This window comes from Ovis canadensis, chromosome 4 (genome assembly GCF_042477335.2).
Source record: "Ovis canadensis isolate MfBH-ARS-UI-01 breed Bighorn chromosome 4, ARS-UI_OviCan_v2, whole genome shotgun sequence".
Lineage (NCBI taxonomy): Eukaryota > Metazoa > Chordata > Mammalia > Artiodactyla > Bovidae > Ovis > Ovis canadensis.
Genome location: NC_091248.1, coordinates 113,964,221 through 114,232,500, shown reverse-complemented (window position 1 = coordinate 114,232,500; position 268,280 = coordinate 113,964,221). Strand labels below are relative to the sequence as shown.

Here is a 268,280-nt window from a genome sequence, read left to right as displayed (position 1 = left end):
AGGGGCTGAGTAGCAGGGTAGATGGTCTCCAGTCTGCTGGATTCTCCTCTCCCCCAGATCCTCTCCCCACCTATTTGTCTTAAATCTGGCTTTATTCACTTCTTACACCTGCCTAACTCCTTTAACCCAGATGATTAACCTTATCAATTTCTTCTACCTAAGTACATCAAAATCAATAACACTATGCTAAAATATACATCAAGTTTGTTCCCTCATTAAGGGAGTCACAGGAAGACCGAGCTGTAGTACTGAGAAGTGAAGTCTGGAGAGACAAAGGATAGAAGAAGACAGTAAAGAATAACAAAAAGAAAAATAGAAGAATAACTAAAAGCTCCAGGTTACTAGAAGTTAATGATACATTTCTTACCATGAAAATGAGAATCAGGGTGTCACTTAAATTGAGAAATTAGTTGTATCTTATAAAGTCTAGTTCCTAAAATACTTATGATATAAAGAAAACAAGAAATAAAAGAATAAAACACAAGTGAAACAACAGTTCTCACTAAAGTTAAACTTACATTAATCTGACTATTTACCACCTTACATATAGCTGTATGTATAATGCTCATGGTTCTTAAAAAGTACTTTCACTTACATTCTTGCATTCTCATTAAAGTCTCACAATAGCCCATTTTACAAATTTAAAAACTGAGAGAAGTTTCCTGGCAGACCCAAGGTGACTTAGCTAGTTAAGGGGCAGAGATAGGAACCAGAGGTCTTCTGACCCTAATCCACTACTCTCTCCACCAAACAGAAACAATTTGAAACACAGCATCCTTGGAAAATTTCTGTATCAGTGCGTCTAAATCCATCCCTTATTTTTCAAGAGATCAATGTACAGGATCTTGTAGATCTATAAGATCTTGAGTTTGTGCTTTTTGGATTTTACCCATAAATGAAAGACTGGTCAAACCGCTAGATGAACTCATTTCAACTTAGTCCTACTGTGGTACTTGCATATCTGCGAAGGATTCGCGCATAAGCTTCTGCTCACAGGTGCTACAAAGTCCAGCCCTCTGCATACCTGGTAACACAGCTCAGCGAGTTGAGGGGATTCCTTCACTGCCAGTGGGCCGGTTCTCCCTTCAGTTCCCTTCTCCAAGATGTTCAAGATGGCGTGAAGGCAAGTCCGAGGACAACCTAACACTCCTGCATGAAACCAAAAGAAAATTTAGCTTCTCTTTTCAAATTTTGGCATTAAAAACCTTAGAATACATTTTATAAAACTTAAAGTTTTGTACACATACACTCTACTGTAAATATCATTTCAAACACTGATACAGAAAATTTGTTACATACTAATTTTCCAAGGCTTAATTTGTCCAGACTTCATCTAAACCCCCCCAAAATCAACCTGTCACATAATTTTTCATACATTATTTCTTTCAGTGAATTATCCCATGAGCTTAGAATTCAATACATAACCATTTAGCAACAAATATGAAAAAAAAAATGGCTGTGTGTCTTGTGGCGATACCTGGGTCTTGCAGGTTTGTGGTACTGACAGGTTTCTTTAATTCAAAGCCCAGCAGGTAGAGAGCGAGATTGGGTGGATTGCGTTCCAGAGAGGTAATGAGAAGATTCAAGATGTGGATTCTTGTTTCATGACGGATTCCAGCTAATTTCTTTTCAAGTTCTGAGCCTAAATGCGGAAATAACAAAGCAATAAAAAGTTACCATGGGTCAAACTGAAAAATATAAAACTTGTATCTCAAACCTCAGATGTTTTCTTTAGCTTTAGTTTACTTGATTAGCTATTACATTAAGTTCAGATTTAAGAGGTTCCCCAAAAATCTTATTTACTGTTACGCTAGCAAATTCTCAAAATTCCCTTGTCACCACTAGACATTCAACAGTGTTTTTATTTACATAAAATTAAAAATACACGTTAATCTAAGACATACCCTCTTCTAGACGTACAAATTCTTCTGTATCTTCACTATCCAAACACTCTACAAAACCAGCCATCAGCTTCTGACTTACACTCTGAAATCATATAAAGATTTTAAAATGACAATTTATTAAAAGGTCCTCAGTATTAGAGAAACTATGATAAATATGATATATAATTATAAATGCTTGGCTATAAAGACAAAAGGCAAATCTGTTCCAAGGAAAGTATGAGGTTTTAGCCACATTTTTAATTAATATAAAACTCAGTTCCTTAACTGAGTGCCATTTAGCTTGCTATAGAAGTAACTAAAGAGGAGTTCACTGGTAGAACAGTGGGTAAGAATCTGTCTGCCAATGCCGGGCACACAGGTTCGATTCCTGGCCCAGGAAGATCCCACAGGCCATGGAGCAACTGAGCCTGTGTGCCACAGCTACTGAACCCGCTCTAAGGCCCATGAGTGGCAACTACTGGAGCCTGCACACCACAACTCCTGAGCCCACATGCTGCGACTACTGAAGTCTGTGCACCCACAGCCAGTGCTCCACACCAAGAGAAGCCACCGCAATGAGAAGCCTGTGCATCACAATGAAGAGTAGCCCCTACTCTCCACAACCAGAGAAAGCCCACACAAAGCAGAGAAAACCCAGCAAAGCCAAAAATAAGTATAGACAAATGATTTAAGAAACAAAAACTTAAAGTTTACTGCCTTTAAAACTTGCTTCATTAATTTTCTTTCCCAAAGAATGAAACTAGTTTTTAAAAACAATAACATTAAATTGCTATTTCATAACCTCTTCATTATATACTCTATGCTATTGATCTTAACTAAAATATAAAATAAATTCTCATTTTTTCTCTTTAGAAATGTATTACTTACACCAGTTTTATATTTCTGGGCTGAGAGATTAGATACTACTCTATCTCCTTTAAGAACTCTATGTATGTGTGTGTGTGTGTACGCTAAGTCATGTCCAACTCTTTGCAGTCTCATAGACTATAGCCCTCCAGGCTTCTCTGTCCAAGGGATTCTCCCCAGGGATTGAACCCATGTCTCCTGCTTGGCAGGCATATTCCTTACCACTGAGCCACCTGGGAAGCCCTTAAGAACTCTAGCAGGATACTAAAACTGGTAATAATTCAAACTCGAACACCAATGAACTGAAAATCTGCATCCAAAATCTTCTAATTAATTATGTGGCTTCATGAACTTCCTCCAAAAACCAGACTAGACATCTAAAATTTACTATAAATAGTGGTTCTCAACCTGGATGGTACTGCCACTCTAAAAGGCCCTTAGAATTATATGAGAGCATTTGAGTCTTCAGGCCAGGGACTGCTACTCAAAGACAGTGGCAGGGGACCAGGGATGCTAAAAGTCCTGCAATTTGAGAGACAGTTACACTAAAATGAAGATATGTCCACCCAAAATGCCAGAAGAATCCCTGTTTCCAAATACCAAAACCCAGTAATATTCTTCAACTAGCTAGTGCAGTGATTTCAGCATGAAATATATAAGGGGAGGAATGTCTATAATGAGAAAGAAAAATAACAGCTTCTCCAATTATAGCTATTCAGTGGACAGAAAGAGAACTAGACTGAAAGAAGAAAACATCTACAACACTCTGCTGCTGCTGCTGCTATGGGGTCGCACAGAGTCGGTGAAGCAGTTTAGCAGCAGCAGCAAAACACTCTGCAGTGTATCACATGAAGTGACACAATTGTGGGTCACCAAAAAGCCACAGAGGCTTCCCTGGTAGCTCAGTGGTGATGAATCTGACTGCCAATGCAGGAGACACAGGTTCCACCCCTGTGTAGTGGGAGATCCCCTGGAGAAAGAAATGGCAACTCACTCCAATATTCTTGCCTGGGAAATCCTATGTACACAGGAGTCAGGCATGCTACAGTCCACAGGGTCACAAAGACTTGGACATGAGTTAGCAACTAAACAACAACAGCAAAGAACAACAACAAAACCACAGAAGCAGACAACTCACAGCAGTGAAATCAAAATCGCAGAGGCTCACTCAGCACAGAGGCCACTGAGGAGGAGTGAAACAAAGGATGCAAAAAACAAACAGAAGGTGCACTTACAAACCCATCAGCCCTTTAACGTGCTTCTGGAAGCTCATTAAACGGTCTCATTAGGCCATACAGTTACACACTATAATAAAGAGTATAACTGCACACTACAGTATACATATTAAGAGTATCCCTGGGAATGGTATCATCGCCAAACACAAATCACAGCCCAGTACATGGGTAGGCTTTCATCCATCATATACAAATATACTTACTCTCAGAATCTTCCCACATACAAGAATAAGATGTATTCTGGATGTACCAAAAAAATAATAAGAAAAGCAATAACAAAATCAGTTACCTGGTCATGTGTGAAATCTCCAACCAATTTTATCTGAATATTGGAATTGCAAGAGATACAGCAGAGGATCTTGGCACTTTCAAAAGCCAATTCTGGATTAGTATTGCCATGATACAGGTATCTTTAAAACAAGAAAACATTTGAGGAACAATGTGATGAAATTTTTGCTTCTTACTATATACATACTCAATACAGAACATTCACAACCAGGGCTCTCCTACCCATACTGCACTTTTGGTAAGTTAGACAAAGGTTTCCCCTTCTATCAATAACTAGATGTAACCTGTTATGGGGGCTTCACCGGTGGCTCAGTGGTAAAGAATCTGCCTGCAATGCAGGAGACACAGGAGACCTGGATTCAATCCCTGGGTTGGGAAGAACCCCTGGAGGAGGGCATGGCAGCCCACTCCAATATTCTTGCCTGGAGAATCCCATGGACAGAGGAGCCTCGCAGGCTACAGTTCAGAGTCACAAAGGGTCAGACACGACTGAAGTGACTGAGCAACCTTGTTATGGATTGAATCGTGCTTCCCCAAAATTCACATGTTGATAGCCAAACCCAAAATGATCTTATTTGGAAACAGAGTCTTTGAAGATATAATTAACCAAGTAAAGATGAGACCATTGAGGAGAGCCCTAATTCATGACTGATAGCCTTATAAAAAAGGGAAAAGTAGACACAGCCACACACACAGGGAGAATGCCATGATGTAAAGCTGAAGGCAGAGACTGGGATGATGTGCCCACCATTTACAGAACACTGCCTTGCCAGCAAACGACTAGAGGCTCAAACACAAACAAGGAAAAGTTTGCTCCCCAGCCCTATATTCCCCAAACATCCAACTTCCCTACAGGAGACAATATTAAGATGTCATTTTATACTTGGAAATATTTAGGGCACAAAATATATTAGAAGAAAAAAGAAATTACAAGGTTCAGAGTCATTAAAATCAGAGACACAAAAGAAGACAATAATAAAATGAGACCAAAAAAATGCTTACGTGATGCCTTACGGATCTGATCAGATTTGGACATCAAAGTTAGAATGCCATCTGATTCACATCACCATTTCTCTACCTACACACGGAACTCACCTGGCGATGTTCACCACGTTATCCGCCTTCTTGGTTCTGGGATTGATTCCTTGCAATAGTTGTTCTAAAGGAGAGACGATCAGAGCCAGCTGACTCTCTCTTAGCAGATCCATGAAGAGGTTTTCCTTCTGCAGAGTAAGATTGAGAAGTGCAAGGCAATGCTGCACTGCTTTCTCGAGGTGCTTCTTCCCTACAGAGCAAAATCAAAGTTAGGGAGTTCTACATGAATCTTAGAAACTCAGAATCAGTTCTCAGGAAAACAAGAAAAAGGGTAAGTTCCAGATTCGAAAAGTCCTCAAGTTTTCAAACCTTTAGCAGTTAACGTCATAGAACTGCTCACTCAGACAAGTTACTGTTAACTTTTGTGACTCAGATTAGTTTAATGCAATGGTTTCTCAGTAATTTTTCCTGCATTCTTTCCTTAATTATTTAGAGCAGAGTTCTCAGATGGGAGTGAGTCTGGCCCCAGAGGACATCTGGCAATATCTGGAGACTTTTGATTGTCACAGCAAGGGATGTAGTACAGGCATCTAGTGGGTAGAGGTCTACAACACACAGGACAGCCTCCACATCAAAGAATTATTCTGCCAAAAATGCCGGTGGTGCTAAGGCTGAGAAGCTGATTTAGAATAATACATAACCACCGTGGAAAATTTGGACAATAAAGAGGCAAAAAATATAAACAAGGGCTACATATAGTGCCACCTCTCAACTTACAACTCATGGGCTCTGGAGTCAAATCACCTAAGCTCAAATCATAGCCTTGACCCTGGAGAAAGATGCGAAGCCCCTTCATGCATCAATTTCCTTATTCATTAAATGGAAATAATATAATCTACCACACAGGCCTTTCATACAGGTTAAATATATTAACACATGTAATGAGCTTTTAAAATTGCCAAGTGCATAGTAAGCACTTAATAAATAAATAAATAATAATAAGTTATAGTAATAGTAAATGAAATTTATTGATCATATACCACGCCTATAGTAAGTGCTTTTACAAACACAATGGAGAAAACAAAACAAAAAGTACTGTAAATTTAGAGATGTTACAGTTGTAGGAGAGAACTATGATTACCTGCTCTCACTTTTAATTTACTTTCATGGTATGACTCACTAAAACAACACTGTGGATACAGAGAAAATCTTATGGTGAAAAGAAGTTCAGAGGTCATCTACTTCAAAGCTTCAATTTACACACGACAAAAACAGCAGAACTGTTTTCAAGCTATAAAGACATTCAGGCACATACCAGGGAAAGGAGCATAGGTATCAAGCTGTTTAACACCTTCCTCCAGTAAACTAAGGGCAAGCTCCAACATCGGTGACTCATTCAGAAGGTGATACATCAGACTAAATCCTGGCGGCTTATAGGCTATTATTTCTTCTCCTAAATAGAACATAACATAGTCCAAGAGATGGTGAATTAGTGTTTTTGTCACACCCTTTTTTATGATACATGAGATTTGTAAATTAAACAGTATCTAAACAAGCGGAGCAAGCTTCAATTTAGAGACAGTAACACAAACTATATACAATGATTATTTCCAAAAGGGCTGATCTGCACATAGTAGTTGGTTCACATAGTACACTGATATGTAACTCATTAATCTGTAGGCAATGTCCTTACTCTTACATTCAGTGAAATTTTACTTTATTTTCTCTTGCTTAGAACAATCAAAATGACTAAAACAATGTAATAAAACATATAAAATTATAATTTAGTTTATAACCAGAAGTAATTTACATCTTATGTATAGTAATTTATAAATTATAAACAGGTGTATAAACAGCTGACACCTTGTTTGAAAGTGACAGAATTAAATTACCTTGTAGTTCCACAAACTGATCCACAAAATCTTCAAGTTGAGGTTCATAATCTCTGAGCAATTTATAAAACACCTCCAAAACAACCTCAGCAACTTCCCACTACAGAAAGACACAAATATTTCAGTAACAATAACAGCTCAAGGTGACAGACTGGGCAAGTTTCTCATCTCTCTCACTTTCTTCCAGAAAATGTGTGAAGCCCCTTTTCTACTTTGTTTATTCGAAGCAATATAGAAAGCCCAATTCATTCTGCTTTGTTTTGCTAAAGGACAGTGGACTGGCTAGTTTTTCAAGGTAAAACAGGTATAAAAGAATTAGTAAAAGAACCATTTCTAAAAAAGAAACATTTCTACAGCAGATATTTGAGCTTTGTCAACAAATCTAAAGCACCCAATATCTATCCATACAGGATTCCATTTATAAGTTAAAATTTATAAATAAATTTAGTTCATAAATCTAGTTCAACTTATAATGAAAACCATCACATTTGAATACTTCTCCAAAAGCATCAAACATTCAGTTTCTCTAAGGATCTCAGCTGGGCAAGATCTGAGAAAACATCTCATCAACTCTTATTTTGCAGGTGAAGCAAGTGAAGCTCAGAGCACTGACTGATTTCCCGAGACCCAGCCCCATACTTCTAACTCCCAGAGCAGTGTTCACAGCTCTAGCCAAAGTTAAGAATCACTGGTAGGCTTCCTCCAAATGACCTCATCTTCACCTCTTTGTTTAAAATGCTTTTAAAAGCTATGTAACACCAAGGAAAAATATTTATGCCAAAGAGAAAATACACTGTACAGACATAACTGTACAGATAGTAAAATTAAACTGTTCAAAAATATCTACTGCATAAAATTTTAATAAGGCTGAGTCTAGTGACTGTAGATGGTGGTTTTTAAAATTACTACTTTAGTCATTATTTCCACTGAATATAATTTTATCAAAGCTGACCTTTAAAACTAGGACTATGACAATCTTAATTTTAAATTATTTTGTTTAATTACTCATTTTTCTCTATTTTCTAAATTTTTCAAAATCATTTATTTAAATAAAAAAATGTTTATCACCACATGATAATGGACTTTAGGATTACTAAATATATATGCTGCCTCAAACACTGCTTATATTTATTTATCTTAAACCAAAGCACTGTTTTTGTGACAAGCTAGTGTTCTAAAATATAACAATATAAATTAAACCTAAAAAAGACTTTCTAGTGAAATAAATTCACAAAATTGAGGGAAATTTTCTTAGGGTAATATGCTAGGAAATCATTGGTAGCTGGAAGAGCAGCAGTGCTAGAAATATAAAAATGCATGGGGGAAAAATAATAAGCACAGAAAAAGAGTAGCTGACTAAAGCTCTAAACCCTTAGGTCATACTGACCTTTTTAAGAAAAAGCAAGTAAGATATTTAAAAGAAATGCCAAAAAGTATCAGAACATTTTGTTGAAGAGACTGCAACTGTTAGCATCCATTATCCATCTGAAATGACTTTTATTAATAAGGCATGACTGCTATTAATGCTTTCATCTAAAAAGGTAATACTAGGCCTTTAGTAAAACATATACCTCTGTTGGTATTGATTTTTAACCACATGAGAAGCAAAACTTATAGACCAACTGACAAAAAATAAACTTCAGCTATCTGGGACTAAATATTAGAAACAAACTATGTCCAATAATATGGCAATGAAAAATAAGCTGTGTGAGTGAGACACAAGTAATGATTATACAGTTATTAAAAAAACTCTTCTCAAAGAATCTTTAATAGCATGAAAAAAATCCTCATAATACTATGTTTAGTGGCCAAAAAGGGATATAAGCTAATGTCACTAATTATCTCAATTTAAGTAGATATGCAAAGGAAAAAGAAAAGCAGTTACCCCTTCCTTCGGTAACAAGATTATGGGTGATGTAATTTCTTCACGTATTTTTCTGTATTTTCCTAATTTCCCAAAGTAGCATGAACTAAATTATTTTATAATCATTAATACAACAAATAAACCCAACAGGTTAAGAAACGGCAAACTATAAAAATAAACTAGAAATGTCCCTCTAAGGTATTCTGTCTGCGAGGGTATTCTGTGAACCAATAAACAGTATTATAGACTAAAGTGAATTACGTCAGAACCTGAAAGGGTCTCTTACATAGCTTAGTGGTTATGAGCTTGGATCTGGAATCAGAGTCCTAGGTTCAAATCCTGGTCCTGGACCTTAGGCAAGTTCCTGAACTTTGCTAAGCCTCCATCTGTAAAATGGGAATATTAATAGTACCTGCCTCGCAGTAATATTATAATTACATAAGATGACATATACAAAAGCCCAGTTGTGACGGTACTACAACCAGAGCAAATATGAGCGTGAACGTCAGTGTTCCCTCGGCCTCTCTCCAAGGCTTGTATATCTCATGAACCACAAAATGCCTTCCCACTAAGCCAAGACTCCACAACCCAGAAGTGCTACTTACTAACCAATACTAATTGGTGTGTAAGTTAAAACTTATTTCAATCTCTAACCTAAACATCCCAATAAAGAATAGTGTGTTTCCAACTGCCAAAGGTATATCATTTTTGGTTCAATTTTGGTCAAAATTTGTTCAATTAAGGATTTAATGACTATGACTTCATATCAGTTAAATTGGTGGTGACAGTTGGTGGTTCAGTAAAGTCATGTCCTACTCTTGCGACCCCATGGACTGTAGCCCACCAGGCTCCTCTGTCCATGGGATTCTCCAGGCAAGAATACTGGACTGGGTTGCCATTTCCTTCTCCAGGAGATCTTCCCAACCCAAGAACCAAGCTTGGGTCTCCTGCACTGCAGGCAGATTCTTTACTGGCTGAGCTATGAGGGATGCACACATTTTTTTTTGGTATAACCAGACTCAAATCTGAAAATTAAATGAGGAAACTGGGGAAAAGTTGACAGAAAAACTAAGAACAGAAATTTAGAAAACAAGGACTTCTGAGGATAAACAGAAGAAATCAAACTTACATGGCAAAGGTACACATCCTGCTTTGAGCACCAGATGTGTTCTTGAAAATGCATATTAACCCCCATTTCTTAAACTGTACTGTATTTTATAAAGCAAACACTCTCCCCTCTTTGAGACCATGATCAAAGCATCATTGTACATAAAGCCAGCAGTGTGCTTCTCTGTTATAAATCAATTAAATTACTGATCACTACTTTGGTTTGTTGTTTTTTTTTTAAGTTTTTTTATTTTTTTAATTTAAAAATCTTTAATTCTTACATGTGTTCCCAAACATGAACCCCCCTCCCACCTCCCTCCCCATAACATCTCTGTGGGTCATCCCCACGCACCAGCCCCAAGCATATGGTATCCTGCGTCAGACATAGACTGGCGATTCAATTCTTACACGATAGTATACATGTTAGAATGCCATTCGGTTTTAATGCTTGATGTATTTTTTAATACATTTAAACCAAGCAGACCATGGATATGTCAGTTTAAGACTATAAATTTTACTTTCAAAAGCTAAAATGAATTTATAGCATCTCATACCTCTAATAAAAGAAAAAGAAGCAATAAAATAAATAAAGAAACAAAAGTTTTTCTCTGAACATAACCTTTTCAGCTGCTCTCCTGTAAGCCCTTGTGCGGAATCGGAGAAACACGGAATCTCGCAGGAACTGCAAATAAGGGTCAAAACCGGGGGGCCGCAGCCCAGCACCCAAATTAGAAGGAAAGGAGCTCTCCACCAGGATACTAATTAACTGGCAAAAGGCACGAGTCAAAGGGTATTCTTCACACCGGGATTCTATTTCATTTAGTTCCACCTTCCAAAGAAAAACAAAGGAAATTCAGTAACATAAAACCACGAGCTTTAAAGTGCAAACCACTTTTCAGACTTTAACTCATTATTACTGGTATAATATCACACTCAAAGACCCACAAAGACATGACAATTTTTTTATTTAGAGGTAAAGATACAAAAGTTAAAAACAGATATCTTAAATGTTTCTTTTAAAAAAAGAGGAAGGGGGCTTAGAGAGAAAAAAGGAAACTTAAACAAGTAAATTTGTACTTCACAGCTGACCCAAGTAGCCGAATTAAATTCAGTTCAAACCAAACTTTCAGTCTTGATGGCTGCCACTAACATACTTTTCCAGCTCTGAAACCAAAAGTGTTTTGATCTCTTTCATAAAGTTTCATCTGCATTTCAACACAGAAAACCCTCAAATGAAAACACATCAAATTTGAAAACTACAGAAACATAATATGGTAAGAATATATTTTTCTTAGTCTTTTAATCATGTGAATGCATGACTACAGAATTTAAACTAAAAGGAAACTTTTACCTCAATACCAATAGCTTGCCTCTGGCTTGGAACCCGAACGGTCTGCAGTATCTTCAAAGAAGAAGAAGAATGCGATGTTAGGAGCATTCCTCATTGACATGAGTTTGAGTAAACTCTGGGAGTTGGTGATGGACAGGGAGGCCTGGCATGCTATATAGTCCATGAGGTCACAAAGAGTCAGACACAACTGAATGACTGAACTGAACTGAAGCACTTAGGACAATAATAAGTACTCACATGCTTCTGAATGAAAAAAATGAAGTATCAATACTAAAAGAAAAGTGGCCCAGCTTCCCAGCACATATCAACTTTCTTCATTTTCATTTTTATAAAGCATCATTAACATCTTCAAGACACATATGTTAGAAATCAACTAGAATACTGCTCCAAAACAGTAGCTTCTACCAATGTGTCAGAATCAGTCTCCCTTATCTCATATTATTTTGAAGACAAATGCATGTCCCACCTAACCATTTTCCTAGAAATATCTCTATAGAACACATTCTTATTTTCCTTTGTTACTCCATCATTTATAGAATAAGTCCATCTTGACATAAAAATTCCAATAGGGCTTATATCTAAAGAAATAAGAATTGATAGGACATTTTACTCAACTGTTATAAGACAGGAAGGGTCACAGAAGGAAGCAGTTAAAAAGAAAACTAGGCATCCTCCACATTTAATGAGTACAGGTGACTTCTGAAGGCTTATCACAGGCTAGTACCCAAAGACAGACTTGAGGAATTCTGTCCATTTATTAATCTTACACATACTGAATAACAAAGTCTTAAAAAAAATGCAGTCTCTAGTAACCTGGTGAAGTTGTCAACTGATCCAAGAGAAAAATCCAAGTCTGTTAGTTTCTGAAGTTACGCTTGGTAACAAAATCATAACTTTCTATTCAGGAAGTTCACGGTATACTTTAAGTTTCAAATAGATGCACTTGCTTGTTCAATAGTATCAACACTCACTTCCAAACTGTAGTAATGTAAATAAGAGAGCACACAGTACTACCTGAGTGTATTCTAACGACTGCCAGAGAGAAGCAGCAATTTCAGGAGATTTTCCGAACGCTGCAAGTGTCTTCAGTAGTTCGGCCTTTAGTACAGGAGGGATGCTGCACTGCAGGAGTCCCAGAATCACCACCACGGGCGTCCACTGAGGATGCTCACAGAGTGCCAAACGAGCATTTTCACTCTGTGAATTGAATACAAAACGAACAAACAGGCTTCGCATGTTTAAAAGCTAAGAAAAACGACCAGTAAAATCATCTAAATTGCTAACACTTACACTGAGTATTCACAGGCTCAATTAACACATACTAAAACAGAGCGAATGCCTGAACTCTACCAGTAGATCAAATCAGATCACAAGTTCAGTTAGTATAAAGAATGGAGGAAATAGCCTTTACTGAATTACAGCTCTAAGACTAGAAAACAATATATACAAACAGAGATAAACAGTCTTCCAGGGCATAAATCTTACCTAGGCATTTTAAATCCTTTCTGGAACAATGTCATATATAAATGAGAAAAATAGCTTGTCCTTTTCTGAGAAGAAAAATAGAAATACACACACACACACACACACACACACACACACACACACACACACAGTACCAAGTATCACTCCAATTTAATTCAACAGTAAATAATTACAAACTTTATGTTTTGACTTTGAATAATGTTTAGCATTACTGGAAAAACCAATAAAGTTAGAAGACACTATTCCTGTTCTTCTGAGAGAATGTCAGACAAAGGAACTTAGCTTTGCACTAGCGAATAACAGAAATAACCAGAAGAACAAATGGGACCTAATTAAACTTAAAAGCTTTAGCACAGCAAAGTAAACCACTAACAAAATGAAGACAACCTATATACAGAATGGGAGAAAATATTTGTAAATGAAATGACCAGTAAGGGATTAATACCCAAAATATATAAATAGTTCGTACAATTCAACATCAAAAAATACAAACAACACAATTTGGCTATTATTTTCATACACGCTTCTGGCAGTAAGCAGGGAATACCACAGCCTTTAAAGATGAAGAAACAAAGGACTTAGAAGAACAGAATGCCAAATATAAATGCTAAATTTATCGCTTATAAGCTTTAAGCATTATTAAGAAAACTTGGGGGCTCCTTAAAACGCCACTGTGTTAGAATACAAATAAAATTACCCTGTACTCACATGCTGCGGGTGGGTTACCTACCCAAGTAATGATGGTAGATGTCAGCTGCAGAAAAGCAATCAACCCATCTTGCTCCTTCTGGGTGATACCACGCGAAGGGAGGTGACGGTACTGGACACTATCTGCACTCGGAAGATCTTTCCGGAGGTGCTCGTGGTAAAGCATCAGGGAGTGAAAGAAATGTTCCCAGGAAACAGGACTGCCACCTGCTCCCTGAATATTTTCCACTGTAAAGAAACAGCACAGAATTTCCTTTCAAAACTGTCTAAGTACTTGCTTGGAAATGGAGGGAGAAAATAAACATAAAACAACACATTTTGTTTGCCTTTATCCTAGATATGTTGTGTGTTGAAAATCGGTTAGAAACCCTCTGTAAACTAGAACTCTGGATTAATTTTTCCCTGGGACTAAGACATGGGTGGTGCCCATGCAAGTACAAAGGTAAATTACTCTGGACGTCAGGTGCCCTGCCCTGCGTGTGCTCAGCCATGGCCAACGCTCAGCAACCGCATGGACTGCAGCCCACCAGGCTCCTCTGTCCATGGGATGTCCCAGGCAAGAATACTACAGTGGATTCCATTTCCTCCTCTAGGGGATCTTCCTGATCCAGGGATCGAACCCACATTTTCTGCACCTCTTGCACTGGTAGGCAGATTCTTTACTGCTGAGTCACCTAGGAAGCCCTGGATGTCAGTTACCTACTTCTAACCCAGGACGTTTCTCCATGTTGTCATCTAACTATTCAGGGCTGCTTTTCCCATGAGCAGTTCCCAAATGTTGAGCTTAAATTAAATTCCCAAAGAGAGAGATAACTGCAATCTTGATTTGCAGATTATAGTACTCTATTACATACTAAGCACTGAGAGTAAAGGCCTAGCAGACAAGACAAAGAAGCCTTAACAAAATGGTCAAAACCCCAGTCTTGGAGTCAGGCAGCTCTCAATTATGGCTTGCCTATGGCTTGTGACCTTAAATTCCCTCACTTTGCTAAACCTGTTTCCTCAAATGTAAAAATGAAAGTGATCTACCTGACAGATGTCTAATAAATATTTTTCTCTTCCCTTTTGCACTATCTTTGGTGTGGTCGGTGGTTTAGTCACTAAGTCGTGTCCTACTCTTGCAACCCCATGGGCTAGAGACCACCAGGCTCCTCGGTCCCTGAGATTCTCCAGGCAAGAATACTGGACTGGGTTGCCATTTCCTTCTCCAGGAGATCTCCCCAACCCAAGAAGCGAACCCAGGTCTCCTGCACTGCAAGCAGATTCTTTACCGACTGAGCTATGAGGGACGCACACGTTTTTGGTATAAGCAGACTCAGACCTTAAAATTAAATGAGGAAACTGGGGAAAAACTGAGAGAAAAACTAAGAACAGAAATTTAGAAAACAAGGACTTCTGAAGATAAACTAAAGAAATCAAAGTTACGTGGGAAGGGTACATACCTTGCTTTGAGCACCAGATGTGTTCTTGAAAATGCGTATTAACCCTCATTTCTTAAACTGTACTGTATTTTATAAAGGAAATGGTAATACTCTCCCCTCTTTGAGACCATGATCAAAGCATCATCATACATAAAGCCAGCAGTGTGCTTCTCTGTTATAAATATAATGTATACGCCCAGTAGAACCCAGCACAAATAACCAATATGCTTTAATAGATAGAAGGATGCTGAATGTCATGACAAACTTAGAAAACATCTAGATTTTTCTTACCATGACTGCTCCCATTGACTTTGAGCAGGCTGAAACAGTAGTGGGCACACTGGGGCCCATTGGCCAATCCCTGCAGCATCTTCAAGTAAGGAATATAAATAGTTGGAGGCAACAGGTCGCCCATTTGCCTAACAAACTTTGACAAGACAACCTGAAATACGAAAAAGCCAACAGTTTACATAAAGCATAGCTTAACTTTAAGCCAACATGGACTAGCCAATAAAGACTACATATGAACCAAAACTAAGTACTCTCATTTAACTTCCCCCAAGACAAAATAATCTGGAATTCTATTTATGAAAAACTGCATTTCCAAGTTTATCATTAGTAACTTAACGCAACTACAGAATATCTTTGTGAACCCAACGTACATCTAGGTGCCATAAACACGAGCAACTACTCATATTCTAAATATGTAAAACAATTGAAGAATTTACTCATCTAAAATTAACCAGCAAATTCAAAGATATACTTAGAACCCAGAGTTCCTAACCCCAGTAAAACTGAGTACAAAGATCTAGGAACCTGGAAGAATTTTTGATAGTAACCTAAACATACCGTTTTATCTTGCCGATATATGTTTCTATACTCCTGTTCTCTAAGTCCACTTCTTAGGTTTCTCTTTTCTCCTGCTTAAGCCTTAAATCTATTATCAACAAGTAAATATATTACTTAGACTAATTAGTTGGAACCCGAACCAAAAATGTTATAGATCTCTGGAAATTTTTGTTAAATATGTTGCGTTTAACAATGATCTTATGATCATATAGAAAAATATCCTTATTTTCAAGAGATATTAACTTAGCCAGTGAGAAGTGAAAAAGTCATGCTGCCTATAATTTACTTTAAAATAACCCAGCAAAAAAAAAAAAGCAGCAGAAATAACAAGAGCAGAAGTAAGCACAGCAAGATGTTAACAGCCATTAAATTAAGATACTGGGTGTTCACTGTAATTATTCTCCCATATGTCTGAAAATCTTCATAATGGAAATTACTTTAATCTCTAAAAAATTTTAATAAATCCTTCCCTGAAATACATTTTTTAAGTGAGGAAAAAAGTGAAACAATAAATATAAGAAATACAGTTTAAAAAGGGGCATCCTGACCTTTGACTCTGAGCAAAAATGAAAATATAGCTCATGGCATGAAACCATTTAAAATAAGAAAACTGCAAAAACATGAAGACAGATATAGTGATCCCTCCTATTTGCTAATGCATAACATATTTTAAAAGTTAATATAGGATAGAAAATGAACTTTTTCCTACATTATCTACTGACTCATAGGCATTTTGGCATTAATTATAACTCCTAAGCCTTTTTCCTTTAGTGTCTGTACCTCTCCTATCTTACCCAACTTGCTAAGAAAGATGGATATTCATTGTTATGTCTATAGAGAATAGAATAAGCTAATAAATATTAATTTTAATTAGTCACTTATTTAGTGACTACAATGAAACTGGACAGTTTTCTACATCTAATGATTCAATACATAGCTAGTATCTAATAAAAGGCTGACTGTAGAAACTTTGAAATGATCAGATCAATTTAAGAGTTTCCATTTCCTTAAATAAGTATAAACGCCTAAAGGTTACAAGTGTTCATTTTGCATGAACAGCAATAACATGAGGAAAATACCATTCTTCATGTATTTCTGATTTCCAAGGTAAAAAGCAGGAAAACCAAGAGCTCACCTGGCGTTGAGGGGGTCGCTGATGAGCCACCCCAAGATAAGAACCCAGGATAGTAGAAGTCTGAAGAGGCTCGGACGGACACCAGTATTCTAGCGCAAGTTCCAAATTGAAAGGATTCTTTTTATATAGCTCACCGATCTGCAAAGTGTAAACAAAAACTGTGTGAAAATGTCTGTAACTCAAAAACTACTTTTAAATAAAAAGTTGCATTTTATTGAATTCACCTGCATGTTTAAGATATTAGGCCTGAAACTTTCCAAAGGTAGGGAAAAAACTGAAATTTTCCAAAGTTAGGGGAAAAGTAATGGAGAAAGGGAGATGATGATCCAAAATAAAACTTACCAAGAGCATTAAGTGTTCCAGATCCCTTCTAAGTGAAATGGGGGGATCGTTCCCCATCTGCATACTCATGTGAATCATTCGAGCATCTTCATCGGCCCGATTCCTCAACTGCTTCACCTATGAAATTTATTACGGGCAGTTCATAGTAAATGTATTATATGGGTTAACAATAATGAAACAGAAAATCAGGCAACTAAGTTATTACATAAAAGAAAAATATTGTTTAAATATCAACTCCATTTTAGTTGTGGAAATGAATATACCAGGAATTTTATTACAATATTACTATCTATGATTTCTAAGATCTTAAAACTCAATGCAATTTCCACTATAGATAATTTAACTACAGTGTTTCTCAATTACTGACATTTTGGGCAGGACACTTCTTCACTAGGTTGAATGATTCTGAACATTACAGGATATTTAGCATTCCTAGTACTACTTAGTAACTACCAATACCAATACTACAGTCAATATTAGTCTAGACTAATAATTAGGAAAAAGTTAAAGCCTTAACCTTTTCTAAAGCTTCATTTCCACAAATATAAAATGAAAAAATTTCTTTCTACTCCAAATTTCTAGCATGTTAGTCTATCATGTCCTTCAAGGCTGATGAGGTCTGAAGTTATCTGTTAAATTCTCTTGGACTATTCTAGTCTAAGTGAGCTATCCTTAGCCTAAAAAAGGCACAGCAATTTACTGTCTTCACCTTCGTTTACTTCCTATTACTATATATATTTTTCTGTGTGTATCTTATTTCTCCAACTAGACAATATATACATTCTTTGCTGGCAGGGAATGAGTCTCCTACTTATTTGTCTTCTTCACAATTCCTAGCATAGTTACGTGGAACACAGGAGAAACTCAATGAACACTTGATTCATTATAGCATGAGTAAGCACTGAACTAGAGAAGGCACTGACACCCCACTCCAGTACTCTTTCCTGGAAAATCCCATGGATGGAGGAGCCTGGTAGGCTGCAGTCCAACGACTGAGCGACTTCACTTTCACTTTTCACTTTCATGCACTGGAGAAGGAAATGGCAACCCACTCCAGTGTTCTTGCCTGGAGAATCCCAGGGACGGGGGAGCCTGGTGGGCTGCCGTCTATGGGGTCGCACAGAGTTGGACACGACTGAAGCGACTTAGCAGCAGCAGCAAGCACTTAACTCTTTGTTTGCTACCATTCCAGGTATTTTTTCCACTTGTGTTTTTTAAGATGTATCGCACCAGAACTCCACATCAGCATTACAAGTGTAGACACTTCAGGTGTTTTCTCATGCATGCATGCACACACACATACAGAGCAGTTTTATAGGACTTTACTAACCTCAGATATGCAGATGACACCACCCTTACGGCAGAAAGTAAAGAGGAACTATAGAGCCTCTTGATGGAAGTGAAAGAGGAGAGTGAAAAAGTTGGCTTAAAGCTCAACATTCAGAAAACTAAGATCATGGCATCTGGTCCCATCACTTCATGGCAAATAGATGGGGAAACAGTGGAAACAGTGAGATTTTATTTTTTTAGGCTCCAAAATCACTGCAGATGGTGATTGCAGCCATGAAATTAAAAGACGCTTACTCCTTGGAAGGAAAGTTATGACCAACCTAGATAGCATATTCAAAAGCAGAGACAGTACTTTGCCAACAAAGGTCCGTCTAGTCAAGGCTATGGTTTTTCCAGTGATCATGTATGGATGTGAGAGTTGGACTGTGAAGAAAGCTGAGCGCCGAAGAAGTGATGCTTTTGAACTGTGGTGTTGGAGAAGACTCTTGAGAGTCCCTTGGACTGCAAGGAGATCCAACCAGTCCATTCTAAAGATCAGTCCTGGGTATTCATTGGAAGGACTGATGATAAAGCTGAAACTCCAATACTTTGGCCACCTCATGCAAAGAGTTGACTCACTGGAAAAGACCCTGATGATGGGGAGGGATTGGGGGCAGGAGGAGAAGGGGACTACAGAGGAGATGGCTGGATGGCATCACCGACTCTATGGACATGAGTTTGAGTAAACTCCGGGGGTTGGTGATGGACAGGGAGGCCTGGCGTGCTGCGATTCATGGGGTCGCAAAGAGTCGGACACAACCTAGAGACTGACCTGGAACTGGACTCTCTCTTTTACTTACTGCCACAACTTCCTTGGCACAAAATGGCACAAAGAAATATACTATGAAGGAACTGTCTGAAATGGCTCTAAGAATCCCTTTCTGGAACAAAGCTATAGCTCCAGCACTTTATTTAAATGTAACCTCACACTAGAGGTGGGCAGGGCCCCTGGGCCCTATTATTTAAAAAAAAAAAATTAAAGAAAAAGAAAAACTAACCTTTGCATTAGTTTCTTAAACCCATTATCTCTATCTATGTGGAGGTCCAGTTACACACTATAATTGTTTAAACAATTATCTATAAAACTGGAGATTCTCCACTATGCATGTTTCAAATCATGTATAAAAAGCATTAAATAAGGCAACCTTAACACTGATTCCTCAGGATAGCATGGAGTTGATAATTTTCTCCCCATAGAAGCATTTTCACTTGCTTACTACTTTCTCATTATAAACCACTCTCAATGTCAAATATTACTTTCTTTTAGTTTGTTCTCAGTTAATGAGTCTTATATTATCTTCTACCACTCTTACTCACCCTACATTATTACACTTACCTTCATTGGCATAAGTGCCAAGAAATCTGTAATGAGATTGTGGATTCTACGAATGTAAAATTCTTCCTGATAAAAGTTTTCTGACACCACTACAGATTCAGTGAGGAACAGGAAAACGTTGTCAGCAATTGCGAGCTCTGCCATTGCTTCATCTGCTTCTGTGAATTCAGCCAGAGCTAGAAATGTATTTAGAAAAATAGCACATGGAGAAAAAGTTACTAGATTATAATACCTCATAATACTCTATTGATAATTCAAAATTCAGATCTCTTCTCAACCTTTCGTTTGTGTATATTTTGAGTTACACACGAAACAAGACAGTGTGTAACTGTAATTGATTAATAAACCCCAAAAAACTACCAAAAATGTGCATTAGAAAAACCATCTGCTCTTCACAGTAACATTAAGAGTGATTAAAAAAAAAAATAAACATTTAACAGATGTATGATGTAACACAAATGTAGTCAGAAAGCTATTATCAAAATGTTAACAAGTTTAAATGATGCCAAGGCTTTAATCTCAATGAAATGAACTGGATCATTCAGCAAAAGCCTTCAGTCGACAAGTGAAAATCAAAAACATGGCCACTTAAGCAACTCTATTAATCTGGTAAACAAGTAGCAAACTCTGAAAACCTAAATAAATCTTAACCTAAAGACAAAGTGGTCTATTTGTAATATTTTTAAGCTTTGTACTTGGAAAACTTTACACAGATAAGTGAAAAAAGAGAAAACAAGTATAACGAACCTCCACATCCCCAACACCTAGCTACAATATTACCCCTTTACAATTAACTTTACTCATTTAGATCTCCATGCATTCTTCCTCTGCACTTAATTAAGACTGAAGCAAATACCAGACAATTTAACACTACACTTCTAAGTATACAACTCAAAATGGCACTTAAAAAAAAAAGGAAAAAAAATTAACCAGATATGTAATGCCATTAGTATTTTGCCACATAATTCAATACCAAAACTCCAGTCAGTGGTCAAATTCACAACTGTCCCATAAATGTTATAAAAGATTTTAGTTTTGTCTTTCTGCTTCTTCTCTTTAGGGCAATTTGTTTGTTAGAATCTGTATCCAAATAAGGTCTACACACTGCAATTAACAGATATATCTGTAGGCTCCTCTTACATCTTTTTCATTTTTCTCTTGCCCTTTATTCTGATGAAAAAAACTAAGTCTTATACTGTAGCATTTTCCACCATGTGGTTTTTAGCATTGCATCCCAGTGGTATAGTTACTATATTCCTTTTCCTCTGGTTACAAACTGATAAGTTTGATCTTAAGCAGCTTAATTAATTACATTCCATTTTTTCAGTAAAAGTATATCAAGGGTGATGCTGCACCTTTCATCAGAAACTACATTGCTGTTCACTTCTTTCAAACTTTAAAACTGCTGGTAATTTTGTGATAATCTGGCTTTGGAAAATAACTGTTAAATAGCTTATTCTGTTTCACTGTCATAGAGACCACATATAATCTGTTACTTAAGGTACATTTTCAATGCCTTGGAATAGATACAAACCAGGATATTCTCAACCACAGGAAATGATATTGGTTGTTTTTTTCTTTTTTTGTTTATGGACTGTTTGGCATTTTGAAATAAAGCCTGTATATCTACCCATATTATACAAATTCCTTGAGAACAAAACAGTTTCCTAATTATTTATTACTACTAATAATAATTACTGAAATGGTTAATTAAATATATAATAACAATAATAATTAGTTCCAAGTCTTCACTTGAATTCAGAAATACTAGAATTAAGAACTACTTTTTAAAGACTACTTAGGTAATAAAGTACACTAATATCATAATGTAAAATGAGTTTTAATGTTTCAAAACAGTATACAAAAATTTTATAGTTTAATAAAACTCAAAATATACTTATAAAATAATGTAATAAACACATTTGATAAAATTTACAGATGTCTATAATAAAAAGTAGAAACCAATTCTTCAAAATTCAGATCTTGGTAAAACTTGTCTGGATTATTTCAAGAAATCACCATTTCTGCAATATAAGATAAGTTATTCATTTTTTCTAGTAATTTTTAAAATATAAATTAACAGAAAAAAATTTGTATTTAAAATGTTCATTCAAAAAAAAAAATGTTCATTCAGTCAGTTCAGTTGCTCAGTCGTGTCTAACTCTTTGCGACCCCATGAATCGCAGCATGCCAGGCCTCCCTGTCCATCACCAACTCCTGGAGTTCACTCAGACTCACGTCCATCGAGTTGGTGATGCCATCCAGCCATCTCATCCTCTGTCGTCCCCTTCTTCTCCTGCCCCCAATCCCTCCCAGCATCAGAGTCTTTTCCAATGAGTCAACTCTTCGCATGAGGTGGCCACATTAGAATGTCCCTAATTTCAAAGATTATGAAAGGATATGAGCATGCAAAACCAAAGAGATTAAGTAGCCAAAGGTCTAGGGCTTGAAACCAGGTCCACATTCCTAGACTATTCTTATCTACTATTCAGTAATGAAGTACAGCATATTCTATGTGCCTCTCAAGATTAGGGCAATGGTACAGTAATTTACAGTATATGAATTTAATTAACTATCACAAAGCTATTTAAAGGTACATAGGGTCATTTTATGCCCCAAAAGTACTGAAATAAGACTCATAAATGAAGAGGCAAAGTTAAAAAACAGAATTTGTACATGAATGTAAACATCTAATTAGCCTTTTATCAGCTTTAATATAAAAAACACTCAGCCAAAGAAAAATCTGTAACACAGAAAAAGCTTTCCACAGCCCACCTGGGAACAGCATGAAACTAGTGAGCAAAATGTTCTGCAGTCACACAATTGATAAGATACCGGAATCTGCTGACACTCTACAACTAGAAAACTGACATGCATGCTCAGTCACTCACTCGTTTCCCACTTTTGCGACTCCAGGGACTATAGCCCTCCCACCAGCCTCCTCTGTCCCTGGGATTCTCCAGGCAAGAGTACAGGAGTGGGTTGCCATTGCCTCCTCCAGAGGATCTTCCCAACCCATGGATCGAACCCATGTCTCCTGTGTCTCCTGCACTGACAAGCAGATTCTTTACCACTGTGCCACCTGGGAAGCCCATGGACTGTAAATTTTAATAAAACCTTTCCAAATTTACCATAAAAACCTACAGAAGGGACAATTTCAGGGGCTTCAAATGACAACAAAAGCTTATTTGTCATCCTGTTACAGTAAACCACTAGTGTGATGATAAACCACGTGTATGATGAACATACACAGCAGAAGAGGATATGCTACAGTAGAAAATTGTTAGAAGTCAGAATTCCACATCCATCACTGACTGAACCAAATACCTCCTAATACATTGCATTTTAAAATCATGTTAGTTTTTAATCTGACACAATGTGAGAAAAATGTTTGTGAACAAACCCAAGAAGAAAAAGTTAAAATACATATATGTATGTTACACTGTCATTTTCAAATTTCAAACTTTTAAGGAAAAAATAAGCTAAAAGAGAATTATCACTAGCTACAAGAAAGGGGAAAAAAATTTTGAATAGTTTCTTTTGAGAGACAAGAAAAAAAGGAAAAGATTCATTCACCACAACTCTAAGTATCTCCCTAGGCTCATGTTTAGACATGTCAAATGTCACACCTTTTCTGAAATAGTAAATGCAGATACGTCGTTTCTCATAAGAAAATGACCTACAAGTGGTTTACCTGTCACATCAGGCAGCTGGGATATCCCCCTCAAGGCCAGGGCCCAGGCAAGTCTCACTGTGGCTTGCAGCCCTGGCAGCTTCCAAGGCTGTGAGTCTTGAAGGCGAGAGTGAATCGTTGCAATGTATTGTCTCTCTGTCAACAGTGGAAGTTGATGAATCATATCTGAAAACAAAAATAGACACTATACCAAAAAATAGAGAAAATTTCCACTTTTGATGTATAGGAATGATATCTAAGAATAAGAAAGTCAGAGAATCCCTATAAAAAAAGACTAATTAAACATTAATCTTTGAAATAAGTACACTATTGCAAAAACTGTACACAAACTAAAAATGAAAGAAATGACAATAATCCTAAATTTTAGTTTCATTACTTTCAGTGGTTTTTTTTGTTTGTTTAAGTGTTCTACTAACAAATTTGAAAAAAGTTAAACAGCCACTCATTTTTTTCTGTGCACAAATTCCAAAATATAAACCAAGGTTAAAGATTAAAGAACAATACTTTTATGAGATATATAATAGCCTGAATTTAAAATATTAAAAAGAAAACCCTAATCAAAACAAAGCATGCCAATTGCAAACATGCATCTAGTCTGATTATAACATAAATGAAACAACCAAATAATTAAGGTATTTTCAATTGTACTAAGGGACTTCAAAAAAGCACAAGGTCCCAAATCTAAAATAGGGGGAAACATCACCGATCACCTACGAATTTTATTTTACTTCATTGTTTTCTTATATTTTGTTTTGATGTCATTCTGTGAATAACTAGTTCAGTGGTTCCAACCTTAAACCAGGAAGAACACTTCCTTTAATTTTCTGTATTTTTAAAGTTTATGTCTACTATTATACATGAATTAGTAATTCTCTACTCCCATTAACAAAAGATTTCAACAAGTAATTAAGATGAGATAATCAAAATAAGTACCCTAAATGAATATCAAGCCTATGAAACTTCCCAGGCATTCATTCTATTTAGCATTTCAAAGTTCCAGCTTACAAACTTCCATTAACACAGCCAACATCTAGACTTAATTCTGTGCTTCATTGCATTCAATACAGGAAATCTGACCAACGCTGCATTAACTGGCAGCGTTCCTATGAGTAGCACGGGTCAATGGACATGAGTCTGAGCAAGCTCCAGGAGATGGTGAAGGACAGGGAAGCCTGGTGTGCTGCAGTCCGTGGGGTCGCAAGAGTCGGGCGCGACTGAGCGACTTAATGAAGCACAGGTGCTGCTTGTGATGTGACATGATGTATCAGCCGACAATTGACTGGAGGTACGGGATAGCTGTGTTACATAAGCCTTTCCTAATGGCTAGGGATGACCTCCAAAGACGAATGGGAACTGTCTGTGCTCTTCACATATCTAACGAAAGCAGACTGGGATGATACAATAAAGAGCGGACAGGGGATAACTGTTGGAATAATTACAAATATTTGTGACATTAAATGGGCTTCCCAGGTGGCGCTAGTGGTAAAGAATCTGCCTGCCAAGGCAGAAGACATAAGAGAAGCAGGTTCAATCCCTGGGTTGGGAAGATCCCCTGGAGGGCGTGGCAACCCACTCCAGTATTCTTGCCTAGAGAGTCCCATGGATGGAGGAGCCTGGCAGTCAAAAGGGTCACAAAGAGACGTGACTGAAGCGACTTACCATGCATGCATGACATTAAATAGCAATAATCTTCCTTTGTCAGAATCATTCTTAAGATCCTCAGCTCTGAGCAATAACTGTTTATAAGGTTGTTTAAGTTGTTTAGTCGCTAAGTCATATCTGACTCTTGTGACCCCATGGACTGCAGCCTGCCAAGCTCCTCTCTCCATGGGATTTCCCAGGCAAGAATACTAGAGTGGGTTGCCATTTCCTTCTCCAGGGGATCTTCTCAACCCAGGGATCAAACGTGTATATCCTGCATTGCCAAATGGATTCTTCACTGCTGAGCCACCAGAGAAGCCTGTTTACAAGGTTAACAAGAGAAATTCTACCTACTTCACAGAAAACAACATCAAAGATGATATGTTACTAAAAATTATAGTCATCCTCCCGTAGAATGAAAGGTTTAAAACGTGAATAAATAACAAGCACGTTATGCATGCATAATTCACAAACACACACTGCAAATCCTTTAGCCACTCTTCTATTTCAAAATCCCAAACGATGAAAGAAACATCAAACGGGGTTGAAATTACTTTCACAATGTGATCTTATATCTAAATATTCAAATATGGATGAATTACACACAAAGGAATAAACTATACAATATATATTTTAGACTGTCACCTTTCTTAAATGTCATCTCCACAATTAAATCTGATTTTTTAAAATAAATGTATTAATGGATAAAAAGTTCACTACCATCACGTTCCTCTGTGCTTTCTTCTATAAAGCTGCTATCAAAGCAGTACAAAAGCGCCATAAGAAGACCCAGGTTCACTGCATCCAACGAGCCATTGGCCTCAACCGTCACTCTTTCCAAATGTCCAATAAGGAGGAGAGTGTCATCTTTGCCTAAAGGTGACTGGCAAGCCCAGGCGAAAAGGCTTTCTGCCAGAGACTGCCTGCACTCCTTGATAAGATCAGAAACCTAGAAATCAAGGTGAAGGTGAATGATTATCATTATAAATGAATTACTATGAAGCCTAATCTTATTCCAAAGTGTCAACCATCTATTATAAAGGTGAACTAAATAAATGTATCTGAGTCCATAAGTGACCCTAAAATCTCAACTCTGCAAGTCTGAACAAATCCTAACTCCAGTTTCCTCTACAGGATAACCAATTTCTTAAAGGCCTCACTCTAGAAACAGTGCTAGCATGGCACATAGTGACTAGAAAGAGGTTGAAACAAGTGCAAGTCAATTTCATGAACTGACCACACTTCAATATGTTATTAATTTTCCTACGCATGTATTAGAAGAATGTTCTGGTTGACACGACTTTTCTGCCTTCAAGATTTGACACAGACAACTATGAACTGACGCATCGAACACTTACCTCTTTCCGATGTTTTTCACTACCCAAACCTCTCTCACGCTGCAGTTTCTCAAACTCATTGTTAACATCAATCTGTGACACCAAAGTAAGAACTTTGTAAGTCAATCCTTGCTCCATCAGCTCATCAGTAAACCGTGTGGTCATAGAAACCAGCTCCGGACTGTGATAAAAAATCAAGTTACAATGAATGATAGCATTTAAACTTCCTCATCACATGGATATAGCAAATACTCTTTTGACAATAATGTTGGATAACTGGAAACAACCAGGATTAGTTATAACCTAGCTCTTTTCATTCTTTTCAGATCACTGTATTTCAGTAAATGTTTAACCATAAATAACTGAGTAATATTTCATTTGTAAATGAAATAAAGCAGGTTTAAACTGTTGCATTATTCCTGGCACAACAAGGAAGGGTTTATTACTCAACTTATGTTATACACTTTACTTCAATTATACATACCAAAGAGAAAGTTTTGTTTCTAAAATTATAATTCTTCAAGCAATTTCTAATTAAGCCCTGAAATCCTAGAATGCAAACAGACCTGAGTTCAAGGGTCCATGTCTTTCCTCGTCGGGACTGTACCAAGGCTTTCAGGGAATTTGCAATGCACCGCTTTCCATCCCAGTATAAAAGAACAGCTACTAATCCTCTGGTGAGGCCAGGAAAATGTGGCTGTTGGTGCTCTCCTGGAAAAGGAAGTTGAGAAATAATTTAGGAAGCAAACATGTATGTGTTTAGGCTGTGACAAAAATCATGATATCAATGCTCAGTTCAAAGAAATTATGAAATCTCAGGGTCATGTATGGATGTGAGAGTTGGACTGTGAAGAAGGCTGAGCGCCGAAGAATTGATGCTTTTGAACTGCGGTGTTGGAGAAGACTCTTGAGAGTCCCTTGGACTGTAAGGAGATCCAACCAGTCCATTCTGAAGGAGATTAGCCCTGGGATTTCTTTGGAGGGAATGATGCTGAAGCTGAAACTCCAATACTCTGGCCAGCTCATGCGAAGAGTTGACTCACTGGAAAAGACTCTGATGCTGGGAGGGATTGGGGGCAGGAGGAGAAGGGGACGACAGAGGATGAGATGGCTGGATGGCAGCACCGACTCGATGGACGTGAGTCTGAGTGAACTCCGGGAGTTGGTGATGGACAGGGAGGCCTGGCATGCTACGATTCATGGGGTCGTAAAGAGTCGGACACGACTGAGCTGAACTGAACTGGAGGGGCCCTACCTCAGGGTTTAAGGGCCTCTACTTCAAACACCTATCCATTGTTTTATTCTCTTTCAGATAAAATCTTTCAAATATTAAGATTCTTCCCCTAGTAAATTAAGTAACCTTTTCTTATGTTTCAACTTTTACTCACTCTTTTGCACTACTCCCCTCTGCATAAATTCTGCTTTGTCTTTTCTGAACAACCTTGCCCACAGCTTCATTTCCTATGGTTTTCTTCTGCCCTTGGCCCAGTCACTCCTACACTCTCCTCCCTTCTCTTCCCCAAATTCATCTCACTGCCTCACAGTTCTTACAGGCGACTTCTTCTGTCTGGATGTCCTTTGTCTTCCGAGTGAGCACCTACTCCACCTGACAGATGCCTAATTACTTTCAACGACCACTGCAAGCCTCGTGATTTCTGTGGACTTCTCTACAACAACCTGAGGTCAATTTAAACATCTCCCTGCTGGGCCATCCCCAAACTTTGCATTAATGCACTTAATGGGTCACAATTACTGGTTTCTATGTCTTTCTCAGTTATTAGACTATCAGAGACTGAACTGAACTGAATAACTTCACTTATAATAACTTATAAGCTAGTTGAGGTTTTATTCATCTTTATATCTCTGGAATCTTAACACAGTGCCTGACCCATAATATGCACAGGAAAAATATTTGGTAAATGAAGTTTTGAATTAAACTCACAACTGGAGCATGCCCAGTTAACATCTCCATCACAGAATGGGAAAATGACCTTAGTCATTCTCAATATCTTACTTCTTTTAATGCAACCTTAGGTCAAAAGCCAGATATTATTCTGGCAGCTGCATGGTTATCTTCAGACATATTAGACTGTCTTTCAATTAAAATGTCCACCTGGCTTCTTCACATGGCTCCCCAGCTATGATTGAAATGAACTACTTATTTTACAGAAATTTCAATCTTTTCTCTATATAGCAGCAGGACAAATAATTTCAGTTTTTCCAGATTCTATAACTCTTATGCTTAAAGCCCCTGCCAACAACTTCCCACTGCAATTGGAATAAAATCCAAACAATTTTCACGGCCTGCAAGACTATGATCTGACTCCTTTGATGTCCTTGCCCTCTTTCACTCTCGCCCCAATTCATGATGTTCTGGCCACTGGTCTTTTCGTCCTTTGGCAGGCCTCTGCTCTCACCTCATGCTCTGCAATCCCTGGAACACCCTTCCTCAACAACTCTGGTATCTCGTCATCATATCGGTTCCGGATCGAATGCTCCAGTCTCAGAGAGGCCTTCCCTTAGTATACTCCTTACAGTTCCCTCTACCAGCCCCCATCTCTATCCCGCTGCCTTGTTTTACTTCCTTCCTAGAACTCAGTATTATTGAAATTATCTTATTCTTTACCTAGGAACTTCCCTTGTGGTTCAGATGGTATAGAGTCTGCCTTTAGTGAGGTAGACCTGGGTTCAATCCCTGGGTCGGGAAGATCCCCTGGGGAAGGAAATGACAACCCACTCCAGTATTATGCCTGAAGAATTCCATGGATGGAGGAGCCTGGCAAGCTACAGTCCACGGGGTCACAAAGAGTCAGACTCGACTGAGCAACTTCACTCAGTCATGAATATTCTTTACCTATTTATTGTCTGAATCACCCCCTCAAAGAGAAACGCCAAAAAAAGCAGTGACCTTACCTTCTTACTCGTTGTATGACAAGAAATGCTCTGTGCTATAAAAATGTCTGAGATGCAGTCAGCTATTCTTTGCAAGTCAATGACAGAGAAAAAGTCTATCTTAAAACAGTTAAATTTCCTTAAACAACTCTGACCACTAAACTAAAGCCTTCCCATTAGTCAAAGATAAACAAAAGGCAATACTGTGATATGAAATAAACTGCATCTTTAGAAACTATTGTGGAATCTAAATGGTGTAATATTTGAAATCACAAGTGAATAATTTTATACGTATGTACTGCCTTACCATAGGTTAAGTGTCAACTCACCAGCCAAAAGAAGTTCAACAGCTGCCAGTTCTCCAATATCAAAAAGGTCACTGAGGATAAACGCCTCTTTAATGAGCTGTTCGGGAAGAAGTCGGGTTCCCTGTTGACCCTGAATGGCAACTCCCTCTGTGCTGGCTTTCTGAACCTTCTCATGTTGTTGAACGTTTTTTGGCTACAAGAGTAAAAATAAATAAATAGGATCATTTCATGAAAATGGCACATGGAAACAAGGTGTAAAACTGTTACCTAGAGAAGTTCATTCACAAAGCAGTCTGGTAAGACAAACAGTATTTCTTATCATATGATCTACAGTCAGAACTTTATGAGGTAACATTTTACATCCCTTTCAACTTTTTACACTCTGACTACCTTCTCAATAACTATTTCTGCTCAACTCGGAAAGGTTGAGAAATCACACAAAACAGCATCCAACTTTTCAAGTGTCTAAGGAACTTTCCAATCATATCTTTAAGAAGTATAAAAGCAATGAATCTTCAAGTGGAAGACAGCAAATGGAAACGAATTGCTGAATTAAATAGGAGGATTAATGATAGTTTGTTAGTATGTTATTTTAAAATGTAGTCTTATTTGCAAAAACATTCACCTGCAAATATTTAACACATAACATAGTATAGAATTACTTGATGGGCCATAAAATCTTAGGTATTTCTACACTGAAAAAGGCCATATAGTCATTTAATCCACCTTCTCTATTTGCAGAAGGGAAAAACTCATGCCCAGAGAAGTCAGGTGGCTTGCCTATGGTCACACAACTCTTCAGTGGGAGAGCCAAGACTGGAACTCAGTTCAACTGGCTCCCAGGCCAGGGCTCTTTCTGGTAAGACAAACCCATAAATAGCTCTTAGATGGCCTTGCTAGTGTATAAAGAAAACTGTCAAACAGCAGGGAAAGGAGTTTCCAAATATGAACCCCCCACTGCTGAAGTAATCTACTCCTCATTGAAAAGTATGTCAAGATGCAGTGATTAACGATATGTAAGAATTAACTCATTCAGTTAACACAACTTACACAACGTTATAAAGAATTAAAATGTTGAAGTGTACCTGGAAATAAATAAAATAATCAACCTTACTAAGCTTAGATGGATTAACTGCAAGTTAGAAATTCCAAAAAGGCTTCTATTTCCGGAATATGTAGACCTTCCAAAATCGTATTCAAATACTATCAAGATACCTGCTAGCTAGAATTAAAAGCTATATTAACTTTCATGGAGAACAGAAAGAATAATTGCTCCTAGGAAATTTCCATCTTTAGAAAAAACTTGAATCAACAGACTAGAACAAGTAACATACTGCATTTAAATGCATTAAGAATTTACTTGCTCCTTCAATCTTGAAAGGAAAAAGCAAATTCAAGAAGCAAAAAAAGAAAATCTCCTACAGGGTTTTTGAACAATGAGATGAAGTCAGGTTTGTGCTTCTTCAAAATCATGTCAAGGAGATGGACCGCTTCAGGTTGTCTTCTCCAAAGAGCATTCCCCACAGTCTGCCAAATGTCTTTGTAAGGGCCCCACAGACTAGCGGCTTAAAGGAAAAATAAATAAAATCAGCATCAAGTAGAACATACATTTGGAAAAGAAGGCAAAGTTATTGTCTACACATTTTAGTCACACTCACAGAAACTTAAATATAAGGAATTATATATACAACCCAAACATTAATATAAAAGAGTATTAGAATTCACAAGCAATAACACAAACATCATTTTACCCACCTTAATATAAAGTAAATCCTGATTTTAAACTGAAACATTAGTGGAACCTGGTTTTGTCACTTCATTAGTTATGTGACATGCAGTGAGAAACTAACCTCTCTGAATTTCAGTTTCCTTATATACAAAATAGGGACATCACCTGCTTCTTACGGTTGAATCGACTAAGAATAAACTAAGTAAAACACACAACACAGTGTCTGGCATATCACAATCACTCAATAAACGTAACTGCCTTTCCTTCCCTCTCTATCATCCAGAGGAAAAGCAGGAATGGGAGGAGGAGGAAGCAGAGTCTGTAAAACTTAGAAGCTGAAAAAAAGTATTTTACTTTGGCTGGGACACTAGCTGTTAAAAAACAGCACAGAAATACAGAATTCTTCTGTAAACTCATTTAATACAGGATCACATTTTTCTTTGTAAAGATACTAAGAATAAGAAGTAATACTTACAGAGCTCTTGCTATGTGCTACTAAGTATGGTTTGAAAAAAATGACACAGAAGCCCAAAGTTTCTGTTTGCAAACAATCAGACATAGTACCCCTATATGTTAATAAAGACTCTGAAAGGGAAACTAACCAAAACCAATCACTCACTCAACTGATGCACTAACTAGCTCAAATCGTGAAGAGTGGGCTGCAAACATGTTTAACTGATATCTAAGAAAACACAAATCCCACTAAAGTCACCAGTCAGAAAGACATGCAAGATAACTGTAACCTAACTAAGTGCATTACAATCTTATGAACAGTGTTGTCAGAAGGCAGCAAAGTACTGTGCAAATTTTTTTAAAGGGATGTGCAAGAAAGTAAAAGTCACAAAGTCATGTCCAACTCTGTGACCCTATGGACTATACAGTCCATGGAATTCTCCAGGCCAGAATACTGGAGTGAGTAGCATTCCCTTCTCTAGGGGATCTTCCCAACCCAGGGATTGAACCCAGGTCTTCTGCATTGCAGGTGGATTCTTTACCAGCTAAGCCACAAGGGAAGCCCGATGTGCAAGACAAGGACAGACTAAACCAGTGAAGCTAGAGCATTCATTCATTGTACTGAGGACCTTCCATGTGCCAGGGACTATACAGCAAGCAGAACAGACAGGATCCCTGGGCTTATGGAACTTATACATTGATGAGAAAGACAGGCATTAAATGAGAATTCAAAACACAACTAACAGTCTAATGAAAGGTATGATGAAGAAGCAAAGTCCTATGAGAAGATACAAAAGGAAGCATCTAACTTGATGCGATGGGCAGGGAGGAAGTTGTGTGTCAGGTCTTTGCTATGGGGATGTGAGCGAATGGGGATCACTTGTCTCAACCTTACACAGAGAACAATCACCCAACTCCCAGCTTCGCTTTTCCCATCTTGACTCTAAACTTGCCAATCTTCAGATGGAAAACACAGCATGTCATATAAACTTTCCAGAATAAAATGAGGACCCATGCAGATGTACTTCCCACTAAAGATCAATTAATTGACATACTGGTTTACATATCTGTCTGAGGGTGAGTAGAGAAAATAAATTACTGGCATCTACTCGACTCTGGATACTACTAACAAATATCACAGCTCCAGGCCTGCTAAGATGAGGACCCGACCCTGGATCCTGGTGACTGCCTATGAGGGGCCAGCTGGATGGTGGCTACCTGACTTCCCTAGAGATCATTTCCTTGGCTCTTTCCAGCTGCTGAGGACAGAGCAGGTTTGAGCCTTGTCTTCCTGGCCAAGATGGAACTTTTCCCGTCAGTAAATGGGCAAGTTTCAAGTAGTAGATGACAAAATGCATGTATCCTCAGTCAGACTCTCACTCGTGTCTGATTCTTCGAGACCTGGTGGACTATATCCCTCTATCCATGGGATTCTCCAGGCAAGAATACTGGAGTGGTTGCCATTTCCTTCTCCAAGGGATCCTGCCAACTCAGGGATTGAACCTGCATCTCCTGCACTGGCAGGCAGATTCTTTACCACTGAGCCACATGGGAAGCCCCAGAAGACAAAATAAACCTGGACAATGGTGTGATGGACAGACTAACTAGAATATGAAGCGTCAGGACCCAAGGATGATCGGTAGGTAAGTTACTCATGAGGTAATGGAACCTTAAGCAGGACGAGGGCAGGAAAACAGAAAGGTGAGAGCTGTTGGTAGAGTCAGAACTGGCTCCTGACTGGCACAGGGTATGAAGGAAAGTTATCGAAACTGACTTGTAGGAACTTCCTAGTGGTTCAGTGGGTACGGCTCAGTGCTCCCAACGCAGGGGGCCCAGGTTCATTCCTTGGCCAGGGAACTGAGTCTCACATTTGGCAACTAAGACCCAAAGCAGCCAAATTAAAAGAAATAAATAATTTTAAAAAAAGAAAACTGACTTGTTGGCAAATGTGAAAGTTACCTTACCACAAGTATTTTTAAAATCTGACAAAAAGCTAACAAAAATAGACTGTCTGTAAAAATAATACTTAATAGAACCTCTGATGAACGAGTCTTCGCAGTATATACAGCTTAAATAAGTTCAGTGAATTCTAGAGAAAATTCTACTTCCCTCCTTTTATGGGAAGGCATCCAATAACAGATCAAAAATCCCACCTATTCACTCATTCATCATGGACTAGGTATGCATTAGCTCGCAGTGTAGTGGGAAAGCACATTTCCCACACAGTCACACTTCAGGGCAATCTCCAATATGGAGTAAGGGCTATGACAGTGAAGCACCCAGGGCAAAGACCCCACAACAGAGGAATGTGACCTTGCTGGGGAGATCAGGGAAGGCAAGGATGCACTGAGCAAGAGATGGTTATTAGGCTGAAATGCGAAGGATAAAACGGGGAGTGGAAGGTGGTAGACATAACACTCCAGGAAATAAGGACAACACATGGGTTCCCAAGGCAAGAGGAAATGCTGCATTCTCAAACTGCTGAAAATGCCAAGAGAGCCAGAGTACCAAGAGGGTTCGCAAGGGGGGCAACTGGCACACCATGCAGGGCTGACTAGCTCCTGCTAAGGATTTTGGTCTTACCCTTGAAGATCAGTGAGAAAAAGATCTCACATGTCTGCTGGACTTACTGAAACTGAAAAGCATGTAAAAGTTGACAGCCGTTCAGGAAGATGGGAACAGACTAGAGAGGCTTCCCTGGTGGCTCAGCAGGAAAGAATCTGCCTGCCAAGGCACAAGATGCAGGTTCAATCCCTGCATTGGGACGATCCCCTGGAGAAGGAAATGGCAACCCACTGCAGTATTCTTGCCTGGGAAACCCTGTGGACAGAGGAGCCTGGCGGGCTTCAGTCCATGGGGTCACAAAGAGTCTCATGCAACTTAGTGACTAAACAGCAACAAGAGACTAGAGTGGGTGGAGGAGGAAAAGGTATGGAAACAGTCAGTGAACACTGCTGAATGTTTGAAAGATCTGACTGTGAAGAGGAGCAAGAGGACAGTAACTGGGGTGCGGCATGAAATCAAGAAAGAGGGCACTTAGTGGAAAGAAAAGGAACAAGACACAGAGGCAAATCGACAAGAGGAGGGAGTAACAGGGATAAGGCTGTAAAGGGTAGGCTCTACCTTAGACAGGAAAACAGGGAAACTGACTCAAGGGTGTATACCTTTGTAGGTTTAAGGGTGAAAAAGGAGTTCATGCCTTTTGGCTTCTTTCTGTGTGACTAGGAGACTAAGGGATCAGTCGGAGGTTAAAGATTTGATGAGCGTGGAAAAGGTTTGAAATAGACAATGCTATGAACAGGACAGGGGTGACCAGACAGCCCTCCAAGGATTGTCGGTGTTAATGGCTGCTTACTCACAAGCCTATAGGTCTGCTCAGCCAGGCTGACATGGGTCACAATACTAGTAAACCACGCAGCTGAAACTCAAGCATAGGTCTTTGAACTCTACAATCTACTTTTTTCCCTTTCTACAATTCTAAGATGTTTAAGTTTTTTCTTGAACCACGATTAAAAAGCACATAGCATAGAATTTTCCATCTTAAATGTTTTTAAGTATGCAGTTCAGTAGCATTAAGGGCAATCATACTGTTGTATAACAGATCTCCAGAACTATTTCATCTTGCAAAACTGAAATTTTGTACCTGTTAAACAAGCCCCCATTTCCCCCTCCCCTCAGCCTCTGGCAACCAACATTTTTTGCTTCTGTGAGTGTGACTACTTTCAATCCCTCACATAAGTAGAATTATACAGTATTTGTCTTTGTTACTGGCTTACTTCATTTAGCAGAAAGTCTTCAAGGTTTATTCATGTTGTAGCATAGGACAGGATTTCCTTTTCAAAGCTGAATAACATTCCATTATAGATGTACAGACCACAGTATTTACCCATTAACTTGTCAATGGGCATTTGGGTTACTTTCCTGGACATCTTTTTTTTCTTTTTAATATTCTCCTAGGACTTCCCTGGTGGTTCAGTGGCTAATACTCCACACTCCCAATGCAGGGGGCCGGGTCTGATGTCTGGTCAGGAACTAGATCACGCATGTCACAACTAAAGATCTCGCATGCCACAACTAAGACCCAGTGTAGCCATATAAATAAGTACATATATATATATATAAAATTTCTCCTGACTCAGCTCTTAAAAATGTTTCCTTTCTACGTGGTCAATTAAACACTTCTGCCACAAGACATTATTATACAATGTATACTCTTTGCAGCTGTTGGCAACAGCATTTTCCTTCAATGATTTATGTTTAAGAATAGTAACTTACAATGAGTATATACTAAAGAAAAGTATGCTGCTAAGTCACTTCAGTCAAGTCACCAGTCGTGTTCGACTCTGTGCGACCCCATAGAGAGCAGCCCACCAGGCTCCCCTGTCCCTGGGATTCTCCAGGCAAGAACACTGGAGTGGGTTGCCATTTCCTTCTCCAATGCATGAAAGTGAAAAGTGAAAGTGAAGTCGCTCAGTCGTGTCCGACTCTTAGCAACCCCATGGACTGCAGCCTACCAGGCTCCTCCATTCATGGGATTTTCCAGGCAAGAGTACTGGAGTGGGTTGCCATTGCCTTCTCCAAAGAAAAGTATATAACCACACGTATAACATGCAAGACTTGTTTTAAGTTTATATCTGGGTGGGAGGACAGGACAGCAATATTAGGAAAGTAACTTCACTGCTAACATTCAGATACATGAAAATACTATGTAATGAAATGAATTAGGTTTTGCTTAAGTAGGGCTACCCTGGTGGCTCAGACAGTGGAAAACTGCTGTAATGCAGGAGACCTAGATTCAATCCCTGGGTCAGAAAGATTCCTTGGAGAAGGGAATGGCAACCCACTCCAGTATTCTTGCCTGGAGAATTCCATGGACAGAGAAGCCTGGTGGGCTGCAGTCCACAGGGGTTGCAGAGTCAGACATGACTGAGTGACTAACATTTTCACAAGTAGGTTCACGTAGAAATTTAAGTATCAAAGACTGGCTTCCAGTTGGGGGCAGGGGGGGGGGGGAAGACTGGCTTTAAATCATTAGCTGTATAACCTTCAAGTAGTTAAGCACTCTAAGACTCTTATTTCCAAATCTGTAAAATGATGTATTTAATACCAACCCCGGAGCTGTATAAAAGGGACTAAATGAAAGCACAACTCTAGGTCTAGTGCCTGGGAAAAGGAGGTGCTCAATAAACAGAATTCATTATTACAAAATAATTTATCATAGTGGTTCTGGAAGGGTTTGATTTACGAAAGTCAGATTTAGACAAGTTTTCAAAAATATCAGTCATGTGAAAAGAATAAGTGAAAAGTGAAAGTGGCTCAGCAGTGTCCGACTCTTTGCAACCCCACGGACTATATACAGTCCATGGAATTTTCCAGGCCAGAATACTGGAGTGGGTAGCTGTTCCCTTCTCCAGAGGATCTTCCCAACCCAGGGATCGAACCCACACCGCTTGCAGGCGGATTCTTTACCAGCGGAGCCACCAGGGAAGCCCATGAAAAGAATGTATAAGCAACAAGAAAAGACGGTACAGAGACGGAAAGAAAAGGCGCCCAGAAAAAGAGTCCTCTAGAGTGAAATGCCCTACAAGCATTTACCACACAGATGAGCTCTTAACTACCCATGAAGCTCAGCACGGCTTAATCAAGGTATTCTAAGCAGGAAATTCTTCATTTACCAGGCACGTTCCGGGCGCCACAGCACTTCTGGCATCCCTGGCCCGCCCGCTAGGCACCAGCAGTGCATCCCAGGAATTGTGACAAGCAGAATGCACCCACTCTTTCAAACGCCCAGGTGGAGACACGGGGGGTGGGGTGGCGGGAGGTACGCGCCCGACTGAGAATTGACAAGAGAACCCAAACCGAGTCCTTCAAACTTTCTTCTCTCTCTTCTAGATTCTGCCCGTCCCCGACGGTCTACTGCTCCAAGGGTTCAGGAACATCCAGGCACGGGCCACAAAAGCCAAGCCGGGAGTCACGGCCCTCTGGACCACCTTCCGGATTGCAGGCTTCATAACCAAGGGACCTCGCTTTCTGTAGAACTACCCATCCACCCACCCAACCTAGAGGGGCCCCAGAGACTATTCTGAGGTGGGAGTTTTCATTTTAAGCCTGCGCTCGTGGCTGAAAAATATCTCTGGTCTCCTGACCCCACTGAAAGAGACTTGCAAGTCCTGCAGGAATTCGGACCGCAGACACATACTGGGATAGGGAGTGGAAGGCACTAGACTAGGCCCTGGTTATGAGAACTGCCCGTCCTGTTCCAGTGGACCAAGCCTCCCTGTCTCGAGCCTTAAGACCCAATTCTAGGGCTAGAGCCGCAGTGCCGACACGCGCCATTCAAACTGGGGAGGGGCGGGACTCCAGCCCCGGAGCGAAGGACAAGCGGGCACTTATGCACAAGTGGGGTCCTGGACTCCGACAAAACTCACTACCTGGGTCTCTCCCTAAAGGACGGGTCAGCACCCTGCCCACAGCTTGCATTCTGCCCCGGCCGCACCTACCCGAATTTACCGCCAACAGCGTCGCCATCTTGGAGGCGCAATAACGGAGCCCTCCTGCCGCACGAAAGCCCCAGAAGAGAGCGAGGCTGCCCGGAGCGACGCCTGATCGGGAAGGTACCACGCTGTCCCTCTCGAACTGCACTCTCGACCGACCCAGGCGTACGGATACTCGAAAATCTGCTCTGAGTCACAGACGTCAATTTTCGCTGGGATTATTCCCATTCAAGTAAAGGCGAGGGCAACTGGTTCGGAGACGCAGGGTCCTCGAGTTGACGTCCATAGTGCAGTGCATTTTGGGACTTGTAGTTCAGTTTCTAATGAGTCCAGTAGGTTAGCTAGGGACTTCCCTGAGTCCCACGATTAAGACTCCGTGCTTCCACCGTAGGGAGCTCAGTTCGATCCCTAGTCGGGGAAAGAAGATCCTGCGTGCCACGAAACTCATCCAAAAGGAAAAATAAATAAAAGGAGAATGTTTCCAAAAAAAAGTTAACTGAACAGAAAAAGATTAGTTATTGAAATGACACCCACTTATGATATTATGAAAGCTGTAAATTCAAAAATTCTACTTTAAATCTTCCTTGCATCACTCCCTTACTTTGGGGAGTTGAGTGGGGTGTACGGTGACAAACCTCAAAAAGCAACTTGACCGGTTACAAACTAAATTTTCATTACATTTCATCTATATACCAAGCATATTGTGTGAATACAGTTGCATGCAATTAATCATAATTTTTTCTTATGAAAATTTCAGATGTGTACAAAATTAGAATAATGAATGCTCAGCTTCAATAACTGGTCAATTCCTGTACCTCACCCCCAACATGGGAGATTATATTGAAGCAATTTCCAAACATACTTCATAAACACCAAATATCTTCCTGCCTGCTGCTGCTGCTAAGTCGCTTCAGTCTTGTCCGACTCTGTGCGACCCCATAGATGGCAGCCCACCAGGCTCCCCCGTCCCTGGGATGTTCCAGGCAAGGACACTGGAGTGGGTTGCCATTTCCTTCTCCAATGCATGAAAGTGAAAAGTGAAAGTGAAGTCGCTCAGTCGTGACCGACGCACCTCCAAATAGCCGGACCTTCTTTTTCACTTGCTGAATTTTAGTTTGCTAATTTTCAAACTAAAATACAGTCTTTACCATTTGCTATCACATGCGGAGAAGGCAATGGCACCTACTCTAGTACTCTTGCCTGGAAAAACCCCACGGGCGGAGGAGTCTGGAAGGCTGCAGTCCATGGGGTCGCAAAGAGTCGGACACGACTGAGCGACTTCACTTTCACTTTTCACTTTCATGCATTGAAGAAGGAAATAGCAACTCACTCCAGTGTCCTTGCCTGGAGAATCCCAGGGATGGGGGAGCCTGGTGGGCTGCCGTCTATGGGGTTGCGCAGAGTCGAACACGACTGAAGCGACTTAGCAGTAGCAGCATCCAGATATTTATTAAGAATTTATCAAACAACAAGGCACTACTGTATAGCACAGGGAAATATATTCAATATCCTGTGATAAAACATACTAAAAAAGAATATGAAAAAGAAGGTAAGTATATATGTGGATAACTGAGTCACTTTGCATCTGCTTGCAATGCAGGAGACCTGGGTTCAATCCCTGGGTCGGGAAGATCCCCTGAAGAAGAAAATGGCACCCCACTCCAGTACTCTTGCCTGGAAAATCCCATGGACGGAGGAGCCTGGTAGGCTACACGGGGTCACATGAGTCCGACACGACTGAGTGATGACACCTTACTAGTAATTAATACAACATTGTAACTCAACTGCATTTCAATAAAAAATAAATTTAAAAAAGAATTTGCTTAAAATATGCCAGATATTTATTAGAAATATTTATTAAGAATGTTGTTGTTGTTACATTATCTCACTTAATCCCTGAAATAATCCTACTAGGGAAACATAATTATAGCTACTTATCTCAGAGATGTTTTATGTACCTTACAACCTCACTTTCTCGACTCCTCCAACATTTCACTGAGTTTGGGAGAAATTAGAATTTATATTCCCATTTCACTGTTGGAAAAAAAAAAACAAATAATTTAGACAAAATCAGAGAGTATGTTGTTGAGAATAGCAAACATTCATTCTTTAGAATGAATAATATGGAATGACACAGTGTACATTAGGTGGAACACAAAATTCAGTGGTAAATTTTTTGAAAGTCATTGTCAAATAGAGACAAATGCCAGATTGCAATAAAAGTGATTTTAAGGCGAGAAGGGGAAGAGCAAATGAAAAGGTGAAGGGATTTTTCCTGAAGTTTATCACGAAAGTGAGAAGAATTTTGAGCAGAAACTTGGCAGGAAGTAGCATTCAAAGATTTTCTTTCTCAGCACAACTATTATGAGCCTTCCCCTCGCACTCTTTAAGCCCACACATTTCCCTCTCGGTAGATCACTCACTTTCGATGAAGGAACTCTAACTCTTTAACTTCCTGCAACTCCCCCTCGCCCATCATCTCATGTACAAGCAGGCTCTCATAGGTTTCCTCAATCCATAGCAATTGGGGTATTGGCATTATAACTCTCCTAAAACTGTTCTCAGTATGGTCACCAGTGCTTAATTGTCAAATCTCACAAGCACTTTTCCAAATACCATAGAAATTTTTTTCTCCCTTGACTCGTGGGGTACCACTCCTCCTGGTTTTCCTCCTGTCTTTATAGTTCTGTTTTTAATAGTTCTTTTAAAATCTCCTTTATGGCCTTCTCTTTCTCTTCTCATTATTAAATGTAGTTCTTCTCTTTTGGTCATTCCCAGCCTGGATTCTTTTTTTTTTTAATGTTTATTTACTTACTTATTTGGCTGTGCCAGATCTTAGTTGCAGAATGCAGGGTTTTTTTTTTTTTAGTTAAAGCATGCCAACTGTTAGTTGCAGCATGTGGGAATCTAATTCCCTGACCAGGGATCAAACTTCGGCCTGTTGCACTGGGTGCACAGAGTCTTAGACTCTGGACCATCAGGGAAGTACCCCACCCCCCACCAGCCTCTATTCTACCATTCTGCATACTTCTGGGAAATCTATGGCTTCTTACAGCCACCTGCTTGCTGATGAATTTTAAATCTTTAACCCAGCCCTCTTTCCTAGACTTCAAATTTGTATATCCAACTAGTCTACCCCACACTTTTATTGATTGCCATACAGGCATCTCAAAATTAATTGATCCAAAGCTTAAATGAGCACTTTCTTTCATAAAACTCAATCACTTGTATCTACTCAGTTGCCAAAGTCACAAACTTGAGAATCATTCCATATTCTTCCTTCAAATGCCATATCCTATTCATCTTGCCTTGTAAATGTTTCTGAAGCCCTTTCCCTCTTCTCTGCTCCCTGTGCTGTTGTTGCATGAGACCTCATCATCTTATATTTGCTGTTTCACAATAGCCTTCTCACTGGTCTTCCTGATTTCCATCTCACCCATTCCCATGGTCTCACAAAGTTATATTCAAATACTCACATCAGGTGCTTGAAGTGAAAGTCACTCAGTCGTGTTCGACTCTTTGTGATTCAATGGACTATACAGTCCATGGAATTCTCCAGAATACTGGAGTGGGTAGCCCTTCCCTTTTCCAGGGGATCTTCCCAACCCAGGGATCACACCCAGGTCTCCCACATTGCGGGCAGATTCTTTACCAGCTGAGCCACAAGGGAAGCCCTAATCATGTGCTTGCCCTAAACAAAATTTCTCAGAAACAAACAAAACTTCTTAATGCCCTAGTCCCTAAGGGTAACATTGGGAGCTTCTTAACAAGGCACTCATGCCATGTCCTGATCTGGTTCCATCCTCTCCTTCAACCTCCCTAGCCTTTTTCTTCCTCAAGTGCCCTTTTTACTCTAATCACTCTCAAGTATTTGTTATCCCCCAGGTACAACATGCTTTCTTGTACCATGTACTTGTGCAACTAGTATATTATCTGCCTAGAATGTCTATCTTTCCTTCTCCGTCCCTCTGTGGACCACCCACCAAGTTATCACCACCCACAACCCTGAATTCAAGGCATTATGTGATCATCTGCCACATTGATGACTCGCTTGGACCAAAAAAGTACAGTGTAAGTAACATTGAGTGAGTTCCAAGTTTAGCATCTGAGAGGCCTTGCTGCTTCCACTCTTGCTTTCTTTTTTTTTTTTTTTTGCTGCTCTGAGACATCATGAAAGGAAATCCCTCCTTGAGAATGAAAGACCAGGAGGAGAGAAGTCTAACTAGCCTCCAGCTATTCCAGCTAAACCAGCCAAGAGTCTAGACTTGAGTAAGGTCATCTCGTATCCTCTACTCCTAGTTGAACCATCACTTGACTGCAAATGGGTAAGTGAGTCCAGCCCACATTTTGGAATCATGAGCAAGTAAAAGGCTGCTGTTTTAAGCCACAGTTTTGTGGTTTGTTATGTTCAATAAACAACTGATTTCCTCCCAGAGAGCACAACTATGTCTTTTTATATTTGCATTCCCTTCTGCTGCCACATCCCTAGCTTACAGTCACAACTCAGGAAAAAACAATCTGCAGAACCTGGTGCTTCCAAGATCTACTGGCAGGGAGAGAGGACACATACACGCAATTGTGGCTGAGAGTATAAAACCTACAGCTAGGCTTCCTGGGTTCAAATTCTTACATATTAGCTGTGAAACCCTCCTTAGTGGCTTAGTTTTCTCATCTCTAGATGGGGGTGATAAGATGAGCTTCTACATTGCAGAGTCCTTAAGAGGCTTATTTGTGGGAATTCCCTGGTGGTCCAGTAGTTAAAACTCTGTGCTCAAGATACAGGGGGGCTGGGTTTGATCCCTGGTCAGGGAACTAGTTCCCATGTGCCACAACTAAGACTCTATGCAGCCAAATAAATAAAAATAAATATTTAAAAAAAAGAGGCTTATTTGTAAAGTGCTTAGATTGTGCCTGACCTTAAGTGCTATGTGAGTGTTTTTTAAATAAACTTTTGCTAAGGCAAAATAAGTGTAAGTGGAGGTATAGTCAACTACTTCAGTTCAGTTCAGTCACTCAGTCGTGTCTGACTCTTTTGTGACCTCATGGACTGCAGCACGCCAGGCCTCCCTGTCCATCACCAACTTCCCAGAGTTTACTCAAACTCATGTCCATTGAGTCAGTGAAGCCATCCAGCCATCTCATCTACTTAGGAGGAACTTAACCAAGTTGTTGGAATACACCACAAACATGAAAGCACCCAGCCATTGAACAATTTGTGATTTATCTAGGGTGAGGGGTAGGACTGTGTCCTAGTCTAACTGATCTGTTATTTGTAATTTCCTTCCTTGTTCCAATTTATTGAGTTTTAACTGTACACACAAAATTCTTTGAAATCTTAAAATAAGAAAGGTTAATTCTTTTTTATACATACACCATATTAGTTTCAGGTGTACACCATAATGCTACAACACGTGTATGTACTGCAAAATGATCGTTCATAATAAATCTTGTTAATATGGTCACCATGTTACAGATTTTTTTCCCTGCGATGAGAGCTTTTATGATTCATTCTCTTTAACAACTTTCAAATATGAAATACAGTATTATTAACTATGGTTAAGAAAGTGAAAGTGAAAGTAAAGTCACTCACCCCGTGGACTGTTGCCCACCAGGCTCCTCTGTCCATGGGATTCTCCAGGCAAGAATACTGGAGTGGGTTGCCATTTCCTTCTCCAGGGGATCTTCCCAACCCAGGAATCAAACCCAGGTCTCCTGCATTGTAGGCAGATGCTTTAACCTCTGAGCCACCAGGGAAGCCTGGCTATAATTCAATCCCCATGGCTTATTTATTTTATGACTGGGAAATGTGTACCTTTTGATTGTCTTCACTTCCACTCATCCTCCAACTTCTGCCTCTGGCAACCACCAATCTTTTCTTTGTTATGTATGAACTTGGTTCCATATGGTTTGGGGTTTTTTGTGTTGTTTCAGGGGAGGGTTATTTTTGACCATGCCACACAGTTTGTAGGATCTTAGTTCCCCCACCAGGGACTGAATCTGGGCTTTCAAGGCAGTGAAAGCACTAAGTCCTAACTACTGGATCACTAGGGAAGTCCCAAGATTTCCTTCTTTTTAACAGCTAAATTATATCCCATTATATATATATAATATAAAGCATTTTCTTTTTCCATTTATCCATCAATGGACATTTCAGTTGCTTCTATATCTTTATAAAGTGAAGTCGCTCAGTCGTGTCTGACTCTTTGAGACCCCATGGACTATAGCCTACCAGGCTTCTCCCTCCATGGGATTCTCCAGGCAAGAGTACTGGAGTGGGTTGCCATTTCCTTCTCCAGGGGATCTTCCCAACCCAGGGATCGAACCCAGGTCTCCCTCATTCCAGGCAGACACTTTTTAACCTCTGAGCCACCAGGGAAGCCTATATCTTTATAAAAGGAACCCAAATTGGAAAAGAAGAAGTAAAACTCTCACTGTTTGCAGATGACATGATCTTCTACATAGAAAACCCTAAAGACTCCACCAGAAAATTACTAGAGCTAATCAATGAATATAGTAAAGTTGCAGGATATAAAAGCAACACACAGAAATCCCTTGCATTCCTATACACTAATAATGAGAAAGTAGAAAAAGAAACTAAGGGAAGAATTCCATTCACCATTGCAACAAAAAGAATAAAATACTTAGGAATATATCTACTTAAAGAAACTAAAGACCTATGTATAGAAAATTATAAAACACTGATGAAAGAAATCAAAGAGGACACTAATATGATGGAGAAATATACCATGTTCATGATCAGAAGAATCAATATAATGAAAATGAGTATACTACCCAAAGCAATCTACAGATTCAATGCAATCCCTATCAAGCTACCAGTGGTATTTTTCACAGAACTAGAACAAATAATTTCCCAATTTGTATGGAAATACAAAAAACCTCAAATAGCCAAAGCAATCTTGAGAAAGAAGAATGGAACTGGAGGAATCAACGTGCCTGACTTCAGGCTCTACTACAAAGCCACAGTCATCAAGACAGTATGGTACTGGCACAAAGACAGAAATATAAATCAATGGAACAAAATAGAAAGCCCGGAGATAAATCCACACACCTATGGACACCTTATCTTCGACAAAGGAGGCAAGAATATACAATGGATTAAAGACAATCTCTTTAACAAGTGGTGCTGGGAAAACTGGTCAAACACTTGTAAAACAATGAAACTAGATCACTTTCTAACACCATACAAAAAAATAAACTCAAAATGGATTAAAGATCTAAATGTAAGACCAGAAACTATAAAACTCCTAGAGGAGAACATAGGCAAAACACTCTCCAACATAATTCACATCAGGATCCTCTATGATCCACCTCCCAGAATACTGGAAATAAAAGCAAAAATAAACAAATGGGACCTAATTAAAATTAAAAGCTTCTGCACAACAAAGGAAACTATAAGCAAGGTGAAAAGACAGCCTTCTGAATGGGAGAAAATCATAGCAAATGAAGCAACTGACAAACAACTAATCTCAAAAATATACAAGCAACTTATGCAGCTCAATTCCAGAAAAATAAATGACCCAATCAAAAAATGAGCCAAAGAGCTAAATAGACATTTCTCCAAAGAAGACATACGGATGGCTAACAAACACATGAAAAGATGCTCAACATCACTCATTATTAGAGAAATGCAAATCAAAACCACAATGAGGTACCATTTCACACCAGTCAGAATGGCAGCAATCCAAAAGTCTACAAGCAATAAATGCTGGAGAGGGTGTGGAGAAAAGGGAACCCTCTTACACTGTTGGTGGGAATGCAAACTAGTACAGCCACTATGGAGAACAGTGTGGAGATTCCTTAAAAAATTGCAAATAGAACTGCCCTATGACCCAGCAATCCCACTGCTGGGCATACACACCGAGGAAACCAGAACTGAAAGAGACACATGTACCCCAATGTTCATCACAGCACTGTTTATAATAGCCAGGACATGGAAACAACCTAGATGTCCATCAGCAGATGAATGGATAAGAAAGCTGTGGTACATATACACAATGGAGTATTACTCAGCCATTAAAAAGAATACATTTGAATCAGTTCTAATGAGGTGGATGAAACTGGAGCCTATTATACAGAGTGAAGTAAGCCAGAAAGAAAAACACCAATACAGTATACTAACACATATATATGGAATTTAGAAAGATGGTAATGATAACCCTGTATGCAAGACAGCAAAAGAGACACAGATGTATAGAACGGACTTTTGGACTCTGTGGGAGAAGGAGAGGGTGGGATGATTTGGGAGAATGGCATTGAAATATGTATACTATTATGTAAGAAACGAATCGCCTGTCTATGTTCGATACAGGATACAGGATGCTTTGGGCTGGTGCATGGGGATGATCCAGAGAGATGATATGAGGTGGGAGGTGGGAGGGGGGTTCAGGATTGGGAACTCATGTACACCCGCAGCTGATTCATGTCAATGTATGGCAGAACCAATACAGTATTGCAAAGCAAAATAAAGTAAAAATTAAAATTAAAATATAAATAAAAATTTTAAAAATAAAAATAAAAGGTTTTTATAAATAAGATCGCAGTGAACATGAGGATGTATAGAGCTTTTCTGGACAGTTAACTCTTATTTGGAGTCCAGGAAAAATTACATGAAGAAAATGGCACTTGAATGACAGATATTAGAATTTTACATGGTTGCAGGAGCATATGGAGCTGGGAGAGGGAACAGATCAGTGAAACAGTGACAAAGCCCAAGTTTTCATATTTACAGATCTGTAACAATTCCTCTGGACAGGCCTTAGACATTGAGGTGAGTTTCAAGTTCTGAGATTTTCCATATCCAGCCAGTGAGGATTCCAGATATGATAGATTCACCATCATGTTTGACCCCAGTCAGTAGCCAGCTGTGGAAAGTTTGCAATGGCAGAACTATTAGCCATGGAACACTGGCGGAGGAGGAAACAAATCTTCCCAAGATCTTCCCTGAGAGAGTCACAACCACCATGCAGCAAATGACTCTGTGTAAAAGCTTCCCTTCAAAGGCAGAATTATTCCCATCGCCTCCTAACTGGTCTTCCTGCTGTCAGTTCATGCCCACTTTATCTTCTGCACCATAACCAGAGGGACCACTTCATCCTCTCCCTAAAACCCTTCGAGTTCTTGTCAGTGCCCTGAGGGCAAGTTCACCCTTCTTACAGTAGTTCAGTTCAGTTCAGTCGCTCAGTCGTGTCCCACAATTTGCGACCCCATGGACTGCAGCATGCCAGGCCTCCCTGTCCATCACCAACGTCCAGAGTTTACTCAAACTTATATCCATCAAGTCAGTGCTGCCATCCAGCCATCTCATCCTTTATCGTCCCCTTCTCCTCCCACCTTCAATCTTTGCCAGCATCATGGTCTTTTCAAATGAGTCAGCTCTTCGCATCAGGTGGCCAAAGTATTGGAGTTTCAGCTTCAACATCAGTCCTTCCAATGAATATTCAGGACTGGTTTCCTTTAGGATGGACTTGTTGGACCTCCTTGCAGTCCAGGGGACTCTCAAGAGTCTTCTCCAACACCACAGTTCAAAAGCATCAATTCTTCGGTGCTCAGCTTTCTTTATAGTCCAATTCTCACATCCATGCATGACTATTGGAAAAACCATAGACTCGCCTAGATGGACCTTTGTTGACAAAGTAATGTCTCTGCTTTTTAATATGCTGTCTAGGTTGGTCATAACTTTTCTTCCAAGGAGTAAGTGTGTTTTAATTTCATGACTGCAGTCACCATCTGCAGTGATTTTGGAGCCCCCCATAAAAAGTCTGCCACTGTTTCCACTGTTACCCCATCTATTTCCCATGAAGTGATGGGACCAGATACCGTGATCTTAGTTTTCTGAATGTTGAGTTTTAAGCCAACTTTTTCACTCTCCTCTTTCACTCTCATCAAGAGGGTCTTTAGCTCTTCTTCACTTTCTGCCATAAGGGTGGTGTCATCTGCATATCTGAGGTTACTGATATTTCTCCCGGCAATCTTGATGGCAGATTTGCTTCTTCTTACAGTAGAACACAAGACAGTTGACGATCTGGCCCCTTCAGGCCTCTTTACTCTCACACCTCCTCCCCTAAGGCTCTTTAGTGATGACTGTGGTTACTTAGATACAGATTCTTAGCTCCTCCAGCATACACAGCAGTCCCTTCTTCATGGAGTATTCCCTCTGGCATTTTGATGCTTTCGAACTGTGGTACTGGAGAAGACTCTTGTGAGTCCCTTGGATAGCAAGAAGATCAAACCAGCCAATTCTAAAGGAAGTCAATCCCAAATACTCATTGGAAGGACTGATGCTGAAGCTGAAACTGCAACACTTTGACCACCTGATGCAAAGGGCCGACTTATTGGAAAGGACCCTGATGCTGGGGAAAGATTGAGGGCAGGAGGAGAAGGGAACGACAGAGGATGAGATGGTTGGATGGCATTACCAACTCAATGGACATGAACTTGGACAGACTCAGGGAGATAATGAGTGATAGGAAGGCCTGGTGGGCTGCAGTCCATGGGTTTGCAAAGAGTCAGACATGACTTAACGACTAAACAACAACAATTAGAGTCACAACTTTTTGCCTCTGAATCCTTGTTGGCATGATCTTCTTCTTCTAGAATATCTGTAGCCCCTTCACCTAGTTACTCTTCTCAGGTGTCACTTCCCCCCATGGAACTCCTACCTCAGCCTGGACGATATGCCCTCCTGTGCTCTCCAGTAATGTACTATAATGTCCCACAGGTTTGTCAGTCCTTCTGGACAGAAAGCTGCACACAGAAAAGGAGAGGCACCCAGGAGCCAACAGACATTTGTTGAATGAATAAAGGTGAGGAGAGGTCGGGCTGCTGTCTTCCACTCATTGCCTAACTATACCATGGGCTCCTTGAAAAATGGCTCCATATACCACCATCTCTCTTGTAAGTGCCTGAAAACTCCAGGAAAAGAAGGCTGGTCCCTCTTTTTCCTGATGCATGGATTACCAATACAGACCTGAAGGGGATAGCGTTCTCCATACTCCCCTACATGAAACACACCAGGGCACCAGCTAAGGAACTAGCTGGCGGAATCCCCTTGCGATGGACATGAATCTGAACAAACTCAGGGAGATAGTGAAGGACAGGGAAGCCTGGTGTGCTGCAGTTCACGGGGTCGCAAAGAGTCAGACATGACTGAGCGACTGGACAACAACAACCCTTTCAGTTTTCCTATCTAGATAAGGTGGGAACGTTGGTCCTGACAGGAGGCATACACCACAGCAGTGCATGGCATGGAAAATGAAAATGAGCAGGGGTAAAGGAGTGTAAATGTACTGATGGCAACGTCAATTTATCTGCTCAAAAAAAGAGTCTGGACTGTACTCTGGGAATTAGCGTGGATACTTGGCTGCAGTCTGGGACGCCAGTGTGTGATGGAGAATGGGGAGTCACTGAGGAAAGCAGAATTCTGTCTGAGTATGATGAAAGAGCAGGATATTCATCCTACGAGAATACTCAAAGTGAAATTATGTACCAGGAACAAGAAAGCATTAACTGAAGTAAACTACCGTAGTGTTTCAAACATGACGTAAATTCCAAAACAAAGGACAATAGGAAACATTGCCAAGTGCAAACAAGTGCAAAAATAAATAAATTAGAGAAAGATTTTTTAGATATCAGATTACCATGAAGCCATTATATATATCATTTCTGCGCTTCCATTTGGCTTAGGGTCCTTCTTCAGCCATGTGCATTTTCTATCTTGCTACTTCATGAAAGAGTTAGATTTCAGGAAGGAACCAATCAACAATGTAAGGTGTAGCATGCTGGTGGAGTTGAGAGCTTTTGAGACAGGTTGCCTGGAAGATCCCATAGACAGAGAAACCTGGTGGGCTGCAGTCCATGGGGTCGCTAAGAGTTGGACACGACTGAATGACTTCACTTTCACTTTTTACTTTCATGCATTGGAAAAGGAAATAGCAACCCACTCCAGTGTTCTTGCCTGGAGAATCCCAGGGGCAGGGGAGCCTGGTGGGCTGCCATCTATGGGGTTGCACAGAGGTGGACACGACTGAAGCGATTTAGCAGCAGCAGCAGCCCTGAATCTAAATTTCTACCTTGCCAGCAACTCACTGTGTGATTTTAAGCAAGTTTTTCAATCTCTCTGAGTTTCCTCATCCATTAAAATAGAAGTAATACTTTCCTTGAATTGCTGTGAAGAATCGTAAACTAACATATGAACTTGACATAAAATACTTAGAAGATATTCTGCTATGGTCATAGAATGATCAGAAGGAAAACAGTGAAGGTAAAATATGGGGAACACAAAGAAAAAAGGAGCCATTGAATAAGAGTGTCTGATGAAGCTATACTAATATAGTCAGCCCTCTGTATCTGTGGGTTCCACAACTGAGGATTTAACCAACCAGAGGTGGAAGAAATTTGAAGGAAAAATTACAGAAAGTTCCAAAACACAAAACTTTTGTTTGCCTTGTACTGGCAATTATATACATAGTATTTACAATATATTAGGTATTACAAGCAATTTAGAGATGATTTAAAGTATAGTAGGAGGGGAAGGACATGTAATATAGTTATATACAAATTCTATACCATTTTATATAAGGGACTTGAGCATCCTCAGAATTTGGTATTGGTGGGGAGTCCTGGATCTAATCCCCTGTGAATACCCAGGGATGACTGTGTTAATAATAGTATAGCATCAGTGAGCTCTTTTAATGAGGCTCCCATGGTAGTGTTAACTCAGACATGTTGCACAACCCTATACATTTTAAGCTGCCCATTTAATGAGCATAGAAGCAGTGAAAGTGAAAAGTGTTAGTCCCTCAGTCATGTCTGACTCTTTTCAATCCTATGGATAACCCCTTCAGGCTCCTCTGTCCATGGGATTCTCCAGGCAAGAATAATGGAGTGGGTTGCCATTCCCTACTCCAGAGAATCCTCCCAATGAAGGGATTGAACCTGGGTCTCCCGCGTTGCACACAAATTATTTACTGTCGGAGCTACCAGGGATATTTGAAATTAGACAGAAAATTAGTGTGGTCGCTAAAACTTAGTTGAGTATATTGTGATTTTAAGATTTTAATCTTCAGTCATAAGTGTGACAATGCCAAAGAAGGTAATCATTTTTGAAAAGTGGGTTTTCTTAAAAAGGTACTATCTAGCATTGAAATATTGTTGCTTCTTGGTTTCTAAAATTATATCTGCACAGTACCTAGACCAAGTCTGGGGACTCATTTTTTTAAATTGTGATAAGATAAACACGATACCACAGTGGTAAAGAATCCACCTACCAGTGGAGGAGATGGAAGAGACATGGGTTTGACCCCCCAGTCAGGAAAATCCCCTGCAGTAGGAAATGGCAACGCATTCTAGCATCCTTGCCTGGAAATTCCATGAGCAGAGGAGGCTGGTGGGCTACAGTCCATGAGGCCACAAAGAGTCAGACATGACTGACTGAGCAACTGAGCACACACACACACAAGATAAACATAACCTAAAATTATGACCATTTTTGGGTGTATGGATCTATGATGTTAAGAGCATTCATGCTGTTCTCAAAGCATCACCACCATCCATATCTCCAGAATTTCTTCATCTTTCCCCACTAAACTTTGTACGCGTTAAACAACTCCCTATTTTCCCCTCTTCCCAGCCCCTTGGAGACCACCATTCTGCTTTCTGGTTCTATGAATTGACTACTCAAGGTATCTCATGTAATAGGAATCATATAATACTTGTCCTTCTGTGACTGGTTTATTTTTACTTACCATAATGTCAAGGCTCATCTACATTGTAACAGGTATCAGAATTTCCTTCTTTTTAAAGGTTAAATAATAGCCCATTGTATTGTATATATAGACCACATTTTGTTTATTTATTCATCTGTTGAACAGGTTGCTTCCACCTTTCTGCTATTGTGAATAATGCTGCTATTAACATAGGTGTAGAAATATTTCCAGCCCCTACATTCAGTTATTCTGGAATGATACCCACAGTGGAACTGTTGGATCATATGGTAATTCTGTTTAATTTTTTAAATGTATTTGTTTATTATTATTATTTTTGGCTGTGCCACGTCTTCGTTACTGCGCATGGGTTTTCTCTGGCTGCAGTGAGCGGGGGCTTCTCGTTGTGTTGGCTTCTCTTGCTGCAGAGCATGGGCTCTAGGCACATGGGTTTCAGTAGGTGTGGCACGTGGGCTGTAGAGTGCAGGCTCAGTGGTTGTGGCACACGGGCTTAGTTGCTCTGCAGAATGTGGACTCTTCCTGGACCAGGGATTGAAACCCATGTCCCCTGCATTGGCAGGCAGATTCCTAATCACTGGAGCACCAGGGAAGTCCTGTGTTTAATTTGCAAGGAATCTCCATAACATTTCCATAGCAGCTTCACCATTTTACATTCCCACTAAACAGTGCACAAGCTTTCCAATTTCTCCACATTCTTGACAATATTTTTTATTTGTTTAATAATAGCCATTCTAATGGATATGAAGTGGTATCTCCTTTAGTTTTTATTCATTTCCATAGTGATGAATGATGTTGAACATCTTTTCACATGCTTATTGGCCATTTGTATATCTTCTTTGGAAAAATGTTTATTCTAGTCCTTTGTCCACTCTTTAATTGAATTTTTGTTGTTGGATTTGTAAAGTTCTTTATATATTGTGGACATGAATCCCTTATCAGCTATTCATTTTTTTTTTGTTTCATTTTATATGCATTTGGGAATTCCCTGTTGGGCCAGTGGTTAAGATTCTGTGCCTCCAATGTAGGGGGCATGAGTTTGATCACTGGTTGGGGAACTAAGATCCCACATGCCATGTGTAATGTATTAAAAAAAAAAACATTTTAGGGGCCTTCCCTGGTGGTCCAGTGCCTGGAAGCCTAGTGCAGGGAGCCCAGGTTTGATTCCTGGTCAGGGAACTAGATCCCACATGCTGCAACTAAGATCTGGGGCAGCCAAACAAATAAATAAATATTTTTAAAAACAACATTTTATATGCATTTTTTTTTACTGCATTATCTATGATCATCCCACAAATGCTCAGGAAAAGTTGTTAATTACATTCAAAGTCACTGGAAAGTTTCCATAATTTGTTGATTTTTCAAACAATGAAAGGATACAAGAAAACATTTATTTTACTTTTGGCTGCATAAGGTTTTCATTGCTGCTCAGGCTTTCTCCAGTTGCGGAGAGCCCCATGCCCTGTTGCAGAGCATAGGTTTCTCACTGCAGGGGCATCTCCTGTTGCTGAGCACAGGCTCTAGGCACACAGGCTTCGGTAGTTGTAGCACACGGGCTTAATAGTCGTGGCCTGTAGGCTCTGGGGTGCCTGGGCTTCAATAGTTGCAGCACACAGGCTCAGTACTTGTGGGTCACAGGCCCTAGAGCACGGGCTTGGTAGCTGTGGTGCATGGGCTTAGTTGCTCCACGGCACGTGGAATCTTCTTGGACCAGGGATTGAACCCATGTCCTCTGCATTGGCAGATGGATTCTTATCCACCACTCCATGAGAGAAGTCCAAAAGAGAAAATTTAAATCAGCATGATCTCAGAATTTTTTTTTTTTGGTTGACAATATTAGGAAACCTTGGTTATGATTCAACACTAAAGCTAGCTGATGCTTATGAAAATTCAGTCCATCTTCCTGAGTTCAGACAGAACAAGGCATAAATATGACAGAGACGAACACATCTCCCAATAAATACCATCTGTCTCAAAAACATGATTATAAATTTAGGAAATATATATAGACAGGAGGTTTGAATCTACTGTTTAAGTATAAATATGAGGCATTAAGGATTGATTTTTTAAAGTGAGGTTTATCTTAATTTATTATTTTTAATGTATTTAATTTATTTATGTTTGGCCATGCTGCACAGCATGTGGAATCTTAGTTCCCTGACCGTGGCTCGAACCTGTGCTCCTTGCACTCAAAGCACAGTATTAAACACTAGACTGCCAGGGAAGTCTCCCTAAGTACATACTTTTTAAGTGAAAAAGTCACCAGTATCATTTCATAGTTGCAAATGAGTTCTATAAAGTCATCATGGAGATATAGGAAGGAAATAGTATCTCAAGACTTCAAAAGGAAGGTGACCCTTGGATAGGAGTAAATACCGACCAAATCATAAAACAGTAACTCCTAATAAAATACATGTTCTGTGTAGGAGGCTTCCCTGGTGGCTCAGATGGTAAAGAATCTGCCTGCAAGGCAGGAGACCCAAGTTTAATCCCTAGGTTGGAAAGATCCCCTGGAGTAAGAAATGGCAACCCACTCTGGTATTCTTGCCTGGAGAATCCCATGGACAGAGGAGCCTGGCAGGGTATAATCCATGGGGTCACAAAGAGTGGGACATGACTGAGTGACTGACCCTACAATAAAAACATGTCTGTGTGGATAGGGATATTTATTTTATTCACTCTGCTTCTCAAGTACCTAGAACAGTACCTAGCACTTCATAGAAGATGATCAACAAATATTTGCTGGATGAATAAAAATACAGGAGAAAAAAGCTGCTGCACAAGGCAGTGTGAGATTGAGAGAGAAAAAACTACTGAGAAGGACCCAAAGGGGGAAAAATCACAAACAAAATTAGACAATATTTTTAACTGAATGAAAATTAAACATGGCTCACTTAATATTTTGTAATAGCTTACACTGTTGGTGGGAATGTAAATTGGTACAGCCACTATGGAAAACAGTATCGGGATCTCTCAAAAAAACAAAACAAAACGGAAAATAGAGTTACCATGTGATCAAGCAATCACACTCCTGGGCATATATCCCAACAAAACTATAATTAAAAAAGATACATGCACCCCTATGTTCATAGCAGCACTGTTCACAAAAGCCAAGCCATAGAAACAACATAAATGTCCATCAACAGACGATTGGTTAAAGAAGATGTAGTGCCTATGTATAAAATGAATGGCTGAAAAAAATAAAATAAAATAAAATGAATGGCTGGATGGCATCACTGACTCGATGGATGTGAGTCTGAGTGAACTCCGGGAGTTGGTGATGGACAGGGAGGCCTGGTGTGCTGCAATTCATGGGGTCGCAAAGAGTCAGACACGACTGAGCGACTGAACTGAACTGAACTCAGTCATAAAAAGAATAAATAATACCATTTGCAGCAACATGAACACAGCTAGAGATTATCATACTAAGTGAAGTAAGTCAGAAAGAAAGACAAATACTATATGATATCACTTATATGTGGAATTTCTAAAAAAGATACAAATGAGCTTATTTACAAAACAGAAATAGAGAACAAATACATACTCACCAAAGGGGATAGTGGGAGGGTTGAGAGATAAATTAGGAGCTTGGGATTGACATATACACACTTATTTTTTTTCCTTTTTATTCTTTTTAAAAATATTTATTTATTTTTAATTGATGATTACTTTAAAATATTGGCTTGACTTCTGTCATACATCAACATAAATTAACCATAGGTATACATATGTCCCCTCCCTCTTGAATCTCCTTCCCACTTCCTGCCACATACACACTATTATATATAAAATAGATAAACAACAAGGTCCTATGGTATAGCACAGGGAACTATTCTTAATATCTTAAATAACCTAAAGTGAAAAAGAATCTGAAAAATGAGTATATAGGTATGTATAACTGAATCACGTTGCTGTACACTTGAAAATAACAACATTGTAAATTAAATATACATCAATAAAAAATAAATAAAAAGAAAATAAGGGGAGAAAAAAAGGAAAAGTATAAAATTTTTTCAACAAATAGAACCAGTCCAGCTCTTGAATACAGATGTGAGTGGCAGTACTACTTACAGTTATCCAGGACACCATTTCTACTTAGGGCCAACTGAAAGAGGTTTAAATGACAATACCTGAATCCCAGCCTCCGCAGAGGGTCACTCCCCCAACAGGCCCTCTTGGCTTTCTTGACCTCTAACTCATCTCAGATGATCACCCCACTCCTAACCTGCTCACTCATGGGTGACCTGATGGAGCTCTGGGAAGTATTTCTCTGTTCGCTGCTCAGGTAGAAAACCTGTATCAGTAGCGTGCAGAAACTCTCTAGGGTGACACCTCACTTGCAGGGGCTGCTGCTGGCCTTCTGGCTCCTGGGTGTTTTGGATCATGACTCCAATTTTCAGAGTCCTCATTTCACCTGCCACCCAAGCGTCCAGTCAGTCCTGGACCTCTACTGGAGTGGAACTGTGTCCTTATAGCTAACCTTAATTTGCTGAATCTGAAATATGGAGCTACATAGTGCAATTAAGCTTCAGGGCACAGACCGTTAGCTATGTAGGTGGCTCATTCCCTCCTTCTGCCTCACCCAGAGGGAGAAAGGCTGATTGCTCAACAGGGTAAAGGCAAGGTGAGGCTGAGGACAGAGGGAGGTGAGCTAGGTGCTGCCCATCACCTAGGGCCTGAACTGAGATGGTAATAACTGTAGCAAGTCAAATCCCCCAGCAGGTTTGGGAGGATAATAGGAGACAGAACCTGGGGCCATTTCCAGGAAATGTGAAAGCCAGGAAGTGGTTGCAGAGGGCAGCCTGCAGCCTCAGCCTAAACCTAGAGGTGCTACTGATGTTTGGACATCATCCTGTATGGGACTATCATAGTGTGATGCCAACTAGCATTAAGATGATTTGACTCAGCGATTTTGAAATTGCAAGTTGTGACTCTAGTAGATCCTGAAATCAATTTAGTGGGCCTGTGCCTCAATATTTTTTTTACTGAAAAAAATATATATAACAAAATATCAGTGTCTCGTGTAAGAAGAGCATGTTCTGATTTGTAAAAATTTTGTTTCAGCTCTATTTTGTGTGGTGTAAATAGATCTCCATGGAATGGATACCTATGTAATGTATGGCTGAATCCTTTTGCTGTCTGCTTACAATTATTACAACATTGTTAATCAGCTATACTCCAATATAAAATTAAAAGTTAAAAAAATAATAAATAAACTAGGTGTCCATGTAAAATGTATTTCCAACAAGGGGTTATGCCAACTAAGTTTGCTGGCAATGACTCTCCCTAACTCCCCTTGCTCTGATTTTTTTGCAGTCCTATCCAGTAATCTATTGATTTGAATTTAGCTACCCATGTATGGCATTAGTCAATAAACACAGGAATTCAGTTGCTGACAGTGTTACCTCTCATTGTAAATTAATAAATTGGCATTCCAATTCTACTATTATCACTCTCTTGTGAATTTTTCTAGCATGAGTCAACTCCTTGCTGCACACATTCCACTGGGTAATTAATAAAACAGATTTCTAAGTCGACCAAAGTATTAGAAGTATTATAAGAGGGTTATTTCAAAGCAACCACAACCTTACTGATCTTTTCCCTGCCTTCTCATCTGTCTGCCATCTATCCTCCACCCAGCAGCCAGGGTGACCTTTTAAAAATATAAATCCAGTCGTTGCAGCCCCTGTTTTAATGGTGTTGAAGGGCATTAAGTTGAACCAAGTGAAATGAACTGAGCAGGACCCTGTGGAGCTCCTGGGCAGAGAAGACTTCCTGCATCCACTGTTTCTTATTTATACCCAAGGCCAGGACTAGACTCAGCCTCCGTGACTTTCCCTGAGCTCCCAAGGGCAGCTTGGAACAGCTGCTAATCAAAAAAGCGAGAGGATGCAGAGACAAGGGAGGAGCAGCCAAGACAATAGTGCAGCCTTAGGTCAGGGCAGCCTGGTTCTACCTCAAGGGATACATTTAACAGTATGGAGCTCTTTGGCAGCTCAGATGGTAAAGAATCTGCCTGCAATGCAGGAGACCTGGGTTCGATCCCTGGATCTGGAAGATTCCCTGGAGAAGAGAATGGCAACTCACTCCAGTATTCTTGCCTGGAAAATTCCATGGACAGAGAAGCCTGGCCGACTACAGTCCATGGGGTCACAAAGAGTCAGACACAACTGGCCAATACACAGACCCTGAGCTCTTTACATAACTAAATACTCCAATACTTTGGCCATCTGATGCAACGAGCCGACTCAATTGGAAAAGACCCTGATTGAGGGCAGGAGGAGAAGGGAGTGACAGAGAATGAAACAGTTGGATGGAAACACTGACTCAACGGACATGAATTTGGATAAACTCCAGGAGATAATGAAGGCTAGGGAAGCCTACTGTGTTGCAGTCCATGGGGTCCCAAAGAGTTGGAGGTGACTTAGTGACTTAGCAACTAAACAACAAAAACAGAATTAAAACCCCCAACAAATGGAAGATGTTAGCATTCTTCACTCCAGAGAAGACCACCTGAGGCCAGATTAAAGGAACCAGAGAAGCTCAACAAGACTTCCTGAGACCAGATTAAAGGAGTACAGGCCCTGCACACATCCTAATCCTTATCAGCAACCTCATTCTTGAACCTTGCTATAATACTCCTTATCAAACCTTTCTCCAGTTGAGACATACAATTTTGATACAGTTTGTATCATTTTTTTAGAATTCCACATACAAGTGATATCATATAGTGTTTGTCTTTCTGTTTCTGACTTACTTTACTTAGCACAATAATCTCTAGTTGCATCAAATGGTATTTCATTCTTTTTACAGCCAAGTAATTGTTCATTGTATACATATATACCACATCTTCTTTTTTACATAGCATCTTTTTACAAGCCTGCTATGACCCCCTTTAACTGGCAAAGCAATAAAGCTACTCTTTTCTACTTCACCCAAACTCTGAGGTTCAATCTGGCACTAGTGCACGAAGGCTGAGTTTTCGGCATCAAAATCACTGGTCAAAACTGAAAATCAACAATTTTATGTTGATCAATTTAATAAAAATAAAACAGAAATGCCTCGCCTATAAGGATTTATATGATCTGGATCCAATTTCCTTATTTTACTCATGTTCATATCTTCATCATGCAATGGTTTCCTCCCCCGTTTTTTTTCCTTTTGACAACCCACAATAAGAAGTATATGTACAGGCTTCCCTGGTGGCTCTGTGGTAAAGAATCTGCCTGCCAACGCAGGAGACACAGGTTCGATTCCTGATCTGGGAAGATTGTGCCTCAGAGCAAATAAGCCCAAGAGCCACAACAACTGAGCCTGTGCTCTAGAGCCTGGGAACCACAACTACTGAGCCCAACTGCCCTACAGTGTGTGCTCTGCAACAAGAGAAACTACTGCAATGAGAAGCTCTCATCATAACTAGAAAATAGCCCCCACTCACTGCAACTTGAAAAAAGCCTGAGCAGCAGTGAAGACCTAGCACAGTCATAAATGAGTAAACTTTGTTGTTTTAAAGAAACATGTTTACAGCATCATCCAGGATCCACATGTATGTAAGCAAGTGTAATGCATTTCTGGTCTTGAATGGAACATTACTTCCTAAGAGAAGCTTTCTTTAACCAACCTCTGCAAATGGATCCCACCCTAACCTTGATTCTCTACCATTCAGTTCAGTTCAGTTCAGTTCAGTCACTGAGTCATGTTCAACTCTTTGCGACCCCATGGACTGCAGCACACCAGGTTTCCCTGTCCATTACCAAGTCCCAGAGCTTGCTCAAATTCATGTCCATTAACTCGGTGATGCCTTCTAACCACCTCATCCTCTGTCATCCCCTTCTCCTCCTGCCTTCAATCTTTCCCAGCATCATGGTATGAGTCAGTTCTTTACATCAGGTGGCCACAGTATTGGAGTTCTGAAACTGAAACACTAGTCCTTCCAATGAATATTCAGGACTGATTTCCTTTAGGATTGACTGCTTTAATCTTGTAGTCCAAGGGACTCTCAAGAGTCTTCTCCAATACCACAGTTCAAAAGCATCACCTCTTTGGCGCTCAGTTTTCTTTATGGTCCAACTCTCAAATCCATACATGACTACTGGAAAAACCATAGCTTTGACTAGATGGACCTGTGTCAGCAAAGTAATGTCTCTGCTTTATAATATACTGTCTAGGTTGGTCATAACTTTTCTTCCAAGGAGTAAGTATCTTTTTATTTCATGGCTGCAGTCACCATCTGCAGTGATTTTGGAGCTCAAAAAAATAGAGTCTGTCACTGTTTCCATTGCTTCCCCATGGACCAGATGCCATGAGCTCAGTTTTCTGAACGTTGAGTTTTAAGCCAGCTTTTTCACTTGCCTCTTTAGTTCCTCTTCACTTTCTGCCATAAGGGTGGTGTCATCTGCATATCTGAGGTTATTGATATTTCTCTCAGAAATCTTGATGCCAGCTTATGCTTCATCCAGCCCAGCATTTCGCATGATGCACTCTGCATATAAGTTAAATAAGCAGGGTAACAATATACAGCCTTGACATACTCCTTTCCTGATTTGGAACCATTCTGTTGTTTCATGTCCAGTTCTAACTGTTGCTTCTTGACCTGCATACAGATTTCTCAGGAGGCAGGTCAGGTGGTCTGGTATTCCTATCTCTTGAAGAATTTTCCAGTTTGTTGTGATCCACATAGTCAAAGGCTTTGGTGTAGTTAATAAAGCAGAAGTAGATGTTTTTCTGGAACTTTCTTGCTTTTTTTGATGATCCAATGGATGTTGGCAATTTGGTCTTTGGTTCCTCTGCCTTTTATAAATCCAGCTTGAACATTTGGAAGTTCATGGTTCATGTACTGTTGAAGCCTAGCTTGGAGAATTTTGAGCATTACTTTGCTAACATGTGAGATGAGTGCAATGGTGCAGTAGTTTGAGCATTCTTTGGCATTGCCTTTCTTTGGGATTAGGATGAAAATTGATCTTTTTCCAGTCCTGTGACCACTGCTTAGTTTTTCAAATTTGCTGGCATACTGAGTGCAGCGTTTTCACAGCATCACCTTTTAAGATTTGAAATAGCTCAACTGAAATTCCATCACCTCCGCTACCTTTGTTTATAATGATGCTTCCTAAGGCCCATTTGACTTTGCATTCCAGGATGTCTGGCTCTAGTTGAGTGATCATACCATCATGGTTATCTGGGTCATAAAGATCTTTCTTGTATTGTTCTTCTGTGTATTCCTGTCACATCTTCTTAATATCTTCTGCTTCTGTTAGGTCCATACCATTTCTGTCCTTTATTGTGCCCATCTTTGCATGAAATATTCCCCTGGTATCTCTAATTTTGTTGAAGAGATCTCTAGTCTTTCCCATTCTATTGTTTCCCTCTATTTCTTTGCATTGATCACTGAGGAAGGCTTTCTTATCTCTCCTTGTTATAATATAATATAACAAGTGTAATCTGAAGTTCTGCATTTACTTACTTCCTTTTGATAAAGAGAGAAGCAGCCCCCTGATATCCCGAAGCTGGCTAAATATTATCAATCAGTTAGGCCTTGGTGCTGCTATGAGTTGGCCCAGCACTCATAACTAGATCTTGATGTGTTCCCACTGAACATAAACAATGTCACACAATATCAAGGACAGATAAAGGCACGCTGTGACCATGATGAATCAAGACCAAAACAAGACTACTCTGTAATCAATTTGAAAAAAGAAAAAAAGATAACATTGTCCAAGTTATAGAAAACCAAATATCCTCCCTTCAGCTAACATGAGGGACTGTCACTTCTTTCACAACTACAGTTTTAGCCTTACTCCAGTTGCCCTTTGCCCTCCCTAGAGATAAGACAGATTGATGTGATGAATCATAGAATTATTCCTTCTTCCTGAAAGCACTCAATCTTTAGACCAAGCTTCTGTTTCCTTGAATCCTCCCTCAAATTACCCAACTCAAACCCAAATCCTTTCTAATACACTTTTACTAATAGGTCCTTTCTAATACTCTTTTACGGACATGCCCCATGGATCCCTGAGGTGTGTATTCTTGCTTGCAGCAACAAGTTAATAAATTCAACTTGTTCAACTAGACTTGCATTCCTGGTATATTATTTACCAACATATTCCCTTGACTTTGCAGAGTGTCTGATACTTACAAGGTGCTTAACAAATATCTTAGATAAATAAATAAATAAATAAATAAATAAATAAAGAATAATTAGTGACTTACTTTCCACCTTCCTGGGAAGAAATGGGGGACCTGTCTGGGTGACTGGCCGACCTTCCCAGACACTGTTCTGCCTTGCTGTGTAACTTCATAGCTATTAGCTTTCCTTAAATTCTTTGTACTCTCTTCTCTGAAATTCTCTCCTGCTAGAGAGAGGGATTTTCAATTCTTCTAAGCATGTTCAAACCAAATTCTTCCATGATCTTGGCTTTCTGAGTCCTTAGCACATAAATATTCTCTGGATGGCAACAGGCAAAGCCCAACTCTCACCCCTGGGTCTGCAGAGTGGTCTCCTGTGATGCTCTTTCCAAGCAAGAATTTCTTTAACAAACCCCTTCTGACTCCTTCACTCACCCCACCTGGTTTCTAACATAACAGTTTATCTACTTGTTGAGGTTCACTGTTAAACCTTCATAATTTTAAATTATTTTTTTCTGATTATAACAATAGCACATGCTCATTACAGAGCATTTAGAAAACACAGAATAGTTCTAAGAATAAAAAACTGAAATTAGCTCTAATAACCATAGCTAGAGATCTTGCTTTAATTCCAGTTGGATACATTGATATTAATATGTTATTAACATTATATATTTACTTTGTTTCTTATATTCTCAATATGAACATCATGAGCCTTATCTTCATCATTAAATATTCTTCAGGATCACTGTTTTCCACTTTGTCATTCTGCTCAGAGAACATTTACGTGGTAAGAACTCAAAAGCCAAAATATTAATCCTGTGCGTGAGCATACAATCCTACATTTACATAGTTGAGCTCCTAATACTGAATATTGAGGTTTCTCCTAATTTTTCATTGTTTCAAATACTTTGATGAACATTCTTTATGTATGAATCTCTGTCCACATTCTTTTCAAATGTTTCCTAGAAGTAATATTATTAGTTTAACAAGCAAGCATTTTTAAATGCTCTGTGTCAATATTACAAAATTGTTTTAAAGACATTACATTCCTTCCATAGAATGGACCTGATTCTCCAACCTTCACCAATACTAAATACTATGACTTTTAAATTTTATTACTAGGAAGTTTTTTTTTTAAAAAGTGATATCTAATTTTTAAAAAATCACATTTTTTATTCCTTGTCAAGTTTGGGAATTTCTTCAAAGAAATTGCTTTAGGAATCCAAGAACTCTCCGTATGCTATGTGTAAAAACATAATTAAATGAAGCATAAGATCTTAAAAAGTGTCATTTTTCTCATATAACATATTTACCATAGACAGTATGTTATGCTCAGTTATGTCCGACTCTTTGTGGCCCCACGGACTGTAGCCCGCCAGGCTCCCGCGTGCACAGGATTTCCCAGGCAAGAAGACGGGAGTGGGTTGCCATTTCCTCCTCCAGGGGATCTTTCTAACCCAGGGATCGAACCCACATGTCTTGCATCTCCTGCATTGGCAGGCAGATTCTTTACCACTGTGCCTCCTGGGAAGTTACCCAATTTACTATAGGAGCCCCATAAATATGAACCAGAACAGAAACAAGTCTGATACTGAGATAATATTTCATATCAAAACCGTGATGGGAAAGCCAGGATATGCAGTTGCCATATTTATATTCCATGTTGAATTCAGAATTATTGGTGGGGGAAGAAATTGCAAGGTCATAATTTCAAGGGATGAGGATTTAGAAAAAGATTTCTATAAATTTTGCTTATTTATTATGTGCTACTGGGTTAAGCCATGACTGAGATTAGAGACTTGAGTGAAGAGAAGGAAGTATATTCCAGACAGAAATACATCTCTGCCAAAGGTTCAAAATACCCAGACATTTCCCTAGTGGTGTTTTGCAATTCTTCATATTTGCATTTTTCTCATTACAAAGACCCTAGCCTGCAGCCAGAGCTGTTTTACCCACTTGAAAGTCTCTGAACAAAACTGCCTGAATCCAGATTTCTATTTTTAACCCCTTTGAAACTCTTTTTGAATAAATCACTTGATCTGAGTGTGTGGAATACGCTCTGAATAGCTTCAATTATGTTACAGTCTATTCAGGTAAATTCAATCCAACAAACATTTATTGAGAACCCACCAGGAGAAACAAACAAACAAAGAAAAAAGAGGTGGCAGAGGAAGAACACACACATCAACACATAACCACAATACACCATGACTCTCTATGCGATACAGATGGAAATAAAGGACCACAGCAATACAGGTAAGGAACAGGAAGAAAAACTCCTCTTACCTCTTATTTTGTTGAATGGGTGGTTCAAAAGTTTTCCAGGAAGTAAAGGAGAGAGAAAAGAAAGAGGATGGGGTGAAAAAGAAAACAATGTTAGTTTCTTTCCCATACTCAAAAACCCAACCCTCTTGCAATTTAAGCCCTAGTTAGGCTTCCAAGATTGATCTAGAATTGACATAAGTAGCCAAAGCTTTGGGGCAAATGGCTGAGGATTTATTGGGCAACATGAATGGGCCACAGGAGTGACCAGCTATGTGGAAAACTAGATCAGATGTTATATGCATATGGCTATATTTCTATTTTTTTCCACTTTGTTGAGATATGATTGACATGTACACAGCCTGATATGTTTGGGTTAAGTATATACTTGTGAAACCATCACCATCAAAGCCATAAATGTATCCCAAAGTTTCCTCTCACCTCCTTCATTAGTGTTGTTATTTGTGTGTGTGTGTGGCAAGAACACTTGAGTTACTCAGCAAATTTTAAAAGTAAACAATAGTTACCTATAGGTACTATTCTGTATAGAAGATCTTCAGAACTTAATTATCTTGCATAACTGAAACTTCATACCCTTCAACCTCATTCCCCCTCCCCCAGCCCCTGGAAATCACTTCTACTCTCTGCTTCTATGAGTTTGACTATTTCCTTAAAATTTTTTATATATTTATTTTCAGCTGGACAGGGTCTTTGCTGCTGCATGAGCCTTTCTCTAGTTGAGGCAAGTGTGAGTATCTGTCCAGCTGCTGTACACGGGCTTCTCATTATGGTGGTTTCTCTTGCTGTGGCTGGAGAAGGCGATGCACCCCACTCCAGTACTCCTGCCTGGAAAATCCCATGGACGGAGGAGCCTGGTAGGCTGCAGTCCATAGGGTCGCTAAGAGTCGGACATGACAGAGCGACTTCACTTTCACTTTTCACTTTCATGCATTGGGGAAGGAAATGGCAACCCACTCCAGTGTTCTTGCCTGGAGAATCCCAGGGTCAGGGGAGCCTGGTGGGCTGCCATCTATGAGGTCGCACAGAGTCAGACACGACTGAAGAGACTTAGCAGCAGCAGCTTGTTGCAGAGCATGGGCTCTAGAGCAAGAGGGTTTCAATAGTTGTGACATGAGGGCTGGGTAGTTGTGGCTCCCAGGTTCTAGAGCACAAGCTCAATAGTTGTGGCCCACAGGTTTCATCGCTCTGCTGCATGTGAGACCTTCCTGGTTTAGGGATTGAACCTGTATCTCCTGTATTGGCAAGTAGAGTCTTTACCACTGAGCCACCAGGGAATCCCTGAATTTGACTATTTTAGATTCCACATATAAGTGAGATCAGCTGTATTTCTAATTGAATAGACCTTTACAGGTTACAAAGTCCTCCCTTCCTTCATATGTAATCTCAATTGTCCCCAAGTTGTTAACTTGGTAAATGAGGAATTATTCTCCAATTTTACAGATGAGAAAACTGAAGATCAGACAAGTTAGATGACTTGCCCAAGACCACCCAGAAAGTGGCAGAGCCAGGCATGAAACCTAAGTCTCCTGAGTGCAAGTTGAGTGCTCTTTCCAGTAGAGGAAAGCCAAAATACAATAGCAGGCATTTTAGTATTGCCCATGCGTGCAATGACTCCAGCTTCTATCATTTTAAAGTCCTCGGTAAAACCTGTTTAGAAGCTAGACTTCAGAGGGGAGGAAGTGAGGAGGAAGTTTTTAGTTATACCACTGATTTAGACAAAAGATGCAAGGAAAACATAATGCTCTAAAATTTTCACTTGTCTCATAAAAGGAGACGTAAAGCTAAAGAAGAGAGCTAGCCTACTAGCACCTCTGTCCGTGGAATTCTTCAGGCAAGGATATTGGAGTGGGTTGCCATGTCCTTCTCCAGGGGGTCTTCCCGACCCAGCGATTGAACCTGGGTCTCTGCAATGTAGATTCTTTACCATCTGAGCCACCAGGGAAGCCCCAAAGAAGAGAGCTAGACAAGATCAACTGCAAGAGTATTACCATATGTCATTCTATTTTCATGATGTAATAATACTTATTTTTAAGTAGTAATATTAATGCTCAAGTAATACTTATTATTAAGATACTTAAAAAGTGCTTACAATATTCCAGGTACCATTTAAGTATTTTAGATGTATAAATTCATTGATTCCTCACTATAACTCTAAGGGGCAGATATAATTATGATTTCCATTTTATAGATGAAGAACTTGAGGTACAGAGAGGTTAAGTAAGTTCCCCAAGTTCACACGAGCAGTAAGTGATGGAGCCATGATGTAAACCCAGAAAGCTGGGCTTCTCAGGGTCACTTAACCACTAGCCTCTACTGCCCCTTGTGGTGCCCAAAAAGTTCCTCCCAAGAACAGCCAGACTTCCCTTTGATATGGGTTAGGGATGTCCCTCCATACTGTGTTCCCGTAATGCCTTCTACATCCCCTATCAAAATACTCCTCAGATTTTCTGTTATCACAAGTTTGTGTCTTTCTCTATCATCTCAAAGTTAAGGAGGCAGATTCTGTGCCTCTTATTCACTGCTGTAGCCCAAGCATCAGGCTCAATGCCTGGACCACATAGTTGCTTGGTGCATATTTGTTAAACTAATGTTAAGTTAATCTAACTAGCACTTCTACATTTACTATGGGTCAGGCACTGTTCAAAGGACAAATATTAAACACCCTATAAAGCAATAGGTACTATTTTACAGATAAAGAAACTGAGGCACAGAGAAGATGAATGATTGGAACAAGGTCACATACTAGTAATGTTACCAAGTTACAAAGATTAAAACCCAGGCAGTTTGATTTCAGAGTCCACATTACTACTAAATTGAATAAATATATGAATGAATGAATGAAACCTCTGTCTGTATGCACTGTATAATCTAGGGCTGCTGCCCCTTAGGTTTTTGTGGCCAGTTAGTTTTCCAAATGGCTTCTTGATGGCTTCCTTTATGACTCCGGCTTAGTTTTCACTCATCTCTCCAGTAGAAAGATGATGAACATCACAATTGCAACTTGGCTGAGTGAAGTACCAGACATTTCTGTCTCAGTTACTCTGATTTTTATTTCGTCTCTACAAATGTCTCAAGGTGGAAATAGTTGTCTAAATCTTTGGAAAAGAACTATAGAACTGGATTTTCACAGCATTGCTAGACGTCAGTAGAGTGCCAAATGGGAAAAAAATGGCTAAAAGAATGATTTTATTTCCAAACATGCAGCATTATTTTGCTGCAATCTCTCCGGTCCCAAGTAAATTTTGTGAAAAAATATTGAAACAAAATTAAAAATGCATATTTAAAATATTCTAACAGAAACTTCTATGATATTTTCTGCAGTTTATAACTTACTTAATTGTTCTACAAAATCTTGTGCTGAAAATTGAAATGAAAATTGAATCCTGCTTTCTTAAAAACTATTTGATACCTACTGGACTACTGATAGGAAAAAAAGGCATAGTCTGGAAGTAAATGTGCCTGAACATAAAAAAATTTTTTTTTTAATTCTTGAGTCTTTTTACCGGTATTTCAAGGACTTGGAACGAGAAAGTCACACAGAACTATGCCCTCAGTGATGGAGCAAGAGTTATCATGGTCAAGTTTATCTTTTATCCCACTTCATTCTCATCAGAATATGAAATATGTTTGCAGCATATGGGCCACTTCCGTGTGTAGCATTGGGCCTGGTTCCAACAGGTGTTCAATAAATACTTGTTGAAGAGGGAGTAACATAGAAGATTAGACCGACTGATTTAGAATGACTCTTCCAAAATGCAGATCAGCCTCTCCAAAGAGATAATGTGAAACCTCAAATCCTGTTTCCCCCAACTTTTTGTTGCAATCAAACCCAGGCGAGAAATCAGAAAATATTTAAACCATGAACCCAAAGTCATTAAATGGAGTTGTTTCTCAAGGTCTTTCAGATGAATTATAAATTATTACAGTTTTAGTCTTTGTGTCTGGATTTTCTCCTCAGTAGAAATAATTTATTTTATTTTGGTACCATATTGAGCATGCAGTGAAGACAATCTCTCCCTCTCACCTCTTCCTCCAGCCCACAGATTCCATCTCTAGAGGGAATCACCATTAAAGTTTCTCATATATCCTTCTGAAGACATTCTTTCATACACACACATTTTTTTCACAAATAATAATATACCGTACACACACTTCTGGTCTCTCCTTTTTTTTACACACCAGGACATGATGGACATGACTCCACACCAGTATATATGCATGTGTATCATTACTTAATATGACTATACAGAATCCCACCATATGAATATACTATAATTTCTTTAGCCTGTCTACTATCATTGGACAATTAAAACTTTTATAAACAATTACAAGCTATTATAAACAATGCTGAGAAGAAAATATCTAACATACAGACAACTAGTATTTCAGAGGGAAGTAGTATTTGGTAAACACTGAGAAAGAAAGCACTTTGAAACCCTTTTGCTGTGCTGTTTGCTTAGTCGCTCAGTCATGTCCAACTCTTTACAACCCCATGGACTGTAGCCCACCAGGCATCTCTGTCCATGGGGATTCTCCAGGCAAGAATACTGGAGTGGGTTGCCATCCCTCCTCTAGGGGATCTTCCCAACCTAAGGATCAGGTCTCCCACATTGCAGGTGGATTCTTTACTGTCTGAGCCACTGGAGAAGCCCTTGAAACCCTTTTAGGGGTACTCATTTTGAAAATTTAAAAAAGGAAAATATTTTAAATCTTTAATAATGTAGGAGGACAGTGAGTATAATAGAATTAGAGGCTTGTAACACGACTGAGCGACTGAACTGAACTGAACTGAACTGAACTGAACACGCAAAGGAAAACTTGAGTTTTGGGAACGGACGTTCTCTTTATGAGTACATTGATTTAAGAGTTAAGTTGTTTGGATAGCAGCACAAGGTGGTTGAAGAAAAATAACTTTAGCTACATGTGCACAGATTTTTCCACTGTACAAAAGCCTTCTTTTACATAAATACAGAGCTTTCATTTATTATTATTATTATTGGCTGTGCTGGGTATGCGCTGTGGCACAGAGGCTTCTCTAGCTGCGGTTTACAAAAGCCTTAAAGCTGGAAAAGGTATAGAACATGGGAGTTACAAGCTTGAAATGATTAAAGCTGAGAGAAGAGTCCTAGTCACAAAAACAGAGTAGAATAGTATAGTTCAGTTGCTCAGTCATGTCCGACTCTTTACAACCCCATGAATCGCAGCACGCCAGGCCTCCCTGTCCATCACCAACTCCCAGAGTTCACTCAAACTCAAGTCCATCGAGTCGGTGATGCCATCCAGCCATCTCATCCTCTGCCGTCCCCCTTCTCCTCCTGCCCCCAACCCCTCCCAGCATCAGAGAATTTTCCAATGAGTCAACTCTTAGCATGAGGTGACCAAAGTACTGGAGTTTCAACTTGAACATCATTCCTTCCAAAGAAACCCAGGACTGATCTCCTTTAGAATGGACTGGTTGTATCTCTTTGCAGTCCAGAGGACTCTCAAGAGTCTTCTCCAACACCACAGTTCAAAAGCATCAATTCTTCGGTGCTCAGCTTTCTTCACAGTCCAACTCTCACAGCCATACATGGCCACTGGAAAAACCATAGCCTTGACCAGACGGACCTTAGTCGGCAAAGTAATCTCTCTGCTTTTAAATATGCTGCCTAGGTTGGTCATAACTTTCCCTCCAAGGAGTAAGCGTCTTTTAATTTCATGGCTGCAATCACCATCTGCAGTGATTTTGAAGCCCAAAAAATGAAGTCTGACACTGTTTCTACTGTTTTCCCATCTATTTCCCATGAAGTGATGGGACCAGATGCCATGATCTTCATTTTCTGAATGTTGAGCTTTCAGCCAACTTTTCCCCTCTCCTCTTTCACTTTCATCAAGAGGCTTTTTAGTTCCTCTTCACTTTCTGCCATAAGGGTGGTGTCATCTGCATATCTGAGGTTATTGATATTTCTCCCGGGAATCTTGATTCCAGCTTGTGCTTCTTCTAGCCCAGCATTTCTCATGATGTACTCTGCATATAAGTTAAATAAGCAGGGTGACAATATACAGCCTTGACGTACTCCTTTTCCTATTTGGAATAAACAGGTTCAAATAGTGTTGCAGATAAACATGGCAAAGAAAAAGAGAACAAGGGCAAGGGGGTTAAAATGGAACTACAGGCTAGCCTCAAGTTGAAAAGAAAGGATAATATCCAAAGGATGGCTCTGCAATGATCAGTCCAAGCAGGGTCAGCATGAAATGCATGGAAGCATCCTGGCTAACAGGATTTTACACCTCCACAACCAATCCTGATCCTTTCAACTTGGAAGAGTATCAGCCAGGGGGAACCAGGGAAACAAAGCAAAAATGCCAATTAATATGCCAGTGAGTTTTGCCTGAGTATCTGGACAGCTAGAGACCATGCATGTGAGAGGCTAGGTCTCTAGGCTCTGCAGGCTCTTTCTGGGACTCTGAGCAATGCAAGGAGGCAGACTGAGTTAGACTGACCTGTGGCAGCATGCAACAGAGGCAACAGGGCCATTTAAGCCGTGAGAACAGTGGTGATGGAAGTGGAGGCTGTGACATTTATGCTCTTAACCAGATTGCTACAGCTGCCAACCCCCAGGTTCCTGCCTGTTTTCCAAGCCTGGTTCTCCATTTCTCAGCCAACTGAGTGAGTCATCCAATGTCCTTCTAGTACATTTATTTCCCACTTTTGTTAGCCAGGCCCCATCACTGTTCTTTGTCTTCAAGAACCCCAACTGATACAGTGAACATACAGTGATTGGGGCCAGCGTCCAACAGAAAAAAGAGAAGAGCAGAGATCCCGAGAACTGGGTTCAAAATGGGAAAACCTCTAACACTGGCCTGTAGACTTGGTCTCATCATGTGAGGCCATAAAAGTAAAAGGCAGGGCAAGGTACATAAAGGCTGAACTGGTGTGTTGGGATTAGATAACCCTCCTTTCTTCCAGTGGTGCTTCCCTTGTGGCTCAGCTAGTAAAGAATATGCCTGCAATGTGGGAGACCAGGGTTCGATCCCTGGGTTGGGAAGATCCTCTGGAGAAGGGAAAGGCTACCAGTATTCTGGTCTGGAGAATCCATGTATAGTCCATGAGGTCGCAAAAAGTCAGACATGACTGAGCGATTTTCACTTCACCTCACTTCTCTTCCAATGAGATTATCAGGATTATTGGAGGAGAAATGTCTGAATGCTTTTCTCCCCAGCAAGTAGGAACTGGTTGCATGTAAGAAAGGGGAAGGACAGAGAATCAAGAGGAAACTGATTAAGATATCCAACGCAAAACTGCAGATTTCAAATCCAGTTGTTCAAAGGGAGCTTGGTGGAAAGAGGCAAAGGCTCTATAACTTGGGAACAGTAAGGCACCATGAGCAGGTTGCGTGGTTCTTTGTAATACTAGTACAGAGGGAGTTGAGGCCTTGAGCTCATTTGCTTTGCTCACTCAAAGGTGCCTGGTACACTGTAGGTCCTCAGTAAGCATGTGTTGAATGAATGAAAGAATCGTTTATATCAGACACCTGCCAGTGACAGATTAAATCTTCTTGGGCTCCAAAATCACTGTAGATGGTGACTTCACTCATGAAATTAAAAGACACTTGCTCATTGGAAGAAAAGCTATGACAAACCTAGACAGCATATTAAAAAGCAGAAACATCACTTTGCCCACAAAAATCTGTATAGTCAAAACTATGGTTTTTCCAGTAGTTATGTATGGATGTGAGTTGGATCATAAAGAAGGCTAAGTGCCAAAGAATTGATGGTTTTGAATTGTGATGCTGGAAAAGATTTTTGAGAGTCCCTTGGACTCCAAGGAGATAAAACCCATCAATCCTAAAGGAAATCAACCCTGAATATTCATTGGAGGGACAGATGCTGCACCTGAAGCTCCAATACTTTAGCCACCTGATGTGAAGAGCCGACTCATTGGGAAAGACCATAATGCTGGGAAAGATTGAGGGCAAGAAAAGAAGGGAGGTGACAGAGGATGAGATGGCTGGATGGCATTGTTGATTCAATGGATATGAGTTTGAGCAAATTCTGGGAGATAGTGAAGGACAGGGAAGCCTGGTGTGCTGCAGTTCATAGGGTTGCAAAGAGTCACATACAACTTAGTGACTGAACAGCAACAGTGCCACCATTAGTTGGTACTTCATCGGGCACCTCATGTAGGTAGGATGGGATCATATTTGGAGTTTTATTCTAGACCTGTCTGACTCCAAAGTTCAGATTCTTAGTCATTGGGATATTCTGTTTACTTCCTGGACTCCAGTAGCATAATTGCTCAGGGTTCTGCCTCCTGTCAAGTCATGTGAAGGCGCCCATCATGACTGCTGGTGCTCACTAAACTGTCACTTGTCCTAGTCACGATCGCCTCCCTCTCTGTGCATTGTCATGGAAGATATGCTGGATTTTTCAGGGTGCCAAAGCTCCTCTGAGTTCTGGGCAAATGTGCTTTGGATGTCATGCTTATGAATGAGTATCAGTGATGTGAAGCTCGTATATCAATGTCACACAGAGACTGTAGGGACATTGCTCTTTCAGAGTTGACTCATGGCTCATGTTTCCTTCTCTTCCTAGTACATACACCTGCATTACTCAGATACGAGTTTATGGAGGGGGCTGAATTGTGATGTAGATCTGAGTAACACACATGAGTCAGTATCATCCCCTGGCCCTCCAATGACTAAGGCTTTCTTACAGTCCTTTATGCCAGGCTCTTTCCTGGAGACTCATGTCTCTCAGGAGATTCTTTGGGATCTTTTACAGATAGAATTCTGGTGACCATCCCTCAGCCTCCCAAAGATATCAGACATATATAAATCCTATAATAACAGTAGATACAAATGAGATTCTCCCTGGGGTCCTTCCTGGACAAGGTTAGCAGTTTCAATCACACATAAAAAATTCACTTTAAACTGCCATTCAATAAAATCAACAAGGTGAAAGAAATTTTAAATCATTTCCATGTTATTTGAAAATATGTTAAAAGCAAAATGATAGTCATAGAAAGTAGGTCTGCAGCTGCTTGAGAATTGGGTAGGGGGAGAGGACTGACAGCAAAGGGGTACTGGGAAACTTACTAGGATGCAGGCACTGCCTCGTATCATTCATTTATTTAGTGGCATACTAGATCTTTGTTTCGGCCTGTGGGACCTTGAGTTGCAGTGCGTAGCATCGTTTTCTTTTTATAGTCCAGCGTGCGGAATCCCTTTTTATAGTCCAGGAAATGAACCCAGGCCCCCTGCACTGGGAGTGTGGAGTCTTAACCACTGGACCACCAGGGAAATCCTTGCCCTCTATCTTGATTGTGCTGGGGGTTCTGTGATTGTCCCACCTGTTGGGTGAGCTTAGAGCCCTTCAGAAGCAAATCCAGAGGTAAGAAGTTGGGTGAAAGAAGTTATGTGGGAGATGATTCCAAGAAATGCAAAAGTACAGAGGAAGCATGGAAAGTAAGACAGGGAAGAGAGAAAAAAGGACACATTAATAACCAGACCACTTGACCTGCCTCTTCAGAAACCTGTATGTAGGTCAGGGAGCAACAGTTAGAACTGGACATGGAACAACAGACTGGTTCCAAATAGGAGAAGGGGTGCATCAAGGCTGTATATTGTCACCCTGCTTATTTAACTTATATGCAGAGTACATCATGAGAAATGCTGGGCTGGAAGAAACACAAGCTGGAATCAAGACATGGGAGAAATATCAATAACCTCAGATATGCAGATGACACCACCCTTATGGCAGCAAGTGAAGAACTAAAGACCCTCTTGATGAAAGTGAAAGAGGAGAGTGAAAAAGTTGGCTTAAAGCTCGACATTCAGAAAATGAAGATCATGGCATCCGGTCCCATCACTTCATAGCAAATAGATGGGGAAACAGTGGAAACAGTTTCCCCATCTATATAACACAGCTGACTTTATTTTTTTGAGCTCCAAAATCACTGCAGATGGTGATTGCAGCTATGAAATTAAAAGATGCTTAATCCTTGGAACAAAGTTATGACCAACCTAGACAGCATATTAAAAAGCAGAGACATTACTTTGTCAACAAAGGTTCGTCTAGTCAAGACTATGGTTTTTCTAGTAGTTATGTATGGATGTGAGAGTTGGACTATAAAGAAAGCTGAGTGCCAACAAATTGATGCTTTTGAACTGTGGTGTTGGAGAAAACTCTTCAGAGTCCCTTGGACTGCAAGGAGATACAACCAGCCCATCCTAAAGGATCAGTCCTGGGTGTTCATTGGAAGGACTGATGTTGAAGCTGAAACTCCAATACTTTGGCCACCTGATGCAAAGAGCTGACTCATTGGCAAAGACCCTGATGCTGGGAAAGATTGAAGGCGAAAGGAGAAGGGGATGACAGAGGATTAGATGGTTGGATGGCATCACTGACTTCATGGACATGAGTTTGGGTAAACTCCGGGAGTTGGTGTTGGACAGGGAGGCCTGGTGTGTTGTGGTTCATGGGGTCACAAAGAGTCGGACACGACTGAGTGACAGAATTGAACTGAATGATGCATCTGCTGCAGTGGGCAACTGGTTTTCAATCCTGCCTTGTTGTGACTTGAGGTGTATTCCATAATCTTTCACTGTTTCTTAGACATTTTATTTTAAATATTATCTTTAGGATTAACTTAAAAGCTAAGATAATGTAAATTTCCTCCAGCAAATTTTTGTGTTCTTCAACCAAGTACCTGATGGTTCATGCAGTCAAAGGGAAGACTGGGTTACTGAGATGACCCACTGGAGGGTACCTACCCTTACTTTTTGAAATAGGGGTGTTCTGGGTCCCAGTCAAGGGTAGAAGATCTCCACATTCAGATGTGTTGAATCCCAACCCCTGTTTCTTAAACCTCAGGTGTCCATGAAGTTACTCCATTTTTAAGCTATTCCCCTCAGATTAACAAATGCCTCCAGAGTGAAAGCAGTAGCTCTTTAGCATATTTAACAGGAGGGGGATCTTTACCTTTGGCACCTTTGTCTCTCAGATGCCCCTCATCCCCTTTATTTGGTATAAGCAAATGCCCCTTGGACAGAAATGGCTTCAGTTAATCCCAAGTTCCAAATCTTTCCCAGGTTTAAGGCCTGCCACACTGATGCTTTTTAGTAAATGCTTTTTGGGATTTATCCAACTTCTTCTCAGTTGTCTTTAGTGAAGGGATAAAGCGACTCACTTAATGAGGCCCCAAAAGCCAGGAAGTGAAGAGAAAAATCTAGATGACCCTAGAGATTCACTCCTGTCCCTCTTGTAGTATTGTGGTAGATTAGATTATTGTCCAGCAAATTTTCATTCTACCTATCCCAACTGGCACAGCGGTAAAGAATCTACCTGCCAATGCAGGAGATACAAGAGATGTGGGTTTGATCCCTGGGTTGGGAAAATCTGGAGTAGGAAATGGCAACTCACTCCAGTATTCTTGCCTGGAGAGTCAGTCCCATGGACAGAGGAGCCTGGTGGACTACAGTCCATGGGGTCACAGAGCAGACATGACTGAGCACAGCACAGTAATCTTCCTAAGAAGAGTCTACTTTCCAGGTCTTTTGATGTTGAAGCTGGCTGGGTGACTTGCTTTGACTACTGAGCTGTTACCCAATGTGCTTGCATATTTGGACTTGCCCCCCTGCATCTATCTCCCTCATTGCCATGAGAACTTTCCTCAAGAAGCTGCTGCCCCTTCAGCCTGGGCCCAGAAGAAACACACATGAAAGCAGTCTTGAGCCCAACCTGCAGAACAGCCAACTCCAACTGGACTTGCAGATGGAAGCAGAGGCACCCAGGTGAGCCCAGTTTAGGTACATTGACATCCCCCCCCGCCAGCTAATCTATAGTTGTGTAAGAGACAGCAAATGATAATTCATTTTAAGTCATTGCTTTTAGGGGATAGTTAGATAGTACTTTTTCTGTAATAACTACTCATGCAGGTATGTGAGTTATCACAACAGAAAAAAAGGCTATTATAAGAATCAGAGCTCCAGAAGCTTCTGTCTTCTAACAGGTCATTCCTCAACCAGGAGATTCTCATTTTTACACAATTGCCTAGATGCTCCCCATTTTCCATTCTGTATAAGAGTCAATAGTATTTTGGGAGTTTGGTTTATCACTTGGAAAACTCCCTTACAGGGAGTATACCCCGTATATTTATGCCAGGCTTAAGCATGTGTCTCTGGGATAAATGAGGAACAATATCTGTGCTTCATCTCCAGAATGTTTTCCTCACTAAATCTTCTTTGTATTTATACTATGTAGTATGAGCAATGTGTGTGGGTCTCTGTTCCTTTTGCACAATAGTGGAAAGGTTGATCAAAATCATTTTTCATGCTATTACCAAAAAGAAATCCTAACCTCTCAGTTGAACACCCATCACCCAAACTTAACAAATCGATTTTGTCACGTGGATTTTTTGCAGTTTCATATCGATTGCTGACATATAGGAATGCTCTTGATTCCTGTCTATTGATGTGTTCAATGACCTTGCTGAATGCTCTTTAGTTTTCATTATTTGTTCATATATACTCTTTTGAATTTTCTATGCTGACAATCATATTTGTATATAATGAGTAGGTCATTTTTCTTCCTAGTTTTCTTATATCTTTTGTTTCCTTTTTATGTCTTTTTGCATTGTCTAGGCCCTCTGGTATGATACGGGATAGTAACAATGATAGCATGACATCCTTGCCATATTTTAAAGAAAATGCTTTTAAAATTCCACTATTATGTGTAATGTTTGTTATAGCTTTTTAGTGGATTAAGGAAGTTCCGTTTTATTTCTGTTTTGCTAAAATATATTTTAATAATTGACCATTGTCTTTTATTGAAAGCTTTTTCTGCATCGATTAGAATGATTACATGTAGTTTCTATTTTAATCTGCTGATGTGGTAAATCATGCTGCATTTATCTCCATAACTGAAGAAATTGAATAAGAGAGGCATTATCGATTTCTTTGAATGATTGGTAAAATGAGCCTGCAAAAATATTCAGATGTGGTGTCTTTCAGCTGGGGAAACCTGATTAGTAATTCAATTTTTTCATGAGTATGTCCCTGAATAATATAATTGTTTTCACCATAAGCAAATCACACAAAGGAGAGTACAAAATGCATTTGCATCTATTAAAAATAATAGTAACCTGAACACCTGTAGGTCTACAAGATAAAGAAATAGCATCAGTTCTTTAGAAGTTCCCTGTGTCACCCTCCAAGGTCATGTCTGTTTCTCCCCCATGTAAGGATAACCATGTCCTGAATTTTGTATAAAATATGTCCTAATTTTTCTTTGTAGTTTTAACTCTACCTATGTTACCCTGGGCAATATTATTTAATTCTGCCTATTTTTGAACTCCATATAAAATGTATCATACCGTTATATATTTATGTATGATTTTCTTCTTCTGCCCTATATTTTGTTTTCGGAATTCATCCTTTGAAATTGAAATGTGTAAACTCAGGGTCAGATTTTGTCTTTATTTTATATTTTAAAGTTTTTTCACCATGGACTTTTTGGATTAATGTTGATTTTAAATGTATAGTATCAAAATGTTATTTACCTTGCTGACTGCATCTTCGAGAGCTTGCTTAAATTCTGTGCCCAAGGCAAGATCCTCCCTCACTTTGTCCTAGTTGCAGCCCTGCCATAGTCTAAACTAATCATCTCCAGGTTGCACTTTTGCAATAGCTTCCTAATTGGTCTCTCCACTTCTATATACTCTTGCCAGCCATCTTTGATCCACTCTTCACATCACTGCCCCACTGATCTTTTGAAAAGACAAATTGATTATGTCACTTCTCTTTTTCAAACCATTCAACTGTCTCGATCTACTTGGAACAAAATCCAAATTCCATGTAAAACCCTTTATAGACTAGATTTTACCTTCTTCCCTAACTCCATCTTCTACCATTCTGCCTTTGAAGGCCCTGACTTCACTAGTAAACTTTCCATTCCTGGAATATGCTAAATTCATTCCCACATTGGGATCTTAACACAGGCCATTCTTTAAATGGGTAGCAGTGTTAATTGCTCAGTTGTGGACTTTTCAGACGTGGTGGACGATAGCCTGCCAGGTTTCTCGATCCAGGCAAGAATACTGGAATGGGTTGCCATTTCCTTCTTCTCTCTTCTTTAAATGGATGATTTCTTCCAATCCTTTAAATTTCAGATTAAGTCATCTCTTTAGAGAAGCTGTCCAATATAAAGTAAATCCTCTCCTGATGTATCTATTACTCTGTTCTTTTTCCTTCTTAATACTTTGACAACAAATAAGTAGGGTTTTACTTGCTTTTTAACTTATTTTCTGTCTTTCCTTTTAAACTCTAAGATCTTTGAGGGAGCTTAGTGCTCTGCTCACTTCCACATAACTCAATATTTAGCACTCAAATACCAAATAATTAAAACTAGAAAAGATAAATAAGAACAATAAAACTCCAAGCAAATGGATTTTTGGGAGGAAAAAGCCTCCATGTAAAATGGCATTAATATTCACTAATACTAAAGCAGTCTGGCCATAACAAGGGTCATAAAGCTGATCATTTCCTTTGACCCTGTAGATCTATATTTGAGACTATAAGAATATAACTTGAATTTTTAAATTTAAAATATCCATATATTAATTATTTATTAAGGTTAAAAAATATGGGAAATAACCCATAATGTCTCCTGTTTTCATTCTCCTTCTCCAGCCTAGATAAACGCAACTGTATGTTATTTCTTTGGCAGAATCCAAGCAGATAAGCGTTATTAGAGATAAACCACTAAGTTAGGCAAAATACAATCAGCAGGACTTTTAAGATCACCCAACTCAGATGGGCAATGATTTCCCTGAAATGCTGTTGTGTTCTGGATGAAGCTGTTCTTCTCCCTACAGATGTTATTTCAATATTCACCATTCTCCTGGGATCAAAGGAGCCACCGTCTACAAAGCCAAATAAATCAAAAACCTGAGAGTTACTCATTGGACTGCCTCCTGGTCCATTATATCACAGTCCTATTGTTTCCACCTCAGGAAATAGATCTTGAACTCATCACCTCTATGCTATCTTCACTGCCACCACTATCAGAACCACCATATGGATGACTGAAATATTCTCTTAATTAGTTGTTCCATTTCATTCTATAGCTTTTCTCCTATCCATTGTCCACACAGCAGATTGATCTGTTTTTTAAATGTATAAGACTAATTCATACACATAATAGATCCATAAAGACAAAGTTGTATACTCCCTCTACCCCTTTCCAACTGAAATCCCCCAAAGTAACCAGCTGCCCATTCTTTTCTCTGTGCTCTGCATAAATATAGATTGATCCTTTCTTATTTCTAAAATATGGGTAACATTATACACAATATATCATGTTATAATTTATTTATTTTTTACATAATAACATGTCATAGACATTCTTTCAGGTTGATATACAGTTCTTTCCCTTTCTTTTTTTTATATGGCTGTATATTATTCCAGAGAATGGAAGTATAGAAATTAAATTGGCAACTTCCTCAGTGACAAACATTCCATAGCATGGCCTTTTAAAAATAAAACTTTTCTTTTTCTGTGGAATAAGATCCTCATTACCTACCATGGCCTGCAAGGCTCTGGCATGATACGGCCCTTGCTTCTTTTTAATTCACCTTACACCCCCACCTCGCCTTGCTCACCATAATCCATACTGGCCTTCTAATAAGGTCCCCCCCCCCACTCATAATTCTTGTATATTTTTAATTCTTAACCTGTAAAGATTTCCCCTGACTATCGTCCTCTTGCTCAAGAATGGCAACCCACTCTAGTATTCTTGTCTGGAGAATCCCATGGACAGAGGAGCCTGGTGGACTACAGTCCATAGGGTCGCAAAGAGTCGGACACGACTGAAGTTACTGACCACACACACATGCACACATCCTCCTCTTGCTCACTCATTTAAATTAGGTTTACCTCAAAATAATTGCATTTGCAGCAACAGGGATGCAACTTAGAGATGATACCAAGTGAAATAAGCCAGCAAGAGCAGGACAAATACCATATGATATCATTTACGTATGGAATCTAGAATATGGCACGAATGAATCTATCTACAGAGCAGAGATAGACTCACAGACATAGAGACCTATGGTTGTGGGTGGCAGCGAGGAGGGAGAGGGATGGATCGGAAGTTTGTGGTTGGTAGATACAAACTATAAAAAACAGAAAAAAAAAGAGTTTCCCCTCTTAAACACTCTCATAGCATCTTGTAAACACCTTCACGGTACTCATCACCAGTTATAATAATCTATAAGAAATTATATTTATATATTGTATTTATTTAAATGTCTGATTATTTCATCTCTGTCTTCTCTACTAGGTACCATGTTCTATGAGGACAGAGACAATGTTTTGCTGTACTGTACCACCAACACCTCCTAGCACAATACTCAAAGGCGGAAAACATTTATTGAGTGAATAGATTGTATATGCTACACCAAGGAATCGATCATTGTGTGTGCTTAGTCATTCAGTTGTGTTTGGCTCTTTGTGACCCTACGGACTGTAGCCTGCCAGGCTCCTCTGTCCATGGAATTTTCCAGGCAAGAATACTAGAGTAGGTTGCCATTTCCTCCTCCAGGGGATCTTCCCAACCCAAGGAATGAACCCACATGTCTTGGGTCTCTCGCATTGGCAGGAGGATTCTTTACCACTGAGCTACCTAGGAAGTCCTAAGGAATCACTGGGCAGTGAGGTAATAGAATTTAATGTTAATTAATTTTTTAAATGATATGAAAAAAATGTTGGATGTCTATATGAAATTATGCATACAACACATACACATATACGAAAAACTGGTAAAATACTGTAAAAGGAGCATTGGCCTGGGAGGGTTGTGGCTCTGTCACTAATTAGTTGGTGACCTAGGAAATGTCACTTTACTCTTTATCTCCAGGAATAAATGACTGTCAGTAGGTATGGTATTGCCCCCTAGTGTTGAATACTTCTGGAGGTACTACTGACCTTTAGAGGATACGGGCCAGGTAAGCTACTGAATTGAAGAAGGAATTGGCAACCCACTCCAGTATTCTTGCCTGGAGAATCCCATGGACACAGGAGCCTGGTGGGCTACAGTCCACAGGGTCGCAAAGAGTCGGACACGAATGAGTGACTTCACTTCACTTCCCTTCAAGCTAGTGAATGAGTGAAAGTCTCTCAGTCGCATCTGACTCTTCAAGATCCCATAGACTATACAAGTCCATGGAATTCTCCAGGCCAGTATATTGGAGTTGGTAGCCATTCCCCTCTCCAAGGGATCTTCCCAATCCAGGGATCAAACCCAGGTCTCCCACATTGCAGGCGGATTCTTTACCAGCTGAGCCACCAGGGAAGCCCAAGACTTCCTGCAAAACATGGGAATCTTCCTTACATGAAAATTTTTTGTGTGTCCTTCATATCTTTTAAATGTCCTCAGTATAGGTGAAAAACCTGTGTGTGTGTGTATATATATATATATGAACCACTATTTTGCATATGAACACAAGGGTTTTTTTTTCTTTTTAAAAAATTTATCTTTTAAATGGAGGAAAATTACTTTACAATGTTGCATTGGTTCCTGCCATACAAAAATCAGCCATAATTATACATATATCACCTTCCTCTTGAGTCTCCCTCTTTTCCCCACATCCCACCCTTCTAGTTCCTCACAGAGCACCAGACTGGGCTACCTGTGTTATTGAGCAACTTCTCACAACACTGCTTCTAATAATTATACAATTCTAACAGTGAGTGCTTTGGGACTGCATCTACAGTGGACACTGAGGACAGATTAGCATTGTCACCAGATGTGGCCGAATCACCATACTTGTGTCAGTTGGAGCTTTCACATTCCTGGAGATTTACAACAAATGATGATTTGATTATATTTTCTAGACTAGTTATATCTGAGCATTTACATACTGAACTACAAATCACTGTATTATAAATTACTTTTTTGTACTTTTTATATCATATATAGGACATTATTTTGATTTAAAACAAAATCACATATGTAAATGAAATTCATAAATTATCCCTGAATTTCATTTTAGGCTAATACAAGAGACACTGTGAAGACACTGTTCTTAAAATAAGGTGTGTAGGATAAGATGATGGATTAAATGATTAAGATCTTTTCTAGAAGTCTTAATGTGGTGGTTCTAATCTTTAATAAGGTTAAGGATTTTTTAAATTTTGGTCTTTGCATTACTTGGCTTATAATTCACCATATAATTGGTAATTAAAAAACAAACACACATTAAAAAAAAAACACATCTCCTATACTGAATGTTTTGACAGTTACCTAAAGGTGGTGAAGCCAAATGATTTTCCCAATTTTGCTTGCTAGATAATAATCTCATGATTCTACAATTTCAAATTTTCGGGAAATTGTGAGTTTATAACATATTTTAGGTATTCACCATATAATTGCGTCTAGGCTTGACAGTGAAGAAACTGAAACACAAATAACTAATGTATTTTTTAAAAATGAAAAAGCTGCTCACTACGGGATTAGGTTCACAGATTTAAAACTGCAACTTCTCCCTATTCCCCTTCTGGTTTTTTTCATCAGTTACAATGCACTATGCATTTTAATCATATGTTGCTTCCTCTCCCTTTTCTCTCACCCTAACACACACACTGGAATAGATACAGGAATTCCTAGAATAGAAACGGAGAATGCTATCTATTTTGCTCACCGTCGCCTCCCCATGTATAGAACAGTGCGGGGCACACAGGAGGAGCTCCATGAGTATCCGTTGTATGAATGGGTGAGGAATACACGCAATAAGCAAAAACGACTGCGTGGAGCGCCACTTCCACCAGAATTCTAGGATGACTGTGGGCGGGACCAGTAAATTGACTGATTTTTGAGACTGAGGATTCCTCAGCGCTCGTAGAAATTGCGAGTGCATTTTTATATTCGTTGGCATGTATTGATGTGTGAAGGGTTTGTGAACTCCGCGCGCAGAGCTGTGCAGGCTGGAAACCGAACTAACACTAATATGCAAAGTCCGCATAATGTTCTCAAATTGACCTCATCAGAAACACATTTTTGTAAGTGCGTGGGTCTGCCGTTCTCTTGTACTTCTGTACAGGACAATTTAGGATTACATCTGCAGTGGCGATTAATGATGAGGATGGGAAGAAGGGTGGTGGCTCCAAAAAGCGCAAACAGGGGAAACGAGATAACAGTCACTTTTCGAAAAACAAACGCTAATTCAGTATCTAATTCCCACCCTAGATCAAATCCCGCGCTCCTCCTACCCCCGAATCTGCCTCTACCCCGCCCTCTCTGATACCTATGGTGGGCGGAGCAGAGAAAAGACTTTCTCGGCTCCCCCCAAATTGGTTACGCCCGCCCCGAGTTTTGGTTTCCCATATTTGAGCAAACACTGAGGAAACGGAACCGCTAACGTAGGCCGCCGACCAAATGACAGCGGAGCAGCACACACGAGGGCCGAGAAGGAAGCAAAACACGAAAACAGGCAATAGTATAGCAGCCACGTGAGGCAGGCGATGCCACCCGCCCTCCGAGTGAGAACTTCAACTCCCGGCTTGCAGCTGGGCGGTTACCCTCCCAGAACTACAACTCCCAGGGTGCTGCGGGAGCGGCCACCCGCCACTCCTCCCGCCCCTCCCCCGCCCCTCCCGGCCGGATCGGCGTGCGCCTGCGCACGGGAGGCCGGAGGAGTCTTACCCTAATGTAAGATGGTGGCCCGTCTGGCTGTGGAACCCACCGAAAGCTGAGAGTCTGTCTCTCAGCCGTAAAGGTCGGACTCGCTGAAGCAATCAGACTCGGTTCTGAAGAGTTTTTTCCCCCGACACTCGTTCAGTGGTCTCTCGTGAGGACGCGGCAGCGCGTGGAGTCGGCAAAGGGAAAAGCGAGGCAAGGCAGGCGGGTGAGTCTATGCGGGGCTGGGCTTTAGGGGAAACCCAGGGCTGACCGGCTACGAGAGAGCGGAGGCTTCGCTGGGACTGTGCAGGCCGCACCCCCCTTTCTCCCCACCCCCCCACCCCCGCCTCATCTTCACCCTCCTCCTTCTCGATCTTCCTCCTCCTCCTCCTCCTCTTCCTCCCTCTCCCCTCTACGCCACAGCAGTTACCACCAGGAAAAGGGAGCGGGGCAGAAGGCAGCGCGGCGGCGAGCGCCGGCTGCTTCGAAAATCTCTTCAATTGGGCAGCTGAGGCGGCTGCTCGTCTTCAGCGCTTTCCTCTACATTTTTGTAGGAGCAGCAATCTTAAGTCTCAGGACTCCTTGTTTTCCCAGCCCCCTTGCCCCTCTCTGACGTCCTTTCCCAGTGGACCCCGTCTCCCAGGACCAAAGCCATCACTCCCACTCTGACCCATGCCGCTGCTGCTGCTCATTAATCCTACTGCTCGTTGCCCACTGGTCCTGCTGCTTGTTTTTTTTTTTTTGCTACCACTCTGGAGTTAGCCTTTGCCCCCCTCTGTTGCTTGCAGTCAGCCCCTGAGCCTGTCTTGCTACCCTGGAGCTTCTTCCGATTTGCTGTCTTTCCTTTAACCACGTCTGTCATTTTTAAAGCTGCCCCTTAACTATCTCGATTGTGCCGCTGCTCGTTCTAACCCACCTGTTTCACAGCTTTCTTGGGTATTGTCCTTTCCTTCCCTCTTTCCTAACTGATTCTTTCAGCATACTCTTCCAGAAAAAAAAAAAAAAAAAGAAAGGGACGCCCTGTGTTGGCCCCTGAAAAGTCAAGGAAGTTGGGAAGTGAATGAAGTGAGGTAGGATACTATTAAACATTTTGAGTGAAGATCGTTTATTCAGGCTACTCCGGAGAGGAGCGTCTTCGTTTTGCTCCCAGTGATCAATTTGTGGATTATTTGCTCTGTTGGGACGTGGTTTTGTTTTGGTTTGTTTTTCTTTTTTCATTTTGGACCGGTTTCTCCATGCTACCAAACGTTCTTCTGAATTGCATCTCCCCAGGACACTTAGTATGGGCTCTGATTATACCAACAAATGTTAGCCTAGGCGTTTAAAAATAAGATAAATCTGGCACACAGTCAAATTCATCTGTGAGCTTCAAGAGCAAATAAAAGTGGTATTTTGATTATATGCAGGTTATATGTGGATTACGGATTCCTTCCAAATTGGGAATTGATTATTGACTCAGTTTTATTGATGTTCAGCTTAATTGATGACATTTTATTTATAGTTTGAGTGGAAATTTCCTCTCTGGCTAATACCAGCTTGACTTAATATTTTTGGATTTGGTAAGTTCTTTCTTTTAACATTTCTAGAATGGTAGGTATCAGAATACATTATCTTCTTTTGAAAACCATTAGGTATATAAGCAAAAGAAAAATCGATTTTTTTTCTAGAACGAAATCCCTCATTTTTTTCATAGGAATGAAGGGGGCTGGGAAAAGAAATGACAAAGCTGTGCACATAAATGCATTTGGTAACACTCACTGTCATTATTGTTTACATTAAGAAACAGAAAGCTAGAAGCCAAGGGTGGCTTATGATGTCTGTTTTGGTGATAGCGAAATTAAAATGTCCTGAGTAATGGCATAAAGTGAAGAAGGAGCTTTTGCTATAATCAGACTACTGTGAAGTAAAGAATTACCAGAAAAATAGACAGGATTACATAGATCAGATACATACATTTCAAATTTAAACATGAATAAGACATTGTATTCGTAAGATATATATAAAAATGTTAAAAGTCATAGTAGCAATCTCATGCAGCAATATACCTCTTACTTGCAAAAGTAATAATACCTCTTGTAAATATAAATACATACAGCTGCCCTCTAAATCACTTTTGAAGATTACTGCATTAATTGTGATTTTTACAGATTTTATTTGTAGTACTTGAGGAATCTTATTTTTGACATTACATTCACTTGATTGTGGTAAATGGTCTGTTTCATCAAATGTAAACCAAGGTTAGGAAAAGATGTTTATAATGCTTCATTTTTCCTTTCAGCCACTTAAGCCACAATTTGGGGAAACTGAATTAATCCCTACACTTCTGAGATTTAGAAGCACTTCATGTAGCAAACCTTGTGTTGAGTTATAACCTGAGCTTTTTTTTTTTAAGTATTACTTTTAGTTTATATTAGTGGGAAAATATTTAATACAATTGATCTTCAACTGTAAGCAAAAAATACATTTCATTTTTCTTTGTAATACACTGGTGGAGAAGCTTTCTACTATGAAAAATCTGAATGGGTTTAGAAACCTTTGGCAGTCATGCTTTGCTGAATTGTAAGCAATGTATTCTAGGAGAGGACTGTCTGGCAGAAGAAGGTAAATGATTTTAATGTATCTTTTTTTTGTAAAGCTATTTTGCTTCAATAAAAAATGTTCTCAAGTAGTTTTCTCCACTCTATACTTTCTTTACCTGCAGTCATCAAATTCTTATTTTCAGCACTGTGAAGTCAAAATGAATTCACTTTGGGATCTTTAACACATCTGAAGAAGATAATCTAAAGTGCTTTGATATTTTGATAGGAAATAGCTGAGATTTCAAAATATTTTTGTATGGTTTATTGCAGCTTCATAATTTTATGGGGTTTTTTGCGGGGGAGAGGGAGGATAGTTTGGAATACTTTCTGCTGGGTTCAGTAGTTGAATTCTTCAATTGAATAGATTATTTCTAAAGGAGGGTTTTTGAATGTGAATTGCTTAAGGTTAACTTATTATAAAATTTGTTTATATAAAGTTCTGTAGACAAACCTTTTATGAGGGATAAGACTATAACCACATGGCAAAGTGCAGAAAAATTGTTTTGTAATGCCCTTCAACTTCAGTCTGAATGGAGCACTAGCGATAACTTGCAGTTTATTACTTTGTAAAAGAAAGAGAGCATTGCTTAAGGATGAACATCTTGCATTAGGGGAGTTTTAAGATGATGTTTTATATATATATATTGTTAATGAAAAAATACCTTCTCAGTTTAAGCACTATGATTTTAGAAATCTTCCCTTTCTCTCCTTCACTACTCCTGTCTTAAGGTGAAGCCACACTATGGATTAAAACATTTTTTTTCTTTTTGGTGCCTGCAAATAGCACTTGACTGAATCCGTTTCAACTCAGTGTTGCTATTTTTATAGACCATTCAAGTGAAGTTAGAAAGTTTTAATTTGTGAAAACTTAAGCATTTGCTGAAAATTCAGTTAGTTTTTTGTCATTAGATATACTACTGTCTTGACTTTTTGTGAAGGAAGTTATATTCATCTCAGCTGGTTCTAAAGAAAAATAGTAGGGAAATAGGTTATAGAGATTTTTGGTGCTCTAGAAATAGTATAACTGGAATGTACTACATACTTTTCTCCACGGATTTCTTAATCTAAGTGGAACTTGTAAATGGTTTTCATCCCACTGGAGTAGCATGTATTGGATAAAATTTGTTAACACATTTTGAGATTAAAAAACATCTGTGTTTAACTCAGATATTAGGAAAAATTTGCAAATGGCCCATTCTTTGTGGTAATACCCATGATATTTTAAAAAGTAATGTTTTTTTCTCAAAAGTCGAGAGTATACAAATGATAAAGATGGGCATTATTTACTCACTTAGAGATGTGATGAAAGAATATAAGTGGGACCTTTAATCCTATATTTAGTGGTTTTCTGAAAATGTTTTTGATATTTATGTGGTCTTCTTTATTAGAAAAGATTATGTGGTAAATGTCAACTTTTTCATGTGTAATATTAATCCAATAGTTTTGTCTCATTTCTTTTTCACAGCATGATTCTTGTATTTTTTAATGAGAAAGTAGTTTATAGAAGAGAAAATTTCAACACTCTTTTGGCCCCTTAGATTAGCTTTCCTATCTAGCAGTTTTTCTTTTACTGGAAGAGGGAAATTACATGCTACTGAAAAGAAGATCATTACCTTTACTTGCTAGGAAAATGAAACTTTAAAGATAGGGCAAGTACAAGGCAATTTGAATATGTTTATTTTTCTTCTAAGAAGTTTATTTGTCATTGTGGTTTCATTCTTTCTAAACTCTTAATATAAGAAAGTTGTCTTGTTTTAAACTTTAACTGTATTGGGTGATGGACAGATGATGTATTCCTATTAGGATAAAGCTTGCTATTTATTTGTTGTTCAGTTGCTCAGTCATGTCCGACTCTGCGACCCCATGGACTGCAGCACACCAGGCTTCCCTGTCCTTCACCATCTCCTGAAGTTTGCTTAAATTCATGTTCATTGAGTCAGTGACGCCATCCAACCATCTCATCCCCTGTCCCGCCCCTCTCCTCCTGCCCTCAATCTTTCCCAGCATCAGGGTATATGAGATATCTGTTTGCTGTCACTGGGTTTTTAGTTATGGTATCTAAAACCTACCCTCTTGAATATTTAGAGAAATTGTGGAGAAGGGGAAATCAAAATAATCAGATTAGTGTGTATATATGCCTAAAACTAGTTTGGGAGAAAAAAATGTCAAGTCAAAGAAGCAGTGTAATTAGAATAAAATGTCAGCATTTAAAGATAGTAGGTGTTTGTATTACTGCTTTTAAAAAGAGTTAGTTAATGATGATGTAGAGAAATGGCGGTTGAATTTTGATAAGTAGCTGTAGACTGAACTACCAAAGGGGTGGAGCATTCCTTAGTAGCAGCAAACAGATGCATTGTCATTAAGGCAAATATCTGAAATTTCTTAAACATAATTTTCAGTTCTCAGAATAAAGAGGAAGTGCTTATTTTTCTGATTATTTAATACTCTATTAAGTCAGTCTCTTAAGAGCAATAGTGTCTTCAGATTGTGAATTTCTTGAAGTAGCGTTGACAGATTTGGCTTATTGAACGTTGATTGTAGCAGCCTTTTTTTTTTGCGTTTTGTATTTTGCTTTTTTTTAAAAAAAACAGCTGATTTTCAGCTGTTGTTTGGGTGGGTCCTTTTGTGAATGCTGTAATTGAATGAGAATTTGAAATATAAACAGTATTGCTTTTGGTAGTAGATTTAATTTTTCTTTTGATGGTCATCCCTTCCATTTAGATTTTTTTTTAATTTTTAAATTAATTCTTAGTTGAGAATTAGAATCATACAAGTTCCTTGCCAAGCTAGATCTTTCCATAATTTTTTTCTTACTTTAAATAGGGGCCTGAGTATTTGTTGGGTAAAGAAAAGTGGTATTCTATGCCTTGGTTTTGTCATTTAAAATAAACTAAGGCAATGGCACCTCACTCCAGTACTCTTGCCTGGAAAATCCCATGGACGGAGGAGCCTGGTGGGCTGCAGTCCATGGGGTCACTAAGTCGGACATGACTGAGCAACTTCACTTTCACGCATTGGAGAAGGAAATGGCAACCCACTCCAGTGTTCTTGCCTGGAGAATCCCAGGGACGGGGGAGCCTGGTGGGCTCCCCCTATGGGGTCGCACAGAGTCAGACACGACTGAAGCGACTTAGCAGCAGCAGCAGCAGCAGCAGCAGCATAGACTTATTAGTGTTAAAAATAAAAAAAACTTATTGTCGAAAATTTTAAACAGAAGTAGACAGAAATCTCTGACACAGAAATGTCTGTGTCACTTCAAAGATCAACTCGTAATCAATCTGGGTTCACCTGGTGCCGTCACTTAGTTTACTCCTTGTCCCCCTACTCTTTGACCTGCATTATTTTGAAGCAAACCCTCATCTTCACAATTATTTCATATGAGCTAGAAATATTTTGACATAAAAATCTTTTATTTTTTTTTTAAGCAAGATTATTCAGTTTTTCAAATAGTCTTTAAGTATTTATTACATATGTGCTTCTTGGGAAACGGTTCAGCCTCTCCTAAGAGTTTATTATCTTGTTGGGTGTATTTCCATAATTATTAACTAGCGCTATCCAAAACAATACATCTAATGCTTTGATTCATAGGTCTGAGTCCACTATGTTAGTGTAGGGATATTTAGAAGTAGGGCTTCTTGAGAAGGTAAGATTTGAATAAAGAATATGTACTGTCTGTATAGGCAGAGCGTCTTCAGAAGGAGAACATTCCATACATTCCATGTGGAGCATGGAAGCAGGAGCAGACACGTTGATGGGGACCAGCATGATGTGAGAGAGAGAGGACTCCGATCTCAGTGGGATAAGGTGCTAATTTCTGAGAATGGTGTCAGAGAAATTAGTATACCAGAGTCGGGTGTATTCAGTGTCAGATTATGAGGTGTATTCAGTGTCAGGTTGAATCTGATCTGCTAAATAGTAAGGAGGCAGTAGGTTGGTTGGGGCAGGAGATGACATAGTGAAAGTACTCTCTAGAAAGATCCCTCCTTCAGTAGTGTGCAGTGTATTTTGGGGTGGACAGTTGAGTTGAGTGAGAAAAATTAATGAACAGACTACGGAGGTGAGGCACCATCTGAGAGATGTTGGTGTGACGTCTCATAGATTCTATCTTCTCTTCAGTCCTTTACATCCAGAAATGACAACAAGGTTTTGGAGAGTAGAGAACTGAAGGAATGTAGTCTCTTTGTCTTTGATAGTAAACTGCAGTTTGTTATCCAGGCCCAGCTTTTGGAAAGGATGTGATGCATGATTTCTCAAAATAACAATCTCAAAAAATTTCAGCAGAAAATAACCACCAGTGTTTTCAAATAATTTTAGTTATGTGTTCGCTGAGAAATAAGAGTTTAGAAAATAAAATCTTTATTACATGATGATGAGATGGAACATATTTCATCTGTAAAATAGGAATTGATGCCTCATCTGGTTAAATGTGTATAAGTTCAGGATTATTAGGAAATGTATGTTTGAACAGCTTGTAACCAGTATATATTATTGGGTGTCTTTAAAGTTTAATAGTGACCTGATGAAAGCAGAAGGAATGGCATAAAATTCTGATGAATAGAACACTAATATTGTCAACCCCAAGCTCCCGTAAGGATGAATAAGGATAGGTCAGCAGGCCAAAGAAGAATGTAGGGCCATTATTAAGTGAAAGTTTGTTCTTTGATTTATTTTGATTATACTTTGTTTGGCAGAGGTATTCTAAACAGATCTCGTTAAACAACAGGCTTATTTGGATTTTTTTTTTTAAGTTCTGAGCCCCTTGAAGTTATTCTTTTCTTTGTTTTGGTTTCTTTACTCTTCATTAAACCAACTTTCTTCATCTATTGTGTATTTCTTGATAGCATGCTTGCTTTGTTTTGTGAAGGAAAATTTCATTTTGTATCTTAAAGCAATGGGGAAAAAGTAGGTTTCTTGTTTTGGCTTTGTAAATAGTAGATGAGTAATACTGTGTTTTCATTTCTTCTCTTTCGGATTCCCTCAATGTGTCACGTAGTCCCTTTTTACAACATTTAGCATGTAGACCTCAAGAATTATCACAATTGAGTCTGAAAATATGTCAAGCTTGGGGTGCTTACAGCTTCAAAATGACTTATCAATCATTTTCTTTCCTATTATTAATATAAAAGATTTACCACAATGCCATGAATATTTTGGGAAATTATAATAAGAATAAAGATAATAACGTAATATAGTATTTTGTTGGGAAATATGTGTTTTTCATTGACGTTCCTTCCATCCTGTACCTCCTTAATCCTGGTAATGTGACAGAGCTATTTCTGACATTTTTCCCCTTCTTTATTTAGCAGGTTATGTGTGCTGTCTAATATGGTCACTAGAATAGAAAGCTGTTGCTTTCTCCTTTGGTATATTTTAACAGAGCCTTTCATATTTTAATTTTGGATTTAAGATTGAATTGAGATCGCCTTTGCGCAGAAGAATCTTGAGGATTATGCTTCTTTCTCATTCCCAGTGTACGTGGAAAGGAAGTAAATTATCAAATATGCAGTATAGGAGAGCCTTAGTATTCGAGAATATTTTCAGTGGTAGCTGCCAATCTATTCTTTTCCTCCAGGAACTTTTAATTTAATGCCTTGAGTATGGAGCCACAATGAAGGGGTGGTAGTGAAATGAAAGTCACTCAGTTGTGTCCAACTCTTTGTGACCCATGGACTCTGCAGTCCATGGAATTCTCCAGGCCAGAGTGCTGGAGTGGGTCGTCGTTCCCTTCTTCTCCAGGGGATCTTTCGAACCCAGGTCTCCCGCACTGCAGGTAGATTCTTTACCAGTTGAGCCACCAGGGCAAGAAATACTCGAGTCGGTGGCCTGTCCCTTCTCCAGGTGATCTTCCCGACCCAGAAATCAAACTGGGGTCTCCTGCCTTGCAGGCGGATTCTTTCCCAGCTGAGTTACCAGGGAAGCCCCGAGGGCTTGATAGGGAGCGCAGCAAATGGTTCCATGCTCCTAAAGGCTCTCCCAGATTTTAACAACATGAATTAATGTCAAATTATTAGTATTTTGCATAGCTTTATTCGTATAAATCTTGGGAAAGGGCCCTTTTTGTGTGAGTGGCTTTGGGAGTGTCTTGAGTTGCTACGAGGGCAGGTGCATTGCAAACCTAGGAAAAGGGAAGATAGGCAGAAAATACAATGAAAGTCTTCAAATTCTAATAACGGCCACAGTGCATTTTTGCCTCAGGCATTGATGGTACTGGCTCCTTTGCTGCCTTTGGCTGCGTACTTTAGGTTTTTCTTTTCTAAGTTAGGCTACTAGTTGGGAAGGCTACAAACTTTAGCCTTTTCTAAGTCAGATTAGCTTCCTTCTCCAGGCTTCGGCATTTTAATCTCACCAGCTCAGAACCTGACAATTGTGTCTTTAATCTGCCAGGAAGAAGGGGGAAATGGGAAAGAGAAGAAAGTAATATGTATGATATTCCTCATCTGTTCATAAGTTGGCATAAGATTATTCTAAGATTATTTTATACAAAACCTCTTCCTTTCATTTTTAATTGTATGTAATCAGTTATAAAATAGCTTCATAAATTTCCTAAATGAATCCTTAGAAATCTTGTAAAATGTGCTTTAGCCACAGAGTTGGTGATAGGTTGTAGGGTATGGATATAAGTTAGGTGCTTAGTGTTACTTCTTTAGGAATGTCTTGTTTCTATTAAAATCTTTTCTGTTATACTAGACATAGTGTAGATGTGAGTTTTGCTTCTAGAAAATAAAGCTAGTAGTCTTTGTTTAAGGTAGTTACCTTCCCTGCACTGTATTCTAATCAGTTTGATCCTAATGAAAACAAGTATGACAATAAAATACTTTAATAGCCATGCTAATAAAGAACATTTGTTAGTCATATATCACCCTATCAGTTCAGTTCAGTCACTCAGTCATGTCCGACTCTTCACGACCCCATGAATTGCAGCACGCCAGGCCTCCCTGTCCATCACCAACTCCTGGAGTTCACTCAGACTCACATCCATCGAGTCCGTGATGCCATCCAGCCATCTCATCCTCTGTCGTCCCCCTTCTCCTCCTGCCCCCAATCCCTCCCAGCATCAGAGTCTTTTCCAGTGAGTCAACACTTCGCATGAGGTGGCCAAAGTACTGGAGTTTCAGCTTTAGCATCATTCCTTCCAAAGAAATCCCAGGGCTGATCTCCTTCAGAATGGACTGGTTGGATCTCCTTGTGGTCCAAGGGACTCTCAAGAGTCTTCTCCAACACCACAGTTCAAAAGCATCAATTCTTTGATGCTCAGCTTTCTTCACAGTCAACTCTTACATCCATACATGACCACAGGAAAAACCATAGCCTTGACTAGACGGACCTTTGTTGGCAAAGTAATGTCTCTGCTTTTCAATATGCTACCTAGGTTGGTCATAACTTTTCTTCCAGGAAGTAAGCGTCTTTTAATTTCATGGCTGCAATCACCATCTGCAGTGATTTTGGAGCCCCCCAAAATAAAATCTGACACCGTTTCCACTGTTTCCCCATCTGTTTGCCATCAAGTGATGTGACCAGATGCCATGATCTTAGTTTTCTGAATGTTGAGCTTTAAGCCACCTTTTTCACTCTCCTCTTTCACTTTCATCAAGAGGCTTTTTAGTTCCTCTTCACTTTCTGCCATCAGGGTGGTGTCATCTGCATATCTGAGGTTATTAATATTTCTCCCAGCAATCTTGATTCCAGCTTGTGCTTCTTCCAGCCCAGTGTTTCTCATGATGTACTCTGCATAGAAGTTAAATAAGCAGGGTGACAATATACAGCCTTGACATATTCCTTTTGTTATTTGGAACCAGTCTGTTGTTCCATGTCCAGTTCTAACTGTTGCTTCCTGCTTGCATATAGGTTTCTCAAGAGGCAGGTCAGGTGGTCACTGGTATGCCCATCTCTTTCAGAATTTTCCACAGTTTATTGTGATCCACACAGTCAAAGGCTTTGGCATAGTCAATAAAGCAGAAATAGATGTTTTTCTGGAACTCTCTTGCTTTTTCCATGATCCAGCAGATGTTGGCAATTTGATCTCTGGTTCCTCTGCCTTTTCTAAAACCGGCTTGAACATCTGGAAGTTTATGGTTCATGTATTGCTGAAGCCTGGCTTGGAGAATTTTGAGCATTACTTTACTAGCATGTGAGATGAGTGTAATTGTGCGGTAGTTTGAGCATTCTTTGGTATTGCCTTTCTTTGGAATTGGAATGAAAACTGACCTTTTCCAGTCCTGTGGCCACTGCTGAGTTCTTCAAATTTGCTGGCATATTGAGTGCAGCACTTTCGTAGCATCATCTTTCAGGATTTGAAATAGCTCCACTGGAATTGCATCACCTCCACTAGCTTTGTTCGTAGTGATGCTTTCTAAGTCCCACTTGATTTTACATTCCAGGATGTCTGGCTCTAGGTGAGCGATCACACCATCATGATTATCTGGGTCATGAAGATCTTTTTTGTATAGTTCTCCTGGGTATTCTTGTCACCTCTTAATATCTTCTGCTTCTGTTAGGTCCAGACCATTCCTGTCCTTTATCGAGCCCATCTTTGCATGAAATGTTCCCTTGTTATCTCTAATTTTCTTGAAGAGATCTCTAGTCTTTCCCATTCTGTTGTTTTCCTCTATTTCTTTGCATTGATCGCTGAGGAAGGCTTACTTATCTCTCCTTGCTATTCTTTGGAACTCTGCATTCAGTTGCTTACATCTTTCCTTTTCTCCTCTGCTTTTCAGTTCTCTTCTTTTCGCAGCTATTTGTAAGGCCTCCCCAGGCAGCCATTTTGCTTTTTTGCATTTCTTTTCCATGGGGATGGTCTTGATCCTTGTCTCCTGGGCAATGTCACGAACCTCCATCCATAGTTCATCAGACTGTGTCTATCAGATAGACTTTGTCTATCAGATCTAGTCCCTTAAATCTATTTCTCACTTCTAGTGTATAATCATAAGGGATTTGATTTAGGTCATACTTGAATAGTACCCTATATGTATATATAAATATATAAAAATATATTTTGTCATGCCTAGCAAATATTTTCAGCAGCTTTGGAGAACTTTGAATAACATAATGTGTTTGTGTTTACAGATTGTGCTGTTTATAATGTACTACTAAATTCTACAATCTTTAAAACTTGGCATTATATTAAAAGCAATATTGCTCTTAGAGTAAAGGAGTTAACTTAAATGATTTCTTTTTTTTAAATACAGATGAACATAGGTTTCATTGGCCTCTAGATTTCATTGCCAGCCCTTTGAATTCCTATTTTTATTTATTGCTTCTACTGCGAGTATTATGCAGTTTAGTATGGAACGAGGCTGCCTGAACGTGAATCTTGACTTTACCACATACTTCTTGTCAGACCTAGGGCAAGTTACTTTATCCTATCAGGGCCTTAGTTTCCTCATTTGTAGAATGCAGCCATTAAGACTGTTGTGTGGAATAAATGAGTTAATGTCTATAAAATGCATGGAATAGTGTTTGGCGTATAGTCTTGTCTTGTATGTGTGTTGAGTCGTGTCTGACTTTTTGTAGCCCCATTGGACTGTAGCCTGCTAGGCTCCTCTGTCCATGAGATTTCCCAGGCAAGAATACTGGAGTGGGTTGCTGTTTCCCAACCCAGGGATTAAACCTGTGTCTCTTGTGTCTCCTGCATTGGCAGCAGGATTCTTTACCACTAGCACCACCTGGGAAACCCTTGGCTTATAGTAAGCCCTGTAGAAGTGTTTGCTGTTTTTACACATTTGAAAGGATTTTTAAAAAAATCTGTTTCTGTAGACTTTTTATTCAGTATACTTTTTTGTGTCTAGGTAGTGGACGTACGTTTTCAATAATTTGACCAGCTAGAAATAAAAGTAAAGTGTTCTAGGGGGTAATCCAAGTACTGAACTACCTAGGATTCTTTTGAATCAAGGAATAATAGAAAATGAATCTGGATAGGTATAATAGAAAATAATTGTGAGTGTTTTAAATGAAGACAGAGAAATTTAGACGTGATTGGTAAGAGGCGTAATCATTGCAGTCACTTCAGATTCGTTTAAGTTGGGGAGAGATGTGTTTAAAATAGTGTTTCAGTTCAGTTCAGTCGCTCAGTCATGTCTGACTCTTTGTGACCCCATGGACTGCAGCATGCCAGGCCTCCTTGTCCATCACCAACTCCCGGAGCTTACTCAAACCCATGTCCATTGAGTCGGTGATGCCATCCAACCATCTCATCCTGTGTCGTCCCCTTCTCCTCCTGCCCTCAATCTTTCCCAGCGTCAGGGTCTTTTCCAATGAGTCGGCTCTTCACATCAGGTGCCCAGAGTATTGGAGCTTCTGCTTTAGTATCAGCCCTTCCAGTGAATATTCAGGATTGATTTCGTTTAGGATTGACTGGTTTGATCTCCTTGCTTTCCAAGGGACTCTCAAGAGTCTTCTCCAACACCACAGTTCAGAAGCATCAATTCTTTGGCATTTCTTTATGGTCCAACTCTCACATCCATACATGACTACTGGAAAAACCATAGTATTTAGGGGAAGATGGTTTTGAGTATATGTGGTAGCATAGATACTTGGTTTTATGTGAATAAGATATTATATGTCTATTCTGTTCATTGGTGTATCCAGAGTGACTCAAACAGTGCCTGGTAGATAATAAGATGCTTGACAAATATTTATTGGATGAATGAACCTTGAGGGGGACTGAGATAACAGACAAGTATAAAGGAAAGTAAGCTTTGGGGATCCCTACCTTTAAAGGGGTAGAAGTTAAAAAAAAAAAGGTATTATTAACGGAACAACTGGAAAAGTAAAAAGAAGGTGGAAAAGTATGTCTCAGAAAACAAAGGAAGAATTTCCTAGGGCGGAAGTCACAGGGATAGGAAGATCCAGGGTGATATCACTTTGACTTCAGGAGGAAAGAAGGAATTGACACAATTCAATGCAACATTGCAGGAGAATGAGGCTAGAGAAAGCTCCTTGGCTTGTGGTGCGATGGTCACTAATCACGTTAGAGCAATTTCATTAGACTGGGAATGTGAATCAGATTGGGGGGAGCTAAGGGAAATGGTAAATAGGGACTGTAGATAAAGACTGTTCAGTAGTAGGAAATGACTGTAAAAATGTCAGTAAAACATAATAGCAGCTTTCATAATTATTGAATATGTAATATGAGAGAATCTGTTTGTTAGAAATGAGAAAACTTGAGGCAGTCTTTGTGCTGAATGTTCTTAAATTTCACAGTATAGACTTATTACACATGCTGCTTCAGGGCTCTGCCTCTTGCTAAATAATTGTAATCTTGAGGAAAGTTGCTTAATCTTGTGTATCAGTTTTCTTCCTTGTAAATGATGGAGATCTAGTTCATAGATCTGTTATGTTCATAGATCTATGTTATTTCTTAGATCTGTTAATCTTTCCAAAATGCTTAGAAAATGCTTGGTATGTAGTAAATATTTGATAAATATTACCTGTTATTATCCACTGCTGAAGTGAGGGTAAAGAGTAGGATTGGACAATAGAAGAGAAGAAATAGGGAAAAAAAATGAATAAAATTGTTGCCAAGTAGTGGTAAGAACTGAACAGAAAAGCCTTAGTCAGAACCTTTGCTCTGACTGTCCCTCTGCCTGGAGAACAGTTTTCCAGTTACTGTATAGCTATCTCAACTCCCTCAGACCTTTGTTCACATAGTGTACTTTTCATTAGGCCTGCCCTATTTGTTTAGTTAGCATTCAAGCCTCTCTCCCCTAATATTTGCATTGTTTTACTTAAAAAAGGCGTGCTAAGTTACTACAGTTGTGTCCGACTCTGTGAACCTGTGAATTGTAGCCTGCCAGGCTCCTCTCTCCATGGGATTCTCTAAGCAAGGATACTGGAGCGGGCTGCCACGCCCTCCTCCAGGTGATGTCCCAACCCAGGATTGAACCCGTTTCTCTTGATATCTCTTGTACTGGTAGGCAGGTTCTTTACCACTAGCGCCACCTGGGAAGCCCTTAAAATACAGTACTTCAAACATACATAATCTACTTATTATATATACTGTTTGTTGTAGATCTCCATCTACTAGGATGCGGATGTTTGTTCCTTGATAGAGCCAGGTTTGGGAATAATATTTGGTACATAGTAGGTGCTCAGTATATGCTCGTTGAATAAGTAAAGTATTTCATCATTGAAGTGAGGTGGATGGGGAAAGCAGTTTAAGTGGTTCTGGAGATACAATTTTGGAGGAAAAGCCAATTTTCTGAGATTGATGAATACTATATGGAAGTTGATCTTCTCAGATAACTTCCTCTTCTCAAGTGGGTTTTCTGAGTCCATTTTGGTACTGGGTTTCCTGGAAATCACTTGGGAAACCCATTAAGCTGAGGAAGGAAAAATGTTAAGACACCTCTCTTTTCCTATAATAATTATATTTTACTTTTGATTAGCTGATAAAAGCTTAAATTTTTGTGTTTATTAGAATTTAGGAACTGTTCTAGACTCTTTATATTATTAATTTTAAAAAACTCTACAGCCTCACAGGTACATTGCAGTTTCCTTGTATGCCATCATTAGGGGAGAAGGAAAAGCCCTTTGCACTGAGACAAAGGGCAGTGCTTCCACAGACTGGTGTTCTGACAGCGAACTTCTGACACCTCATTTCCCCCTCTGGCAGTCACAGGCTTGACACCATTGCTCGCCTGAAGTCCAAATCTCATTATATCTTTTATCCCTTTTTATGTCAGTTACTACCATTCTCCCAAGTGACAGTTCATGTCTCACACTTGAATCCTGACAGAGTTCTGAATGTTTCTTAACCTTTTCAGTCCTTTCCATCATCAGCAAAATTTCTCGTTTTTTTTTTTTTTTTTCCCTAAACACTTCCTGCACTTCCTACTGTTCTGAAGACACTGGCATCCTTGTATGTATTGGCTATAATATTTTTCATTTCATTTTTATATGCTATCATCAAGGGTCAGTGGTGAGTTTCATGTACTGAGATTTAAGATTACATTTCCCATGATGACCTCTTCCACTGACTAGGAGTCAAAAAGGGAACCTGGTTTACATTGTCCAAAAACCCTTAGGCTTGCTGGCATTTCTTGCATTCTGAGCTAATCATCTTTTCTTGACTTTAGCTCATAGTATACTGTCATTCTTGCTAATAACAGTGTCCGTTTAAAAATTCTTGATAGTTGCAGTGTATATACCATTTGTGTTGTTTCTATTACTTTGACCTCTTGAGTTCTAAAATTCTTCTTTAATGATTTTGCTCTCCACCCTATCTCAGCCACTACTTCATGGTCGTGTCTTTTTTCTTTTTTTTTTTTTTCCGGCTGTGCTGCATGGCATGCGGGATCCCAGTTCCCTAGCTCAAGATTGAACCTCTGCCCCCTTTAATGGTAGTGAGGAATCCTAACCACTGGACCGTCAGGGAAGTCCCCATGGTCACATCTTACACCTTATTATTACCAATAAAGTGAGCCCTGCCTCCCATGATTTTCAAGTCATGCAACCCCTTTCTGACCACCATGTCTTTTCACTCCTTCCAGGCACTCCCCGACTCATCAGTCTTATTGTCATTAGGACCTCCAGTCCACAGATTTCTATTTTCTTTTGCATTGTTCCACCCCGCCCCCGACCTTGATTTTGTTTCTTCCCTTCTTACCTAGTGTACATTCACTACCTAGGTATCAATCATTATATTCATGAGTTGGTGAGAGATCATTCTAGTCTATCTTGCAGTTGGTCTATCTTATCTTAGCTAAACCTTGAAGGCATATTTAATGTAGACTTTGATTATAACGATGTTTATGGGTGGGGAAGTTGTCAGGGATGGCTCATGGCCTGCTTTTCACCTCACTCTCCCTCCTCTCCTCCGTCCTACACACAAAAGACCTGACAACCGATATGCCAGAGGAAATTGGGAAGAGAGGTTATGAGTTGGTCACTATTGCAGAAAGCTACTTTGAATGGAAGACTGGACCACTCTTTTAAATTAGAGATCCACTGGGACTTTGCTGGTGGCCCTGTGATTATAATTCCATGCTCCCAATGTGGAGGACACAGGTTTGATCCCTTGTCAGGGAACTAAATCCCACGTGCCACGCAGTGTGGCAAATAAAATAGCAATCTGTTGTTATTTCACTACTGCCTCTAACCTCCTTTAGCAAAACTTGCTTTCTCCCCAGCTCCTGCCAAACTCAGTGTCCTCCCTCTACCCCTGCCCTTTCTCTGTTTTTCCTTACTTCCACATGGGTGTATTGTATTTCTTAAGAAATTTGGCTCTATTTGAATTAGTATTTTATACTCTAAACTCTTCTTTCAGATATCTTGATAGTCCATTCTGCCATCTGTGATGTGAGTTGGTTTTACTTTTGTTAATAAAGTTTCCAACAGAATGATACTGAACATAACAGCAAAAGGGTAATTTACACAAATAGGGAAATCATGTGTAAAATTGTGGAGAAAATGAAAGATATGTTTTTTGGGTACGCTGAATGTACTTATCATAATGCTCATGATTTCTAGAAGAGTTACACTGCATTGCAACATGTAAAGACGCTTGGAGATTGGTTGAAAAAAGAACTTCATAGTTCATTCCTTCTATCTTTTCACTTCTGTTCTCTGAAGCCGATGTTCTTTAATCAGTTTTCTTTTGATTCCCTTTCAGAATGGTCTCTTATACTGGGATCAACAATCATATTACAAGTTGGGATATGTGTGTATGTTACTACTGATATCAGATCTTTTCATATTTTAGTACTTAGAACCATAGATTGGTACCAAGAGATTGGTCTGAAGAGATACATATATATCAGTTCAGTTCAGTCGCTCAGTCGTGTCTGACTCTTTGCGACCTCATGAATCGCAGCACGCCAGGCCTCCCTGTCCATCACCATCTCCCAGAGTTCACTCAAACTCACTTCCATCGAGTCCGTGAGGCCATCCAGCCATCTCATCCTCTGTCGTCCCCTTCTCCTCCTGCCCCCAATCCCTCCCAGCATCAGAGTCTTTTCCAGTGAGTCAACTCTTCGCATGAGGTGACCAAAGTACTGGAGCTTCAGATTTAGCATCATTCCTTCCAAAGAAATCCCAGGGTTGATCTCCTTCAGAATGGACTGGTTGGATCTCCTTACAGTCCAAGAGACTCTGAAGAGTCTTCTCCAACACCACAGTTCAAAAGCATCAATTCTTTGGCTCTCAGCCTTCTTCACAGTCCAACTCTAACATCCATACATGACCACTGGAAAAATCATAGCCTTGACTAGACGGACCTTAGTCGGCAAAGTAATGTCTCTGCTTTTGAATATACTATCTAGGTTGGTCATAACTTGTCTTCCAAGGAGTAAGCAAGCGCCTTTAATTTCATGGCTGCAGTCACCATCTGCAGTGATTTTGGAGCCCCCAAAATAAAATCTGACACTGTTTCTACTGTTTGCCCATCTATTTGCCATGAAGTGATGGGACCAGATGCCATGATCTTAGTTTTCTGAATGTTGAGCTTTAAGCCAACATTTTCACTCTCCTCTTTCACTTTCATCAAGAGGCTTTTTAGCTCCTCTTCACTTTCTGCCATAAAGGTGGTGTCATCTGCAGATCTGAGGTTATTGATATTTCTCCCAGCAATCTTGATTCCAGCTTGTGTTTTTTCCAGTTCAGCGTTTCTCATGATGTACTCTGCATATAAGTTAAATAAACAGGGTGACAATATACAGCCTTGACGTACTCCTTTTCCTATTTGGAACCAGTCTGTTGTTCCATGTCCAGTTCTAACTGTTGCTTCCTGACCTGCATACAGATTTCTCAAGAGGCAGGTCAGGTGGTCTGGTATTCCCATCTCTTTCAGAATTTTCCACAGTTTATTGTGATCCACACAGTCAAAGGCTTTGGCATAGTTAATAAAGCAGAAATAGATGTTTTTCTGGAACTCTCTTGCTTTTTCCATGATCCAGCAGATGTTGGCCATTTGATCTCTGGTTCCTCTGCCTTTTCTAAAACCAGTTTGAACATCAGGGAGTTCACGGTTCACGTATTGCTGAAGCCTGGCTTGGAGAATTTTGAGGATTATTTTACTAGCATGTGAGATGAGTGCAATTGTGCGGTAGTTTGAGCATTGTTTGGCATTGCCTTTCTTTGGGATTGGAATGAAAACTGACCTTTTCCAGTCTTGTGGCCACTGCTGAGTTTTCCAAATTGGCTGGCATATTGAGTGCAGCACTTTCACAGCATCATCTTTCAGGATTTGAAAGAGCTCAACTGGAATGCCATCACCTCCACTAGCTTTGTTCCTAGTGATGCTTTCTAAGGCCCACTTGACTTCACATTCCAAGATGTCTAGCTCTAGATTAGTGATCACATCATCATGATTATCTGGGTTGTGAAGATCTTTTTTGTACAGTTCTTCCGTGTATTCTGCCACCTCTTCTTAATATCTTCTGCTTTTGTTAGGTCCAGACCATTCCTGTCCTTTATTGAGCCGATCTTTGCATGAAATGTTCCCTTGGTATCCCTAATTTTCTTGAAGATATCTCTAGTCTTTCCCCTTCTGTTGCTTTCCTCTATTTCTTTGCATTGATCGCTGAAGAAGGCTTTCTTATCTCCTTGCTATTCTTTGGAACTCTGCATTCAGATGCTTATATCTTTCCTTTTCTCCTTTGCTTTTTGCCTCTCTTCTTTTCACAGCTATTTATAAGGCGTCCCCCAACAGCCATTTTGCTTTTTTGCATTTCTTTCCCATGGGGATGGTCTTGATCCCTGTCTCCTGTACAGTGTCATGAACCTCATTCCATAGTTCATCAGGCACTCTATCTATCAGATCTAGGCCCTTAAATCTACTTCTCACTTCCACTGTATAATCATAAGGGATTTGATTTAGGTCATACCTGAATGGTCTAGCGGTTTTCCCTACTTTCTTCAATTTGAGTCTGAATTTGGTAATAAGGAGTTCATGATCTGAGCCACAGTCAGCTCCTGGTCTTGTTTTTGTTGACTGTGTAGAGCTTCTCCATCTTTGGCTGCAAAGAATATAATCAGTCTGATTTTGGTGTTGACCATCTGGTGATGTCCATGTGTAGAGTCTCCTCTTGTGTTGTGGAAGAGGATGTTTGCTATGACCAGTGCATTTTCTTAGCAAAACTCTATTAGTCTTTGCCCTGCTTCATTCCGCATTCCAAGGCCAAATTTGCCTGTTACTCCAGGTGTTTCGTGACTTCCTACTTTTGCATTCCAGTCCCCTATAATGAAAAGGACATCTTTTTTGGGTGTTAGTTCTAAAAGGTCTTGTAGGTCTTCCTAAAACCGTTCAACTTCAGTTTCTTCAGCATTACTGGTTGGGTCATGGTGGAGAGGTCTGACAGAATGTGGTCCACTGGAGGAGGGAATGGCAAGCCACTTCAGTATTCTTGCCTTGAGAACCCCATGAACAGTATGAAAAGGCAAAATGATAGGATACCAAAAGAGGAACTCCCCAGGTCATTAGGTGCCAATATGCTACTGGAGATCAGTGGAGAAATAAACTCCAGAAAGAATGAAGGGATGGAGCCAAAGCAAAAACAATACCCAGTTCTGGATGTGACTGGTGATAGAAGCAAGATCCCATGCTGTAAAGAGCAATATTGCATAGGAACCTGGAATGTCAGGTCCGCGAATCAAGGCAAATTGGAAGTGGTCAAACAAGAGATGGCAAGGGTGAACGTCGACATTCTAGGAATCAGCGAACTAAAATGGACTGGAATGGATGAATTTAACTCAGATGACCATTATGTCTACTACTGTGGGCAGGAATCCCTCAGAAGAAATGGAGTAGCCATCATGGTCAACAAAAGAGTCCGAAATGCAGTACTTGGATGCAATCTCAAAAACAACAATGATCTCTGTTCGTCTCCAAGGCAAACCATTCAATATCACAGTTATCCAAGTCTATGCCCCAACCAGTAATGCTGAAGATATATATATATATATATATATATATATATGCCTGTTTTCTCAAGCTGTTTTAGAGTTGTGTTGTTTACTGTGTTACCCATGAGCTATGTGTTGGCTTTTGAGCATTTGAGATGTGGCTAGTCTGAATTAAGTTGTGCGCTAAGTGTAAACTAATGATTACATGTTGAGTTGATAATATTTTGGATATATTAGGTTAGATAAATTGCCTATTTTTTTTCTCAGTGTGCCCAGTAGAAAATTTACAATTACATATGTGGTTTGCATTTTATTTCTCTTTGACATTGCTGTCTTGTCTTACTTTTTCTTTTGTTCTAACAGTTTCAATTATTTTAATCCATTATATATTCTCTAAAAATAATTTTGGTATTATGTAGTATAAAAGGATTTTTTTTCCCAAAGTTTAATATTTGTATGTTGTTACGCTTATTTGTATTCACTTTCTGAAAGCCTGAGTTGTCTTTTTCTTTTCCTTTTTTTTTTAACCTTTGGACTTCATTTTTTCTTCTCATGGTACTATATAGGCATGTTATGCTTTCTGTATATTGCCTGGAAGAATTTTGGAGGAATTTAAAAAGTATAAGAGTTTATCTTTTATTACTATTTAATATTAAGTAGTAAATAAAAGATAAACTCTTATACTTTTTAAATATTTAGGACTACTAATAGTATATTTTATAAATCATTCTGTTACTAATGTAAAATTTTTAAATTTAAAGTAAAGGCAATTTGTATCTGGTAGAAAAGAAAAGGAATTGAAAATTTCACATGAGGAAAGTCTGCTTGAACATAAAATCCGGCAAACAAATAAATACATAAGCAAAAGTGCACTGACTTAGTTTGCTGTTACAGGTTTTACCAACTTTCATAAACTTGGACCTTAACACCATTGCTACTGTTTCTCCCTCCATGTTGTAGTCCTTTGAGGATTTAAGATTTTTATTTTATTTCTCTTACCTTTTTTGATCTTTGGAGAAAAGATTCATATTGGGTTCAGGGAATACCTTTATATGGTTAAGCCTTAAACTGTTTAAAACCAAGTGGTATAGCTCAGATCTGGGTAATTTTTAAGTGAATAAATGATTGGGGTAACTGGATTATATTTTAAAGTGAGATGTTGACTTCTGGGCTCCAAAATATATTTCAAATTAATGTATCATATGTTGTTACGATCAAGGTATTAACAAAAATGGCTTTGTTAGGCGTTTGAAAATTATTTACTGGAGAACTATTTTATTATCCTTACCTACTTAGAGACTAGTAGATACCTACATATTGAAAATTATGTAAAAGCATATTCACAAGAAAGTATATAAGAAAAAAATTTGGCCAACAAGTTTGAATTATTTTTTAATGATTGAAATTGATAAAATACAGGTTTAAAAATGAAAATCGGGAGAAAGGATATCTTGGGAGAAAAGAGTAGAGAAATAGAGATAATAGGAATTGTGGGAAGGAAGTAGAAAAGTGAGCTCATGAAAGTTCGCATTCTTAGATGCTCAATGGAAGGATAATTTTGATACTCTTCGATAGATTGAAACAAAGATTTTGCTACTTGTCAACTTTCTGGATCTTAGAATACCCTGTTTAACTTTTTGGTTCTTCCTAAGTTTTGAGGATAGGCCTGATTTCCATGGGCTGTGCAGACTTAGATTTGGGTTGATCTATAAGAATAATTTCTTGGGGTGGGAGGTGAGAGAGGGGTTCAGGATTGGGAACTCATGTACACCCGTGGCAGATTCATGTCAATGTATGGCAAAACCAATACAGTATTGTAAAGTAAAATAAAGTAAAAATAAAAATTAAAAAAAAGAATAATTTCTGAATCCATCTGTGTTGTGTATATCATATGTTCTTTTTAAAGTTGCTGAGTAATATTTTGTGGTGTGGATATATCACTGTTTATTTGGCTTGTTTGTAGTTTTTTTGCTATTCCTAGTTGTTTTGAGCATTTGTGTACACATTTTTGCATGATATAAGTTTTCATTTTGGGGGGATAAGTTCCCAAGAGCATGCTTACTTGATCATCAGATAAGTGCATATTTAGTTTTAGAAGAAGCTGTAAGACTATTTTCTAGAGTTGCTCTATGATGTTGCATTTCTGCAAGCATTGTATGAGTGATTCAGTTTCTCTGCATTTTAATCAGAGTGGGTGTGTATTATCCCTATTTTTTATTACAGTCATTCAAATAGATGTGTAATATTTCATTGTAGTTTTAATTAGCACTTCCTTATGGTTAAAGCTGTAGAACCCCTTTTCATGTCCTTATTGGTCATTTGTATATCCTCTTTGGTGAAATGTCTGATGTCTTTTGCCCATTTTCCAATTTGATATTTTTGCTCTTGAGTTGTGAGGATTCTTTATTATTCTAGATATGATACCTATATATTCTAGATTATATTCTTTATATATTTTTATATATTCTAGATATATTCTAGATATGTGGTTTGCAGATTTTTTCCCCCCAGTATGCAGCTTGTCTTGTCATCTTCATAGGGTCATTCATAGAAAAACTTTTAATTTGATGAGGGCCAATATGTTAATTCTGTTTTATGTATTGTGCTTTTTGTTACAAGTCTAAGAACTCTTTGCCTAGTCCTGAGTCTTGAAGATTTCTTTCTAAATTTTTTCCTAGAAATTTTATTGTCTTTCATTTTACATGTAGTGTATGATCTATTTTGATGTGCTTTTTGTATAAGATTGGAGGTTTCAGTTGATTTTTTTTTCTTTTTAGTCCATTTGTTCCAGCACCTTCTGTTGAAGTCTGTCTTTCCCCTGTTGAATCACTTTGCATATTGTTGTCAGCAATTACTTGGACATATTTGTGTGGACCTATTTCTGGGTTTTCTGTTCCATTCCATCCATCCATCTGTCTGTATCAGTACTACACTGTTTTGAGTAATGTAGCTATGTAGTAAGCCTCAATATCAGGCTTACTACATAATTTGATTCTTTAGGTCTTAAGGTTTTAGGTCTTGTACGAGTTTCTTTCCATACAGATTTTAGAATAAGCTTATTTATACCTGTAAAAAAAAATCTTTCTGTAACTTGCTAAGAATTACATCTATATCAATTATATGTATTATTTATGGAGTATTGTTCTTCACTGTGTTGTGTCTTCCAGTCATTGAACACACTGAGTCTCTAGTTCTTTAGGTCTTTTAAAAAAATTTTTTCATCAGCATTTTGTAATTTTCAATATATAGACCTTGCCCATTTTGTTAGATTTATACCTAAGTATTTCATTTTGTTTGGAGTGATTTTTAAATGAAATTGTTTGTAGCTTAGGCTTTCATATGTTTATTTTTAGTATATAGAACTATGGTTTTTTATGTGTTAATCTTTTATCATTTGACCTTGCAGAACTAATTTATTAGTTCTATTAGTTCTTTTTTTTGGTTTAAATAATTTCCTCGGTATTTTCAAAATGAAAAGTCATGTTATCTGCAAAGAGGGACAGATTTTTTTCTTCTGTTCCAATCCGTTTGCCATTATTTCCTTTTCTTAACCTTATTTGCTGAACTTCCAATCTTGAAAAAGATTGGTGAGATTGGCCATCTGTGCCTTGTACTTGAGATTATGTGGGAAACATAGTTTTTGCCATTAAGTTGTGATGTTATCCATGGGTTTTTTTTTTAATCGACTTTATTTTATTTTATTTTATTTACCAAACTGAGAAAGTTCTCCTCTATTCCTAGTTTACTGAGAATTTTTATTTTGAATTTTGATAAATGCTTTTCTGTCCATTGATATGATCATGTAATTTTACTTCTCTAGCCCTTTTATTTGGTGGATTACAGTGATTGATTTTCCAGTGTTGAACCAGCCTTGCTTTCCTAGAATAAGTCCAATAATCTTTTTATATGTTTCTGGATTGTATTTGCTTATATTTTGTTCAGGACTTTTGCATCTTAAGTTCATGAGAAATAGTGATCTGAAGTTTTTGTTTATATGTTTTGATTCTGTGTCTGTCTGGTTTTGATGCCGCAGTGATACTCACCTCATAAAATGAGTTAGGAAGAATTCCTCCTCTTTTCTGGAAAGTAGTATAAAAATAAAACTAATTCTTTAAATTTTTGGTAAAATCCTCCAGTGAAGCCATCTGGGCCTGGGAATTTCTTTTTCCTGAGTTCTGAACTATGGAGTCAACTTTTTTTTTTTTTAATGCTTATAGGACTATTCAAATGATCTCTTTTATCTTTTATTGAGTTTTGGTGATATGTAGTTTTTTTAAAAAATTGTTTTTTTTCTGTCATTTTTAAGGTTAAAATGTACAGGATAATAATTTCACTTACATGATTATCAGAATAAATTTGGTGAACATCCATCATCTCATGCAGATACAAAATTAAAGAAATAGAAAAAATTTTTTTCCTTGTGATGAGAACTCTTAGGATTTACTTTCTTAACAGCTTTCTTATGTAACATGCAGCAGTGTTGACTGTATTCATCATGTTGTATGTCACATCCCTAGTATTTATTTATCTTAAAACAGAAAATTTGTGCCTTTTGATCACGTTCATTCAGTTCACCCCGCCACATCCCCTGTTCCCTGACTCTGGTAACCATAGATCTCTTTTTTTAAATGAGTTTGTTTGTTTTTGAAGTATTACTGCCCTGAAACACTGTGTTAGTTCCTGTTATATACAACGTAGTGCTTTTGTATTCCTATACATTTCAGAATGATCTACCTGATGTCTAGTTGATATGTATTTATTATATTCCTCAACATGATATGTGGTTTTTAAATAATTTTTTTCTAAGTTGAATTTATGAATATGAAGTTGTTCTCAGTATTTCCTTATTATTTTAATGACTGAGAAATCTGTAGTGATAATCCGCTATTTCCTTCTGATAGTTATGATTCAAGTCTTTCTTCTTTTTGTTTTTGTTAGTCTTACTAGAGGTTTATAAGTTTATTTGAAACAAAGAACCAGCTCTTTGTTTCATTATTTTCTCTGTCTTATTTCTGTTTTCAATTTTATTGATCTCTGTCTTTATTATTTTCTCTTTATGCTTGCTTTAATTTTCCTCTTCTTTGTAGTTTCTTGCGATAGGAGCTAGGATGATCAGTTTAAGGCCTTTTTTTTCTCCTAAAGTAAACATTTAGGGCCATTCATTTTCCTCTGGGCACTGCTTTCACTGCATTTCGCATTTGATACTTTGTAAGTTGGATTCCATTATGGTCAGTGAACATGCTCTTTATGATATCAGTTCTTTGAAATTTGTTGAGGTTTTATGGCCCAGCATATTGTTTATCTGAAAGAATGTTCTATGGATGCTTGAAAAGAATATATGTTCTACTTACTTTTTGACTCTATTGGAATACCACCTAACTCTCCCGGTACAACTCTCTCCTTGCTGCCGGCCCCACCCGTTCTGGTTCATGTGCCTTATTATTTGTATGTAGAGCATCATTGACATTTATTCTTAATTCCTCTCCTTATAATTTTTATTTCCATAAACTCTTAATTTTTATGTCTCATGTCTTATTCGACATTTTCTGTAGTTTCAAACAATTTAATATTGTCACTAGTTTTTAATGTTGGTACTGTAATTTTGGCTTACACTAATGGCAGATTGACCTTGAAATATTACTACTCCAAGGTGAAATATGGTGGTGTGTTTTTATTATTCTTTAAAAAGTCACTCATCAAGTATAATTCTCAGGATAAATTTAGACTGAATAGGAATTGTATGCCAGGCATGTTGCTCTGCATTAAATAGGAAAATCTGTGTTTTCAAGGTACTTCATTAGACACAAGATGAACACTTCTGCAGTGTTTCTGATAGCATAAGACAGATGCTTAATGGAGAGGTACTATAGGAATTCAGAAAAGGAGTAATTAAAGAATGTAGGCAGGATTAATTTGTGTAGCCTTGTGAAAAAAGTAATACAGTTGAATCTTGAACAGTGTGGAGGTTAGGGACACTGACCATCCATGCAATCAAAAATCCGAGTATAAAGAAAACTTAAAAAGAGAAAATCTGTGTTTAAGCTATAGTTGCATGCTAAGTCGCTTCAGTCATATCTGACTCTTCCCAACCCTATGCACTGTGGATCACCAGACTCCTCTGTCTGTGGAATTCTCCAGGCAAGGATACTGGAGTGGGTTACCATTTCCTACTCCAGAGGATCTTCCCCACCCAGGGATGGAACCCACATCTCTTAAGTCTCCTGCATTGGCAGGTGGGTTCTTTACCACTAGTGCCACCTGGGAAGCCAAGTTACAGTTGACTCTCCATATATGTGTTTCTTTCTTCCATGTCCCAGATTTCTCTGTATCTGAGGTTTTACATTTGTGAATTCAACCAGCAGCAGATCATGTAGTACTGAAGCATTTACTGTTGAAAAAAATTCCTATGTAAGTGGACCTGTGCTTTTCAAACCCATGTTGTTCAGGGGTTGACTATTTCAATGCATGGTAGATGGAGTTGGAAAGGAAGTTAAAATAAAACTGGGGAACTTGGTATAAGGGGACTATTGAACAAAAACAAGCATAGCCTGTGGGAGAGAGGGGGACATTCTTTGAGGCAGTGGGGTTATTCAGTAGTTGAACAACTTAGGGGTTAGGAGTACCTAACTTTACAGTTGGCCCTTCGTATCCCTGCTTCCATACCTGCGGATTCAACCAGCGGCAGATTGTGTAGTACTGTCGTGTTTATTGGGGAAAAAAAAAATCTGTGTATAAGTGGATCCCCAGTTCAAACCCATGTTGATCAAGGGTCAACTAGAGGGAAGGTTCTGAATACCAACAAGGAGCTTCAGTTTGAACAGGAGGCAGTTGCAGATTTAAAGGTTCTCCTTCTGAAGAGTGACTTGAAGAATGGAGTATAAAGTATTGGCATAACCTGGGAGATTGTTAGAAATGCAAATTTTAATACCCTATCTTACCTACAGAATCAGAACCTACATTTTTTAATAAGATAGGTAATTTGTATGCATGCTTAAGTATAATAAGACTGCTAAATTGAAGATTATATTCAAGTTTTGGCACTGGGCAACTGAAAACTGGGTGGGCCATTCACAGGAAATAAAAAGCCTGGGTGGCAAAAAAACTGTGATTATTTTTTACTCCCAGGCTATTAGAGAACTTTTTGTTGATAGAAAATAAGCATAATGATAACATTGGAGAAAATCTTGAAAAATGAATCGAAAAAGCTTATAATTCCAAAATCCTAAAATAAATAGCATTTTCATTATTTTTGCATGTTGTCTTGAGTTCTTATTAATATGTAACTTGTTTTTATATTGTTTATATACTTTAAAATTCATTATATAAATGTTCTATATTTCTTTACAATTTAAAATACATACATACATTCTCATCCACATTTTTTAAAATGCAAATTAAAAATAACAGTGATTCCAGTATTTACATTTTTAGATTGGTAAGGATTAAAATGTTTGGTTCTAATAGATTTTAGTGAGAATATAGAGTGGTACAACTTTTTAAAGGGTGATTTGGCAGTGTTTGTTAAAACTAAAAATTGCACATACCATTCTTGATCCCGCAGTTTCACTTCTAGGAATATGTTCTGCACATATACTGGCTCTAGGTCAATTGATCTACAAGGCTGACTTGTCACATTTACCAATTTTTTTTGTATCAGTCTATTCAAGAAAACTTTCTTAATGATTATAGACAAAATAGCATTATTTCATAATAAAAGTGTTCAGTTTACTCTGATTTCTTTCCTGTTTTTGAAGAGTTATTTTATGTTTTTTCCCACCAGTACTTTCTGATTTCTTTATAATCTTTCAAAAAGTTATTTAAAGGTTATTTTGTGTTTCCTTCTAGCATTTTAATAGTTTTAGGGTTCGTCAGTTTCAAAGTACATCTACCAGCCTTTGTTTTTTATAAAAAAAAAATTTTTATAAGTTTTAAAAAATTTGCAGTTACGTATGTTGGATGAAATTATTTTAATAGCTTTTATTTGATGGGATTTGGTTTACAATTTCCCCCCCTTTATTTTAAGGAATATTGGAAACTAAGGGTCATAGGTTGGTTGACTTTTTTAATGAACATATTTAATACTCAGAAAAACATTTCACAATCACAGTTATTAATATTTCACTGTAAATATTACATGCATTTACCATAGCTATCTGCTGAAAAATATCTAGAGCAGCTATAGCTGAGACATGCTAATATTTTTTAATTGCTATAAAAATTAATAATATCTTGATTGAGGCCTTAGGGAATAATAATAAAATTACCTAAAGAGTGGAGTAATTCAAACAAGAATGTAAAAGAATTGGAAAGAGTGGCCTAAATCTTGCTACAAAAGACAAAACATTTAATGACTGGAAATATAAAACTAACAAATATATTTACTAGTAAATATAAAATGCTTATATAAATATTTATAAATAATAATTATTTATAAATGAGATTTCTATATTCATTACTATGTTAATAAATATAAGTATTTATACCTCTGTTTGTTAAGTCACTTCAGTTGTGTCCAACTCTTTGTGAGCCTATGGGCTGTAGCCCATCAGGGTCCTCTGTCCTTTGCGTTCTTCAGGCAGGAATACTGGAGTGGGTTGCCACGACCTCCTCCAGGGGATCATCCCAAGCCACGGATCAAACCCGCTTCTCTTGTCTCCTGCATTGGCAGGTGGGTTCTTTACCACTAGTGCCACCTGGGAAGCCCATTGATACATATAGGTAGCTATAAATACAGATATATTTTTAAATTAATAAATATATTTATACATGTAGACTACTCTAAATACATGTGTTATAGCAATGTTATAGTAAGCCAATATGATATATATTGATATAAATATAATCAGGGTCATATGTCTGATTTGTTGAGATCTTTGAGATGAATATGTAAATTTGGTAATTTCAGTGAATTTATTATTCAGCAGACTGAATTTTGGAGATTTGGTTTGTTTCTGATAATACTAACCTACCAGAACATATGTGGAAGAGTGTGCATTGCAGTATTGTAATACCAAAAGGCTGAAACTGCTGAATTCATGTCAGCAGAGTTTACTAAATTACGTGTGCATCTATATGATGAAATATGTTGTAGCCATGGAAAAGAAAGTAGAGGTAAATGTATTAAGATAGAAAAATTTGTAGTGTAAAGTAAAAAAGGTTCAGAACAGTACAGACAGTCCTTTTCATTTTCAGTTAAAGAAAAGATGCTTATGAACATATATTTATATACACATTGGATATATCTGCAAGAGTACTAAAAGTTATTTATAGTGGTTGCCACTAGGATCCTAACAGATCGAAGCAAAGTTAATAGGTACCCTTATTGTGTGTTAATCTTGATCAGTTTTACTAACTAGTAAAAATAAAATTAAATACTGGCAGCATATATTATTCCTTGTAGAAGATGTGAAAATGACATATAGAAGGCAAGTCTCCCAATGGTGACGTTTGTTAAACATTTTATTTTACTGTGTTTCCTTTCAGGTTTTTTATATTTTACTTTTTTGTATTAGTTTAATTACCACAACATTGGTGTTTTAGGAATTAGTTTTATTTACTTGACTATGCCAAAGCCTTTGACTGTGTGGATCACAATAAACTGTGGAAAATTCTGAAAGAGATGGGAATACCAGACCACCTGACCTGCCTCTTGAGAAATCTGTATGCAGGACAGGGAGCAACAGTTAGAACTGGACATGGAACAACAGAGTGGTTCCAAATAGGAAAAAGGAGTACGTCAAGGCTTATATTGTCACCCTGCTTATTTAACTTATATGCAGAGTACATCATGAGAAACGCTGGACTGGAAGAAACACAAGCTGGAATCAAGATTGCCGGGAGAAATATCAATAACCTCAGATCTGCAGATGACACCACCCTTATGGCAGAAAGTGAAGAGGAACTAAAAAGCCTCTTGATGAAAGTGAAAGAGGAGAGTGAAAAAGTTGGCTTAAAGCTCAACATTCAGAAAACGAAGATCATGGCATCTGGTCCCATCACTTCATGGGAAATAGATGGGGAAACGGTGGAAACAGTGTCAGACTTTATTTTTGGGGGCTCCAAAATCACTGCAGATGGTGTCTGCAGCCATGAATTTAAAAGACACTTACTCCTTGGAAGGAAAGTTATGACCAACCTAGATATTATATTCAAAAGCAGAGACATTACTTTGCTGACTAAGGTCCGTCTAGTCAAGGCTATGGTTTTTCCAGTGGCCATGTATGGATGTGAGAGTTGGACTGTGAAGAAGGCTCAGCGCCGAAGAATTGATGCTTTTGAACTGTGGTGTTGGAGAAGACTTTTGAGAGTTCCTTGGATTGCAAGGAGATCCAGCAGTCCATTCTGAAGGAAATCAGCCCTGGGATTTCTTTGGAAGGAATGATGCTAAAGCTGAAACTCCAGTATGAATCGCAGCCTGTCAGGCCTCCCTGTCCATCACCAGCTCCTGGAGTTCACTCAAACTCAAGTCCATCGAGTCGGTGATGCCATCCAGCCATCTAATCCTCTGTTGTCCCCTATTCCTCCTGCCCCCAATCTCTCCCAGCATCAGGGTCTTTTCCAATGAGTCAACTCTTCGCATGAGGTGGCCAAAGTACTGGAGTTTCAGCTTTAGGATCATTCCTTCCAAAGATGAACTGGGCAAAAAACTGACATCGTATTTCTTAGCTAATCCATGAGAAAATTGTAAACCTCTTTTATTTAATACTGTAGGACTGCTAACTCAGTCATGTTCATTGAGTCTCAGAATTCTTTCCATTCTTTTGTATTTTAGTCGTTCTTCTCCCTAAAAGTTACTGGTCATGATTTTGACCTTTTTGTTTTGGAGGCTTCCTGTTCCAGTGATGAGGGTTTAGAATGCAGAATTCTGTTTGTATATGACTTATTCATATCTTTGATAAAATTTTCTTATGTAGTTCTATTAGTTATTCTGCTACGTAGATGACACTTTGAGAGTAGTGGGAGACAATCTCATTCATGGAAATACCGCTCTTGACACTCACTGAAACCAGAGTTCAGCCTGTTTAAGTTGACCACAAATTTGGTATTAATTGGACTCTCAGGTGCTAGGCAAAGTTGAAATAGCTTACATTTCTTTTAGCTAAATTATTTGCCTTAGCTGTATTTCCAGACATAAAAACACTGGAGCAGAGGACTTCATTATATAATTTGCATGGTTACTGATTTTCTTTCTTTCTTTTTTTTTTTTTTGGTTACTGATTTTCAAAAGGATTGAATGAATTTATAATGCCATCAGCAGTGTATAAATACCTCGATTTCAACAGATTTTCTTTGGAATTAGTTATTATTATTAGAAAATATTACCTAGGAGTAAAATGATCTTGTAGAGTTACATTTTCATTTGCTTTGTGTAGAAATTCAGTAGGAACAACAAATTAGAAGTGGGTTTGGAAAATGTTAACTTCTAACTAGAGCATTTGGTTATGCAACCGTCACTGCATTATTGTTTTGAATCAAAAGTTAAGATTGGTTATTAGCATAATGAAATAGAGTGTCCCTGGAATGAAAGTCATGAAGAGTACTATTGTATTCTTGGAACAGAGGAGTTCTTTTGTCTTATGTCGCCTTAGGCTGAGAATAGAATAATATGCTACTTTTATCCTGCAGCTAGACAGTCACTGTGCTTAAGTCAATCTCTGTGTGTCTGCTTGGTTCAGTCAATTAAAAAACTTACTGTTTGTTTGTTTGCCAAGTTAGTAATGTCATAATATATTTTGCAAGGAATTGAATAAAAAACTATTTTTGTCATGTTTTAATAGTTTTTCGTGTTTATTTTTTATTTAACAAAAATTTTAGTGTAGCCCCATTTTTATTGTTTTTGAATCTAGTTTTTAAAACTGTAAGTAATTTAGGAGAAACTTAGAAATAATCTTTTAAATTAAGCAAATCACTAGTTCATTTGTCAGAAAATAAGGACTAGTAATTTAAGTGAATATTTTTTACTTTCTTATTGGTGACCTTTTAAGACTTTTTCAGCCTCCAGACCATCCAGCAATTTTGTTAAAAACTGATTTTATGGTAGGTTAATCTTTTCTTTTAATACCAGCAAGATAAGAAATTATCATTGCATCTTTTAAAAAATTTATTTTTTACTCACTTAGAATTTATTTGTGAGGCACATACTTAAGGTTCTTTTTTTTCTCCTCTGTTTAATTTCTTTTGGAGCCAACCATTATCTTTAGAGCCAGTTTGAAAGGGTTGTTTTGGTGCTTTCTGCCGTGACCGACTTGTAGTAAGGAACCTTTAATATATTGGTTTGGCCAAAAAGTTCATTCTAGTTTTTCCATAAGATGTTATGGAAAAACTTGAACAAACTTTTTGGCTGACCTAATACAGTATAACAAGATCTCATTTGGCTAGTAAGTGTGTCTACCAGCTCTCTGCTAGGTGTAGGACACTGCCTTCAAGGTGTTGGCATGTAGGCTAGCTGAATTACAAGGTTGGCTTATATAATGTAAGACATGAATAATACAAGTCATTGTGTATACAGGAGCTGAATAAAGAGAAGGAAAAGAACAATGAGTAGTTTAATTTCAAGGCTGTTTTCTACATTTAACTTTGTTTATCTCTTGATGATTTTACGTCCCTAAACCTAATTAAAAGACACTTACTCCTTGGAAGGAAAGTTATGACCAACCTAGACAGTATATTCTAAAGCAGAGACATTACTTTGCCAACAAAGGTCCGTCTAGTCAAGGCTATGGTTTTTCCAGTAGTCATGTATGGATGTGAGAGTTGGACTGTGAAGAAAGCTGAGTGCCAAAGAATTGATGCTTTTGAACTGTGGTGTTGGAGAAGACTCTTGAGAGTCTCTTGGACTGCAAGGAGATCCAACCAGTCCGTTCTAAAGGAGATCAACCCTGGGATTTCTTTGGAGGGAATGATGCTAAAGCTGAAACTCCAGTACTTTGGCCACCTCATGCAAAGAGTTGACTCATTGGAAAAGACCCTGATGCTGGGAAGGATTGGAGGCAGGAGGAGAAGGGCACGACAGAGGATGAGATGGCTGGATGGCATCACGGACTCGATGGACGTGAGTCTGGGTGAACTCCGGGAGTTGGTGATGGACAGGGAGGCCTGGCGTGCTGCGATTCATGGGGTCGCAAAGAGTCGGACACGACTGAGCAACTGAACTGAACTGAAAACCTAATTTTATCAGATCTCTTTAAAATTAGTCTTTAGCATGGTTTTTTCATAAGCAGTTATCTTACTTAGAATTTTAGTACCTTATGCTTCTAAGCTTGTATTACAGCTCCTAAGAATTTATAGTTGCAAGATATTCTATAGTTTAATAGTTTTTTGAGGAATCTCAAGTTTTATAAGATAGGTATCTCATAAAGTCATTTATAATACAGTAGTTTCTTTGAAGTGTCAAGTTTTTCCAGTAGTTTGAATGGTCTCTGAGTGGTTTTGTATGCATAGTGGCTTTTTATCAACTAGAATCCCTTGTCCTAATAAATTTACTTGTAGTTTAGGAAAATTGTCTTGAATATTTCAGGATTCATTCTTCTAGAGGAGAGTTAAAAGATTTCCCTCTCTTCCTCTCCTCAACTCCCCCTTCTCATCCCCAGTGCTTTGCTTTGCTAGGAGTCTTTACCACCAACTGAATAGTGAATATGTAAGTTTTGACAAATGCATGTACCTGTGTAGTTACACCTGTTTCAAGATCTGTAACATTCCAGTTGCCTCAGAAATCTCTTAGGCCTCTTACTACTCAGTACCTGTCTCCCAGAATGCATCTCTGTTCTGATTCTGTTAGCAGACCTTCGTTTTGGCTATTGATGGAATTTTACATAAGTGGAATAATTTTGTGACTGATTTCTTATACTTAGTGTAATGCTTCTGAGATTGTCCATGTCATATTTATTGGCAGTTTCTTTTTATTGCTGAATAGTTGTAGTATTCCAAAGAATAAATATACCACAGTTTGTTTATCCATTCATATGTTGGTGGACATTTGGGTTGTTTTCAGTTTGGCTAACTGTGGATAAGGCTGTTTATGAACGTTCATGGATAAGCTCTTTTGTGGACATGTGCTTCCCCTGTGAAGAGGACTCTTTCCTTGCAAATGACATAAAACTTGACCCAAACTGGCTTAAACTTGAGAATATTTTGGGTCACATAAACGAGGAAGCCCAGATAGTAACATCAAAACCATAAATATTAAATATGTGTCTGAGTTAAAAATTTATATTTCATCAGCTCTCATATCACTGACCTCTGTATGTTTATTCAAGTGACACCAACCCCCATGCTCAGGAAAGTAAGTGCATTGTGCATATTAGATGTTCAACCAATATTTTGGTGAATGAATGAATGTTCATGGGCATCTCTGAGAGTCATACTGAGAGTCATTCTTGAAACCTCTTTCTCTTCCTTTCTCTAATATCTAGTCTATTCTCCTGTCAAAATATTTCTTAAACTTGTTCACTCTTCTTGATCTCTGCTGTCACTATGCTCTTTTTTCCTCCTACCGGTCTGTCTCTGGAGTGCCTTTGTGGTCTTCATAAACATCCTTCGTCTCCACTGCAGTCTCTACAAGGTTGGAATCACTCTGGCCTTGGTCTTGTGTGCTCATTTCTTTCTTTGTGCTCTTTCCTGGGTATAAGGTAGATTTTTTTTTTTAAAGAAGATTAAAAGTGTGATATTAGGAGTAAGGCATGAGGTCTTAAGTGGTTGTGGCATACAGTGAACTACATACTGCTTTGCTTTGAGGAGAAAATAGAAAATATGCTAATGGTTATAATAAAACTATGTTCAGGGAAGGAGTAGATACAGAAAATTAGCAGGAAAATTTCTAGTACAGTCCTTTCTGGTTTGCTTGAGAATTGAGAAAATACTCAAGAAAATAGAAAACCAAAATTGTTCCTTTGGTTTTCAATCTACAGATTAAATATCCACCGTATAATCTTAATGTATGTTACAAGTAATCTGTAACAGTTTTGTTTTTCCAAGCTAATTAATGACTTTAAAATCTGTGATGGAAAAAAGTTTGCTACATAATTCAGTTAAAACACCAGCATTTATATTTTCTCTTTGCTCTTGACTATCCCCATCATTCTACCCTATATTTTCCTCAGACATTCAGGTTTTCTGTAAATTTTACCTCTCTATATCATCGACTGTTAATGAAAAAAGGTTGGCTCATAGTGATGATGGGGAAAGTTGCAACAGCATGGAGTAGACAGAATTGCACAGTAGTTTGCACAGCTATGTTTAGAACATAGCTGACTTATTTTTAAATCTGGAAGAACCTGAAATTTGCCTGTCTAAATAGAGTAAAGGTCACTGAGTGTATAATAAATTCATTAGTCCTTAATTTTTCTCCCCCTACCCCCAACAACAACAGCAGTAAGTTTGTTATGATCACCAACTCACCATCTTCAGTGCCTAACACTATATCTGACACATAGAGGAACATAAGATTTGCTACTTTAAAGTGATGCACTCCAGTTCCCTGGAAAATTCACAGATGGTGAAATATAAAGTGAACACTGCTAAAAATACTCAGTCCTAGAAATGGAAATGTATTTTATAGAGGAGTAAGAATTTGACCTAAATATCTAGTCTATATAAGTTTTTTTAAATGTGAATTTATTTCTTATCTTTTTTCTAGACATTTAAATATAACGTGTAACCCAGCTCCAACTAGTGATCATTGTGTTGTACTAGTATGACTTTCTTTGAGTATATTTTCTTAAAAGCATTGTTCTTAAAAAATTTAACTATAGTCACATAAGTGATGAAGTTTTAGAAAAATTCAAGCTGTACAAATAGAATGAAACTCCCTTTTAATTGAACCCCACTGCCCTTTGCCCATCCATATCACTTAGTTAACTCCTCTAGTCAATTTGGCATTTATACTTCAAAGATTTTATATATATGCACAAATACACACACTTAAAAAAAAAAGTTTAAAATTACAGTTGCCTGCTTTAAGTGAGTTTTAGGCGTCTTTCTGCACTTTAGAGTTTTAGGAAGATTTCTACACTTACAGCACTCCTGGCTTATGTAACCAAGTCATGTCCTTTTTAAAAAAATTAATTTACTAAAACTGGAGAACAGCAACCTAGAAAATAAGCCACACTTATTAAGAATCTGTTTTAGTAGCCAATCTGTCTTCTATATCATCTTCTATAATTTATAAGTTAGTACTATCAAAAGCAATCTGATGTATTTGATACAATGTGTATACAGACAAGTACTCTGCTAATTCGGACTGTCCTCCAATCTAGATTAGTAAAACTTTTGTGTTTGCATACGGAAAATTTAGGAAAAACTTTTTTTACACCATAGCTAGCTATTACTTTAACGCTAACATTAAGAGCCATTTAATTAACATCAAAATGAAGCAGGTCAAAGGATAACAGAGTTTTGCTGAGAGAGCACACTGGTCATAGCAAACACTCGTCTCTTCCAACAACGCAAGAGAAGACTCTACTCATGGACATCACCAGTTGGTCAACACCAAAATCAGATTGATTATATTCTTTGCAGCCAAAGATGGAGCTCTATAGAGTCGGCAAAAACAAGACTGGGAGTCGACTGTGGCTCAGATCATGAACTCCTTATTGCCAAATTTTAAATTGAAGAAAGTAGGAAAACCACTAGACCATTCAGATATGACCTAAATGAAATCCCTTGTGATTATACACAGGAAGTGACAAATAGATTCGAGGGATTATATCTGATAGAGTGGAGAACTATGGACACAGGTTCATGACATTGTACAGGAAGCAGTCATCAAGACCATCCCCAAGAAAAAAAAGTGCAAAAAGGCAAAATGGTTGCCTGAGGAGGCCTTACAAGTAGCTGAGAAAAGAAAAGATGGGACAGGCAAAGGAGAAAAGGAAAAATATACCTGTTTCAATACAGAGTTCCACAGAATAGCAAGGAGAGATAAGAAAGCCTTACTCAGTGATCAATGCAAAGAAATAGAGGAAAACAACAGAATGGGAAAGACTAGAGATCTCTTCAAGAAAATTAGAGATACCAAGGGACCATTTCATGCAAAGATGGGCACAATAAAGGACAGAAATGGTATGGACCTAACAGAAGCAGAAGATATTAAAAAGAGGTGTCAAGATTACACAGAAGAACTATGCAAAAAAGATCTTCATGACATAGATAACCACAATGGTGTGATCACTGAACTAGAGCCAGACATCCTAGAATGCGAAGTCAAATGGGCCTTAGGAAGCATCACTATGAACAAAGCTGGTGGAGGTGATGGAATTCCAGTTGAGCTATTTCAAATCCTGAAAGATGATACTGTGAAAAGTGCTGCATTCAATATGCCAGCAAATTTAGAAAACTCAGCAGTGGCCGCAGGACTGGAAAAGGTCAGTTTTCATTCCAATCCCAAAGAAAGGCAATGCCAAAGAATGCTCGAACTACCGCAAAATTGCAGTCATCTCACATGCTAGTGAAGTAATGCTCAAAATTCTCCAAGCCATGCTTCAACAGTACGTGAACCGTAAACTTCCAGATGTTCAAGTTGGGTTTATAAAAGGCAGAGAAATCAGAGATCAAATTGCCAATATCTGTTGGGGCATCGAAAAAGCAAGAGACTTCCAGAAAAACATCTACTTCTCCTTTATCAACTACACCAAAGCCTTTGACTGTGTGGATCACAACAAACTGTGGAAAATTCTTAAGAGAGATGGAAATACCAGACCACCTGACCTTCCCCCTAGAAATCTGTATGCAGGTCAAGAAGCAACAGTTAGAAATGGACATGGAGCAACAGACTGTTCCAAATCAGGAAAGGAGTATGTGGAGGCTGTATATTGTCACCCTGCTTATTTAACTTATGTGCAGAGTACATCATGAGAAATGCTGGACTGGATGAAGCACAAGCTGGAATTAAGATTGCCAAGAGAAATATCAATAACCTCAGAGATGCAGATGACACCACCCTTATGGCAGAAAGCAAGGAAGAACTGAAGAGCCTCTTGATGAAAGTGAAAGAGGAGAGTTAATAACTTGGCTTAAAACTGAACTTTCAAAAAACGAAGATCATGGCATCCGGTCCCATCACTTCATGGCAAATAGATGGGGAAACAATGGAAACAGTGATAGACTATTTTGGGGGGCTCCCAAATCACTGCAGATGGTGACTGCAGCCATGAAATTAAAAGACATTTGCTCCTCAAAAGAAAAGCTGTGACCAACCTAGACAGCATATTAAAAAGCAGAAACATTACTTTGCCAACAAAGGTCCATCTAGTCAAGGCTATGGTTTTTCCAGTAGTCATGTATGGATGTGAGAGTTGGACTATAAAGAAAGCTGAGTGCAGAAGAATTGATGCTTTTGAACTGTGGTGTTGGAGAAAACTGTTGAGAGTCCCTTGGACTGCAAGGAGATCCAACCAGTCCATTCTGAAGGAGATCAGCCCTGGGATTTCTTTGGAAGGAATGATACTAAAGCTGAAACTCCAGTACTTTGGCCACCACATGCAAAGAGCTGACTCATTGGAAAAGACCCTGATGCTGGGAGGGATTGGGGGCAGGAGGAGGAGGGGACGACCGAGGGTGAGATGGCTAGATGGCATCACTGATTTGATGGACATGAGTCTGAGTGAACTCCGGGAGTTGGTGATGGACAGGGAGGCCTGGTGAGCTGTGATTCATGGGGTCGCAAAGAGTCGGACACGACTGGGCAACTGAACTGAACTGAACTGATATAGTCCCTTTAAGGTACTTTGTGCTTAGTTGTGGGAGGTTTAAGCACCTTGTATTTTTAGAATTTTAGAACCAGGAGAGATCTCAGTATTTAATACAATCCCTTTATTTTGCAAACAAAGAAATCCACAGAAAGTCAGTAACTTGACCAGTTACCCAGAACAAGTTATGGTGAGAGTCAGAACTGTAACCTAGATCTCCTGCTATATATATTTTCTGGCCCTTTCTAGCCTTGAGTCTACTTGAAATAGAGAATGAGCTTAATATTCACATTTCTTTCTTTCCTTGGTAAGAAAATCTGCCAGACCCTATGATGGCCAAAAGTACTTTGGGAAAAGTGAAATCTCCTGTGAGAAAAAGACTTTGTTTTAATGATATGTGGTTGATAGTATCCTTTATTTTTCCATTTCTTTTTTCTTCTCCTTCTCCTTTCTCTCTTAGAGTGCACATAGAAAGACTGTAAAGCAGACCTCTTATAAGGACATTGGACCTAGGGAAGATGGGCTGAAGCTGGAGTAGGTTATGTTTTGTAGTTTCTCTGGTGGATCAGTGGTAAAGAATCCAGCTGCCAATGCAGGAGACTCAGGTTTGATCCCTAGGTTAGGAAGATCCCCTGGATAAGGAAATGGCAACCCAGTCAGTATTCTTTCCTAGGAAGTCCCATGGAGGGAGGAGACTGGCTGGCTGTAGTTCGTAGGGTTGCAAAAGTGTTGGACACAACTTAGCAACTGAATAAGAGCAACAGCAACTTATCATACTAATTCTGATGTTCCAGCCTAGTCACTAGGACCAAAAGAACCCAATCCAGTAGATTTATGAAGCATCCCCGAGTTCACCAAAGCTGGTAGTATTATCAACATATTGAATTGTCTTCCCGTTAGTTTTCCACCATGCATCTATAAAGTCTATCTTCTGTTTTCTTTTTTAAAAAACTTTTCCTTTTATCCTTCTTCAAGCATTCTTTGCTTAGTATATATTTTACAAAAGAGCATAAAATATAAAGTGAATATACTCATAAGACATGCTTTTTTAGTTCTTTGTAATGTCACTGGACTTACCCTTATTGTTTCAATTGTATACTTTGTTGATGCTGTTAAAAACATTTTAGTGAAATAATATATTGGTAAACAACTTACTTTTAAATATTTATTGCATTTCTTTGACGTGTGTTTTTGTAAAGAGTTAATAGATGATACAAAGACAGGCTATGGGATAAGATGGGGACAATTAGGTGATGATGTTTACTGCTGTAGCTGTGAATCATTACGTAGCCAGAGTTGGGAGTGCACTGTTTGTTAACAGTAGCCTTTCAAAGAATATCTTTGGAGTATTTGATCAGTTCAGTTCAGTTCAGTTGCTCAGTCGTGTCTGACTCTTTGCGACCCCGTGAACTGCAGCATGCCAGGCCTCCCTGTCCATCACCAACTCCAGGAGTTCACCCAAACTCATGTCCATTGAGTCGGTGATGCCATCCAACCATCTCATCCTCTGTCGTCCCCTTCTCGTGCCTTCAATCTTTCCTAGCATCAGGGGCTTTTCAAATCAATCAGTTCTTTGCATGAGGTGGCCAAAGTATTGGAGTTTCAGCTTCAGCATCAGTCCTTCAAATGAATATTCAGGACTGATTTCCTTTAGGATGAACTGGTTTGATCTCCTTGAAATCCAAGGGACTCTCAAGAGTCTTCTCCAACACCACAGTTCAAAAGCATCAATGCTTTGGCACTCAGCTTTCTTTATAGTCCAACTCTCACATCCATACATGACTACTGGAAAAACTATAGCCCTAATTAGATGGGCCTTTGTTGGCAAAGTAATGTCTCTGCTTTTTAATATGCTGTCTAGGTTGGTCATAACTTTTCTTCCAAGGAGTAAGCGTCTTTTAATTTCATGGCTGCAATCACCATCTGCAGTGATTTGGGAGCTCAAAAAATAAACTCAGCCACTGTTGCCACTGTTTCCCCATCTATTTGCTATAAAGTGATGGGACCAGATGCCATGGTCTTAGTTTTCTGAATGTTGAGCTTTAAGCCAACTTTTTCACTCTCCTCTTTTACTTTCATCAAGAGGCTTTTTAGTTCCTCTTCACTTTCTGCCATAAGGGTGGTGTCATCTGCATCTCTGAGGTTATTGATATTTCTCTTGGCAATCTTGATTCCAGCTTGTGCTTCTTCCAGCCCAGTGTTTCTCATGATGTACTCTGCATAGAAGTTAAATAAGCAGGGTGACAATATACAGCCTTGACGTACTCCTTTTCCTATTTGGAACCAGTCTGTTCTTCCATGTCCAGCTCTAACTGTTGCTTCCTGACCTGCATACAGATTTCTCAAGAGGCAGGTCAGGTGGTCTGGTATTCCCATCTCTTTCAGAATTTTCCACAGTTTATTGTGATCCACAGAGTCAAAGGCTTTGGCATAGTCAATAAAGCAGAAATAGATGTTTCTCTGGAACTCTCTTGCTTTTTCGATGATCCAGCAGATGTTGGCAATTTGATCTCTGGTTCCTCTGCCTTTTCTAAAACCAGCTTGAACATCTGGAAGTTCGCGGTTCACATATTACTGAAGCCTGGCTTGGAGAATTTTGAGCATTACTTTACTAGCATGTGAGATGAGTGCAATTGTGCGGTAGTTTGAGCATTCTTTTGCATTGCCTTTCTTTGGGATTGGAATGAAAACTGACCTTTTCCAGTCCTGTGGCCACTGCTGAGTTCTTCAAATTTGCTGGCATATTGAGTGCAGCACTTTCGTAGCATCATCTTTCAGGATTTGAAAGAGCTCCACTGGAATTCCATCACCTCCACTAGCTTTGTTCCTAGTGATGCTTTCTAAGGCTCACTTTACTTCACATTCCAGGATGTCTGGCTGTAGGTGAGTGATCACATCATCATGATTATCTGGGTCATGAATATCTTTTTTGTATAGTTCTTCTGTGTATTCTTGCCACCTCTTAATATCTTCTGCTTCTGTAGGTCCATACCATTTCTGTCCTTTATTGTGCCCATCTTTGCATGAAATGTTCCGTTGGTATCTCTAATTTTCTTGAAGAGCTCTTTCCTTCCCATTCTATTGTTTTCCTCTATTTCTTTGCATTTGATCACTGAGGAAGGCTTTCTTATCTCTTCTTGCTATTCTTTGGAACTCTTTATTCAAATGGGTATATTTTTCCTTTTCTCCTTTGCTTTTCACTTCTCTTCTTTTTACAGCTATTTGTAAGGCCTCCTCAGACAGCCATTTTGCTTTTCTTGCATTTCTTTTTCTTGGGGATGGTCTTGATCCCTCTCTCCTGTACAGTGTCACGAACTTCGGTCCATAGTTCATCAGGCACTCTGTCTATCCGATATAGTCCCTTAAATCTATTTCTCACTTCCACTGTATAATTGTAAGGGATTTGATATAAGTCATACCTGAATGGTCTAGTGTTTTTCCCCACTTACTTCAATTTAAGTCTGAATTTGGCAATAAGAAGTTCATGATCTGAGGCACAGTCAGCTTCTGGTCTTGTTTTTGCTGACTGTATAGAGCTTCTCTATCTTTGTCTGCAAAGAATATAATCGGTCTGATTTCCGTGTTGACCATCTGGTGGTGTTCATGTGTAGAGTCTTCTCTTGTGTTGTTAGAAGAGGGTGTTTGCTATGACCAGTGCATTCTCTTGTCAAAACTCTATTAGCCCTTTCCTGATTCATTCTGTACTCCAAGGCCAAATTTGCCTGTTCCTCCAGATGTTTCTTGGCTTCTTACTTTTGCATTCCAGTTCCATATAATGAAAAGGACATCTCTTTTGGGTGTTAGTTCTAAAAGGTCTTATAAATCTTCATAGAACTGTTCAACTTCCGCTTCTGCAGCATTACTGATTGGGGCATAGACTTGGATTACTATAATATTGAATGGTTTGCCTTGGAAACTAACAGAGATCATTCTGTCATTTTTGAGATTGCATCCAAGCAGTGCCTTTCGGACTCTTTTGTTGACCATGATGGCTACTCCATTTCTTCTTAGGGATTCCTGCCCACAGTAGTAGATATAATGGTCATCTGAGTTAAATTCACCCATTCCAGTCCATCTTAGTTCTCTGATTCCTAGAATGTCAAAGCTGAAGAGTTATGATCATTAGCAAAATCGCTGATTCTGATAAGCACCTTTAAAACTGTACATTTTTTGCACAGCAGCCTTTATAATTTTAAAATTTGAATAAAACATTTTAATAATCTTATCAGCTTAGAGGTGAGGTGATCTTGTGGTGGTTAAAAGAAGAGATCATAAGAAAATAAAAATTTTCCTAAAATAAGTAAGAATTAAACTTATTATGCTACACTGTCCAATAAAATGTGGTGACTGGCACACCCACCAAGAATTCTAAGGTAACTTTCTGTCTTCATGGGTCTTTTTATAAAACATGATCTAAATTGGGTCAGCAAACTGGCCTGCAGACCACATCCTGTCCTTGGATTGTTTTTGTAAGGTCCATGAGCTAAAGAATGGTATTTTACAATTTGAAAAGTTTGTGAAAACAAAAGAATGAACAACAAAGAATGTACATGGCCCTCAGTGCCTAAACCATCTGGCCTTTGAACAAAAAATCTTCACTATCTGCCCAGAATCACCAATAAGACCCTAAATGGTCACACAGAATCATTTTAGGCCATTTAAAGTTATAGTAAAAAGATATGAAAAAAAAATCAACAGAAATGTACTGTTAGTTACAACATTGTTCACAGTGAAAAAATTTTGAAAACAAATTTTTAGTAACAGGGGACTGACTAAATAAATTACAAGACAGCTGTGTAGAAGAATATTATGCATTGAGAGACATCACTCAAGACTTGTGAGCATTAAGCATGGGGCCAGATTCCTGAATAGGGTGCAGCAGGATCCTTCCCCCTTTTAAATTATGTGAACATTTATAATATGTAATGAGGTATGTGGATACAGAGAACTTTATGTAGTAGAATACGGGATTGTGGGTAACTTCGCATTTTTTTAATTGTTGCAGTTTTGCAATTGCTAATTATTTTATAGTGAACTTAGATGATTGAATTTGAAAAAATTAACAATTAGTTTTTAAGTCACAAAGAGAAGAGCTAACATAGTGTTAGAAGTATGAATGCTCTGTTGAAGCTTAGACGTTTTTGGGCAAATGAGAGAAAATAGAACTGCTGTTGAAATCCTCTTAATGTATTATCCTTAGACATTCAACAGGCTGAATGTGTAATAATGGCATTTCAGTGGGCTATTCAAAAAATAATACAATATGAGGTATATTCCTAACAATTTGAGGGACTGTGTATCATAGAGAACACTCCCTTCCACAAAAAAGTTTGTTGATGTCATTTTAAGAGGTAAAATTTTGATTTAGATCATAAAATTTAAATTAAAATGTCACTTGTTCTTTTCCCTTTCCTTTGTGCAGTACAAAATTGAGAGACAATTCTTATATAAAACTAGACACTTGACCTTTTATGTATGTATGCAAGCTTGTCTCCAACACCCAGATCAAAATATGAAACTTTTATAATCAGGTGGTTCCCTCTTTCCAGGCAGTTTCACTGTTCCCACTGAGAAGTAAGCATTCTGACTTTTGTTGTTTGTTGTTTAGCCAGTAAGTCCTGTCTGAATCTTTGTGACCCCATGGACTGCAGGATGCCAGGCACCTCTGTCTTTCACTATCTCCTAGAGTTTGCTCAAACTTATGTCCATTGAGTTGGTAATGCCATCCAGCCATGTCATCCTCTGTTGCTCCCTTCTCCTGTCCCCAATCTTTCAGAGCACTAGGGTCTTTTCTAATGAGTTAGCTCTTTGCATCAGGTGGCCAAAGTACCAGAGCTTCAGCCTCAGTCCTTCTAATGAATATTCAGGGTTGATTTCCTTTAGGATTGACTGCTTTGATCTCCTTGCAGTCCAAGGGACTCTCAAGAGTCTCTTCAAGCACCACAGTTTGAAAGCATCAGTTCTCCAGTTCTCAGCCTTCTTTATAGTCCAGCTCTCACATCTATACATGACTATGGGAAAGACCATAGCTTTGACTATATGGACCTCTTTTGGCAAAGTTGTCTCTGCTTCTTAATACACTGTCTAGGTTTGTCATCACTTTCTTCCAAGGAGCAAGCGTCTTTTAATTTCATGGTTGCAGTCAATGTCCGCAGTGATTTTGGAGTGAAAATTTGTCACTGTTTCCATTGTTTTCCCATCTATTTCCCATGACGTGATGGGACATGATGCCATGATCTTATTATTTTGAATGTTGAGTTTTAGGCCAGCTTTTTCACTCTCCTCTTTTACCCTCAACAAGAGTCTCTTTGCTCTTTGCTTTCTGCCATCTGAGATTGTTGATATTTCTCCTGGCAGTCTTAATTCCAACTTGTGATTGATCCAGCCCGGCATTTTGCATGATGTACTCTGCATATAAATTAAATAAGCAGCATGACAATGTACAGCCTCATGCTCCTTTTCCATTTTGGAACCTGTCTGTTATTACATGTCTGGTTCTAGCTGTTGCTTTTTGACCTGCATACAGGTTTCTCAGGAGACAGGTAAAGTGTCTGATATTCCTATCTCTTTTAAGAATTTTCCACAGTTTGTTATGATCCACAGAGTCAAAGGCTTTAGCATAATCAATGAAGCAGAAGTAGATTTTTTTTTTTAATTCCCTTGCTTTCTCTATGATCCAACGGATGTTGGCTGTTTCATTTCTCATTCCTCTGCCTTTTCTAAACCAGCTTGTACATCCAGAAGTTCTTGGTTCACATACTGTTGAAGCCTAGCTCTAAGGATTTTGAGCATTACATTGCTAACGTGTAAAATGAGCTCAGTTGTCCAGTAGTTTGAACATTCTTTGGTGTTGCCTTTGGGATTGGAATGAAAACTGACATTTTCCAGTTCTGTGCCACTGCTGAGTTTTCCAAATTTGCTGGCATATTGAATGCAGTGCTTTAACAGCATCATCTTTTTAGGATTTGGAATAGCTCAACTGAAATTCTGTCACCTCTACTAGCTTTGTTCATGGTAATGAGTCCTAAGGTGCACTTGACTTCACACTCCAGGATGTCTGGCTTCAGTAGAGTGACCACACCATTGCAGTTATCCAAGTCATTAAGACCTTTTTTTGTACAGTTTTTCTGTGTATTCTAGCCACCTCTTCTTAATCTCTTCTGCTTCTGTTAGGTTCTTGCCATTTCAGTCCTTTATTGTACCCATCTTTTCATGAAATGTTCCCTCAATACCTTCGATTTTCTTGAAGAGATCTCTAGTCTTTCCCACTGTATTGTTTTTCTCTATTTCTTTGCAGTGTTTACTTAAGAAGGCTTTCTTATCTCTTCTTGCTATTCTCTGGAACTCTGCATTCAATAGGGTATATCTTTTACTTTCTCCTTTGCTTTCACGTCTCTTCTTTGCTCAGCTATTTTAAGGCCTCTTCAGACAACTGCTTTGCCTTCTTGCATTTGTTTTTCTTGGGAATGGTTTTAGTCACCACCTCCTGTACAGTGTTATGAATTTCCATCATGGTTCTTCCAGTACTCTGATCTATCAGATCTGATCCCTTGAGTCTGTTGGTTACCTCCACTGTCTAATCATGAAGAATTTAATTTAGGTCATACCTGAATGATCTAGTGGTTTTCCTTACTTCCATCATTTTAAGCCTGAATTTTTCAATAAGGAGCTCACAGTTTGAGCCACAGTCAGCTCCAGGTCTTGTTTTTGCTGACTTTATAGAGCTTCTCCTTTGGCTGCAAAGAATAGAATCAGTCTGTTTTCACTATTGATCATCTGGTGATGGCCATGTAGAAGTTGTCTATTGTGTTATTGAAAGAGGGTGTTTGCTATGATCAGTGCATTTTCTAAGCTCTGTTAGCCTTTGCCCTGCTTTGTTTTGTACTAAAGGGCCAACCTTGCGTGTTATTCCCAGTGTCTCTTGACGTCTTACTTTTGCATTCCAACCCCCCATGATGAAAAAGCATCTGACTTTTGGTTAGCTTATGTAATGAAACCTTGTGCTCCTTTGTGCTGGCTCCTTGCTCTAGACATAATAATAATTTTTGAAATTTATTGAAGTAGTTATTTGTAATAGTAATATCTTTTCTGTTGTGAAGTAGTATTCCATTGTATGAATATAGCACAGTTCATCCACTCCTCTGTTGGTGGACGTTTAAATCATTTCCTTTTTTTGTGGGGGAAGGAAGGGAAGCTATTATGAATAATGCTGTTATGAACATTCTTGTACAAATCTTTTGTTAGTCATACACACTCATGTTACTTGAGTGTATATCTAGCTAAGGAATTTCTGGATTGTAGAGTAGGTGTGTGTTTAACTTCATTAAAAACTGCTAGTTTCTAAAAATAGTTGTCCTGTTTTACACTCTAATCAAAGTATGGCAGTTCTAGTTGCTTCATGTCCTCACTAACACTTGAAATTGATTATAGCAATTCTGGTGATTGTGTAGTAATATCTAAGTGTAGTTTTAATTTGCTTTTCCCTGATGACCAGTGGTGGTGAACACATTAACTGCTTATTGACCATTTTTGTAAATTGTATTGTCTTTTATTATTGATTTGTAGGAGTTCTTTATATATTTTGGATATGAATTCTGTTAGATGTTTTGAGCTTTATCTTGCAGTATTAGCTTGCCTTTTCACTTCATGAAAATGCATTTGGATTTGGATTGCTTTGAATAAATGCTTTAATTTGAGGATAGTTGATATCTTAAAAATATCATGTCTTCCAATTTATAATCATCGTGAATCTCTCCATTCATTTCTGCAGTATTTTGTGATTCAGTCTAGATGTGTTTCACATGTCAGTAAATTTATTCCTAAGTAATTGGTGTTTTATTTAATTATAAGTAGTGTTGTGGTTTTACTTTCTGTCTATATTGTATGTTACTAGTTTTTAGAAATGCAGTAGATGTTGGTGTATACCTTTTGTATCCAGTGGTCATGCTAAATTCACTTAGTTCAAGTAGTTTTTCTGTTCCTTTGGACCTTCTGTGTATGAAGTTATATCATTTGCAAATAAAGATTGGTTTTAGTCTCACAGTCTTTATTTGCTTATTGTCTTGCTGTGCTGGCTGGGACATCTAGTAAAAAAAGTTGTTCTTTTTTAATTGGGGTATAATTGCTTTACAGTGTTGTGTTAGTTTCTGCTGTTGAATGAAATGAGTTGGCTATATCTAGACTTATGTCCCCTCCTGCCCATCTGTCTAGCAAAAGGTTTGAATAAGTCAGTTGAGAGTGGACTGTCTTGACTTTTTGATTTCAGGAAAAGTTTTCAGGATTTCACCATTTAGGTATGATGTTATTACAGATACTCTATTACATTGAGGAAGTTTCTTTTTGTTTCTGATTTACTGAGTTTTTATCATAAATAGGTGTTAAATTTTGTCACTTTTCTGCATCTTTCAAGTTGATCATGATTCTTTATTTGGTTAATGCGGTGATTTCCACTTATTGATTTTTTTAGTGTGTTTGTATTTGTAATGTTTTATTTCAAAGTATTGTTTGTATTTTAAATACCTTTTGTCGTTTACTTTATAATACATTTACAATATACATATGAATGAATAAATGAGGATGAAAGTAATGGGCTATTAGAGCCCACTGATAACTGATTTATATCTGAGCAGCTTTATTCTGATCTCCTGACCATCAAGCAACTTCATCTTCACATGAACTTGCTCACTAAGGCAGTGGGTTGTGCAGGTATCTGGGCTACTTGACATTGTATTCTTTAGTGTCACTGGCATCCTGGTATACTCTCCTTGGCAGTTTGTTCAGTTATCCACTAACTAACTTTTGAATGTTAAAGTAATTTTTCATCCCTGGCTTAATCACAGTCATGATATATTTTCTTTAATGTATTTGCTATATTGTGTTAAGTTTCAAAGGTCTTTTTGGCCTGTGTTCATGAAGATTCTTTTTTGGGAATTTTCTTTTCTTGTCATGTTTTGTCAGGCTATGATAGCAGAATATACCACCTCATAAAAGGCCTTGAGGAGTGTTTCCTCGTCTAATCTTCTCTGTAAGACTTTGTCTGAGTTTTGTATTACTTATCTTTTAAATTTTTTGAGGACTCTTTCATGAAGCCATTTGAGAATATTTTAAAATACAATTAAAATTGCACTAACCTTTAGAGGGCAGTCTAGGTTTTCTATTTGTTTGGGGGTCAGTTTTTCTTTTTCTTTCTTTTTCTTCAATTTTATGATTTTTGGCTGTGCTCTGTGGCTTGCAGTATCTTTGTTCGCCAACCAGGGATAGAACCCACGCCCCCGGCAGTGGAAGTGAGGCGTCTTAACCGCTGGACTGCCAGGGAAGTCCCCTGGGTCAGTTTTAAAAACCTGTGTTTTTTTGTTTGTTTTTAACAGAATGTAGGCATTTCCTTTTATGCTTTTACTTCTTCTTGTGGTATCTGTAATGTTCCCATTTTATTATGATATTGGTAATACATGTTTGTCTTCATTTTCTGTTTTTAACTGTTCTTCACATATAATAATATTGCTTAATTTTAAAGTTTTATTTAACATTGACTACAGCTTTTGAAATAATGTTAATAGTAATGATAGCATCCTACATTATTCCTGATTTTACTGAGAATTCCTTCAATGTTTGTCATTAGAATGTGTTAGGGTAGATACCCATTATCATGTTATAGAATGATCTTTTTATTCCTGTTTTATTGAGAGTTCATAAGGACATAGTAGTGGGTTTTTATTAAGTGACTTTTAAGTACTTCTGGAGGTGAACAGTTGTTTTTTTTGTTTTGTTTGTTTTGACCTTTTGAGGAGATAAATACTTTACTATTATGAAGTCTTGCACTTCTGGGAAAACTCTAGTTTAACATTGTTGAATTTAGTTTTGCTAATATTGTGTTAGGATTTTTGTATTTATGTTTTTATGAGAATGATCTGTAGTTTTCTTTACTCAGATTTTGCTGTTAAGCTTATGATATAGTTTCCTCATCTGTTTTTCCTCTCCCTTCTCATTTTCTCAAACTTCATCCTTCTTTACAGTTACACCTACACCGAAAGTACAGGGCACTTGATACTTGTTCCTAACTCTAAGACCTGTTTATTGATTAGTCTTTGTTTAGGAGACATAATCTTATAAATCTAATTTTGCTACTTCAGCAATTTTAGTTTTGACCTAGTAGATTGTAGTCTAGATTGTTACTCAAAAACGTCAAGCTAGTTCTTCTGATTCTCAGTTTGATATAGATTTCTGCTTGGTTAGTGTATTCTTAAACACTCCTGTTGCTTTGAAGGAGAATTTTTTTAAAATCCTCATTTTGTGCATTCAGGCTTCTAGAAGCATTGTAGATGTTTGTAACAATTTACTATAATTTGCCTTGTTCCCCAAAATTGATGAATAGTAAGTGCTAAAATTCTAGCCATTATCAAAAGTTAGACTCTTCCACAGGTTGTAAGTGTAGTAACAGAAGTTTACAGTTATCTTTGACATTTTATTATGTGCGTATATTATTAATATTACCATCTTGATTCTTAAACTTTTCCATTAATAGATATATTGTGATTTTTACAGTAATTGGAAAGTAATGGTTGCATACTTCTATATAATAAGACCATAAATATATTGCAGAAATGATTGGAGTTAGATTGTAACTGGGTAACTAAATGGTGGCTTCATTTTAATGTTTTATTTTCATCATTTGCTTTTCTTACTCCCTCTTTCTTCTGGCGTCATCACCATCATTCATATAAACTGTTTTCTCTGCTCTTTAATAAAACCCAGTTGCTTCCTTTGTGTTGCTAAACTTAATAGTCTACCTTTGGCTGTTCTCTTTTATTGTTAAAATGTAATTTAGACTCTATTAATTGTTATATCTCACTTCTATACCTTTACTTTTTTACTTCTTGCATTTTTCATTATATTTGTTTTCATTATTACTCCTTTTACAGCTGCAACAGAATTTCTTCTTTTTGTGAAATATGAAACTGCACCCAATTCTAAACATCTTGATCATTTTCTCACTCTTTATATGCAAATAGTTATGAATATCTAGAAGTTTACTGAGGCCCTCAAAATCAGGACCATTTTGTAAACATTTAGTTAGTGCTGGTTAACATCATTAGGGATCGTTTTACTTACTGCTTCAACATGTATTATTAAGAATGATCTTCGTTTCATTGTAGCTGTCATGTGGTAGGTTAAGTATTTCATGTCAATATTTCTCAGGTACTCTATTTATTTCCTGAATTTTGTCTAATTGGCAAACAAGCCTGTGTCCACAAATTATTTCAGGTCTGTGGAGTTTTATAGTTAAGAGTATGAGGATGCAGAAAGAATTTTTAGTATCTTAAAATAGTCCTTATAGTTTGTTTCTCATATCATGCTAGGGCCAACTCAGCAGGACATGTAAAAGTAAATGCTTAGAGTGGAGGCAAATCATTTGCCTAATAAAATACTAAAAAGATTTCCTCAGGAACGTTAAGAGAAATGGATTTGAAAGTAGTCCAAGACAGACTCATGCTCAAATTTGTGAGGTTTCCATTAGTTTAGAGCAGGGGGTCATACTGCTAATTTTTGTAGGGCCAAAGGAAATGATTTTTAAATTTTCAGGTGGTTGAAAAATAAAAAACGTAATATTTTATGATATGGGAAAATTAAGTGAAATTCCGATTTTAGTGTTTATAAATAAAATTTTACTGGAACATTGCCACACTCATTTAGGTATTGTCTGTAACTGCCTTTACATTTCAGCAGAGAGTTGAGTAATTGCAAGTCTGTATGGCTTCCCTCATAGTTCAGTCAGTAAAGAATCTGCCTGCAATGCGGGAGACCCAGGTTTGATCCCTGGGTTGGGAAGATCCTCTGGAGAAGGAAATGGCAACCCACTCCAGTATTCTTGGCTGGAGAATCCCATGGATAGAGGGTCCTGGAAGGCTACAGTCCTTGGGGTTGCAAGAGTTGGGCACGACTGAGTGACTGAGCCACCACATGGCCCACAAAGCATAAAATTACATTCAGCTGTTGTCAAAAAATATTTGCTGATCCTTGCTTTAGAGCTTCTTCTCTTTTAATGTTACATTATTTTAAATGGGGCTTTTAGTTTCTAAGATAGCAGTGGTATGAATGACTTAATGTACATTCCACAATTAAAGAAACAGTGTATTCTTCATCTCAGAATTTACATGCGCATATGTTTGAGTCATTTTTTGTAACCCCCTATTTTAGAAACCAGACTGTTATGCCCCCGCTCCCGCATAGATCTGTTTTTTTTGATAAGGTAACTACTTCTCTTGACAACCTGCACAAGTATGGTGGAGAACTGATTGGCACACCGATTAATTAGTCTTTGGTTTGATTTTGTATAGGTTTAATTTTATCTTATTAATAAGACTTTCATCAGGCTTAGCCTTTAATCTTTTTATACTCTTGGCCTTCTGAGAAAGCATCAAACTAGTGGAAAACATTAATGCTGCTAATCTAATCATACAGTCAGAAGTTTTCATCTCGTCACTTTATTGTCACTTTGTCAGTTGTACCAAGTTTTTAACTAATTTAAAATAATTTTTCCCTTTATAAATGTTTATTTTCTAAAAATTAGGAAGCGGAAGAAAATAAAAGGAAGACAAGAAACTACTCATAATTGCCCTGCTACATGATAATGTCTGCTACTTTGGAATATTTCTTTTGAGTCAGCCTCTGTATCTCCCTCCATTTCTTCCAGTTGTGGGAATCTGTTACTTGCTATACGTTTGCCCATGGTACAGTACTTGAACACAGTAGATACAGTCTTTACACTCAAAGAATTCAAAGTTTAATGCTTTAAAATTATCTTTAAAAGTTAATTTTGCTATTATTGAGAAATACATTAGCCATCTTTACAAAAATCATAGACAAGGCTCAAGTTTCCAATCCATTCCCTTTTCTTCATCCTTTCATAGATGTAACCACTGTTACCAGCTTGTGTTTAATTTTTCTATGATTTTGTATATGTTATTATAGATTTGTCTCATCTTATTATGGAATTACTTTCCAGTAAATTGAACATCCAGTCAGTCAAAAGTACATTTAGTACACCTAGCCTGCCAAACATAGCGTAGGCTAACCTACCCCTCCTTGTGCTCAGAACACTTATATTAGCATACAGTTGGGCAGAGTTACCCAACACAAGCCTTTTTTCATAGTAAAGTGTCGACTGTCTCAGGTAATTTATTGAATAACTGTAATGAAAGCAAGAAACAAAATGGTTGTCTGGGTACAGGATAATTTAAGTGTATCTGTTGTTTACCCTTCGGAAGGTGTGGCTGTCTGGTAGCCGTGGCTCACTGGCTCATTGCCGCTGCCCAGCGTCATGAGAGAGCATTGTACTACATACTGCTGGCCTGGGAAAAGATCAGAATTCAAAATTCAAAGTACGTTTTGGCTTCTATTGAATGCATTTTGCTTTTGCATCATGATAAAGTTGTAAGTTGAATCATTATAAGTTGAAGACCATCTGTATGTCTGTATATAAAGAAAGCATATGGTTTCTTCTTTAATGTAAAAACTGTTTTATAGTACTTGCAGTTAGCTCTTTTCATTCAATCTGTTTGTAATGTAGGGAATTATCTTAGTCTTTTAAACTGCTCTCTAGTGTTTCATTTTATTGATATGTTGCCATTTCCTATTCATGGACTTTTTTTTTGGCTATGCTGCAGCATGAGGATCTTTTAGATCCCTGACCAGGCATCGAACCCATATTCCCTAAAGTGGAACTGCAGAATCTTAACTACTGGACTGCCAGTGAGTTCCTTGATGGATGTTTAGATTTCCAGTTTTTTTCTCTATTACAAATGGTGCTGGAACTATTTGTACATCAGTTCAGTTTAGTCGCTCGGTGGTGTCCGACTCTTTGCGACCCCATGAATCGCAGCACGCCAGGCCTCCCTGTCCATCACCAACTCCCGGAGTTCACTCAAACTCATGTCCATCGAGTCTGTGATGCCATCCAGCCATCTCATCCTCTGTCGTCCCCTTTTCCTCCTACCCCCAATCCCTCCCAGCATCAGAGTCTTTTCCAATGAGTCAACTCTTCGCATGAGGTGGCCAAAGTACTAGAGTTTCAGCTTTAGCATCATTCCTTCCAAAGAACACCCAGGATTGATCTCCTTTAAGATGGACTGGTTGGATCTCCTTGCAGTCCAAGGGACTCTCAAGAGTCTTCTCCAACACCACTGTTCAAAAGCATCAATTCTTCAGCGCTCAGCCTTCTTCACAGTCCAACTCTCACATCCATACATGACCACTGGAAAAACCATAGCCCTGACTAGGCAGACCTTTGTTGGCAAAGTAATGTGTCTGCTTTTTAATATGCTATCTAGGTTGGTCATAACTTTTCTTCCAAGGAGTAAGTGTCTTTTAATTTCTTGGCTGCAGACACCATCTGCAGTGATTTTGGAGCCCTCAAAACTGAAGTCTGACACTGTTTCTACTGTTTCCCCATCTATTTGCCATGAAGTGATGGGACCAGATGCCATGATCTTTGTTTTCTGAATGTTGAGCTTTAAGCCAACTTTTTCACTCTCCTCTTTCACTTTCATCAAGAGGCTTTTTAGTTCCTCTTCACTTTCTGCCATAAGGGTGGTGTACATGGTACCTTATTAAAATGTGCAGTGATTTCTCTAACAAAGGTACAGGAAAGGGAATTAGTGAATCTTAGTGTGTATGTGGTTATCCTTGAGATTTTAGTATTGTTCTTAAAGTTGGATCTTATAGCAGTTTATATCAGTCCTCTCCCAACCGACATTTTATTATTATTTAATGTTTTATTTTATCCTTGTCAAATCCAGCAAGTTATATTACTTTATGTAGAAGTAGAATATTCTATAGAAATATGATTCAGTTTGCATATATTTTTACTGTATTCTTTCCTCACCATCTTTTTAAATCTCTGACTGTTCTGACTTTTAAATCTCTGACTTTCCTTTATCCTGAAGAATATCTTCACAAATGCCTGTAATGGAGGTGGCTTACTGATAAAACTGTCTCTATTTTTATTGCTTGTTTTAATTTTTAAGTCAGCCTTTTTTTTGTTAATATTTTTTGACATATACACACGGCTTTATATTTTATTTTTGTCTGCACCGAGGCTTTGTTGCTGCGTGCAGGCTTTCTCTAGTTGGGGAGGACTGGGGCTCCTCTCTGGTTGCATTGCACAGGTTTCTTGTTGTGTTGGCTTCTCTTGTTTTAGAGCACAGGCTCTAGGTGCACAGGCTTCAGTAGCTGCAACACATGGCCTCAGTAGTTGTTACTTGCTGACTCCAGGGCGCACAGGATTCAGTAGTTGCAGCACAAGGGCTCATCACTTGTGGCCCAGGCCTTCGAAGGGTGCAGGCTTCAGTAGTTGTGCCGAGGGGGCTCCATTGCTCCACAGCATGTGGAATCTTCCTTGACCAGGGATTGAACCCATGTCCCTGCATTGGCAGGTGAATTCTTATCCACTGTGCTACCAGGAAGCCTAGCCTTACTTTTTAAAATTTTTATTTATTTACATATTTGTTTGGCTGTGTTGAGTTAGTTGTTGGCTGTGTTAGTTGTGCCATGCAGGATCTTTGGATGCGGCACGTTGCATCATGCAGCCTCAGTAGTGTGGCACACGGACTCTGGAGCTCTCAGGCTCAGTAGTTGTGGCCTGTGTGCTTAGTTGCTCTGTAGCATGTGGGATCTTAGTTCCCCGACCACTCCAAGGTGGATTCTTTACCACTGGGCCACCAGGTAAGTCCCATTCACCTTGTTTTTTAAATCACTTATTTTTAGTTTGTTATCGTGGTAAATGTAAGCATACTTGAAAATAGACCAAACATCATAATGGAATCAGGTTATTACTACCTCTCAGTTTCCATAGTTATGGACTTTTGCTATTCATCTCTTCCTCGTTTTGTGTCTCCTTTCCTGCTAGAATATCTCATCATGAGATCTGTAAATACTTTAGAAGGTATTTCCTGTAGAAGAGCTTTTTAACAAAATAAACTCAATACTAGTATGATATTTAACTAATGTCTTCTAATAACCAGTCCATGTGAAAAGCTGCATTATCTCAAATGTTGTTTTATCATTTACTTTCATTCTTAAGGGTTATTGTTTTCAAGTAGCACAATTGTAGGTTGACAGTAATTTTCCGTTGCTGAGAATCTGCTGTAAAGTCTGATTATTTTACTGGATGAAGGGTTCTTTTTCAGTGTTTGCTTTTGAGATTCTTGTTTCCTTTAGTGTTCTGCAGTTTTACTGTCTTATGTCTGGGTGTGGATTTGTTGATCTCACTTGGGTATGTTGTACTTTGTGGGACAAGGGGTTATTTTTAACCATTCTAGGAAAATTGCAACTGTATTATCTTTTAAGACTTTGAAGAATGTAAGAACTACATATTCAGAAACATATAAAATGTGTACATGTAGAGCATGTACAGTTTAAGTGTATAGCAAACATCTTTGTAACCATTTCTCAGGTCAAAAATAGAATATTTTGTTGAAGATGAGTCAAAGAAATGGAAAGATATCCCATGTTCTTGGATTGGAAGAATTAATATTGTTAAAATGGCAGTACTACCCAAAGCAATCTACAGGTTTAATGTGATTCCTACAAAATACCCATGATGTTTTCCACAGAACTGGAACAAATAATCCTAAAGTTTATATGGAACTATAAAAGACCCAGAATCCCAAAGCAGGGGGCATAACCCTCCCAGACTTTAAAAAATACTACAAAGCTACAGTTATAAAAAACAGCATAGTATTGGTACAAAAACAGACATATGAATCAATGGAACAGAATAGAGAGCCCAGAAATAAATCCACACACCTATTTCAATAGTGATCACACTGAAGTCAGTTAATCTTTGATAGAGGAGGCAAGACTTACAATGGAAAAAAGACACTTTCTTCAACAACTTGTGTTGGAAAAGTTGGATAGCCACTTGTAAATCAGTGAAATTAGAGCACATCCTCACAAAATACACAAAATAAACTCAGAATGGCTTAAAGACCTAAATAAAAGGCATGACACCATAAAACTCCTAGAAGAAAACAACAGGCAAAACATTTTCTGACATAAATCGTACCAATGTTTTCTTAGGTCTGTCTCCCCAGACAATAGAAACCAAAGCAAAAATAAACAAATGGGATCTAATCAAACTTGTAAGCTTCTGTACAGCAAAAGAAAACATAAAACGAAAAGACAGCCTACAGACTGGAAGAAAATATTTGCAAATGATGCAGCTGACGAGGGCTTAATTTCCACAATATGAAAACAGCTCACCCATTTCAATAAGAATAAGAAAAAAATAACAACAATAAAAAACCTCCAAGCAACCCAGTTGAAAAATGGGCAGAAGACCCAAATACATATTTCTCTGAAGAAGACACAATGGCCAATAGACCCATGAAAAGATGCTTAACACCCACAATTATGAGAGAAAAATGCAGGTGTTAGTCACTCAGTTGTATCTGACTCTTTGTGACCCCATGGACTGTAGCTTGCCATCTTCTCTGTCTGTGAAATTCTCTAGGCAAGAACCCTGGAGTGGATTGCCATTTCCTTCTCCAGGGGACCTTCCTGACCCAGGAATTGAACCCAGGTCTCCTACACTGCAGGCAGATTCTTTACTGAGGTACCACATCACACTGGTCAGAATAGCCATCATGATAAAGTCTACAAACAACACATGCTGGAGAGGGTTTAGAGAAAAGTGAATCCTTCTACTTTGTTGGTGGGAATGTAATTGGCGCAGCCAAAAACTAAAAGTTTTACTTTACCTGTTCAACTTTGTATGAGCACAGCTACATTCTACTTCTTTCTACCTTGTTCAGTACCGTGTTTGTGGGATTTGTCTTTGTTCCAGTGCCGCTGTAGTTTTTCATTTTTGTACATCCATTGTTTTTTCGAGTATTTTTTTCTTTTTCCTTAGTATTCTCATGATGTGTATGTTGATGCACTTAATGGTGTTTTACATTTCTCTGAAGCTCTGTTCATTTTCTTCAGTTTTTTTCCCACTCTGTTTTCTAAATTGCATAATCTCTATTAATCTATCTTCTCTTTAACCAGTTCATTCTTCTGCTAGTCTACATGTACAGACTTTGAGCCCCGCTAGTGACTTCATATCAGTCATTGTACTTCCAACTCCAGAATTTCTATTAAAAATAGCATAATTCTCTGTATTGAAATTTGATATTTGTGACATTGTCATCATACATTCATTTTGTTGTTATTCAGTCACTAACTCGTGTCCGACTCTCTGTGACCCCATGGACTAGAGCACGCCAGGCTTCCCTTCCTTCACCATCTCCTGGAGTTCGCTCAAGCTTATGTTCATTGAGTCGGTGATGCCATCCAACCATTTCCTCCTCTGTTGCCCCGTTCTCTTCCTGCCCTCAGTCTTTCCCAGCATCAGGGTCTTTCCCAGTGAGTCAGCTTTTCCCATCGGGTCTCCACAAAGTATTGGAGCTTCAGCTCCAGCATCAGTCCTTCCAGTGAATACTCAAGGTTGATTTCCTTTAGAATTGACTGATTTGATCACCTTGCAGTCCAAGGGACGTTCAAGAGTCTTCTCCAGCACCGTAATTTGAAAGCATAAATTCTTTGCACTCAGCCTTCTTGATGGTCCAACTCTCATATCTGTACATGACTACTGGAAAAACCATAGCTTTGACTAGATGGACCTTTGTTGGCAAACTGATGTTTCTGCTTTTTAATGTGTTGTCTAGGTTTGTCATAGCTTTCCTTCCAAGGAGCAAGTGGCTTTTAGTTTCATGACTGCAGTCACCATCCACAGTGATTTTGGAGCCCAAGAAAATTAAATGTGTCACTATTTCCACTTTTCCTCCATCCTTTTGCCATTAAGTGATAGGACCGGATACCTTGATCTTAGTTTTTTGAAGTTTGAATTTTAAGCCAACCTTTTCACTCTCCTCTTTCACCCTTATCAAGAGGCTCTTTAGTTCCTCTTTACTTTCTGCCATTAGAGTAGTATCATGTGCATATCAGAGGTTATTGATATTTCTCCCGGCAGTCTTATCTTAACCGGCATTTCTCATGATGTACTCTGCATATAAGTTAAGCAAAGTGTTAGTTGCTCAGTTGTGTCTGACTCTTTGTGACCCCATGGACTGTAGCCTGCCAGGCTGTTCTGTCCATGGGATTTCCAGGCAAGAATACTGGAGTGGATAGCCATTCCCTTCTCCAAGGGATCTTTCTGACCCAGGGATTGAGCCCGGGTCTCCTGCATCACAGGCAGATTCTTTACTGTCTGAGCCACTGGGGTGTCTTAAGTTAAATAAGCAGAGTGACAATGTACAGCCTTGGTGTACTCATTTCCTGATTTTGAACCAGTCCATTGTTCTACGTCCAGTTCTAACTGTTGCTTCTTGGCCTGCAAACAGATTTCTCAGGAGACAGGTAATGTGGTCTGATATTCCCATCTCTAAGAATTTTCCAGTTTGTTGTGATCCATATAGTTAAAGGCTTTAGTGTAGTCAGTGAAGCAGAAGCAGATTTTTTTTTTTTTTAATTCCCTCACATGGAGGGAATGGAGAAGGAAATGGCAACCCACTCCAGTGTTCTTGCCTGGAGAATCCCAGGGACAGCAGAGCCTGGTGGGCTGCCATCTGTGGGGTCGCACAGAGTCAGACACAACTGAAGTGACTTAGCAGCACATCCAGTCAGTGTTGGCAATTTGATCTCTTGTTCCTGTGCCTTTTCTAAATCTAGCTTGTACATCTGGATGTTCTTGATTCCAATAGTGTCGAAGCCTAGCTTGAAGGATTTTGAGCATTACCTTGCTAGCATGTGAAATGAGCACAATTGTATGGTAATGTGAACAGTGTTTGGCATTGCCCTTCTTTGGGATTGGAATGAAAACTGACCTTTTCCAGTCCTCTAGCAACTGCTGAGTTTTTCAAATTTGCTGACATATTGAGTGCAGCACTTTAAAAGCATCATCTTTTAGGATTTGAAATGGCTTAGCTGGAATTCCATCACTTCTGCTGTCTTTGTTCATGATAATGATTCCTAAAGCCCACTCCAGGAATCATTCACATTCCAGGATGTCTGGCTCTAGGTGAGTGACCTCACCATCGTGTTTATCCAGGTCATTAGGACCTTTTTTGTATAGTTCTTCTGTGTATTCTTGCCACCTCTTCTTAATCTTTTCTGCTTCTTTTACATCCTTGCTGTTTCTGTCCTTTATTGCATGAAATGTTTGCTTGGTATCTCCAGTTTTCTTGAAGGGATCTCTAGTCTTTTCCTTATTGTTTTCCTCTTATTTCATTGTATTGTTCACTGTTAAGAAGGCTTTCTTTTCTCTCCTTGCTGTTCTCTGGAATTCTGCGTTCAGTTGCGTATATCTTCGCCTTTCTCCCTTACTTTTTGCTTCTCTTCTTTCCTCAGCTATTTGTTTTTTTTTTTTTTTAAGTCTCTTTATTTATTTATTTATTTACTTATTTTTAGTTTTTTATTTTTTAAATTTTAAAATCTTTAATTCTTACATGCATTCCCAAACATGAACCCCCCTCCCACCTCCCTCCCCACAACATCCCTTTGGGTCATCCCCATGCACCAGCCCCAAGCATGCTGCATCCTGTGTCAGACATAGACTGGCGATTCAAAAAAATATGGAACGCTTCACGAATTTGCGTGTCATCCTTGCGCAAGGGCCATGCTAATCTTCTCTGTATCGTTCCAATTTTAGTATATGTGCTGCCGAAGCGAGCACTCCTCAGCTATTTGTAAGGCTTCCACAGACAACCACTTTACCTTTTTGCATTTCTTTTTCTTGGGGATGGTTTTGATCACAGCCTCCTGTATAGTGTCATGAGCCTGCGTCCATAGTTCTTCAGTCACTCTGTCTGCCAGATCTAATCTCTTGAATCTGTTTGTCACTTCCACTGTATAATAATCATAAGGGGGTTGATTTAGGTTGTACCTGAATGTTCTAGTGGTTTTCCTTACTTTCTTCAAATTAAGTCTGAATTTTGCAATAATGAGCTCATGATCTGAGCCATAGTCAGCTCCAGGTCTTGTTTTTGCTAACTGTATGGAGCTTGTCTGTCTTTGGCTGGAAAGAATGTAATCAATATGATTTTGGTATTGACCATCTGGTGATGTCCATGTGTAAAGTAGTCTGTTATGTTGTTGAAAGAGGGTGTTTGCTGTGATCAGTGCATTCTCTTGACAAAATTCTCTAGCCTTTGCCCTGCTTCATTTTGTACTTCAGGGCCAAACAAGGTATCTCTTCCTGCTTTTGCATTCCAATCCTCTGTGATGAAAAGGACATCTTTTTTTGGTATTTGTTTTAGAAGGTCTTGTAGGTCTTCATAGACCCATTCGACTTGAGCTTCTTCAACATTAGTGGTTGAGGCTTAGACTTGGATTACTGTGATGTTGAATGCTTTGCCTTGAAAACGAACCAAGATCATTCTGTTGTTTTTGAGAATGCACCCAAGTACTACATTTCAGACTCTCTTGTTGACTATGTGGGCTACTCCATTTCTTGTAAGGGATTCTTGCCCACAGTTGTAGATATAATGGTCATGTGAATTAAATTCTCCCATTCCCATCCATTTAAGTTCATTGATCACTAAAATGTTGATGTTCACTCTTGCCATCTCCTACTTAACTGTATACAGTTTACCTTGACCTAACATTTCAGATTCCTATGCAGTATTGTTCTTTATAGCATTGGGCTTTGCTTTCACCACCAGATGCATCCGCAACTGAGTGTCATTTCTGCTTTGACCCAGCCTCTTCATTCTTTCTGGGGCTGTTTATCTGTTCTTCACCAGTATCATATTGGACACCTTCTGACCTGGGGGCCTCATCTTCTGGTGTCATACTTTTTGCCTTTTCATACTGTCCATGGAGTTCTCGAGGCAGGAATACTGGAGTAGCTTGCCATTCCTTTATCCAGTGGACTGCATCCATTCCTTTACTTCTTTAATTATGATTTCCTTTAGTTTTTAACATATTAGAAATGGCTCCTTTGAAGATTTTGGCTATTAAATCCAATGTCTTGTGGCTCTCTCAGGAAGTTGTCTGCTTTTTTTTTACCCCTGGTGTATGGGTTATACTTTCCTGTTTCTTTGCACAGTTGTAATTTCTGGTTGGAAACTGGACATTTTATATAGTATTGTAGTGACTCTGGGTGCTAGTGTCCTTTTCCCAGGGTTTGTTTTTATTATTTGCTTATTTGTTTAATGCCTGGGTCATTTAATTCAGTGAACTCTGTGACTGTGTTAAGCATCTGTTTGTGTTCCTGGGGGATGCAAACTTGGATATGTCCACATGTATCCTGGGATGACTGTGTTTTGGACAGGGCCCTCTTCCACGCTTTCCTTGACCACATCCAGATGTTAAAGTCTACAACTTTGCAAGTGACTGCTCCATTGATTTCAGCAATGCCCTAGGATATAAATTGCTTCTCAGCCTGATTTTTTTTTTTTTCCAGTGAGCTCACTTGAAGGCGTAGATTTTTAGGTCACAGCTTGAAGTTTGTTTTGTTATCAGGGGTGGGATCATCCCAGCTGTTAAGAAGAACCTGATTCTCCTTATTCTTCCCTGCAAACTAGCTGGTTTACACTTCATTCAGCCTGTGTCTGACTACTCTCATTTGTCTTTCACCACAAGCTTCCTGATTTTGCGATTGTGCTTGGGTTTGGACTTAAGACTCCATTTCAGATGAAGTTGGTTTGGGGGGAAGAGATCCAAAGTCACCAGTTTTAAGACCTGCTTTACCTCCCTGTCAGAATCTCTTGCTGAGCTCTGATACTGAGAAGGAGAGGCAGTGGTGTGTTTTTTTCTCTGTGTGACACTCCCAGTTTAGTAACTGAGCACTCATTGAAAGAGTGTACGGTGGCCTCAAGTCTTGTCTTACCTTTCCTGGTGCAGGATCCCAGCTTTATAAAGTAGCTGGTTGCAGGGCAATCTGGGTCCTAGTGTTTTCAACATGCAGCAGCAGCAAAGGTGTTCGTTACTGTGAATGGCAGTTGGGTGGAGGAGGGGCCCCTTCACCTATTGGTTGCACTTACCTGGAACTTAGCTACAGCATCAGGTGGCTTTGGGAGGATGAGAAGTGCTGATGTCCTGTCCCTCCTAGGCAGATGCTCTCTGAGTGGTAACTGTTTAGGAGCGCCCTGTGTTCTTGGCAGTGCCAACCTGGAGTAGAGTTTCTGTCTCACCGAGCTGAGAAGGGAAGAAAAGAGGGGGCAGGTTTTGGTTCCAATACCACATAGTATTGTTTTTTTCTTGATTTTCTTGAGTGAGTGTTTCTTCATTTCTCTTGTGCTCTTAGTATTTCCAGATACTTCAAATGATTCATTTTAAATAATTTTCAGCAGTTTTGCTGGGGAATGAGGTCATGGAGCCACTTACACTGTCAGTCTGGAAGTAGAACACAGAGAAAACTTTTGAAAATATAAGTCAAATCCACAGCTATTCCTCTCTCTAAAACTCTGGTTCTCTTCATTTATTTTACAAAGAAAGCCAAAACTAGGGAGGTTCAAGAGTGAGGAACATATGTATACCTATGGCTGATTCATGTTGATGTTTGGTAGAAACCATCACAATTCTGTAAAGCAGTTATCCTTCAGTTAAAAAATAAATAACTTAAAAATAAAAAAGCCTAAACTGTTCTAGTGGCTTGTGATGAATCCTTCCAAGATCCTGAACCCCTACTCTGACCTTATCTAAAATTGTTCTTCTCCTTGCTTATTCTATTCCAACCACTCTGAATTTGCTGTTCTTCAACCATTTTAGGCAGTTTTCTTTTTGGGGTTTCTCTACTGATTTTTTTTCTTGCCTTTTCTGTTCTTTTCTGACATATCAGTTCAGATCAGTTCAGTTCAGTGCAGTTTTTCACTCATGTCAGACTTTGCAAACCCATGACCTGCAGTATGCCAGGCTTCCCTGTCTATCTCCAACTCCCGGAGCTTGCTTAAACACATGTCCATTGAGTCAGTGATGCCATCCAACCATCTCATTCTGTGTTGTCCTCTTCTCCTCCTGCCTTCAATCTTCCCCAGCATCAGGGTCTTTTCCAGTGAGTCGGCTTTTCACATCAGGTGGCCAAAGTTTTGGAGTTTCAGGTTTAGCATCAGTCCTTCCAGTGAATATTCAGGACTGATTTCCTTTAGGAGGGACTGGTTGGATCTCCTTGCAGTCCAAGGGACTCTCAAGAGTCTTCTTCAACACCACAGTTCAAAAGCATCACAGTTCTTCAGTGCCCAGCTTTCTTTGTGGTCCAGCTGTTACATCTGTACATGACCACTGGAAAAACCATAGCTTTGATTAGATGGACCTTTGTCAGCAAAGTAATGTCTGTTGTTTTTAGCTGTCTAGGTTGGTCATAGCTTTTCTTGCAAGGAGCAAGCGTATTTTAATTTCATGGCTGCAGTCACCATCTGCAGTGATTTTGGACCCCAAGAAAGAAAGTCTGTCACTGTTTCTCCATTTATTTGCCGTGGAGTGATGGCAGCTGATGCCATGATCTTAATTTTTTGAATGTTGAACTTCAAGCCAGCTTTTTCATATGCATGGCTTATTCAGATTCCTCCATTAAAATGTTACCTTCTTAATGAAATCTACTCCAACTGGCCAATTTCAATTGCGTCCTGACTTTGGTACCTTCTATTAATTTGAGCAAACTCTGGGAGATGGACAGGGAAGCCTGATGTGCTGTAGTCCTTGGGGTTGCAAACAGTCAGACACAGCTTAGCGATTGAACACACACACACACACACACACACACACACACACACACCGCATTATCACTTTTATCATACTTAATATACTGACTTATTATAACTTCTGTTTTGAGTTTGAATTGGGACAGGAAACCAAGGTTTGCCCTTTAGGGTCACCAAAGTATCTCAAGGATTTAGACTAGAATTTGAAACAAGAGGTTAATAACTATTTATTGAGTCACTAAGTGAGTGAAAGATACAGTGAACTTTTAGGTGGCAAAAACCTTCACTGGTCAGCCATCTGACTTTTCTAATAAAGTGAAAATCTTTTTACCTAGAGAGAATCATAAGAAATGTTATTGGTATACTGGATACAGTTAGAACAACCAGTTAGTTTTCTTGTAAGAAAGCTTAAATATGCCTTAAAAAAAGATAAAATTTCACCCCCTTAAAAAGACTAATCATCATTAAGTTATGCCTACCATACTTTCCATAGTAGAACTCTTTACCAAATTGGCTTGAATTAGATACTTTTGCTTCAACTATTTCAAATGTGTTTGAAAACTTTTATTTAAAGGAAAGTTGTAGCTAACTTTTTGCTTTAAAATTGATTTTTCACAAAATGATCTTCAAGTATTTTGTACATGTAAGTTTTCATAGCATTTGGTTTTTGAAAACATATTTGTTTGCATTTGTTTGCATTTCTTTCTGGCTTTGAATAGATGGTTTGTCATCTTTGTTGTCTTGATAGCTGATAAATTGGTAGATTTTAATGAACAACTTCCCCAGATTAACGATCGGATTGCTCTATGCAAATCAATACTATATGCAAGTTAGAAATAATTTTTCAGTAGTGTTACATCATAAGAAAGTAGAAAAAACTTTGCCTTTTTCAGCGATACATTCAGAGAAGTGTATTACTACATCTGCTGTGTATTTGCTGCGTGAAGACTTGTAGAGATTGGCACAGTTTTGTTCAGTGACTTTTCATGTGCTTACACATGTATGGATGAATGAAGAGGTACTTTCCTTCAGCTCCCTTCCTTCCTCCATCCTTTCTTGTTTTCCTTCTGCCAAGAATTCTTCTAGGATTTTTGGATACATTAGCAAAGCAAAACAGTCTCTATCCTCATGGAGTTCACTTTCTGTTGGGTAAACATTATTTGTCTCCTTCCACCCTTATCTGCCCCTTCTGCAAAAACTGCCTGGGGGACGTGATGTATTATGTGAAGTGACTTGTATGCTGAAGAGTACAGGGAATTCCCTGACAGTCCAGTGGTTAGGACTCAGTGCTTTCCCTGCCAATACCTGGGTTCAGTCCCTGGCTGGGGAACTAAGATCCCACAAGCTTCACAGTGCTGCCAAAAAAGAAGATAATCTGAAGTACAAATAAGTTGCTGAATAACAAGTTGGTGTGGAAGTAGAGACTAATTCCACATAATCAATTTTCTTTTATAACTGCAGCTTAACCTTTTATGAAAGTGAAAGTGAAGTCGCTCAGTCATGTCTGACTCTCTGCGACTCCATGGACTGTAGCCTACCGGGCTCCTCTGTCCATGGGATTTTCCAGGCAATAATACTGGAGTGGGTTGCCATTTCCTTCTTCAGGGGATCTTCCCGACCCAGGGATCGAACCCGGGTCTCCCACATTGTAGACAGACGCTTTACTGTCTGAGCCACCAGGGAAGTCTTTTATGAAAGAGACTTTAAATTCTTAGGTAGATATTTTTCTGTAAGAAAATATCTAAACATGATGTTTATTTCTATGAGAAAATAAGTAAGCTTTCCTAACTTTGGTGGAGGCAATCTTGAGTTCTATTGTAAATGTACATTTATGGTATATGTATATTGATACTTTGGTATTTAATTTAAGAAGGGGAACAGGTACTGGCACTGATTCTCAGTCAGTTGACTTACCTTGCTCTTTCACTTAGCAAACTCTTCATAGCTACCATTCAATCTGCTTTTGCCTTTGTGTAGCTTATATATGCTTTATATAATGAACAACTTAGAATGTTCTTTCCTACTTTTTAAGAGGATTGTCAGTCAAAACTGATGTATAACAAATAACTCATTCCTTCTTTTATTCATTATTCATTCATCAAATACGTGAGTGCTGTTTATTCCCAGCCAGGTGTAGCTGCTTGGTACATGTGACATATCAGTTAACTTCTCTCCTGAAGTTTCCATTCTATTGAGAATAGACTGATTGTTAAAGAAACAAACATTTATAGTTATGAAACATTGACTAAGTAAAATGTAAGCTGTGCTCAGTTCAGTTCAGTCCAGTCCAGTCGCTCAGTTGTGTCCAACTCTTCGCGACCCCATGAATCGCAGCACGCCAGGCCTCCCTATCCAACACCAACTCCCGGAGTTCACTCAGACTCACATCCATCGAGTCTGTGATGCCATCCAGCCATCTCATCCTCTGCCGTCCCCTTCTTCTGCCCCCAATCCCACCCAGCATCAGTCTTTTCCAGTGAGTCAACTCTTCGCATGAAGTGGCCAAAGTACTGGAGTTTCAGCTTTAGCATCATTCCTTCCAAAGAACATCCAGGGCTGATCTCCTTTAGAATGGACTGGTTGGATCTCCTTGGCAGTCCAAGGGACTCTCAGGAGTCTTCTCCAACACCACAGTTCAAAAGCATCAATTCTTCGGTGCTCAGCTTTCTTCACAGTCCAACTCTCACATCCATACATGACCACAGGAAAAACCATAGCCTTGACTAGATGAATCTTTGCTGGCAAAGTAATGTCTCTACTTTTGAATATGCTGCCTAGGTTGGTCATAACTTTTCTTCCAAGGAGTAAGTGTCTTTTAATTTCTTGGCTGCAGACACCATCTGCAGTGATTTTAGAGCCCTCAAAACTGAAGTCTGACACTGTTTCTACTGTTTCGCCATCTATTTCCCATGAAGTGATGGGACCAGATGCCATGATCTTCGTTTTCTGAATGTTGAGCTTTAAGCCAACTTTTTCACTCTCCTCTTTCACTTTCATCAAGAGGCTTTTTAGTTCCTCTTCACTTTCTGCCATAAGGGTGGTGTCATCTGCAGATCTGAGGTTATTGATATTTCTCCTGGCAATCTTGATTCCAGCTTGTGCTTCATGCAGCCCAGCATTTCTCATGATGTACTCTGCATATAACTTAAATAAGCAGGGTGACAGTATACAGCCTTGATGTACTCCTTTTCCTATTTGGAACCAGTCTGTTGTTCCATGTCCAGTTCTAACTGTTGCTTCCTGACCTTCATATAGGTTTCTCAAGAGGCAGGTCAGGTGGTCTGGTATTCCTGTCTCTTTCAGAATTTTCCACAGTTTATTGTAATCCACAGAGTCAAAGGCTTTGGCATAGTCAATAATCCAGAAATAGATGTTTTTCTGGAACTCTCTTGCTTTTTCCATGATCCAGCAGATGTTGGCAATCTGATCTCTGGTTCCTCTGCCTTTTCTAAAACCAGCTTGAACATCTGGAATTTCACGGTTCACATATTGCTGAAGCCTGGCTTGGAGAACTTTGAGCATTACTTTATTAGCGTGTGAGATGAGTGCAATTGTGTGGTAGTTTGAGCATTGTTTGGCATTGCCTTTCTTCGGGATTGGAATGAAAACTGAGCTTTTCCAGTCCTGTGGCCACTGCTGAGTTTTCCAAATTTGCTGGCATATTGAGTGCAGCACTTTCGTAGCATCATCTTTCAGGATTTGAAATAGCTCAACTGGAAGCTGAGCTGTGTGGTATTGTACTTAGAATTATTATAGGTTTTTTAAAAATATTAAAATATTAGTTTATAGTTCTGTGTATATATTAATTGTAAGGTTTTAATGGAAACTTAAGGTGCTGTTCTTTTTTTTTTTTTTAATTTTTATTTTGTATTGGGATATAGCCAATTAGCAAACAATATTATGATACCTTCAGGTGAACAAGTGAAGGGACTCAGCCATAAATATACATGTACCCATTCTCCCCCAAACTTCCCTCCCCTGCAAGCTGCCACTTGACACTGATCAGAGTTCCTTGTCCTGTATAGTAGGTCCTCGTTGTTTGTCCACTTTAAATATAGCAGAGTGTACATGACTAGCCCAAACTCCCTAACTATCCCTTCCCTCTAACCCTCCCACTGGCAACCATAGGTTTGTCTTCTAAGTCTGTGAGTCTCTTTCTGAAAGTCCAATTAAGATACTGTTCTAATACCATTCAAAACGTGTGTATGTATATGTCATATCTATAAATAGCTTTTCTATTATGTGTAATTATAGTATCCATTCCTGTATAATGTATTCAGGAATGTAATTTCTGTGTAACTGTTCAATGGACTTGTATCACACACATATTTAACTTACCATAAATTCACTGTCAGATTGACAGAAAACTAGAGGATTAATTAACAACCACTTGTAAAAGAATGAAACTAGATCATTTTCTAACACCGCACACAAAAATAAACTCAAAATGGATTAAAGATCTAAATGGAAGACCAGAAACTATAAAACTCCTAGAGGAGAACATAGGCAAAACACTCTCCGACATAAATCACAGCAGGATCCTCTATGATCCACCTCCCAGAATTCTGGAAATAAAAGCAAAAATAAACAAATGGGATCTAATTAAAATTAAAAGCTTCTGCACAAGAAAGGAAAATATAAGCAAGGTGAAAAGACAGCCTTCTGAATGGGAGAAAATAATAGCAAATGAAGCAACTGACAGACAACTAATCTCAAAAATATACAAGCAACTTATGCAGCTCAATTCCAGAAAAATAAACAACCCAATCAAAAAATGGGCCAAAGAACTAAATAGACATTTCTCCAAAGAAGACATACGGATGGCTAACAAACACATGAAAAGATGCTCAACATCACTCATTATCAGAGAAATGCAAATCAAAACCACAATGAGGTACCACTTCACACCAGTCAGAATGGCTGTGATCCAAAAATCTGCAAGCAATAAATGCTGGAGAGGGTGTGGAGAAAAGGGAACCCTCTTACACTATTGGTGGGAATGCAAACTAGTATAGCCACTATGGAATACAGTGTGGAGATTCCTTAAAAAATTGCAAATAGAACTACCTTATGACCCAGCAATCCCACTGCTGGGCATACACACCGAGGAAACCAGAATTGAAAGAGACACATGTACCCCAGTGTTCATCGCAGCACTGTTTATAATAGCCAGGACATGGAAACAACCTAGATGTCCATCAGCAGATGAATGGATAAGAAAGCTGTGGTACATATACACAATGGAGTATTACTCAGCCGTTAAAAAGAATTCATTTGAATCAGTTCTGATGAGATGGATGAAACTGGAGCCGATTATACAGAGTGAAGTAAGCCAGAAAGAAAAACACCAATACAGTATACTAACACATATATATATGGAATTTAGAAAGATGGCAATGACGACCCTGTATGCAAGACAGGAAAAAAGACACAGATGTGTATAACGGACTTTTGGACTCAGAGGGAGAGGGAGAGGGTGGGATGATTTGGGAGAATCGCATTCTAACATGTATACTATCATGTAAGAATCGAATCGCCAGTCAATGTCTGACGCAGGATGCAGCATGCTTGGGGCTGGTGCAGGGGGATGACCCAGAGAGATGTTATGGGGAGGGAGGTGGGAGGGGGGTTCATGTTTGGGAACACATGTAAGAATTAAAGATTTTAAAATTTAAAAATAAATAAATAAAAAAAAATAAAAAAAAAATAAATATAGCAACCAGATACTTAAAAACCTTTTTTCAAAAGTGCTGTGTATTATATACTGCATTTGTGTATATAGTGTGTATTTTATTTTTAATTTTTTAATATATGTAACATAAAGAACTATACAGAAAAGAGCTTAGTGATCCAGTTAACCACGATGCTGTGATCACTCACCTAGAGCCAGACATCCTGGAATGTGAAGTCAAGTGGGCATTAGGAAGCATCACTACAAACAAAGCTAGTGGAGGTAATGGAATTATAGCTGAGCTATTTTAAATCCTAAAAGTTGATGCTGTGAAAGTGCTGCACTCAATATGCCAGCAAATTTGGAAAACTCAGCAGTGGCCACAGGACTGGAAAAGGTCAGTTTTCATTCCAATCCCAAAGAAAGGCAGTGCCAAAGAATGTTCAAACTACTGCACAACTGCACTCATCTCACACACTAGCAAAGTAATGCTCAAAATTCTCCAAGCTAGGCTTCAACAGTACGTGAACCGAGAACTTCCAGATGTTTAGAAATGACAGAGGAACCAGAGATCGAATTGCCAACATCTGTTGGATCATAGAAAAAGCAAGAGAATTTCAGAAAAACATCTACTTCTGCTTCATTGACTCTGCTAAAGCTTTTAACTATCTGGATGATGGAAATACCAGACCACCATACCTGCCTCCTGAGAAATCTGCATGCAGGTCAAGAAGTGACAGATAGAGCAGGATCCTGTTACTCTTTATAAATTGGGTCCATCCTTGCCATATTGATGTTATGTCTCTTTTATCAAATATTGAAATCTAATTCATGGTCTGTTTCTAAATTCCTTATTTAGTTTTTTTGATCTTTTGTCTGTTTTTGTATCAGTATCAAATTATTTGTTACTATAGCTTTGTGGTACAGTGCAATATCCGATAGCACAAATTCCCAAGTTCCCCCTTTGAAAAGTTTCAAAGCATTTCTAATGCATTTACTCTTTCGTGTAAACTTTAGAATTAATTTGTCAAATTATATAAATGAACAAAAATCTGTTATTTTGACATAACATTTTAACAGTGACTTTGCCTAAAATTTTCAATTCACCATAATCGAAAAAGATAAATTATTTAATATTTAAAAAGACTCTGAAACATGGAGGTCTATGTGTTCTCTTTCTCCTTTCTCTAGGCTTTTAGTAGCATTTCTACAATAAAAAGGAATATTTTCATTTGTTTAACATGTGCTTATTTTCCCAGAAATGAAATTTTTATTGGCATGTTAATACCTGTTTAATTGTAAACAGCTAGCTTCTGTGGCACATTTTTTCAGCTCTTATATTTTCTGTGGTTTTGGTTTGATATTAACACGTAATGAACATCTAAAGCCTCTCTTCTTTATTAAATTTATTTGTAAATTAGGACATTTTAGATTACTATAATACTCTTAGTTATGTGGCAGTATTATTACTACTAGCTTTTAGGTCAAAGATAAGACAGTTTAAATTTAGAATATGTTTTAAGATGAATGTGCTTCTGTATAGTATTCATTACTCTAAAATGTGCTATGATTAGTACTGGTTTTGTATTAAATGTTTCAGCTAAAAGAGGGACTTTTTTCTTTCTGTTGAATCAAAAAATTTAACAACCTCTTAGGTCTTTTATCTTGACATGCAAAATGCTCAGAATTCCATCTTTGAGATGATAGTGAAAATTGATCTGATTAATATTTTTAATTGTTGATAATATGATTCTTGATTGTTGAAAATGCCCTTGTTTTTCAGTAGTAAGCAGTATATTTTGTTTTTTCTCATACAGGTCTTTGAAGTTCTACAGTTTAGTTCTCAGTGCTGAACTTCCTTCTCCCTTAAATTATTATAAACTTTTGCTGCTGTTTAATAAAAGTGAAGATGTCTCGCAGTCCTGACGCAAAGGAAGACCCTGTGGAATGTCCTCTTTGCATGGAGCCCTTGGAGATAGATGACATCAACTTTTTCCCTTGCACCTGTGGCTACCAGATCTGCCGCTTTTGTTGGCATCGAATTCGCACTGATGAAAATGGGCTTTGTCCTGCATGTAGAAAGGTAAATGCTCCAAAATAGCTTTGTGTTTAGTTTTTTCCCCCATGCCTATGAGCAAGTAGATTTTAATAGAATCTATACAAGTCAGGTGAGATAAAGTGTGACATTATATTCTTAAGATATCATGAAGTGTAAAAAACACTGCCCTGGGAATCAGAGTCTCAACATGGTTAACTAAGTATATTACCTTGCTGAAGTCATAGAACCTCTCTGGTTGGCCTTTAGTTTTCTTATCTGAGGAGATTGACAGTCAGTGGTGGTGGTTTAGTCGCTAAGTTGTGTTTGACTCTTGTGACCACATGGACTGTAGCCTGCCAGGCTCCTCCATCCATGGGATTCTCCAGGCAAGAATACTGGAGTGGGTTCCCATTTCCTTCTCCAGCGGATCTTCCCAACCCAGGAATTGAACCCGGATCGCCTGCACTGCAGGCAGATTCTTTACCAAGGATTAGGAGTAGTGAGAGGCAGTAGACTTAGATAGGATGATGTCAGATTGGAGAAAAACAGTCAGTTTTACATCTGGGGAGAAATTTACTTTAGTTTTCTAGTACAAAATAGAGAAGTTTTGATGTTTACTGAAAAAGAGTGTGATTTAAAATGACAAGAGAAATCCTGGTTCAGAAGGTAACACTTACTCATTTGTTGACAATTCTAGGCTGATGGTGCTATCCCTATTGTGCACTCAAGGAAACTAGGCCTTCTAAGTAATTTGTCTAAAGCATCGACTGATGGGTAGTAGGTTCGGTGGTCAAATTCAAGTCCTTTGAATCCCTTCTAAAAAAAAATCTATGATTTTTAAAGTAATTTTCTGCGTCTGGTTGTTTTACTAAGCAGATACAGCAGTTATAGTGTAGTGAATGATGTATTAGAATGAGTAGAATTGCTGCATCTCTCTTTTGAAGGTCTTTCTTTATTTGTTACTTTAGGGGTTAATGCAAATATCTATTTTTTGCCTTCTCTTTAATGTCTGTGTATGATTTAAGCTTTCTTTTTACCCATTAAAAGAGCTGTTGGGTTCATTATTACCAAATTTTGATAAAGTAGAAATGTGTTTCAGATACCTGCATTATTTAAAAAAGAAAAAAATTAACAACCTGAAACTCAGAAGACAATGCATTGTCCAGTCTTTTATTTAAAATCTAGTGGGCAGTTAACATATGTTATATGAATGAAAAAAGGTGCGATCTATTTAAGTGTTAATTAATGTAGTTACAAAACTATATATATATGTTTTTTAACAATACAAGTAGAAGAGTTGAGGATGACAGCAAGATTTTGAACTGAAAAACTAGAAGTAGAGAATGGCTGTTAACTGAGATGGGGAAGACTATAATAGGAATAGGTTTTTTGAGAATATCAGGAATTTGGTTTTAAATATGTTAGGTTTGAGATTCCTATTAGAGATGTAAATGGAGGTGGTGAATAGACAGGTGATTTTATTCAAGTTGGTTTGGATATGGAGTTACAAATTTGGAAGTTAATATATAGAATGTTTTTGTAAATTAATGACACTGAGTGAAATCACAAGAGAGAGTCAGTGGAAAAGATGTGAGATTATGCTTTCCAACATTTATAGAAAAAGAAAAAAAATCCAGATTAAAGAAATATGAGATGAGTCATTTATCGTAAATAGACCAGGAGTATTTTTTTTCTTCCTGTTGATTTAATATCCAACTCTTAGAACCTCTCCTTAGTCTCTTAACTGTCAGACCTTGCTCATACCCATCTCATGGCATGAGTTGTGGAATGCAGATAGTACAGGTCAGGCAAAGTCTTCAAATCTGACTTAGCTTTGCTGGAGAGTTTTGGACACCCAAAATTATGAAGCTACCCATCTCAGTCAGGGACCAGAAGATCTTTACATCTCTGGAGACCAGCTTCAGTGGTTATGTTAACACATAAGAAAACCACAGGTGTTTCTGGAGAGGACCATGAAGCTATAATTTACATGTAGCCCAACTCTGCGGGCAAAATCTGTAGAAGGCATTCTGTGAGATGGCCAACTGAGATGATTTAAATAAACTTGGAGATGCAGGTGGGGGCTAGTCAAAGCCAGTGCCTGATTTTGGCCCACAAGATGATACCTGTCTTTTTGCAGAAAGGACCTCTTTTGTTTACATCGCTTTGAAAAGCAGAGAGAGGAAGGTTATAAAAACATGAAGTTGAGCATTTCTCTGTGGTCCTAGTTGCTTAGGTTGGTGGGGTCAAGAAGACCTTAGTGCTTCCCTAAACATAGGCAGAGGTCATTCTTTAGACTGCTTTTGCATGTCCTTTTAGTACAGCATACCTGAGAAAAATACCTGGTGGAAACAGCAGATGTGGGAATATGGGTGGTACACGGACGTAGCACCATACAGTGTTGATTCTCATGAAAATTAGAGACTGGTCAAGGAAATGAAAACTTCAACAAATGTGTTATTTTCACCTCAGAAATAATGGAAGCTACTGCATCCATGAAACAAGAATAAGATGGTATTAAAAAATTCAGGGAACAATAAACAGTTATTGAAAATTAAATATGATAGCAGAAATAACTCAAGGAAAGAGTTTTTGGATGAAGTTGAAATGATCTCTTAACAAGTAGTGCCATTTGCCATTTGCAACAGCATGGGTGGACCTTGAAGGGTCAATGCTAAGCGAAATAAGTTAGAAAGACAAATACTGTATGATTTCACTCATATGTGGAATACATAAACAAAGCAAGATAAATGAACAAACAAAATAAAAACACAGACACAGAGAGCAGGGTAATGGTCATCAGAGGGGAAAGGGTAAAGAGGGAGCGTGAAATAGATAAACGGCATCAACTGGTGACAGATAGAAACTAAATTTTTGGTTGTGAGCATGCTGTATGGTACACAGAAGTAGAAATAAAACGTTGTACGCTTGAAACTTACAGAAGGTTATAAACTAGAGTTACCTCAAAAAAAAAAAAGGAGAAAAAAAACCCCCAAGAATCAAAAATGCCTATCAAGTGCCAGGCACAAACTTTTTAAATAATAATTGTTCAGGTATTAAACAAAGTCAAGGACCTTTTTAAAAATATTTATTTATGGCTGCACTGGGTCTTTGTTGCTGTGTGCAGGCTTTCTCGAGTTATGGCGAGCAGGGCTTGCTTCTCTCTGTTGCAGTGTATGAGCTTCTCATTGCGGTCAGAGCACAGGCTCTAGGCACGTGGACTCAGCAGCTGTCGCACCCTTGCTTACTTGCTCTGTGCCATGTGGAATCTTCCTGGACCAGGGATTGAACCTGTGTCCCCTGCATTGTCAGGCAGACTCTTAACTACTGAACCTCCAAGGAAGTCCCACAAACTTTTATTTCTAAATATCAAAGTACCAAAGAGAAAGAGGTTCTACAAGTTTCCAAAGAGGAAGAGGTAGATTGCACATAAAAGATCAGGAATCGGTCGTTTCAGACTGATATGTGGGTAGCTAAACGTTAGCCTTTCCACATAAGTTTTTTAATTCATTTGTCATTTTGTACAAAAAGCCTACTGGAATTTTGATTGAGATTGCATTGAGTAGACAGGTCTATTTGAGGAAAAATTATATCTTAAAAATGTTGACTTATGTAGTTCATGAGGAGAAGGCAATGGCACCTCACTCCAGTACTCTTGCCTGGAAAATCCCATGGACGGAGGAGCCTGGTAGGCTGCAGTCCCTGGGGTCACGAAGAGTTGGACATGACTGAGCAACTTCACTTTCACTTTTCACTTTCATGCATTGGAGAAGGAAATGGCAACCCACTCTAGTACTGTTGCCTGGAGAATCCCAGGGGCGGCGGAGCCTGGTGGGCTGCTGTCTATGGGGTCGCACAGAGTCGGACATGACTGAAGCGACTTAGCAGCAGCAGCATGTAGTTCATGAATAAGGTTTATTTTTCTACATTTCAGAAACACTGTTCTATAGTTGCAGTGTACAGAGTAGTACAGCATGTTTTGTTATATTTGCCTATGACTGTTTTATGTTTTTTGAGCTGTGGCACATGATATGCCTTTTAAGATTTCATTTTCTAATTGTTCATTTTTATAGGTAGAGTAATTGATTTTTGTTAAATAGATTTGTTGGGATTTTCTAAATAGATGGTTACGCCTTCTGTAAATTAAGACAGCTTTATTTCTTTTCAGTCTTTATTTTTTAAAAATTATTTTTCTTGCCATATTGCACTTGGATAAGTTGGACATGACTTAGCGACTGAACAACAACAAAGCTCTACACTATAATCTTGGATGAAAGTGTTACAAGCACATATCCTTGTTTGTTTCCAATCTTATTGGGAAGGCATCGAGTATTTCATTATTAAGTATGTCACCATTTTTTTGTAGATGATCTGTATCAGGTTGAGGACATTTGCTTTTATTCTTTGGTTACTGAGTTTTTAATCATGGAGTGGGTGTTGGATTTTGTCGGTGCCTTTTCTGCTTCTGTCGAGGTGATCGTGTGTTACCTCCTTTGTTCTGTAGAAACAGTGATTTAGGTTGATTGATTTTTTTTTTTTTTTAATCAACCTTCCCTCCCAAGGGTAAATCTTGTTTGGTTTATGTGTCATGATGTGTTATCCTTTTTATTTTCAATTTGCTAATATTTTCATAAGGAGTTTTATATCTGTGCTATGAGAAGTATTTATCTGTGGCTTTCTTTTATACTGTTTTTCGATTTGGTACCAAAGAAATACTTGCCTCAGAAGTGTTTCCTCCTCATCTGTATTCTGAAAGAGTGTACATGTGACTGGTGTTAATTCTTTTTGATTTCCTTTCCAGATTCACTGTTGACATTCTATCAGGAGGGCTATTATGAAAACTGGATACCACAGGATTCTTCTATATTGATTTCTGGAACTCTTTTTGTATTAGTTCACTCTTTGTGGTATTTTTGCCCTGTAAATTTCAGTTGCTTCAGCCTCTTCAAATTTTGAACACTGTCCCTTCTGCTCAGTGTGACTGTTAGAACCAGTGCCAGAGTCCAGTAAGTGCCAGAAGAGCAGAAAACTGGGACACTCATGGTTTCTATCTGCCTTATTTCTTTTCTCTCAGAGGTCATAGATCTGCTTGCTGTTCATTCCCTGTTGTTCAGTGTCTGAAAACAGTTATTTCATACATTTTGTCTAGTTTTCTAGTTGTTTATGCTGGTATCCCTAGTCTGTTAACCATCTAATCTGCCATAGCTGGAGGTGAAAGTGTATAAATAATATTTGAACTTTGTAATAATGTAATTATGACTATTGGCCTAATGAAATTAGAATGGAAGGTTAGAAAGTGGACTTGGAATATGTTGTTAGACTGGCTGAAAGAAAGCTAAATCTTGATTTTGCATAATATTTAATACTGAAAAAATCAAGAAGTAGTAGTACAAGCATGTTATTTAGTGATGTGATAGTAAATTACAAAGGAATCATGTGAAATAATAAACAGCTTATTTATAGGGGGAGGCAGCTGTTGAGGGGGCAGCATATAGGGGACTGCTCTATTTCCTGATAAACCTTGTAGAACTGTTTGACTGGGAACACGTAAGAAATAGATCATGAAACTGGGGGGGGGGGGGAAGAGTAGACAAATGGAAACCATAGGAAAGAAAGTATGATAGTACTGATATTCAGTTCAGTTCAGTTTAGTCGCTCAGTCATGTCCGACTCTTTGCGACCCCATGAATCGCAGCACGCCAGCCCTCCCTGTCCATCACCAACTCCCGGAGTTCACTCAGACTCAGACTTGGTCATAATCAGATTCAAGATCAACACATTTTGAAAGTAGTTAAAGAGGATATTTTTCTTACTGATGAAAGATCCCCTAGAGTCATAAAACTTTTATTTACATAGTATAGCTTTGAAGTATATTGAGCTGTTGTAAATACCAGGAAAAACTGCACCCACTTTCATAATCGAGGGGCTTCTAATTTCTGTAGTTTAGAACTATGTCACACAGAATCAGTGTGACATAAAGGGACTTATTAGCACACATGCACATGAAGTACACAGAAGGAATGAAAAATTTGATTAACACAGCAAGTATGTGTGTTTGTGCACACATACAACTTTGTACAAATAAATTTGTACAAAACTTTAAAATACATTGTATTGGGCACAAAAATTGACTATCAATCAGTTCCAAAATGTAGAACTCACTTGTGTATTTCTATTTATTCTGCTTGAGGTTTGTAGGGCTTTTTGAATCTGTGGATTTGGTGGATTTCATTGTTGCTGTTCAGTCGCTAAGTTGTGTGTGACTCTTTGAGACCCCATGGACTACAGCAGGCCAGGCGTCCCTGTCCTTCACTATCTCCTGGAGTTTGCTCCAATTCATGTCTAGTGAGTTGGTGATGCCATGCAACCATCTCATCCTCTCTTGCCCTCTTCTGCCTTCAGTCTTTCCCAGCATCAGGGTCTTTCCCAATGAGTCGGCTCTTCACATCAGGTGGCCAAGGTATTGGAGCTTCAGCATCAGTCCTTTCAATGCATAGTTAGGGTTGATTTCCTTTAGGATTGACTGGTTTGATCTCTTTGCTGTCCATGGGACTGTCAAGAGTCTTCTCCAGCCCCAGAATTCAAAATCATCAAATCTAGAGTTTCATTAGTTCAGGAAAAAATTAAGCTGTTATCTAGTCAGCTGTTGCCGTTATTCTCTTTCCTCTCTTTCTGGGACTCTGATTAAATATTTTCCAGTTCTTTTTCACTATTGGCCATGTCTTTTCATCTCTTTTTTGTTTCTTTTTCTTCCTTTAATGCATTATAGATGATTCCTTCTAATCAATTTTTTTAGGTCTAGTCTCAGTTCAGTTCAGTCACTCAGTTGTATCTGACACTTTGTGACCCCATGGACTGCAGCATGCCAGGTTTCCCTGTCCATTACCAACTCCCAGAGCTTGCTCAAACTCATGTCTATTGAGTCGGTGATGCCATCTAACCATCTCATCCTCTGTCGTCACCTTCCCCACCTGCCTTCAATCTTTCCCAGCATCAGCGTCTTTTCAGATGAATCAGTTCTTCGCATCAGGTGGCCAGAGTATTGGAGGTTCAGCTTCAGCATCAGTCCTTCTAGTGAATATTCAGGACTGATTTGATTTCCTTTAGGACTGACTGCTTTGATCTCCTTGCAGTCCAAGGGACTCTCAACAGTCTTCTCTAACACCACAGTTCAAAAGCATCAATTCTTCAGTGCTCAGCTTTCTTTATAGTCCAACTCTCACATCCATACATGACTACTGGAAAAATCATAGCTTTGACTAGATGAACCTTTGTTGGCAAAGTAATGTCTCTGCTTTTTAATGTGCTGTCTAGGTTGGTCATAGCTTTTCTTGCAAGAAGCAAGCGTCTTTTAATTTCATGGCTGCAGTCCCCATCTGCAGTGATTTTGGAGCCCAGGAAAATAAAGTCTGTCATTGTTTCCCCATCTGTTTGCCATGAAGTTCTGGAATCTGATGCCATGAACTTCGTTTTTTGAATGTTGAGTTTTAAGCCAGCTTTTTTGCTCTTCTCTTTAACTTTCATCAAGAGGCTCTTTAGTTCCTCTTTGCTTTCTGCCATGAGGTGGTGTCATCTGCATATCTGAGGTTATTGTTATTTCCCCCTGCATTCTTGATTCCAGCTTGAAGTCATCTAGTCCAGCATTTTGCATGATGTACTCAGCATGTAAGTTAAATATTATATAAGGCCTAGTCTACCGAATTTTAAAATTTTGTTTTCCATTTCGAAAAGTAACGTATGTTCTTTTTTGCTACTTGATTTTTTAAAAAAGATTTTTATACCCTGCAGATATTTTCAAGTTTGTCATATATTTGTTTAAACAGATAATCATTCTTGTTTTAAAATCTGTCCAATAATTCCAGTTGCTGAAGTCCGTGAGGGATGTTTCTGCTGGTTGTTCTTCTTGTTGATTTCTTTCTTTCTGTGATTTGTTGTCTGTATCAGCTTCGAGGTTGTCACTGAGTTATTTGTGCATTTCTCTGAGGCCCAGGATAAATTTGCCGTCCTGTAGATAGGCTTTGGTTTGCCTTTTGCTGGAACGTGTGAACATTGCCATTAGGGATGCCTTAATCTTTTGTTCTCTCAGGTGCACATCTTCCCTGGGGCTGGTTTCAGCTTTTCTAGGATGGTTTTTTCCTTCACCCTTTTCCTTTTTTCTTACCTTGTTCTGACCTTTCTGTAGTCTGTACTTAACCCTAAAAGAATATGAGCCCTTTGGTGGTGAACTGGTCTCAGCTTATCATGGGACTGATCTCCCCAGAACTCTTCACTGTGGACTAGTTTTGGATTTTGAATGCTGTGCTTCTTCCCTCATTTGTCCTTCTCTCCCATTGGTTGTTACTCAGCCTTTCCGCTTATCTCTTTGGGTTTTGACTTTTATCCAGAAATTTGCTTGGGACTTCACCACTGCAGATCATTATTGTTTTTAAGATGTTGGTTTGAAAAGTTTTACCCAGTATTTTTCATTGTCTTTAGCAAGAGGAAAAGATGAAGCTGTAAATGCATTTATTAGAAAATGAAGAGCAAAAATAAATGAACATATTTCCGGGTTAAGAAACTAGGAAAAGAATAAACATTATGACAGTAGAAAGTAGGGATTAAGTAGAATTTAATGAAATAGGAAAGCTGTATTTCCATAAAAGTTGAATCTGGTTCTTTGAAACAACCAATAAAATAATCAAGGTCCTGGTAAATCTGATTAGAAAATAAAATGGACGACACATCTAAATATACATGTAAATTGGGAATAAAAGTGGAAGCATAACTATACATATGAAAGGAATTAAGTGATTATATTAAAGACTATAAACCATCTTAATTAGTAGTTTGGCAATCTGTTGGCAAATTAACACTACTAAAAATATTTTGCACATTTAAAATGCTTCTCCATAAGTATCCTATTTATCACTAGTTTGTAACATGCAGTAGAAAAGTTAAAGAAAAATTTTTTGCTTATAGCTTTTTATTTGATCCTGTATTCCTAGAATATTAGGTTTAACATTGTGTTTCAGTCAAAAAGTAGACCAGATGTATTTTTCTTTATATTCATTTTTAGTACTAAGGTTACTAGTTTTGTGAGTCACAGTGTTTTTCTGCAGCTGTTCAAATTATGTGTTTTCATCTCCCATCTTTAATCTAGCTTCTTTCCTCATCTTACTGTATCAGATGATTAATTTTCTATTGGATTTGTAGAGTAGGTATTTAATGGTGGTGTGTGTGAAGGAGGAACCATCATAGAATGTGTGCTTTACCAACTTTTTATGAAACCTTTAGACAGGTTGAGACTGATAAAATTTTGTATATTTTTCATTTGTGTTTAGGTTAAATTACCAGATTTCTATTATCTGAAACAATTTGTTTAATTCTTCCTAACAACAGAGATGCAGATTCACAAATATGTTGATTAAAAAGTTAGTATTTATAACCTCTTTTAAGTTGCCTGGAGTAAGAGGATTTTGGAGGATAAATCATAATGAACTAATTTATCTTGTTCTCCTGTAGTGGTATCTTTCTGTATTGGTATGTGTAAGCTATCATTATATAGCAGTTATAGTCCAGAGCGACTGAACTGAAAGTTGCCTTTGAAGACTGATAGAAGTATTAATTTCCACAGAAAAAACTTGGAGTAATATAGAAAAAGACTGGGATAACCAGTGTTACAAACTCAATATAATGATACATCAGTAATACACTTTATGAGAATTGATACCACAACCTGATTTTTGGTCATTTTCATTCTTCATTTATTGGAGGTGTTTATATTATTTTGCATCATCTTTTATTAGGATTTTACAATGTCAGAGATGGCTTGCAAAGAAAAAAACCTGAATGCTTGTCAAATCTTCGTGTTCTCAGAAAAGTTACACTAGTGTTTCTCAGACTCTCTCTGATGCAGAACCAGATGTATCCCCGCGCCCGCCCCAGCACAGCCTGCTGGGAACTGACACAGGTTCTGTTGAGCGCGCCTAGTACCCAGCTTGTGTCACGTGATTTACCACCCAAGCTTGATAACAACCACACTGATAAATATCTTATTCTTTAGAGCCCACTGATGACATACTTGAACGCTGTGGAAATGTTAAGTTGCTGTAAAAGTTTCCAAGTGCTTTTTCTCAGTTTTTACACTTATCATGGACTGCTAGAAAGATGCACGGACCAGGCTTTGAAATGGCTCTGGGAACAATCTAAAGGCTCGATCGACTCAGGGAGTGGATTATCACCACTACACATGTTAGTGAAGGGCAACAGCTTTCAAATAAACTTAATAAATGCTCTAAAAGGAGCTTTCCAGAAATCCTGTGGTAGAAAATAGCAAATGAAAATGTAAGTGATATTGTGGAAAGGTATTTAAATTGGTTTGTATGTAGTTCATTTTTATACTTTTGCCTCTGTAGTTTTAAATAGTTTCATGGGATTAATATCATCCAGGCAGATGGATTGATTTGAAAGAAGATAATATAGGTAAAGAAGTGTGAGTATAGAAAAGAGAGAAAAAATTTAAATAGGCGCGGTTACATCGGTTGAAGAATTGAATTTATTGTAATAGATCTCTAACCATTTAGTTCCTCAAATTAAAATGTAAGAACTCTTTGAAATAAGATTTTTTTTAAAAAAGAAAATTAGTAGTGCTGAATTTCTAATTCTAGAAGTAGCTTGGTATTAATGTGGCAAATATTAGTAAGCTCCTAAAATGTATGACACAAACTATATATTTGACCCTGGAATAAAACCCTTAGGTCATGCAAAAGTCAGGTAAATTACTGAGTCAGCTGTTTTATATGCCTCTTACTCACTAATATGTTGGAGTATGCCAAAAAGGACCAATTAGCTAAAAGATTCACATTTCTAAATGTGGGAATTGAATGGAATGGGCACTTACATTCTGCAGGACCACTAAGAGTTATGGCTAAATATTTAAGAACAGGAGTTTTGGAGACTTTATGCAATTACTAGTAAAAATAATGGAACAGGAAAAGAAATCTCACTTTCTTAATTGCCTTCAGCATTACTCAGAGTGTGCACACATATTGGAGGGTGTTGTTTTTTTTTTTGATTAATTTTTTTTTTAACTTATGTATGGAAAAGAGGAAAGTAACTTTACATTAAAGGCATGCACGGTGCCGTGCTTGTGGATACTCCCTTCTCTTGTCCTCATTCCCACTTTTTCTTGACAGCAGCGTTTCTGTCAATCCCAGGTTCTGGTATTCTGATAGGCACAGTTTCCCATTTCTGGGATCTCTTCACATTCAGCTTTACATGTTACTGTTTAGTGTGTTCCATCTTCCATTTATTATTAACCTTTTTGTTAATACACTTGTCTCTTGTATCTGTGGGGCACTTTTTTCTAGGAACAGCCCCCTCCACGCCACTTGCATAGATACCAAAATCCGTGGATGCTCAGGCTCCTCATATAAAATAGTGTAGTGTTTGTGTGTAACTTACACACATCCTCCCACGTAATTTAAGTCATCTCTAGATTATGTATAGTCTCTAATATCTAATGTAAATGCTGTATAAATAGTTGTAAATACAATGTAAATGCTATTAAATAGTTGCTAGGTGCATGACAAATTCAAATTTTGGTTTTTGGAACTTTTTTTCTAGAATTTATTTCCCCCAAATAGTTTCATTTGGTTGAATCTGAGGATGTAGAACCTGTAGAGGGCCAGCTGAAATAATAACTGGTTTATTGAATGCTTCTGTGCAGGACACAGTTTTAATCACTTTATAAGTGTGTTGTCTTTTTAAAATTCTCACAGAAACCCTCTGAATAAAGTACTGTGATTCCCATTTTATGGAAGACTGAGGCAGACGAATTGTATAACTTAGCCAAAGTCTCTCAGTAAAGAAAAATCCAAGATTCAAAGCCAGTTTGCAGCTCTCATTCAGGCTATCGGTAGTCTTGGCATTAGCAGTAGGAATGAAAACAAAATTGTAATGATGAGAGAGAAAAACATTACAGTGGTGTAATTGCTAGTATTTATTGAGAGATTAATGTGGGCCAGTTACAATAATTGCTTTACGAGTGTTATTTTTATATCAGCCTTTAAGATTATTTTCATTTTACTTACACGGGTATAGAGACAGAGTTCTGTTGACTTGTTTAAAGCCATGTGGATAATAAGTGCTGAAGCTCAGTTCAAACTGCTGAGCCAGAGTATCTGTGTATTGTTTATTTGTCCATCTCCTTTGACAGGAAATGTCTACCTATTAAAGAATAAGTACTTCATTAATCTTCAAACACATAGTATGTTTTCATTAAATGTTTGTTGATTGTAATACAGTAAATCCATATTTAGATGATATTTTGTACTCTTTGCCCCTTACATAATACCTTAAAAGCCTAATTTTTCTGTAAACTGTGTGCTAGGCATTGTCGGTAATACCAGGTTGGTTTTTTAAAATTTTAGAACCTTTGGTGATATTTAAGTTTTAGCACTAAAAGTGGTTTTAAAAGTATTTAAAAACATTTAATTTATGTAACATTTAACTTATATTAAATAAAATGTTTAGAAGATTAGAAGATTCAGAACAAGGGAGATGTAGCAAATAACTGCATACACATCATCCAGCATTTGGAAATTCTATATTCACAGTTTTCTGTTCATTTAATGCTAACTTCTGTGTTTGTTTTATGCCTAAAGCCATATCCAGAAGACCCAGCAGTTTATAAACCACTCTCCCAGGAAGAACTGCAAAGGATAAAGAATGAGAAAAAACAGAAACAAAATGAGAGAAAACAGAAAATATCAGAAAATCGCAAACATTTGGCTAGTGTACGTGTTGTACAAAAAAACCTCGTCTTTGTTGTAGGTCTGTCTCAGCGCCTAGCAGACCCAGAGGTAAGTTGTCTTCTCTTTTCTTTCTCAACTTGGCATTTTTTCTTTTTGTTTATTTGGAAATAGTAGCTGGCCCTGCCCAATGGCAGGATTTACCTGAAAATTCTAAAACTTAGAAGATAATGGGAAATTATTTTTTAATAATCACTAAGAAACCAGTGACAGCTGTGATCTTAGGCCAGTGTCTTAATCTTTCTTGGCTCATTTTCTTCCGTTGTGAAACTGGGCAGTTGAATTAGATCTCTGAAGTCCCCTTCAGTGCTCATAGTCTGTGGACGTTGGATAGTGTCTCTGTTGTGCTCTTAAGGCTCATGTGACATGACCTCTGTTTCTTTCCTCTTTTCTGTAGCTGTATTAAGGACCAACAGTGGAGATGTACTTTCATGAACCCACCAGAGATCTGTATTTTTTTTTTTAATCATGCTGAAGTGGTGAACCTTGATTATAAAACAGTGATAAAATTGTTACTCTACTGTGTCATCATTCTTTATTCGTTCATTTTAAGCCAATTTTGGGGAAGGAGAGAGAATTCAGAGGGAAACAGTGGTTGAGGTTCTTTGTCATTCGTTGAGAAAAGGGGAGGTCTTAACCCTTCTGTTTATTACTTAACTCTTCTCTCCTTCCTCTACCAGGCTTATTAGAATAACATCGAACTCATTACTTTCCTTAATGCTCTTGGATACATGTCTGCTAATGTCTAGTTCCTGATATACCAGGAGATGCTGACTAGATTGTTGGGAAGGCAAACAGAAACTGAATGGCAGCCAGAATGTTCACTTAAGTTGGAGAGAGCTGGATTTGCGGGATCTGTCGGAAGTATTCCTAGAGAAGGGTTTATAGAAATGCTCAGGGTGGCAGCAATCAGAGGAAGGATTATAGTGAATATGCTTAGGGAGGCGGCAATCTTTGAACTGGTCTAAGAGGGCTAAAGGTGCCAGAAGGAGGAAACACAAGGCGTCTAAAAATTGATTTTGTAAAAATCAGTTTAGAAAGAATAAGATATATTTATTGCTGATTAGTTAACTATGTATTGAGGCTGTGAAGGGCTTCAAGATCTGCAGAGGAGAACATCAGGGTGGCCTTTCTAAGAAGTCTCTGTCATTGGTAACAATTGTGGAGGCAGCTCATGAATTACTAGGGTCTTGGTCCAAGATACCCTTTGGCTATCTTTGTCTATACCCTTTGGCTCAGAGGGTAAAGTGTCTGCCTGCAATGCAGGAGACCTGGGTTCAATCCCTGGGTCAGGAAGATTCCCTGGAGAAGGTAATGGTAGTCCACTCCAGAGAAGCCTGGTAGACTGCAGTCCATGGGATCACAAAGAGTCGGACACGACTGAGTGACTTCACTTTCACTTTCAGATCCAAGACGCTGGCATTAGTGGACTACAGTGATCTTCAAGAAACGAGGTTTCTTCCAAAACCAAAGGGGTGGATCTAGAGTTCATATCTTTAATAAATGATAAGGAAGGAGCTCATTTTAGGCCTGTGATTTGACCTCAGCAGCCAGTTCTCCCTTTTTCCTAAATCATACAGCATTTAACTTCCCAGACAGGCAGAATCCCGTTACACTCTTGAACACTGCCACAACTTTGTATCAGTGCTTCTGTCTCCCTCTTTAAACATTACTTTTTTCCAACCAGAGAACATTTCTTGCTTAAGCAAGTTTTTAATTTACCTACCTCTTTTTATTCCTGCTAATCTGTGTTTGCTTTTCTGAAGCTGCTACTCCAGTAAAAAAAAATTTGGGGAGGGTGGCATTCATGCACCTCGTGGGATCTCCCTTCCCTTGACCAGGGATTGAACCTAGGCCTGGCAGTGAAAGTGTGCAACCCTAACCACTAGGCAACCAAGGAACTCCTGCTATTCCAGCAAATTAATGGAACTTTAATTTTGATTTAACAACTCTTGGATATGGATGTGCTTGGTTTTATTAATACCAAATCCAGTCGCTTGTGGTACTGGAGGCTTACCACAGAAGCTGGATAAAGAAGTACCACCCAGAAGCTGGATAAAATGAAGCCATAGCCTCAGTCTGATGTTTGGTTTACAGGTTTCTGCTTCTTCTTAGAGATGTGACTTAGATCTGTAGTTTGTTTTTACTTATGTACAGAGATTTATATTCATTTCAAATAACACAGTGTCAGTAAGATTAATCTGAAGAACTATTACACAGAAAGAAATTAATCTAGGGGATGACTCATGAAAGAGAATACTTTATCATGAATGTAAATATACCTTAAAAAATCACTGTCTTGGTTTTATACTTTTGAAAGCAATGTTGCTTGGTAAGAAGACAGTGAATTTTCTTAAGCATTAGTTTCTCTCATTTGTTTCTCTTGAAACCCTAAGAAAACCAAACGTTAGTGTTTTAGTTATTAAACCCTACTACTTCTAAATAATACTTTAAAAAATTTAAAAAATGTAACTGCCTAACTCTTTCAGATTGGAAGACTTCGTTAGAAATCGCCAAGTTTCAAATTGTTAGGGTAACTTTGAGTCAAAGAAGATCCCTATCATTTACTTATTTTTGGATGATGGACAATTTGATATTTGGCTGAATTCTGATTAGCAGAATAGGAACATTTAGGAAAATTTAAAGCTTATTTTGAAAATAATTTTTGTATATCTGACAACTTCACACCAAGATTGATGATCAAATTTATCCATTTATCACTTAATAGAAAAAAAACCTATCTTAGAAGATATGGTAGTTAGAGATAATGCTTAGAGTAATCATCTCCTAAATTCTAAAAATTTCGATTTGTCAGAACCGTATTCATTTGTTTTATAAATTAGCTCTTGAATACTTGCAGTCTGTTAGGTACTTTGATGTTGGAGATAAAATGGTTTAGCAAGCCAGACACAGTCTCTACCCTTAAAAGCTTACAGACAGTAGAGAAGACAGAATTAAGTATTTGTAAGTGTGCTGAGTATTTATAAATAGGGAGATACAGGGCTTTTTGAGAACATATAAACAGTAGGTAATCTAGCTAGTGCAGAGATCCACGAAAAGCCTCCCTGAGGAAAGGATGATTAAAAACGACTAGGGATTAGCTGGGCAGCAAGTAAGGGCAGAAGTGTCCCAGGTGCATGATGGCGTGAAAGAGCTGCTTGTTTGAGGAACTGAAAGACTTTAAAAACATAACCATTTTCTTTTGCAAATGGGAAACTGAGGCATAGAGAAGTTGAATGACTTGCCTAGGATGACTTAGCTGTTTCATAGCAGAGCCAGGACTAGAAACCACCCTCATTCCCCACTGACCCCACCTCCCTGGTCTTAGGACTCCTATTCCAGTGTATTTTACACCAGTGGTGTATATGGTTCCTTTATCCACACATTTGTCTATTCATCTTTCCACCTGTCGCTACATTTTTTATTTTCTATGACATGTCCATGAACATTTGTGTTCCCAAAGTATAGGAAGACATTTTACACATTAGGTATGTCATTGGGCATTTATAATTCTATCATATAACCTTTTATATAGCAGCTAGTACTCAAGTTGACTCACTGTGAAGTAAATATAGGACTTTGAATATATAGGTAATATAGTTATATGCAGGGTGTTCTGCCTACTACCCATACTCTTTACTTTTTTTATTTACTGTTTTGCTACTTGACTTATGTTTAGATAGAACCTCGAATGTGCAACTTAATATAGAACATTGAAATTACTTGAGTTTCCCTTGCCTGGGCAGGCTGTTTTTATCACCTATAGATCATTTCCTAATACAATAAGGCCCACCAGTGTTTTACACATGGGTTCCTCTTTTTGTTCAATGCTGCTGCTGCTGCTAAGTCGCTTCAGTCGTGTCTGACTGTGTGCAGCCCCATAGATGGCAGCCCACTGGGCTCCCTCATCCCTGGGATTCTCCAGGCAAGAACACTGGAGTGGGTTGCCATTTCCTTTTCCAGTGCACGAAAGTGAAAAGTGAAAGTGAAGTCGTTCAGTCGTGTCTGACTCCTAGCGACCCCATGGACTGAAGCCTGCCAAGCTCCTCTGTCCGTAGGATTTTCCAGGCACCTTCTCTGTGTTCAATGCTAACAGAGTTTAACTGTTCCATAAGCATTTATTGAGTACCTGCAGTGTGCCAGGCACTGTGTGAGACATTGAATGTAAACCAATAAAAGGTTGCCCCTGTTTATTTATAAAAGCAGCTGTATACTGTGAGGAGTGCTGTGTGTTGTGGAGGCACAAGAGATGGCACCTGACTGTGGGGGGGGGTGGGGGGCGGGGAAGGTACGTACTTCCAAGGCTATCTTTGGTATAAAGTGCATCAGGCATAGGGATTATACGAGTGCTTCTGGATTTTTTTTTTTTTTAAAAAGCTTGGTCTTCAAATGATTTGTTTGGCTGGAAAATTAAGAGTGAAATGGTGAGAGATGAGGCTGAGGAGGTAAGTGGTAAGGGATAACGAAGGGCTTTTAAAACATGCTAATGAGTTTGCACTTTATCTTAAAGACAATGGGAAGCTATTGACTAATCTTAACAGAATGACATGGAGAGATTTGTGCTTTAGATATACTGTTATGGCTGTGCACCGTAATTATATACAAGTCTTAATGTTTCTTATGAAAGTATTGCTGAATTATTGGCCAGAATTTATTTCCATAAGTCAGTCTTTAACCTTTTCAGACCCAGTACCCACGTTTTTTTAAAAAATAGTATTTTGTAACAACCTTTGAGTTTCATGAAATGACTTCTTGATAATGTAATTTGTCTAGGTAGGTACATAATTTGAAAAAATGAGGGAGAGATTAAAGTATAAGAAGACTGTTTCTATGTGTAAATACTTGGTACTGCTACTTAGGGTGTGGCCTCTGGGCTGGTAGCATTAGTATCACCTGGGAGCTTATGGTGCAAACTCTCAGGGGCTGAAATAAGTATTTCAACTGGATCCTCAAATGATTTGTGTGTGTATATAAGTTTGTAAAGTACTTTTTTTCCCCAGTACGTTATGAAATAGGAGCTTGCATCTGTTTGTAGAATCACTGTGAATATGACAACTAAAAGTGCAGATTGTTACAGATGTATGTACTGACAGCACAGGTACCATGAAGCGTTAATGATGTGTGTGATTTTTCTGAAGAATTCTTAGTAAAATTTCAAACAAAGCATTTGCAGTTGTACCTTAATTACATAGTGTTTGCTTTTAAATTCAACATATGTTGAAACTGTGGGAAAGTGCTTTATGTTTATGATTTGTTTCTAGATTCACTTAATTATAAACAAGTATCTTGGCTAGATGAATGTCTTCTAGAATATTCAGAAGTTGTGTAGGATGGTTCTTTGTGGTGCAGGGCTAGCCCAAGTGCTGTAAGCTGTCCTGGGCTCCCATCCGCTGAGCGCCAGTAGTGTCTCCCAATTACTTTGACATAACATTCCAGCATCCCTTGATGCTGCCTTCATTGAGAAGTACTACCGTAAACTTGGATGTGATATGAGATGCTGATGCACCACAACTTTTGACCAGGCTGAGTCCCTTGAAGCAGGTCTTTTGGCTGAGGCCTTTTGCTGAATTGGTACACATCCAACTGGAATGTTGAATGCAGTTCTGTTCTCCACTGGCCAGAAAGCTTTTCAAGATACATACTCTTCCCATAGCCTCTATCCTAAGACTTTCTGTGAACAACTCAAGAGCACTCTAAATGTCATATCCTTCAGAAGATTTGGGTAGAAAAAAGATTAAAAGCCAGGGTAGTCACTGCACCTTCTAATCCATTAAAATTGGCTGCAGAAAACATAATAACCCTATACTTATAAAAACCTAAAATAAAGTAAGGTAAAAAAAAATTATATTAATCAAGTTGAAAACTGTTAAGAATTCATGACACCCCAACTGCAGACTGTTTCACAAAACTTTGGTTCTGTCAGATGTAGAGTATATTAGCTAAGATGTTAAGTATGCGAGACTATTATAAAATTAGAGTATTTGGGGAAGATACTTTGCACACACTTGAACAGATACGTGCAGAAAGCTTCAGTTGAGATATAGCTTGCTATTTGGAGAGATTGTAGGAACAGTGGGTCTATAGGTTGTTGTTGTTCAGTCGCTAAGTTGTGTCCAACTCTTTGCAACCCCATTGACTGCAGCACACCAGGCTTTCCTGTCTTTCACTATCTCTTGGGGTTTGCTCAAACTCATGTCCATTGTGTCAGCGATGTCATCCAACCATCTCATCTGTTCCCGCCCTTCTCCACCTCCCTTCAGTATCTCTCAACATCAGAATCTTTTCAAATGAGCTGGCTCTTCTCATCAAGTGACCAGAGTATTGGAGCTTTGGCTTCAACATCAGTCTGTCTAAAGAATATTCAGAGTTGGTTTCCTTTAGATTGACTGTTTGATCTTCTTGCAGTCCGAGACACTCGAGTCTTCTCTAGCACCACAACTTTGAAAGCATTAATTCTTTGGTACTCAGCCTTCTTTATGGTCCAGCTGTCATATCCATACATGACTACTGGGAAAACCACAGTTTTGACTATATGGACCTTTGTTGGCAAAACAATATTTCTGCTTTTTAATTAGCTGTCTAGATTTGTCATAGCTTTTCTTACAAGGAGCAAGTATCTTTTAATTCCATGGCCACAGTCAGCATCTGCAGTGATTTTGTAGCCCAAGAAATTAAAATCTGACACTGTTTCCACTTTTCCTATTTGCCATGAAGTGATGGGACCAGATGTCATGATACTCATTTTTTGAATGTTGAATTTTAAACCTATAAATAAATACTATGTAGGTCTATAGGTAAATTTTGGAAAAGAACAGTTTAATTTTGAGGTAGTTGCAAATCCTGGGAGAGAGGATTAAGTTAGTTGGTAGGACAAGCTAAATGAATGCATATAGTGATCACATAGTAAAGGAGATGACACAAGTATGAGGGAAAATGACCACCAAGAACTAACCAGGTAATAGAGAAAAATTCATTCATTATTTATCAGGGAAAGAGAAAAACACAGAAGACAATTGAAAAATGGTGAAATTGACATACGGAAAATTTGTTGACACACACCAAGTAATAAATCATAAAGCATGAAAGTTTGAAAAATACATTCTGTTACCATATTTGGAATTTGTATGTTATAAACAGTGTTTTAATACAATGCACAGTATTTTATGTATAATAGATTTATGAGTAAAACGGTCTCTACTTTTGTCTGTTTTTGAGTTTCTGTTTAATACATAATCTTGGTCATTGTTCTGAGACCTTATAAGGATCATCTATTAATGAAAGTGTGGTTAAGATAGTTGATCTGTTTTGTGTTTAAGAATACTGTCAAATTAAGATCCCATAGATTATTGGTGCACATGTTAGAATGTAGTAGATAATGTGACTAACTCAGTCTCAGTTTCTATTCAGTGGGTCAGTAAAGAATAGCTTTTAGATTTTTGTTGATGATTTCCTGCAGTTAAGTTAACCACACAAATTGTAATCAGTAAGTAGTCACATTTATTGAAAATCTTTAACAATTATTTTCTTTTCACTGTAGAGGCATGGTGCATGTCCCCATTATAAGGATAAAGTTGATGAAGTGGGGAAAGTTATACCTTATTTCTTCTTCTTTTATAGGTTTTAAAACGGCCAGAATATTTTGGGAAGTTTGGTAAAATACATAAAGTTGTCATCAATAATAGCACATCATATGCAGGCTCACAGGTAACTAATTATAGGGATTTTTACCTTTCCTCCCTATGGTCAGGGCTTGACCTGGGCTGTTCAGAAGGAAAACTTGGTTTCTGTGATTAGAAAGCTTGATGGTCAAGCATTTACACCATATAGTGACCTCTATTGGTAGGGTGGGGGAATTTTTTGGTGCTTGTTTGATCCTTTTAAAACTTAACAGTGAATTGATAGTATTAAGAAATCAGTTCTGATGAGATAGATGAAACTGGAGCCGATTATACAGAGTGAAGTAAGCCAGAAAGAAAAACACCAATACAGTATACTAACACATATATATGGAATTTAGAAAGATGGCAATGACGACCCTGTATGCAAGACAGCAAAAAAGACACAGATGTGTATAACGGACTTTTGGACTCAGAGGGAGAGGGGGAGGGTGGGATGATTTGGGAGAATGGCATTCTAACATGTATACTATCATGTAAGAATTGAATCGCCAGTCTATGTCTGACTCAGGATACAGCATGCTTGGGGCTGGTGCATGGGGATGACCCACAGAGATGTTATGGGGAGGGAGGTGGGAGGTGGGAGGGGGGTTCATGCTTGGGAACGCCTGTAAGAATTAAAGATTTTAAAATTTAAAAAAAAAAAAACAAAGAAAGAAGTAGTAATAGATTTAGTGATGGTTTGAAAGGGAGGGGGAATTGAATCATAATCAAGCAGTTAAATTGTATAGTGATTTCTAATTAATATTTTCAGATATTGTGAACTTAATAGAGCATTTTTGTTATGCTGATATTAGCAGCTAGAATACTCTTTAAAGATTGCATTTATTCTGAGAACATAGTTAGACACAATGTCTTCACATCTTATTTTTTCAAATCTAATTTTCAAAGTTTGTTTTTTTTTATAATGTTGACAAGCCTGTCAGATGACTTTTATAAGAAAATTGCCAAGCCAAAGATATTTCATTCATATTTATTTTAGTCTGCTTAAAATCAGATAAAATTCATTAAGTATGATTATCTTAAGATGGGCTAGTATATAGCTTAATATAAGCTACTACTACTTCTAATCATTGTCGTTATTATTCAAGATAGTGGTAGTAAAGGCCTTTAGAATTCCTTTGGCAGGTTGCAAGTTAATTTTTTTTTTTAAGTTTTTGTTGAATTTGATTCTAACAACAGTGGCTTTTCACTTTAGGGTCCAAGTGCCAGTGCATATGTAACCTATATACGGTCGGAAGATGCTCTCAGAGCCATACAGTGTGTTAACAATGTGGTGGTGGATGGCAGAACACTTAAGGTAATGTGGTCCTCTGGGTTTGTTTTTTTTTAAGGGGGAAGAGATAACATGTAGTAAGTACAGAAGAACATAGCTGTTACATATTAATGAAGGAGTCTTATTTGAAGATTGCTTCCTAGGTATCCATTCTAACCTATGACAGCTAATTTGCTTATCACTTACCTGTTAGGGTCCTGTTCTACCAGGTGGAAGTAAATACATACCTTGTTAGGGGATTAATCCTAAAGAAAAAATCTCCTGTATTTACACATATTTTCCTTTGTGAAAATGGATTTATTATTCTTCTTGTAAGAAATAGATGATGGTTCCAATTTGTTGTCCTTAAATATTTGGACATTGATTAGTTCAGGCTTGAGTGAAGGGTCCCACCAAGTAATGCTTTAAGTAAGTTGAAAGAAGGATGGCATAATTAGGAAAAGGAATTTGTCTTATGTGCCTAACTGCTTAAAACATGGAACAGATTTTGCCTTCCTACTCTCCTGATCTCTAGGGAAAGGATTTGGGTGCTCAAGCTATGGAAACCATAGATTGAGGTGGTTTTTTTTTTATCTTTCAAATGATCATCATATTTAATAAATTCTGCTAATCATAGTTGAATTCTCTAGTATTCACAGCCGTACTTTGTTTATTGTGTCTTTGCCTCATTTTAGGTGAAATGAAAACACTAGATACGGAAATTCTCATTCTGGTGTCAGTTTACGTTTTTGGTCTTTTTCCTTCTTCCCTCCTTTTCCTGCAGGCATCTCTAGGTACAACAAAATACTGCAGTTACTTCTTAAAGAATATGCAGTGTCCAAAGCCTGACTGCATGTACCTACATGAATTGGGGGACGAGGCGGCCAGCTTCACAAAAGAGGAAATGCAGGTAGTAAAGTAATGTAAATTATCAACTTTGCAGCAAAGGAAGTATTTTTCTTTATAACTTAAAATTGCAAAAGCAAAAACTAAGAATTTTATTTTTTATTAAACTGTTATTACTTTAAATTAGCTTTTTCCAAATATGTGGTTGTTCTATGGAATATCAGTTCTGCAGAACATTATTATAATAAAAAATGCATCTGTGGTCCCCTAAGTTTCGAAAATGTAGGCAAAATGAAAGCTAAGTGGAGTATTGTAATTATGAAGTTCCCATCTGCTATCTCTGCTCTTCAAAGAGCATGCTAGAAAATAATACTCTATTAAACGCCACTGAAAAGCTAAATTGTTTTTATAAAATGATTCTACCCATGAAAGTGTCCACTGAGTCAGTGTCCTGTAAAGGGTGAATTGAAGGCTTATTATCCTGTATTCTTTTTTATATTTCCTGTTCTCCTGTCTTCTTTCAATTTGTAGTATTAACTTGCCTTTACAAGTAAAAATATTGACCATATGGCATATTAAATGAGCATATGCCAAAGCACAATGCTGCCCTTCCCTGTTATAGGTGAAGACTTCAGATTGTTGCTGTGGACTTTGCAGGCATACTTCTCATTTAGAAGGTGGGGGGCATTGACTACTGCCTTTCATTCTCCAGGTCAAACTAGAGACAGTCTAGACTCTAGACAGGAGGGGCTCCTTTCAGAGCAGATTGTTAAATGGAATGAAATATTACCCTTTTTGACTTGGCATTATCACTGATTAAATCACATTATAATAAATACATTGGAATTTCTTTACAGTATGTATGGTCTTTATGATCCAGAAGCAGTGTTAAGAGACTTTCCAGGTGGTCCAGTGGTTAAGACTTCACCTTCCAACACAGGCGCTGTAGGTTCGATCCCTGGTTGGGAAGCTAAGATCTCATGCCTCACAGCGAAAAAAACCAAACAATAAATATTGTAACAAATTCAGTAAGGACTTTAAAAATGGTCGGTCCAGGTCAAAAAAAAAAAAAAACCCAAAACCCAAAAACTAAGTTCTCTATGATATTTAATGGGGACAGATGACTGACTTATTTCTTGCTTATCCAGTAAATGGTTCTTGACTTTTTTCTTCTTTTGAATGAAACTTTCTTGGATGAAATCTAAGGTTGAGCTATTTCATGCTGTATTTTTACTAATGGGAACTATGCTTTACTTATGGGTATTATTACAATAAAAATATCTGTCAAGGAGTTTCTAAGCCCCAGTTGATCTCACTTAAGTATTATTAAAAAGTAAAAGAAAATGGATGGGCAGTCCATTGGAATTTATTTGTAATGCTGTTTAACCTGTCTCTGTAAACTGCCCCTGTTAAACCATTTGAATACCAGTTTGAACTCTTTGTGGCTAATGAAAGTCATAATATCTCCTGAAGTATTGCTTACAGAAAGAATTTTTAGGGCTGTTTTTTAAAATCCACATCTAAACTGTGTTTTTTCTTGACAGTTTAAAATTCATTTCATATTGTTGACCTGTATTAATCTCTCTCTTCTTTGAGTTTAAAATTACTTTGAAAGGGAGTTTCTTCATTAAAACATTTCCTCAATGTAGAAAGGAAACGGACAAATTATATCATGGCAAAAACTAGGTCTTTCCTTGTTACTGCATAACTCAAAATTCAGTACCATATGAAATATTTGTATAATTGAACAGGCAAGAGCCCTCTCAGAACAGGGAGCGATGCATTGTGCAGTGTATATGAGACAGTTGTGTTGGATCACATACTGCCCTTGTTTTTATTGCTTTGTTTTTGTTTTGATCTGTTCTGGTTTTGGTTTTCCCGTAACATCTCTTTAGATCACACTTTAAAAATAATTTAACAACCCTGAAGGTAAGTAAAAATGTCCTTGCAGTCATAATATACATGCAAAGAATAGAAAGTTATTCAGCGTAGTTTCATGGTAATTTATTTTTGTGTGTGACTAGTTGCACAGTCAATTGTCTGATTTCTTCCATCATGTTTGTAACACTGCATTTTGATAGAGAGCTACCAACTCCAGGAAATACAGAGCTCTCTTTGTCATGTATAGAGCAGGGATTGGCAAACTTTTTCTGTAAAGGGACAGTTAGTCAGTGTTTTAGTTTTTCTGGTCACATGGTCTCTCAGATTTGCTGTTGTAGCACCAACAAGGTCATAGATAATATGTAAATGAACGAGCATTACTGTTCCCTTAAAACTTTATTTACAAAAACAAAGCGGCTGGCTCTAAATTGCCATCTTCTGGTCCAACGTTTAAATGTGTTCACTTTTATGTAAATGTGTTACTTAGTCTTAGGAAATAGACTAAAATATAATGAAAAATATAGTAAAATCCTTCATCCTTGAGTTACTTTTAGTGTTAATCTCTTCTAAAAAGAGAGATTGATTTTCCAGTGATCTTCAGAAAATTCTGCAATGTCCTGTTAAAAAACTTAATTCTTTTGTAGAAAGATGGGGAAGTAAATTTAAAAGAGCCCCTCTAGTTCTTTAAGCTAGCAAAAATGTTGTCCGTTAACATGTTTTTTTCTCCACATAAAGTGGTCGATGATACGCTTAATTAATGGAATATGTCTCCTGTAGTTTTGTTGAAAGAACTTTCATTGGTCTAGAAGTTCTGTGACATCTTCCTCACAGGTTTCTCTGACACTGTGACAAATCCTTATGTATTTTATTTAGGATAGCTTTAATAATTCAGAAAGTGCATCAGCATTTTATACCAGCCACTTTGTGAGTCCCACTGCAGTTTTAATTTCTTCTTCCACTAGGCGGGTAAACACCAAGAATATGAACAGAAGCTCCTTCAGGAATTATATAAATTAAACCCCAATTTCCTTCAACTGTCTACGGGTTCAGTTGATAAGAATAAGAACAAAGTGACACCACTGCAGAGGTATGATACGTAAGTACCGATACTAGTGTAATCAAATACCGTAACCTTCCTGTCTATCATTCTTCTCTTTTCATTCTGCATCTTTTTCAGGCAGGATCCTTCTTGACAGTGTCTGTCATTTGTGCAGAATTGTTGTACTGTAGGAAATGTTGAGTCACAATTTCTGGGTTTGAATATTTGCTGCCTGCTGCTCCCTGGTAATACTTCAGATGAGCCTCTCGATGCTTCCCCTTTGCATTGATTTGCAGACTACCCTGAGCCTCAGGAACACTCTCCTTGATAAAAAGGGAAATTAAGAGATGTGGGTTATTAAAAGGCTCTTGTCACCTAATGGAGGTTTCCTTCCTGATGTAATGGTGGGGTGCGGGGTGGGGGGGCCGGCAGAAAATACTGTAACAGGGACAGAGGGTATTAATCTGAAGCGTTTTGTGTTGGGGATACAAGTATTCATGTTTGTCTTGTCTCAGGAATCACCAAAGTCTTATGTCCTCTGAGTGAGGAGGGTATCCCATATACAGATCTTTTTCATCTTGGAGACAGCTTGTTTTTGCATAGACCTATATTCTGTTCCTATTTAAACAAATTTATAATTTTATGTATTGAATCTCATTCTGATATGGTGATCGTCACATCTTGGATTGTATTTGGGTTTGGCCTGTCAGAAAATGATATGATTAATAAAAATGATAATTTGGGGGTTATACTTTATTCTGAATTATCTTACATTTGTGTTAGGATCTTGGTGTTTTTTTTTTTTTAATTTGGTAAGTCTAACTTTTGTAAAGTGAATTCATCTAAAGTAAATAGCTGTAATCAAATAGGTCAGTTTTCTTTTTTAAAAAATTTATTCCAAAGTTACATTTGTTTAAATGATGCTTTAAAGGTCTGGGTATTACATAGTCCCTTTACAGTCCCATGTCTATTTAGCACTAGAATAATGTAAGGGCCATTTTTAAGCGTAGCTAATAATAACCACATGGATTGTTGTTAGAGTCAGTTTCTTCAAAACTTGTTCTTATATTTAAATTCTGAGAAGTCCTTGTTAAGTTTATTCACTTTGATAGTAAAGATTATTTATAAATGCAATTCAAATTTAAAAACTTCCTTTTATTTGCACACGCATATGTACATATATATATATATAAATATATAGGTGGCCATAGAGCAAAACATAAAATTATTATATAATAAACTACATGAAATTTATTTTATCAAAGCTAAGGAAAAAGTTAAGTCTAAAATCTTTGGGGATTGATAAACTTTGACCCTTTCCATTGATCTTTTTGTACCTACCCATATGTTTATTTTATTAAGAACCTATGCTGTTATTTACCTCATTGGTTGCTAACTTTGTAGTACATTATGTAAGAATTTGTAGTAAAAATTTATTTCAGATGCTTTTAAATACACGTCTTTATTCTCATTAAAAGTGTTGTCATTCTAATTAAAGTCATGTTCTGGGTTTATAGCCCCTAGAGAATGCAGAGCAGAAATGTAAAATTTAGATTATCTCTTTGCGACAGCATTTTGTTACTCCCTGAATATAAAAGTAATGTTGCTATTGAAGGAGAGCTGAAAAATATACAAATGCATAAAGAAGAAAGTAAATATTGTATGTGATCTCAATACTCAGACGTTTTTACTAAAATGATTTGGTGTATCTTCCTTGCAGTGTGTGTTTCCTTGTAGTCCTTTTCCTTTCTGTGAATGTATATATACAGAAAATTGCATTGGTTTGTTACATTTTAAAATTTAATACCCATTATTATGAATATTTTCCCATGTTATGAAAAAATAATTTTTATGACTGTGTAGTATTCCATTATATGTGAGTATTGCACATTTATTAAACCAATCTCCTACTGGTGTATATTATCTTACGTTCATTTTGGTGCTATTATTTATAACACTGTGATAAATGTTTTTTCATGTAAACATTTTGGTTATAGTTTTGATGCTCTTAAAACTGCTAAGTCAATGATAATGAGTATTTTCCTTGAATTTTTTTCTGCACATTTGCCAAATTTGATAAAAATCTTTCTTGCTTTAATTTATATTTGATTAATATACTGAACTTCTTGTGCACCGTGAATTCATATCTCTTTGCCATGTTTTATTGGTGTATTTAAGTGTTTTCTGTGCAGTATATAGGCTATCTTCCCCCATTAGTTGACCAAGTCTATTTGTTTCAAAATATTTAAGTCTTCTGTGTCACTCAAGAAAGTTGTTTTTGGTCTTTTCCCTGCATTTTAAAATCAAATCTACCATCACTTCTTCCTGTCTAAGAATCTCTAGGAACTAAAAATTAAGCAACAGTATCAGAAAGTGGTATAATCACAATATGAAAACACCTTATTATTTTTAATTGATTGGGCTTTTTTCTTTATATTAGAAGTGAAAATTGGAATTTACCAACGTGTCTTTTCAGCATTTTAACAGTAGTTAGCTGTCTTTAACTTATGTTTTTGTGATCACTTATTAATATAGATTTACTAATATTTTATTAACTTTGCCTTCATATAAAGTATAGTCAGAGCACATTTATAATTGTTTCAATTACAGGAGAGGAGTGTCAGCAACCACAAGTTGTAGGGGAGAAAAGAAAGGGGGGAATTGAAACAGTATACCTATTTAGTAACTTTGGCCAAAATCAGTGCAACTGAACTTTAGCTGGGACCAGAATAGATTTTTACGTGGTTACCTTTGTTTAACATAAGTACATGATAAATGAAGGATTTTTGAGAGCGGGAGGACGGTTTTTTTTGTTTTGTTTTGTTTTGTTTATTTAATGCAAGGCACACACACACACACACACACCCCACCCCAGGATTTATTAAGGATAGTTGATGGCCTAGGTTACATAGAGTTATTGGTGTTTTGTTTTATTTGGCAAGCTCCTATATCTTGTTTCCTTTGCATGCCAACCCCTGCCAGAGAGTAAGTTTGACTGTCAATATTACTGAACGTCTGCTTTGGTCTCCACTTGTACCTTACCACCATACAGGGTACAGGTAGGGATGAATTTGTAGACAAGTTTTCTTCTTCCCTCAGACAAGACCTGCCAAGTTAGAATGAAGAGCAGTACAACTCTTGCTGTGGTCGTACCTGAGAGAGAGAACATTTTTCTTATTCGAGTTGAGAATTAAACTTTCTGGGGACAAAAAGAATGGCCCCTTTCCTTCTTTTCTTGGCATTCCTATGTAGTGAGCAGCAGTTTTAGAAGAATTTCAAGAAAGCAAAACTTGAAAATTTATATATTGAGATTAAACTGAAATGTACTTTTCTCAGTCATAATTAAGCCAGATTATAAATATTAAGAATATCATAGCTACTAATCATCATGGAACCCCAACATGGTCCCTTGATACACATTAATGTTAGTAAGTGAAATTTTCTATAATGTCTTATCTCTATCACTTAAATGAATAATTAATTAGAGGGTGTGTATCATTTGTTCTTCACACACATCCCTCCATTATTATGCGTTTGAGAGTATATCAGTCAGATTGGGTTTTGACTGTGGATACGCTGTTTTTCTATTAGTTATTTTGAAATGATGAATAAAAATGTAGAGAAGGGGAAGTAAGGGAGCCATGCAGTAGTGATGCTTAAGGACTGGATATTCTGTTTTTAAGTTCAGGGCTTTGAAATACCTTTATTTACATTGAGGTACTATTTGTGCACCAATCAAGGATTTAGACAGGGTGAAAGTGAAAGTGAAGTCGCTCAGTCGTGTCCAACTCTTTGCGGCCCCTTAGACTGTAGCCTACCAGACTCCTCTGTCCATGGGATTTTCCAGGCAATAGTTCTGGAGTGGATTGCCATTTCCTTCTGCAGGGGATCTTCCCAACCCAGGGCTCGAACCCAGGTCTCCTGCATTGTAGACAGACGCTTTACCATCTGAGCCACCAGGGAAGTCCTTTAGACAGGGTAGTAGTAGCTAAATGGCTGCTGTATGCCCAGGACAGTGTATAGGTCTAGCTTACCTTGGGGGACAGATTATGAAATGTGCAGATCACGCAAGTCAAGTTTATGACTTGATGTTGTGACTCAGAGAAGACACCATTGAAGGAATTGAGATATTCAGCTTTAGATTCAGGTAGAAAGAAGGTTGAATAAAAATATGATGTCTTCTGTGTTCATTTAGTAGTTCTGTGTGGTAGACATCATTGTTATCTTACTGCTGGCAAGAATACCAAATCTCAGAGAGTTTAGGTAATTTACCAGTATCCTCCACAAATAAGTGATAGACCAGATTCTGACCAAAAGTCTGTCAGTTTTAAGCCCAAGCTCATTCTTCCACTGTGCCATTTCTTAATCTAGAAGAGGCGAAATTTAAGACTGTAACATGAATTAAAAACTCTATCGTGAATCAAACTAAATCAGTTAAACTGTGCCATAACTGTATGTGGTTTGACCTTGAAGATCTCTGGTACTTAAGGCTTATACTCAGGGATAATGGATGTACTATTAATCTCAGGGAAGGTTTAAGCAAAACCTTCCCTAAACCACAGATTGGTGGCAGTAGAGGATAAGCTAAAGAAATGGTGAAAAGAAAATTTCTCTAGAAATTTGTCCATTTTATCACATTGAAGGAAAAGGTGTATTTTTAAAAACTATATGCAGCTATATTTATATTGAAAGTCAAATATTAGCTCTAATAGACTGAAGGCATAATGAGAGTGCCTTATTTATTTAACAGAATGGAAGTAGGCACTGCCTGAATCGTATTCTTCTGTCCTAATATAATTTGGTAAACCCCTGAAATTTAGAAAGGATATGGTCCAGATAATTGTATATAATAGTCTTGAGTAGAATGTATTAAATCATATATAGACTTCTGAATATCTGCAAACTCTGAAATCTTAGGTAAAATTGTGTGTGTTTGTGTGTGTATGTATACTTTTTTGGAGGGAGGATCCATGACCTAAAAATAGTTATAAATTACTGGTGTATGTAGATACCTATAGAGGTGAATTTAAGAGCAATATAAAGCAGTAATTCTCAAAGTATGGACAAGTGTCATGAAAGGTAGCCTACATTGCTTTTGTAAAGTGGACCCCCCAGTAAGGCATTCTGTCTTTTGAAGTAGGTAAATTATTTACAGTTCTGAACTTTTATTTTTGTATAAAGCTAAGGCTGCTTACTGTTAAATTAAGTAGGTGATAAAGTTTGCTAAAATTGGGTGTTTATATTAAAATTCATGAATTATGAGATTTTTCTGAACTTATTTCTCAGTCTTTCCTTATTTTTCTTAAGAAATCTTACTTAGTCCCATGATATATTTGGATATATAAAGTTACTGCACATGTGCACATACATACTGGAAAAATAGTCAGCTCTGGTATCTTGCGCCACTGAAGTAGAATATTTTCTGAAAGTTTAGAGAGCCATGGTATTTTTTCTGGAGGGTGGTTGTAATAAGTGCAAGGAAAGGAGGGGAAGGGTGGGGATTGGTAGGAATGGGTTAGAGATCGAAGTTTTTGGTGCCTTTATTTCTTAGAAGAAAAGACACGTCAAATATCTTTTTAAGATCAAACTTTATTACTGAAATACAAAATTATAATGAATAGATGGATATTTTACTTTTTGTTTTTGAAAGCTTGCAATAGTCTGTGATGTTTAGGATGGTGGATGTCCATCTTTCAGTTTTAATATTAAGGATAATTAATTTTTTGTGCTTACCAGTAATAAAAGCATTTATTTTCTTTCATATTTGATATGTCTTAGAGTTATGAGAAACTTGCGGTTAGAATCATACTTGCCAACTACAATCAGTCTAGGTTTCCTGAGGCATTTTTTTCTTGCCATGTTAATTGTGTCATGTAACTTAAGATGTGGCCATATTTTACTAGCAAAGTAATTTTAGTGTCAATGTGTATTTGAAGCCCCTGTATCAAAATAAAGTCTTTAAAAGCAAGCTTCCTGTCTGTAACTTAAATTTGTCCTTTGCAGTAGCAAATGTTTATCTCAGTTATTTAAGACTTTGGCGAGCATGAAAAATTAAAGTGAATTATTCTCAACGAATAAGGGAATATTTAGGAGCAGTATAAGTATGTACTTGGGTATATAGTAACACAACAGAAATTTGTAAATGTCCATTATACTGACATTTGCCTTAAATTTTACTTTATGTTCAAAATGCAACAAAAATTAGTACAACCTTGAAGACTATTTTTATCTTTTGAATATGATAAACCAGGAAAATAAACCTCACTATTTTTCTTATCCAACTCCCAGTCCTTGAAAATGATTTTTTCTTTGTTTCTTCTACTACATAATTGCTTGTTTTATGTTATAATTTTTAGAAAGCAGCCAAGAGACTATCTTTAGGAATTTGGTTGGTGTCACCACCAAGGAAATTAAAGGAAATCAAACTCAAAAATTACCCAGTGGGCCAGTTAGAAGCTAGCAAAGTTGGCTGAGTATCTGAAGATCCAGAGAGAGGCACTTTGCAAATAGTTGTGAATTCGGTTTCTTTAACTGTAAAACAGTGTTTAAATTTGATGTTAATGATTCCTTCTAGCTCTAAAGCCTAATAATTTCAGAGACTTTGAGGACATTTGATACTTTTTCACTGTATTCCTTTTCCACTAGAACAGTGATCTTCAGACACCAAATATCTCAGTTTGGACTGAGTTAGAATCTCCAAGGACAGACTCTAGATATAGACTCTATACTTTAAATAAATAAATATAAATGTTTATATTTTACAAAGCTCCATAGCACCAGATTCCAACTGTTGGGTTAACTGGAAAATATTTAGTCCTGAGAAATCTGTAATTTCACCATAGATTTCAGAACTATTTAGGACTAGAATTTTAAAAAAAATTTTAGTGAGACTGTATGAAAACATGTTTACAAATTTTTATCTACAGGGATTTATACACACAGCATTACCTTCTAGAAATAATACCTTGATTGTGTAATGAAACCTAACTTCAGTTCAGTTGCTTAGTTGTGTTCCACTCTTTGTGACCCCGTGGACTGTAGCACACCAGGCTTCCTTGCCCATCACCAACTCCCGGAGCTTGCTCAAACTCATGTCCATCGAGTTGGTGATGCCATCCAACCATCTCGTCTTCTGTCATCCCCTTCTCCTCCTGCCTTCAATCTTTCCCAGAATCAGGGTCTTTTCCAATGAGTCAGTTCTTCACATCAGGTAGCCAGAGAATTAGAGTTTCAGCTTCCGCATCAATTCTGATGAATATTCAGGACTGATTTCCTTTAGGATTGACTGCCTTGATCTCCTTGCAGTCCAAGGGACTCTCAAGAGTCTTTTCCAACACCACAGTTCAAAAGCATCAATTCTTTGGCGCTCAGCTTTTTTTATAGTCCAACTCCCACCTGACTACTGGAAAAACCATAGCTTTGATTAGATGGACCTTTGTCAACAGAGTAATATCTGTTGATTTTAACATGCTGTCTAGGTTGGTCATAGCTTTTCTTGCAAGGAAGGAGCAAGTGTATTTTAATTTCATGGCTGCAGTCATCATCTGCAGTGATTTTGAAGCCCAAGAAAGTAAAGCCTGTTACTGTTTTCATTGTTTCCCCATCTATTTGCCATAAAATGATGGGACTGGATGCCATGATCTTTGTCTTTTGAATGTTGAGTTTTAAATCAGCTTTTTCACTCTTTCATTTTTATCAAGAAGCTTTTCAGTTCCTCTTCACTTTCTTATGTTTCACTTTTTATGAAACCTAACTACCTATTAGAATTTCCTAGTCCCACCTGAAACCAGTGCTTATCAGTCAACTGTGTGATTCAAGTGTCTTGATTTCTCTCTCTTCATATTGTTACTGGACAAGGATGGTTCCAAGCCTAACATGCTGTTCTTCCACTTCTTAAACCAACTGAACTATGAGTGTAGCCACTGCAGCCAGGACCTTGCGTGTTTGTTACTACAGCCCAACTTGCAAAAATTCTGTTGGGACATTCTGGCCTTTCTTGGGGCCATACCTAATCGGCTGAGATGATCTTTGATCTCTTTAATTCTGCTCCAGGCTCAAAGGGCTCAGTCGAAGCAAGGAGAGGAAGACCTCAAAGAACCTGTGGAAAGCCAGCAGCATGAGATTGAATCCTGGACCCTGGAATTAAGGGCTTGATGGAGAAACTGGTAAAATCCATCAGCCAACTGAAATGCCAGCAGGATGTCTTTTGCCTCCAATATAAGAGCCAGACCCAGTGAGGATACCCTTTTTGGACCCCTGTCAGACCATACAGCAGCAGCTTTTTAAGGAAATTCTCAGTGAACTGGTTTAAAGGAGTAAGGAGGCGTTGGATGCATCCAAAGGACTACTGGGCCAATTACCCTAATTAAAGTATTGCTGTTGAAGTGGAGGCATGGATTGTCCAGCAGCACAATGCCTGCAGTGCAGTGCCCGTGGACCATTGGCTGGATTGGCTGGAGAAATGTTCACAGCTAAGCTGTTGTTTCACCTGAAGAAGCTGATGGAATTGAGTTGCTCAGTTATATATCAGGATGACCCTCTGACCCAAGGGGCGGACCTCTGAAAGGTCCTATACAGAGAGTTGCTTTTACGTCTGTTCCACAAAGCCTCTGTGGTAGAAACCCAGCTGTGCAATGCCTGAACTCCCCATTGGCCCCTCATCCTCAAGGCTGGGAGGAAGTTTACTGTTCAAACAAGGCTGCTGAAGAGATTCCAGGAAGGCTGTGGGTCACTGACTGTGGAAGTCTCCACTGACTGTGGAAGTCTCCACTGACTGTAATCTTCCTCAATTATAGTCCTCCCTTGGTATTCATGGAGACTGGTTCCTTAGGATGCCAAAATCCTCGAAGGCTCAAGTCCCTTCTATAAAATGGTGTGGTATTTGCACATAACCTACACACATCCTCGTGTATACTTTAAATCATCTCTAGATTACTTAAGATACCTAATGCAGTGTAAATGTTAGGCGAACAGTTGCTGGCGCAAGGGAAATCCAAGTTTGCTTTTTGGAACTTTTCTGGAATTTTTCTCCTCTGAATATTCTTGAATTTGAATAGGTGGAACCCATGGATGTTGATGACCAGCTGTACAAAGTTTATAGAAGTTCAACCTTCTGACTTCAAACCAGAAAACTTTGTGCCCCAAGAAGAAGCAGAGTCAGATTTTAATTTGGGTCTTTGGCTCCCTGACTCCGGAGCAGTGTTCAGGTGGTTCTGGAAAGGGCAACAGTAGGGGACTGCTGGGTGCAACAGGAAGTGCACATTATCAGCTTCATGGTTGGATACAACTACCAGGATCTGAAGCAGGAGCTGAAAACAGACACCCTCTCTTTGATGATTATTTCTAATGTGAACCTACTCTTGATTGCCTGGTCCTTGATTCTTTGGTTCAGTCTGGTCAGTTCAGACCCCTAGAATGAGCAGTTCTTTTCCAGCACTGCCAGGGATGCCAGCTTCTGAAGACCATCTGTGGCACCTTTCTGCTGTACTTCAGTGAATCATTGGAAGGGGGCATTATCTGCTCCTGGTTGAGTGATGATGAAGTGCAGCAGGAATGTACTCCCGTCATTCTTGCTAGCTGAAGTCATCAACTACTAACAACCTCTTTGAGGAGAACTTACCTGAGAACCTGCTGTACTTCTCTACTCCTGAAGCCCGAGGGATGAGGCTTTTGGGTGCAATTATAGGAGGAAGTTAATTTTCAGGAACAGAGGAAATACCTGAAACATAGGCTCATTGTGGTCTCTAAGAGACAAGTGGATGAGCTAAAACAACCACTAGAGCCAGAACTGGAATCATTAGGGGGGAGCCCAGACTGGCACAGGGGGCCAGAGCTAAGCCTGAAGTTAGAGTCACTGCTTGAGCAGGGCTGGAGCAGTAGAGTGTACTCTAGGCATGATATCACAAAGAAAGCCAGAACCAAACCCAGGACCTGAACTGGAGCTGGAGCTTGTTCTAGAGTCATTCCCATGGAACCCTAAGAAATAGGTCTCTATCTTCATTAGTAAATATGATATTTATATTTGCTTTCCTTTCTTAACTTTCTTGGCATGATAATGGGTGGATGTATGTTGAAAAATTTTATTAGTATGACAGAGCTTAATGAAGAAGGAATTTGGACACCTGATCCCAGGAGAGTTGTGAGAACTTTTACTGGTTAGTGGTAACTCTGAGATACATGTTTTCTGTTCAGCCATCAGAGTGCAAGAAGTGTACATTTATTGCAGTTAGACTTGGGAAATGTACTTTTTCTTTCTGTTGAGTTTATACATTCATTTGCAAGGACTCCCCCATCTTTATTTTCCGTTTTGACACTGATAGTTGAGCTTACTATAGCAGGTTTAATTATAATTGACTCATGTTTTTTACATAACAAGAAACTTTTTTTTTTTACAACCCACATAACAAAAAACTTTCTAGTTATATCGTTATTCCTAAAGTTGTCATCTATTATTCCTTGAATTTGTTAATTAGTCTTAAGATAAATTGAAGAATATACTAAAATTGAATGGGACTTAAGCTTACTAAATCTTGCCCTGATCCTGATTTTTCAGTAGCTGTCTTTGAATTGATGACACTGATATAAAGATTTTGATCTAGAGATCTTTGATAAGACCTTCCCAGATGAAGTGTTAAGTATTTGTGAATCAGTGTTTATGAAACAGCAGTTGGTATGGTGGGGAAGATGCTATAAATTATTCTAATTAGTTGTAATCCAGAAACAGTCTCAAGGTTTAATTCTGAATGCTATAATATTTTCATATAGTACCCTTGACATTAGCAAGATTGACCTCATCTAAGTTGAAAATTATTATTTAGTGCTTTCTAATGGTGATAATTGAGGAGGTGAACCAAGATGAAGACACTGAAATTTTCTTTTGTGATATCTTGCTCTCATCTTTCTGTTTCTATGACTACTCCTTCCTCTCGTTTTTAAGCCCTTATTCCCTATTGCAAGAACAGTGCAAATGTGGGGAAGGTGACAGAGTAGGTAGCACCAGGAACCAACCTCTCCACCTGGACAGCAATTGCCCTTGCAGAATCTGTCTAATGAAACTGTTCTTGAACTCTTGAGGTCTTTTGAAGTCTTGCAACTTTCAGGGAAAGACTTGGCAGTTAATTTTGGTCAACTTCCACTCAGCACAGTAGCCTCCCACCCCCATCCCCAGCCACATGGCAGGTGTTGTGTACATGTTCCTAGAGCAGCTTGCCTATAGCTGGTGGAAGACAGGATGGACAAAGTGGACCATGTCCTCAGATACTGAGGATTTCTGCTTTGATTACTGATCATGGCTTCTGATTACAGGTGCAGACAGAGAGGCAGGCAAGCATTGTTGTAACTCCTCTCATAGTTACAAGTCCCTTCCTCTGACTGAAGTGATTTCCGGAAAATTTGATGGACTAATACCCACTTACCATACTCCTTTAATTTTTGCTTTTTCTCCTTTTGGGACCTCGGCATAAAAGACTAGGACATTAAAAAACAGCTACATATAAGGAAAAAATTAGAAAGTTACTCTGCATGTCCAGGGAAGGCTCAAAAAAGACCTGAGAAGACCTTAAGTTTACAGCTAAGACTAATTCTCTGTACAGAGATAGCCTGCAACAATTGAAAAAAAAAAACCAAACACAAACACAGCAACTGGTAACAAAAAGAGCAAACACTGGGGAAAGGGGAGAATCTGATTTCCAGAGGTACCATGTTACTAGATAGATTCAAATGAACAGCGTTAAACAAAAAAATCAGAAGGCATACAAAGAAACAGAAAAGAATGATCCATTCAAAAGAAAATAATAAATCAACAGAAACTGTCTTTGGAAAAGACCTAAATGGCAGATATTCTGGACAGTCTTTAAAGTAACTCTTACAGATTCTTAAAGAATTAAGGAAAGATGTGGAGAAAGAAAAGTGATGCATGAAGAAAAATGGAAGCATCAATAAAAGGTAGACAAATTTAAAAGAAACTGAAAAAAAAATTCTGGAGCTGAAAAGTACAATAATTGAAACAAAAAATACTCTAGAGGATTCAAAGACAGATTTGAGAAGACGAAAGAAAGAATCAGCAAACTTAAAGATAGGGTGATGGAAATTATCTAGTCTGAGGAACACACAAAGATTGAGGAAAGGTGAACAGCCTAAGGGACTTATAGGATTCCAGGGGACCAGCAGGTGCATTATTGGAGTTCAGAGGAGAAGAGATAAAGATGCAGAGACAATATTTGAAGAGATAACAACTGAAAACTTCCCAAGTCTGCTGAGTATAGCATCCAAGAAGCTTAACAAATTCTAATTAAGGTGAATTCAGAGACCCACAGTGAGATACTTGAGACAGTATAATCAGAGAGGGCAAAGGACAAAAGAGAATCTTGCAAGTAGCAGGAGAAGCAGATCATCACATAGAAGGGAATCTTAATCAGCAGATTGCTTATTAGAAACTTTGGAGGCCAGAAGGCACTGGGCTGATAGACTCGAAGTGCTATAAAGAAAATATATATATACACCAACCAAGAGTCTTCTGTCTAGAAAAACTGTTCTCAAAGAGTGAGGGAGACACTAAGATACTGCCAAATAAACAGAAGCTAAGGGAATTCAGAACCTTTAAACCTGCCCTGCAAGAAAAACTCAAGGAGTCTTGCAAGATGAAATAAAAAGATTGAGCAGTACCCCAGGGCTGTATGGAGAAATAAAGATCTCAATAAAAGTAAACCTAGTGTTATAACAATGGTTTGTAACTATGCTTTTTTCTTCCTGTAGACCTTAAGAGCAGTATGTTTAAGGTCCAGTACTTTAGTATAAAAGCTGATATTACCCTGCTTTGTGACTTCAAATCTTGTTTTCTACGTAATTTAAGAAACTGCATTCAGAAGAAATATTGGGGGCACACAGTGTGTGAAGATACACTTTTGTGACATCAGTAACCAAAAGGGCTAGGGAAGGAGCTATGAATCTTGGTATATTGTTAAAGTTAAGTTAGTGTAAGTTTAAGGTAGACTGTTGTGACTTTAGGATATTAAATATAATTCCCATGATAGCAACAAAGAACTCTAGAATATACACAAAAGGAAGTAAGAAACATTTCACTACAGAAAAATAAGCTAAACATAAGATAATAATGCAATAAACGAGGGGGGAGGCTATAAGACATATAGAAAACAAATGGCATCATGACATAAATAATTTCTTACTGCCAGTTATGTTAAATGTAAATGAGTTCAGTTCTCCATTCAAAAGAGATTGGCAAAATGGATAAAAATACATAGTCCAGCTATATGCTGTCTATGAGAGGCTCACTTTTGACCCAAAGTCACAAACAGGCTGAAACTGAAAGAATGGGAAAAGATATTCCATGCAAATAGGAATCAAAAAAGATTAAAGGTGGCTCTACTAATATCCCATGGACAGAGAAACCTGGCAGGCTACAGTCCATGGAGTCACAAAAGAGTCAGACACCACTAGCAACTAAACAAAAACTACTTCTAATATCAGACAAGATAGACTTTAAATAAAAAAGATTAATGAGACAAAAAGGACATTATATATTAATAAAAGCTTCAGTACAGCAAGAAGATAGAACAGTGATAAACATTTACACACTTAGTGACCAAAATATGTGAAGCAAAACCTGACAGAATTGAAGGGAGAAATAGTTCTGCAATCCTAGCTAGAGACTTAAGTACCCCACCCATAATAATGGATAAAACAACCAGACAAAAGATAAGGAAAGGATTTAAACAACACAAACATATACAGAACACTAGGTACAGTATTCTGTATTTGTGTTGTTGTTCAACAAGAGAATACACATTCTTCTCAAATGTACATGGGACATTTTCCAAGATAGACCATATGTTAGGCCACAAATCAAGTCTCAGTAGATTTAAAAAGATGAATATACAAAGTATATTTTCTGACCACAGTGGCATAAAGTTAGAAATCATTAACAAAGGAAACCTAGAAAATTCATAAGTGTGGAAATTAACACTTGAACAACTAATGGGTTCAAAAAGACATCTCAAGGAAATTAGAAAATACTTAGATGAATCAAAATGAAAACAGCATACTGAGACTTCTGGGAAGGAGCAAAAGTGGTGCTAAGGGGGAAATTTATAGCTCTAAGTGCTATATTATATTGAAAAATAAAAAAGATCCCAAGTCAACAATCTGACCTCACAGTTCAAGGAACTGGAAAGTGAACAAATAAGCCCAAAGCTAGCAGAAGGAAGAAAATAAGATTAGAGCAGAGATAAGTGAAATAGAGTATAGAAAAACAATGGAGAAAATTGAGGAAACCAAAAGTTGGCTCTTCAAAAATATCAACAAAACTGACAAAACTTTAGCTAGGTGAACTGAGAAAAAAAGAATGTCTCAAATTACTAACATAAGAAAATGAAGTGGGAACATTGCTACAAATTCTCCAGAAATAAATATGAAAGTACTGTAGACAGTTGTACACCAGCAAATTGAATAACCTAGATGAAATGACTCCAAGAAACACAAAACCTACCATGACTGTGTTACAAAGAAATAGAAAGCATGAATATAACCAGTTAGCATGTTGAATTAGTAATTAAAAACTTCCCACCAAAGAAAAGTTCTGGACCTAATGGCTTGATTGTTGAATTCTACCAAGTATTTAAGGGAGAACTAATAGCAGTCTTTTTCAAGCTTTTCCCCAAAATTGAAGAGAAGAGAATGATTCCTAATTAATTCTATGAGACCAACATCACCCTGATAACCAAAGCCAAAGACACTGTAAGAAAACTTCAAACTCCTAATGAACACTGATGCACATATCTTTAATAGAATGCTCACAGAGGTCAGCACATTGAACAGGGTAAATGCCAAGACCAGGTGTGATTTATCCCTGGAATGCAAGGATGGTACAATATGCCGTATCAACAGAATGTAGGTTAAAAGCCATACGATCCTCTCAATTGATGCAGAAGGAGCATCAGACACAAACACTCCTGTGACAAAAACAGTTAACAACCTAGAAACAGGAAGCCACTTTGGCATAATAAGAGCCATATATGAAAACCAAAGTGAACATCATACTCTATGGTGGCAAGATTGAAAGCTTTTCCTGAGACGAGGAACAAGGCAAGAATGGGATGCCTGCTTCCACTACTTCTCTTCAACATAGTATTGCATTTTCTAGCCATAGCAATTAGCCAAGAAAAAGAAGAGGCATTTAAATTGGAAAAGAATATGTAAAGTTATCTCTTTGCAGATGGTATGGCTTTATACGTAGAAAATCCTAATGATTACACACAGAGAGACACACATAACACACCTGTTAAAACTGATAAATGAATTCAGCAGTGTAGCAGTATATGAAGTTAACATACAAAAATCATTTGCATTTCTATACATGAACAGTGAACAATCTGAAATGAAATTACAAAAGCAAGTTCATTCACAATAAGAAAAGAATAAAATACATGGCTGAAGTGACTTAGCACACATGCACACATGCAAGACTTGTATAAGAATGAAACATTGCTGAAAGAAATTTAAGAAGACACATAAATAAATGAAAAGACCAATGTTTATGGCTTGGGATACTTCATATTAAAATGTCAGTTCTACCCAAAGCTGTCTACAGATCCCAGTCGTGTCAAAAATCCCAGAGTTTTTAACAGATGAAAAATCCATCCTAAATTCATACAGAGTCTCAAGGGACAAATAGCCAATATAATCTTGAATAGAAGAATAAAACTGGAGGACCCATACTCCCTGATTTCAAAATTATACAAAGCTGCATTAATCAAAATAGTATGATATCGACGTAAAGATAGTCTACAGACCAGTGAAATAGAGAGCTCATAAATATTAACTCATAAATAGCTAAATGATTTTTGACAAGGTCACTAAGACTAGACTGCTGAGGATAGGACAATCTTTTCAACAAATGGTTCTGGGAAAACTGGATATTCACATGCAAAAGGGTAAAGTCGGTTGCCTGCCTAACACCATATTCAAAGATCAATTCAAAATGGATCTAGCACCTAAATTTAAGACCTTAAACACCCCCTTGCCCCCCAGAAAACCTTAAGAGAAAATGTAGGATAAACCTGATGACATTGAATTTGGTAGTGATTTCCTGGATATAACACCAAAAACACAGGTAACAAAAGAAAAAATAGATAAATTGGACTTCATGAAAAGTTAAAAATATTATGAATCAAAAGACCCTATCCACAAGTCACAGGATGGGAGAATATATTTGCAAATTGTAAATCTTTTAAGGATTATTAACCAAAATATGTAGAGAACTCCTAAAACTGAACAGCAAAAAATATCAAATTCAAATATGGGCAAAGGACTTGAATAGACATTTTCCCAAAGAAGATTTGTGGATGGCCACTAAGCATATGAAAAGATGAACATCACTAGTCATTATGAATATACAACTGAAAATTACAGTGAGATACCTCCTCATACCCATTCTCCTCACACTTGCTATAGCTACCATCAAAAAAGCAGAAAGCAAGTGTTTGAAGAAATGTGGGGATATTGGAGCCCTTGTGTATTGTTGGTGAGAATTTAAAATGGTACAGCCTTTGTGGAAGAAAATATGGCAGTTCCTCAAAAAATTTCAAAATAAAATTACCATATGATCCACCAATTCCACTTCTATATATAAATGTAAGAGAATTGAAAGCTGTATATTGAAGCGGTATTTGTACACTGTGTCATAGCAGCATTACCCACAGTAGCTTGAATGTAGAAGCAATTTCAGTGCCCATAGATGGATGAATGGACAAACAAAACATGGTACATATATACAATATAATAGTATTTGGCCTAAAAAAGGAAGGAAATTCTGCTGTATATTACAGCATCATGAACTTTGAGAACATTATTGTTTATGAAATAAGCTAGTCACAAAAAAAAATAAATACTCTGTGATTACACTTTATACACAAGGCATTTAGAGTAGTCAGAGTCATCAAAACAAAGTACATAGTAGATACTGGAAATTGGAAAAATAGTTGTTCAGTGGGTATAGAATTTCATTTTTATAAAATTCAAAGTTATGGGAATGGATGTTAGTGATAGTTGTACAGCAAGGTGTATTTAATACCACTGAAGTGTATTAATCTTTCTAAAACGTTGCTTTATTTGTATTATTTTTGTGCTCAAAAAAATTTCCTTTGGCCTCTATGTCTTTCTCTTCTTACCTCCCATTGCTAAAATCATCCTGTATGTGAGCTAAACTAATTACCTTTCTCTCAACCTTTTCTACAACCTTTTGGTTCTTGAAATTCTTGCTAATCCTGTCTTTAATGCTGTCTGCCACCCCCTCCCCCACTTCTCTTCCTTCTAACGTGTAAATATTTTTTAAGGGCCTAGTTAAATTTGAACTTCCCTAGGAAACATTTCCCAGTTGCCCCTCTTGGAGTGGCTTCTCTTTCTTCTAAAGATTTATGGCACTTAGTGTTTAAACAGTTCATTTAATAGTTGACACTGACTGATATTTCTTGTGCACCTGTCTTGTTACCCAGCTACCTCTAAATTTGGTGGGCCCAGAACTATATCTTAAAATTATTAGGATTACCCTCTTGACAATAATATGAATTCATTTATTGATATACTGTGAATAATAAGTAGAGGTGTTCTTCAAGTAAATTTCAGACTTCTCAGTCAGATTTAAGACTATCTGGCAGTGTTTCTGTAGAAGATGCACTTGATATTCAGATTGGGTACTAGTTCTTATGAAATTATTGCAAAGCGATCAGATATGTTTCCAGTAAGTTGTTGGTTTGTCAGGTGACTTTATATGTTTCCAGGCAATAAAATAATTTTCAGTTATTTGGAATCTTAAGTTTTTTGACTATAGTATTATATCAGAAGTAAGTATTAGTTTTATGAGTGCCAAAACTTTTGTTCATGTGCTGGATTAAAGTTTGATATAGAAATTGCTTGCTTGGGCAGTGTTGTAATGTTTATAAAGATTTTTGTTTAAGTCAGATGAGTTTAAATGGACTTGAAGTTAGATCTGTGTTACTTTACTATGATACTGCTTTTTCTCTTACGGAAATCAAATTTTACTGCTTTTGTTTGAGGCATGAAAGTTTCTTTCTGTTTGTCATGTGTGGTGTGTATGTGTTTATGTGTGTATATGTATACACTTACATATGCCTTCTCTTAAAGTTATGATTAGGCTATTGAAGTATTAAAAATGTATTGATTTTAAGAACCTGTAGATGACATTTCAGTAACTTTTATGCCCTCTGTTAAGCACCTAGAAAAGTAGAATTTTTTCAGAATTTTAATGGGGAATATGTTTATCATGGGCATAAACTAAATAATGGATTAGTATACTTCCCCCCCACACCCCAAACTGTGGTTTCACTTGCCGTTTTTGGAGAGTCTCGTATTAGACTGTAAGTCGCTCAAGGATAGAGATTTTATCTTACACTTTGTGTCCCCAACATCTAACCTAATATTTTGCATCGGAGTGCTTCAGTAAATGTTAAGATGGAAAAATGTCTATTTTTCAGGCTTTGGTTGTAGGAGAATAAATTTACTCTGATTTTTATTTTTTTGCAGCCCTATTGACAAACCTTCTGATTCTCTCAGCATAGGGAATGGTGATAATTCTCAGCAGGTAAGATTGTGATACTGTATTCCCTTATTTACCTGCCATCTGCTGAAATAAGTCCTTCTATGCAAGTGAATTTTCTAGATAGTGAAAAATACTTTAAATATTTAAAGAATTTTAAAACACTTTTAGTGAACATCTTTGTTAAATGTATAGTAATTAGCCGTCTTTTTCTCCATAGAATAGAGCATAATGTAACTCTTTCTTGATGATGCAGAAGTATCATTATGACCATATGTTACAGTTGCTGTTCATTGTTCAAGTCCCTAAGTCATGTCCGACTCTCTGCGACCCCATGGACTGCAGCACTCTAGGCTTCTCCATTCTGGAGTTTGCTCAAACTCATGTCCATTGAGTCAGTGATGCCATCCAACCATCTCATCCTCTCTTGTCCCCTTCTCCTCGTGCCCTCAATCTTTCCCAGCATCAGGGTCTTTTCCAGTGAGTCGGCTCTTCACATATTGGAGCTTCAGCTTCAGCTTCAGTCCTTCCAGTGAATATGTATTTAGGGTTGATTTCCTTTAGGATTGACTGGTTTGAGCTCCTTGCAGTCTAAGGGACTCTCAAGAGTCTTCTCAAGCACCACAGTTTGAAAGCATCAATACTTTAGTGTTCAGCCTTCTTTATGGTCCAACTCTCACATCTGTACATGACTACTGGAAAAACCATAGCTTTGACTGTTTGGACCCTTGGCAGCTGAGTAATGTCTCTGCTTTTTCATACGCTGTGTAGGTTTGTCATAGCATTTCTTCCAAGGAAAATTTTAATTTCCTGGCTGTAGTCACCATCTGTAGTGATTTTGGAGCCCGAGAAAATAAAATATGTTACTCTGCTATGTACCAATACATCAGTGTCCTTAGAATCCCTGATATTCTTTGTCTTTTTGACCTTACATGAAATGGTCCCAGACTAACATGCCTTCTGCATTCTTAATTTTGAGTTGTTTCTCTGTCCTGTGCTCCCCTGTCCCTTGTTGTCAACTTTAACTTTCTTTTTTTTTTAATCTTCTTGAGTTGATTTACAACGTTGTGTTAATTTCTGCTGTACAACAAAGTGACTCAGTTATACATATATTGTCTCATATTTTTTTCCATTATGTTTTAGGATATTGAATATAATTCTCTCTGAAATGCAGTAGGATCTTTTAATCCACCTTATATATAAGTTTGTATCTGCTAGTTCCAAACTGACTTTAATTTTCTGTTTCTTTCAATGACCTTTCCCCCAAGTTTCCCTCATTCCTCAAATGACTTTGGGCTTTGAAATGGTTAAATCAAACAGTTAACTTCAAAGTTGTATCCAGTATGATAGTTAACATTAAATATTTTTTCATAATAAGTTTAGAATAGCCACAAAGGATGTAATTTCCAGCTTATTATAGGTTTTTGTATTTTTAAATAAATAGGTTTTATTGGTTTTTAATTAGTATTCAAGAGATTTAAGTATCAGAATGTTTTGTTACTCCCTCATCTATTTATACAACCTCGTCTTTAACAATCGGAAATTGTACATCCTCCTTGACCTGATTTTTTTAAATAAAAAAAATCATTTAACATAAAAGCTAAAATTATATTGGAAATTTACTTCCTAATTAAGTGGATAGGGCTTTTTAAAATTAGTTTTCTTGTATCCATGGATGAATGTTACCCTTTGGCACAAGGAGATGTTTCAGCAGCCATCTAATCATGTTTTCGTTTTTCTAAATAACAGTGCTGAGATATCTTGTTCATATATATAAGTAAATGGAAGAAAGAGTATTATGTCCATATCACTCAAATTTTCAAACTCTTGAATTTTAAACACCTAAGAATCATATTAAGATTTATTATAAAAATTAGTTTTAATGATGTGTTTGGAAACAACTTGATTAGGTATTTTCATCTTGTTTAAAACCAAAGTATTGGGAATCACTTAGTTTGCCAAAGAAAATGTAGTCCTTAAGAGTCAGACACTCTGTCATTACTAATCTGAATATTTCTAATAAAGTTGTGTTTGCCTTCCAGAAAGTTTTCACTCTTAGGCAAAATACTTTGGTTAGATCCCAGAGAGTAAGAAATAGTGAGAGAAATTAGGTTGTAAAAGGAGAGGATACTGGCTGTGCCTTTTCAGGAGGGTCAGTTTTGTTACATAAAAGAGTACATATGTAAGTTGACGCTTTTTTGGCTGCATTGTGTGGCATGTGGGATTCTAGTTTCCCTACCAGGGATCAAACTGCATGCTCCTTACAGTGGAAGTGTGGAATCTTAACCACTGGACTGTCAGGGAAGTCCGAAGTTGATGGATTTTTTTGAAAATTCATACAGTCCTGAAAAAAGTCTCTTAAGTATCCCATTTTTGAAGATCTCTATTCTAGTACCTTTCATTGCAAGCCCTTTAAATTATGGCTTATTATTGTATATAGTATAAATTTATGTTGATTATTCTTTTCTTTTCCTATTTTATTTAGATATCTAACAGTGATACACCTTCACCACCTCCTGGTTTATCAAAATCCAATCCAGTCATCCCCATCAGTTCATCCAATCACAGTGCACGGTCTCCTTTTGAAGGAGCAGTAACTGAGTCACAGTCGTTATTCTCAGATAATTTTCGCCATCCCAACCCTATCCCAAGTGGGCTTCCTCCTTTCCCCAGCTCCCCACAGACTTCCAGTGACTGGCCTACAGCACCAGAGCCACAGAGCCTCTTCACATCAGGTACATAACCACACTGTGTGTGTCAGTAATTATCCTCAGACTAAAATCAGACCTTCGCTGGGTGTGGTGTTATGCTGTTTTTGTCCTCTTCTTTTTTCATAAAAATGTAAACATTTAAATTGCAAGAAATTGGATGGTTTGGGTAAGAGTTGTATGATCTAGAAGTTACTGTGTTAACAGATTTCTCCAGAAATGAAGGATTAGATCATTTTTTCAATATCCAAATACTTATTCCTCTAGGAAGTATTAATAGTAAGGGCTTACACTTTTTAATTAGATTTGTATTTATATAGTTATATTTTAAAAAGTGTTTTCCTACCTGACAAAAAAAGTATGTTAGTTAATATAGAAAGTTATATTTTGGCATTTTGAACCATTTCCAATTTCATTCAATTGTTCTCATTAATGTGAAGGATAGCATAAAATTAAGACAATGTAAAAAAATATAAAGATTAAATAGATACTTTTTTCATTGTTATAGTAGTATATAAAGCATATATTCAGAATTATTTATATGTGTGTCTTTGAGAAATACATTTTAAAAATAAACTGTAATTGAATTCTCTGACCATATTTATTACTTTATTTTATTTAAACAACTTATTCTGGGTTTTGATGATGAATAATTGAGAGTATGATTTGGGTTTCAAGTAGTACTTTGTTTTCCTTGATGAGCAAAATCAGTCTGTATCATTCAGTTTTTGAAGTTAGTAACTTAAAAATGAAATCATTGTTTAAAGTATCTGAGGCCAATTATAATTTTATAGTCTTAATGTTCTTATAGATCATAACAGATTTTGCATGTATTTATTTGCCTTTGTGTTATACAGTATGATGTTTCACTAGTATGGAAGTGAGATATATGTTTTAAATTCATCACTGTTTTTCTTCCCATCAGAAACAATCCCAGTATCATCCTCTACAGACTGGCAAGCAGCGTTTGGCTTTGGTTCTTCTAAACAACCAGAGGATGACTTGGGTTTTGATCCCTTTGATGTCACTCGAAAAGCCTTAGCAGACTTGATTGAAAAGGAACTGTCAGTCCAAGACCAGCCTTCCCTTTCGCCCACATCTCTCCAGAACTCCTCGTCACACACTACAACCGCCAAAGGTCCAGGCTCTGGATTCCTGCATCCTGCTGCACCTACGAATGCCAACTCTCTGAATAGTACCTTTTCCGTCTTGCCACAGAGGTTCCCTCAATTTCAGCAGCACCGAGCGGTTTATAATTCATTCAGTTTTCCAGGCCAGGCAGCCCGCTATCCTTGGATGGCCTTTCCACGCAATAGCATCATGCACTTGAACCACACAGCAAACCCCACCTCAAATAGTAATTTCTTGGACTTGAATCTCCCGCCACAGCACAACACAGGTCTGGGAGGGATCCCTATAGCAGGTAGGTTCGTTTATAGCCTTTGAGAATTTGTGAATAACTCTTGCCTACAGGTTGTTGGGTGGGTAAGGAGGGTGCTTTTGGATAACAGAAAGTATTTATCATTAGTCTTGGAAATTTCAATGGGAAAAACTCTTTATCGTAATCTAAAAAAAATTTTATTGGATGGATGCCTTGTAATATTGAGCTTTATAAGGATGGTGGAGTATTATACCTGGTTATTGCTCAGAAGCATTTTACTTAATAGCGTAGTTACCATACTTTCTTATGGCATATAAGTCTTTTTCGAATGAAACAAGAAATGGGCTCTGAAATTATGGTGCCATAATGTCCAACACCAAAAATTCTGATTATACATTCTAAAAGTAAACTGGTTCAAAAAAATTTTTTAGAGATGATAATCAGTGAGAGCATGAGGGATAAAGCCACCTTCTTAACTCCTTTTCACAATTTATTTTGACTGATAGATACACACTCACATCAAAACTCTGCTTATATAATAAAGGACATAATATTTGGGAACTCTTAATTTTCACAGACATATCATATGTGGATAATTATACTTTCTGTGAAAAAGAAATTGTTCAAGGAGAGATTTTTTTCCTTCTGGTCTGTCATATTTTTGTTTCTGGGGTAAATATTAGATTCCTGTAAGTGACGCCAGAATATTTCTGATTTTGTACTGCTACCCTTGAAAGTTTCAGAACTTTTGGCTTTTATACGATATTTTTTAGATCAAGTGACTTCTATATTTAAAGAAATCTTTCTTATTAATAGTTTTTCAAAGTTTGATTTGGGCTTTATATATGACTGTTGAAAGAGTTTGTTTTCTCTTGATTCTGAAGAGAATCAAGTAGAATAAAATAGTCCTTCACTCTGTTACATAACTCACAAAATTTATTTTTATCCCTTGTCTTGGCCTTTGTGATATGGCATGGCACAGTATTACTGTAATAATGTGCTATCACCAGCAAGACATTTGTTCTCTTGTTTTTAGCAAGGTTGATAGATAAATTTTCAGAGAGCCATCAAAATTCTTTGGTTCAATTCTCTTTGTGACTATAGCATTTGAATTTCAAGACAAGTAGGTAGGTTAAGAAAATGTGTTATGTGGCTTTTGATACAGTCAAGTTAATTTACCCATGAGTGTGTAATTTACCCATGAGTGTGATAGCACATGGGGTCTGTAGCTCAGTTGTTAAAGAATCTGCCTGTAGTGTAGGAGACCCGGGTTCAATCCCTGGGTTAGGAAGATCCCCTGGAGAAGGAAATGGCAACCCACTCCAATATTCTTGCCTGGAAAATCCTATGGACAGAGGAGCCTGGCGGCCCCCAATCCATGGGGTTGCAAAGATCAGACATGACTTAGCAACTAAACCACTACCACCATGATAGCACCTAATGTAGTAGTTTGCACAGTGGTGGGACTTGTGATAGTTGATCATTTGATTATGGTAGTTAGTAAGTAATTTAGAGTGACATTTTTCAATCCTCTTCTACATGATATTCACTTAAGAAATACTAAGTGTTCAGTTCCTGGTACTCATTTTTTTCAAAGACAATATATTAGAATATAATTTTGTTTTGTTTTCATTTGTTTCAATCATTTAGAAGTGTGGAATTTAAATTACTAGTAGTGCATCTCATATCATTATAACACCAAAAATTTAATTTCCCCTAAATATTCTAAACATTTAACAATAGAATATTAGACCAATTACTATGAATATTTGGGTATCTGCCCAACAATGAACTAGGCCATGTGGATAATGCAGAAAAACTTTAAAATGCAGATATTATTTCCAGATACTGTATAGTGTAGTTGACAAGATGAAATAAGACTGTGTGTGAAGGTGGTAACTATTTGATGCTGGAATGCAAGACACATCAGTGGAGCCTATAAATTGTTGGGGAAGCATCATTGAAGAATTAGGACTTGATCTGTATCGTGGATTTGGGTTAGCAGGAGGGAAAGGGCAAGACCTTTTGTGTTGGTAGAAACTCCCAAATAAAGGCATAGAGGCAAAATTTAGTGTGCCATTACATTAAGAAACAGTAGAACTACCTTCTGTACCAGGAGGTGCTTCATGTGTTTTGGAGAGGGGATGAGAGGATGGGGAGCTCGGTCAGGGAGGCAGAACAGCGTGGGCTTGATATGATAGGAAGGAAGATGCCATTGTGGAACTCTAGTTCTTAGCTGTCTTCATCGTGTACTTTTGTTTGACTTATTATGTGACCATCCTCAAAAATTATATGTTCTTCTGATTTCATAGTTATCATATTGTCCATTAGTGTAAAAAGAGCAGTTTTAAACCAAATATTTTTTAAGCTGGTAGATATTCCAGAAATGCCACAGGGGTGATGAGTAGTCACTGATTTTTGAAGGTAGTTGACCTTGTGTTGGTCATTTGAAGTCTTCATCTAGAATAGATACTTCATGAAGAAAAATGTGGCATTAAATCGTGATCCTATCTTCGTGGGTTTTTCTTTTCTTTCAGCATATACTCAACCACAGAGCATAGAATACTCTTTTTTCCCCAGAAATTCTAAGAATGAAGTCACCCACTATAGATTCTGAATCATTGTTCTATTTTCTGGGAGGTGGGGAGAGTTTGTCATTTCAGTTTCTTGACTGTGCATACTAGCTTGGTATTTAAGTGGTGACTTATAATTAAGCTTATTTTTAGAGAACTCTTAAGGTTCCCATGGCTAAAGAAATTTCAGTGTTAATGTACCAAAATATTTAAAATTTATATCAGGAGTTATACAGAACCCTTCCATGGCCTATATATATTTGGCAAATACCTCAGGATGCTGAATGTGCAAAGCCTGAAAACAGAATAGTTTTATAATTGTAGCCAGATGATTGAGGTTTTGCAGTAACAATTAGAAGTGACAACCTAAAATTCTGGAAAACTGTGTACATCTTCACTGTAAATTATTTGAAGCAATTTAATATGTAGGCAATATCTGCCTCCCACCCCTAGTTGTAACTCAGCTGTACTTGAGTTGAACTGTTGAAAAAGGTTTAACTCTATTTTCTGCAGTGAATATCATGGTTTCTTACACAGGGTAACTGTAAAGAGCTTCATAAAGGAGAGTACATATGTTTCAGCAAGGTCTGCCACTTAAGATATGCTTAGATAGTGTTCAGTACTGGAAAAATTATGTATATTTATTCTTTAGATACGTAGAGCAAGATGGGGTTTCTGACTTTTAGTTGGGAGTAAATAGTCACCTTTGTATCTTACAAATGTCTGTGTTTATTATACATTTGTATTTAAATTTTAAGTTTTTATTTGTTTCAGTTAATTATTAAAAATTGATATATCTGAAATCCATCATGGGAAGGACAGTTGCCAGAGGTTTGACATAAACATGGTTTCCATTTCCTCTGCCTAATTGAAAACATTTTTTACCTGTTGAAAATCAGTTATTTTCGTAAGTGAAATCTTTTTAGCAGCATTTTCTTGGCTGCATATCCAGTTTTCTAAATTGAGAAGGATTTTTGGAATAAATATTCTTGAGGGAAAACTTGGATTAGTAACCAATAGTAGTGAAGTCCATTCAGATCGTCCTTGTTATTGGAACCATGTGCTTTTGTTTTAAAAAATAACTTTTCCTGGGCCAAAAAATGACCTGCCTGTTCAACTCCTTCATTTTAGGAATGGCAAAGCTGTTTTCTGAAAAGGTTAAATAATTTTGAAGTCACACATTCAGTTAGTAGTAGATTAAAGATAGGAACTCAGGTCTCAGATTCAGTAACTGAAGTGTTTTGAAAAACACTGTAGTGAACTACAGTATTGATTACTGGCATTTACTTTAACTTGGCTTTCTTCCCATAGTAATTGATTTTTGCTCTCACACTCTTGGGAGGTCCCTTTTTTATCTATTCATGAGACAGTTGGCCCAGCTCAGGAATATAACCTGCAGTTACAAAATAGAATGCATTTCATTGACTTGATGAAAATTAATCTCTTGCTTAGTTCTTAGGAGTACCATGTCCTCACCAAGAACTCTAAAATTTCTTTTACACAGCCTTCTTGCTATATATTTGGGGTTTATAGAATATTTGCCAATTTACTGAAAAACTATGAAATAACCTGTTCTAAAGACACAGTCTTTTTCTTCATGGTATCCCTTAAACTATCTTTCCAAGTGTAACTTTGCAGATTTGTTTTTCAAAGAGCTTTCTTCCAGGATGTTTTTATTCTATAGAGCTAAAAATTATTTGGGAAACAAATAATAGTCTAAGTCTGTGAGCATTGTTTTTTCAAAATATACCTAGAAAAATATTTGAAACTGTTCAGGTTTAGATTTTTGTTCATGTTTTTGTTTATTCAAATTTTACTTAAGAGAGGGCATTTAAAGAAAATTCTTTGTTTCTGAATTCACTGTTTTAACAGTGGCTTGATGAAACAAGTCACTTGTAGTCATTATCAATTATAATTGGGAGAACTGATCTCATTTCATGTATAGTTCTTTGACCTAGAAGTAGTCATCTTACTTTCAGTCAATTGGATCATTGTATTGTTAGCCTTTTACTATTTTCTCATTATTTCAAAAGTGTACATTGAATTTTCAGATGCTATATGGTAATTTGCTAAACTAATATTTATTTCTTTTTATTTCTTTTTTCTAAACATAATGACTGCTTTTAAAACATGGATTTGTCATTTTGCCCTTTACAAAACTCACATTTTCACTTCTGTGAATTTAGTTTTAATTTTTTTTTTTTTCCCCACAAAATACTACTTACTGTTAGGAGTGTCTATATAAAAGGTCCAATTGGCTTGGAAAAGAATGGCTTTCCTGGTCTCTTTTTTTCCTTCTTGTATATTTATAATTCTGAATCTATTGTTTGTTCTTAAATCTGACGTAGTATTAAATTTAAGGGTGTGATTAGAGTGTAACTGCTTTCTAGGTACTTGATAAGTTTATATTTTAAAATTCATGTCTTGTTTCACACCCGCATTCCAGCCATTAAGCATGTATTTTATATATGTATCAGTATTCCAAATATTGAAATCATTTTTAAAGGGACTGTTAACAAATCTAGTCACCCATAACTAGACCATGACTGACTTTTCCACAGGGGAAGAAGAGGTGAAGGTTTCGACCATGCCACTGTCAGCCTCTTCCCATTCATTACAACAAGGACAGCGGCCTACAAGTCTCCACACTACTGTGGCCTGACAACAGAACTGAGAGGAGAGGATTAGACTCTGGGGTGCTTGCATGGGCAACCGGATTTTTGCATGATTCCTTTCTGATTTTGCATTTAATGTATACACCCAAAAGAGCCAACATAAACGTTCCTCATGCCTACAACTAGTGTGTTACCTCATATAGCTGCTAAAGTATTTCTTCATTAGGCCTTTAACACAATTTATTAGCATAATAATTTTGGCATTGTTTCTCATGAGTGATACTATTTTTTAACTCATACAAATAAACTTGTAGTACTAATTAAGATCCCAGATGAGATTAGCTAGAATTGTTACTTTGGCTCTATTGTTGAAAATATTCAAAGATAATGGTAGTTCCTTGTTTTCTGACTTGTGAAAAAATGGTAATATCCTAATATATTCATGAGAAATTTGGAAATTAAGAAGATAATGTCTATTGCATTCTTTGAATACTTGAGAAGAAAGAATACATATAAAACAAAATTGGTGGTGTCATTTAATGCCCAGAAGGATGTTATCAGCAATTGTTTGTAGTTGTATGGATTTATGTCCTATATTATGCATTACCTGTTTAGAAACTGTTTTTGTTCTTTCTCATTTGCACATTTGCACTTTCTTTTTGAATGGTTGTTAATTATATAGAGACGCTTAAGAGATAATTATTATAGACTAAATGCAATATAATCTCTTTCCTAATGCACTGCCTAGTATACCAGGAAATGCCTCAGAAACAGAATTTCAACTTAAAATTGATTTATCAGAAACTTGAATATGGGGTAAAATATTGTATGTGAGAAGCAACTATAGTAGTGTAAAACTTTTATTGAAAAAATGGTAGTTCTGTGAGATATTTGTTTGGAAATTTCATTGTTTCACAATTGAAATGTGATAATAAAACTATATTACAAGTTCCTGACCAGAATGAGACTAAGGTGGAAGAGAAGAGATTGGGGATCCTCTAAAATTAGGCCACGTAAGTTGTCATAGGTAATTTTAATCACAGAGAATAGTGGTGTACTTTATTAGGATATAATGTGAAGTGATTTTTTGGATAATAAACAATTTCTTGAAATAGTTTTAAAGCTGATAATGAAAGAAAATAAGCTGAGTTCAGTACTCAGCATTAGACAGAGCTGGTTCAGAAAACATGACTGTTCTGCCTAAATTGAGCATCTGGGAAGAAAAGGGAAAGTCAGATCTCCTATTGGGATTTTCAAAGGACAATTGTGATATAAAAGATATGCCTTAATTAAAAAAATATTAAAAGAGTATCATGAATAACAAAAAAGGAAGCCTAAAGATTTAAAATAATAATGATGATGATAATAATAATGAAACACCTTACTGGGAACTGATACTAATATCATGTTGGGGTTGGAATTTTCAGGGTTACCTCTCTACTATGTAAAGTCTATAACTTTCCATTAAATAAAATACATAAATTAAATGGCTTTGTCCTGAAGAATAGGGGGTAAACTAAAATCCGTTCTTAGATATTCTTCAGTTTGGTTAGCTGAGAGTATAGAAACAACTATCTAGCCATTTAAATTATTATTGTAAAATTTCTGCATACATGACAATCTCAGCTTTTGATTTAGGAGTGACTTAGGACAACATTATAAGAAATTTAGCAAATACAAACAAAATACTATAAATTCGTTAGAAGCCTTTTAGTATGTGTTGAATATGAAGCCTTTTAGTATGTGTTGACTGTGGTTTCATTTTTGCTGTAAGAGGCCAAGACATCCACTTAATGCGTCCTGTGGTGCTGAGGCTCCTGGGCCTTGTGGACAAACTCGGGTTCCCTGCTGGGGCTGACCTAGTGCATAGTTTTCTCCAGCCTTCAGAGCCAAGCCTTTCATTGCTTGAATCTTCTTATGAAAACATAAGAGGTGGTTAGCTCTCATTTACTTTCTTCTTTGTGTTGAGAAATATACCTGTTAAAACAAGGCTTCTCTCCTGTGGTAGCTTTCTCTCCTTTCTCATTCCTGGCCATTGCCACAAAACTGTCAAAATTTATCTGACTTGCTAGAGCCCAGAACTGTCTTCCTGCCTTCTTCCCCTCCTGTGCCACCTTATACATACACACTGTAAACAGAAAAATGCTTTCTTGGGTAATTAGGCTTCAACTTAGATATTTTCATGTGGATGAAAGATGATCATTTAAGTAACTGTAAATCTGAGACTTTGTAAGCCTAAAAAATTAAGCTTCACTGTTTTGCTTACTTTTATGTATGTTATGGTTTTTTAAAGTGAAGTCCTAAAATCAGTCAAAATTGATTATGCTAATTGATTATACTAAAACTCAGAAGAAATTACACAACATGTACTGCTTCACATAGCACGTAAACTGATGAAGCCAAGTGATGGTAAAGAATGAGAAATTCTAAAAACTTCAGATTAGTTTTTGATAAATTCCTTGCATGATTGATATGTCATGTACAAGGGAAACTTTATATGCTTTTATATCCTTAACTTTTCAAAAGTGACTAGTCTTTTCCTTAAATCAGAAATGTTTAACCTGGAATACAAAACTCCTTGGACGTGCTTATGAGTTGTGTGTGTGTACAGATGTTCATTTTTTTGGGGGGGGGGAGAATATTCATTGTTACTAGACTTGTCAAAGCGTTTGGTGACCCATCTCCCCCCCACAGCTGAAGTGGGAGAAAATGTTAAAAAAAACATTTAGAGCATCACTTCTTAGTGCCACTGTAGGATATAGACCTGGACTGAATAATTTTGATCATATGATGAATGTTAAGTGCCTCTTTTTATTTTCTTAAAGATTCCATTAGGAAATATTTTCTGATTAATAATACTTTCCTTTTTATTCTACCGTTGCATTTTGTTTTTACAGGTGGTACTTTTGTATACTCTCCTCTTATTTCAGCAGAGCATTAATTAAATATTTAAGTGCCTGTTCTGTGTAGTGGCTCGAAGTAGATCTTGAGGGATACCAGTTAAATAAAGTATAGATCCTATTATATATTATCAAGGATAACAGTCTTGTGGCAGTTTTAGTTCAGTTATTTCTATAGGGTCACCTCTTTTTGTATTTTAACTATAAGAACAGCCATAGTAGTCCACTCATTTTATTATTCATTGCTTTGACAGGGCAACGAAGGATATTGAATACTGATACTTGAAATTTTGAAATATATGATAATTTAGAGAGAGTGAAAAAAATTTTAACAGGGGAGACATACATTCATTATTCTAATTGAAGTATTGCTCAGTCATGGGCATATACTCATGTCTTATTCTTCAGCGTTGTGGTAGTTAAGTATAGATTCCTCTCTCTATATATATATATTCTTTTAAAGAAAGCTTCGTTGCATTGTGTGCACATTTTTACTGACATGGCTCCTATTTGTACAGTATTCCAAGCCCCTTCAAGACTGACAGAGCTCTCTTCTGCTGTAATACAGGTACATAGGGAGCTCCTCGTCCAGAGGCATTACCTCAGGGAGTCAAGAGCAAGGAACGAATTGCAGGCTTATTGAAACTCTCAAAATGAAGACCACCAAGTTACGTGTGCACATATAAAAACGAGAGGACATTTCATCCTATATTGAGTTGTAAGGTTTTGGATTCTTTGGTTTATTTGATGATGAAGCTCTCCCATATCTGCTTAAGAGGTGCATATCATACAGTTGAGAGCACAATAACTTAAAAAAATTTTTTTTCTTTAAAAGAGGTGATACTGCAAAATGCTGATATATATGTCTTTTCCTATAAAATATAACTAAGTCATGTATCTGGTTTCAAGCTAGTTCTTCTGCTGTTGGTGCTGTGTCTTTCTCCTCTCAATCTTTTTATCTGAATATCTACTATGTTGTCTCCTTGTGCTGAACAGTCACACATGAAATGCTGAGTGAGCCGGTTAGACACTTTGCTGATACAGAAGTAAAAATGGGATTTAGAGAAGTTATTCAGGCAGATTTGGAGAAAGGCTTCATAGGAAATGTCTGACTTTTGCTTTTGAAGGATGGCTTGAAATTAAATGATGGAATTGGAAAATACAGTAAAGGGAACAGATTGAATGAAAAATTGAGGATGGAGATTAGCACGGTCTTTGAAGGGTCAGGAGAGGATAGTAAGGAGATGGACTTGTCTGAGGTTATTACAGGTCATGTAGGAAGGTGAGGTAAATGTGCAAAAGCCTTGATAACTAGGAAGAAGAGTTTAGTCTTGATGTGGATGTGGTCAGTGGTAGAGAACTACGTGTTCTTTGGCAAAGATGTAACTTGATTGCAGTGTTTTAAGAAGATTGATACATTTGCTGGAAATTAGTACCAGTTAGAAAGTAGTTCCTGTATGTCATTGCTGAGCAGTGAAAATAAGATGGCCTGGACACAAATAGTAATACTAGTAGGATTGCAGAAGAAATTATGAATTAGAAGTCAGAATGAGATGCAGGAAAAGGCCTTTGGGTTTGGCCATGTCTCTAGTGATCTTTAAAAATGCTACTTTCATAAAAAGATACAGATGGAAGGGCAGATTTCTAGGATTCACGAGGAAATGTCAGGGATGTAGAGGCAGCAGTCATTGGCTAAAGACATTTGGCAACAAGAGGGAAGGGAGAAACAAGATGCTAACTAAACGAGTCGTAGATCTTAGAAGGCATTGCTTTAAGATAAGGGAGCTGAATATTTAACACAGAATTTACAGAGTTGAGTGAGAGAACAGCACAGATAGTATGGAAGAGAAGATAGGCTAACCAGTGGAGTAAAAGTTTTCTGTAGGTGTTCGGAAGAGATACACCCCTGAGATGAGGTTAGGTTATAACTTAATCGAGATGGGCTATATCTTCCTTTGTTATTTGTAAAAAACAATATGAAAATCTAGGCGAAAGAAGATGAGATTAGAGAAAATGAGGTTAGATGAAGGTGCTCATATGAGTTATTCTTAGATGCATATCGTGAGAAAATGAGGGTGAAAGACTGGAGTTGGGAACCTGTTGTTTTTTAAAAAAAAAAAGAGGGAGAGAAAGAAGTCTGTGAGAATAAGCCTAGAATTCATCAGAAAGAAATTTAAGAATTGAGTCAAGATAAGGATCAAATTTAAAAGAGTCAGATATGTATAGTTTTGTATGTTGTGGTGATTCAGCAGGAGTGGACAAAGCATATATGAGAGTTTGTTTAGAGGGTGAAGAGAAAAGAACACAAAAATAATTAAGAAGGTAAAACTGATGATGTAATCTTGTGATCCAGAGTTCATTGATTTTATATGTTGATGAGGACAAAGAACCAGTATACTATTGTTAAGAGAAGGACAGATTAGGAGACTAGTCAGTGTGATGACCACTCAACACTACATGACAAGTGAGAACCAGAAAAAGGATTGTAGATAGATGTCTAACATTAGGGCTGGAGGTTGGAAAGAAGGCAAGCTTTCATTACCCCTGTGGTCTTTACTCGCCAAGCTTTCCCTCTAGTCCTTTTGTTGAGAGTAGGAAGTCAGACTGTGTGAGAGAGAATTGTAGAAAGCATGGTATTACCAGAGGAATCCTGAATCATGTTTCCTATAAGTTGAAGGCGATCCAGAGGATAACATCCCACAGTGGAGGGAACATTGCTTCCTCAAAGCACAGTAGGAGGATGTGAACACATAGTACAAGGGAAGGCCTGGGGAAAGCCAGAGATGAGATTGGACAGCGTAGGTATCCCCAGGGGGTGTGTTACTTATGATATGAAAGGTTTAGACAGAGGAAGTAGGTGCGTGTGAAGAGTCTGGTAGCTTGGAGCTTTGGAGAGTCTACCCTAAGTTTGAGTTATATAAAAATACAGTTTACACCTATTGGTACCTAGAATTGAAGGCAGGCCTACGCAGTATAAGCTGCTTGAGAATTAGACTGAAGTACCTAGAAATTCCATGAACCAGATGGAAATTACTGTACTCGAGAGCCAATCCATTTTCTTCAGGTTCCTTCACACCAGACTTCATAAAGCAGCTATTGACTTCACTTTGTTCTTAGCCAGCTTCACATTTTATGATTATTTTCAAGGTTCCTGGAAGCTCCAGCCCAACCCCTAAGAACATACTGTGCTTTGAACAGTTTGCTGTTGCAGCTCCTGGTTGGTCCTAAGACCTACTATTGTGCTGTGTTATAAGCAACAGCCTCAAAGCTTTTTTTCCCTTCCATATAATTTATAAAGCCTTTAAAGAACACAGTACCTTTTTTTTTTTTAAGTTGAAATTCACATAACATACAATTAACTACTTTAAAGTGTACAATTTGGTGGCCTAGTAGGACTGTTCTTTAATTATCTTAATGTTAAAATTGAATAAATAACCCACTCTGGCTGTGAGAAATTTGGCCCATCCTTGTTGGGGCTGTGTGGTAATAGCTGCATCTAGACTCAGGTAAAAATGTTTAAAGTAACTGTCTGAGTAGTTAGTTCTTAAGTGGTAATTTTCTGTCTTCATGACATTTGACTAGTACATTACAGAAAAAAAGGCTTCCTTAGCAAGGAAGCCTCACTCTGTGTCTGGGGTGAGATTGAATTGGTATGTGTGCATGTACATTGACTTACGTATAGTAATTTTCATTTAAATCCTCTACTTAGTGAATATGGCAGAGGAAAACGTCTCAGGCCATCTCCCTGTGACTTTTTGTGTATTTACTCCTTCTGTGTTCCCATTAGTTCTTGCATTTAGGATAAGAGCTGTATTCATATTCCATCCTTCTCTAAAGTGTTTTTTTCTTTTTTTTTTTTAATGGGAATTAAAGTCCTCTTCATAGGCAGCAAGGTTACAGTATAGGTACCTACTTCACCCCTGGTTATGCTTTATCTGAACAAATATTTTCATAGCTTTTCCTCATCAGTTTTCACTTCCACTACTGAACATATCCATCCCATATACCCTTTAGGGAAACCTAAGGAAAGGATAAAAAGAAGAAAAAGATGTTTTATTATACAGTCCTAAAACTTCAGAGCTGTGAAACAGATAGCATAGCCTTTAATGATCCTTCTTTTGAAGACCAAATAATAATAATGATATTAATAAACAAGGCTCAGAAGGATTGTGGTTTGCCCACAATCACATTCTAACAACAGTTTAAAGTTTTGTTAGCCCTTACCTTTCGTATATGTAATTCAAGGAGAAAACTTTAAGATTCAGAACATCTCTCTTCTTTAAACTTCATTGTGTCTTACAGTTTATTATAGTAGTTCTCACAAGTCAAGGGCTTTCAGCTGTGAATATCAGTGCAAATAATGAATTTAAATTGTTCAGATTGTCCATCTGTTGGCAACTGTTATTATAGACCTTTTAAGTTGTTAAAACAGCCTTGTGTTATATGTGGCCTAGTGATCTTGGAGTAACTTTAGTGCGGGGAGATAGAAACTTCACAGGTACTCGTAATGTGAGTATATGTAATTCAAGAAGAAAACTTCAAGATTCAGAACATTTCTCTAAACTTCATTGTGTCTTATAGTTTATTATAGTCGTTCTCACAAGTCAGAGGCTTTCAACTGTGAATATCAGTACAAATATTGAATTTAAGGCATTCAGATTGTCCATCTGTTGGCAACTGTTATTATAGACCCTGTAAGTTGTTAAAACAGCCTTGTGTTAAGTGTTTCCTAGTGATCATGGAGTAAATTTAATGGGGGGAGATCGAAACTTCACAGGTACTCTTAATGTGACTTAAATACAGATGTCAGAACCGAAATAAAGAGTAAAACAGAGGTGGAACTAAATTTACCCAGAATTTTTCTGCAGTGCCAGAGAGCATTTAAGCATCAACCTGCATGACCACTAGACTGCTGATAACTCTAACACTACAGAATGAAAAAAATTCTTAACAGTAATGGCACCAAGATGTACTGCACCCACACCAAAGGGGTGATCTCAGATTCATCTCTGAAGAGCAATTGTATGCTACACCGTGTAAAATGATAGCATATCTGCTGATTTTTTTTCCAATCAAGGAGGTGGTTGTTTTCAGCATAATGAAAAAGAGGGGAAGCTCCACAAGGATTTAGAGTTGATAATACCATCATCGTCTCCAAGAAGAAATGCAGGGATGCCGGCTGCAATCAACTTTTATAGCCTAGTGCTGTTTCCTCGTATGGTGAGATCTCTTCCCAGGGATTGTACCTGCATTTCTACTCTGCTGTCGTCAGTCTTGTGTATGGAAGCAGTGTGTCTATGGAGCAGAACGTAGCAATCTGGAATATTACTGGAATGTTTTTAAACGTTGTTTTGTGTGTTGGCATTGGCAAGAAAACTGACACTGAAGCCGTTCTTTTTTTTTTCTTTATTATGTCTATAAATTGAGTATTCAGCTAAAGGAAAAGGAGGCTCTGGGTTATGACTTCATCAACAGAGTAGGAAGATTTCTTACTGACCTTAAGCTGAGTGTTATTTAACTTATGTTGTCTCTATTAAAATAATATTTTACTAAAATTTGTGATTATGGATTACTGATAGCCCTATTCCCTCATCCCTCACTTAGGGTGTGATTTGCTACCAGGTATGGGCTGTGATTCATGGGGTCACAAAGAGTCAGACACAACTGAGTGACTGAACTGATGAGTTTTGGGGGTTTTTTTTGTTTTTACATCTAAACAATTAACATTCACTAATTAACCTAACCATAGTCTTCCCCAGCCCTAGTCCCAGATAGGAATGACATTTCTTGAGTCAGTGCTGCAAAACCTCACCTTCATTTTAAATGGCCTATTCCTGAACTATGCAAAGATCTTTCATAATTTCCAGATAAATACATACAACCCTGCAAGTTTTGTTTTATAACACGCTTTCTGGTTTTAGTTCTTGACTGCTGTGAGTCTTATTCTGGTAGCTTGTACTCACCTCTCTGTCTAGTTTTTCTTCCTTTGGGCAAAGAGGAAATTGCTTCTTTCTTTCTCCGTGTAACTGACCACAGTTAGAGGGGGAGGTCTTGACTAGATCTTAAGGTGCACTTCTGTGTGATACCCTTGTAGGACCCTTGACAGGCCTGAATTTTCCCTTTTCAGAGAAGAAAGGGCTCTGTCAGGTTCCTGGGTGTTCACTCAGTGTCTCTATGGTCATTTACCTCCCAATTTCCTTCTCAGTCAGTCTCTTTGTTCTCTCTTAAAAATCAAAACAGCACATTTAAGCAGAACGCACAGTCTGGGTTGGGAGTAGATTGAGTAACAAATGTCTGATTGGTAGACGTTTTACTCTACTAGACTGCCATTATTCAGGAGTAGATTGAGGAACAAATGGCTAATTGGTAGACTTTTTACTTTACTAGATTGCCGTTATTCACTTACTTTTACTTTTAAGTAATTCTAGCTCTTTAAAAATATTTTCTGGACAATACTACTGAAATTCAGTGTTTCACAAATATATGTGATTTTTAATAAAACTAATTTTTTTCCACTAAAAAATTCTAGTTCTGTATAAAGCTCCAGTAGATGGTGAAATAGGAATTGTTGTTTCTAATGTATATTTAAGACTAAATATATAATTTATGTTTTAAGACTGTTTCACCTGATCTTTCTCTCTTTCCTTCTTGCTTTCCTTTCTTCAACACTGATTGAGAATTGGTCTGTCAAGACTATCTCTGGCATTCTTTGCCAGTTGAACTACAATAAATCATAGCCAAGGATGAACACTTAAATATATTTTTAAATTAATTTTAAAACTAAGGCCACTTAGTGAACCTGATGGTAGGCATATAGCTGTTTAAATTCATCAGCAGGTAGGCCTTTTGAAATGCTATCCTCCAAAGGAGTATTATCTTTTATAGGTCTGAAAAGAATACAGTCTTATTAGGATTAAATCTCTTTAAATTGAGGCATTATTTGAAAGATTGAAAGCAAGAAAATATATGTATTTTCCACAGTATAAATAGTAAGGAGGAAGAAAAAGCAAAATAGTCTTTTTTTTTAAGCTCATAAATTTCACGTATGTGTATGAAAATAAAAGAATAAGTAAATTTCAATTTATATTCTTGTTTTGAAAAATCATATGTTTATTTATAAAACAACCTTAAAACAGATTTTAACAAATACCTCTGGTTTGTGAAAATAGTACAGTGAAGAAGAAAGATGTATGCTTGATCTGTTTGGTTGGAAGTGTTTATGACTATGACCATACCCATTATCTGTTTCATTTAGTTTTAGTATAAAAATGAAGACTTTACTTCATTTCCTAAAATAATTTTTTTTCTAAAAATTAAGAAGCAGTTTCTTATTTTAATGCCTAAAAAGATAACTTTCTAAAAATAAAGCTCATAGTTGGGTTATATTTCAGAGCATGGAAAATCATATTTCAGAGCATGGATAATTTTTAGTCATCTTTTGAGGGTATTTTTGTGTCTTTGATATAAACACTTAAGATAGGAGCCATCCTTCAGAAAAAGATGAGACTGACTGATCTTCACTGTCAAAACAAAAGTGAGCTGTGTAATAATCAAATGAAGTAAAAACTGGCTTTAGTGTTTTTTAATAACTTTTAGAAAATTTAGAAATCTTTAAATTTGGAAGATTATAAACATAAAAAGTCTTAAAATTTCAGTGGACATATAACCCTATGAGGATTTCTTGCATGGGTACCAAGATACTTTGGTCTGAATGCAAGCCTGAAGGGAACTTACACTCCCTTAAAAAATATTTTATTGGTACTAAACAATCGAAAGCTATCACTGCTTTCTTCAAAATAACCAAACTCCAGTGATCCGCTGAAGAAATAGAAAATAAGCAGAACAGCACGACTTGTAGGACGCTGCTGCAGAATGTTAGCATCAAGCCCCAGACATAGCCAGTGAACGTTTGCTGAATGAAAACTTGTGGTTGAGAGGGTGATGTTTGTATCTGATTATTTCTGGAGGTATGCAAAGCCTGGATCTGGATCTGCTTTGTGTTAAATCTGGACTTGTGGAGACATCAATCAGATTCATTTACAAATAAGTTACCTTACCTCTTTGTTGACCTGTGATCCTCAGTTCAGTGTTAGGATTTGCCTCATCACTCCATGATCAGTCCTTCTATCTTCTCCACCTCTGAACTCTGAAAATTCAGCTTGTGACTACTCCTTATTTTCCCAAGACCACCGTGCTCCCTCCTCCATACACACAAGCTTTAAAAAATTTCACCTAACTGATAACCCTTTTTACCTCCAGTGTCTCATTTGTGATACTCACAAACATATACACACAATTCAGAAAGCCTTTATAAATACCTTATTTTCTAGAACTCTACTTATGTGAGTACTGAAGAACTACTTGGGGAACTTAATACTTTTCATAAACAGGGTGCTCTCATTAGGGAACTTAGGATTGTTCAAGAATGTTTTTTTCTTGGCTAAACCAAAATCTTTTTCCCATTTATGCTTCTTGTCAAATATGTGAAGGCAGTATCCACTTGTCTAGTAACTTCTAGACATAGATGAAACATCCTTAGTCCTTTTAACCTGTTCACATTTAACATGGTTTCTAGTTCTCTTTAGTCTATTTCTCCTCCACATATTTTGACATGACATTGAATGGCTTTCTTAAAATGTGGCGGTCATACTTTAATAATCCAGACGTGATTAGAGAATCTACTTTATCATTAACACTTTTCTTATTACCAATATTTGTATATTCCTTTATAGCTTATACAGTCTCTTTAGAAAAATATCCTGTGGAGTAGATATTATCCCTATTTTGTGAATGAGGAAACTGAGGCTCAGGGTGGTTATCATTTGTGATTGGCTCAGTGTCATACAGTTGATAATTTGGACATTTCACATCTATTTATGTGCGTTTAATGTTATTTTAAAAAAATTCTATTACCTAATTGTTATGAAATGGTGCAAGTAAAACTACTAAACTTTTTTTCATACATGTGACTGGTTAGTTAGATCTCTTCCATCCTGTACTTCCCAAATGTATTTTTAAAAACCTGAGTGTAACCATGTTAAATTGTGTGTTTGGATTTGATGTAGAGTGTACCCTTGTTTGTATATTACCATCTTAATAAGTTTATCATATGAGACTATGTAATTATAAAGTGAGAGATAAATGTTATTAGTAACATTAATAGTGAAGAGTTTAAGGATTTTAATTTAAGAATAGTTGTAGTTTTAATTATTGATTCTGTCATCTGTAGAATTGGCGTTTTGTTTGCATGTTTAAATAAACTTTGTGGGCTTTGTTAAGTATAATAAGAGGCATGGAGTCAAAGATAATCCAAACACTTTCTCAGGGACTTTCAGACTAACACACAGTGTCTTTAGCTCTGTGACAGTTCATCTAAACACGCTGTCATCCATGCTGTAGAATCGTATACCAAAAGGTTACCATTAGAAAACTTCCAGAAATTGCTCTAGGAATTCAAGAGATATCATAGTTATATCATTGAAAGTCTGTCCAAAGAATAAATTACTTTGATATAGTTGGTTCTTTATGGAAATGCATTTTGGCTTTCATTGACTACTCTATTCCATTTGTTTTATGGCATTGATGTTGTGGTGGGATAGAAATGAAGTTTAGCTATGAAGTCTTGAGTTTGGGCAGGCAACAGAAGAAGAAAGGAAATGGATCCCGGAATTTAGAAGGAGGACATTTCCGGTGGGAGACAATTGTCAGTGGAAGCTGCCTTCACAACTGCTGTTCACCTCAAAGTTAAACTTCCTGTGTATTTCATTAGGAAAGGAGCAGAGGTTTTAGTCCAAAATGTTGCATATTATTTCTCATGAAAAATGACCCCAAATGCAAACAGTAGAGCAGTGCTTGCAAAACCTCTCATGTTCACTTCTAAAGAAATCAGGTGTCTTCCAGTCTGTTTCAAAATTTTTCCCAGAACCCAATTTAAGCATTTAGCTTACAGAGCTGACTTTTCTTTCTTTCCTTGTAATTCTCTTAACGATGGTTTTGTGATGACGTCTCTTGAGGATGAATACCCTAGAAGAGAACCCATGTTGCACCTAGAAATTTTAAGCGTACTGAAACTGAGTAGATGTTCTTTTATTGTCTTTGTATCTCTTGTGACTTACAGTTCTCTCTCCACGTTGCTTATTCTGTCCTTTCTGGTTTGAGGATCATGCTCTTTTATAAAGAAGATGGAAGGAGGCAGAATGAAGATGGAGCTACATAGCTTTGACTTTCCTCAGGACTTAACATTATGACAGGCTGAGCCGTTGCCTTTTCCTAATTTTCTTCTGTTCCAAACTTAGCTTTTTATTTTTTTTTTTTTGCCTTCAACATTTTTCACAAGCTTCAGATCATTATGGATTCTGATTTTAATCCTCAAGGATTATGATACTTTTATCCACAGGTAGGTTACATAACTCTATCCAGCTTTTCACATCTAATCCCATGAGACTCTCCCTGCACAAGAACTAGTTTCTTTAGATTTTGCCCCAGTTTATTTTCCTTATTAGATTATTTATTGCATAGTCAGAATGTTCATATTTTTGCGTCTTCTATCGTCTGTGAATCACTGCCTCCTATAACCGCGAGACCACGCTGACCCACCTTTCTTTTTCTTTAAAAAAAAAAAAAAAACCTTTGGAAAGACGTTTTCTCAAAAAAACTGGAAGCAAATGTTCAAGGCTCGTCATTTAGAAAACATACCTCTTGAGGTTCAGAAACTGTTCACTGTACACAAAGAGGATCGAACAAGGCCCTTTCTGAAGGAACTCGCAGTGTAGTAGAAAAAGCTGATAGATAAGCGAATGCAATTCACTGAGGTGGTTACGAAAGCAACCAGGATGCCAGCCATCCAAGAACTCCATCAGTTAGTCTCATTCCTTGCTTCCTAAAGCCCTAAGGTTATGTCACATACTTTAGGGCTTCTATTGTATTCACAATAGCCAACCTGTGCTTTGTTGGTCAGAAGTCCAGAAGAAAATTTTTCCTCTGTTTACACTTTGGGAAGGGCGGGGGTCGGGAGATGAATTTTATCAGATTTATTTTCTCCTGGTAGATTAAGATCTCAGAGGTTTTGCAAGCACTGCTCTACTGTTTGCATTTGGGGTCATTTTTCATGAGAAATAATGTGCAATTGGGTGAAATCCTATTCTGATGGATCCACGTATCTTCTCCTGGGTGGTAAGCTCCCTCAGTCATCCTTGGATGTCCTCATAGGGCTTTTGTTCTTAGTCCTTAGTTTCATGCTCACTTAAATGCTTTCTTTCAAGCTTCCAACTTCAGGTTTTGTCAATATCTTACATTGGATTTTTGTCCCTCTCATCGTTTAGTTTTGTGTATTCTGGTTCAGGTTCCACCTAATAATGCTTCTAAGAATGTATTGTCTTCTCCTTCACTGACTTCTCAGTTACCTTTTTCCTCATTCTAAGTGAGGCTTTATATATAGACTCCTTTCTCTAGATACTTTTTCCTTTTGTGTTTGTTTTTTCTTTTTTTCCTTAAATAGATTGTGCTTCTTCAGATCATTCATAAAGCAAATATCTAAATGTTTTCCCGGCTCTCATTAAAGGATCTGATTCTTCTCAAAAAACAAACTTACAGATCCTTGTAGGAACATTCTAGAAGAGAGAAGTACACATTGTGCAAAACACATCTATGTGTATTGTACCATGTATTGTGTTTTGTGATTAGCTGCTTCTGCTGCTCTCTGTTCAATATGGAATGCCTTTCCCTTTTCCATATCAGCTTCTCTTCCCCTGAGCTTCTCCAGCCATCATTTATCCTGCATGCAGAAAGGCACAGTTGTTCATTTTCTTCCTTGTGCCCCACAGGACTTTGTTCATATCACGGTACTTACTATCACATGCCATATCGTTTTTTAAACATGTCTGCCCTCCCTTTCTCTTGGCCTGTGAGTCCTGCCAAGACACAGACTGGATGGTAGTGTGCTTGGTGGTGAGAACACACACTTTGGAATCAGAATAGATATGATTACTGACTTAGCACTTTTGAACTATTTACTCACTGTGAAATTTAGGTACTAGATATCCTAGTACCAACTGGGCTAGGTAGCAGTTTCATTTTCCAGAGTCAACTTAGTCTTCTCATTTATAAAATGAAACTACTACTTAACTCATTGGATTGTTGGTACTAGGATATCAAGTACATAAAGTGCATAGTGAGTGAATAGTGTCTAGAGTAGAAAAATGGATAGAATATAGCTAAGAGGCCTGTTTACTGTCTCATGCATATAATGTTAGAATATCTCTTTTTTTAAGTATTCTTGATTTATTTTGGTAAATTGGATTTTAAAAGTTATATTTATTTTTGTTTTGATATCTCAAGCACTATTGAAAGCATATTTTAGTGGCCTCTTTTCTTCAGAGAGGCCTTTTGGGCCCCCAAACTTAGCTGATTCCTCCTTTCAGAAGGATTTGCATCCCTTTTGGTAAAACAGGTCGAATCGCTGCATTATACAGATATTATGTAAATAGGCCTTTTTGGGGAAAGTAGTTTTTCAGCTCCTCTCAAGTTGGGTCTCTGATTCAGCAAGTATCTTGAAGCATATCATGTTTCTAAGACACTGAGCTGTAGCTGAAGAAGGTATAAGCCAGCCTCCTTCAGGCGTGTCAGTAGAGTTGTGAGAGAAGATGAGAGTACACGTATGTCACAGCACAGTGTGCGGCTGCTGTGCACTTCAGACCACAGGACCCTCGTCCAGGGTTATCTGTGGGGAAGACTTGGACTTTTGAAAGAGTAAAGACTAATTGAAGAGATCAGGAAAGCATTCTAGACAAAGAGAAAGGAGGGAAGTAGAGACAGTCCAGAAAGCCTAAATCATATTTAGCTGATCCTCAGGACCTCTCTTTTCCTGTTTGTGTTATTTCTATTCTGAGTTCTTAGAATGTTTCACTTAATTTAATCTCTACTTTCAGATCTATTAAACCCTTAAGATGTTGTGCCCCAGCAAATGTGCTGTGCAGTAGTGGTCTGTTTTGCTTTATATAACAGAATTTATATAAACAAAATTTCTCGAGCATAATTCGAGAAAATCTGAGGATCAGTTCTTTTTGTTCAGATGGAATAGCTTTTTTTTTTTTCATAAGCTGATTTTATAAATCTGTTGGAAAGAATTCATTCACATTTTAGTTAATAAATTGAAATGATTGTTGTGACTGTCTTAGAGAACAGCATGCCTATATCATAAAGGCTTTCTTTTAAGTTCTGATAGGAGAAATTTTGTGTACTTTTTAAAGTTTGGTTTTATGTATAGGACAAGCATAATTCATTTCTATTTCAGTTGCTTAGAGGTATGTTGAAGTATGAGAAAGTTTAGGCTTTTCTTGAAATCATATACTGATGGAGATAGACTCCATCCCCAAACTCAGTAATTAATATCTAACAGGGCTAGGGGAGGTGGGGAGTTTAGCAAGGGGTAGAGTGGCTGAGACAGGCCATACTCAGTATCCTAAAAATATTTGAGAATCTAAGTAGCAAGAATTAATCATAATGGGAACTAAATTTCTGATAGACAGCCCCTTGTACCAAGAAAGATTTGTTTCACTAAGTAACCTACCTTTCGAACTAGCTTCTGACTTTGAACTATAAAGGACAGCAGTGAAGAAAAGGAAGATTAAAGCTTTTTAGAAAACAAGATCAGATTGAGGACACTTTGGGGAGTAGCGGTGCGATAAGGATTGAAAACTGAAGAGCAGAATAAACTCTTTTAGGAGTGTTTTGGGACTGGAACTCTCAACGACTACTTCCCAGCTGAGTTGGACTACTAACAGAAATTTAACTTGAAATGAGAGGTCTCTGGTCCTAGGGACTGTTGGCCGGAACAGAGTAACGAAAGGATCAGGGCTGAATACGTGGACCAGTTGTCCCTGCCCCAACAGGAAAGTGGAGAAATTGGCAGATTTGTGACTGTGGTTGCATCTAGCTAGTTTAGTTAATAAGACCTATGTGTTTATAATAAAAAGACCTTGTGGAGGGGAACCAAAGAGAAGGTAGAGGCAAGAATGCCAAGTGGAGATAAAATCATGACCTGGTGGTATATATTGTATTAGAGGAAACAATAACTTGGAATAGCCGTTTATTTTAGGATTCCCCTTGCTGCTGCTGCTGCTGCTAAGTCACTTCAGTTGTGTCTGACTCTGTGCGACCCCATAGATGGCAGCCTACTAGGCTCCTCTGTCCCTGGGATTCTCCAGGCAAGAATACTGGGTTGCCATTTCCTTCTCCAATGCGTGAAAGTGAAAAGTGAAAGTGAAGTTGCTCAGTGGTGCTGACTCTTAGCAACCCTGTGGACTGCAGCCTACCAGGCTCCTCCATCCATGGGATTTTTCAGGCAAGAGTACTGGAGTGGGTTGCCATTGCCTTCTCCGTTAAGTGTGTTTTATTTCACCTTGTTATTATACATAGATCTTCTATCTTAGCAGGTCTTGTTTTTCAAATGCAGTCTTAGCTGCTACCCTGAAATGTGAAATAGTTGAAATCAGGAGGTGGGAGCAGATGTGTTTCCTTCTACTCTTATCCCCTTCAGTTCTTCCTTAGGGGCTCCTAAGGTGGTTTTGCAGTTTGTATAACCAATTTGAAAATTTTTCTCTTAGATAAAGATTTTATGCAAGCCAGAAGAAATCACTGGCTTATCACCAGTGATGATTTATTATAAGGAGCAGATTTTCCCACAGTCGTGTTCTCTGTAGCAAAGTTTTACATTTTATAATAACATATTGCAGTTAATCTGAGGAACAGAAAGGAGAGAAATCCACTTGGCTGCTGTAACATGTGCTTTTACCTATAGCCATTCAGCTTTTCCTGCTTTTGACTTTCTGTGAAAGGCTTGATGTCAGAACACAGCTTAATTTGGTTTTGTAATATGTTATAATCATTGCTTATAAAATGCATCTTCATGTGTATTTTCTAGCAAATAGTTGGGCTAGGTATGTAAAAACGCCAAAGATAGTTTTAACATGTCATGGATTTTTCAGGCTCAGGGCATCTGTGAACTTTAAACTCCATGAATGAGAGGCTACAACTCTCTTTCACCCACATTTCTACATGTGTGCCTACGTAGCTGCTCTTTTTACTAAACTTTTATAGCATTTGTTAATCATGTACAACCCTATGACATTTCTTCTGTTGGTTTTACAGACTGTGGTTGTTGAGCTTTTTCCCGTGTTTGCGTTGTCTCACCATCTAGACTTTAAGCTGCTTAAGAACAAGAGTTAAGGCACAGGGCTTTGTCCTCCGTGCGTACCGTAGGATTCACTAAGTAGTTGCTTTGACTTTTATTTTGGCAGCCTTAACACATACATTTTCTGTTGTTGCTAAAAACTAGACTTGTCATCTTGCTTAATGTGTAACGACCGGCTTGTTATGGACCGAGTCTTAGGCTACCAGCAAACTGGCAGAATTTTAACTGTAATTTCTTCCTTAATAAAATGTGTCCTGAGCTAGGTAAATCGAAGTATACTGATGTTTCTTACACAGTGGAGTATGAGAATGTGACATAAGGCATCTTGAAAGTACTTTAAATTCTGTCTTTTGAGTTCTGTTCTAAAAAATAAAACTACTACAAACAACTTCACTGCTCTCCTGCCCTCTAATTATTTAGAACCGAAAATAGTTGTTTTTTACATACTTGAAAATTATAAATTGAAAGTAAAATTTTAATATCATAAAACACTTAAACATATCAGCAATCCCTTAAAAATATACAATCCTTCCCTAATATATTACGCTGTGCTGTGCTTAGTCAGTGGTGTCCGACTCTTCAACCCCATGGACTGCAGCCCGCCAGGCTCCTCTGTCCACGGGATTCTCCAGGCAAGAATACTGGAGTGGGCTGCCATGTCCTCCTCCAGGGGATCTCTCCAACCCAGGGCTCAAACCCAGGTCTCCCACAGTGCAGGTGGATACTTTACCATTTGAGCCACCGGGGAAGCCCAGTGTATTATGCTACTTCTAATTAAATACGTGGACAGTAAAATTAGTATCATTTAGTATAAAGTATGTTCAGTGACATGATTTTCATAGTAGTTTGCTTATGGTAAGTTTATTGTTGTTCATTTATTTGGCTGCTCCAGGTCTTAGCTGTGGCGTGTGAGATCTAGTTCCCTGACCAGGGATCAAACCTGGGCCTCTTGCGTTGGGAGCACAGGGTCCTAGGCACTGGACTACCAGGGAAGTCCCTGCTTACGGAAAGTTTAAAGGGCTTTCTCATGTCTTGTTTGTCTTTGTACTGTGTTGGTGGTGAGAAGGTTTATTAGTTAGGTTGACTGCACAGCACCTCTGGGAGAATGCTGGATATCAGCTCTACATTGCTGGGAGGAGACTGTTGTGCACAGAGCCATTTCCTGGCAACTGAGAAATGTTCTTACCTTGGCTTTTCGGAAACTACTATCTATTCAGTATTGAGTATTTTTAAAAAATTGTTATTAGGCATTTATCAAGTAATAAATGGCCTTCAAATTTATTTGATCCTTATAAGAGAAAAAAGCAGATGTTATAAAATAGGGTCCTGGCATTTTAAGAGACTTGCATACACTTATATGTTCAAGGTTATGTTAATTACGGTTGCTTTATAGAGGCCATCTGCAATTTTCAGCGCGGTGTTTTCTCCATTACAGCTATTGACTTGTACGTAGTGAATTTATATGCCAGTATGAAGTCCTGTATAAGCAAAGGGAGATGAAGTCGCATCAGGTTGTATCCAGGTTGCTATTTAAAAGGAAATGTGGGTTCGAATGGAATTATTTAGAGTCCTAGAAACAAAGGAATCAACTTCCTTTGTGTCAGTGGTTGTCAACAAGGGATAATTTTGCCTCTCTGCACCCCAGTAGCCATCTGGCAATGTCTGGAGACATTTCTCATTGTCAGAATCGGTGGTGGGGGGGTTGGGGATGTTGTGCATAGGACCTACTAGCATCCAACAGTGCTGCTAAACACCTGCAGGGCAGAGGACAGCCCCCATGTGATGAGAAACGAACTGTCATTTCTCCTGAATGTCGGTTGTGCCAAGGTTCATCTGCCCTGCCACATGTATTGCAAGGAATGGAATTACCAGAAGCCCTCTCGGCCAGAACAAATTTGGGCCAGAGGTGGGGTGGGAATGTGGGCAGGGAGGTAGAGTAGGTGATTACAGGTGTGGCTCTTGAAGTTTCGATGGATTTATCTGATTTCCTTTTTCTTGGTCTTTCTTTGTGCCAACACTTGGCATAGCAATAGTAGAGAAAACAGTGAAGAAAACTTTTTGCAAGCAGCTGAGAATAGTGGTCCCGTACCCTGAGCTAATGATGTCAGTCCACTTCCTGTGACCCTTGCAACTTCACTGCAAGCCAGCCAGCCATGCTGTCAGGCTCCCATGATGTCTAGGCACATACTGACTTTGTTTTTTGGCAAGATTGTAAGAATTATAAACTAGCTAATTTATTTCCCAAGGTATTTAATAATCATAGTTCGCCTTGGGAGGATCTAAGTTCCTCGTCGTTTCTATATCATGTGCCATCTGTGAGTGTCTTTGGCTAACATACTCTTGCTTGATTTCATTAGCCTAAAATCAGAGAAAATAGATGTTATTTTTTAGAGGATTTTTTAAGTTCACAGCAAAATTGAGTGGAGTACAGGAAGTTCCCATATACCTCCTGCCTGTGAGCAGATATCTTTGATTTTATTGTGACACTAATTTTCAAGTAAACTTTATATAGATGCAAATGTTATTCTGTTAATCAGAGTTTCTTAGTCCAGCTTTCACTAAATGTAAAGCAAAAGTAAGGAGAAGATGGGTTTTTACTGTTACGGGTTTTTTTTCTTTTCCCGGTGCAGTAGAAGAGGGAACCTGTTTGTCTTCATAGGCTTCTTGCTGAGTTTGGCTACCTAAAGTTCAAGGGCTTTAATCTTCCTTAAAGTTTTCCCATGTAGTTGTACATCACCTTATTATATCAGGGAGTTTTTTTTCCCCCTCCTGTGAAGTTTTCCTTATTTAGAATTCAATTTTTGATTAACTGAAACCAAGTTACGTTATTCAGTCTGACAGTGTGACTACTTTAAAGGTTAGAATGTGCCGTAGCCACCAAACCTTATACTTGAGAGTGTTCTAGGACTTCATTAGTGTGATTTTGTTAATGCCTCATGAAGTTGGAGCCAAGAGGAGACTGATGGTTGTGTTGTTGATTAGAATTTTTTCACCCTGGCTGCCAAGTCTCGTTTGTTCCTTTAGTGAAATCTTTCTTCTGAAGTCATGACTGATGGACATTCTGTAATGTTTCTGTGTTTTTTTGCTTCCTTTTCATCATGAGTCTCACAGGCCCCTGGAATTTGCCTTAAACACTTGACCTGTTAAAAAGCTAAATAATAGTCTATACAAATACAAGGCAAATAGTCTATATAAAATCTAAAGCTTGGTGCTACTTTAAAAAAAATCTCAGATAAGGTCTGGCTTTCACGTGTTAACTATATAAGTTATGTGACTTGGACAAATTATTCTAGAGTCTGTTTCTTTATCTGTTAAATGCACACTATTCCTCCTGCTCTACACACCTCACAACATGAGCATCAAATGAAATAATGACTGAGAGTGCTTTGTGAGTTGTACAACACAGTGCAAGTATGAGGTAGGATGCAAATAGAAGGGCGAGCCTTAGGAAACTACACTGATGGCGAATTGGAATTGTGTTTGAAGAATTTATTTTCCTTTCTACTGACTCATATGGTGTAGATTGCTTCTTCATTTTAGTAAATTCAGAGATGACTTGCTGCGTTTGGTTGTAGTTTCTGTCTTCTTATAAATAACGTCAGTAGGGTTAAAAGCTTCACTGACTGAAACATTTTAATTTAGCATAGGTCAGTGATTGGGGCAAAGGAAAAATTATAAAAAGAAAACTAAATTCACCAAATAGCCTAGACTGTACCTGATGAAGTGTCATTGTCATCATCATTAATGGTGATTTCTCATCAGTTCTGTAGAGCTCAGTTTTCTGTGCTCTTCTCAAGAACTGCAGTTCGTAGTTTGACCTACCACCCTAGTCTCAATAAGACAGGTATTCTAAGTAGTAATTACACTTTTACCCTTCCCCTCCCCCCAAGCAATTAGTTATATGCCGTGTGGATTCTGGATGGTAGCAGATCCAGTGAGTTTAGTCACAGTTTATGAAAGCCTTTTTATCTTGATAGCATCTTATCATATTTGATGCTATTTATAAATAGAACCAGGGAACTAACCGTAGGGCTCCAGGTCTTGTGTTGTGAATGATTGGTAGAACTCTAAGGACAGAGTGGGCAGGCCACTGGAAATGATTCCATTTAAAGGGTAGCTTCGCCCCTGCCTCCTTGGCCTTTGTGACGAATGGAAAAATACTCTTTTCAGATTCAAAAGCGTATTCATTACGCCTTTCTCCTCTGAAATACATGATCAGTTTTATAATCAGGAAGAACTTAATTATTTTTTTTCTATTGGCTTATGTTTGCTTTTCATAAAATGGCTTTTTTTTTTTTTTTCATTTAATGGGCTCAGAATACAATCCTATACTGAACTTCACAGGCTTGCTTTTTTTATGTATAGCATAAATTACCTCAGCTGGCTACATGCCCCACTAACTGAAACTTTGTAATGTAGCTGGAACCGAATTATGCTCTGGAGCATTAAGTCTTTAAACTGGACTGTTGGCTTACAAAAGCAAATGGTGAAGTGTCTGTCAGGACAAGAAGCTCACTCTCCTGATCCTTAAGCAAGTTTTTCCTCACTGATTTCAGGGGCTCTGAGCTCACGAGCAAAATCCTAACCAAGTTTATCTTGCTAGGACAACCCATTCTAGGTGCTCAATAAAGAAAGAATAATTCTTCTCCCACTTAACCACAAAAGAACAACATATGTTTCTAACGTCAGCTTTTTATTTTTTTTTTTTATCTTTCATTTTTTTGTTGGTAAATCTCCCAGACAACAGCAGTTCTGTAGAGAGTTTAAATATGAAGGAATGGCAGGACGGGCTAAGGGCACTTCTACCCAACATTAACATCAACTTTGGTGGACTGCCCAATTCTTCCTCCCCCTCCAACGCCAACCACAGTGCACCAGCGTCCAACACTGCCACCACCGACAGCCCGAGTTGGGACCGCCCTGGCAGCTGGACAGACCCAGCCATCATCACAGGTAACTTTCTCGCTCCTTCAGCTCCTCTGACTGCCACCGGTTTGGTTTTTAGCACAGATGATCTAATAGCAGAGGTCTCGTCAACATAATCTTCCCCCAAAGTCACAAGTGTGTGGCAGCTTCTTTGATCCTCTGGGGTCACGTAGCCTCAGTTGTTAACTCTGTTGGCCTAGTTGTATAATAAGGCGTTTGGTACCTAGGTTGCTTCCTTTGATGTCAGTAGGTGCTCACGTCTGACAGCATGCGTGTATTTTGTAGGTCTCAAAAGTACAGAAGGATCCGACTAATCCTCTTAAAGGAACATACTCCACTTTAAAACATAAAGCTCTCTATTATAAGGCTATCTGGTCCGTGTATCCCTACTAGAGAAGGAGAAGCACAATTGGAAAATACCTTCATGCAATCTTGGGGACTGGTTTTTGCAACTCCGCCTCTGTGACATGGGGGGATAATGTCTGTATAGTTGAAGAGGAGGCGTGGGTTTGTGTGACAATAAATCGTGGTTGTTGTGGGTGGAGGATAAAAGCAACGTAAGGCTGAGAACGTCTAATTTGGATGGAGTTGAAAATTGCATTTCTTATTGGATAAACTAAGCACCTTAAAGTGTTTTGTTTGATGAATTTCTTATTCTCTCTGCACAGACTCACCATCTTCCTTCTTGTTTTGTTTTCTCTCCTTAGGTATTCCAGCATCTTCAGGAAACAGTTTAGACTCTCTTCAAGATGACAATCCTCCACACTGGCTAAAATCCCTTCAGGCCCTCACAGAGATGGACGGCCCCACTGCCGCTCCGTCACAGACCCACCACAGCGCCCCCTTCAGCACACAGATCCCTCTGCACAGAGCCAGTTGGAATCCCTACCCTCCTCCTTCAAACCCTTCCAGCTTTCACTCCCCACCCCCTGGCTTTCCGACAGCCTTCAGACCCCCCAGCAAAACCCCCACAGATTTATTACAGAGTTCAGCACTGGACCGCCACTAGGGGGGGGAAGTCACCGGAGAACGCAGCATTTGTCCCGCCCCATTTTCTCCCTCTCGGCCCACCCACAGCTCCCTTCTCATCTCTTATGTTCTGAAGAATCCAGTTCCTGATCAATTTTTTTTTTCTCCCTACCCCCAGATGCAATGCGATCACAGGGTCATTACCATCTTTCTTTTTTAATTGTAAAAGTTTCTGTTGATCCAGCATTCAAGTGACACTGTTGAATGTTTTCTAAAAATGCCTTTTTACGGAGGGAAAAAAAAAAAATCAAAGGGCAGTCTCGAAACTTAGAAAATTACTGTTTGTCTGTTGCGCATAATAATGATATAATCTGCTTAGCAGAAAATGACGATTAATCTCTAGGAAAGGTGAAGTAAATGCATTATCAACTGCAGAAGTTTGAAAACCAGGTTGAAATGAGATTGCTAAATGCATGGGGGAAAGCAGTGGTCCTGGCATCCATCTTGTATTCAGCTTATCACTATTGCAGGGAAAATGCTTTTAATTTAATTTTTAATTATTTTGGCAAGTTGATGGAGAGGACTTGATTGTGTTGTTAAGCTTAAGAATTTATTGGAAGTTGATGGAAAGATAAATTGATCTGTAGTAGTAACTGGCCTGTTGCTAAAGAGTTTATAAGGAGGGGAGAAGTGATTTTTTTAAAGGAGAAAAAATTTTGACTTTAGATTTAAAATAAATTCAGATGTTTTAAAGAAAAAAAGTATTCACAGATTTAATACCTATGCATAATATATAAGAGCTGAAATATAAGTGATTTTGTCAATCTTTCTCCTCTGTCAGAATCTTTTTTTCTTTTTACCGTAAATTCACCTGACTAAGGGCACTCTGAGATAGCACTGCTCTGGGGCCATCTGATCACCATCAGGAGCAAATCTCTGACCTCCTTGCCTGCAGCTTTTACTTAACCCTGTAGTTTCTGGACGTTTGTGCAGTATTGAAAAGACAGGAGAAAAGAAAACAGAAACCTGGTTATAACCTGATGCTAAAACTAAAAAAAAAAAAGGAAATGTACCTCTTTCTTCAGAATTAAAACTAAAATCTTAAATAAAACAGAAAACTTGATGATGATCCTTGGGTTGTTCTTGTTTTTGTTTTTCCATTTTGTTGCATGTGAATTTGAAACATTTTGTGGTAACAGTCATCGGGTGTATCCATGGATTTTACATCTTCAACAATAGGGAAGATGGGTTAGAAGAAGAAACTAGAGAAAAAATTAATCTTATTGTCAGGCATTGCCATGTGTGATGATCAGCCCATCTTATCTTCAAGAGTTCCTCTTCCAGTGGCTTTCAGTAGAAGATGCTGCTTTGTGCTGCTGCATTGTGTGGGCCACACCTTCCCAACTGAGAGGCCTCGCGTGCCACAGAGGAGTACATAGGCTGTGTCGTGCTGAGACGGTGGTGGTCTCCGGGAGACCCAGCAGGACCAGCAGGCAGGGCGCCATCCAAGAAACTGCACGTGCGCATGCTGCGACGGGAAAGAGGAAAGAGATCGGAAACACTGATGCGGGAAACCCACAGAGGCGTCTTTCGTGACCAGCTGTTCTAGGGAGGACCTAAGAGGGAGAGAGAGTCACACCACTGACCAACGGAGAGGATGAGGTTGCTAGAAATCTGCGTGATTTGGGTTACATTCAGAAGTCCAAAGCTGGAGTTGATATATTTCCAGCTACCTTCATTAAGCAGATCTTTGTGGGATGAATTAAGTAGATCTTTTGAGATTTTACGTTCTGGTTTTTTTCGCCTTCTTCTTACCTTTACTCTGTACTTCTATTTGATACCAAAAAAATGTTTTAACAGTCTTTGAAGAATGTGAAGCAGATTGTCTCAAATACATGTCACCATAGTAGATATGACTGGGTGAACATCAAATTATATTTTAAAAAATTAGCTACAGTGTAACCTGTGATAGGAGAAGACTAGGCTGTAGGCTTTCTTTGGTCTGTAAGCTTTGCTTCAGTTGCCTACATCTTCCAGTTGCCTAAATCTTTACTTTTTGCTGCAGAGTGGTGGCCCAACACACAAGTAATATCAGGTAGTCGTGAATTATAATCAAGGCTTTGGGGCATTTGGGCCAGGGGGGTTGGTATATCAATAAAAATGTAAAAGGAGGGCAATTCTATTTTGCATGGATGTGCTATGATTGTGTATATGCTTAACGAATCATACATACAGAAGACCTTATAAAATATGTAAATACCATTTAAAGAATAATAAAACCATATATGCCTACCACCTCAGTTAGAAATAGAACCTACAATATCTTGAAAGACCTCCTATCTCTCCCTTTCCAATTTTCTTTCCTTCCCATCAACAAAACCATGATCTTGATCTCTGTGCTAATCTTTCTTTTTAAAGTCTTGCCATGACATACATATCCCTGAATAATGCATTGTTTCATTTTTTAAAAAGCTAAGTTGCAAACCAAAACCTAAATGTGTAAGGAAGAGTATTATCACTATCAGATCCAGGATTTTAGAAGATAAATTGAACAGATTCTCTAGGTCATAGTTTGGCTTTAGTTTCTCTGGTAATTTATAAAGCCAGTTCTGGGGAAGACTGCAAGGTCATGAGTGAGTCCTGGAAAAGGGATGCCAGTGGGGCATCTGACAGGGCTGCCGTGAGCCTGACCCTGGCATCTGGCAGAGACTCTGATGGAGTAGTCTGCTCTCTGTTTTCCTGTGTCCGAGCTCTCTGTGGTTTCCCTCCAGTCCTCTGGAGTTGATCAAAGCCCGACCTATGGGAATGGGATGGTTTAAAAGAAGCGTCAGCTGATCAATTCACCAGGGCATGGAGGGGAGAAAAGAAATTTCATTACATTTGGTCAAAATCAGATAAGTGCAAAAAATAATCTGGACCGAACCAATTTAGGCAGTCTGCTGGCATAACAGCAGTAAGAATCTTGGTACTGACAGCCCTCAATGTCTGTCTCTGGGCTCACAGTTCTTAGATCTGATGCACTGCTGACATTCCTAGTGTTCCCTTTACCTCTTTCCTTTCTTGGGTCTGTTCCCCCCTGTATTCCTATATGCCATATATTGGTCTTTTTTCCTCTAATTTTGTTGGAGTGACATCTTCCAGAAACCCCTTGAGAAATGCATATGGGAAATAAATAGTATTTTGCATACCTGAAAATACTGTTTCAGTTGATAGCTTGGTGGATAGAAAATTGTAGATATTTTTTTCCTTTAGAACTTTGAAGGGCTTACTCTCTTGTCTTCTTGCTTCCAGTATTACTGTTAAAAAAAAATCCAAAGCCACTCGTATGTAATCCTTTTGTCTCTCTCTCTCTCTGGAAGCTTGTAGAAATTGTCTTCTGTGTTCCTTGGTATGGGTCTATGCTGAGCACAGTGGGTACACACTAGGTTTTTAAAACCTGGTGACTCATATCCTTCAATTCTAGGAAATTTTCTTGACTTATTTCACGAGTGAATTTCTTGCAGTTATTTTCTCTGCTCTTCCTTTCTAAAAATGCCCTTATTCTGGACTTTCTCCTTTTTTTTCCAATTTGCCGACTTGGTCTCTTGCTCTTTCTAGGAAGCTTTATCTCGAGTTTGTTTATACGTACAGTTGTCTCTTTGCATTGTTTCTGTTCCTCCCAGTTGGTCTGATCTCTGTCTTTCATATTAGAGACTTCACAGATCCCTGGTAATTCTTGATATCCGCTCATGAATAAGACTAAAAAGCTGACAGGAAGTTTTGTAAACACGAAGGCATGCCAGCTTTGAACTTCACTTTGGGAAGGTCTGGATGGGCTCTGTTGGGAAAGACCTATTGTCACTGTCTTTGGGCTTTTTCTTCTGGGCTGGTCAGATTGTCTAGAGAAGAGTCTCATGATGGCTGGCCATGGGGTGAGGGTCTGAGGCCAGAGCTGCTATGGTGGTCTCTATTCATTATGAGTATGTTTACTTCATCCTTGTTTTCAGTCCTTTTCTCTCCAGAGACTGTCTCCAGGTAAATACCTGCCCATTTAAGAAATGTGTGGTTGCACTATGGTGTGGAGTTGGGGGCTGAATCTAGGGAACTAACTTCTTGAAACAGCTCTCTCAGTAAGCTTTGCTTTAGCCCCGCCCCACACTTTCTCCGTGGTTCTCAGGGCACCTGGCACTGTCAGTCTGTGCCCTTGAGGACTCTGGTGTGACTTGGGTTGGGTCTCAGCATCCCCTGCTGCTAGCATGAGACTTCTCATCAGCCAGGGCACAAACTGCTGCGTTCTTGGTCACCGCATTCTGCTCTGTCGTCTCCTGTCAGGGTCTCCCTGCTTTTCTCTTTATTCTAATTTTAAGTATGTAGGTTTAATCTACCATCTTAGTCCAGTTTTGTGCTCTGATTTTATAAGCTAATCGGCATAGTTTTTTAGGCAATAAACTGGAGGAACAAGCACTAGCTGCCATGTTGTACGTATATGTGTATATATGGTTTGAATGGCACCTGCCCACATGTTCGTTTTGTTGACCTTGAAGTGGTTTCTCTCTTAATATCCTCTTTTCCAATGAAGCTCTTTTGATTTACAATCACTAGTTTGTTTTCCCAAAGCTTGTCATACAGGGGATTATTTTAATGGTTAAAATTTTAATCTCAGTTCAGTTCAGTTCAGTCGCTCAGTCATGTCCAACTCTTTGCAACCCCATGAATCGCAGCATGCCAGGCCTCCCTGTCCATCACCATCTCCCGGAGTTCACTCAGACTCATGTCCATCGAGTCAGTGATGCCATCCAGCCATCTCATCATCTGTTGTCCCCTTCTCTTCCTGCCCGTAGTCCCTCCCAGCATCAGAGTCTTTTCCAATGAGTCAACTCTTCGCATGAGGTGGCCAAAGTACTGGAGTTTCAGCTTTAGCATCATTCCTTCCAAAGAAATCCCAGGGCTGACCTCCTTCAGAATGGACTGGTTGGATCTCCTTGCAGTCCAAGGGACTCGCAAGAGTCTTCTCCAACACCACAGTTCAAAAGCATCAATTCTTCGGTGCTCAGCTTTCTTCACAGTCCAACTCTCACATCCATACATGACCAGAGGAAAAACCATATCCTTGACTAGATGGATCTTTGCTGGCAAAGTAATGTCTCTGCTTTTCAATATGCTGTCTAGGTTGGTCATAACTTTCTTCCAAGGAGTAAGCGTCTTTTAACTTCATGGCTGCAGTCACCATCTGCAGTGATTTTGGAGCCCCAAAATATAAAGTCTGACACTGTTTCCCGTTTCCCCATCTATTTACCATGAAGTGATGGGACCAGATGCCATGATCTTCGTTTTCTGAATGTTGAGCTTTAAGCCACTTTTTCACTCTCCTCTTTCACTTTCATCAAGAGGCTTTTTAGTTCCTCTTCTATTTCTGCTTTATTGACTATGCCAAAGCCTTTGACTGTGTGAATCACAATAAAGTTTTAATCTAGATGTCCACATTTTACTGCAGTTTTAGGGGACATAGCAAGTCAGATGGATGTGGGTCATTTTCTAGGCTACACTGAGTTAGAGCAATTCTAGAAATTGCAGAGGAGGAAATAGCCTACCCTTAGCACTGTATGAATTATGTTTTTTGAACAAGTAATAAGTGTCAACAGTGTGTTTCCACAAGGAAATTATGCCATGACAACCTATAACAGCTGAATGCAGTAGCACTCCCCACCCCCTGCCTGAATTTAAAGACGTGGCATCCACTGCACATGTTATTCAAGTTTTCTATCAAGTTTTTACCATCATCATTTGATTTAAGGTCCTTATTATATTTAGGGTATGTAAACTTTAAAGAGTTGACAGCTTATATACCTTAAACATGGTAATGAAACGTATCCTTTGTCAGACATGGCTATTTCCACTCAAGCGATCTATCCAAGTGAAAGATGAGTGAGGACGTTAACATGAATTCTTTAAAAACCAAATACTTATTTTGTCACAAAAATCAGTACTCAATTCTTTGTGCTTAACACATTATTAACTTAGTCTAGACATAGCTTTTAAACATGCAGGCAATTTCCTACCAGAAAGAACTGCCTTTGAAAATTCATTTCTAAAATTGCCACTGAACAAATTGATTTAAAGAAATGAGTACATCATTATGGGGGGAAAATCCCTTTAAAGGATAAGATAACAGTTTCTACTGGTGGTAACCCAAATAATTTGAGCATGGATGTAAATACTGACCCAAATGTTCAAGGCACATCTCAGAACTGGCCATTCTAAAGCATTCGGCGCTTGCTCCATCTCTGAGTGTGTCTGCAGGTGTTTGTAAGTGGAGTCCTTGCACTTCCTTCCACAGCTTCCCTCCAGAGCCGATGGGAGTAGGTATATATGACCAATAGAGGTTAATAGTTCAAATAGAATATTTGTGGTAGGCTGGGTTAAAACGAAGGCTCATAAATAAGAGAATTTAAAGAGAAACACGCAAAGAGCCGACTCTAGAAAAGCCCCTGATGCTGGGAAAGATTGAAGGCAGGAGGAGAAGGGGACGGCAGAGGATGAGATGGCGGGATGGCATCACTGACTCAATGGACATGAGTTTGAGCAAGTCCTGGGAGATGGTGAAGAACAGGGAAGCCTGGCATGCTGCCGTCCATGGGGTTGCAAAGAGATGGGCACGACTGAGCCACTGAACAACAATAAGGAGAAACAATGATCTGTGGGATATTTTTGTTTTCAGCTTTAGTGTTTGTAAACCTGAGATACTATTAATAAAATACCTAAGGTCCAGAAGATTACATACAGCCCAAAGGGTATATATATATATATATGTGTGTGTGTATATATATATATATATATATATACATACATACATAGTTTCAGTAGTGTGAATTCCTTGGCTTTTATCAGTCTCCTTAATATGCAAAAAGAATGTAAATAGACCCAAAGAAGTTGAGTTTTGTCTGGGTCACAGATTTAATAGCAGAGCTCGTTTATATTTGTAAAATGACTAAGATAAGGATGGAATTATCTGCTTCCTCCTTGTTTTATTTTTCTTTCTTCCTTATTTTAGCTGAGTGGTGGTGAAATAAAGGGTGTGAAGAGATACTGCTTGTCCGAAATCATAGAGGGTGAGTCAAAGGTTGATTGGGAAATAGAACGCTGAGGGACTTCTTGACTATGTTGGGCTTATGTTGAGTTTTGTTTACATAGACTACCAAGTTAGCCAGTATCTCCTGGATTTTGGGCAGATGAGAAAGAGGAACAAGGTAATTGTTTTCAAACATTTGAAGGACAGTTATGTAGGAGAGGAAAAAGAATGAAGGACACAACTGAGACTGAGATGTAAAGGAGAAATTTGAGCTTAATTAAGTCTAACATTTTCAAACATCTACTTTGGGCTGGGCGTTATGCCAGGTGCTTTAGGAGGTACAAAGATAAGGTGATTCCTGTTCTCTTACTCTGAAAAGGTTTGGATAGTCAACCCTAAGACTGTGGACTTCTCTGGTGGTCTTCGTGCTTCCATTGCTGGGGGCACAGGTTCAATCCACAGTCAGGGAAATGAGATCTCATATGCCACCCTCCAAAAAAAATTAAAATTAAAAACTAAGACTGGATATGAATGTCTAATGTATGAAATATCAAACTAGCTCAAAGAAATATGAGCTTTGGATAAACTAAGACTTGGGTGGGGGGACAGCCTGAGCAAAGAAAGGCTTTGTGATGAAGTTGCATAGGCCGTGTTTAGGAACTGCATCTCAGTTTGGAAGGAACCTGGGTTTGTGCAGGGGACTTGTGAGAAAGAAGGCTTTCAAGAGCCCTGGACTCTGATTTTGTTGGAAATGAGCCTGTTTCCAGTTTCTGTTTTAGAAGAGAGACATTATAAGATTGTCCTTTGTGAATACACAACCCTAGGCAGGAATGATGAAGATGGGAGAAACACTGAAGTGGGATTCTTTAGGTTAATGGAAAACCCCAAGAGTCTGGGGTTTTGCCTCAAGGGGACTGTTGATGACCGCCTGAAATTTTCTGTGAAATAAGGTATGTGCATGTGTGTTCCCTCAAAACATAGGAAAGTCCACGATACAATAAAAGGTCTAGCTAGGAAACAAGAGAAATAGTCCAGGTGAAGGTTACTGATTGATAACGGGGTGAGAAGATGAGAAGGGGAAATAATTCAAAAGATATTTAAGAATCTTGAATTTTTCCAAGTGACAGGTTAAGGATTAAAAAAATTTTTTTTTGTAAACATGTTGAAGTTTCTAGAAGTTTCCACTAGACTGTAAGTTCTGAGAGCAAGGAACACATCTACCCATTTGTTTGTTTAGGCCATACTGAGTGGCATGTGGGATCTTAGTTTCCTGACCAGGGATTGAACCTGCCACCCCTTCAGTGGAAGCGCATAGTCTTAACCACTGGACCACCAGGGAGGTCCCCATATCTACCTGTTAGCCATGCTAGTCCCAGCATTTAGCAAAGGGCCTGACACATAGTAACCTCTCAATAAATGTTTACCTGAATGAGAGTAAAATCTAGTATGGCTCTGGTTTGCAGCCAGATAGCTGGAATAAATAACTGTATTGTGCTTAAAAGAACTGTGGACTCGTGAAAAGGAACTAGTTTGAAAAGAAGGTGATTTTTATCGAATGTGTTGAGTTTGAAGTTTCAGCAGGTCATCAAGATGGAAGTGTCCAGGAAATAGTTGAAAATTTGGATGTGGAACTTAAGAGGAAAGACCAGAGGTAGAAAGTATAGTTTTGGAATCATCTTTATAGTGGTGAGAAGGGAGATAGAAATCTGGGGGGAAATAGAGACAAGTGGTATAACACAAAGACCTGAGTGTATGGTGTCAATGTAGGACTGTTTCTAGGCAAGACTTACTCAAAATGGCATCCTGTGTGAGGCTTTCGTCAGGAAACCAGGGGTTTCACAACCCCCAGGAAGGCTGGGAGAGGAAAGGCTAGGAGGACCTCATGGCTTACAGCAGATCTGGGCGTGCTGGGGTCCGAGGAAAGCCTTCACGCAAGAGCTCCCTCTCAACTGCCTGCAGTGCTACGTTGGGATTCTCAGGAGGCTGCGGGAAGTAGCTACCAAAACCCTGTGTTTGCCAGTGGCCAGTCGCCTGCGCATAGCTGCTGATCTAGGAGTAAAACTTTTTCTTTCTCACCTTTCAGATTTCACTTTTGGGCCTCTTATCAGCGGGGCCTAGCCTGGGATCCTGTTGGAGGGAATCTGAGAACTGTGACACAGAGGAAAGGGTAGCAGGATGTGGGGCCGATGATTAATTGTCAACAAAGCTGGCACCTGTGCTTTAGAGCAGCTAAAATGGGTCATGTCACTCCCCTTCAAAACTCTCCAAAACCCCCACTCCCAACACGTTCCTAATGAAGTTTAAGTTTCGCTAGGGTGGTACCCAGTGCCTTCTCCCCAGCACACAGTGATATTCTGTGTTTCACAAGACTCTGTTCCATGCATTTCCGTTCTCTCAACTTGGAATATCCACACCAGTCTCATCTTCAGCCTGGTAATCTGCTCCCTGAAGCTTGCTCTCAAATTTTGGTGGTCCTTGGTACCTTTCGTACCCTGAGTAATGTTTTCTTTCTTTTTGTCCACATGTTCCCAGGGCTTAGCATACTGCCTGCCATTTTATCTGCATAAATGAGAGAGGGAAGGAAACTTTGGGTGGTGGGCTGCTATTAAATTTTATTGGTAGGTTATCGGTAATGATCTTCAGGGGACTGGTTTTAATACAGAGGAGGTCCTGAAAGCCAGTTGCCGTAGGTTGAAGAATGAGTAGGAATTAAAGAATTAGGAGACATGAATGGCCAAGACGTTTGATGAAGAGATGATGACAACACAATTTCAGAGGCCAAATTAGAGTACAAGCAGCTTCCTGCCCGCCCCACCCCTCCGCCTGCCCCCCAGGAAGCCATAAGTCTGTTAGAAGTCAGAGAAGACAAAACTACCTGGAAAAGGAAATTTGAACAAGAAAGCCAAATTCAATCAAGAGCACATGTGAAGGTTTATTCATAGAAAGAGGGATATTTTTTTCCTCCAAGATATTAATAGTAGCAAGTATGAGAGAGGGTTTCAAGGTTAAAAACAAGAAATCTTTTCTTTTTTTAGCATATATATTTTATTTAAGTATGGTGGTAGTTTAGTTGCTAAGTCATGTCCAACTCTTGTGACCCCATGGACTATAGCCCACCAGGCTTCTCTGTCCATGGGATTCTCCAGGCAAGATCACTGGAGTGGGTTGCCATTTCCTTCTCCATTGATTTAAATATAGCTGACTTAAAATATTTTAGTTGCACAGCAAGGTGATTCATTTATACGCAAGACAAATTTTAAGAGAACCCATAAGCTCAGCATAATGAGGAGGCCAGGGGTAGACTCAGGGTTTGGAGCTTAACAACAGATAAAATGTTTAATTAGCACTTAGGAAAATGTCACAGGAAGGTTTAAAAAAAATGGATAAAAAGAGTGGTAAATAAGTAGCAAGGGCCTAGTTGAGGTTAGCACATATCTGAAATGGACCCAATCAGAATAATTTGATGTCGTCCCCAAATACTTAACACTTACAGCGAAGAAAGGCAAGCAGGCAGTAGAGAGTGCCCAGACTTTTAGGAAATAGACATGGCAGAAAACCCTGGGGTTGGTGCTTTGGAAGAGGGTGCTGTTACCACCAGCTTCGGACCCAGAGAAGGCCAGCAGTAGGGGATGTTCTTAAGCCGTGCGCCAGTCTCCTGGGGCAGGGCTTGGTGCCAATGAGGTTGTGCACACGCACTAAACAGCCTCTTCTCGGGGCAGAGCCGAATAGGGGGTGGTGGTGCCATACCAACCAAGACATTGGACCTCTCCCTGGTCCCGAAAGTTGCTTCCAGCATTTAGGATTTTATGATTATTTTAGGATTGCTATAGAAGCTGGCAATCCCCAGAATTCAAAACTGAGTGTAAAATGTAATAGCCTATATACAGAATTATCAAAATAAAATTCATAATAATCAAATTACATATGTTGATTTTCTTCCAGGGGTGTCTGTGTTCTCTCATTAATAGTATCCCCTTAATTCTTTTTTTTTTCCCACTCAAAATATTTCTTGAGCCAGAGGTACTAGGCTGTGATATGCTCTAGGGATATAGTGGGTAACAAAACAGACATAACTCCTCCTTTCTTAGAACTCATCCTTGAGTGTTAGTGCTGACCATTAAACAAACAGTCCAGCAGTGACTATGCACTCATGTCGAAAATGCAGAGGAAGGAATTCTCTGGTGGTTCAGTGGTTAGGGCTCCAGGCTTCCATTCATAGGGTCTGGGGTTTGATCCCTGGTCAGAGAATTAAGCCCTGGAACAGGAAATGGCAACCCACTCTAGTATTCTTGCCTGGAAAATTCCAGGGGCAGAGGAGCCTGGCAGGCTTCAGTCCATGGGGTCGCAGAGTTGGACACAACTGAGCATGCATGCACGTCAGGGAATTAAGAGCCCACAAGCTTTGTGGCTTGGCCAAGAAAAAGAGTGCAGAAAAATATGTTTATCACCCTAGGGTGAGGAAAGCATTTATAAGCAAAATGTAAGACCCAAAAGGAAAAATATTGATTCATTTACTAAACCTAAATTTAAGACTTATAAAACAAACACTATAAACAAAATTAGATCCACAGTAGGCTAGGGGAGAATTCTTGCCTCCTATGTATTAATAACCATAATGTAGCTGAGAAACCCCTGATATGAAACAGCAAAGAGTGCTACTGCTGACTCCATGGCCTTGGGAAGACTGCCCTGCCAGCGCTGGCCTCTTCATCCACACATCAAGATCTTTATACTCATGTGGCCGTGAGGCTTGAATGAAATATTGTAAATGAGCATGCTTTGAAAAGGAAGTACAGTGCCAATGCAAAGAAAGAGTGTGTAATGATTTATTGCTAACGTGCTTTCTTCTCCTGAAATCCTGCTGTCAGGTGGCAGGCTGCCGGCTGGGAACATGGGCGTGCGCTTACAGTCATGTGGATGTCATCAGTGTCAGTCAGGGAGCTGCCCAGACAGCTCTCCACAGCCACACTGCATGTGGCTGTCACTCCCCCTGGGAATGGCACCCACAGTTTACTTTCAAGAAGACCTTCAGTTCAAGTGACTTCTAGGTTTGAATTCTGCTACCAATGCTCCTGGGGGAAAGCCACTGCTTTGGGTTTGATTGCCTCAGACGATCAAGATGACAGCTTTGAGTAATTACCCTTATTATATTCGACACTTAAAGAGCTTCTAATCATAAGCAGCTGTTGTGGTAACCGCTGTTACTCCAGGTTTTTGTGTTGGAAGCAGACGTTCCTACACGCTATATGGCAGGGTATCTAAAGTGCATTTCAGAACCCTGTATCTAAGAAGACGTTTAGGGACCACCAAATGTGTCCTTATATATCAGAGAAGGCTAGGACGTCCCTGGTGGTCCAGTGACTAAGACTCTGTGCTTTCAATGCAGAGGGTATGGGTTCAATCCCTGGTCAGAGGACTAAGATCTCACATGCAGCCAAAAAAAGAAAGAAGGCTGAATTGTAACCTGACATAGACGGATGAATATTTTGCTTATTTATTCCTTGAACTTACATTTTACTGAGTACCCACCAGCTAGAGTGCCCTAAAAGAAAGGAAAGGATGTGTTCTCGACCACTAAAGAAATCACAGGCTCGAAGGGGAGACTGACATCAATATTTCTTAAAGCATTTTGAATGAGAAATATGAGACATAATAGAAAGTACATAAAACCTAGATGTGTGCAGTGGTCTAGTAACATGGTGGAGGGAGGGACTGGATCAGTATTGGAAGGTCAAGGCCAACTTCCCTGGGGAAGAAACACAGAAGCTGGGCTTCAAAGGATGAGTAGAGCTTGCTAAGTGAAGACCAAAGGTTTGAAGGAGGGCACAAAGGACACAGAGGATATGGCATTCCAAGCAGAGGTGGCGGCAGGGGCAGGACACTCGAGAAAGGCGTAGGAGGACTTACCTGGTGGTGTGGGAGGTGGCGCTGGAAAGGTAGGTGGCGGCCAGGTTTTGAAAGGCCTTGACCACCATGCCAGAGTGTGTATTTTGTTTTGGAGTCAGTGTGAAAGAGTCTTTTCATGTCTTAGAAAGGTAATTTGGATTGTATTGTACCAAAAGTGTTGGAAAAGAAAAACAAGATGGTGTGTGTGTGTGTGTGTGTGTGTGTGTGTGTGTGTGTGGCTCAGTTGTGTTGCCATGGACTGTAGCCCACCAGGCTCCTCTGTCCACGGAATTCTCCAGCAAGAATAGTGGGGTGGATTGCCAATTCCTTCTCCAAGGGATCTTCCAGACCCAGGGATTGAACCTGCATCTCCTGCACTGGCAGTCGGGTATTTCACACTGTACCACCTGGGAAGCCCCAGACATAATGAAACCAGTTAAAACACAATTGCTGAATTGGAAGATTTGGGTTGACGTATATACACTATTGATACTGTGTACAAAACAGATAACTAATGAGAACCTAATATATAGCACAGAAAACTCTACTTAATGCTCTGTGGTGAGCAAAAGGGAAAGGAAGTAAAAAAAGAGCATATATATGTATCTGTATAGCTGATTCACTTTTGCTGTACAGCAGAAAGTAACACAACATTGTAAAGCAACTATACACCAATAAAAATTTAAAAATAAATAATGAAAAATTGTAAAAACTACTGAGAATAAGCCAGACGCAAAAGGACAAATATTATATGATTCCACTTGCATGAGGGGCCTCACATAGTCAGAACCATAGAGAAAGTAGAATACTGATTACTAGGGCCTGGGAAAGAGGGTGAGGAGTTTCTGTTGAATGGGTACCATTTCAGTTTGAGATGATGAGAAAGTTCTGAAGATGGATAGCACAGCAGTGTGAACATATTTCAGGCCACTGAACTGTATACTCAGAAAGGATTCAAATGGTAAATTTTATGTTATGCATATTTGGCTTAAAAAAAAAAAAGAAAAACAAAACATTTGTCCTGGTAAGAAAGTGCACACGAATCTGAATTGAGATAATGAGTTTAAAGAGGAAAAAAATAATTAAATTTTCCCCCAGTAAGAGTGATTTAAGTTGAAAAGACATTCCTAAGAGGTAATTGGCAGGACTTGTGTCTGGGTGAAAAGGTCAAGGAAGAAGGAAGCAGAGATGGCAGAGGTCTTTGGATTCTACACAGCTGTGTGCGTATTGGCTGAAGAGGAAGGGAAGGAGGAGTTTGATGCTGGGTGGTATCATCTACAGTGGACAGCATACGTGTGTTCATGCACACACGTGCACACACACACTGGATATCAGGGAAGAGCATAGAGCTAGAGATGACACTTCAGGGGTGGGTAGTATGGAACTGAAATCATTCAGGGAAGAGTGAGGAGGAAAAAACTAAAAGAGAACCATAAGCAGGCTTTTGGAGAACATCAGCTTTGTGAGACTGGGGGACACAGACAGAAAAGAAGAACCAAGGTGGGGAAATGGCTTTATGGAAGCAAAGAGAGGGAAGAGTGTCACGGTCAATTAGGTCAAACGCTATGGAGGTTAGTTAGGATGAAGACAACACAGTTGGCAGATTAGACATTTGGGGTCACTGATGACCTTTTTGGAGGGAAGGTAGCCGAGTGATCACAGCGGGGTAAGAAGTGCATGGGGTGTGAGGACATGGACGTGGTCAGCGGAGAGTAATTTCTCAGAAACACGTGTGAGATTCTTCACCTCCTTTGCAAATAACACTAGAGGTTTTATCATTAACCCTCACTCTTAATTATGTATGGCTTCACACGTCTGATTTCAATGAGAAGCCCACTCAGCAGGGTGAGGAAAGCTGGGGGTGGGGCTGGGAATGAAGGCCCGCTTTGCTCTGCCTGTGCATTTGAGCACAGACTCCCAGGAGGCAGAGAATCCTAAATGCAAGCCGGCTCCCAGGTGGTTATGAAGGTGCGTGTGTCAGGGTGGAATGACAGGACCGACTTATTCACAGCGTGTCAGTGGGATTTGTAACCCTTCAGTGGACACGGGGTGCGTAGGCCTCCTTTTGTGTGTGTGCCCGGGGCCTGCCCACGTCAAGGGTCCCCCAGCCATGCTCCTGACATGGGCAGGCAGTCTGTCTTCTCTCTAGAGCTTTATAGGGACACAGAGTATCCTATTCCTTGTTCATCCTCATATCCTTCTTAGGACATCTTCCTTAAGTTCAGTTCCCTTAAGGCACAGGACGAGGTGAGTTACAAAGATCTTTCTGTTGACATGGTGAATGCTGCTGATGGGGACAGAGCCTGCAGTCGGATCTTGGCCGGGTGCTTGCTCTCTCCAGCCCATCCTAGGAGAGGTCTGGATTGGGCCCCACAGACAATGGAATGAAAAAAACAGGATGGATGGCTGAGTGAGCAACAGCTCCGTCACCTGCCTCGCTCATCAAAGAACCCGGGGTGGGGATGGATGTTGGGGGAACGGGGAGAAGTCTCCACAAGGCAGCCTGCCCAGGATACCTGCCTGCTGGCTCGGCAGGTGGAAGGGGAGTGCAGGGCAGCAGGGATCATGCTGCTGCCCCTCCCAGCTCCCCGGGGATCCCGGCTCTCCTGGGTCCCAGCCTTGGGGAGGTGTGTCTCCCGAGACCTGAGCAGAGCGCAGCCCCTGGAGCTGCTGGCAGGGCCCCTGGTGAAGACTCCAGAGGGGAAACTCTGGCCTGCCGGTTGGCCTGAAGAGGCGTCCCTGGGATGAAGGATGAAGTGGCAGAGAAGAGAGGTAGGGAGATGCGAGGGACCCAGGACGCCAACTGTGGGGGCCCGCCGCGGGGTTGAGTGTCTTGGCACTCAGCGCTCTCTTGCTCTCCAGACTCAGATGTTTTCTCTGCTTCTGGGGGGAGGGTGGGCCTCCTCCCCCATCTTCACTGGACTCGAGGATGGGTACTTTCTCCTGTGGCATGTCCTTCTGAGAGAGTCATTTCCTAGGCAGGTTGATAAGAAGTCTAGGGGTCCCCAAGGAGAGAGGGGTCTGGAATCCTCAAGGAGGAAGAAAGGACAAACTTTTTTTTCCTTCTCTACTTAGGATTATATAACAACAATGTATTATGCCTGAGGACAGTCTTTGGATTAAACCTTCTGGCTAATTCTGTAAATTATGAGAGTAGACCTGCTCTTTACAAGGATTATATAACAACAATGTATTATGTATTCTGCCTGAGGACAGTCTCTGGATTAGACCTTCTGGCTAATTCCGTTATCTTAAAATGTAAATTATGGGAGCAGGTCTGATGAGGTCTTTACAACCTCCAGACATTCTTTTGATTTACTGGAGAGTATATAACTCCATTGTTAACACTAGCAAGGGGGTACTCTTTCTGCCCCCTTCTGATGCCTATGTCAGAAGCTTTCTCTATCTCCTTTATACTTTAATAAAACTTTATTACACAAAAGCTCTGAGCGATCAAGTCTCGTCTCTGGCCCCAGATTGAATTCTTCTCCAGGGGCCAAGAATCCCGGTGTCGTGATTCAACAACAACCTTTCACTTCCACTGCTTTCCCCTGCCCTTGAGGATAAAAGCCAGCAAGGGCAGTCTGCTGCCCGTTCTAGCCATTTTTCAGTCACACACGGCGCTCCCCACTCCTGTATCACCACGAACCTGTTTACCATCTAACGAGAGGCACTGATTGGCTATGGGAGTGAGGTCTGTTCACACCGTCCTCCTGCCATCAAGCAGATGGAGTCCGGGTAGCCATCTGGTTACTGGGCATCGAGTGGAAAGAAGGGCTGGGACCTGGGGCCTTGAGGGAGCTCGCTCAAAGCCTAGGCACAGCTGAGAGCCTGGCTGCATAGGAGGAGCCAGCCAGCACCGCGGGCAGGGCAAGAGAGCGGCCGGCAGGAGGCCGCTCCAGGGGACAAAGCCCACCTCTGCAGGAGCTGAGTGATGTTGGCCACTGACAAGGGAAAACTGAGCCGGGGGACCCTAAGGCACCAGTAGAAAATATGGGGGCAAGAAACCGGTTACCAGATCCAGACTCTGGGCCACAGGCAGCACTCAGCCCATCATTCCCTGGTGGTAGTGGTTTAGTTGCTCAGTCGTGTCTGACTCTTTGTGACCTCACGGACTGTAGCCTGCCAGGGTCCTCTGTCCATGGGATTCTCCAGGTAAGAATACTGGAGTGGGTTGCCATTTCCTTCTCCAGGGGATCTTCCTGACCCCGGGGTCGAACCTGAGTCTCCTGTAATGCAGGCAGATTCTTTACCAACTGAGCTATGAAGGAAGCCCACCACTCCCTGGCCTGAAGGAAAAATTCCATTATGGTAGCTTGACCTCAGAGTGACCAGGACTGCCACCTTGGTGGACTGCCCAGGCCTTCAGGCACAAAGATCAGGGCGTGGTTCAGCTTGAGACATTCCCTCCGAAAGCCTCAGCTATAGGGGTGGTGAGTTGATGGAGTAAAGGGCAGGAAGGTAGCTCTGCATCCCCAGTCCAGCCCTGTTCATCAGTCTCCTGCATAGGGCCATCTCCCTGGGTAGTACCTGGGGAGAGCAGAGAGAAGTGGGCTGGTCCTCGGAGAGGCACTTGGGAGCCAGGAGTGGCTTTGTGGGCTTCCCTTGGGGCCACAGATGTCACATGTCAGGCCCTTCTGGCACCTTCCAGTCAGCTTGCCTTTCCTCCCCACTCCAGGATGTCAGCACCATGGACAGGACTCAAGCCCAGAGCTGGGGAGGTGAGATGTGTTCAGGGTTCAGGCCAGTTGGAGCGGGATGGTGATGATTTCTCCACTGGGTGTCACTGCTCCCCTTGCTCTCCATTACACAGGCTCCGCCTGCCTACAAGGTCATGACACAAAGGAGGCCCCTCCCTCTCCGCCAAGTGGGGAACAGGGAAGGAATTTTCTGGGTCAGTCCGGAGAAGGCTGGCTGGGAGCCTAGCGATGGCTTTTTAGTCTTTGATGCTACTTAGCAGGCAGGACCCCACTTGACCTCAGCGGTAAGATTAGGGTCGGCTGCACTCACTGCCCTGCGGAAAACATCCTCGGAGGGCTCAAGGGTTCCATGAGGCCCTGGCCAGTCCCACTGGCATGGAAAGTGTTCACAGTGCGCTGGCCCACCCTCAGGGACTCCAGATTGCAGCACTGCCTCCCCAGGGACAGAGCAACACAGTGCAGCCTGTTAGCTGACTCCCCACGCAGCACCGGGGCCCAGAGAGTGGCTGAGCCTGCCTCAAGGATGTCAGAGCTGAAAGGAGAAAGGCAGTGGCCTGGGCCCTGGGGCTTGTTAGAAGGACTCAGAGGAAATACCAGAACTAAGAGAACTCATGTCCAAGAGAACAGCCCTCCAGTCCTGCAGAAATCATATTTCTTTCTGAGCAGAAAAACCCACAGGCATTTGTATCACAGAGCATCCCAAATGATCTCAGAAGTCACTTGGCAGTTCCCACTGTCCCCAGGTCAGGATGTGTATCAGTTTCATCTTCATTGGCCAGGCCTAGAGCTGAGTGAGGGGCTTCCCAGGTGATGCTAGTGGTAAAGAACCTGCCTATCAAAGTAGGAGACATGAGACAAGGGTTTGATCCCTGGGTGGGGAAGATCCCCTGGAGGAGGGCATGGCAGCCCACTCCAGTATTCTTGCCTGGAGAATCCCATGGACAGAGGAGCCTGGTGGGCTACAGTCCACAGGGTCGCAAAGAGTCAGACATGACTGAAGGGACTTAGCATGGATGCAGAGCTGAGTGAAGCAATTTTTGTATCTCTATGCCAGGAAACAGTTATGGAAGAAAGTGTGTCATCAAGTGTAAAATCAGCCAAAGTGCCATCCGCTGGGACTGTGACCTGGTTTCACCCCCAACAGAGACAGCCTTTGAATGGCTATGGGAACCGCTTCAGTGGGGGCACACAGGACAAGAGAAGAGGGAGCGGGCAGGCGTGTAGCCTCTGTGCCTTCAGCCCCACCCCCTCCAGTCCTCACTGCACAGCCTCCCCCATCCCTCCCTGAACCGACAAGATCCGGCACAGACGCCACTCTCCCGGCAGGACATCTTTATTCGTTCCCTCCAAAATCCATTTTGTTGGATTTTTTTTCATTCAAGTCATCTAAAGGGCTAAGGGCACAAATTGGGTTCCCAGAGTGGTCCCTGGCCTGAGAACACTTCTAAGCTAGTTACTGGAGGTGTGATGATGGTCCAGAGTGCCAGGCTGTTTCTCTGCTGGAGAACAGGATGCTGTGTTGCTGTTGCATGAAAACAACTCCCTTTGGGTTCAGGAGACAGTGGGGTCAGGGCTTCACTGCCAGAAGGGTGCCTTGTGAGGCTGCTGGTCGCCATGTCTGAGGCAGAAGGGAAGGTCAGGCCTGAGCAACAGGTCCCTCAAGAGGCTCTCACACAAGGATGCTCCTGGCCTGGGTCCTAGTTTATTCAAATGCTCCTGCCATGACTTGGTCATTTTATGCCACTGTGCTTCTGATTTGCCAGGTTTCTGAGCCTCCACGTACGTTTTTAGAGTGTCTGGTTTCAGCCTAAAAAAATTGGGGGCGGGGGGCCTTGTGGTATATGGGATCTTAGTTCCTTGACCAGGGATTGAACCCGTGTCCCCTCAGTGGAAGCATGGAGTCCTAACTACTGGACCCTCAGGGAAGTCCTTCAGCCTAAAATTTAACATGCCTGCCCCAGACACCTCCTTTCACTGAAAGAGGTGTGGTGGGTCTGGCTGCTTGCCACTCAAAAACTAATAAACAGGCCAGGTTAGTGGAGAGGAGAGTTTGCTTTATTTCAGATGCCAGCAACTGGTGAGGGGCGGGGGGCAGATATCTGTGCAAAAGCCAGCTCCACCCTCACCCCCTGAAAAAGCAGGGGTGAGAGCTTTTATAGACAGTCAGGGGTGCTGAGGCTTCATGCAGAAACAGCACCGTCATCTCTAACAGTCATCTTCAGATCGGTCATCAGTGGTCTGACCAGCATCATTGTGGTTGTTTTAGGTACAATTAACCTTCAGTTCCAGGGCCCATTTGTTCCCATTTCTTCGTGGCCAATTCTCAGAATTGTGGCAGCTCGTGTCCTGGAAAGTCTGGTGATAATGTGGTTAACTTCCCCACCTGGTGTTCTAGTACCTGTAAGACAGCTCCCCGGCTGTGGCTCAGAATATTGTCTATAGCCCCATGAGAAAGAACTTAAAGTCCTTGACGCTGCCTAATGACTATCTTTTTATTATTTAGTCTCCTTGGACTGTTCTCCTTTGTCTTTATATGTTCTCATTTCTCTGATTAAATTATGCTTTGACTAGAGTTTTTCCACTGACAAAAGGCAGGCAGAGGACATGGTGGGTGGGGGGCGGGCGGCAAGGACCATCAGACCCTGCTCTGCTTCACTGCCACTGAGTTTACTGTTACAATGCCTTTTGATTTCTACCTGCCCTGCTCCATCATTTCATGTTTATCATCCTTCCCCTGCCCCCATCCTCCAAACACACACTCACAGCATCCGCCAGAGACCCTCTAGTCAATGAGGGTGTCCTGGCCACTGAAGTCATTTCTCCCAGACTGTCAGGAGAAGTGTGCTTGACTTGATGACTCTGGACTTCTTAGACCCCCTCTGGGGACTTCTGAACCTACCCCTCAAATTCTTCTGAGTGTCGGTCCAGGGAGTGCCATTGCTCAGGAAGCCTGTTCACATCTCCAGCAGCAATCAGAGTGGCTGTGAGATTTTTCCAGGACACCAGACACAAGGTGGATGGGGGTCCAGCCCTTTGCACTTTCCTGATCCTGGGAAAGGAAAAAAAACGTCAAAACTGAAACCAGACAGTATCAGAAGGAGGGTGTGTAGACTTATGCAGATGTGTGCACGTTTCCTGAAAGGAAACTTCCGAGAGACAAGGACCTGACTAGACCTCCAAGTTCAGCCTGGGCGGCTCACTCTTCAGTCACCCTCAACAGAACTGCCTGCTCCCCACCCCCCTCCTGTTTATAGTTTTCAGAGCTGTTGACACATTCCTTTAATAGCTTCCTTCTCCTCCTTCTCCACAAAGCCAACTCACTAAGCCTGATTGTGCTGCTGCTTTTTTGGGGATGGGAGTGACGGTGAGGGGCAGGGATCTTTGTTCCCCAGCCAGGGTTTGAACCCACGCCCTTGGCAGTGAGAGTGCAAAGTCATAACCTCTGGACCACCAGGAGATTCCCCGTGCTGCTGCTTTGGTATTAGCAGCTGTGTCTCAGCCCCCACTTCCCAGCCCTCTACACACTTTGCTCCTACCCAGAGCAGATCTGAGCGAAGGAAGGAAGCAGACATCAGTAAGGACTGACCTCTGCCCAGTTGGATCCCAGATCAAAAGCCATGTGACTAAGAAGTAGGCCCTCAAGCCCCAGGGCCGTCCTGAGCCATTTAGCAGCCACTCTCCCCTGAGATCTCTAGTGCTTTCCCTCCCTCCTATCTCAGCTCCAACAGCAGCCTATTTTGTCCCACCAAAGTGCAAAGCTTGTTTAGAAAGGATGGCAAAGAAAAGTTCTATTTCAGACTCTCACTTCTCTCTCCCGAAAGACTCCTAAGGTCCTTCTCTATGGGCCCTTTCCGGGGAAGAAGTGACGTTACAAAGGTGTATGTGTGTGCTCAGTGGTTCAGCTGTGTCCACCTATTTGCTTCTTCATGGGCTGTTGCTCACCAGACTCCTCTGTCCGTAGGATTCTCCAGTCAAAAATACTAGAGTGGGTTGCCATTTCCTTCTCCAGGGAATCTTCCCAATCTAGGGATCGAACCTGAGCCTCTCACAGCCCCTGAATTGGCAGGCAGATTCCTTATCACTGTGCCCCTTGGGAAGCCCTTGTTACAAAGGGGAAGGTGGCAAACGTAATGCCAGAGGAGCTGCTCTGCTGAGCAGTGGGCTCTTGAGAAACTCCAAACCTCTCCATCCAGCATCATATTAACTGTCAGTTCAGTCAGTTCAGTCACTCAGTCGTGTCCGACTCTTTGTGACCCCATGCAGCACGCCAGGCCTCCCTGTCCATCACCAACTCCCGGAGTTTACCCAAACTCATATCCATTGAGTCGGTGATGCCATTCAACCATCTCATCCTCTGTTGTTCCCTTCTCCTCCTGCCCTCAATCTTTCCTAACATCAAGGTCTTTTCAAATGAGTCAGCTCTTCGCATGAGGTGGCCAAAATACTGAAGTTTCAGCTTCAACATCAGTCCTTCCAATGAACACCCAGGACTGATCTCCTTTAGGATGGACTGGTTGGATCTCCTCAAGAGTCTTCTCCAACACCACAATTCAAAAGCACCAGTTCTTCTGTGCTCAGCATATTAACTGTACTTTCTTATTTTCTGGCATCTGGGGCTCACAGAAAGGCTGCCCCATGGATGAGGAGGTATTGGAGTCTCCACCTCTTTGTGGACAAGAGTTCAAAGTCACAACTTAATGACTGAGACACACTGAATACGTCTGGAGAATGTGATTCAATCCAACTCTTCTTCACAGAGGACCTACTGGTGTGTGCCACGCAGAGTGATGGGGAGTGGTGAGCCGTGGGGCTCTGAGAAGGCAAATTGTGAAAGCCATCATAGGCCATGCCAAGGATTCAGTTTACTGTAACCTTGGGGCACAGGTGAGTCAGGAAGAGTTTTAAAAAGGAGAATGACAAGACTAGATTTATGTTTTACGAGTTGACTCAATGAAGTTAACTTAGATAAAATTAACATTATACATTTGCTACCCCTGGACAACTGGACACACGTGTTATGCATTTAGGAGGTGAATTGGACAGGACTTGGGAAGAACTGCATATGGTGGACTGAGCTCTGGCTTGGGTGTTGGTGGACATTAGTGTCCTTCACTGAGATGAGATATGTGGGTGGAGCAGGTTCTGTCCTTCTCGGGACCTTAGTTTCTTCTATAGTTCTTTCCAGATTTCATTAACTAGAATCCTACTTGCCAGAAACTTCTCTGCAAGAAGATGAAGAGAGAGAGAAGCAATGTTTACCCCGGTGGGCTCTGAAGTCAGCTGCTGCTATTTTGCCAGACCGGCATGCAGAGAAGGACTGAGTTCACATGGATTTTGGTCAGAGCTGGGCAGAAACCACCCCTGATGCCCACCTGGTGTGCCCCTCAGGAGGAGCATTTTGATATGTAGCCCAAGCTCTGCTGCTTCTCAGTCTCCTTAGAAACATTCGGCAGTGCCGGGGGCCAGCGTGAGGAATTCCGCCCATGGCAAAGGTCATGAGGAAGGAGGCTTGGCATACGCAAAGGCGTGATCAAGCCTCAGGAAACCCCCTGTTCCCGAGCATCTAACCCCAAAACCAGAGTCTGTTTTATGCTCTCACCTACACCTCTGACTTTACGGGGGGCTCTCCCCCATAACTGTTTCTCTCTGAGAAGGAGTAAACGTGCAGCTCCAAGGCAATAAAAATTCTTGGGCGTGACAAGAGTGTTTCAGCTTACGGACTCCTCTGAAGGTTATCTAGCCCACCTGTATAGGTTTGTCCGGCCACATGTGATTGCTTGCAGCCTCCCAACCTGAGAGGCACGAGATGTTTTAGACTTACTAAAGGCAAATTATTTTGGGGAGTTAAAATTATTAGTATAGTTGGTTAGGAATTATATTGGTGAAGGGTCTCTTCATTTGTTGTGTCAATAATTGCTGCTAATTCCCTGCTCTGGGTGGGACAAGGATGTCTCAGGTCAAACCTCTCTGCTGACAGACTAGCTTGTGTGACAGGATTATCCTTACTGCCACTAGGCACAGGATTGTTTACTACCTCTCAACCATAAACAGCACAGAGAGTTTTGGAGTATTTTGAGAGTCTTAATTAGCATAGGACTTTTTCTTCTTGTTGAGTCAATGATGGCCGCCAGGCCTCTATATCCTTAGGTACCTGGGAATATATTAATCAATGTATTTGGAATATAGCAAAGGAAATATGGTAGTTTTTGATGTTAGCAATACTAGACTTTTTGAGTTAATGGATTTTCTCTTTTGTAATAGATCACTGTACTTATATATCACTGTGCCCTTGCTGTGTAAGAATGTAACTTTATCATATCTTAAGACTAAATAGATCTTAAGGGGAGCATTGGTGAAAGGATTTTCATTTGTTGGGTTGATGTTTGCTGCTAAATCTCCATGTTCCCTACCCTTATAATGAATATAACTAGCATATAGGAAAAAATAAGTATTAACCTTTAAGCATATAGGAGAAATAAGTATTAACCTTTAAGACTAATCATGTTAACCTTGGGTTGAATAACTTCCTTTCTTGATTGTAACTCACTACACCCTCACCCTATAGGAATGTAACTTTATTTGGAGGGTGGTGCCTGGTTTAAGAAAAAACACCCTTGGAAGAAATAAGTTTTTTTGGTTATCAGAAAGAAAGGATCATAAAATGTAAGCAGGTCTCACTCATGGCCAGAAGATGATGTAATATCCCTAAGACCTTTTTTTTTATACATTTATGTGAAGCACCTGATTTTGACAAAGGTCAGGACTGCTGACCCCCACGTGACTCTGTATTCATCCCTATGTGTAACAAAAGGTATATAAGCAAACCCCAAAATAAAGAAATCGGATCAGTTTCCGGAAAGACTGATTCCCCCATGTCGCTTCTTTCTTGCTCCCGTTTTTCTGGCTGAATTCCCATCTGGAGCATGGATGCTATTCCACGTAATCCAAGTTATTCAGCCTCTTTTTCTCCACTGATCTTCCTACTACACTATCCATTTCTAATCTCTCTATATCTGTGATTAAATATGTATTTTTCCAAAGACGCCGACTCCGTCCCCACCTTCGAATCACCCTGGATCCACCGGGGCTGGCCCCCGGCACGGCAGGAAGATGGATACCACGTGCAGGAAGTATTTAGGTCAAACTCCTATTGAGAGAAATTGAGTGAAGAAAGGGCCAGAGGCTAAAGCCACTCTTCTTGTAAATCAAATCACAAGGGAATTCCACACATGCCGGATGGTCTTAGTCTACTTGGGCTGTAACAACAGAAATACCATAGACTGGTTTAACAACAGCTCAGGAGGCTGAAAGTCCAAGATCAAGGTACTGGCGGGCTCCGTGTCTGGTGAAGAGCTGCTTCCTGGTTCACAGGCAGTCATCTTCCTGCTGTGTCCTCACAGGGCAGAAGGGGTGAAGGAACTCTCTGGTGTCTCTTTAATAAGGGCGTTAACTCCAGTTATGAGGGCTCCACCCTTATGTCCTAATCACTCCCTCAAAGGCCCCACTTCCAAAGACCATCATGTCGGGCATCAGGATTCAACATATGAATTTGGGGGGAGCACAAGAGTACAGATCTTAGAAGGTCTCTGGCTCTGGGCTCCCGCCCCCAACCCCTTGCTGCCATCAACCCCTGGATAGCAGAAGAGCTGCAATGGAGCCCAGTGCCAAGACACCACTGTCTCCAGTATAACACTGGGGATGGTGCAAAGAATGGCCCACCATGGGCATCTCCATGATATCTAGTCCCTGGTTTGAGCTCAAAGGGGGAGTGTGGGGAAGATGAACACTCACTCTGCTTTGTCCATTGCTCACACAACCACAGTTGCTACTCCTGGGTCAATTTTCTACTCGTGTAAAGCATCAGCCCTCCTCTTAAGGTTTCCTATAAAAAAATGTAGGTGGGCAAAGAGAAAAAAACATTCACTTTTTTTGTGATCCTCCATTCTACTAGGATGGTAGATGTTCAACCTTTCCGGCTGGGGTTTCCCCCTTTCCTGGAGTTTGTGGCTAAGTTTGAGAGCACATGGTCATGCCAGGGCTTTAGGAAAGGTCCCATTTGGCCTTGAGTCACTTCTGCTCAGAGCTTCCCTGGTGGCTGAGATGGTAAAGAATCTGCCTACAATGCAGGAGACCTGGGTTCAATCCCTGGGTCGGGAAGATACCCTGGACAAGGGAATGGCAACCCACTCCAGTATTCTTGCCTGGAGAATTCCATGGACAGAGGAGCCTGGCGGGCTGCAGTCCATGAGGTTGCACAGAGTTGGACATGACTGAGCGACTAACAGCTGTGCTCAAAGGTGTCCTCAGGGATGTCGGTTTTCTGTCTGGTCCATGTTCTTCAGTTCACGTATGTCCCCATGCGAAGGCCCTCATCATTTCAGGCCATCAGCCATCATGACCATTTCTGATTCTCTGATTCTTTGGCTCGAGGACCCAGGAATTATTCAGTTGCCTCAGTCTCCTGGAAGGGTGCCGCTGGACCTGCCACTTGGACCCATCGTGCAGATGGTCCCTTCAGGGTCTTCCTGGCCTCTTGTGGGACTCTTTCCCCAGGAAGTGGGATTCAGCCACCTCTCGGAGATCCTCAAGGCTCTGACATTTTGCATTTCCGCTCATCATTGACCCCCTCAACTACCTGTAGTGTGAAATCCTTCCCTTTATAAATGGTGAGCATTTTTTTTTCAGTCTGAGGAACCCAGTATTATTATTATTTCCAAAACATTATTCTTCCAGTGTCTTCCTAATAAGTCTGATGTCCTCACAAAGATGGAGACATTGGCTCTGCCCTGCACAATGAGTGCCTGGCTCTGTAGGTCAGCCACTCCTAGGGTCTCTTGGGGGCAGCTGGCTGAGACTGGATACTGGGCAAAGATCTCTTCTCCCTTCCTGGCACCATGCCTGTCCCTCTCTCTCTCCTTCCCATACAGGGGACCAGCATAACTTTCCTTGAATCTGGATAAGTCTCTGAGTGTCTTCCCTGAAAGTGAGGGTAGGGGGTGGGGCTTTATTCCCTGGGGTCTTGGCTGTAAAGGCAAGCAGTGAATGTGGGTGGCCACCTGCCCCCAGCCTCCAGCTATATTTGCTTCATCCAGTCCTTGTCCCTGGGTCTTAGCCATCTGCCATCATATGGGTGTAGGGTCAGCTGGGGGTAGGATTGTGTGGGACCCTCAGCGCTCCTGCCTCTGTCCCCCAGGTCTCCTGAGGCCTTCCCCACCACACCTCACTTTCACACTTTCAACAGAGAGTTCACAAGTCTATGGGTCAAGCCACCCTTGAAAGGGCAGAAAGTCCTAGAAATACATCAAAAAGGATACCCATAGGCCCCAAATTCTGAAGAGATCTCTTGAAACTATGCCTCATTTGCTCTAGCTTTCCTAGGAGTTCAGAATCCTCCCAGAGCTCAGTTTCTGCATTGACCTGGCCCCCATCTTTGGGTGGGTACCTGGGACCTCTCCGGAAAATCCCCCCCTTTCCTACCTGATGGCCCATGACCCCTGCCTGGTCCCAGCCAGTGATACCAGGTCTGATAAATACCCTCTACCTGTGATGAAAGTGAAAGAGGAGAGTGAAAAAGTTGGCTTAAAGCTCAACATTCAGAAAAATAAGATCATGGCATCTGGTCCCATCACTTCATGGGAAATAGATGGGGAAACAGTGGCTGACTTTATTTTGGGGGCTCCAAAATCACTGCAGATGGTGACTGCAGCCATGAAATTAAAAGACGCTTACTCCTTGGAAAGAAAGTTATGACCAACCTAGATAGCATATTAAAAAGCAGAGACATTACTTTGCCAACAAAAGTCCGCCTAGTCAAGGCTATGGTTTTTCCAGTGGTTATGTATGGATGTGAGAGTTGGACTATAAAGAAAGCTGAGTGCCGAAGAATTGATACTTTTGAACTGTGGTGTTGGAGAAGACTCTTGAGAGTCCCTTGGACTGCAAAGAGATCCAACCAGTCCATCCTAAAGGAGATCAGTCCTGGGTGTTCATTGGAAGGACTGATGTTGAAGCTGAAACTCCAATGCTTTGGCCACCTGATGCGAAGAGCTGACTCATTGGAAAAGACCCTGATGCTGGGAGAGATTGGGGGTAGGAGGAGAAGGGGATGACAGAGGATGAGATGGTTGGATGGCATCACTGACTCGATGGACATGAGTTTGAGTAAGCTCCGGGAGTTGGTGATGGACGGGGAGGCCTAGCATCCTGCAGTCCATGGGGTCACTAAGAGTCAGACACAACTGAGTGACTGAACTGAACTGCACTGGTACTTCTTATTGATCACGTGGCCAGTTCACTTGCCTGCAATAGCACAGAACTTGCCTGGGAAAACTTGCTGGGTTCCTCCACCCGAATGCTTCCTATTATGGTGATGGTGTCAAGTGATCATCTTCTTTCTACACCTTCCTTCTGCTTTTCTTCCCTTTCATTTGGAAAAACTGCCCCTTCCCCATTCTAGGTGTCCCGCAGACAGCTGCCAGCTGTAGGACCCCACCACCACCCCAGTGCCATGGGCTTCCTGCAGGGGTGGGCACATAACCCAGGCGGGACCAATCAGATCCCGTCTCCTACAGTCTGACTTTTGAGTGATGGCACAAGGCACAGACAGTGGCGGGGGAAGGTAATACCCGGAAAGACAAAGACCGTGTTCCTGCCGCTGTGATTCTAGATCCGCAGCTGCCATCCTTCCCAGCTTCTGGTTGGTCAATTCTTCATTCTCTGAGCTACCAGAGTTCTTCAAATAAATGCCCATTTCTTGCTTAAGTTGGTCACAGTCTGTTTCTGTTGTTTGCAGCTAAGAATGCTAACTCATAGTGTTTGATTTCCCCTACTAGGCATCCTCTGATTTCCCAGCTCCTCCAATGGCCAGGCGGTAGCAGGATGGGTCATGGGTTGCCAAAAATGCTCTGGAAGATAGCCCTCTGGCTAGGTGGGCCACGAGGTGACCCACAAAGGCTGCCGAATGGTGCTCAGGCAGGGGAAAAGATCAGATGGGGCACCTCAAGCTGGCGGAGTCTGGATTATAATCCCAGGACTGCTCATGCCAGAAGGGTCTCTGCATGAGAGCCTACCTGACTTTCAGTGGTCTCCTCCAGCCAGCCCCATGCTTCTCCCCCAGCCTTATTGACCTGATGGAGGTGCAGGGGTGGGGATTAGCAGAGCATGCTGTAGGAAGAGCTAGATTTGTGAAGGCACCAGAGCTGGTTGCAGGGCAACGGGCAGCTTGGAGCAGCCGTTAGATTTTGGCTACCTGTCTTCCAATTTTGGAATCTGCCTGGTTGTATTAGAGTGTGCTTAGTCACTCAGTCATGTCCAACTCTTTGCAACCCTGTGGTCTGTAGCCCACCAGGCTCCTCTGTACATGGGGATTCTTTTCCAGGCAAGTACTGGATAGAGTAATACTCTATAATACTCCTCCTCCAAGGGATCTTCCCAACCCAGGGATCGAACCCAAGTCTCCCACATTGCAGGCGGATATTTCATCTTCTGAGCTGCCAGGGAAGCCCTGTATCAGAGTAATAGTTTTCAACCCTGCTCTCCAAAAGCTGGTTTCAGATTTTGGTTTTACAGACAGCAGTCCCCTGGTCAGTACCATCTCATCCAGGTGGTCCAGCCCTGTCTCCCCTGACACCACCTGGATATTCTTCCCAGGGCCGCGCTTGCCCAACAGAAGGATGTGGACACGCAGAGACAGAGACAAGGTAAAGGGTTAGCAGAAGCGTTTAGTCTACACAAAAACAGAAAGAGAAAAGAGTTTAACTGGAAAATTGCCTGGTATGTTCCTATTAAGCCATAACAGGTGATTGCTTCTGTCAAGCAGCTTTGGAAGAGAAAAACAAAGGGATAGCAACTGAAAAAGAGAAAATAAGACAGATACACATTACTGTATGTAAAATAGAAAAACAGCAAGGACCTACTGTAGAGCAATATTTTGTAATAATCTATAATGGAACAGAATCTGAAAAGAATATATAAAAAAGAAGAGAAAAACAGAATTTTTAATGAGTTCTTAGCTATACTTCATTTATTTAAATTGTACCTCCATTGTATCATTATAGATGAAAAAATTACATGCTGAAGACTTAATTTTCAGACTGATATTCTATACCAGCAATCAGCAAACTTTTTTTTCTTTATAAAGAGTGAGGTAGTAAATTAGTTTAGGCTTTCTATCTCATCACAACTATTCAATGCTGCCCTTGTAACACCAAAGTTGCAATAGAGAATATGTAAATGAATGGGCAGGGATGTGTTCCAAGAAAACTCTATTTACAGAAATGGGCCGTGGTCCAGGTTTGGTCTGTGAGTCAGTTTGCCAATCTCTGCATTATAACAGAGATTTAACTGAGTATGGGAATTATTAATATTTAGACCAGGAGGTCATACATTAAAAGCCACAATCCACTTGAAGCATTTTCCCAAGCTGCATGTATCAAAATTTGAAGTAAATAACTTTGCAAAATCAAACCTAAAAGTCTACACAGAATTCAGCTTCTGTTAAAACAGGTCAGGACTTGATGAACATTTAGAAAATCCCAGCCTCCATAACTATGTCCTCCATGACTAATGTCGAGTTTTTGGCGTTTCACATCAAGAGTATAAGATTAACGAATCAGCATGTTGATGTTTGGCAGAAACCAACACAGTTCTGTAAAGCAATCATCCCTCAATTAAAATTTTTAAAAAAAGATGAACAAATCAGGTTTTCATTTGAGTGAAGAATTTCAGAGACAAGTAGCCTTTCCACTGCTTCCTCATTACTCTCTTGGGTTGTTTGTGTCACATTTTAAACAATGGATTCTATTGTGTAGAAGCACGTTGAGGTTGTCTGCATTGGAATCAATTTTAAGTTATTTTTATTGCTTTTGAAATTTAACAATCATTGTTCGTGAAGGGTAAAACCTTGGTAAATGTTGTGTACACGTTATTCCAGAAAAAGAATCAGTCTAGGACTAGAGATAAAAGTGTAAGTTTGCGATTTCTTTTTTCTTTTTTTGGCTTCAAATGACAGAAAATGAAAATCAGATTGATTTAAGCCCAAAAGGGAACTTATTAGCTGAGGTATATGGCTTGATGTATGGATTCATGTATGGACCAGACTAGGGCCTGGTCTCTCTTCTTCATATTGGCCTCCTTCACAGACTCTGTGTCATGAGATGGCTGTTGGCAGCTACATCCTGTAGGTTCGGGTTTAGTGACGAAGAGAGAATGCCTCCCTTCCCCAAATCCCTGCAAAATTCCATTGCATCTGTTACTCTGGTTGGCTATCATGCCCATCACACATCCAAGGCAGTGGCCAGGAGCTTGCAGCACTCCAACTGGCCTCTCACCCTCATGCCAGAGATGCAAGAGATGCAGGTTCGATCCCTGGGTCCGGAAGAACCCCTGGAGGAGGGAATGGCAACCCACTCCAGTATTCTTGCCTGGAAAATTCTATGGACAGAAGAGCTTGTCAGGCTACAGTCCATGGGGCCACAAAGATTCAGACACAACTGAGCAACTGAGCACACAATTGGCCTCTCACCCTCAAGCCGGGCAGCCAGGGGTAGAGTAAACTCTGTCTGAAGTCCGTGGACTGGCTGCTGTGGGGCCAGGATGGTTCCGCTCAGAAAATCGGGGAAGGCTGAACAGATTCTCAGTGGGAAAGCCCTTAGTTTAGCTTGACCTTCTGAGAAACTCTGTTGGCCTCTTTAATTCTTGCCGTCAGGTGTGTCTTGCCCCATGGCTGTCTCCCAGCAGATTCCCTCCTACAACCGCCAACTCATTAAAAATTCTGTTTTTCTCTTCTTTTTCATATATTCTTTTCAGATTCTGTTCCATTATAGATTATACAAAATATTGCTCTACAGTAGGTCTTGCTGGTTTTCTATTTTACATACAGTAATGTGTATCTGTCTTATTTTCTCTTTTTCAGTTGCTATCCCTCTTTGTTTTTCTCTTCCAAAGCTGCTTGACAGAAGCAATCACCTGTTGTGGCTTAATAGGAACATACCAGGCAATTTTCCAGTTAAACTCTTTTCTCTTTCTGTTCTTGTGTAGACTAAATGCTTCTGCTAATCCTTTAGCTCGTCTCTGTCTCTGCGTGTCCACATCCTTCTGTCCCACGTCCCTGGGATTCTCCAGGCAAGAACACTGGAGTGGGTTTCCATTTCCTTCTCCAATGCATGAATGTGAAAAGGGAAAGTGAATTTGCTCAGTCATGTCTGACTCTTCGTGACCCCATGGACTGCAGCCTACCAGGCTCCTCTGTCTATGGGATTTTCCAGGCAAGAGTACTGGAGTGGGGTGCCATTTCCTTCTCTGATAGATTCCTAGAGAGACCACATATTCTTAAAACCTGTTTCTTATTCTTATTTCATATTCTTAAAACTGTCATTGCTTGAATTAATTACTAGATTTCCATGGTGTTGGAGAAGACTCTTGAGAGTCCCTTGGACTGCAAGGAGATCAAACCAGGCAATCCTAAAGGAAATCAATCCTGAATATTCATTGGAAAGACTGATGCTGATGCTTCAATACTTTGGCCACCTGATGCGAAGAGCTGACTCATTAGAAAAGACCCTGATGCTGGGAAAGATTGAAGGCAGGAGGAGAAGGGGACGACAGAGGACGAGATGGTTGGAGGGCATCACCAACTTGATGGACATGAATTTGAACAAGCTCCGGGAGTTGGTGATGGACAGGGAGGTCTGGCATGCTGCAGTCCATGGGGTCGCAAACAGGCGGAGACGACCGAGCAACTGAACAGCAAGATTTCTGTAACTTGAAACACAGGGTAGTAAATAATCGTATGTGACTGTATGAAATGTGTAGTGGAGAATCTCAGGCTAGTGCGTGTATAGGGAGGCAGAGCTGAGCCAGCATCTGGGACAGCTGAGGAAATGGGAGAGCTGGGGTACCACTGAGGCCTTGGGGTGAGAGATGGTAGCAAAAGCTGAAACCACATAACTCAGATGAGATTTGAACCCACTGTTTTTTAATTAAAATCACACACCTGGTCTCAAGAATTATTGAAGTTCGGGTTTTACGTCTCAGCACAGAAAGAATTCAGTGAGAGACAAAGCAATGGGTAATACACGGATTTATTTGGAGAAATACACATTCCACAGACAGTATCAGGACAGTTTCAAAAGGCAAGAGCAGCTGGAGGGCATGAGGTCATCTCAGAATGTGAGTGCTGTCACGGAAGAAGCACACTCCACGGAGTGTGGGCCATCTTAGGAGGTAAGAGGCCCCAAAACATGGGATGGTTAGTTTTTACCAACTGGGTAATTTCATAGGCTGGGCATTCCCTGATGGTTCAGTGGTAAAGAATCTGTGTGCCGATGCAGGAGATGCAGGTTCGATCCCTAGGTTGGGAAGAGTCCCCTGGAAAAGGAAATGGCAACCACTCCAGTGTGCTTGCCTGAGAAATCTCATGGACAGAGAAACCTGGTGGGCTATAGGCCATAGGGTTGCAAAAAGTCTGACAGGACTTAGCAAATAAACAACAACAATTTTGTAGGCTAATGAGTGGGAGGATTATTTCAACTACCTTGGAAAAGCTGTGGGGATTTCTAGGAACTGGGCCACTGCCCATTTTTTGGCCTTTGATGGTCAGCTGCGGAAGTGTCATGGTGCCTGTGGGTGTGTCATCAGCATCTTAATATATTATAATGAGCCCCCAGGGGCTGCTGGGAGTCAGTTCTTCCACCATCTAGTCGGTTCTAGCCAGTCCTCAAGGGCCCTTCCCTCCTGTTTCAAAGCCAGGCCCAGTCAATGACGAGAGGAGGGATAAATCTGTGAAAGTAACTTAGTTTTTTTTTTTCCTCTTTTGGCTGTGAGGGTCGTGAGATAGTTCCCTGAACTGGAGCCCTTGGGATTGAAAGCACCGAGCCCTAACCACTGGACCACAGGGAATTCCCTGAAAATGACTTCTAAGGTGCAGAAGGTGGAGGAAAAGTAGGGGGTGCTGGCTTGGCTCCTCACAGCACTCAGTGAGAAGGTAACAGCAGCAGAGACCACAGGCCAAAGGGCCAATGCTGAGAGGACGCCCAACACAGAGCCTTGTGAGACACAGTGTCAGCCCCGGAAGAGAGGTGCTGAGGTTGAAGAGGCAGGAAGACGCTGAGCACACTGTACAGGCAGCCAGACGAAGGGGTGAGAGAAGCCCATCTCTCTGCTTTGCCTTCCTTGCGTGGCTAACCCAGCGCCGTTTTACCTCAGTCTATAGAAGAGTTTAATTGTACATCCAAGAAATTGGCAGCGAGAGGGAAGGGCAGAGCCTGGCGAGGCCAGACCTCCAGTGTGGGGAGGGCAGATTCTGAGAAGACACCTCTTTTCTCGCTGTCCCTGAAGGTGACCCCAACTCTGCCCTGCCCACAGGTC

General features: G+C 39.0%; 2 protein-coding genes, 1 non-coding gene and 2 pseudogenes across 8 annotated transcripts in view; 3 read left to right on the top strand and 2 right to left on the bottom strand.

The window, feature by feature from the left end:
- The window catches only part of NUP205 (nucleoporin 205), a 78,772-nt gene extending 40,018 nt beyond the window's left edge, over positions 1–38,754 (bottom strand). Inside the window, exons 1-22 of the mRNA XM_069588438.1 lie at positions 38,682–38,754; positions 31,422–31,564; positions 30,021–30,192; positions 27,366–27,510; positions 26,821–26,980; positions 26,183–26,411; positions 23,822–23,986; positions 20,128–20,303; positions 17,463–17,579; positions 17,121–17,258; positions 15,428–15,578; positions 13,738–13,943; positions 12,537–12,719; positions 11,523–11,573; positions 10,791–11,000; positions 7,201–7,300; positions 6,624–6,761; positions 5,369–5,558; positions 4,275–4,395; positions 1,905–1,986; positions 1,478–1,642; positions 1,025–1,149 (exon numbers count right to left, since the gene is read on the bottom strand). Coding sequence (XP_069444539.1) covers positions 1,025–1,149; positions 1,478–1,642; positions 1,905–1,986; positions 4,275–4,395; positions 5,369–5,558; positions 6,624–6,761; positions 7,201–7,300; positions 10,791–11,000; positions 11,523–11,573; positions 12,537–12,719; positions 13,738–13,943; positions 15,428–15,578; positions 17,121–17,258; positions 17,463–17,579; positions 20,128–20,303; positions 23,822–23,986; positions 26,183–26,411; positions 26,821–26,980; positions 27,366–27,510; positions 30,021–30,192; positions 31,422–31,564; positions 38,682–38,709 — 3,195 coding nt within the window. The 5' untranslated portion in view covers positions 38,710–38,754. The remainder of the gene's footprint in view (positions 1–1,024; positions 1,150–1,477; positions 1,643–1,904; positions 1,987–4,274; positions 4,396–5,368; positions 5,559–6,623; positions 6,762–7,200; positions 7,301–10,790; positions 11,001–11,522; positions 11,574–12,536; positions 12,720–13,737; positions 13,944–15,427; positions 15,579–17,120; positions 17,259–17,462; positions 17,580–20,127; positions 20,304–23,821; positions 23,987–26,182; positions 26,412–26,820; positions 26,981–27,365; positions 27,511–30,020; positions 30,193–31,421; positions 31,565–38,681) is intronic.
- A 45,699-nt stretch (positions 38,755–84,453) lies between these two features.
- Positions 84,454–235,410, top strand: CNOT4 (CCR4-NOT transcription complex subunit 4). Of its 6 annotated transcripts, none has more exons than XM_069588450.1 (12): positions 84,455–84,704; positions 156,743–157,008; positions 169,608–169,805; positions 177,372–177,458; positions 178,629–178,730; positions 179,470–179,595; positions 182,375–182,499; positions 201,007–201,064; positions 203,505–203,754; positions 204,653–205,150; positions 233,127–233,339; positions 234,020–235,410. In XM_069588450.1, the coding sequence occupies exons 2-12, from the start codon at positions 156,835–156,837 to the stop codon at positions 234,319–234,321; spliced, it is 2,133 nt and encodes a 710-aa protein (XP_069444551.1). In that variant the 5' UTR covers positions 84,455–84,704; positions 156,743–156,834; the 3' UTR covers positions 234,322–235,410. The 6 variants fall into 6 exon arrangements, with proteins under 6 accessions (XP_069444552.1, XP_069444551.1, XP_069444550.1 ...); XM_069588449.1 differs by having other exon boundaries at positions 182,375–182,508; XM_069588451.1 differs by lacking the exon at positions 233,127–233,339 and having other exon boundaries at positions 84,454–84,704; positions 182,375–182,508.
- Positions 145,181–145,287, bottom strand: LOC138439955 (U6 spliceosomal RNA). Its single transcript, XR_011256893.1, has one exon. It is a non-coding gene; the product is annotated as a U6 spliceosomal RNA (small nuclear RNA).
- On the top strand, positions 190,327–190,900 carry LOC138439530 (signal transducer and activator of transcription 2 pseudogene; annotated as a pseudogene).
- Positions 190,844–192,475, top strand: LOC138439052 (signal transducer and activator of transcription 2-like; annotated as a pseudogene).
- Positions 235,411–268,280: the final 32,870 nt, after the last annotated feature.

Bases quoted from the DNA above. Each gene is read 5' to 3' on its own strand.
- CNOT4 (XM_069588449.1), top strand. From the start codon at position 156,835: ATGTCTCGCAGTCCTGACGCAAAGGAAGACCCTGTGGAATGTCCTCTT. The intron at 177,459-178,628 runs GTAACTAATTAT...TTTTCACTTTAG, and splicing joins CATCATATGCAGGCTCACAG to GGTCCAAGTGCCAGTGCATA. The intron at 178,731-179,469 runs GTAATGTGGTCC...CTTTTCCTGCAG, and splicing joins TGGATGGCAGAACACTTAAG to GCATCTCTAGGTACAACAAA.